This window comes from Perca fluviatilis, chromosome 20 (assembly GCF_010015445.1).
Source record: "Perca fluviatilis chromosome 20, GENO_Pfluv_1.0, whole genome shotgun sequence".
Taxonomy (NCBI): Eukaryota; Metazoa; Chordata; class Actinopteri; order Perciformes; family Percidae; genus Perca; species Perca fluviatilis.
Window position 1 is genome coordinate 14256435 of NC_053131.1, and position 288358 is coordinate 14544792.

The 288358-nt window shown below is 40.9% G+C and overlaps 11 protein-coding genes and 1 long non-coding RNA gene across 26 annotated transcripts in view; 7 read left to right on the forward strand and 5 right to left on the reverse strand.

Annotated features, from left to right (window-relative positions):
• The window catches only part of LOC120548813, a 16682-nt gene extending 10707 nt beyond the window's left edge, over nucleotides 1-5975 (reverse strand). Inside the window, exon 1 of the mRNA XM_039785302.1 lies at nucleotides 5739-5975. The gene's annotated coding sequence lies outside the window, so the exon portion shown is untranslated. The remainder of the gene's footprint in view (nucleotides 1-5738) is intronic.
• A 5935-nt stretch (nucleotides 5976-11910) lies between these two features.
• Nucleotides 11911-24947, reverse strand: LOC120548814. 2 transcript variants are annotated; one of them, XM_039785304.1, is made up of 6 exons: nucleotides 24848-24947; nucleotides 18948-19559; nucleotides 14299-14629; nucleotides 13987-14162; nucleotides 13642-13874; nucleotides 11911-13214 (listed from the first exon to the last, which is right to left on the reverse strand). In XM_039785304.1, the coding sequence occupies exons 1-5, from the start codon at nucleotides 24904-24906 to the stop codon at nucleotides 13649-13651; spliced, it is 1404 nt and encodes a 467-aa protein (XP_039641238.1). In that variant the 5' UTR covers nucleotides 24907-24947; the 3' UTR covers nucleotides 11911-13214; nucleotides 13642-13648. The 2 variants fall into 2 exon arrangements, with proteins under 2 accessions (XP_039641238.1, XP_039641237.1); XM_039785303.1 differs by having other exon boundaries at nucleotides 11911-13874.
• An 8516-nt stretch (nucleotides 24948-33463) lies between these two features.
• Nucleotides 33464-90441, forward strand: LOC120549741. The gene is made up of 3 exons (XR_005637423.1): nucleotides 33464-33813; nucleotides 88472-88623; nucleotides 89148-90441. It is a non-coding gene; the product is annotated as an uncharacterized LOC120549741 (long non-coding RNA).
• Nucleotides 90442-90551: 110 nt separating this feature from the next.
• Nucleotides 90552-107325, reverse strand: LOC120549740 (SLIT and NTRK-like protein 3). 2 transcript variants are annotated; one of them, XM_039786847.1, is made up of 7 exons: nucleotides 106753-107325; nucleotides 103604-103884; nucleotides 103144-103395; nucleotides 102779-102894; nucleotides 101588-102517; nucleotides 100097-100316; nucleotides 90552-93135 (listed from the first exon to the last, which is right to left on the reverse strand). In XM_039786847.1, exons 2-7 carry the CDS (start codon nucleotides 103817-103819, stop codon nucleotides 91987-91989), a joined length of 2883 nt encoding a protein of 960 aa, XP_039642781.1. In that variant the 5' UTR covers nucleotides 103820-103884; nucleotides 106753-107325; the 3' UTR covers nucleotides 90552-91986. The 2 variants fall into 2 exon arrangements, with proteins under 2 accessions (XP_039642781.1, XP_039642780.1); XM_039786846.1 differs by having other exon boundaries at nucleotides 106623-107325.
• A 5141-nt stretch (nucleotides 107326-112466) lies between these two features.
• LOC120549365 (nardilysin-like) lies at nucleotides 112467-134882 on the forward strand. Of its 3 annotated transcripts, none has more exons than XM_039786240.1 (32): nucleotides 112467-112574; nucleotides 113306-113546; nucleotides 114235-114484; nucleotides 115264-115345; nucleotides 116198-116351; nucleotides 116981-117054; nucleotides 117219-117314; nucleotides 117510-117632; nucleotides 120524-120581; nucleotides 121284-121357; nucleotides 121723-121792; nucleotides 122058-122135; nucleotides 123729-123849; nucleotides 124614-124672; nucleotides 125329-125383; nucleotides 125476-125580; nucleotides 126115-126238; nucleotides 126540-126626; nucleotides 127715-127834; nucleotides 127965-128016; nucleotides 128502-128652; nucleotides 129467-129594; nucleotides 129795-129957; nucleotides 130155-130186; nucleotides 130448-130586; nucleotides 130709-130756; nucleotides 130837-130889; nucleotides 131226-131309; nucleotides 131552-131642; nucleotides 132003-132119; nucleotides 133225-133314; nucleotides 133412-134882. In XM_039786240.1, the coding sequence occupies exons 2-32, from the start codon at nucleotides 113341-113343 to the stop codon at nucleotides 133637-133639; spliced, it is 3312 nt and encodes a 1103-aa protein (XP_039642174.1). In that variant the 5' UTR covers nucleotides 112467-112574; nucleotides 113306-113340; the 3' UTR covers nucleotides 133640-134882. The 3 variants fall into 3 exon arrangements, with proteins under 3 accessions (XP_039642174.1, XP_039642175.1, XP_039642173.1); XM_039786241.1 differs by having other exon boundaries at nucleotides 112521-112609; nucleotides 113304-113546; XM_039786239.1 differs by lacking the exon at nucleotides 112467-112574 and having other exon boundaries at nucleotides 112595-113546.
• Nucleotides 134883-140503: 5621 nt separating this feature from the next.
• LOC120548815 (protein FAM163A-like) lies at nucleotides 140504-152188 on the forward strand. 4 transcript variants are annotated; one of them, XM_039785306.1, is made up of 6 exons: nucleotides 140504-140933; nucleotides 141738-141790; nucleotides 149165-149268; nucleotides 149906-150064; nucleotides 150227-150341; nucleotides 151081-152188. In XM_039785306.1, the coding sequence occupies exons 5-6, from the start codon at nucleotides 150249-150251 to the stop codon at nucleotides 151456-151458; spliced, it is 471 nt and encodes a 156-aa protein (XP_039641240.1). In that variant the 5' UTR covers nucleotides 140504-140933; nucleotides 141738-141790; nucleotides 149165-149268; nucleotides 149906-150064; nucleotides 150227-150248; the 3' UTR covers nucleotides 151459-152188. The 4 variants fall into 4 exon arrangements, with proteins under 4 accessions (XP_039641240.1, XP_039641241.1, XP_039641239.1 ...); XM_039785307.1 differs by lacking the exon at nucleotides 149906-150064 and having other exon boundaries at nucleotides 141738-141797; XM_039785305.1 differs by lacking the exon at nucleotides 149906-150064.
• A 4620-nt stretch (nucleotides 152189-156808) lies between these two features.
• LOC120548713 (rab GTPase-activating protein 1-like) lies at nucleotides 156809-161279 on the forward strand. Its single transcript, XM_039785126.1, has 8 exons — nucleotides 156809-157614; nucleotides 158313-158390; nucleotides 158508-158618; nucleotides 159109-159213; nucleotides 159297-159380; nucleotides 159523-159594; nucleotides 159805-160071; nucleotides 160641-161279. Exons 1-8 carry the CDS (start codon nucleotides 157504-157506, stop codon nucleotides 160863-160865), a joined length of 1053 nt encoding a protein of 350 aa, XP_039641060.1. The 5' UTR covers nucleotides 156809-157503; the 3' UTR covers nucleotides 160866-161279.
• A 116-nt stretch (nucleotides 161280-161395) lies between these two features.
• ebi3 (Epstein-Barr virus induced 3) lies at nucleotides 161396-165712 on the forward strand. The gene is made up of 6 exons (XM_039785127.1): nucleotides 161396-161753; nucleotides 162264-162378; nucleotides 162502-162601; nucleotides 163568-163685; nucleotides 163831-163994; nucleotides 165181-165712. The coding sequence occupies exons 1-6, from the start codon at nucleotides 161651-161653 to the stop codon at nucleotides 165334-165336; spliced, it is 756 nt and encodes a 251-aa protein (XP_039641061.1). The 5' UTR covers nucleotides 161396-161650; the 3' UTR covers nucleotides 165337-165712.
• Nucleotides 165713-165747: 35 nt separating this feature from the next.
• Nucleotides 165748-170057, reverse strand: odf3l2a (outer dense fiber of sperm tails 3-like 2a). The gene is made up of 5 exons (XM_039785423.1): nucleotides 170009-170057; nucleotides 169469-169579; nucleotides 168750-168875; nucleotides 166592-166733; nucleotides 165748-166161 (listed from the first exon to the last, which is right to left on the reverse strand). The coding sequence occupies exons 1-5, from the start codon at nucleotides 170055-170057 to the stop codon at nucleotides 165816-165818; spliced, it is 774 nt and encodes a 257-aa protein (XP_039641357.1). The 3' UTR covers nucleotides 165748-165815.
• A 3306-nt stretch (nucleotides 170058-173363) lies between these two features.
• crlf1a (cytokine receptor-like factor 1a) lies at nucleotides 173364-190212 on the reverse strand. 4 transcript variants are annotated; one of them, XR_005637439.1, is made up of 10 exons: nucleotides 189746-190212; nucleotides 185333-185611; nucleotides 183898-184027; nucleotides 182952-183121; nucleotides 176592-176749; nucleotides 175373-175447; nucleotides 175179-175272; nucleotides 173928-174116; nucleotides 173710-173776; nucleotides 173364-173513 (listed from the first exon to the last, which is right to left on the reverse strand). XR_005637439.1 is itself a non-coding variant. In XM_039786976.1 (10 exons), exons 1-9 carry the CDS (start codon nucleotides 189816-189818, stop codon nucleotides 173753-173755), a joined length of 1188 nt encoding a protein of 395 aa, XP_039642910.1. In that variant the 5' UTR covers nucleotides 189819-190211; the 3' UTR covers nucleotides 173364-173513; nucleotides 173710-173752. The 4 variants fall into 4 exon arrangements, 3 of the variants coding, with proteins under 3 accessions (XP_039642910.1, XP_039642912.1, XP_039642909.1); XM_039786976.1 differs by having other exon boundaries at nucleotides 173932-174116; nucleotides 189746-190211; XM_039786978.1 differs by having other exon boundaries at nucleotides 173364-173776.
• An 11004-nt stretch (nucleotides 190213-201216) lies between these two features.
• keap1a (kelch-like ECH-associated protein 1a) lies at nucleotides 201217-223354 on the forward strand. Of its 3 annotated transcripts, none has more exons than XM_039786236.1 (12): nucleotides 201223-201638; nucleotides 209409-210277; nucleotides 210949-211148; nucleotides 211328-211484; nucleotides 215188-215280; nucleotides 215762-215908; nucleotides 216039-216145; nucleotides 216998-217127; nucleotides 217823-218019; nucleotides 220037-220242; nucleotides 220603-220779; nucleotides 222397-223354. In XM_039786236.1, exons 2-12 carry the CDS (start codon nucleotides 210065-210067, stop codon nucleotides 222573-222575), a joined length of 1806 nt encoding a protein of 601 aa, XP_039642170.1. In that variant the 5' UTR covers nucleotides 201223-201638; nucleotides 209409-210064; the 3' UTR covers nucleotides 222576-223354. The 3 variants fall into 3 exon arrangements, with proteins under 3 accessions (XP_039642172.1, XP_039642170.1, XP_039642171.1); XM_039786237.1 differs by lacking the exon at nucleotides 201223-201638 and adding an exon at nucleotides 204019-204190; XM_039786238.1 differs by lacking the exon at nucleotides 220603-220779 and having other exon boundaries at nucleotides 201217-201638.
• Nucleotides 223355-248250: 24896 nt separating this feature from the next.
• The window catches only part of zgc:110158 (uncharacterized protein LOC553590 homolog), a 43955-nt gene continuing 3847 nt past the window's right edge, over nucleotides 248251-288358 (forward strand). The window contains exons 1-12 of one of the 3 annotated variants that reach the window (XM_039786576.1): nucleotides 248251-248500; nucleotides 258147-258219; nucleotides 258881-258942; nucleotides 261527-261611; nucleotides 281898-281987; nucleotides 284298-284381; nucleotides 285635-285694; nucleotides 285812-285878; nucleotides 286797-286861; nucleotides 287032-287093; nucleotides 287282-287327; nucleotides 288333-288358. The exon at nucleotides 288333-288358 is cut by the window's right edge and continues 10 nt beyond it. In XM_039786576.1, the coding sequence (XP_039642510.1) occupies nucleotides 248445-248500; nucleotides 258147-258219; nucleotides 258881-258942; nucleotides 261527-261611; nucleotides 281898-281987; nucleotides 284298-284381; nucleotides 285635-285694; nucleotides 285812-285878; nucleotides 286797-286861; nucleotides 287032-287093; nucleotides 287282-287327; nucleotides 288333-288358 (776 nt within the window). In that variant the 5' untranslated portion in view covers nucleotides 248251-248444. The remainder of the gene's footprint in view (nucleotides 248501-258146; nucleotides 258220-258880; nucleotides 258943-261526; nucleotides 261612-281897; nucleotides 281988-284297; nucleotides 284382-285634; nucleotides 285695-285811; nucleotides 285879-286796; nucleotides 286862-287031; nucleotides 287094-287281; nucleotides 287328-288332) is intronic. The other 2 variants (XM_039786575.1, XM_039786577.1) reach the window with 2 other exon arrangements.

Sequence of the window (288358 nt, forward strand, 5' to 3'; positions counted from 1 at the left end):
GCTCTGATCTGTTCTCTCCCTCAAGCTTTTATCCTATCCTCACAAGGGGGGTGTCTTATTGTTTCTTACACACACACTAGTGATGCGCGGATCGTCTCATAACCCGCGGACCCCGCGGGTCGGGTTGGGGCGGGTAAATAAATTGTCACTTTATTTGCGGGGCGGGTTGGGGCGGGTCATTAAAAACAAAATAAAAAATGTCAGCCATGTGGACCGATGAGTTCAACAAACGATCATACACGGCGTTTACTGGTCACTTCATTAATGACGACTGGAAATTGGAGAGCCGTACGCACAGCTGAATTTGACTCTACTCTCAAAAAGACAGCGCACAACATCCACGAGCAAATTATTAATGAGCTGCATGACTTTGGTATTGAACCTGCCGGCATATCAAAAGTAATGTTTGTAAGTGACCAGGGAGCAAACATAAAAGCTGCCCTTCGCAGCTACAAGTGGGTGCCGTGCACAGTCCATGTCATTAATATCGTTTTCAAACACACATTTGATGTAAAAGAGCACACGCCAACATATATGCGCGACGTGAATGATGTCATTGCAAAGTGCAAAAGCCTTGTGACATACCTGAAAAAATCCGGGATTGTAGTAGGCTACAACTCCCACACACCGTGATACAAGAATGTGAAACCCGTTGGAACAGTAAAGTTGCGATGATGCAGTCAGTCAGTAAACAGTATCGTGAAATCCAACAGGCCTTGCAGGAGAAAGATCAGCTCCACAGAATGGATGGCATTCAGCTGGATGTGTTAAACACAGTTACTGAGTTTTTGCTGCCTTTTAAATCTGCGAGTGAAGAGTTGGAGGGTTATATGTATCCAACTATTCAGCTGGTCGTACTTTTTTTTTAAACTGAAGAAACACTGCGAGCCCCAGTACGGTGATCCGGAGTACATGGTTTATATTCGGGCACAGGCAACGCAGCTGCTAAACGAGAAAATGTCCATCAGCGTCAACCACAAGCTTGGAACGTTTCTTTGTCCCCGTTTTAAGTCCCTGAACATGTTTCAAGCGGAGGAGAGAAACGCTGTGTACGACCAGGCCAGAAGACTTGTCAGAGAATTTGACAGTGGTAAGTGAAGGTTAAATATTGTTATATTTAATTTTTTTGTTGACGAAGCTGAGCGAGTCAAAAGAAAAAGAGATGATTTTAGTGAGTGGGAGGATGAAAGTGAGGTTGCCGCCGAGAAAGACGAGGTTCAGCGCTACATTAAGGGACAGTTATTTTGGGACGGAGAGGAGATTCTAAAATTCTGGCAGTCCCAGTCAATCTCTTTTCCTGTGCTTTCCAAGCTGTCAAAACTGATACTCTGTATCCCTGCCACAAGCGCATCAAGCGAGCGCACATTCAGCTCTGCTGGCCGGGTGCTAGAGTCTAGGAGAAACAGATTAAATCCCGGTACAGTGGATGCCATTCTTTTTTTGCACAGCGAATGCAAAAACGCCAAATGAACATTCCCGTGTGTTAAAAAAAAAAAAAAAAAAGTTCATTGTTTATATGTAGCGTACTAGGTTGTAAACTGTTGGCCTATACAGATCGGATCGATTTTTTTTTTTTTTAGCCTATTAGATGATTATAAACGCTGCTTTAAATGTTTAAATTGTTTATCACATGACCTGATTTATGGTCTATTTATTTATATTCATAATCGTCTGTTGTTGTCAGTTAAAAGGGCGATGTTTTTTGCTGCTAGTTATTCTACAGTACTTACTTTAAAAAATAAGTGAAATTAAAAAATATTTTTGTAAGGGTTTTGGGTAAGCCAGTAGATGATAGTAACCACAAAACAACTGTGATTAGATTGTTTCATAAGAACACAACAGGAACGACAGCTTTTAACAATATCCTCAATGGGCCTCATTCACCGATATCTTCCTAAGTTTTCTTTTCTTAAGAAGGTTCCTAAGAAAAATCTACGCCGGATTCATGACGTGTTCTTAAACAGCAGAATTGTTCGCATCTGTGTTCTTAGGATTGATGAATCCCACGTCTTCGTAACTGAAAGCGCGTGCCAGTTGTTCCTAATTAGCATAAGAAAACGCCCCGCAAATTCCCATATAAGGACATGACACTTCCTGTGCACCTCCTGGGAGACAGGTTTTCGGATAGAGGAAGTACTGAATCTCAGTACTTAAATAAAAGTACAAATAACCAGAGACATATTTACTTTAGTAAAAGTAGAAGGTGTCCACTACCACAAACAAGGCCTGGCTTTTAAAAAAAAGTTCCTATCCTAACCAGCATAAAACGGAAATGTGTTGTTAGAATCGGAATGCGGTTGGTTTTATTCATGGATGTATTTAATTTTCTTTAACCATGCAAGTAAGCAAATAAAGTGTGTGAAGCAGCGCAAATGGGGAGATGTGAAGAGGTCCAGCCAAATAAATAAGATGAACGCGTCTTACGCAGCCTGGCAGAGGAGTAAAAAGACGCTGTGGAGAGAAATAGATATAGCAACTTTGATTTAAAAACGGGAATAATAAAAACAAACATTTTCATTTTCACTTTTACCGGGGGCTGTATTACTGAGGGTCAGCGGTTCTGCGCCCGGGCTCTGGAGCACCGGAGCCGGCTTGGATCAGCGGTGCCCCATATATACAGTATCTAAGGCAACCAAACTTCACTGGTGAGACAAACGTGTGACGGTCAGGAAGACGTTTTGGCAGGGGGGAAGCTGATCAGAAAATGTAACGGAACATTGTAGAAATGTAGTGGAATAGAAGGTATAGATAATTGCTGCAAAATGTAACAAAGTAAAAGTCAAAAGTAAGCTATGCACTATTGAGTCTACTTAAGTAAAGTACAGATACGTGAAAAATGTATTAAGTACAGTTAGGACGAATTTGTACTTTGTTACATTCTACCACTGCATTTTGGCCCTATAAATAGCGATCAATCACCAAATAACGCAAGATTTAATCAGTTTAATTGCTGATGTAAATTGCAGTGTTAGTTTTTTTTGCATACTATGATATTTTTTTCAACAAATGATCAGAAATACATTACAGTACAATACTATCATTGTAAACGACTGTAGAATTAAATAAAATGCAGTAAGCAATCATTTGGAGCAAATTGTCATCACTCAAATGTGCATAAGAGTGCTTTTCAGTGTTCGTAGATTTTGTTCTTAGCTAAGAACAAATCCAAGTTAAGAAAACATTAGTGAATGCCAGAATCTTCGTAAAAAGTTCGTAAGAAGGGTTTAAGAACACATTTCTTCGTAAGAACGGTTGGTGAATGAGGCCCAATGTCCTCAACTCTCCCAGATAATGTTAAGATCCTATCGGTTATCCTATCTGTTATGGCCTCTTTTGTGATAGATCATGTTTTGTCATTTTGGCATGGCAGACAGTCCTCATTATACAGATATTTTGCTGTAAGTCATGTAACATTGTCTGTGTGGGAAAATGAAAGGACTTCCGGAACCAGGGGCGCCCAGAATATGTCCTCCTACTTTGCAACTCTATAGTAGTCTCGCACTGCCAGACCTTCCTCCACAGCGCTGTGAAGGAGGGTCTGGCTAGTCCACACAGCAATCCTGAATGGGAGAGAAACATGCTCTGGTTTATTGGCATTTCTTTAAACCAATCTCAATCGTCATGGGCGGTGCTAAGCATAGAGCGTAGCCACGGTGCCTCTGCAAATTAGCCTCGGGAAGGAACTTGTTTTGGTGGAACGTGTACGTTTAAAAGTTGTTTTAGTCGTGCAACAGAAAACTCAGATTGGACAGATAGTCTAGCTAGCTATCTGGATTTACCCTGCACAGATCTGAGGAGCAGTTAACCATAGTCCTCATAAATCCACCGGAGTTTAGAATTACAACACAAAGAAAGCGTAAGGTAACGGAACATCCGAAAACAGATATCAGAAAAGAGTGACATCTGGCAGAATTTCCTGCAAAAAGAGAGCAATCCCAGAAGTGTAACATTGTGGATATAGACTTAATCTATTTTCATGTATCATATTATAGCTCTCTATATAACAGCCTTTTTTTCAACTGTAACTGTGCTGGTGTAACAGTGGTTTACTGTTAATGTGGTAATGTGATATTTTTTTGACAACCTTCCATATCTTTGACAATCAGAACAGCACAAGAACTTATCTTGTTCTGCACATGCTGTTACCCTTGACTGCTTTTCACCAGAGGTTTTACATTAATTTTTTCAAAGGTTAATGATTGCAAAATCAGCTTGATGAGGAAGTTCTCCTGCTCATGATGAAATTAACCCAGAGATCTGTAGCCAAAAGCAAACAGTAAAATCGGTTTCAAACAGAACTCTCTCTCTTCTCCTTATGGCCTTGACTATTTCTAGATGGAATCCAAATTATGTGACACACAGCAATAAAGGGCAAAATCACAATGCACACATCCGTTTGAGACAGAGCGTTAAACAAAAAACAACTTCCTGTAACACTGCCTCAACATTTACTACATGTACGTAAGTGTCCAAATGTTAGACAGTATGAATAAATATGTAAATCCTTTTCCCAACTACTTGTACACTGGCACACTGCTCCTTTGAAGAAAATACATTTTATCTTAACATTACAGCTGCAAAAGAGCTTTCTTTTCTTTTAAAAAAAAAAACGAGCTGCATGATAATAAACCACAAGTAACTGCCATGCAACCACTCCTTAGGGCGTATAAACCCTAAGCACACTGATTAATCTTTGACTGATTGATGAAAAATCAATGTGTGCTTGAGTATAAGAATACTCTTTATGTGCAGGGACAAAGCCTAGCTAACACAACGAGAACAAATGGGGGAGCTTCCCAAAGTAACTAATAATATTATAATATAAAAATATCTATACTTAGGCCATGTATGGAGATTAGAACAGCACATTATTGAAAATGAATTGTTGTGGTGTTCTGTCAGCATTAATGTAGACTGTGATAGCAGGCTTAGTAGTATTGCAATAATAGGGTACACCCATTTTAGAATGATACAAGTATAACAGTAGGCAGTGGTGGAAAGTAACAAAGTTCATTTTTACTCAAGTACAGTACTTAAATCGAATTTTGAATTACCATTGTATGCTACTTTATACTTCTACTCAACTGCATTTCAGAGAGAAGTACTGTACTCTACACTTCATTACATTTGCTAAGAGCTATAGTGAATAGTCACTTTTCAAATTATTTTTTACATACATATTTTACACACACAACACATGATCAGTCTATAAAATATGATCAATTGTTACAGATGAAGCCACCAAAGTATATGAAATAGTTACAATTAGCTCCACCTTAACCAACGACAACATTAAAATATCCCTTACACATTAACACATCAATAATAAAGATCCAATATGATGATACTCGTGTTCCTTTACCTAAATATACTAATGGAGTACATTTATACTGTGGTATTGCTTACTTTCAGTTAGGCTAAGTAGGCCTACTGTAAATATTTTAATAGCCGATCCTTCCACCAACTGACAGCAACCTACTGTAATCTGATACAGCGATCATTTCCCACAACAGATGCATTTGTAGGAAATTGCAAATGGCTAACAGCAAGTAACCAATGCTATTGGGCTATTAATAACAAAATAAACTTCCGCGTTGATAAAGACAAGAGGAAGATATTTCCAGTAAGAGCTACATGTACCCAGTAAAGAAATAACTCTTAAGTATTCGACTTATTAGCTAATTCGTATTAGTTTTAATGTTAATATGAAGACAAATACTACACATACAGTAACTCACTCAAAGTGTGGTCCTCCTGTTGTAGGACGGCTAGCGGCGGAAGACAGCCGGATAAGACCGGGGAAAGATGATGTTTGAGCCGGTGTTTCTTCAGTTGCTACTGCATGGTGCCACTTAACCCACCCGTCTCCTCTATCCGCAGCTCCCTGTTCTCGTTTCCCTCACGGTATCTCTGTTTTATCACGTCCGTCAATCTGGGCGTAACCAACTCCGTGAACACTTTCGCAGGGAAATATTTAACCGTTGAAGCGCACAGAAAGCGAAAACGAAAGTCTCTTATCTTTTTTTAGATGTAGAGCAGGGATCTTTAACAGGGGATCTGCGACCCCTAGGGGGTCCTCAGAGTCAATGCAGGTGGGGCCTCCATATAATTGTTAATTTTGGAACGTTTTTTTCTAAAAAGTCTTAACATGAATCCAACACATTATTAGCTAATATAAATCCCCACTGCTTACTGGCCTAGGTGGTCACTAAGGCCATTCACAGATACAGTTAATCCTAAGGATTCACTGTGCCACATGTATGTTTATCATTAAAACATGATTTATAAAACCATGCCAACAATTATTAGGCTATTTTAATAGCTTAGTATTCTATGCAAAAGAGGTATGCCGCACTACACGTTATTGTAGGCCCAGTTTATTATGCAACTTCATTTTATACAATATTTCTAGTAGGGGGTCCCTAATCCATCTCACTTTCAGTTGAGGGGTCCTTGGCTTAAAAAACGTTGAAGACCCCTGGTGTAGAGGATATTTCTTTAAACCTTAAAGATATTTTCTGTTACTATGATAATCCAGAAAATGACGCTCTTGAATCTTTGATTAATTGCATTATTCTATATGCCACAATTTATATATAAAAATATTTTATTTTTTTACCGTTTCTGACAAAACTTAATTCTTTACTCAAGTCACTCAGTTAATTTTTTTTCTTTTGGAAACTATAGAGCTTTCCTCTGACTGAATATTATTTTATTTGTGTATAATATATATTTCTGTTGTTTTATTTTCCTTTGTATTTTCAATTTATATTCATCATATATTTTTGTATAAAATATTTAGATTTACGTGTGCTAATGTTATTTACCTGAATCTTAGTATATTTCATTTTGTCAAAAAATAAAAATGGTTTAGAAAATATAAACACTTAAGATGCTGCTAGTGGAACACGCACACACACACGCACGCACACACGCACGCACTCACGCACAACATAGTCAAATGACCCTATTAATCAAGTACTAATAACACATGTCACACAAAGCAATGCTCTATTAAAGGTAGTATAAGCTCATTACAATGGGTCACATCCTGTAGGAATGATATGTAATACCATTACTTCACTTGAATCAGTTCAAATATACTTAGAGAGGTTTTCTTGTGCATTAGCTTTGAGTGCACAATAATAACTGGAGGCCACTCAAATAAGAATTTTAACATTTTGGTTAATCTCAGAATCAGTATCTGACTGTTCCTGGACTGGAATCATACATTTCTTTAGAAATCAGCATGTGTAGGACCTCCTCTCAAAACCAAGGGCTTAATTTCCACTCAAAATCCTATTTTTATTCCTCTCACTTTAACAGTTTCTATTTGATTTTATACACTAAAAGTTCCCTCAACTGTGTCTTCTTGTCCTCCAACTGCCCACATCCGGATGACAAACAATGAACCATGAATGTCTGTACAAAAATGTGATGCCAATCCATCTAGTTGATATCTTTCACAAAATAAAAAGTCAGGGGCCTACCAACTTCATTGGAATTCATGGCAGTAAAGTGCAGAACAACAAGAAACATTTTAGACTGTAAGTCCAACCACAGTCTGCATCACCCGCAAAACTCAATCCAAACAACACAACTCTTCACACATTATCACTTCTCAAAACAGGCTAAGTGCAGCCAAACACTTTGAACAATCCTCACCAACACAACACACATCATTACAATTTCAATAGTTTGATTGACTTCACACTAATCAATATTTTCTAGAAGATTCTAGAAGAATAGAAAAGAGTGATGTTTTTTATTAATATAACATACCAGTGTTTTTGGGAAACGAGAAGGAATGGAAATCAACAGTTTGCTTCAATAGATATATATTTTTATTTTGTCTGTAGTAATTTACGTAATTACTGGTAAAAAATGAAATTACAAACTAAAGGTACGTAATAGTAACAAAGAATCGTGGGACTAATCCTGCCTCTCTCCAGCATCAGGCCACATGTTTTCATCAACACATTGGATGTCCTGGCTTGCCATGCACCTGCATCATCTCTAAATACAAAGTAATGTGGTGTTTCCATTGCTTCCACCTCCATTACTTTCTGAAAAACAGTAAATGTGCAGTTTTACTGTAATAAAGGTAGTGTTTTTTATAGCTGTGTAATCTTACCTGGACATATTGGTATCGTTGCTCTTTTACCTGTTCACTGTTTCTCTCTAACAGTATAGTGTATAACTGATTCATTCTTATTTGGTGTTTCTTTATATATATATATATATATATATATATATATATATATATATATATATATATATATATATATATATATATTTATAAAGGATGTGTTCACTCAAGTCTAAAACAAAACACCTGCTTAGGCTTATAGTTGAAATTGCAATCAGCAGTGTTTGAAATACAGGCTGAAATCCATTGTGTTTTGAATGTGTGGTTAAGAGTTTTGACAGCAGTGTGTTAGCATTTGAACAAAGTGCTGTAAATCCACAGTGTTGTGCAGGTTGTGGTTAAAGTCATGGGATAAATGTGTAGAGTTCTGAAAACTGTGTTCAAGCAATGAAAAACTAGAGATTGGTCCATATGAACTGCTGCTGTGCAGACTGTAGTTAGAGTTTTTAAGCATTTAGCTCCAGTCGTCCCCACTGTTGTTTAGCAATCGGAAAAAAACTGTAAAGGTTGATAGTAGTAACCTATGACCTCCAACCAGAGTATTATTGCCTTATGCAGGTTACATGAAACACCAGTGTGTCCACATTTGAAGGAAAAAAACCTAACCACAAGAATGCAGAACTAAATCCCAATAAAGCTTAATGAATGTACCTGTACCTTTAAGTTTCTTTTCTTACTCTCACATACAGTAAACTTTTTAAGACCTAGAAAGGCGCCTACCAACTTCATTGGAATTCATGGCAATAAAGCAGAACAACATGTAACATTTTAGACTTAAAAAATGTCTTGAAATGGCATGTTACTGCTAAACAACGATTGTTACAATTGAAGCCACATGCAAACCTTTAACCACAGTCTGCACTACCAGCAGTCACCTGAACTACTCGTTCACATCACCCGCAAAACTCATTTCAAACAACACAACTCTTCACACACGTCTCCGAACAGACTCAGTGCACTATGAACAATCCTCATCTAGATAACACACACCGTCACTCAGAACACACTGAGAGTAAAAACATTAGCATCAAACACCAATACACAAATTACAAACTTTTCATCTTTACATGTCTTTACACATTTTCTAGAATATTCTAGAAGAATCTCACATACAGTAAGCTTTTAAGACTTAGAAATAAAAATGAATAGATCTTACAGTAAATAGTCACTAGTATAATACACACACTGTAGCCTAACGCAGATAAAGGTTCTATGGATATGGTACGGAAATTGAAAAAAAAAAAAAAAAAAAGCACAGAAAGACAGTAAAACTATGACATACTTCCATTGATGCATACGTTTACTAGTAACAGTCTTAAGTTTAATCCTTTAGGCTGTATACCAACACATACAGACCAATAAGTAACAGATCATTCCTTGTATTGTCTCACCACGGCTTGAAGACTTTATCCTAATAATTTAAGTGTTGGATCCTTGATTTTCTCATCTCTGTTGAGGCCCAGGGCTGATGCAGTGAATTGATCAGTTTGCTGAACCTCATCCCTGCTTGAGCTCAAGTTACTCAGCAATACGGTATCACACTGACCTTTGAGAAAATACTACCAGTTTTGCCCTCGGAGCAAAAATACAAAAGACTCCAACTCACTTGGCACCACCTTTAACACGTAAGATAACCTGGGGCGTTGTTGAAACAGAGATTATAGACGTGTTAGTGTTGAATGGCCTTTGATACAAAGTGTTGAAAGAAAAGTTCCTCGTTCAGTAACACACTGCTCATGACACTTACAAAGCTTTATGTTCATGATTTTACATATAGGCCGTTTGTTATGGTATGTGTATTATATGATCACTATTTCTTTTCAATGGGATTTCAAACATTCAAGCAATTTCTTTACAACTCAGCAAGCACAAAATAGACCCACTTTATGTTGATGGTGATGATTGTTAGTATTGGTAGTTGTAGTGATAGTAATAGGCATATTGTGATAATAGTTGTAAATAGGAGTAGTAAACATTACCCATCATTCTCTGTTGCTGCATTGTATTTGTTGTAATCTGATCATGCCAGATGGCACTTTGTCACAGCCATATTTGATCAACACAAAATAGGGCATCTCAGTGAATATGAGACATATTTTACCTTTGTCTTTATGGCATCTGTGAGCCTGTTGAAAGCACTTATTCACAAAAAACAGTAAAACAAATTCCAAATGGGTCAGTATAAAACAGAAAACAGGAGGGAAGCAAAATAAATGCAAAATAAAGTGAGATCATTAAAGGAGCAGTGTGTAGGATTTAGGGGGATCTATTGTTCACAATATTTTTTTATTTTTTACCTGAAAGTACGAATTGTTGTGTAATGAGCCCTTCATATATACATAAGAAGGGTCCTCCTCCACGGAGCCCGCCATATTTCTACAGTAGCCCAGAATGGACAAACCAAACACTGGCTCTCGACAGGCCTTTTACGGACGGGTGGATTTGGATTTAGAGATTTTTGTTTATTTCTTCAGACCATACTCGTTTTTTGGTGCTGTTGTTTTGGTATTTGTTAATATTCATAACAACAGACTCATTGTCCCGTTGTGTTTTATTTTTAGTTCAATTGGTAGTTTGTCTGTGTTACCCCTTTTGTTTTTAAATGGTCCCATTCATGCTCAGATTGTTAGGTCAGTTTAGTCTGTCCGGTTCATAATAATAATAATAATCAGGGGCGCTGCCAGAAATCTTGGGCCCCATGACAAAAAAATCAAACTGGGCCCCCTCTGAGCAGCTGTTGTCACCACATCTCTAGGACCTAACTGTCCCATCAAAAGCTTTACATAACTCTAATTAAAGGCTTGCAACTGTCTTGCTTCTTGTAGTTCAATACTAGTACTAGCACAATATTTACTGCTGGTGATTTGTACATGCATGGAAGTCTAGTATGCAGTTCACTATTTAATGCAAGATTAAAAGCAACCATAAAAATGTGCTGAAGGCCATCTTTTACAGTCTCAATGTATTTTTATTGTAACATTTGACAAAATGGAAAATTCTCCTAACAAAATCATTATTATTATTAATAATTATTATAATTATTAATGAAAGATAAAGAAAAGAAAAGAAAAACGAACAAACTTAAATATATATTAACTTTTCAATCAAAATAAATTAACATCATCCTCTCAAAACAATGAAAACAGCAGATTTGTTAACGGAATTTCCACACCAGGGTTATTATAGTGCTACAAAACAGATCAAGTGATCACTAAATCAAAAGGTTCTGAGGTTTGGAATATGGTCATAACAAACTAACAGTACCAGTGACATAAAATTAAAAGATATGAATAAGAACAAAGGACTCCTGGAAACCCAAACTTTTCTCTCAAATAACGGGCATGTCATTGAACACAATGTTGCTCACCTTCTTCACTGGGACAGGGAGGGTAACAGTTAGGGGGAGACTGGGGTGCTGCTGACTCATCTGTTTAAGTTAAGTCTGCTAAAAGGGGCAGGGACAATGATTTAATATGAATATCTCGCTAAACGTTTCCCTGTACTGATTAAATGGTGATTAAATGTAGGCTAACACTAGTCTGAAGCTAGCTAGCTTATTTCACTATGGACATTAAGCCAACAGGTTAATACCACTCACAGACTATAGGCTACCCTACGGAGCCCCCCTGGTCCCACAAGATAGTATCTCGTGGCCTCAAGATAGTATCTCGTGGCCTGAGGCCACGAGATACTATCTTGAGGCCACAGATAGTTATAATTAATATTTATTGACAAAGGGACCAGGGGCCGTACTACCCACCTTTCTTGGTGAAAAACTGGGTTGCAGTTTGACACCCTTTCCTTTGTCTTTCCTCTCTCTTTTTTCTCTCTTTTGAAAACCAGATTTTTATTTAATGTTACTTGACAACATTGTGGTCACTGTAGTTCTGGGGCATCTACTGACTGAAACTAAAAGCCGTCACTGAGTGCGCTAAGGCAGGACAAAACCATTTCATGCAGATACAGGGGGGTGGTCAGTCAATATGGATGTTTACTTTTTGGTCATTGGGGATATTTCATTTTTACTGCCAAAAACAAGTAAAAAGAAAGACATCATTCATTTTATTATTATATTTGAAATATATATACTGAATGATGATGGTTTAATAATTTTATATTAGTTTTTACCTATTTCTCGGAGAAACTTGCATCTTCAAAATAGGTAAATTTCTCTCTACGTAGTCATATTGGAATTTGATTTATTAAATGGCTTATTTTAACCAAGTCCATTTCAAGGTGCATATGAAATTAACAGCAAACCTAAACGTGAAAGTTTGACACGTGTAATTTTGTTACTATAAAAGGTTAAAACCTCCTTCTCCTCACTTACATATGTAATTCTGTATGTCTGATGCATGCACACTTGCATGCAAATCTGGTGTTTAAAATAAACCGTTTGAATATAGAAGCAGCAACCACAGGCCACAGATACAGTTGCATGCTGTCAAGTCACACAGTTTTTCATATGTTACAGCAGCAATGTTCAATTCTAACCTCACCAGCATTATAGGAATATAGTTGCAGTCTGTGCCTGAATTGGACAGTGCCAGCACCTTAATTCAGTAGTTGCATGACATGATCATGGCATTTATCTCATATATATTCCTATTTATATTGAGATTTAGGTAGTTTTATTGTCAATCAAGCATGTTAAAAACATGAAGGAACAAAATAATAAATATAATCTAAAACCTATAATACATAGAGCACAGTTAAAAACTGAGCATCAGTTAAAAGAATGCTGCATCAGAGGACAGACTTAAGTCTATGAGTTCATAAGCGTCACAGCCTCTGGGAAGAAGCTGCACCTTAGCCTTGTTGCAGCCTTCTGCCTGAGGGGGTGGGGGGTGAACAGTTCATGTGTCAAACACAGATCAGTTTCCATACCAGACAGGGATGGAGGATGTCATGGTAGCCACTACACACCAGTAAAAGGAGGTCAGGACAGCAGGTCTGAGGCTGGCCCGCTTCAGCCTCCTTAAAAAGTACAGGCCTTGGTGGGCCTTCTTTGAGATGCTAGCTGTGTTGGTTGCCCACATGAGTTAAAAAGAACCCTTCCCAGCACCTGCAAGCATTGATTACAAAAAACAGCCCAAACTCAGTTGGAGCATGCAGAGTCTCCTCACATGATGTTAGGGCTCAACGATTCGGGCAAAAATCTAATTGCAATTTTTCTGCCAGATTTCGATTTGTGATTGTTTTTCAGGTACATATTGCACCTTCTACGATCATGTTCTATAAAGTTAAAAAAAAGAAGAAAAGTCCACAGAAAATAGGACATTTTACATAAAAACATTATTCCAGCATTTATCTTATGACAAAACAGTAAATATAATAATGAAAAGAGGAATACAGAAATGTTGAATCAAAATAATTCACATTCGATTAATCGCAGTCTTCAAGGTTAGCTAATCCCATTCTTTGAAATCGCGATTTTGATTTGAAAACGATTAATCGTTCAGCCCTACATGACGTCATCATACGTTACCTACCAACCTCCTATTCCTGCCCCTGTGACCCCAGCAGCCCCGCCCTCCTCAGCACCGTGGTCACACTGGGGAGCAGTTTGTCTGTAAAGTCCCACAGTCGGGTATCCAGGTGGAGCTGCTCCGGTGGCCGTGGCATACTTATTGGCGAGTGAATGATCCGGCAGACATCTGGTGGGACCTTAAAATATTCCCCATACTTCATGAGCACTTCATGTATTGAGGTCTGCTGCACCATCCTGTGGCGTACATAAATATTAACACATGGTCAACCACACTTTAACTGAGAATGGCATGAATTCTGCTACTTATTATATTTAGACTTCACTAATGGGAGAGACGTCTGCCTACCTTGGCTGAACTATCAGCTTGTGGGGGTGGTATATGTTTCTGTTGGGTTCCTCCCTGTAGATGTGCTCCAGAATATCAAAACCTGGCACTCCTTTCCATTGATGCAGGAGACCCTTTTCATTTCCCCCAAAGGGTTTCTTGGGATATATATGGTTCTCAATGAGAAAAACCCCCGTCTGCAGAATGTGATGTTCGATGGGTGCAGCATGAAAGTTGGAAAGACAGCAGAATATAAATTAATCCTAAAATATGACACATACGTTTGAGTAAAATGTAATTTAATTCTTGAATGCACACCCAAAATACCCTTACATTTGGATGCTGCTGTTGGAGCATGTCCATGAGAGACATCAGGTTGTTGTGTTGGTATGGCATTATAATCTCATCGATGTCGTTCAACAGGACGTAGCGTGAGCGGTCCATGGATCTGTAAATGCACTCATTAAGCGTGGTCAGCTGGCCAAAGTAGTGCACGTCACCTCCGCTCTCTGAGAAGAGCCAGCCTCGAGATGGTTTCAGATGGTGGTCGATGGGCCAAGGAACCATCTCCACGAAGCCCTCCTGGCTGTAGCTCTGCAGCAGGCGGTCGAGGTCTGGGCCGCAGCTGGTGTTATAGATCACCACTCTGTCCACACCCAGCAACCTGGAGCAAGGTGACGCAAAAGGTTAAAATACATTCATTTAGCAGAGGCTCCTGTCCAATGGCGCTTACAATAAGTGCATTTGGAAGTGTATCCCTTTCAAACAAATAACTAAAAGCATGTTCAATGCCACAGTACAAGTCGTATGAGTACTTAGAGATGTTTTTTATTTACAAAATAAACCACACAAAAAGTGTTGTTGAGATGTTTGTGTCTGTTTTCACTCAAATTTCAGTCAAGTTTAATGGAATTCTGTCGTCTTCCACAGATGTATGCTTTGTCAAGCCCGAATTCAAGCACACATAAAACAAAAAGCAAGTATTTGTTGACACTGCACACTCTACCACCCCTCTATACACAGAAGGATGTTATGTCATTTTTATACTTGATGAGTGAAATATAACATGCTAATCAGTGGGCTGTAGATGTGATTTTAGGCGGATGTTACACTTGGACAGAGCCAGACTAGCTGTTTTCCTTTAACTTATCTTGAGCCTGTGTCAAAGAGGCATTGGTTCAGCTCTATGTCTATTTTTCAGGCTGGTTTTATTTTTATTGTGTCCACCCTCTGTATACTACATTTGCCTTGTAAAGTGCTGACCTGTGTATATCCAGGGTCTATGTATGTAAACTACAGCGCATAATAGTCAAAAATATTTTCTCTTCCTTTCCTTCTTCTACAACATGTCATTATAGTGCAAGCAGATGAATAGCAAATATTTACATGCACCATGGTGACACTGCCTGCCCTAATTTCCCTCCACACATACAGTATCTCACAACAATGAGTACACCCCTCACATTTGAGTAAATATTTAATTATTAAATTAATTATTTAATGGGACAACACTGAAGAAATTACACTTTGCTACAATGTAAAGTATTAAGTGTACAGCTTGTATAACAGTGTAAATGTGCTCTCCCCTCATAATAACTCAACACACATCCATTAGCATGGTTTTATGTCGGTTAGCCTAATAGCTGGTTTGATTTAGCCTGGATGCCAGCCGAACTTAGCCCCGCCCACAACATTCGAGGTTGGGAAGTTCAGTCTAGACTTGATCCGTTGAGGAGCAATTATGCTTCAACAAGATCTGTCGGACCAATCAAATTGTCGGACAGATGATCAACAGTAACAGAATCAACCACGTCACCAAAGAGCGCTTGGGTTGAATTTGTTTACAACAGGTGGCTGCCTTTTTTAATGGGACAACACTGAAGAACTTACACTTTGCTACAATGTAAAGTATTAAGTGTACAGCATGTATAACAGTGTAAATGTGCAGTCCCCTCAAAATAACTCAACACAGCAATTAATGTCTAAACTGCTGGCAACAAAAGTGAGTACACCTCTATGTTAAATTCCCATAGAGGCAGGCAGGTTTTTATTATTAAAGGCCAGTTATTTCATGGATCCAGGATACTATGCATCCTGATAAAGTTCCCTTGGCCTTTGGAATTAAAATAGCCCCACATCATCACATACCCTTCACCATACCTAGAGATTGGCATAGGGTACTTTCCATAAAATCATCTCTCAATGCAAATCAAACCTAGCCTGACGTGGTCATATACAGATTCTAGTCAGACTATGAGTCTGAAATCGCTCCATTGGGCTGTGATTATGGGGCGCGGTCCAACCATAGACAGTATATAAGAATGGACCAACAGATCCCATTGCTCTGGACGGAGACCAGTGAAGGATATTAGAAGCACTTTCCCGGTGAGCGCTGAGCGTTACTGCGCAGCCTCCAACTGAGAGAGACAACGTAAATGTGACGTGAGCAACCTGTCCGAAAGTTGTAAGTCTTCTGGTAGCTGTGCCAAGAGAAATCTCAATCAATCCCAATCTTGCAGAGACGGAGAATGTAGTTATATGTAAGGAGATAACATGTGCACAGGCTAATTATTGCTAACTAAAGTGATAGTTAACATTAGTAATTAAACTTAAACAACTAACGTAAGTCGAAACTGCCTGCGAGCTTCTCCTGTACTACGGTAATACGGTAATTCCTCTACTATGCGACAGTAAGTCGCTTGGTTATGACACAATCGTTAGCCTATTTTTACAAAAACGTCTGCTATGGAGCCATGACGTGAAATACAAGGTAATGGAGCCTTTTATACATTGTCGTGTTTCTTTAGAAATAAACAATGGACAAATAGAGTCTTTAAACGCTTCAGACGTAAAGTTATTCGCTATCAAAGTGACGTCAAAATGAATGGCAGTCAGTGGAATGCTAACAGGAGGTGATCGCTTTGTAGCATCAAAATGGTGCCATAGGAGTTTCGAGTTCTGAAGCGAAGCTTACCCTGTTATAGTTTTGGTGTTTTGTCTTATTTTGGTAGTCTGTTTTCTGAGTTGTATGTTGCTCGGTTTCCTGTTTTATTTTGAAGTCTCTGGTTTTCTGTTTTGTCTATTTTACTTCCTGTCTTGTGTTTTCCCGCCTTTTTTGATTGCTCTGCCCAGCCTAATGTGTTTCACCTGTTTCCCAGCCCTTGTGTCACCTGTCTTGTGTTATCTCATTACACTCTGTATTTAGTATTGGTGGTCCCCTTGTCCAGTGTCAGATCATTTTGTGTGTTACGCAACTGTGTTCAGTCCTGTCTTCTCGTCCGTGAGTTTTGGTCAGTAGTTTCTGTTTCTGGATTTCCTTTGTTTTTGTTATTCTGTTCTTTTGTTGCTTCCCTTTGGACTTTAGTTTTTGCCTGCTTCTTTTTACTCTTTTTGTTTGTATTGCCTGCTGGATTTTGTGGACTCCCTTTTGTTGTTTGGACTCCCTATTTTAAATAAATCCTCTACCGCTAACCTGCTGCCTGCCTACCTGCCTTGACTCTGCATTTTGGGTCCACCATTCCCTACTCCTCCCTGCTACACCGCAACATACCCCCTTGGTTCCAACCGAACCAGGAAAGAGAATGTCTCTGGTGATAATGAGATGCTTGCTACAGTTGCATTTCCAGAGATGAGTCAGCGAAAACACATTTTCTCTGATTCACGGCTTTGTTCTAACGCTGCTGGGCGCTCTCTCTCTTCAGTCTCTCTCTATCTCGCTCCAACATATAACGTTACCGTGCTTTCGGCGGTTGTTGTAGCTCCGCTCCGTCTAAAAACCATTTCGTAACACAGAAATAAAATGGATTAATGATCATTTTATTCATGTAGTTTATATCGGACTTTACCAGCTGACTTCTCTATTGGCCGTTGAAACAGGTGAAGCCTCTTACGTTCTAATGCTGCGTTCCATTTACCTCGGAAGCCGGAACTGGGAATGACGTCATACCAGAGTTGAATGCGTTCTATAAAAGAAAAGGCTTTTCATTGTTTTCATTAGCTCTAGCCCGGTTAGCTATTGTTAGCAACCAGTTGATAACCACGCATTACGTCGTTTTTTTTGTGCATGCAAACAGCGTAACTCATCCGCAGATAGAAATTGGACATGCCTGTGTGAACAACTGATTTAGTGACCCAAATAAGACCGAAGTGCTTATAACTTTATGTTACTGCAGCTTTCGCAACTGTTGATACAGGGGGCAGCCATGTTGGATTTTGAACTCTGGCTACTGCGAGGTTGTCCGAGTTCCGAGCTCGGAAATCCGAGGTCAGGGGTAAATAGAACGTGGCCTCTGCCACTTGAACCGCTGAGTCGCAGCCACACCATCAGCTAGTTTGAGACAGGCCGGTTGAGGATTTTAAAATTAATGCGCTGTCTATCTTCTATAACAGACGCGAGGTGGAATCTACACATCTCAATTCTCCAGCGGCAGCCACCTGTCGTAAACAAATTTAACCCAAGCACTCTTTGGTGACGTGGTTGATTCTGTTACTGTTGATCGTCTGTCCGACAATTTGATTTGTCCGAACAGATCTTGTTCGAGCATAATTGCTTCTCAACGGACCAAGTCCAGACCGAACTTCCCGACCTCGAATATTGTGGGCGGGGCTAAGTTCGGCTGGCATCCAGGCTGAATCAAACCAGCTATTAGGCTAACTGACATAAAACCATGCTAATGGATGTGTTGAGTTACTATGAGGGGACCGCATACAAGCTGTACACTTAATACTTTTACATTGTAGTAAAGTGTAATTTCTTCAGTGTTGTCCCATTAAAAGATATGAGATATTTACTAAAATGTGAGGGGTGTACTCACTTTTGTGAGATACTGTATATGCACTAATATAAATGATGTAGTAACAGAGACCCATGTATCATGTGATGCAATCCAGAGGTGCTGCAATAAATAGCAGTTATACAGTGTCAGAGAAAAGGTGATTGACCTCATTTCGGACATTGTGGTTTGTGGTGTTGCTGTGCTGACCTGTACATTTCCAGGGTCTGTGCAAACTGAAGTACGTTGTTGTAGTCTCCAAACAGGTTGGAGATGCAGACAGTGAAGTCAAACTGCAACTTTTTCTCCTCCTTCTCACTGGTCTTCTGGTTTCTAATAGGAAGCAAGGTCTGGTTAAATACCATCCCACTGTCTGGCTGAGTCAGGACACTGACATGTGTCGCCATGCAGTTTTCAGGAATCTGACACATGACATCTGTAGTGACAAAGGGAAAACCAAAGTTGTCTGAGTGCTGTAAAATTGTTGCTGGACTTGTTTTATTTGATAACTGGCCTGCGCAGCAGAAAAGACAGTAAAGGGGTTGGATGGAGTCTCTCTTAAATATGCCAATGATGCGTATATCCAAGCCTTTTTCTCTCTGGTCCATGTAGGCTGACACCAGAAAGTGCTTGGTATTGTTGAGGGGGGTGATGGTCTGCTCAGAGATCCGCAAGGGGCAAGTTTTCGGAGGCCCATGTGGCTGCGGGATGTCCCTGTACGTCCTGGGTGACCTCACAGTGTACCAGAGGATGAAGATGAGGGTAGAGAGAAGGAGGAATTTCCATTTCAATATTTTTGCCTTGTCCATCCGGATTCCCAACCTGAAGAAGAATAAGGAAACACAGTATACACATTTGAGAAATAAAGCAAACACGTTCTATCATTACTGCAATGACACCTCACGTCATGTCATTGCAGTATTGATAGTGTGTTTGCTTTGCACGTGACCAAAGTTTTATTTCTTATTTTATTTTAATTCTTCTGTGAAAGAATACAAGAATTAACAAAAGCCTTGTCATGTGCAAAATAGTCTTTATTAACGGTCCATTTTAAACAGTATGTGTGTGCATGGTATTCCCCAACACCTTTCTTCTTGATGCCAAAATAAATTTGGCGAAATGTTTCAAAATGACTGACACATGACACATCGGCATATTCATCTGGGACCTTTCCGTTGGAGAACTTTTGTGAAGGGGTGAAAATACTGGCTAGCTGATTGGATAAACCATCTGTCTATCACCACCTATGTTGGTGATAGACGGGCCAAATCAACCAATCAGATCAACGAAGCGTATGAAAATACAACCACAAGCCAGGCTACCCCTGCTGCTGCAGGCAAAGCATAGCTCGTTAGCTCAGCAAGCAAGCAACAGGTCGGTAAAGGATATTTGCCGTTTGTGTAACGAGAATTTACGAATAAAAGGCACCATTTCAGGTTCCCAGTCCATATTCCAAAAGAAGGATCCAAGAGAAAAAAGCATTAGCGAGCGGCTAACAGAATTAGGGAAAATACTGGTTAGCTGATTGGATAAACCATCTGTCGCTTCTCGTTGCGTCACACCTAAACCCGCCTCAAAACCAACGCTGATTAGTCGGTCGTTTGGCAAACGGCTCCAAATTTTCTCTATCTCAAGATGCCAGACTGATCTGCGAGTGGAAAACTGGAGCTGGCAAGATCAGGACGGTCTCACAAGGCTAGATGTTGTCAAACTTGTTTCAACATTCATTCATCAGGAACCTCAAACATTTGCAAACTGCAATGTAAAATACAGCTTCCAGTCAATAACGAAAACAATTATTGTGCAACTTCTTCTTACCTACATCTTGTACATTCACCTGTAAATAAAATCAATAAAACATGCCAGTAATCTCATTCAGTAATGCTTTAAACTAGTAATTTATAGATATTAACTGTAAAATGCTACACACACTGCAGAAATATTTTAACAAAACGTGTGTATGTGCTCTTGCAGAAGAGCTGTTAGTCATTGAAGTGGTTAAAATTAATCCAGGTGACCTCTGATTAGTTAATCTAAATCATAAAAATTGTTTAGGCATTTATGCCATAATGGATTGTTTGAAGGTTGTGAGAACAAAGGGGAAGTTGCACCACACACCCAACCTTGGCATGTGTGTGCGTGTGAAGATAACAGTTTTTGAGGATAGGATAAAAGCTTGAGGAAGAGAATGGAGGAGTGTTCATTTTTGGAGATCTTGGTGAACCAGTTCTGACTTTGTCTGTCGCTAGGGAAACTTAGACTCTGTTTGTGATCCCACAACTGTGTTGTAACTTTTATGCTGGACTTAATTGAACTCTTTGTCTCAGATTGATCCTTGTGTTTTGGGTAAACTTAAGTCCAATCAAAGAAAGCATGGGAATTAATAAGTATTAGAGTATTAGTACTTGAACAGAGTTCGAAAAAAGAGTGTGGTTCAAGTAGCCTTGACCCCCCTCACTTTATGCCCCTGGCTAGCCAACCGTGCAGGATACATACACACAACTTTACAGGTGTGTAGTTGAGATCAAAATGATGGCCGAATTTGAAGATGGCTGTGGTCCAAGCAATGGTGCCGCAAGTAGAGGGGTAGGAAGTAGGGAAGGGGGCTCCCTACTTTACACTCCTTGAGCAATTTAGCATTGTGGCTATTGTATTCCCATCGCAAGATAGTTTCTAGTTCTTATAATGCTTTTACTGTAGCTACTAGGACAAGTTGGGTCCATGTACTTGGCGGCCAACGGATTTTCGTTTTGAAAGGAAAAAAACAAAAACGGCCAGTTTCCCAATTACCATTAGTAAATAGGAAAACAAAAAACGGAAAACAACCCATTATTCGTTTTTTGTTTTGATATTAAAAAACGGAAAACGAAAAACTATCTCGTTATCCGATTTTCTTTGATGTGTTTGTAGATGGAACTCGGAAATTAAAATGTGTGTATAAATCTTATTCCTCATTCATTTTTTCGGTGACCCGAAGCGATCGTTAGGTAGTAAGCGGCTGCATACCCGGGAAATCATTTGGACATCAATGAGACCATGGACAGTTAGAATGATACGGGACGTAAAAAGTTTTTGGACGAATATGCTAGTTTTATATTAGAAAACCGAGTGGTCACAGGAGATTAGCTGACTGCTCTCATTCATCAAAAATGAGTCTACACAACAAGACAACCATCATAGTCTAATAATAATAATAATGAAGCGAAAACATTTTCAAACACTTCTATTTCCATTGCCATTGCTTTGGCAAAATATCTGTCAAACAAACTAAAATCGAAAACCATGATTTGGCTTTCCCTTATCAAATTGCAAAAGACTCCGATTTAATACAACAATATCTGTCAAACAAACAGGGCTATAATTAGTATAAATAAGATATAAAATCAATATAAATGTGATTTTTGGAGGTTAAAAAAGTAACTACCTAAGTCAGTAGGCCTACATTTTAAATGAGCTACTTTTACTAGTAATTTTACTTGTACTTGAGTAAACAACAAAGTAACAGTACTTTTACTTAAATAGAAAATGTTTTTACTCTTTTCACTTCTGCTGATTTATTTAAATCTAAAAATTGCATAGACCTAGCCCTGGTCTGCATATCGGCCTAGCTGTGTTCAGCTTTTTATTTACTTTAAGAGTAGCATTCATTTGTATGTTTAACAAAAGCGGTAAACGGCGATTGATTAAAAAAAAAAAAAAAAAAACTTGCCTCAGCAATACCTTCAGCGATTTCAACTTCAAGTTGGCCATCAGGACAGAAGTCCCTGACAAGTCCCTGCTGAGCACACCACCTCCGCACATTATTATTATTATTATTATTATTATTATTATTATTAGACTATGATGGTTGTCTTGTTGTGTAGACTCATTTTTGATGAAATAGAGCAGTCAGCGCTAATCTCCTGTGACCACTTCATAATAAAAGTCAACTTGTGTTTCGCCAGTGAAATGATTTTAATATTTGCATATTAAAAGCGATATGCAGACCAGGGCTAGGTCTATGCAATTTTTTAGATTTAAATAAATCAGCAGAAGTGAAAAGAGTAAAAAAATGTTCTACTTAAGTAAAAGTACTGTTACTTTGTTGTTTACTCAAGTACAAGTAAAATTACTAGTAAAAGTAGCTAATTTAAAATGTAGTTACTTAGTTACTTTTTAACCTCCAAAAATCACATTTATATTGATTTTATATTTATACTAATTATAGCCCTGTTTGTTTGACAGATATTGTTGTATTAAATCGGAGTCTTTTGCGATTTGATAAGGGAAAGCCAAATCATGGTTTCGATTTTAGTTTGTTTGACAGATATTTGCCAAAGCAATGGCGCAAAACAACGTTAGAGACCTTTTATGTGAAAATTTGAAAAAATGAAAATGTTTTCGCTTCATTATTATTATTATTAGACTATGATGGTTGTCTTGTTGTGTAGACTCATTTTTGATGAATGAGAGGGACAGGGAGACGTTGCACAGATGATAGCAAGTGAGATAGCGGAGAGAAGAGAGTATCTAAGGCGAATTGTTGCAGTCACTTCCATGTTAGGGAGACAGGGAATCCCCTTTCGTGGCAATAATGAAGTAACAGAAGAAGTGAGTGCAAAGATTTTGCAAAACGCAAGTTACAAATACCCTGGGGGCTAATCACCTCCTGTCTTTAAATCCTAGTGAGGTCTCTGCTCCGGACGTGTCGCACTGTGAATGCAACATTGAACATTTAGCATGTTTAATAATGCAAAAACCAGTCCTGCAGGATTATGACAGGAAAGGACTTTTCAGTAAAGCTATCAAAGCATGAGAGTTGGAGTTTATTCATCTTTGATGCTGACGGACTGGTTCAGCCTGCAGCAGCTGTTTCACTTCACTTTGTATTTCCTTGATCGATTTGATAAGGGAAAGCCAAATCATGGTTTCGATTTTAGTTTGTTTGACAGATATTTGCCAAAGCAATGGCAATGAAAATGAGAAATTTTGAAAATGTTTTCGCTTCATTATTATTATTATTATTAGACTATGATGGTTGTCTTGTTGTAGACTAATTTTTGATGAATGAGAGCAGTCAGCGCTAATCTCCTGTGACCACTTCATAATAAAAGTCAACTTGTGTTTCGCCCTGCTGAGCACACCACCTCCGCACACTCCTCTCAGAAAACCCCCGTATCGTTCCAAACTGTGAACCCAGCACAGCTGCTATATCACCACAAGACATCCCATTCTTTCGGTTTTCTAATATAAAACTAGCATATTCGTCTAAAAACATTTTTACGTCCGTATCATTCTAACTGTCCATGGTCTCATTGATGTCCAAATGATTTCCGGGTATGCAGCCGCTTACTACCTACGATCGCTTCCGGGTCACGAAAAAAATGAATGAGGAATAAGATTTATACACACATTTTAATTTCCGAGTTCCATCTACAAACACATCAAAGAAAATTGGATAACGAGATAGTTTTTCGTTTTCCGTTTTATAATATCAAAACAAAAAACGGATAATGGGTTGTTTTCCGTTTTTTGTTTTCCTATTTACTAATGGTAATTGGGAAACTGGCCGTTTTTCGTTTTTGTTTTTTTCCTTTCAAAACGAAAATCCGTTGGCCGCCAAGTACACGGACCAGTTTTGTTTTAAATGTGGGCAGATTCTGTCTCTGGCATTTTAACCTCCACTCAATTCCAACAAAAACAGAAAAGGTTATCTCAGAGATGGCCGTCAAACCATGCATGGGTCACGGTACATATGGTGGCCTACATATGGTGCTGCAGGTTGTTCCTTTTCTTATCCCTTCAAAAGTAACACTAGATGCCTCTGCCATGGTTAGATTAACTACTGGTTTTTTGTAACACAGTGTAACAGCATAAGGCTGCAATAAACTGATACATAGTCAAATGAAATATCTTACCACAGACAAGAGAATATTATAGTATATCAAAAATATATAAGCCACTGCTATTGTAGCGTTAGTGTGTAGCCTATTTTTGTTATGAAATAATTTGATCGTGGATAGAGGAAGCCAAGAAGAGAAAACGGGAGAGTAACAGAAAACTGGCTTTAGAAGTTAATTTCCCGTGCATTAAAACGGCGGTGGTCTAATCTATAAAATCGTATTACTTACTCAGGAGATGACAGGTATGCTATTCTCTTCCTGATAGAGCCACTGACTGAGGAAGACATCTCTCTCTCTCTCTCTCTCTCTCTCTCTCTCTCTCTCTCTCTCTCTCTCTCTTCTCTCTCTCTCTCTCTCTCTCTCTCTCTCTCTCTCTCTCTCTCTCTCTCTCTCTCTCTCTCTCTCTCTCTCTCTCTCTCTCTCTCTCTCTGTGTCTCTTTACAGGAGGGAAACACTATTGGATGGGGGAACAGACTTCGACACACCAATCCCAATTGCGGTTTTTGGCACGGGCGAAGCGACGGCATTTTTTCATGACACATGGGGGGGCACGAGGACTTAAAAAAAAATCCTCGAACCGGTTTTCTACTATTATCTATAATTTCACCGTGTGGGGAAATGGCAAATTGGCTCCCCTGCTTGCTGAGAAGCATGGGCAGTGCCAGGGAGGGGCTAGGGGGTGCTGTATCTACCCCTAGGATTGCCATAGCACCCCCAATAAATTGCTATGGTTGATTTATAAATAAATAAAAACTCCGCACCAAAATGATTTATTTTTATTGGCTGCCTGCACGTGCACTTTCCCTGGCCTCATGGCTGCAACTTGCGCTCTCTTCATCTACTCTATAACATCAAAAGGGGACACAAAAGGTTGTATTTTTTGTAATTATATTATTTTATACTATTATAGTATTTTACCCCAGACTGTGGTGTCCGCTGTGATGCCACCCCGTTGTCTCCCGACGGGGATGGGGGCTTTTATTTTGGAGACGAGGAGGACTTTCGGAACGTATTGGAAGTGGGTCGCAGGACGACTCAATCCCCATGAACAGTTTTTAATGTTCTATCAGACTAGAACTACTCGAGAGTCTGCTCTTAAGACTTTGCTCTAATATTCGGGACAATTAGGGCAGGATTCGGGACAGCTTGGATTTCGGGACTGTCCCGAATTTTTGTATGCTACTGCCTACAGTCAGTCGGGAAGAAGTAGGGCTACTAATTGCGCTATAAGCAAGAGTATAGCAATAATACAATAGCCTTCATTAATACTCCAGTAATAATCTTGAATTCAAAATTGTACTCAAGTATCAAAAGTCAAAGTATTGATATTGACAACTAATTTACATGGCACAAACGGGATCTTCAACAAATTATGGTTACGTTTTTTGAGTTTTTTTTTTAAAATTAGAAAAGTCCTAAAATTAATCCAACATATTACTTGCAAATATAAATGACCACTGATGATAGGCTTACTGGCCTATAGGTAAGGTTGTCACTATAAGGCCATCCACAGATAGTTTATTCCTAAGGATTCACAGTGCCACATATACAGTATGTTTAACATTAAAACATGATTTATAAAATCATTCCAACAACTATTTTAATAGCTTAGTGTTCTATGCTAAAAAGGTATGTGTAAAGGTTTTGGGCCACCCTACATGTTAGTGTAGGCCCAGTTTAATATGCAACATTGTATACTATATATGTAGTAGAGGGTCCCTGCTCCATCTCTCTTCCAGTTAAGGGGTCCTTGGCTTAAAAACGTTGAAGACCCCTGATTTAAAGCACTGGTTCTCAAACTTTGGTACAAAGCAGAGTGACTGGTTCAAAAACACTGCAATCATGGCTCCAAACAGGAACTATATTAGGAAAAGAAGTGCGGATGAAGAGGAAATCTGCTAGCAAGGTTGAACTAAATACAAGTGTGAGGTGTGAAAATCAGTAACAGCAGTATTGTTCATGTGGATGTGTGTAAAATGCGTGTAGGGTGTTGTAATGCAAAAAGGAACAACAGAAAAAATGAAACAGAAACAGGGCCTATGGTGTCTGCAGAGTAGTGAGAGCAAAGAAGGGCCGTAGTCCAGGAAGCTGGGCCGTTTACTTCCTGGGGAGCCCAGGTGCTCCAAATCAGGCTCCATCAGCAGATACCTTGAACACAGTTATACAGGGTTAGAACAAGTAGACATACAGCCAGCAGGGGCCATCGCAACTTTTATACGTATTCTCTGCAAAGTGGCTGTCAGATAAATGTAATAAGAACTATAAAGCAGCAAATAATGGTAATACTAAAGTACCTCAAAATTGTACTTATTCCCTTAAAAAACTTTACCATCAGGTCTACTGTACAAACATAGCAGATAAAGTTATCATGCACAGTGCAAACACTGCAGCATGTCATACACAGTAACCCCCTAAAGGTCAATAGAAGCTCATTTGAGTAGTACACTCCCTCTGTGTGTGTTGTGGTCCAAGCTTCTCTCTTCCTTGTTTTGATAGCCAGTCTGACCAGTTAGTTCTTATTTAAAGCTCATGTGGGCATCTTGCCACCATTGAGCAGAAACCCACTGAGTATTTAGTTACAGTGCATTATGTTCCAGTGCATTATTTCTAGTGCAACAACAATGATCAACATCATCTTTGGCCAGTTTGATTTGAGGAAGATAGTTTAGACAATTAAAAGGTCTGTTAATCCAGTAATAGATAGCCTATTTGTGAAAAATGGATTCTGCTTTAGAAATGTACCTGCCCAATACCATGCCAAAACCTCTTACCCCCAGGCCTAAAGTAGCTCCGATACTCAAGTTCTAATCCTTTCTTTGTGTTATTTAGGCTGTATAAAGATTTCAAGTTTATTGTTGCTGCTTGACCATGTGCCTCTTTCTTGCCATCTTGCCAAAAAACACATCAGGTGGCGTTAAAAGTTTTTTACATCTGCTTACAACACGTTTTCAAAACTGTCTCTCCCTTTTTGAAAACTCTCCACACAATTTTGAAAACTGCACACACAAAAAGCCTCATATCTCCTTCCAAATAAAACACTGCATTCAAAATGCCATAAACATATCTCAAAATGAAGCATTTGCATCAAATGGCAAACACTTGTTTTAATAATAGAACATTTTTGGATATACAATGTACACACTGTTGTTCTAATTCTAATGCTATTTTGTCTTTCATAGGCTTATATCTACATATTATCTACTTATATCTATATTTCTATCTTCTAGAGTGAAAGTCATCTGCTGAGAGGGGTTGAAAGGTACAGTGTAAACACCAATGCAAAGTTGAAACAGAAAATACAGTATTTATTTGGCAAAATGTTACTGTTGTAACAGAATAGAATAGAAGAGAACAGAATAGAATGTCATTTATTTTCATTATACACATGTACAACAAGATTAAAAGCAACTCCCTTTCCACTGTCAACTATGTAATAAAATAAGTAGTGCAAAAGAAGAAAAAAGGGTAAGGTGCACAGTTCTGAGACGCTATATACATATATAAAAAATATAAAGATAGATATGGTTTTATATACAGTGTGTGGTATACAGTGTGAAGTAATGATATTGCACAGTAATGAAATTGCACAGAATTATCAATATTATCAAAAGTATTAAATATTAATATTGCACAGTAGGTGGGTAGAAGAAAGTCCGGGGGTTGGGGGTAAGACTGTGAAGTCAGTGCATGTGTGAGTTCAAAGTGGTTATGGCTTTTGGAAAGAAACTGTTCTTGAATCTGTTAGTCCTTGTTCTGATGCACCTGTAGCGCCTCCCTGAGGGCAACCGGTCAAACAGATCAAAGCCAGGGTGGGAGCTGTCCTTGGTGATGTTTTCACCTCTGCTGGGGCAGCGGGAGCAGAGGTGTCAAAAGTATTCACATTCATTACCCAGGTAGAAGTATAAATACTAGGGTTTAAAAAGACTTCTGTAGAAGTTGAAGTATCAACTCAAGCTTTTTACTAAAGTAAAAGTGTAAAAGTACTGGTTTCAAAACTACTTAAAGTATGAAAGTAAAAGTAATGTAAGGGAAAGAAAATGCCATTAAGGACAAAAGCTTAGGCCGCGCCACAGGGGCCTATAGTGCACTACCCCACCTCCACAAAAAAAACATTTTTCTAAAAGCCATAATGACTATAATGTTAATGTCCAACCATTTCCAAAAATTCTTCCAGGTACGGAGGATGTAGAAGGGTTGGCTGGTCTTCTTGGCTGCCAACCTCCTCGCTGGTGCTTGATTGGGACATTTCGCTTGAGTTCTCTTGAGTCTCGGCCACAGACATCTTCGTACTAGGCTACATACGTCTGCTATTTGTGATTTGTGTCATGTGCAGGTGCGATGGATCGCGTACAAACCAGTAGGGTGTCAGAATGGTATATGTTTATACTTCTCATCCAACCACAATCAAATTCACTCTATCCAGATGGTGCGATTTATCAGGATAGGTTTTTGTTTGTGTGTGTGTTTTTTTTTAACAATGTCAAGCCAGAATGAAAACAAGCCAAACTGAAATAGGAGTAACGAGGCTATTTTTAAAATGTAAGGAGTAGAAAGTACAGATAATTGCGTGAAATTGTAAAGAGTAGAAGTAAAAAGTCTGTTGTAAAGATACCTAGCCTGACAAGCCAGACCCACATCAAGATGTTGGGTCTGGGAACTCACCATTGACGGAGCTCAATCCGAGGGGCGGGATGAACGGTTGATTTTCAAATTCCCTCTGCATGCAATAGGATAGCGCTACCTGTCTGATATTGTGCACCCTCACAGTGAGTGGGGTGGTGCAGGAGCGAGGTGGGGATGGAGGCGGAGGCAGGGCTGGGGCAGATGAGTGCTGCTGTTTTGATGTTTCAAAGCGAGCAAAGAAGCAATTTAGCTCCTCTGCCAGCGGCGCACTCAGGTCACCTGTTGTCACATCACAGCCTCTGTAGTTTGTGATGTCTTGTATGCCCTGCCACACCTCCCGTGTGTTGTTGCTGGACAGGTGGGACTCTAAGCTCCTATTATGGTCCGCCTTGGCTCTCTTAATTCCACTTTTCAGGTCGGCTCGAGCAGCCCTGCACAGAGCTTTGTCATCTGACCTGAAGGCAGCGTCGCGGGCTCTGAGGAGTGTGCGGACATGGCTGGTCATCCAGGATTTCTGGTTTGGGAAAACCTGAATGTTTTTGTCCACAGTCACATTTCCAATACAGAACTTGATGTAGTCCAGTACTGTTCCTGTAAAAGTTCCCAGCTGCTGGTGTTCAAATAAGTCTCAGTCTGTCTGGCTGAAGCAGTGCTGTAGTTTGGAGAGTGCATTTTCAGGCCAGGTTGTAACAGTCTTCATGGTGGCCCTGGCCCTGCATCTAATGGGGGGTGTAGGCTGGGTACAGCAGGAGAGAGAGATGGTCTGACTGGCTGAGGTGGGAGAGGGGTGTGGCTCTGTACACATGCTTAATGTTTGAGTAAACATGATCCAGAGTGTTCTCCCCTCTAGTAGGACACTTGACATGTTGGTAAAATTGTATGCACCAGGGATCTGGCATTGGAGAGATACAGGCTCGGTAGAGGTGGTTTATGAGGTTGTTTCGTTAGCCTTAGCATAACACTGGATCTATAGCCCTGTTTCTGCTTCCTCTACCTCCTCCTTCTCCGTCGCCTCCTGTACCCGACAACACACCATGGGGACCCGGGCGGTTTTGCTATTTCTTCTGGGATGTTATGCGTATGGTGAAAGGCACTCGAAATAGATATCTGGTGCTGGTCACCGATGTCCAAAAGATAGAGTAGCTGAGTATTTCAGCAATGCTGAAATAGTTATTAGATAGTTGCAGCATACCTTTCCTCATTTCTGAAGGTTTGAATTATGGATGCCACTGTAAAGCCACTCATGTTGGGCAGGACTCTCAGTCCAGCTTCTCTCATGGTCAACCTGGGGTTGATCAAATGATCAATAAGTGTGGCCCTCCTTCCTTCTCTTCTTTGCCCTCATCCTCTTCCTACTCCCCTTTTCCTCCACCGCCTCTTCTTCTTCCAACTCTTTCACTTTGAAGTTGTCCTTGTCCTCTGCCTCTCCCTCCTCCTCACCTTGCTCTATTGTTGGCATTTATTGTTCAAAACAGGTAATTTGACCTTTGACCTATTTATAGGCCTATACTAAAGCAGTGGTTGGTTAGTGATAAGTTAAGCAATTAGTGTTTGCACATGTGAGCATTTTGGTTGGTTGTGTTTTGGAAAAGGAAAGCAAGTCACTTCCTGTTAGATTGTTTGTGTCTTAAGTAGAGAATTGTGTGTAGTGTTTTGAAAAAAGTGTTTTATGCAATTGAAAAATGCAATTGAGTGAAAGGCTAAGAAAAAGCTTACGGTTTTGGAGATTTGGTGTGTAGTTTGGCTCTTTGAGTGAGAGGTTTCAAAAATCGTGTGACCTGTAAAGATTTTGTGTGTAAGCAGTTAGGGTAATGATGCACCTGGCTGCTCACCCAGGGGTGGAAGTAACACATTATATTTAGGGCCCGAGCGCCGACAGCGCTGAAGGCCCTATTGAAACTGAAGGAATTATTATTTTCCCGGCAAATTAATTGGCTTTTTGAGGGACTTAACATATTCAAAAACTCACAAAATTTGGCTGTCGGATCAAGTCCGGTGAAAATGTACGTATTTTAAGGGTTTCGGGAATAGGTGCACAAAAATGGCTCGCTAGCGCCCCCTAGAAAGTTAAGAAACTTTAGCCCCTGCAGTGAGTTTAACGTAGACTCACGAAACGTGGTACACATATGTAACATGTCAAGATGTACAAAAAACGTCATTAGAGCCATACCCTAAACCCAACAGGAAGTCAGCCATTTTGATTTCACTGTTAGAAATTTGTGCAATTTTGGCCATTTCCACATGTCGTACTTTAATGAACTCCTCCTAGAGATTTCATCCGATCAACTTCAAATTCGGTCTGTGCCATCTTAAGACGTTAAAGATGAAAAGTTGTTAAAAGAAAAACTTTTTGACATAGGGCGTGGCCGTTGCGGGGTGGCCATTTTGTGCGTTTCGCCGCCGAAACAGGAAGTGAGTGTAACTCAAGTGTACATTGTCCTTTTTAAGGATTCATAAGACTCCAACCCTGAGGACAAATAAAGGCCGATATTTACTTAAAATCATAGCGCCCCCTAGTGGCAACAGGAAGTAGGCCTAAAAGTCAAGGTGCTATACTTAAACGAACTCCTCCTAGAGATTTCATCCGATGGACTTCAAACTTGGTCTGTATCATCTCAACACCTTAAAGATGAAAAGTTATAAAAAGAAAAACTTTTCGTCAGACAGTGTGGGCGTGGCGGCCATTTTGAATGTTTAGCGATGAACAAAGAAGTTGTTGTAACTTGAGTGTACGTTGTCGTATCTGCCCGAAAGTTCTCACGATTGACAAGGGTCCAGGCCTGAGGCCAATATTGACTTTTGGTCATAGCGCCCCCCCGCTGGCAACAGGAAATGCGCCAATTTAACCACGCCCACTTACTCAGGACACGCCCCCTTTCATAACATTTCAACCGTTTAAGGTATACCCTTGTGTGAGGTATCATTGAACTCAGCAGATAGTTCCTTTTTTATTGGTGATGGTTTGAACCGCCCCCTATGTTTAAGCCATGCCCCCTTTCACAGCTCATGAAATGTATGACGTAGAGTCTTGTGTGAGGTATCGTTGAACTCGGCAGGGAGTTCCCTTTTCATTGGTGACGATTTGCGGTGTCTGAGTGCTGCACAAATGCACGGTCGCAAGGAGCGGAGTCTGCCGGTAACCCTGACGCGGGCGGAGGCGCAAGGGCCCGTCCATTGCTACTTGCAGCTTTAATTATTCTTGTTACTGTATTTTGTTTTTAACTTAATTAATTTACTTAAGTAGCCGACTTTTTATCACAACTACCGAACTTTGCTACATTTCAAGTCTCATCCGTTACAGAGTAAAAACAATTGTGGAAAAAGTCATGTCAAACTGGAACGAAAGAAATGTGATGAATCAGCAGCTGCAGCAGAGAAGAAGCTGTTGGTGGTGTGTCTGTGGCCGCAGAAGGAGACACTTCCATATGCACTCTCAGCTGACAGTGACACACAGAGATACATGCTGATTGTCAGGGAATGGATGGGAGGCGTGAACAGCGGTTGCACCCGAGCCGTGGCTAGCAGTTAGTGTGAACAGTACAAAAAATGCACAACAATGCAATACAATTAGCCTAGCCTAAAGATTACGTCCGTATACAAAAATATTCTACTTAAGTAAAAGTACTATTACTTTGCTGAACTTTTACTTAAGTACAAGTACAATTACCGGTATACAAATCTACTCAAGTAAAAGTAAAAAGTAGCTCATTTAAAATGTACCCAGAGTAAAAGTTACTTTGTTACTTTTTAACAGCGAGGGTAAATATACTTTTAAAAAAAATGTTTTTACTTATTTAATATGTAATTTATTCTTAAAGGCTACTTATTTGATTAAATCGCAGTCTTTTGCGATTTGATGAGGGCGCAAAACAACGAGACCTTTTTATTAACTTTTTTTACTCAGTTACGGTTTACAGATGTGATTTAAAATGTAGCAAAGTACAAAACTTCAAACAAAACATACTCAAGTAAAATTACAGATTTTTAAAAATTATTTTAAAAAGTACACACAAAAAACTACTCAATTACAGTAACGTGAGTAATTGTAATCCTTTACTTTCCACCTCTTGCTTATGCGTTATGGTTAGCATTATTTATAAACATATAATTTTTTTTTTTGCATCTACCTTAATTATTCACTCATGCACCACCCGGCCAGCACGCTAAGTGATCCAAATCAAACACACCTCCAATGCTGCGTGAACCAGGTGCATGCTGGGTCTGGCTAACATGCTAAAATGCTTATGGTGGATCCTTCTGCAGTAACTTCTGCTTCGCTGAGGAACTTTTACCTTCAGTGAGGTGTGTGAGGACTTTCTACTGTTTTTGACAATAATCCTTGATGTCACTGCAGAGCCTCATTCAGCTCAACGTTTTTGAAAACTTTAAAGCGCAGTGGGACAGAGAGGCTAGCTGGACAGCATAGCCTGTGGTGGAGTGGTTTTAGTGGGACAGAGAGGCTGAGTGGACTGGACATATTCCGCTTTGAAAATAAACGAGCAGAGAAGTTGAACCTAGAGCACATTGATGACTTTTCGGTGCACAAGACTCACAGAGTGACATTCAGACAGGTGAGTAGCCTACAACCTTCTTATATACTGTCTATGCCTACAACAACAACAACAACACGCTTTTCAACTCTTCAGATGAGAACGCCAATAACCACTGCGTTGCCTAGCAACAGTGTGTGCGCTCGCTACCTGGTGTAAACAATTTTTGCAGTCTCTTCTTTGCCGTAGTCTAATAGGTGTGTTTGTGGCTGCAGGGTCCGTGTAACGCTTATCAGTTCAATTTTCTAAGCACAAACGGACATTTGGAAAAACAGAAAAATGGGTTCATCCAATCAAATTAGATATTAATATCCAATTTTTTTTTTTTTTTTCGCCTTGACAAATAAAAAAATTGGATCTTTAACCTGTTTGTCCAATTTTCTGTTTTTATTCAGAGGATCAGAAATTTAGAAAATTAGAAAATTCATCAACATCCATTTATTTCCACTCAAAATAGTGGTGCAAATGATAAAGAGTACCACAAAACACACACGGGCTGGTGAATCTAAAAGAAAACAAATACAAATTAGAACTTCAGAAAAGTAGGCTATTCACACAAGTCCATCTTCAAGAAATAAGCATAAAATAAACAGTTAAAACACAGGCACGTGATTAAAGCACTAAAAGATCTCCTCTTACAGCTGCCGCCCCATGTGAAGGTTAGAGAGTGACTGAGAGGGAGTGCAGTCTTTAAAATGAGGGACCAGGTGAAATCAATCAGGTAATTAGCAAGAACCAATCAGTGATGAAGAATGGAGGGGAACGGAAGTGAGGTAGGTGACGGAAGTAACTGCCAAAATTGGGATCTTTATTACAAGCTTAAAATTTTTTTTTTGCACCCGCTGCGGTGTCATTTTTGTGCTGATTTTACATGCAAAAAATTATGTTATTATTGACATCTAGGCTATTTGTTTGCACTATTTCACCAGCTGATTTGGTGTCATATTCTTCTGTTATATTGATACTGATTATCTGTTATACACTCAGGTTGCTTTCAAACCTTTAGTTTGTTAGAGTTGCAACATTGTTGCATTTTTCATTTGGTTTGGTTAGCGTTCACTCTGCACTTTGTCAAGCGCAGCAAACATTGTAGGTGTCACGCGGTGGAAACGGTCGAGTGAAACTTGCAGTGCTTTCCTGGTTTCAGACATAATATGAGCGATGCCAAATGTATGGGTTTTCTGGTTTGGTTTAGTGTTTCTAATATTTGAGAAGAAGGCAAATAATATCATCAGATGACAAGACAGCGAGTGAAGGCAAGGGTGGGACCTGAGATAACACAGACGACGAGCCATGTATGTACATAATAGGTTATATTAGATTTTGAAAATTATCATCCATTAAGTCATATGTTTGTCAATTGTGTGCAAGGTTGAATTCATTTAAATAGCAGGCTAGTAAATGCACAGTTTGTTTAGTGCGCTTCCTTTATTTGGGTCGGATTGCGTTCTTACCTAAAGTGAACAGAACTATAGTGCACTTGTAAGTGAACCGAGACCCCAGTTTTCAAGCGGACCAGAGTTCAAAGAGCTTTCACACCACCCAAAGGAACTGGACTATCTGACTAAGCGCCCCAGGGTTTGGTTAAAACTGATCAAACTGCTCAGGTGGGAAAGCACCCTCCGATACCAGTTTTAGAGTGTATCATTGTGTGTGTGTCTGTCAGTCTGTCTGTGTCTCTCTCTCTCTCTCTCTCTCTGTCTGTCTGTCTGTCTCTCTCTCTCTCTCTCTCTCTCTCTCTCTCTCTCTCTCTCTCCTGGAGACACCTACTGAAACTAAGAAATAAGCAGCCGTGCAAGATGCAGTTATGCAACTTTAAAGGTGTAAACGTTTCGAGAATAGGTGTGTTCTGAGAACCAGCCTTGCCTTGAGATAGACTAAACTACATTTAGGTGAGCATCTTTGTTATGGCGCATTCAATATCTTTGCATAACCCAAACTTGACAGCTTGAGTGAGAGATATATGCCTCTTGGAGATTCACAGACCCTCAGATTCTCGATCTTCTCGATCGAGAGTTCATTGAACGCTACTGTGTAAATCAACAAAGTCTCCCGAACCTTCTTTATGTATCTGGACGTCAAGCTGCTCCTGAGTTTTTGTATAGGCTGCAAAGTGCCTTTAATAGAAATTGAATTTACTGTTGGTTTGGACATGAGGGGTCATGCTGCTGATGTTGTTCCACTAGTGTGTACTGTGTGTTGACATTTAATGCAATTTATTTTGTAGCCTAAAGATGTCCCCCCCCCCCCTTTCTTATGAATGGAACGCAGTAACATTTATTAAGAGTACATTTTAACTGACCTACTTTTTACTTTTATTTAAGTACATTTAACACCGATGCTTTTAGTTGAGTACAATATTCTTGTACTCTTTCCACCATTTGTAGACAATTGCTATTTTTTGTCGTTGAGGTTAATCAAGAGTGTGTCAAGACAACACTGTGTAGGATTTTACATACAAAATAAAATGATATATTATTAACACTTAATGCATGTACTGTAAGTAGCATTTTAATGTTGGCTGATGTGTAGCTATATTCAATACAGCTGATTACCATTCAGTAAAATGTAGCTACAATATATTTCTCTTAAATGCAGTGGAATAGAAGAATAAGTAGCAATAAATAAAAATACTCAAATGAAGTGCACTTTTTGTATTTGATTACATTTACCTAGTTAACTTCCACCACTGGTTATTAATTATAATAATAAATAATAAATATTAAATAAAATTGGTTAATCTTGCTCTCTGAAACCACTAAAACAACTGTGTGACATCAACAGCAAACACAAAAGGAAACATAGAAACGGTTTAAACACAGCTCATCATCACATGCAGTCATTTTGTTGAAAAGCAGACATTAGATGCTGCGTTCATGCCACCTCGGAATAACAGGCACCGCCCCCCTGGTTACGTTGTTTTTCCGACTGGCAGCGTTCACATGTTATATTGGCGTTTGGCATAACAACTTTTTGCATGACTGCCACCAACAGTTGGCCGTAGCCTAGAGCATCAGGTGTGTGAAAACATGGAGGCCACAATAACAAAAGATTCTCTGCTGTTTTGTTATGCGAGCATCCAAACAGCACATCGCCAGGTGTGTGTTTGTGTTATCTGCAGGACAACGAATGGGAAAAGACACGGATAATGTGTGTTTTTTTTATACATAGGCCTATTTATGAATAATTTTAAACATATTATGTCTGTGTATGTTTCTTGGCAGAGGCATTTGTCCACAATAAACAGTTTATTATCATTGAAATATGTTCAGTGAACCAAAGTCGCCTCCATCAAATGTCAGTTGTCGACAACGCATCACCAACTGGGGAACTCGGTTAGAAAAATCCAGCCCGAGATTCCCACCTCTGATTCCCACAGGAAGTTACGTGAATCGTGACGTTTTCACTCGGAAAAACGTTTTTCCGATGTCCATGAACGCACGGTAACACCCCAATAAGTACTGGTAGTTGTGTAATATTAGTTCATCATCAGTGGCAGTAAAAGTATTTTATTTTTTTTTTTTTTTTTAGGAGTAAATGTTGTTTTCCACCAGCAGATGTCACCAAAGAGCAAACATTAACCATGATTCCATGTTGCCGTGCCAGTCTGGCTCTGGCTGAGATGTGTTTGTTGTGTTCTCATCATGACAGATGGCACTTAAAGACAGCCATCTTTGATATAAAAGATAAAAAATATATACTAATCCATAAAAGCCAAGATCACATTGTTATATATATGCTACATAGTGTAATATACTGTAAACATATACATATAAACATATACAATGGGGAAACCAGGGAAGCCTTTCATAATTTCTGCAATTTCTGTTTTTAGTATGTGTCTAGTCACCTCCAAATTCCCATCTAGTTCAGAGCACACAGCAGACTTTCAATGGTGGCTTCATTATTTGCCCAGAGAGTAACTAATATTCCTATGCTGAAATACTAAGGTTTCTGCGTGTTAGCAACATGACATCATGACTTTGCATAAACATACACGCCACTTTCTTAAAGCTAAGTGGCGTGTTATCTGTATGCATTTTGAGCTATCCGCATGTATATCTATGCTGTATACAGCGGATGGCAGTCTGCAACGTCACAGCGTAAACCTACACAGTGGTAAAACCAGCATGCTAACATGCTCACAATGACAATCCTAACAAGCTGATGTTTAGCAGGTATTATGTTTCCAGGGAGATCTGCGACTCTACAAGCACCCTTTTAACTTTTTTGTGTTTGCGCTGTTTCACCAGCATCCATTTTCTGTTATACACTGAGGGCTAGATTTACTAACACTAGCGCAGTTTGCGCTGCGTCCATTTATGCGAGTTCGGTAATAGCGCACGCTATGCTTCCACAGTTTGCGTAGTATTTATCAACCCTGACACCCATCAGGCAATCAGCATCTTTCTCTGCCCACTAGACCGTAAATTGCGCTGTAGCAAAGCGGTACTGGTGCTATGATACGGATGAGTGCAGACAGCGATATTCCCACTGCTGATGCTATGACTGTTTGAAATGATCCTGATGCCAATATTTGTAATGTAGCGAGGAGTTTAACAACTGCTGGAATGGGATGTGAACGCTGAGTGGGAGATTCAATTTCATCTTTGATTTCTTCCAGTAACTCTAATATTGCATGTCTGCTTGATCTGTAACGCTAAATGATGTTGTGTTCACTGACAAAGTGAGATTCTTCTGTTAAAAATATTTTCAGCCTCGCCTATGTCTTCGTCTTGCTCAAATTGCTGTTGCCATTTCACCAGCGGCATAAAGGTCTACGAGGAAACTCGATTGCGGCTGGTTTAAAGAGGCGGAGAATTTCCCCCGCTGAATAGAGGCGCGCTCTTACTGACAGTCTTTGTAAATACCACGGAATATATAATTAGGTGCACTTTGCGCTTATCCTCCCACCTTTTTGGGTGGAACTCCCACTTTCCCCACGACCCTCCCACGAACGCATATTGAAATCGCAACTTGTCTCTTCTCGCTCATGTGGCAGACAATCTGCGATTTTACCCAAGTGCGCCCTGTTTGTAAATAGCCCGCATCGGTTACGTCCGTCTTTGCGACCAATTAGCGCCTGGAAACAGGCGCAAACGGCTTGATAAATCTAGCCCTGAGTTTCCAGTTTTGTGCAATGCAATCCAATTAAACAGCCCTACAATAAATAATTCCTTGTGATGTTCATATTGTTCAGTTTTGGTTTGGTTTAGTTTAACCTGCAGTTATGTGCTCTGTAGTATTTCTGGCAATTTTGGGGGGTATATATAATGACCTAAAAAGGAGTTCCCTTTCTAGAATCAGGATAATTGTGGTATTTTGGCTAAATACCTTTTTTAACTTGGCACAAAACCACATTAAAAGGGATGTAGTATTCTCCACACAGCTTTGCTTTGGGCTAAATGCTAGCATGAGCATACTAAAATTCTCACAACGGCAATGCTAAATTGCTGAGCTGGTATAGGCTGCTTCTCATGTCTCTTATTTTGTAGCTCCTCGGTCCTCGGCTGAACCGGAAGTTGTTCTGTCCCTCCTCGGTGAAGGCCGTCTCAAAGCTCTTATTTCTGCCCCGAGGAGCGAGCATCGAGGAGGGATCACAGAGGAGCTATAAGCGAGAAAACACGAGAGCAGCCTTCCTGGAAGCCGTGCAGCTGTGTACGAAATGTCAAGGCAATACATCTGCTAGCTGTTGAGATGTTACAGTCTGGGCCACAGTAGTGGACTTTAGACTTTTTCATGCCCTAAGTGCAAGATGCAACAACAACACAAGTTTTCTGAATGTATTCCCATTTTTTAATATACCTAAGCATGCTATCATTATTTATTTTACATAAACAGTATCTATAAACAAAGAACGAATGGGCTTTTTTAATGGTATTTCTAGAATCCCCATAGGAGCAGAAGCGGATCTCAGTAGCAAGCTCATTTCGCTGGTATCGTTACACTTCTAAACGATTCAGCACTTTTGGAAACGCAAAGCTAAACAGCTTCCACATGCAGGCCCCTGCTCATCCCCCAAACAAACCTCATACTGCAGATCTTCAAAAGCCTGGCTATAGCCTACAGAGACCACATAGTCTCCCATCCTGCCCGCTGTGGAAGTGCCTGACCCATATATGTAAATCAGAAAGTTGATTTTACGGTTGGGGTTGAATCGACAATCTAGATTCCAGTTCAAGAGCCATTTGATTTCTTTTAATGGGGGCTTCTAAACCTAGAACCAAAACTGATTCAAAAATGTGGTTGATTTTATGTAAACACTTTTAATTTAGGAGTAGGTGAAGTGAGGAGGAGGCAGTGGTGTAGTCTTCGTGATACGCAGGTATACACAGTATACTCACTAAGAAAGCTCCAGGATTTCAATATACACATATAAAAATGTGCAATGGCACTTAACAACATACTATCCATTATAATTTTGATATATTTTGAATTGTCATTTGTGTTTTTTTTTTTTCTTCGAATAGGCTGAATAAAGGTATTTTCACCGCTCAAAATTTCCCTGGGGGAGGACACCCAGACACCCCATTATGATATGCCGCCCCCCCCCCCCTCCAAAAAGGTCCATTCTGGCCCATACATATACAGTACAGTATACCCACTACAATACATTATACTACACCACTGGGAGGAGGGGAAGGGATTATTGAAGACATTTTTCTCTCATGCTGATCATTTTATTTTTTAGCTATTCAATCACACATCCTAGACTGCATTCCATTGTTTCTGTTATCTGATTTTCTCTTCTCATTGAACTTTTGTCTTCTTTCGCTGTGATCTGTATGCACATAATTGACAAAAGCAGAACAGAGAGAGCATAAATAATTTCACTAATGAGTGAGCCTGTGTCAGTCATTAACACTCAACCGCAGGCAAAATAACTGAGGAGAGGACGCAGAGCTGCCCAGCTTGTGCATTTCTTAACCCAGCACACATTCAGTTCAATTCCTAGAGACTCTGAGTAGAAATAAAGTTGTCTTTTAGTTGTCATATTCCATTTTGTTTGATTTCAATATCAAGTTAAACTGACTTCAAATCACCAGAGGAGCCTCAAGCAGAGGTGTCAGAAGTATTCACATTCATTACTCAAGTAGAAGTATAAATACTAGGGTTTAAAACGACTTCTGTAGAAGTTGAAGTATCAACTCAAGCTTTTTACTCAAGTAAAAGTACTGGTTTCAAAACTACTTAAGGTATAAAAGTAAAATTAATGTAAGGGGGAAAAAAAGCCATTAAGGAAAAAAGCTAAGGCAGCCCCACAGGGGCCTATAGTGCACTACCCCACCTCCACAAAAAACATGTTTCTAAAGGCCATAATGGTAAATCATACCTGCAAACTCAGAAGGGCTGAAAAAGGTGACACATCTCTTCTCTCTATTTTATTTATTTATTTATTTATATATATATATATATATATATATATTTATATATATATATATATATATATATATATATATATATATATATATATATATATATATATATATATATATATATATATATATATATATATATAAGGAGCACCTTGTTCAATTGTATTTGTCTGTTCTGTATGTTCAAAAATATAAAACAATAAAAAGTTGATCTAAATAAAAAAAAAAGGAGGTGACATTAAAGAACGACTTGTGTATTGCTAAGGCCATAGGATCAAAATTACATGATTTATTAAAAATGTAATAACAATAACTTATTTCAGGCAGCTACAGTCTGTTGTTACAATCCTCCCCAGTTAAATACAGACACACTTTTACACCGTTTAGCTGTCAGCATTTTAACTGTGTTTACTCCAGCTGCTAGCTGTAGGCTAATGTTTCCTGCTGTCGAGTGTAGTGTTAACTAGCATCCCGTGCAGCGATGTTTCAATTCCCTCAAACGTCAGAGAGAAGTGCAGGCATAATAAGTGGCACCTAATAAGGCACCGAAATCCGCGTTGCTATTCGGTCCGGAAGATAACGGTCGTTAAGGTACCGGTGCCGTATTATCACCGGGTCTGTGCAGGTGCGATGGATCGCGTACGAACCAATAGGGTGTCGGAATGGTATATGTTTATACTTCTCATCCATCCACAATCAAATTCACTCTATCATGATGCCGTGATTTATCTGGATAGGTTTTTTATTTTGTGTGTGTCTTTTTGAACGTTAACAAGCCGGTATGAAAACAAGCCGAACTGAAATAGGAGTAACGAGGCTATTTTTAAAATGTAAGGAGTAGAAAGTACAGATAATTGCCTGAAAATGTAAGGAGTAGAAGTAAAAGGTCTGCTGTAAAATAATTACTGATAATTACTAAAATTTCTACTTAAGTAAGGTAACGAAGTATTTGTACTTCGTTACTTGACACCTCTGGCCTCAAGGATTCACCAGGGCACCCACGCAGAAATGATTCATTAGGAGTTTAAAGGAACACAACAGCCTTTCACATGTCTTAAGTAGTGTCTCTGCATGTGGGTTGTATTTAAAGTAAATTGCAGTATAAAAGCAGATAATCTCCAGCCTTTTGTGGCAACTAAACATCACTTTGCCCTGTGCAAAAAAGTTGACCAATGTCTCCACCTGCTGTAAGAAATCAGTTTGGACAAAATGTAGCACATATAGAGTGATTCAAGATCTAAAATCATTATGAAAATCTGAATTTTTGCTAAACTTTCATCTGCCATTTTTACAGTTTTAACTCTTTCAGAAAAGCTTGTGAATCTGCACATTATACTACCTTCCATGGTTTTTCCACTTGGTGGCACTGAGGATGTTCATAGTAGTAGGTTAAAGTGCATTCTTTTTTAATGTACTTCTGTTAAGGTGAGATTTATCCAGCTATTTCGTGTCTTTAATGTATCCTGCCAAAAAAGAACAGAGAGAATGTGCAAATCCCCAATAATGTTTTTTTTAATGTATCACTGAATTCCTCCTCCCTACACAAACAAGACTTACTTAGGTCACACACACTGGTTCATTTTATTACAGGGATATTGAAAAACTATACATTAACAAAAAAGTTACACATTATTGCTTAAATATTTACTCTAGCGGCTGTTAATGGCTTCCATTTTGGCTGGTAATATAAAGCTCCACAGAAACAACAAAACAGAATCCTGGTCACAGACCATACATAGAGAGCTCAATCAGGAAATATGCCACAAGTGATTAAAGACATTGTCCTTGCCCTTGTCAATTATATTAATTTACAGGGATGCAGCCCTATAAATAGCAGCCAGTCGGAGATTATCCCAAGGGAGCCTTAGCCACACTGGTGGTGAGTGTGCTCGAGAGATGACACAAAATAGAACAAAACTGTTTTATTAATGCTTAATGGATCAGTTCTAAGCTATTTATAAGAACAACATTTAGGTTGCCAAGATGAAGGTGTGTGTGTGTGTGTGTGTGTGTGTGTGTGTGTGTGTGTGTGTGTGTGTGTGTGTGTGTGTGTGTGTGTGTGTGTGTGTGTGGTGTGTGTGTGTGTGTGTGTGGGGGGGGGGGGGGGGGGGGTTTTTTTTAATAAGGCCTCGAACCTGCAGTTATAACTGGTTACATATTTTGGTATCCCCTCAGAAGGTAAGAGGTCAAATGGCCATTTGAGTAGTCTCCTTCATGAACTCATGAGCTGAAAAGTCTTTTCAACCTGCCCCATAACAAACTTTATAGCATATGGAGCTATGTTAATCAAGTGCAATCCAAGAGCTCCCCATAGTAGCATGTCATGCAAAGTAACTGACCATTAAGGCAATTAGAAGGTCATTTAAGTTATCATAGTTCCTGTATGAATATTATAGGTTAAGTAATGGTTTTAATATACTCTTTTTATTTTTATTTTTTTATTTATTTATTTTTTTTGCAACTTGCTCTCTGCATGGAATCGCAACAACACTCAATGGAAACACACTAACAACCAGCATCTACTCACCGAATTTCCAGTCTTCAGCGTCTTTATTGCTCCTGGAGGCCAGGGTGGTATATCATAAAGGGACAGTTTCTCTCGCTAAGGGTGGTTGTAGTAGTCATAAAACAGAGTTGAAACACAACAAAGACTGTAGTCATACAGAGTTGGTTGTTCTGATGTTATTTGTTCTTTCTCCATTCTCCAGTTTTTTTATATATATAATAAAGAACTAAATAAGAAGTTGTATTATGTTTTTTTTTTTTCAAGTTTTATTTATCAAGTTTTTTGATAGATTGTATCACAATGACATAAAGAGGTGCATGTCTGAAAGGGGCGTATGCAGTCTGGCTGCATTTTACTGTATTTGTTGCAACAGATGGGACTTCAGTCTAGCCATTTTCAGTTGGACAAATTATAGTTAACCATTGGAGTTTTCTTGTAAAAAATAAATAAAAATAAACTTACGTTATGTTTACATTCAGTGTTTCTGACCAAAATGCTAATTGTACCCTTGACATCTAACAAAATGTGTTGAGTACATTTCCGTCCTCATTTGAAATGTCAGTTTGTTGAATATCTTAAATCGTGCAGGGTTTACATCATAGACAGTATATAATGGACCAATAGACCCCGTTGCTCTGGACGGAGACCAGTGAAGGCTATTAGAAGCACTTTTCCGGTGATGGCCAGCTTTACTGCGCAGCCTCCAACTGACAGAGACAGCGTAAATGTGACGTGAGCAACGTGTCTGAAAGTTGTAAGTGTTCTGGTAGCTGTGCCAAGAGAAATCTCAATCATTCCCAATCTTACAGAGACGGAGAGCGTAGGTATATGTAAGGAGATAACATAGGCACAGGCTAATTATTGCTAACTAACATGCTAGTTAACATTAGTAATTAAACCTAAACAGCTAACGTAAGTCCAAACTGCCTGCGAGCTTCTCCTGTACTATACGGTAATTCCTCTACTGTGCGACAGTAAGTCACTTGGTTATGACACAATCATTAGCCTATTTTTACAAAAGCGTCCGCTACGGAGCCATAACGTGAGATACAAGGTAATGGAGCTTTTTATACGTTGTTGTGTTTCTTTAGAACTAAACAATGGACAAATCGAGTCTTTTAACGCTTCGGATGTAACGTTATTCTCAGTCAAGTGACGTAAAAAAAAAATGGCGGTCAGCGGAATGCTAACAAGAGGTGATGGCCAGTTAGCAACAAAATGGCGCCATGATGGCTCGAGTTCTGAAGCGAAGCTTACCCCCTTGGTTTACATCCATGTTTGCTAGCTTGCGGTTCGCTTCTACACTGGCTTTGCGAGTGAATTGCAACACTTCTTTGTGCAACACCGCCACCACCTGTCAGTCAGCAGAACAGCATGTACTGTAACCTGAGGCAGGCCTGTTTATCGCATTGGATCTGCTGCTCTGTAATGTCTTCCTCCAGTCGAGACTCACTGTGTCGTGTTTGTATTGCAGAGTACACTGAACTTGACATTGATTCATGCTGACAAGCATATTTGGCACGATATCTTTAATGTATTTGTGACGTTGAAGGACAAAACTTCTCTCTCTCTAGTCATTCTAGTTCGTCAGATACCATCCATTGAATTTGTTTTTCTTCACACACCTCTACGCTCGCACACACAACACACACACACACACACACACACACACGCAGAGTTGTCCTGCTATCTTTATCACGGCTGAACACAAACACTTATTTACACTAAGTATCCCCCATATTTTCTACAATGTTCTCAAACCTTCTTTATGGAGGAATACCAACGTCTGATCATTGGTTTTCATGGGAGCGCTGCCTTCCGACCATCTTGGTGTTGTTTTGAGCTGTAGACCACGAAGACAGAGCTATGTGTGATGCAAAGGAGGCTTTAGAGAAGCTGCTTTGCATTTGATCGACCTCTTACTCTTTCATCAGCAGCGATGAGAACTTCTCCTCAGCCACGATTAGAGGGGCATGTAGAGAGATGTAAATTTAGACAAGATCATAGAGAAAGCTGCAAGGCTTAGCCAGCCAGAAGTTAGACCGATAAATCAGGTCAAACAGAACAGGGGACAGAAGCCGCAGGAAGCATGTGTGCAGAGTTTCAATTCAAAATAAAAGAACTACTCACTTGAAAGAAGTGGAACACACCCCTTATTAACCTTTATTTGCATATTCAGGGTGAGCTTCATGCACAATGTTTTGCAGTTGCATCCAGAAAACAGAAACGTATGAAAAGCAAAATCATCAAAATTGGCCAACAATGTTGCCTGATTACCTAGGTTCCTCACCTGTGTCCTGTGCTGATTTTCAAGATCAATCAATTTTGTAAGAGTTGCAAAAGTTATGAGACGAAACGTAATATGACTGATATGATATCCACAGATCTCACTATTACATTGGTAAAAAGTAGTTCCAGCAAAAACTGTAAGGTACTGATTATGGATTATCAATAAAAACTGGAAATACATGAACTTGTTGTTTTTTAAGGTAAATTATTATTATTTTATTATATATATATATATATATATATATATATATATTTTATAGATCTGTAAATTCCTGACAATTTCCGAGGAAGTTTCCTCGAAAGAATCATGCAATTTGGCAGTATTAATAGGCATAGAGACTGCATTCAGATGAATCATGGCCAACTTAACATGCAAAAATGTGAAGTTTGTCTACAGGCAATCTTACAAAAAGCTAATTTTCAATTGTTAAATATTTACTTGGGTTGAAACAGAGCACTTTTTTCAGGGAAATTCCTCCGGAAATGAACAACTGCTTATAAACCCAACACAAGTAACTACTGTAAACACAAATATCTGTCTCAGACCTGTCTTTATTTTCCCATAATTAGTACCAATGTGCATATTTCTTTCCAGAAAACTTTCAAGACATTATTAAGAAATTGTTAGGAAATAATGGACCTGTAAAATAAAGTACCATCATTTTCTTTTCTTTTTTTTATTGCTTTGAGCAGCACAAACAAAAATGGCATTTATCTCTCTTCTGTTTTAGCGAGGAGGCACCCGATTCAGAAGCAGATATCTCTGAATAAAACTCTCTGCATGGCTAGATCGAACAAGGGGCAGAGAGACTTGTGATTAAGGTTAACTGACCCTTTTAACTAAAGTGCCTTTAAACAAACAGATCTTCAGTTGCAGTGAGTATTGCTCGCAGCACCGTGATGGACAGCAGTTGGGATTTGCACAAGTTCAATTTAGTTGCGGTTATATTGCTGTTTTTACAAACATTCACACCTGGGAGTAGAACCCCTGCCTGCTACTGGTGACTGCTGAGCGGCTCCACTGGAGCATGTGTGTGCACACTGCCTTTCTCATTCATTTTTCCAGAGCACACTTTCCATGAGCCGACATGGGGAGCTGAATTACATTTTTCAGTCTCAAGTGTTTAACTTTAAGCTGCCATAGCACTGAAAATATTTCTGGAATTGGTGACGTTCTGAGCTAAGTCAAATCAAGATCACAATTTCCTTTTGGATGGATATAGAGATAAGATAAAGAGACTAGTACAATTCATATCTGGATCTTTAACACGTTCATGTGTGAGGTACAGTAAAGTGGTCGCCCACTTTCTCTGGGAAATTGACAGATTTGGGTTTCAACTCCAGAGCTTGTAGCAGGTAAAAAAAAAATCTGACTTTACAAAACAACAACGAAACAAACAGGATTATCTGCAGCCACAACTAATCCCGTTTTATTCCCGATACTTCTGTATGTGATCCGTGTGTGTATTATGTGTGCATTTACACATGTGAGCTTTTCTACATGTTGATGTGAATGCTGCTTGGGTGTGTTCATGCATCGTGTTGTGAGGTTTGAAGGCGTTGTGTTGATGGAGGGATTCAGCAGCTATCTTCTTTTTTTAGATTGAATAAATTATTGCGTTGGCAAACGTGTGTGTGTGTGTGTGTGTGTGTGTGTGTGTGTCACTCGGCACTGTAAATCAGCTCCCCAAGGTATCGCCACCTCTCAGCTCTCTTCACGTTGTGTAGCCTCATTTTTTAGCTGCCATGCACGGATGTTTGCATGTAAGTGAAGAGACACATCATAAGTGGGTGAGTGCATGCATGTTAGTACCACATGTAGGTGTACGCACACACCAGCAGCACACAGAAAGAGGAGAAAAAAGAACAGACGGTGAGTTGAATGTGTTTGATGAAGGAAATGTGTAAGTGAATGACTATATTGTTGCCTGTTATATTTGCTAATTGACTTAATGTTTCTGAGCCATTAGACTGTGTATTATTTCCATTGTCCATGGGGCAATTAGCTTATCAGGCAAAAGCAAACACTTAAAACACACACACACACACACACACACACACACACACACACACACACACACACACACACACACACACACACACACACACACACACACACACACACTCAGAGATACTTGACAGTTTGATCAATGGATGTCTTACTGACCATAATGACTTGGTAAGGCCCCCTTTCAATGCAGCACAGCTTGTGTCCGAATACAATAACCCTTTATCACAATCTCTCTCTCTCTCTCTCTCACACTCGCACACACACACACACACACACACACACACACACACACACACACACACACACACACACACACACACACACACACACACACACACACACACACAAATAAAAGGCACATCAATCATAATCATAGGCACCTTTTAAAGACAATGCCGCTGTGAAGAGAAGGGAAATGGCATATCCCTAATTACTGTCTCTCTGTTGTTGACGCCCAATTATCACATACAAACACACACATATGCTGTATAAGTGCATGCTCACACACATGCAGACACACACACAGTGGGACTAAGGGAAGATGATGAAGTCTCTTTAAAAAGAATGGGTCTCACAGACCCAGAAGAGCTCTTAGTGCCACAAATGTTTTTCTCTTTTTTTCTCTCACATCCACACATACAATCTTTTTTTTTTTTACACACACACACACACACACACACACACACACACACACACACACACACACACACACACACACACACACACACACACACACACACACACACACACACACAACTGAACAGATTCATGGTTTGCTCATGCTTCTCTCTTTCCCCTCTATGGGTAAGTGATCTATCGATCCGGTAGATCTCTCCGAGTAAACCCCCACTGAATTGGGAGAGCCAGCTGGCCCCGGAGACTGGAGCAGCTAGACCGTCTCCCATTGATTAAAATGAGTCATCAATGCAATTTAAGATTGCATTTATTTGTCTGTGTAGCGTGTCAGTGTTGGCAGTGCGTATGTGTTTAGTCCGAGTAGTTTGAGCTATACGTGTGAGGGCCAAATTTAAATAACCCACTGTTCTTGTAAGGAAATTTTGGCTTTGAAAACAAACATTTTAGGATTGGTTTGACATTTGGGAATATAAGCTTATTTGCTCTTTTTCCACAGAGTTAGATGATAAGATCAATACCACTCTGTCTGTGTTGGTTAAGTGTATATGTGTACATGACTTTGGCTTAGATGTTCCACTTTCTTCACCATCTAGTTGCTAACTTTGTCTATTTGTTGTTTTGTCCTGGGCAGGTAGTGCATAGTGCATATTGAGCTGAGCAGGCGGTTGGTGACAGTGGAATGCCAGCCCTGAGCAATATTGCCTCACAGGAAGAAGGTCCTGGTTTTGAACCCAACTTGGGACGTTTTGTGTGTAGTTTTGCATGTTCTCCTTATGAGTTTCCTCCAGATGCTCCGGGTGCTTCCTTCCACATCAAAAGACATGCATGTAAGCTATTACGAATATCAGTGCTACTGCTCTTGACCAAGGAAATGGTATTGATACTGGAGGTGGCCCTCAGACACAGTGCAGTGACTTTACACAGCTTCTACAGTAAATAGTTAAAATGGGTCAAATACAGATCAGAGCAGTTTAGGGGGATGGTTCAGGTTAGGAAAACAACATTTTTTACATTGCATTTTGGAGTTACTGCATGGTAAAAAAAGAAATATTTAAATCATAACCTAAATCCAGCAGACCCCTCCATGTCGTTTTGTTTACACAACATCAAGTAACAGTCAGTCAGTTTTTAATAGGATGGCAGAATCATCTGTTCCTGTTGGTTCATGTTCTAAAAGTGTGATTTTTCACTATGCAAGAGTGAATGGACAGAAAAACTTTTTTTTTATAACTTCCCAATCCAACACATCCTCATACCTAAACGACAGAATAGGTCGATTGTCAATGACTCCCAAAACAAGATATATGACCGTTTTATTTACTGCATGTGACCGTTTAACGTTGTGTCCGCTGTCGCTAACGTCGTAAAACAGAATTAGTTAAGTTTAGGCAACAAAAAAACTTAGGGTTAATAAAACACCAGCGATTGGCTTAAAATGAGTCACGTAAAACTACTTAAATGAGGACGTGGTGTCACTGCGTTATGTTTTCACACGGGGCACCAACCGCGGTCTCCTGAGTGAAAGTCCTGTATTTGTTTGACCCATTTCACTACTCCAACCTTCCTCCTCCTCACGCATAATTTGGCGCTATTGTACTTATACTACTTATTATACTATACTATTATACTTATACTAGTCGTTATGAGCTGCTTGCACAATGGACCTATACGGTTGTTTTCTGGGTGCGGATAGTCTGTCACATTCACACAACACACAGCCAAGAAGCTACATAACATCCTGTAGGATTAGGTTAAAGTTAAATTCAGGTTATGTTAGGGTAAGACATGAGACATTTAGGTTTAATGGTTTGGTAGGCCTCCAGCAAATGAGTGGTGAGTCAGTAGTGTCCTAGGTGTAGCAAAACCAACATACGTGTGAAAACGCTCATGCAGAGTGGATCTTTTTTCTTTGGCCTGTGGGGATTCTGGCTACAGTCGGCATCGATTTTCTGAGAGGAAGTCAGCAGCTGTAAGTGGAATGTTTCTATTGGATTTATTTAGCTTTCTTTTCCTTCTTACTTCACATCTCTTTGTTATTTTTCCTCATGTTTCTTCTCTCTTCCATTTAAAGCATCTTTCCCTTTTACCTTGTTGTCCTTGTCTCTCTTTCCCTCCCTCCCTTTTATCTGCTCACTCATTTTCTTTCTTTCTGTGTCTCATTTCCATTCTCTCTCTCTCTCTCTCTCTCTCTCTCTCTCTCTCTCTCTCTCTCTCTCTCTCTCTCTCTCTCTCTCTCTCTCTCTGCTTCCTGTGTCTTGTGTTTTGTCCTCTACAGTTGGTGCAAATAGACAAACAGGACAGTAAATTTGCATTGCATCACAGAGTTCGCCATCCCATACGGCACTGCAATTAGATACCGCTGAAACAGGGGCGACCTGTTCCCTCTCGCACAGACATTTCCTTCACCTCCCCTTCCTCGCTTCTTCACTCCCCTCTTCATCTCGAGAGCTGCCGTCGACCGGCTGCAGTGGGATCATTGAGAGTTCTATAGATCGCACAGGGAACATTGATTCCCTCCAATGCTACATTCTCTTCTTGCTTTCAACTACCGCTCCCCCCTCATATGTTTTTGTTTCTCTTTCTCTCTCTCGCTCTTTCTCTCTCTCTCTCTCTCTCTCTCCCCCGCCTGTCACTCTCGTTCTGTCTCCCTGCCTCTCGTTCCTTCTGCGATCACAAGTTGTAACACCTGTGATTCGCTGCATAGATAATTCAACCACCTACTGGTCTGGTAATCTGTCTGTGTATCTCTTTGTCTGTCTGTCTGTCTGTATCTCTCTGTGTATCTCTATGTCTGTCTGTCTGTATCTCTATGTCTGTCTGGCTGTCTGTATCTCTCTGTCTGGCTGTCTGTCTGTCTCTGTCTGTCTGTCTGTATCTCTCTGTCTGTCTGTCTGTGTATCTGTCGGTCTGTGTATCTGTCTGTCTTTGTATCTCTCTTTCTGTCTGTATCTCTCTGTTTGTCTGTGTATCTCTCTTTCTGTCTGTCTGTATCTCTCTGTCTGTGTATCTGTCTGTCTGTGTATCTCTCTTTTGGTCTGTCTGTCTGTCTGCTGTATCACACATCATTCTCTCCTATGGCCAAAAGAAGAGATGGATGGTGAAAACAGCCTCTGAGGCTGACAAAAGAAATGAAGATGGAGAAATGGAGAAAGAGGCAAAAGAGAAAGCAAAGGTGCAATTTCACTAATACTGAGTTGTACTCCCTTTTGCACATAACAGTTGTCTTTAGGATTTAAAATCCTCTTTAAATTGCCCCCTTACCTTATTTTCATCAGTTTGTCAAAATGTGAAATTGGTGAGGGATTGTTGCTTTTTCCTGGATTCATCTGGTTAATTTAAAGAGCATGGCGCCCCATTCAAGTAATAATCAAATCCCCATCCAGCTATTCATCTAGTCACGATAACCTTTTGGTCCACATAAATGTCAGTTTTTCTCCCTTTTTGCAATTAGAACAGCACAATAGTGATTTAAGCTCATGAAAGCCTTTTATATGTGTGGTTCTCAACACTCCGCAGCAGCAGCAGTTTGATTGGTATAAATAGAGAAACTGGGTAGGTTGCATGAGCAACAAGAGAGCTAAACTTACAGCAACATAAACTTGAAGACGTAAACAATATAAAGACTTTTCTCCTTGTTTCAATTTTGACTGCTCTCCACAGAATAAAGTACATAAACACTAGAGCAAGGACGCACCACAGATACAACAGGTTCTCACAGTTTACCACTTAAACATTTTAAGGGCCAGACTTATGAAAACTAAACATTTCAAAGAGAGAACACATATTTTTCAGCCCCTGACTTAAGATAAGAGAGCAGAATTAAAAAACAAAACTCTTCTGTCCTTTTCTAGCCAGAGCAGACAATTGTTTTCTTCGCTGTTGCAAAGCTGAGTTGTTTGCACATTGATCTGCCTTTCACAACTCTGCTTCTCTCCTGATATGGATTCCTTGGCTCGGCCTTGACTAGCTCGCTTACACTCAGTCACCTTGATCTGATGCAGACGCCGAGCCGCAAACATAAACAGCCGATCCTTAGCTCGTTTCTCCCTCTATCTGGCTTCTGAACGTTGCACTTGCTCATTGTTTCACCTTCAAGCAATTACGCCATTGAATTGTAAACACAGCCATCAATAGAGCTGTGTTAAATGAATGTCCACTTCAGTTACAGTATGTGATATAAAATGTCGTCATATATTTCTTATGTGAAAAGCCCAATTTTGGTGACTTACGCTGTAGGTTATATATACTGTATTTTTCTGTCTCTTTGGCTCATAAGACCTTCTCAGAAACCCACTGGATGATGTCAAAAATGCATTGTCACCCAGCCAAAAGTAAAATAGTTTTTCTAAGTCTGTGAAAAGTTGACACTGTGTAGATAAAGGGTTTTCACCCAGACCTGGACAGGGGCCCTAGAACATGTCAAGGATTATAGATATTGTGTCAGAGCTGCTGTTGAGTTGTTGTCACGGGGCCCGCAGTTTCGAGCCGGGTGCCTGCCTATAACAGTGCCAACATGTCTCTCATTTGTACATCCAGTCTGTATAATTTGGAGCCCACAAAGTGTTCAATATTAAATAAATAAATAAATCAGACATACATTTTTCAAACTTCTCCCGTTCCTATGAGATGTTATTTCATCATTTTTTATTTCGAGATGCCCTTCTTCAAAACTCTAACTACTGTAATGTAACTTTTCATGACCGTGGAGTTGTCACCAGTTTCATGAAGCCCACCCCTCTGAATGTTCAGCCAATCACAACGGCCCCAGCATCTCCTCGCTGACTCAGCAACTGCCAGCCAGAACTGTGCTGCCAGCTAACTAGCTCCTTTTGTTAGGGAGGGAAAGAAACACTGTCTTTTTACTCTTTTAAAAGAGTTTCTTGTATTTCTCTAACTGGCAATTTCCAATTAAGTCAATAGGTTTCCATTAAAGTCAATGTGTGTATTTTCCACTGAAACAAAATAAAACATCCAGTTAATTTTCAAAATAAAATACACCGTGCTCACGGCGGATCATATTTCCCTGCACTACACCTTGAAAACACAGAACAGAGTTGTTTCCCCTGAACTCCTCTGGATGGAAACAAACTGTTGTTGGTTTTGTGGTTCTATTCTACGTGAATTCGCAAGATCTCGTGGGTCCTCGTGACTTCAGCGGTCATTCATGGCCGCAGCTGTTCCGCAACAAATCCGGACCTGGTGGGTATTGACGGACGGCAGAGCACGGAGCCGTTCCGCAGTGGAGCCGGTCCACAAATGTTCCGCAACCGGTGGAAATTAGGTAGCTAGCTAGCTGCTGCTGCTGTGAACACTGGCTCTTCAGTTGGATGCTAAGTCACAACCCAGCCTAGCTACTTAGCCAGGTAGGCAGCATATGTAGCCTTGTTAAACCTGCAATAATGTTGTTTTTGGCCACTGGGGCAGTGGGGCAGTGGAAACAAGTTGTGAACATTGACAAATGATCACCTTTTCAATTGATTTTGCAATTCATTTGGAGTTGTTTTTCTGACCACCTGGTGAATGTAGTCCAACATGGGCTCTCTTTTAGCTCTGCTTTTGGTCTCTGCCAACTCCTGGGGAAAATAGCTGGCTCTTTAGCTGTTAAATGCTCCACTATGCTCACCAACTCGTCCTGTTTTCAGTTGTGGCCTAATGTGACTAACATGACATATGACTAACATGACTATGTGACTAACAACTAACAACAAATGGGTTGACTTTTAATAAATTCTCATATTTTTTTCTAAATATACTTGCTAATGTTTAAATACATAAATCCTTTTATGTTTTTTTTTAAATCATAATGTTTTACATTTTTATTTAAGGATCCCCTCCAGACATGTTTTAAGACAAATAAAAATACATTAGATAAACATTAGGCTACACAATACAAAAACATTACAATACCTAAAAAAATAAATAAAATAAAAAAATAATCAAAATTCCTCTTCTTGTCCCTCATTTAAAAAAAATAAAAAAATAACAATCTATAAAAATGTAAATATTTTTCAATTCAAAAGTTTAACTACCGGACAAAATATTTCTCACTATACATCACAGTTATCTAAGTTACATACTGGACCATGATGGCTAACAAATGAATTGTGATGTCACAAAATCCCACGCGTATGTGCACACTCTGCACATACTGTACATCATACTGCATGGTGAAGGCCAAACCTCTGAGTCAAGTAAGAAGCAAAACACATATTTGAGTGGACGGGGACTTAAATGTTAAACACTTAGGAGGAGTCCAATTGTAACAGCATTGCCAATTTGGTCACAAAGCCTTATCTTTCCTTGTATGCTTTGTAATTACTCTAATATGCTATAATTATATATATATATATAACTTTTTTTTTTACAGTAGAGGGTAACCCATTTTTAAAGGAGCCTGGCATGCCTAAAATATATCCCTGACTTCTTTGTCTTTTCATGACAGCAGTAGGCAAATTCCTTAGTGTATTAAAATAATCGTATTTCCTTTCAAGGTGTTGTTTATCTTTTGCTCCACGCTGTTACAAGTCATTCTTACTTATCTTAGCTTTGTAGTCCTACAGTCTGACCTGTTGCAGGAGCACCACCGCGGTCTAACCATCTGCTTCAACTTGAAACGAGCTGCAGCTGAAGGCGGGCTAGTTTTGCCCTTTTTCCATCTACAGTTGGAATAAAGAACAAAGTTTCTCTTTGAAATCGGTCAGAATTGTAACTCTCTCCGTCTTCACAGGGTATATGCTGACAAAGGTAATTTACAGAATTGAACAATGGCAATTAACAAAAGGCAGTAAGGAAGTGGAGCAGGCTGAGGAGGGGATCACACACACACACACACACACACACACACACACACACACACACACACACACACACACACACACACATACACACACACACACACACACACACACACACACACACACATATATCTTGATCCCGTTCCCTGTGTTTGTGCCTTTATTCTCTACTGCCACACACACAACCTAAAGAGCAGAGATTGCCTCATTCTATCATCATTGGCCTTATTTTGAGCGAAGTGTGTACGAGCATACACTGCAGAAAAGCCTAAGTCAGGAGGAGAGCAGCGTCTGGTTTCTATCAACAAAGCATTACATTACATTCAAAACCACCTCCTCTGTTTAGTGTTAATCTAATGGCCCATTACCCCACCTGTCATCATGAGAAAATATGGAGGGAAAAAATTCTACCTGACGCCCGTCTCCCACGCCTGAATGGGGATGAGCATCTTCCTGTCATTGATGTGCACGGGTGTTTGTATGTTTATGCATGCATATGTGGAGGAGTGTGCATGCATGTGTGTGTGTGTGCCTGTATTGGTGTGTTTCTGTTTGTGCGTACAGAAGGGGATTGTTGAGTCCCTGGCAAGCAGAACTATCTAAACAGTCTAAACAATGGCACTTTAAAAATCCCCCTAATACACACACACATACACACACAGGGAGACACACACGCTCCCTGTTTGTGATCTGGCATGTGATCTGTGAGAACAAACCCCAGAGTGGACACTGTGACAGGGGTGATAGCTCTTGTTTATCTGCTGCTAGAGCTGCATGTTTACCACAGTAACACGCAGGTGCGTGTGTGCGCGCGTGTGTGTGTACATCTGGATGCACGCACATGCCTTTTGTGGATTAACTTAAGGCTTTTGGTTGCCTAGGCAACCAGATAGAGAAACTTGTACCTACAGTAGAAGGAATCTACTTTCTCGTTGGCAACACCCAAAATAACCAAACCTGAGCAAACACCCACCTCCATGCAACACACACACACACACACACACACACACACACACACACACACACACACACACACACACACACACACACACACACACACACACACACACACACACACACACACACACACACACACTTACCACTGCTATGAAAACCAGGATTAACTTCATTGTGACCTTTGTTTTGATCATCTGTATAATGTGCGTGTTAGCATCCTCAGCGAGATCCAAAATAACCAAAGCTGTGCAAATACCACACACACACACACACACACACACACACACACACACACACACACACACACTACACAAATGTAAATAAAGACACCTTGGTTAAGTATGCAAAGTGTGAGTTATGTTTTCTTTCATGGACTTAAACGTCTGTGGTCGTGCACAGGAGCAAGTGTTTCCTATTTGTGCATATGAATCCTTGTGAGTGAGTTACAGTGTTTTCAGTGCCTTACACCCCCTGGTATGCTGCTTAGCTGCTTTGAGATCCATTAAAAAAACCAAAAAAACATCAACAAAATATGAAGGCTCATTTCTGCAGCCCTCCTTGCAATCTCCTCTCGCTCCGTCTGTCGCTTTGCCCCGCCACCTCTTGATCCCCCGACTTCCATCGTGAAAATAAATGCAATCCATTATCATTATAGACAAGAAGAGATACAAGGACAAAGAGAATGAAATGCCTCGCATCGCTTCTTTTGACACATTCATCACAGTTGTGATGAGCAGGATAGGCAGGCAGTGCGCCTCACTTCAGCGGCTGAAACAAGACCGGGTAAGACTTCGAGAACAGAGAGGCTTGAAGTGACTCCCACGCTAATGTTCTAATCTTATTCCCGGGCCTATATTTGGATCCCGCCCATGTAAATTTAGCTTCACGGATGCCTCGACACACCCAAGGCGCTCTGGTTTCTATCTCACATTTGAATAAGTCTGTTTTTCATGAGCAAATCTATTCCGCGATTACACAGCGAATAATTACCTACAGCTGAATATGGAGGATGAAATCATTATTCACCGTCAGATTATTAATCACTACTCCAGACCTGATCTGGCTCCTCAGCTGTGAAATTATAGTTCTACTTTAGCAAACAACAATAATGGACTGAACTGAGTTGAACAGGGTGAAAAAGATGGAGCAAAAAAGGGAGGGACTGAAAGAGAAGCTGAGACAAACTGAAGAGGGGAGGAGGAGGAGGAGGAGGCAGAGAGAAATACCAACCTGAGAGGAAGAGAAACTCAGGTGAAAAATGACACACAGAGTGAGATGAAGATAGAGAAAGAGGAAGAACACAGGGAAAATGAGTTTGCTGAGCAGTGTGCTGGAATCCAGAGTAATAATTACAGCACTAGGTCCTTCCATTGTGCGTCTTGGGAAGCCGAATCCAGCCACAGCCTATTTCAATTCATCTTTGTTGAAGCTATTGTCAGCATCCTGGTTGGCAGAAAGCAAAGGGAGAGAGACGGAGATGGGAAATGGGACAGAGGGAAGTGCTCAGGAAGAGGAGACAGAAAAGGACAGGAAGACATGATGCATCAAAGGATGAGAAAGGACCAGTGCTTCTTGTGGTTTCTTGCACAAATGACCGACCGCGTCTCACTGTTGCTAAGATATAATTGGACAATAAGTGCGTTTTCATCTACCCGTTAATCCGCATTTTTAATTTGCGCTGAAAAAGAACCTGAGTGGGAATGCCGGAAATTCGTATTGCAATATTGCAATTATGCAAGCACATAATGTAATCTGAAAACTGCTGCCCTGGTTAAAAAAAAACAATGCAACTGATCTCAGTCGGTATTCTGCCTATAATGGAGTGGAATGGAAATTTCTAAGTGACCCCAAACTTTTGACCAGTAGTGTATGTAACAGGCGAAATCTGGGAGAAAATATGTTCTCCGCGAAACATACTTGAGAATGCAGTTTAGTTGTACAGGAATGTAATTTTTAGGAGACAGGGTTGCCAATTAATAATTACATGAAACAAACTGCCACATCACATTTTCCACATCATTTGACTATTATTATAAATATATTATTATAAATATGCCATTTTGTTGTGCCCTCTTCTTCTGCAATTGTTTAATAGAACCTGACTGGAGAATTAACAGCTGTTTATCTCGATGAACCAACTCCTAATATTTGCATATTAGAACATGTTATGGAACACACATTAATTTGCATTTTCTACTGTAGATTTTCTGGTTGAAGACATTTTTTGAAGGATATCCCCTTGAGATGAACCATCTCCTTTTCAAGGGGGTTAAACTTTACGCTACGTTTGGATGGAAACCTAATTGCTAGTCAGGGCGGGAGTTAGCCAGCGGTCAGTTGGTGCATGGCAGTTTATGAGTCATTCATAAACTGCCATGTATGTATATGTTTATGTGAGTGTGGATGCTTCTTGTCTTCATGTTTATTTGGTCATGCATGTTTCTGCCCATGTGTATTATACATGTATCCATCTGCATATGTGTCCATGTGTTTGTTTGAATTGTTGTTGTTCTTGCTGAGAGACAAGCCTTTAATTCCGGGAGGCTTGCTGGGAGCTATGACGAGTGATGCGTCCCATAGCAATAATATTCAGGGGGTAGTATTTTACAACATCCCCTTTCTGTTGGTATTGAACCTCTTGGAACATTGCTCTGCTCATTTTCATACATATTGCCTCTTCTGTCTTCTTTGGATGCACCTCTACCAAGATCCATCACAGAAAGAAAGTGTTTTCTTTAAGACCTATCTTACCGTAGTCTGAAATGCCCCTTTTGAAGTGATTTTTCACAGCGGCAGAATGTTTTCAGTGCTTTTTTAAACACACACACCTCCAGAGGAACTCAGGAGCAGTCAACCTACAACACTGGCAGCCTTGGGAATCGGCTGTAACCACCAGCGTTCAAGCTTTTTTTTTTTCTTTTCTCTTCCCTGCACTCAATATAGATTGAGTGCAGGGAACAAACGCAGGAATAAAAACATGGCTCTTTGTTAGAAATTACCCTAAAGAATACAATGCTATAACTTGAGACTAAATGTCTGTTTTTTTAATATATATTATAGGTATGAATAACATTACTTCAATGTACAAGCAAATGAGTGGTGCTAATACCGTTAGTAGGACGTTCATGACCTCCTGTAGAAATGAATGTGCTAAAATGTGCAAATGGAAACAATTGGCCCCTACTCACACTAAAATAATTGCTGCCAGCGGAGCAAATTCTATTATCAGAATTAAAAGTCACACTTGAGACCTTTAACTAAAATAAATAAATAAATGTTAAGAGGATGGGGTTCTGGCGTTAACTAAAACATTACAGGTCACAAAGAGCTTTTCTAAATGGATGTGCAGCGTTTTGGAAAAAGCTCATCCTCCAAAAGCAAAAATGTCCCTTTAAAGCTCATACTGTAAAGATTAAGAGCTGAAAGGTTACCAACCCTATTTCTTAGTGTAATCCACTGTAAAGCTTCAAAGTTAGGCATTGTATAAGACACCATATAGGGGCACTTGTGTGAAGGATTATGAGGTGTCATCAGATAACAAACCCACACAATCCATGAGCTAAACCACAGGAGAAGACAACAACCCATGCGTAGACTCTCAACCCCTCGGGCCAAATCTGCAGCTGCAGATAACAACATTGCATCCGCAGTCTGCAGAGGGTAAGGGGGGGACTTTCCTTGTATGAATTTGACCACTGAAGGTGACCGTAGAGATAGAGAGAGATTTTTATCCTTGAATGCTCACTCCACTGTTAGTTGACATTCATCTGCTGGCACAGAGCCTGGCGCTTCAGTCGTTGGCGTGTGGAGTGGACATCACCAGCCTGACCTGTCATGACACTGCAATAATACTGTTTCAACGGGAAATAACATAAGGTGGGTGGAAGTCCTTGTCCAGCTAAACACCACTTTGCAGTCTGCTTGACACGTTGGCAGTTTCAAGTGCGTTTTATTTAGACGCAGCAGTTTGTGCGGTACAGCTGAAACGGAGGAAAAAGTATCACACCGTAGGGAGTGCACTAAAATTAGACTGAAACAAAAAGCAGAAAAGTAGGGACTTCTATAAGAAGTAGAGACATGAGGGAATGAACAACAACTATTTTGTTACTGGAAGTTAGTACACCACTTGTTATATCAATAAAAAAAGGTTGGCTGTTTAGGTCCTCTATTCATGGCATAAATAATACTGACAGTGCTGCTGTTGTCACAGTTTTGTCCACAAGGAATCTCTTTAACACATCTCTTTTTAAAACAGACAAAGTTAGTGACTATACAGAGTGGAGCTATAGCAGCTATAGAGCCATTTCAGTAACACAAATCTAGCAAAGCCATCTTGGACAAAATATTGTGCCCACCGTGATCACCGCTCTGTATCAAAGCAGGAAAGAAACCATTCAGTTTGAAAAATAAAAGTTACCTGGATGTACATTTCATTCTTCTTGAGTAGCTCGCTGTCACTTGAGTGAATAAAAGAATGTAAACACAATTAGTGTGTGTGATATAATTAACATAGGACAAGGCCTGATCTTGTACTATGCAATCAATGATAAATTAGTCTAGTGTGCCATCAAGTGTAAATCCAGTTTACATTTTTAAAGTAGCCTTTAAGAAAGTGCATAATTTAAGCTACATGACAGAGGTGGGCCGTCAAGGCCAGGAAGGCCTTCTCTGTTGGCCATGAGATTGTCAGAATCAGAAAATTATATTTTTATTATATATATATATAATTTCTAAAATAATGTCATATGTATTTTACAAAGTCCGTTCCCATGTGTCTGTTACCGTAATTTCTTTGCTACTTTCTCCCTCAGTTGTGCTGCTTCTTTTTAGTGCATCTCATAAATTAGAGCTTTTATCCAATCAAATTTTCCCCCTGTGCTGTCTCCGGGTGAAAAATCTACTCTGAGGCCTTCACAATTTTGAGTGAATCTCTCTGCTGTTCAAGCGATGTTGGGGGACGATGTTGTAGATTGTCCTATTCTTTAGCCAATCAAATTTCGAGTTCACCCTGTTGGCCGTATTCTTTGACACGCAGGAGCCTTCTAGCTAAGTATTCCCCAACCACTGGTCCGCAGACTGGTACCGGAAAAAAATAAATAACATTATTTCCGTTTAATTGATTATCAAAGTCTGAAAAAAAAATTATTTAGAAAAATGACTGGATTCTCTCCCGTCTCTCGCGCGTCTCTTCCTCTTGACACATGTCACGTGATATTTACCGCTCAATGAAGCCCACAAACTTGCTAAAAAATTTGTAAACAAACATCTTTGCAGAGCTTTTTTGCTCAGGGGAAAAGGAGGAGACAGAAGAGGAGCCTACAACTTCAAAGAAAAAGAAATTTAACAGACAATACCAGGAGTCCTACTTAAAATACAGATTTATCGCAACAGGTGATTCTCATGTGCCATACCCGCTCTGCATATGTGGTGGCAAATGAGGAATTGAAGCTTTCAAAACTAATTTGGCAAATGGAGACCAAGTACCCCGATTTTCTGCCGTGACAGCAATCCAAAAGAAATCATGGAATAAACTGGACTTAAAGGTCCCATGGCATGAAAATTTCACTTTATGAGGTTTTTTAACATTAATATGAGTTCCCCCAGCCTGTCTATGGTCCCCCAGTGGCTAGAAATGGTGATAGGTGTAAACCGAGCCCTGGGTATCCTGCTCTGCCTTTGAGAAAATGAAAGCTCAGATGAGCCGTTTTGGAATCTGCTTGTTATGAGGTCATAACAAGCAAGGTTACCTCCCCTTTCTCTTGCCCGCCCAGAGAATTTGGCCAACCCATGAGAGAGAGACATCATGGCTTTCAAACGAGAAAAGTGGCAGTTGGTCAAGGCCACACCCCCACCCTCCACCTTGCCACTCCCACTTTCCTCCTCAATATTTTCAGACACAGAAATGGCACATCCTAAGGAAAGCTCATTGTGGGACTGGCTCTAGTGGCTGTAGTTCTGCACCAAAGCTGAATTTCGGGAAAGAGACTTCAGATACAGTATTAGGGGACCACTAAGGTCTATATAAAAGCATCCAAAGAGCACCATGTCATGGGACCTTTAAGGAATGCACTTTGGTCGCGGTCCATGGCAAATTTTACAGAGGAAGCAAGTGAGGAAGTCAAATGTAATTTGAAGAATATCACATAACAATCGATACTGAGCAAATGCTGAATGTCTATGTATTTTTCATAAATGTGTTAGCCAGCATTAGCAAATCTCGCCCTTCTCACGCCTACCCTCATGTCAAAACGAAATGCTTTTGTCACGTCACTTCTGATGAACAATAAAGTTAGCGGGAGTGAGTAACACAAGATTCAAGATCTTTTTATATTTTAAATGATGTTTCATATTTTTATGGGGAGGCCAGGCTTCCTTTGGCCTCGTAGAGAAACCGCCACTGGTGTCACTGTCTCCCATTACCCCCAAATGGTACCGTTTGGTTGCACAGAAACAAGCGCAGGGCTCCCACTGATACATCGTTTCTTCATTCTTCAAATGATGAGCAGCTTTTGGTAAGTTTAATGGATTTTAATGCATTTTAATCAAATGATTTTACTAGTGGTTACTGCTTGCTTTAGAGTGTTGCTGCTGGTGTTAAGCCTGTTGATTCCTAATTGTGCTATTTGAGGTTTCTTTTGTGTTTGTTGTCGTATGAGTAAATGTGACTGGTCGTTGTGGGTTTGTTTTTGTTTCTTTGGTAATTACATTCATTTGGACTATATGTGATGCAGCACCCTGCCATACTGCGTAAAATGATGATGGCTTCAGTCACTGTATATTCATGTCTCTGCAATAGTGTTTGAAACTCTCTAGGTGTTGAGCCTTGTGTTAGATCACTTCATTCCACATGATAATGTCCTAGTGTCATGGTGAGGTTATTCAAAGGTGGTTTAATTGCTGTAGGATAGTACTGAAGGCCCAGGTGTAAAATACATGACCCGCCACTGCTACATGACATATCCATAACAGGGCCATTCGTATGTTGACATCAGAATAAAGTATTTGGGCAACCGTACATTACTCCTTAATGTGATTTTGAACATTTAATTACAAAACATTGAGCATTTATATGCTTCAGTAACAACCTCCACTCTTTTGGGAAGGCTTAAGACCATATTTTGGAATCTGGCTGCAGGGATTTGCTGCCATACAGGCATAAGAGCATCAGCGCTGGCTCGCGGTTGGCTTTCCAAATTATCCTAGAGGTGTTAGATGGGGTTGATGTCCGGGCTCTGTGCATGCCAGTCAAGTTCTTCCACACCAAACTGGGAAAATCTGTTTTTTTACTGACCTCTCTTTGTGCACTGGGAGCTGAACAGACTAAGGACATACAATTGCATCATTCACTTATACTGTAGCTTTAAAGCCAAAGACAAGACATAATTTTAGCTACATTACTTATATAACCAAAATCACACACAGGTCTCAGGTCTTTTGCTGTCAATACTATATTGATACAGTATATCTTCCAGCTCTCGTATGAAGAAAAAGAGGAAGAAGAATTACAAACTATGCAGCTGAGATAAAAATGGGACTTCTAAAAACATTTTACTCTCTGTTAGTTTTGACTCCTGACTCCCTGCTTCCCACGCTCTCCAAAATACATCTTCCTTCCAATCACATCACTTAAAATTGACATATGGACAAAAGTATATTTTTGGGAGCCTGAGACATTGAAAATAGTAGAGACCGGAAAGAAGAAGAAGCCTTGACAAATCGTGCTAGATGAAAACATTAAAACTATTTATAATCATAGGTTTGTAATTCTAACTAGTGCGAGTTAAGGCTGAAATAAAGGCAGAAATATAATTAATATATATATTAATTAAAAAGTGGGTATGCGCTATATGCGGTGCATAGGGGCGCCGCACCATTGGGGCGCCAAAGCGATGGTAATTTGGTGGTATTTCCTATGTAGCTGCTGTTGTGCGTTTCTAAATCATTTCTGCATTTCCTCAATGTTATATAACATTTTAGAGGACAAACAGGCTAGAGTAGGCGCTCTATCTCATAAGATTCCATCATAGAATGTTGACATAGAAGAGGGAGGGGGGTGCCGTGAGCGCTGAGCGAGCAGGTACGAGTAGTAAGTAAAAATAGAAAAGAAAGAGGGAAAAGGAGATGGCATGTCAAGGGATGCGACAGCAGTTAAATAAGTGGATGGTGAAAGGCAACAGGTAGGATTTAAAGTGTGACATCTGTGCTTGGAGGCTTGCAAATATTCAGGTTAACAGAGTTTATCTGTGTTTTTTGCCCCCAACGGTGCCTTCCAGGTGGTTGGGGACAAAAAACACCATTGAGCGTTAACAGACTAGCTAGCGTTCGCTAACACTGGGAATGTAGCAGCCAAATGGATGTTTACGGCTAGCTTAGAATATGCAAAACCGAGGTTGCTGAGCTGAAAACTGGAAAATATAAGGTAGCATGTACAATAAATGACAAGAATCTGGAAAACATAACTAATGCAATAACTCTGGTTTACCATGGAATCATGCATAGATTTTCTACGAAACTTGGAGGCTTGCAAATAATCATGTTAACAGACTGTTCTCAGATTAGCTAGTGTTTGCTAACACTAGCAGCTAAAGTGGGGTTTATGGCTAGCTTAATGCAAACCAATGTTGCTGATGGCTACATTTAGATTTTGGTTAAACCCTATGGTACCAATCCCATGCATGACATATCTCAATTTTATTAAGGTAAAATAACAACTGGTAAATATAAGGTAGCATGCACAATAAATCACAAGAAGCTGGAAAACATAACTTATGCAATAACTCTGGTTTACCATGGAATTATTAATAGATTTTGTTTTACCATTAACTGTTCATGTTAGCGGTGCTGTCAGACATACATACAGGCTATAGTTACATCTGTTGGGTGAACCTGTAATTACAGTTCACATCTCTCTCTCTCTTTGAAGGTCTGTGCTAAGTGGCTCTCCATGTTTGTACTTTTTAAAATCCAAAATGTGTATGTAATTTCAACAGCAGCACAACCTTACTGCATACTAGTTGTCTTATCTGATGCCATCACTAGGCTGATTTAAGAATTGAATTTAGGCTGCTTTATTTAACAGTGAGTTCATTTCATTCAGGTGTGAGGATGGTGGCTCAGGAAAGACAGAGGAAGGCAACAGGTAGGTCTAACATTAGGTGGAAGTGTAGAGAGAGCCACTTGATACCAACAGATTCATTTCTTAATATTATTAATATGGAAAAACTAATATAGAACATATATTACATAATGTTTGTTTGACAATATGTCTTAGTGGAGAAGAACACAGGCAAGGAGTGAATGAGACAGACAGGTCGGCGATTGCATCAAGTAGAGATGAGACCAGTGATGACATCAGGTAGGAGTTCTATTAGTTAGACCTCACATATATATATATATATATATTATTATATTAATATAATTATTTATAATTATGGTAGGCCTACAGTAGCTGATATACTTTAAAATATGATATACTTTGTTTTTGTTTTTGGGGGTGGGGAGCCAAAATTGTTGCTGCATACCTCTCTGACACTGGGTAGTTGCGCTTCTGGGTAGAGAGAGGATAACGTGCAGCAAAGTTCAGGAAATAGATTCAAACCCACAAAATTATAGGGGCACTACGTGTGCTCCTGTTGAGTCCTTTTGATCCACCAAATTGACCTTCCATCCATTTTAGACTACAGGGAGCTATTTGTAAGTTGGCAGCCATCGAGGTTGAAAAATGTCTTGCCGTTCTCCGACAATCAGCCCCGCAGAGCTCTGACCAGAAGCAGGGCAGCATGATGGGCTTGTCCGGCTGTGCTGCCGCCACCGGGCTGTCAGGCTGTTTGGTAATCAGTGAACTGTTGCAAACATTAGGATGCTTTGTCAACTGGCTTGTGAACACGGGGTATTAAGATGCTTTATAACACATGAGAAAAGGGATGGTGATGGCGCAGTGGATGTGACACATGCCTTTGGTGTGGGAGACCTGGGTTCGATTCCCACTGCGATACATCAACCAATGTGTCCCTGAGCAAGACACTTAACCCCTAGTTGCTCCAGAGGCGTGCAACCTCTGATATATATAGCAACTGTAAGTTGCTTTGGATAAAAGCGTCCGCTAAATGACATGTAATGTAAAAAAGCGCTGTCACTAATCCTGTGAAAGCAGGAAACACAATGACATCTGTCAGCAGAACACTAAAAGTACAGAATGAGATCCTAATTGTACTGAAAAGACAAATAAATAAGACATTTTCCCTACTACATTTCAGCATACTAAAAGAGAGACTTATTAGAACCTTCTTTTTAACTTCTGGTCCTTAATCTTGAGAAAAATTAACTGGAACATTTAAATAGCTTTCATGAACATGTCTGAAATGTAGTCTAAGGACCTGTAGTTGTGGACTGTGAAGCATGTAGAATTTTTTCAGCCCCTAGTAGTAATTTAAACAGGCAAAAATAAAATAAAAACCAATTAATCACCAACTGATTGGTTATAGAAAGGTTGTAAAAAAAACAGAGAATTGAAACAAAGTGTGAATCTTACCAAGCAGCCTAATTCTCCAGTCTCATTCCTTTTTATGTGTTGTCAAAACTGTGATTATATTTTTATTGTAAACCTGACAGCAAATTAAAATGATTTTATTCTCAAGCTGACAAAATGCTCCATTATGCTGTCTTTATGTTGACAAATTTGGTTGATGAGTGAATACTTAAAAAAAAAAGAAAAAAGAAAAAAAATATTTTACAATAGAAAAAAAAACAATTACTTTTGTGGTACGGAAAGTGAAATTGGAATGATGCATTCTTTACCAGCCTTTGACTTCTATTTTATTTTGTTACTCTCAGACATTCATACGTAGCTCTGAAAACGTCAAGCTCAATCTGTGTTTTGTCATGCGAAAGTCGGAGACCAGTTTTTTCCTAAGACAGGAGCATCATGTCTGGAAGAGAGGATATTAAAGATAGAAATGAATATCTATCCTCTAACCAGTCAGGCAAAGGAACAGAAATCTTTATCGACTGTACTAAAATGTGATATCTTCATGTTTTGTTACTTTAAGTTATCCAAAATGATCCCCATCATTAGTTTCAGGGGCTGCATATTCTCCATTTATTAGCTGCTTGCAGAGAAAGCAATTGGCTTAAAGTCAACTCTATTTCTAATGATGTCCACGTTACTTTGATAGAAAGGAAAACATGAATTTTAAACCGGCACGACAGGAGGCATCCTCAGCTATATATCCAGCAACATGACATGACATTTACATATTATAATGAAAAAGATACACACAGACAGAAACACTGGAGGACAGACATGTTTTGCTGCAGTGCAGAGCAAGACTCGAGGTAATTCAATGTGATGGGGGTCACGGACCAAAACCCACAACATCCCTACAGTATATAACATGATAAAAACAAGGAAAGATTTGACAGCCACGCAAGCAGCTCTGAGAGGCTGCACTTACCGCACGTGTCCACTGGAACGCGTCATTTCCACGCTTCCCATTCATTGTCTATGTAAGCAGCCGGGCAATGCATTCTGGTAGTGTCGTGGCAACTTCTGAGAAGCAGGACGTCGAGTTGCCTGCTCCTCATTTGCATAAAGTTGAGGTCCAGGCTACTTTATGCAAATCAGCGGCGTCCAGTAGAGTGCGGATCGGGCCGCATTTTTCTGTCCGAGCCCGGCCCGCGTCCGACAGAGCAGTAACCGAACCTGGCCCGAGCCCGACAGGCATTTAGATATTTATGTCCGAACCCGACCCGAGCCCGACAGAGTTAAAATCTCGTTTTTTTCTCATACTAATGACACATGTACGTTTGTGTGTGTGGAAAGCCTGCTTTTATTAAGCAACTGTAGGAAGGCATTCGGAAATGTCAACAGATGAGCGCATCAGCGCACACGGGCAACAAGCGCATGTTAACACAAGCGCGCACCTACATAATAAGCTGTTTTAAATTTTAAATGTTCAATGGCTTATCGCGCTGATGTGACCGAGCCCGACCCAAACCCGAACATCATTTCTAAATATCTGTCCGAACCCGGCTATCCATCCTCTAGCCTCCAGCTCTCCTCGCCACCTCTCCAAAACTCACAAAAATCTTTTAAACTGACCGTTGATCTAAAATGAAGACGGATCCAGCAATTATATAGCCTATTTCTCACATAAAATGCTTTCCGAATCACATTTTGGTGAAATTTTTTTCGTAAAGTAAGAGAAAGTTTCCAAACAGGCCGCCATGTTGGTTTGTTTTGAAATCGGTAGCAGACTGCCCACGAGTGAAGCATTTGTCCAATCAGGTGCAGCCATCACGGTTGTAGGAGGGTGCAGCCAGTTTTATATACAGTTTTGAAGAGAAATTGATAACTGCTAGTGGCACCACCACCAACTGTCCAATGCTGGGCTGCGGGGCGATCCCTGCTGCCAAAAAACGTCTATGTAGACCATAGACTGTAAATATGAATAATAATATTTACAGTCTATGATGTGGACACGTACCATTAGGCAGGTGCTTTGAGCTAAACACTAACATGCTGATGTTGAGCAGGTGTAATGTTTACTGTGTTCACTGTCTTAGTTTAGTGTATTAAATCAAAGTATTCTGACCTGATGGTGGGGCAAGGGGTAAAATCTGGGGCTCACCTGGGGACCATAAACATCTGTACAAAATGGTGATCATGGTTCATTGTGATCCATCCAATAGTTGTTGAGATATTTTAGTACAAATTGATGGACTGACTGACTGACAGAGCAACATTCCCATCCCTAGAGTCACCCCGCTAGCTTAGATAAAAACTTTACTCTGCGTGTTCCTATTGTGGAAAGTGCCTCCATTACATGCAACCCCAGTTTTACTAAATTAAAATTGAGTGCAGCTAACACAGTAAATCAATACGCTGCCTAAATGAAGAGGCTCGATACTACAAGCTGATACAATACATCCAGAACTGACTGAAAGTCACACAGTCGGTTTACTCGGCTCAGCAGAGGAAACTGACTGCTGATACTGGGAAGGTTTTGCAACATTTATTGTTCACTCCACATGAAGTCTCAGTATTTCTCAAGTGAATTATCAGCATGCTTAGGCCTCTCTCTGTTTGCCTAAATTGATCTAAAACATAAGCCTAAAGAGTGAATCACTTGTATGGTTAAAGTCATAAAGTCGACTAGTGATTAATTAGTCGATATCAGTTTATATCACAATATGGTAAATGTATTCACAAGCCACGCTAGCGGTGTGGCTCTGGCGATAGCAATGTCGGTTGGTCCACCAATTTGATCCACACGTAAATACCTTGTCTATCAGATGGATTACCATGAAATTGTGTACAGACATTCATGATCCCCAGAGGATGAACCTTACTAACTGTGGTGATTCTCTGACTTTGCCTCTCGCGCCACCATGAGGTTGAAATATGCAGTTTTGAGTGAAATGTCTCAAGAACTGGATGGATTGCCATGCAACTTGGTTTAGGCAGTCATGTTCCCCACTGAATGAATTGTAATAACCTTTCATCTGCCACTTTAATCAGGTCAAATTTTTAACATGTCAAATACCAAATATAGGCCAATTAGCGAATGTTAGCATTCTGACATGCTAAAACTGAGACTAAGCCTGACAGTACATGCTTGGTGTGACTCTGTCTTAACTATTACTGACAAAGAGACTTCCTGGATAAGTAAACGTTAAATGAAATGGAGTCCACAATGGAATACGTGCTTGATTTTCTTGTGTCATTCTTGACATTTTTGTTTATAATTTAATGTCCTCCTCAAAATGTCAACTAAACTTCCATAAAAACGTTTGTTCCACTATTAGGCATTGCATTAGATCAAAAGTCAATAACTTATTTTGTTTTTAATTACAGCTTGCTCAGAATTATTATTTGTAGAATGATAACTTGATGCCATCATATCATCACAATACAATAATAATCATTAAACATCAAGCGAAATGGCAGAATACAAATCATGAAAAACTGAAGAGCTATATGCTATATTTAGTGCTATTAATATTTGGGAATGTAAAAATTGCAAACAGTGTCAAATCTGCCCTCAGGCTCAGAAGAGAAAAATGATTTTAACGAAAATATGTCATTTACACAGTTTCCCTTTGCCTTGAGTTATCAGACTCATCGGAAACACAGTGGAGAATGCTCCCTGTCTAAAAATAAGTGGAGAGATATGTCTCTGTTATCTAGCCCCTGTTATCTTCTAGTAGGTGAAATCACTGCACAGCTTCGGGCTCCACTTTTAGCAGCCCTGAGCAAGTAGTAAAGCAACTACCAACTTCTCTTCACTGTTTTGCTCCAGCAACAGCCCACCAAGACGCCTCCTGGCACTCCAGCTGGCTGTGAGCTATTGTGCAGGAGTAATGGCGACAAGGTTTCTGACTCCCCGCGCGGCCACTGAGCCGTTTTAAATCATGGCCTGTGATACCGGAGAGGTATCAGGGAATATAGTAACAGATTGACGCTGAGGCAGGCAGACAGGGAGAGGCAGATGGACACACAGAAACACACACACACACACACACACACACACACACACACACACTGTACACATACACACACAGTGCTATGAGTGAAAGCGTGACTGTGACAGTTCAGCTGTGGGGTTATCGGTGGCCAACAGAGCATGCCTACACACACACACACACACACACACACACACACACACACACACACACACACACACACACACACACACACACACACACACACACACACACACTCCTGAGGGCTCCCTAGTCACTGTTATATACAGTCAGTCTGATGGGAGCAGACTTTGCCTTTTCCTTGCCTGCCATCGTCCCTCCTCAGCCTCTTTTATTCACTGTCTTGTACCTCTTTGCCCCCTCCTTTCTCCCCTCATATCCCACACATCCCACACATCTACGTCTTATCTCACACCTTCCACCCCCTTCACCTCCTCCTCCCCCTCTACCTCCTCTACCTCTCCTTCCCTCTCTGATCCATATTATCCTCTTAAGTAAAACATCCCAATCATTCTTCCCCCGTCACCGGCAACCACATTGCTGAGGTCACACAGACAGAATGACGAGCCCCGTGAGCGCATGCATGAACGTAGGTGCCCCCGTGGATTTTGGCGAGGCAAATATGGGTGTCATCATCTGAGAGATCATACCACATGAGCAGGAGTGTCTGTCTGGCTGCCTCTCTTAGATTTTTCTCTCACTCTCTCTCTGCAATAACAGTTTCACACTCGCTTCCCCTCTCCACTGGGAGACAAACATTAAAGAGCTTTCTCATAATGAGGGAAAACTACAGAGAAAAGACCTAAACTACACACACACACACACACACACACACACACACACACACACACACATATATACACACACACACACACATATGCATGCACACCCACATGCACGTAGAATCGTGTACACATGTCCCATAGTTACGTAAAGGTTACGTAAAAGGCATGAATATTAAAAGGAATGCAAGCGCTTGGCTGTCATTAAAAGTGTGTGTGTGTGTGTGTGTGTGTGTGTGTGTGTGTGTGTTGTACACGTGCGCATACAGTTATGTGTCTGACCATCATTAAAATACCTAATATTTTATGAAGCAGCTGGATGGAGGAGATCCTAGTGCTGTTAAATTAGAGCTGGTAAAGCAGGGGTGGGAAGTCCTGTGAGGATGTTAAGTTACAGACAAGCTCATTCTGAACCATCCTGCAGTCAGTGATGCACTTAAACTGCATATGCAATAGTTATAATAACTATACATTGTTTTTAGATGGCATTGAAATGCCATGAAGGCACGAGGACAAGATATATTTTTAATTATTTAACCCTTTATGTGGGGAAATGACTATGCCATCGGTTTGTCACTAGATTGTTTCTGTGTCATATTTGGCGATCACAGGCCCCATTTACACCTATATATCTTGGATACAATACTAGATACTTTATCTATTAATAAACATTTAGATTATCTCAGTTCTTCCCTAGCCTTGTGAGACCGTCCTGATCTCGCGAGCTCCAGTTTTCCACTCGCAGATTAGTCTGGCATCTTGAGATAGAGAAAATTTGGAGCCGTTCGCCAAACGACCGACCAATCAGTGTTGATTTTGAGGCGGGTTTAGGTGTGACGCAATGAGAAGCGTCTATCACCAACATAGGTGGTGATAGACAGATGGTTTATCCAATCAGCTAACCAGTATTTTCAGACAGCGGTAGCCCTAATTCTGTTAGCCGCTCGCTAATGCTTTTTTCTCTTGGATCCTTCTTTTGGAATATGGACCGGGAACCTGAAATGGTGCCTTTTATTCGTAAATTCTCGTTACACAAACGGCAAATATCCTTTACCGACATGTTGCTTGCTTGCTGAGTTAACAAGCTATGCTTAGCCTGCAGCAGCAGGGGTAGCCTGGCATGTGGTTGTATTTTCATACGCATCGTTGATCTGATTGGTTGATTTGGCCCATCTATCACCAACATAGGTGGTGATAGACAGATGGTTTATCCAATCAGCTAACCAGTATTTTCGCCCCTTCCCAAAAGTTCCCCAACGGTAAGTTCCCAGATGGATATGCCGAGCAAATGCGAAGCAATCCATCTGACGGAGTCAGGTTAGTTCTTCCCCGCATTGTGACTGGATCTTAATATGTAAATTACTTGGCCGGGCATGCACATCCTAATACCTAAACGACTCGCAATGATTTACAAAGACTACCAAAATAACCCATACGACCGTTCTATTTACTGCTGCACGGTGGCGGTTTAATCATGTGACCGTAATCATGTGACGGATCTATTTAATGTAAGAGGCGCAGTTTTAAACACTTAGGATCTAAGTAAAACTAATAAAATAAGAACGTAACGTGATGTCATTGCGTCACGGACTAAGGTCCGTAAAACTTGGTTAATTTCAAAAAGTGACAGTTGACTTTTGATTTCACACGGGACACAAAGCCTGGTCTCCTGAGTGAAAGTCCTGTTTTTGTTCGGCGCTCTTATACTTTGTCCCCTTCCGTTCTCGTCTCCTCTACACCCGTGAGAGGTTGTTTTCTGGGTGAGGAGGGGCTGTGTAGACAGGCGTCATTCATTTTGAAATTTTGCGAGTGGAGACTTAGCTTAAGCTGCTACTTGTAGCTTGTGATGTGCCCAGATGTGGGTTGATTTTCACTATGACACACTACAAGAGATTAAACAAGCAAATATCCCGTCTGGCGCTCATTTTTGTCCCAGATGACCCCTCGTCTGTCTTGTAAAATAAATTATTATTTATTATTATTATTTAGTTTATTAATTTTCATTTTACAATTTCTATATACTCTGTGTTCATTTTCTGTATGCTCTGTGTCTTTGTGTTGCTGCATACTGTAGCCTCCTTTAGTTGTCTCATTATTTAGTGCTTTCTCTGACAGGACAGCACATTCCTCCAGAGCACAAGTGACACCATATAGCCTATATGCATACGGCGGGAATATGTCATAGGATAAAGTGAAGGTCAGTTTATCTCCATAACGGTCTGATGTGTCCAATATCGGACCGATGTTGTGTACTCTGTGTTTGGCATGCCTGCTGCTGAGATATACCTACAATGTGCTGTGTAGCCAAATATTGCTCAAACCCTCCATGGAATCTTATTTTGAAATCTGGCGATGGATCCCAAAGTTTCGAAAGAAACCAAAGATGTCGGTCTGCAGTCTGGGGTAAAGTGTAAAACATCATTGACTAAATGAAGAAGCCAAAAAAAACAACTCTTGGATTTGAATATGTTGAAGAGTTGGAACAACCTACTACAGAATACGGTATGATATATGATATTGTGAGTGAAATAATATGATTTGAACAACATTGAAACTACAGAAGGAGAAAAAAAAACAAGGGGACAATGTTTAAGGGATAAAACATCCTCTTAGTAGGGAAGATTAAAAAAAATGTATGGTATGAATTCATGCTACACCATCGTAAAAAGTTTTTATAATGAGGTAAGATGAATAAAATGAAATAAAATTAAATGATATTCTCTAAATTTCCTTTATTTGGTTTCAAATTTGAATTTTAACCACACAATGTAATGAGGATGAGCCGAATGTAAGCTGCAAGCAACTCACGCCTTCAATAAAACATGAACTCCTAGTATTCTGAAAGGTATGATAACATAATATTTACAGTTATTACAATAGTGCTTGTTCTCTTTAGTAATGCAGAGTGCAGTCAAGGGATAGACTTCTCTTTGCCTTTTGGGAGCCACGCCGACTTGTAAGATATAATACAAACAGACACTTTGGCGGTAATACTGTATAAACAGACGCTTCTTTTCCCAGTAGATGTTCCCACAGCTCATAATGTTTCCTCTTACCAGACTCTCTAACTGCTGACGCTGACCGAGGGAATATATAAAAAAAACAGAGGGTTAATGAGGTCCAGGTGCCGCTCCTCATCTCTTTCCACCTCCCAGCCACAGCTCCAACCCGCCCCTGCCTGCTGCATCCACCTCGACGCCAACTAGCGTTCAAAATGCCCGGCGACACCTGAGAGCAGGGAGTGTGTGCAGCGAAACAAAAAAAACTGACAATATTTATCACCTGCCTCAAACAAAACTATAGCTGCTACAGAAGAAGTTAGTGTCACATTTTAAAGAAATGTGGCCTCTAAAATTACTGCATTTAGCCTTTGTCCTTTTTTTTATTATTATTATTTCAGTGCAGTCACAGTTTGGCAGGAGAGGATTTCATGCCGAAGACACAGCCACTCTAGTGTAGGGCTGCACGATATGAGGAAAATATCTAATTGTGACTATTTTGACTGATTTTGACAATATTGGAGGGAATCATTTTTGTATCATTACTCTTATTTTCATTGAAAAATATTTAAATTAAAATTACTATAGTGTAATTTTTGCGAGGAGCTGTACCAAAGAAAGATTTTTTTTTCTTACATCTGATGGATAGGATTTGTAGCCCGGGACGTCTCTGCAGCACCACCATACTTCATTTAGAAGGGTTTGACACATATTTTGTCTTAAACTAATAACTGTGGCCCCCTGCGATTTGGAAATTGCACTAGTCCATATTGCGATTTCGATAAGATTGCGATTTAATTGTGCAGCCCTACTCTGGTGGCTCGGTTAAGCTGTACTTTTGCATTAAATGCTAGCATTAGTTTACCGTGCCATAGATCGGTAGCCTTCCTGCTCTGCGGACCATGAATATCTTTACTATTTACATTTTTTATTCATCCAAAAGTTGTTAAGTAATCAGCATGGACCTAAGTGGTGGACAGATAATAAAAAATATAAGATCCATTTTTGGGGCATTTTACCCTTTAATAGACAGCTGTAGACAGGAAAGGGGGGAGAGAGGGGGAAGACATGCAGCAAATGGCCACAGGTCGGACTCGAACTCTGAGTCGCTGGGTCGAGGACTGAGCCTCTGCATATGGCACCCACATAGGCGCCCACATTGGGCACAGTGTATATTTTCACTTAACCCACCTGTTATCTTCAGGTCAAATTTGACCCATTTTCAAAAAGTTTCCATATCAGAAATTTGTGTTTCTTTCAACCAAAATTGTAAAAAAAGTAACATGCTCTTCACAAGTAAAATAAATGATCAGTTCACTACTTTCATTGAATTAGGGTATTTTGTTCAATTTTATAGCATTTGAAAAAGAAATTGATAAAAGAACGTTGAAAAAAGTGACAAAAATGTCAGAAAAAGCTTTAAAAAACGTGGCAACAAAACAAGAAAAATGTCACAAAAAATAGCGCAGAAAAATCAACAAAAAAGGTCGGGAAAAGCGACAAAAGTGTCGAAAAAAACGACCAAAACGTAGAAAAATTAAATAAAATTTTGACCCAGAATAACATCAAGGTGCATGGTCGACAGGAAGACAACACAAGTGTTAAATTGTCTAATTATTATACAACCCTCACCTTAGCATTGAAGTCTCATCTCCAGTTCGCCCAAACGAATCTTGTAAAAGCACTGCCTGAAGACACACTTTTTTGAAACCTGGTCCCAGGGTGAGAAAAATTTGAAAACGCCGCCCTTGCGTCTTCGTTTGGACGGCGAAACCGCATTCTTGCGTATCGATGATGTCATCGCCACACCCCTCGACCTCTAGCCTTCGACCTCTTATCCCGCGATGACGTCTCATAACAACAACAACAATGGTGGACTAAATGCTTGTGTAGTTTCTGGTTTCCTTGCACTAGCCATTTTTGTCGTCTTCTTCATGTGTTTGGTTTCTTCTTCTACTGTCTGTTTGTATACAGCGCGCAAGCTTTATGCGAATGCTCCGCCTCTTCTTCTCATTTTTTTGGTGAATTTCTGTAGCAGAAACAGCGCCACCTATAGGCCTGGAATATGAAGTAGCGTGTTGAGTCATTTACAAACGGATCTGTTTGGACGCAAATATTCTTGAAACTTTGCCAGGGAAGACGAGGGGAAAAAAAAGATAATTTTGGTACGTGTGGACGTGGTGGTAGTTAAAGAAAAAAGAAAAAAGAAATCATTTTATTGTGGAAATACTACATTTGGATTCCTGCTAATATCCAATCAGTTTCTTTACCTAAGGCTGTCCTCAAAACTTAATTTAAAATGGTTTCATAATGTTTTTAAAAGATATTCAGCCTTGGTGAAGGCAACAATTAGATGATTCTATAAAAAAAAACTTCAGATGATTCATAACTTCATAGTAGCCTAACTCATGATTCATTTTACTACAATGATAATTTAGTGTGTAATGTATGAGGTGGATATCTCAAGTTTGAATTCAATTACTTAAATATGTCGTACAAGACACGGACAGGAATAGCATAGCAAATACATTGCGTCTTTACTGCAAATTTGACTCGTTATTAAGAGTCTTTCAAAGAGAAAAGTTTATTTCTTTACAACTTTCTCCAACCGTGTAATGCGTCACTGTTTACGGCTGGGGGTCAAGGGTGTTTGACGTTGAATCATAACCCAGCAAGCTTTGTCGGCCTCAGAGCGGCTTCCGCTGGATTTCGTAGAAGTAATAACCTTTGGATTCAGGGACATCAAAGACTTAAGCAATACAGAAAAAAAAAAAAGTTGTGTTCAGAATGTGGAAAAAGAAAGACCTCTATGGGAAAAAAACACATTCAGGCAGTTTGGCGCTTTCAACAGTTAGGGCTAACTTAGCCTTGAGCTACATAACGGCTTTCTGTAATTTCAGACATGTTAGCCACTTGTTGACGTTGTTCAAATGTTGTAGCTTTGTCAGAAAGTGGTTTGTCACAACATCAGCTAACTCCTACTCGCACATTCTCTCGTCTGCTCTGTTTTCCCTGACACATACTATCTGATGTCATATCAGATCCATTTCAGAAACGTTGGCATTGAAACACTTGTGTAAAGAAGTTGTATTGCTACTGAAAAAAGTTCCACTGAAACATAAAACACAGGCATTAAAAGATATTGTATATTATTTTGATATTTTTTAGCATGCTGGTGTGTGCTCTGGTTGATTGGCATTTCTTTAAACCAATCACAATTGTCATGGGCGGTGCTAAGCACCGGAAAAAGCAGCGGTGCTGCGGCAAAATAGCCTCGGGAAGGAACTTGTTTTGGTGGAACATGTGTACGTTCAAAAGTTGTTTTAGTCGTGCAACAGAAAACTCAGATTGGACAGATAGTCTACCTAGCTGTCTGGATTTACCTTGCAGAGATCTGAGGAGCAGTTAACCATAGTCCTCCTAAATCCACCGGAGTTTAAAATGCCAACACAAAGAAAGCCCAAGGCAACGGATATCCAGCCCAAATGAGTAAAATCCAGCAGAATTTCCATCGGCAACGGAGCAATCTCAGAAGTGGAACGTCGTAGATATAGACTAACCCGCCGGTAAATCTCCGCTGGATGACTCGCAACTTTCCCTCTTTAGTGATTAGCTTAGCACAGCACCATTACAGCCATAAACAACACTGGCTTGGCTGCGTAATCCTCCCCACCTCCACCCTCTCGTCTCGTCTGGTTTCAAAAAACCAAGATGACCCTGAAAAGGAGTGGCATGGAGGAAAAGTCAGAAGATTGTCATCGAAAAAACACATCAGAATGCAAAAAACTCAAAATAATATAAAATAACTACAACTGTACAAGTGTTTCCTGTTTTAGTTCAAGTTTTGTTTTCACTGCCTATTTACACTCACCTAAAGGATTATTAGGAACACCCTACTAATACCGTGTTTGACCCCCTTTCACCTTCAGAACTGCCTTAATTCTTTGTGGCATTGATTCAACAAGGTGCTGGAAGCATTCTTTAGAAATGTTGGCCCATACTGATAGGATAGCATCCCACACACCATTACACCACCACCACCAGCCTGCACAGTGGTAACAAGCCATGACGGATCCATGTTCTCCTTCTGTTTATGCCAAATTCTGACTCTACCATCTGAATGTCTCAACAGAAATCGAGACTGATCAGACCAGGCAACATTTTTCTGTCCAATTTTGGTGAGCTCGTGCAAACTGTAGCCTCATCCTATTTTTAGTGGAGATGAGTGGTACCCGGTGGGGTCTTCTGCTGGTGCAGCCCATCCGCCTCAAGTGTGTGCGTATGGTTGCTTCACAAATGCTTTGCTGCATACCTCGGTTGTAATGAGTGGTCATTTGAGTCAAAGTTGATCTTCTATTAGCTTGAATCAGTTGGCCCATTCTCCTTTGACCTCTAGCATCAACAAGGTATTTTCGCCCACAGGACTGCCGCATACTGGATGTTTTTCATTTTTCAGACCATTCTTTGTAAACCATAGAAATGGTTGTGCGTGAAAATCCCAGTAACTACGCAGATTGTGAAATAATCAGACCAGCACGTCTGGCACCAACAACCATGCCATGCTCAAAGTTGCTTAGATCACCTTTCTTTCCCATTCTGACATTCAGTTTGCAGTTCAGGAGATTGTCTACACCAGGACCACACCACCCGCGGCGCTACCATTGGGCCCGGGTGGGTCTGGGCCCACCCATTTTAGGTCCGGGCCCGCCCATTTTGACCCAGCAGTTCATCCAATAAGCAGCCCGAGGAAAGCTTTGAGTGAAAGCTTCTCAGCCAATCAGCGGCTTCTACCCCACGTGTGGACTCTTAAGCCTGCCCACAGGCTGCATCTTCACCAGCAAGTGATCCAATGAAATGAATGACGTTTGCGCGCAAGCTTTTCAAGTAAGCTCAATGAGACAGACACAGACTGTAGCTATTAGCTAATATGAAACGCAAAGCAAAGCAACTTGTTTTCATTTAAATTCAGCAAGAAACGCTCCGAGGAGCAGGAAGAGGAAACTCCTGCCATTTTAAGTAACACGGTTACAAGTGACCATCCTGCTCGGCCGCCCTCTCCCCATCAAGTCCTCCCGTAGCCACCCCCGCACACCAGCAAGGCAAGTAGGCTAACATTAACGTTAGTGTCTGGCTGTCTATAGTGTTTTGGCTTATTTTAACTGGCCCATCCAGTTGCTGGAGGCCCACCTACAATCAAAATCCTGGCGCCGCTAGTGGACCAAATGCACTGAAGCAGCTGGGATTGGTTGATTAGATAATTGAATTAACAAGAAATTTAAGAGGTGTTCCTAATAATGCTTTAGGTGAGTGTATTTCTTTTCAATGCCAAAATGCACTGCCCCTGTTCTAGCTCCATGCTAGAGTCTTGCCAAAAACAGGGTACACTGTAAGAGGAAATTGTCACTGAAAGTGAAATGTCACATCATTCTTATCCCTATTCAGGGCTTCCAAAGTGCACATTGGCCGCACTTCTGTGCATTAGATATACAGACAGTGAAGAGAGAGAAATTTAATGCTAAGATGCTTTCTGGAAACGCAGCCAAGGACACTAAAGGAAACCAGAAGTTGCGCTGCTAAGTGGATTATCACGGTCAGATAAAGAAAATGAAAGTCCAGTCCGGTGCAGGTGGACAGGAGCTCGCCCTACAAAATCAAGTGTAAACAGGTGCTCTGTGTCCAATTCGGCTTTTTTTCTGATACACTGTTTGATCTTGAGTGAAAGAGAATGACTTCAAGTGCGTGCCTTTAATAGAGAGTGAGGCAGATGGAAGGATGGAGAAAGAGAGTGCACGGTTCAGTGTTTCCATGAGACCGGAATGAGAGATGGAGAAAGCGAGCTGGAAGGCAGTCAGGTGTAATGCAGCAATAATCGAGTGAAGAGAAATATAGGTTGAACGGGGGAAACTGGAAGATCTTGGAAGCAAGAGCAAAAGAAGCTCCTGAAAGTAGCAACTCTCACATGACAGCTGTGTGTGTATGCGTGTGTTGTTTTATAACCAGCCCATTATTTGAATAAATGAAGTCAAAGACTCGGCAGAGCTGTGAATGTGCGAATGCTGCATTTACATTGCAACATTTAAAAAGCCCTTCTGGGTTGGAATGAGTTGAACAGGGCAGCACATTGTGCTCTGCTGAGTCGGCTCAGCTGTGCTGTTTTTGGGTAGTTTGCTGCGTATTTATTAGATTCAACAATTGTGTTTGCAGCTGTCTAACCTCTTGTGAAGTCGCAGGGTAATCTTACTTATAATTGCAAATTCACTGTCATAAGAAGTTTTGTCGAGCTTGAAAAATGCTAAATAAAGACCTGTGCAGCATTTGGTTTAGATGTGGGTGGCTTAATATATTTTGAAATGATTTACCGCAGCATCTTCAAGTGCTGCAGTCAACATCGACAGTGCCCCGGTCTCCCATCGTCTCTCATCATTGTGGGAATGAGTGAAATTCATTTTGCCATCAACTGTCCACATGTGGCTGAAGTATACGAGAGCAGTTTCTATAGAGGCAGAAACAGTGGGGGAGAGGCAGAAGAAGAATGTCCTGTGGAGTGACTGAATGAAAGAGGAAAATAAAAATGAGGGCAAACACAGCAGACTCCAAAAAGAATTCTCAAACAGAGCTTTTACACCTTCCAAAAACACCTATGGTGTCAATCTAATTCCTCTTTTCTCATCAAAACACTGTAATCAAGTCTTATATCATTTTACGTATATAATTAAATTTTTAAGTGCTTGGTAGTGCGGAAATAAGTTGATTAAATAATTAGTTAATCAACAGAACATTCATAGCTAACAAATTTGACAATCAATTAATCATTTGTCATTTATTATGCAAAAAGGGGCCAAATGTTAGTTGGTTCCAGCCTCTCAGATGTGAGTATTTTCTTATTTTCTCTGTTACGTATGTGATCGAATGAAATATCTTTCGTTTGGAATCTGTTCTGTCATGTCAATAAACAAACCCGGGTGCTTTTTTAGTATTCAGGGTAGTAAGTGTCATTCAGACAACAAAACAAAAGTGTAATGTAAAGTACATGGTGGACAGATTTTTAACCGGGAGGAGAAGAAAAACAGGTGAGGCTCTTCAAATAGAGACGTCGAACAATTGTAATCAGTCAAGCCGGAAGTCAAGAAAAAAGCACAAAGAAGGCCAATGTGGTCAAAGGGTCACTGTCAACGTAACAGGAGAGACCGTTGAGGCTGCACACATTATTAGATAACAGATCTTTTTAGCCTCCAAAGAGGGGCATGACAGACAGGCCCACTGGACAAGATAATGACTCCATTAATTGAAGAATAATTAACAGATTAATCAGTATGGAACATTTAGTCAGAAAATAGTTTGTTGCAGCTCTACGCTTGATCATTAAAGAGAACATTCAATATCAAGATTTCAATATTCAGATTCAGGATCCAATCAAGTCATCAAATCGATCAATCACATAAAGTATCTGCAAGTGAATTGGCAGGAAAGCGTTGCCTGAGGAAGAAATCTGCCCAAGCAGCAGCAGCGCAGTGACAGCAGCAGTGGGTCTCGTAACACTCAGCTCATGAACTGCGAACACTTCCAGCCTCTGGGTTGTGTTTGCTATTGTGGCCCCCGATCCCATTGTCCCACCATTGTTAATGATAATGTCAGCGGTGACGGGTGTTGTGAGGTGTGTGTGTGTGTGTGTGTGTGTGTGTGCACTTTTACAGTATGCTTGCAGAGTGTAAAAGCCTTTGTGTACACTGTATTAGTGTGTATCAGAGCTGTGTGTGCGTGTGTGCGTGTGTGTGTGTGTGTGTGTGTGTGTGTTGTGTGTGTGTGTGTGACCAGAGGTGACCCAGTGGTGTCCCTGCTGGTCCAGAGCAGGGATAACACCCTCTGGAGGCGACGCTCATTAATCATCCCATTCAAACACCGAGAACGCAATCCTTCCTCCCATCCTCTCCTCCTCCTGCTCCTCCTTCCCTCTCCTCCTCTTCCTCCTCCGCTCCTCCGTACCAACGCTCCGTAATGGGGTCACTGCTCCCATTTAACAGAGACAGACCGAGGAGAGAGAAAGGAAAAGGGGAAGGGATGGAGGGATGAGGGGGACATAGTAAAAACAAAGTGAGATTAAATTAGAAGTAACGAAGGGGGAAGGATGGCGAGGGAGGCAGAAATAATAAAAAGAGGGGGAGGGAGATGGGGGAGATAGGAAGGAAATAATTACAGAGGGAGGTGTTTGAAAGTAGGAGCGATTAAGAGGAGAGTGAGGGGTAATAGAGTTACGGAGAATAAGTAAAGAGGGAGGAAGGGGGTTAAAAATAATGTGCTGAAAAACAGTAAAAGTCTTTCCCCTTGATTAATGTTGCGACAGAGAAAAGCATAACATTGTGTTCTTTAGAAATGTGGAGAAAAATCTTTGGAATATGCCGCTGTGGGGACCCAGCACTAATTATGTGACTTTGTGCGTGTGTGTGTGTGTGTGTGTGTGTGTAATTCATTCTTGTGCTGGAGGACAAGCATGTGTACATAACCAGCACACACAAAGATGCACAAAAGCTGGGACAGGCACATAGACACACACACACACACACACACACACACTCACTCACTCTCACACACACTCTCTAGCTAGCTAGCGAGCAATGCCAGGGGACCTCGGTAGAACTAGGTTCCTCCTCCTGCTGCATTATTCTCTTTGGAATGTTGTTTTTATTTCCTGGTTCGAAACTGTGGTGCATCGCCCCCGGTTATCTGGCAACACACACACACACACACACACACACACACACACACACACACACACACACACACACACACACACACACACACTGCAACGCTTCACTCATCCTTGTCCTAGAACCACTTTCGAGAGAACACCCTCTGACAGATGCCCCAAACAAAAAAGAAACTGGAGGCCAAAAAAAACACCCATCTAAGCCTGACAAAACGAAAAAAAAAAAAAAACGTAGTTTCTCTCCCTCACTGGGCGTCCCCTTAAAATAACAAGTTAATTTTGTTTCCTGGTGGGCTGTGAGATGTCGTCGTCCCTCTGCTGTTAAAGCAAAAAGTTAGACATTTTGGGAAATTTGCTTTCTGGCAGAGAGTTAGATGACAAGATTGATATCACTCTTAATACTTGTGCAGTAAATGTGAAGCTATAGCCAGAAGGCACTTAGCTTAGCTTAGCGCAAAGACTGGAAATTATGGCAATCAACTAGCACGGCTCTGTCCTACAGCTAAATAATGAACTTGTAATATTTTGGTTTGTTTCCCAAACCTCTCCTGGAGTTCCCCTTATCCTGCATGTTTTACATCTCTCCGTGCTCCAACACAGCCGAGTTCATAACAAGTTTATCATTTGAATCAGCTGTGTTGGATGCATGCGATACATCTAAAACATGCAGGACAAGCGGTACTCCAATAGAGGTTTGGAAAATCCAAAGGTTTTCACACTGAGGAATGCCTCCACAGGGGGGCGTGGTGCATAGGGAGAGATGTGGGACTAGAGGTGGAAATTTCTAATCGTGAACGTGAGGCAAAGACAGGTGCATGCTGGTATTCTAAGAACAACGGGAAGTTTTTGTAGTTTGGCTTGCATCACAGCTCATGGGGGCAATTAAGATACTTTAAACCCCTCCTTAGCACCTGATTGCTGCGATTTGTTTCAAAAGTAGAACCCACAACTCAGTAAAATCTGAACACAGACATGACACGCAGTTTTTCAGATTCAGTGTGACTTACACTTTCAGAGGATAGCTTTATCTCAGATGTGCGAATAAACATCCATAAACCCGCTTAAAGACAATAGAAAAATGTTTCTTATAACTCCAGAACTTGCCTGAGAGTCATCACACTTTGAAGTTTCTCTTCAGTATCAAAGTAACCCAGTGCTAGTTGTCTGTACATCCAATGGTAGATTGTAAACAATAACGGCTCACAGCTAATTCAGCATATTTTTAATGGTGCCAGTTTGCCAAAATGTGATCTTTAGAGATATTGGTGCAAAGCCAGGCTAGCTGTTTCCCCGTTTAAAGTCATTGTGCTAAGCTGAGCTAAGATCACCTTATATTTAATGAGTGGTATCAATCTTCTCATCTAACCCTCCACCAGAAAGCGAGTAAGCCAATTTCCCAAAATGTCGAACCATTCCTTCAAAGTGCTGCGGCCGAAGACAAGATCATGGCTGTTCCTTATAGTAGCAGTGATTTTACCCAACTCAGAGCGGAGAGGTCTGGGCATTTGGTGTCGACTCAGAAAGCTCTGTCTGCCAGAGACGAGGAAGCTAATTTATATAAGAATGGGATGGAGATTAAGACCTCTGAGGGTATTATGGATTTGGGGAATTAAGCATAATGGATTTCATGTAGGGCTTTCTTTTACGAGTCCCCAGTTGGAGAGAGGTATGCAGTCGTGAGAGCAGATCTGATTCATTCCACGGCTGAAAAACTGGCACGTGCACGTACAGTACAAACCGCTTCTCATTCAGTAAACACACACACATACACACACGCGCACGCACACACATGCACATCTTTTCTTATACCCACATTCATATAAACAGCAGCTCCCCGGGATGAGCCATGGCCCCTAAACCGTCTGAACTAAAATGCCTTTTGTCATTCCCAAGTGTATATTTATGAAGATTTTACACTTCTATTTCACACTGCTCTGGGTTTTTGAAACATGGATTGGTGGAAATCATCAAAATGACAAACATATAAAACACACAATATGCCAAAAGACTGCACAACGGTTTGTAATACTCACAGACAGGATTTTAAAACTCGGGAAAGTTGTCAGGGCCGTAACTATTTAATCTTTTGTCACGCTGATCACGAGGCTAACCGTAGATACTTTATGGCATTCGTGTGACAAAGTGAGCCAACAGGAATACAAATATAAATTAGAATACATTGGAATAAAATCAGGAAAGAATAGTTTCCTCTAGACAGATTTTGAAGACTGATCGTTAAAAGTGCAAGGGGTGAACATAAAGACACGAATACCTGCAGGCTACAATTTAATGCAATCCAGTGCACCAACATCCCAACCCATGGCTTCAAAACTTAACAGAAAATAATTAACTGCAGGTTTAGGTCAAGTAAGGGCATGAAATATAAATACTGCTATTAAACGTTAAATGTCACTATTAAATATTACTTCAAATTGTAATAAAGTTCCAATGTTACAGTGCGTACCATGCATACTGATGATTTTGTTTCGGTCTTGCTTCATCTCTCTCACACACACACACACACACACACACACACACACACACACACACACACACACACACACACACACACACACACACACACACACACTCATGCATGTACCAGCAAGCCTGAACTCCTCAACTCTCCACACACACACACACACACACACACACACACACACACACACACACACACACACTTCACTAGAGTAACATAGATATGCCTGTAACCTTATATTACAGGCATATCTACTTTCCCATTACATGAAGTCATTTGACCAGTTGTTAGTATAAACATATTGCTTGGTGCAGCTGTAAAGATTTTGTTTGTTAGTGTGATGGTTTGCTAACTAGTGTCTCTTGAGCGCTACTGAACATAACTCCAGTTGATATCAATATTTTCAGTCGATTCACTTGTTACTATATGATGATGGATAGGTTGACAAAACAGCAGCAGACGAGGCAATGTTTTTATTGCACCGAATGCACACCTGTGTCACAAGTCTACCCAACGTGTGTGTGTGTATGTGTGCGTGTGCGTGTGCGTGCGCGTGCGCGTGCGTGTGTAAGAAAGAGAGCGAGACAGTTATTAAAAATACTGACTCTGGGGCATCACAGTGGCTTGGATGTTGGTAGTAAACTGTTTGCATTGGGACCCTTGCTGCGTGATAGCCGCCTGTCTCTCTCCCAAGGCAAAATTCCCCCCAAAGAAACCTGGGAAAAAAATGGACTTTAGGGCTTAGGGCAAAAATTTTACATTATAAGCTTCCCAAGGTGTAAATTACTCCTCATTGCAGGGTTATACTGATGTTATTGTCTTCCTGCCATTCCTGTATAGTCTTGACAGATAAGTGCCATCAGGGTAGCACCTAAAAACCTAAGGTCTTTTGAGAACTGATGAGTAAATCAAAATGTGTGAACTTTGTGTTACGGCTGGGTGGATTTAGATGTTTGATTCCATCGCTCTGGTGATGAAAAAGTAAAAAGAGGTCCCAGAGTTCCCCTCTATGCACAGGGCCCATAAATCACTGTTACAGTACGCCCCTGCACCCAGACACATAAACACAATCGCACTGCCAGTTTCAGAGCGGCAGATATTCTGGGTTATCTCTGTGAACGGGTGCCCTCCCCTGGCTCCCACTCCAGTCGCCTTTCCGCGCCAGATAAACATGTTCCAAACACTGGTTCAACACATGGCGACGGGCAGAGATTAAAACCGACTTAAGTTTATCATAAAATGAAGTGCAAAGTCGACAGTTGTGTGGCCCACTGCCTCTCAATACTAAAACCACCAGCTGGGGTATTTAGGAGGTGATTGGAGCTGTGCTATAGCAGCCACCAGGCACTCCAGTGCTGAGGTAGGCTCTAATCCTCAGCTCCTGGCTCACTCCTGACAGGGGAGGAAACGGGAAACATGCCGAAACGCGGTGGGGAAACACATTCACAAATCAGAATGTATGGTACGATCAACACTCTTATAGTTGTTTCAGAGAGACACTGATCCTTGTAGTTTTTGTTGTAGCTCTCAATCCAGCGAATGATTCATATATAGTGAATATTTAAAAAGCGGAAAATTGGATAAAAAAAAAAAATCAATAATAGCAATATCCGAGTGAAAATCATATTTTGAAAATACATTTGTAGCAAAAATACATCCGTAGTTTAACCTTTCTCATTATTACTTTCTGGAATGCATGATCAGCAGGTCATCTATATTCCCCCTATTTTTTTTTTTTTATTGCAGCAGGAAACTTTTTGGGATGTGTGGGGACTTAAAATCAGAGTGAAAATCTTTTCAAATCAATCTACTTCATTCAGAAAGTATATTTCTGTGAAAAATCTGAAAAAACAATAACTCCCTGGTTCTTCCATCCTCTCATCCACATTCTCCTTATTCTGTTCCTGATCTTTCAAACACAAACCTAGATATAAAACCACGCACACACACACCCAGACACACATACTGCAGCACAACGCCTGTAAAGCTCATGTGATGCTTTCAACGTCAACCGGGCCCGGTCCCTGCCATCTTAGTGTCTCCACACCAGCTTACTGGAACTGCAGAATGACACAGTAACAGACACATATCAGCTTACTATAATAACACCTAGCCAACACGCCGAATAATCCGCCATTTTGCTTCACAACACTGTAAATAAGTATTGTCATGTTACACTGAGAGGCCCGGAAATCTTCCTCTTCTGACCGTAACTGTTTGGCAGACACGTAATTGAGCTCAGAGTCTTTACAGAGATCATGTGGGTGGCGTCGCGTGCCGGAGAGCAGACACAAAGCAAAGGTGGCCAGAAAATGTGTGGCTTCACAAAGGCAAACATAGTATCTGTGTCTGCTTTACACATATACTGTAGGTACTTTCTTCTTCTCTGTGTCTCACTACCTACTGTAACTCTCCTCTCGCACACATATTAACAAGTCCTCCAGCAGCCTTAAGCCTGGAAACACCCGCTCGCTGATCTTTCTCCCCTTCTTTTCATCTCCTCCCATCCTCCCTCAAATCTCCCTCTGTCCTTTTTAGTCCCTCTTTCCCTCCCTACCTTCTCATCATCCTCTCCCTTCCAGCATCCTCCTTACCCTCCCCTCTCCGTCTCGCTCTCTCTCACTCTCTCTCTCTCTCTCTATGTCTCTCGCTCTCTTTGTAGGTATTTCCCTTGCTGATGTTGTCCATTGAGAGCCAGTGATTGTCTGTGGGTGAGAGCAGAGGAGAAGAGTGGAGCCGATTACTGCAATGCAGAGCAACCAAATAACATCACGGCGCTGCAGCAGACGCAGATGTGTGTCTGCATGTGTGCTTGTATGTGCAGTTTGTGTACATATTCAAATGGACTTTGTTCACTTGTGCATCTGTATTTGTATGGAGAAAGTGTGTGCACAGTTTGCAGCACTGATACGTGTGTGTGTGTGTGTGTGTGTGTGTGTGTGTGTGTGAGATGACCAGCTCTACCACAACTATTTGTCATGCCCAAACACCAAAGCTTCTGCAGCTATGCACTATGACTTTTAAATAGATCTCTTTTCACTGACATCAAACTATGCCCAACTGTGCATTTTTAATACCCCACATGTTTATGCAGAGAAGAATATGGTTTCATGACTTCACACTCACACTCACACACGCACACACACGCTCACAAACATGCACACACAAGTTCACTCAGAAAGGATCCGCCTATCACAGCTTGGGTTAAATCTATTATGCGAAATGACAGTGTTTTAATCAGGCTAATTGTCCAGCTCCTTGCCATGTCTCTGCCATCTCTACTTAACCGATGTCACAGCCGCACTGTTTTTATTTTTTTCTTGTTTTTTTTTTTAAAGGAATAAATGACACAGCGGTGGAGGAAGAGCGAGAGGCAATCTAAGCCACAGAGGCCCACAGGCGTTTGAAGTCTAAAGACGCTTTCATCCTCGACTCTTGGAAATGAATGATTTTTTTTCACACAGTGACAGGACAGCTCTGACAGGACCCAAACACATGAACCATAGCAAAGCTGTCAGATAGTCAAACACACATACACATACACGGAACGAGTCCAGAACAGAAAGTGTTGCAGAAATCAGGCGTTCACGGGCAGAGGATGTGAGAATGAAGCGTTAAAAAGTGAGGAAAAGAGAGAGAATAGGACGGAGAGAATGATGCTATAATTAGTCGTTTGTTGCTTTAACTGGCATTTAGTTTTAACTGGGCTTCTTTGTCTGTAGACACAATGGGGCTGATGTGGCATGAGTGAACTACACAGTTTAGAGGATTAAGGCTGGACTGAGGCTGTGGTGCCGCACTCCCTCTCTCCGTCACGCACACACAAACAGACTCTCAACTAGCTCCGCAAACACCCTGCTTCACACACTTTCTTAAACACACACCTACAAAGAAAGGCACACCCTACACACACACACACACACACACACACACACACACACACACACACACACACGCACACATACACACCAACGCGCCCACAGGGGGATTATCTGTGCAACAGAGTTCTGAACACTGAGAGTGAGGAGGCGTCTGAAGAACTGCACTCATCACCGAAGGATGGAAAGAGCCCAGCAGAAAGAAACAAAAAAAACACACTCTCTTTCTCTCTCTCTCACACATACACACAGACACACTTCAGTGCGAGCTACCTGTGTGTTGAGCAGCATATAGAACAGCATATCTCTGTGTGTGTCCTGTGAGGCTTCGCTGAAAGCCAGAGCACAAAGAGAAAAAGAAAGGGAAGGGAAAGTAGAGGAGAGAGGAAAGAACAAAATGGAAAGGTGAGAAGGAGAAGAAAAAGGGAAGCAAAAAAAGAAGAGAGCAAATCAAACGGAGAGATGAAAGTAGAAGAAAGGAAGGAAGATGGAGAAAATCATTAAGAAAGAAACAGGGCTGGCAAAAGATTGAGCAATTCCCAACCTTGGCCCCGGGGCCACCAGCCTTAAATGGCCTTATTTCACAAATAAATTGTATTGATTTTATACCATTAATGTGGTAGATTTCACACTATTAACTTCTATTTCCATCCTTTAGTGTGTTAGGAACCCTGCAGGCTCAACTCTCATCTGATCTCTAACACGCTGCGTGGACAAGCTCACAGGCTTAGCATACCTCGAGCTGTTTCTTTCATGCACTATTAAAGCAATGGAGAAAGTGAGTGTGCATTTATGGGGTTCAGGTTGTGTGTGTGTGTGTGTGTGTGTGTGTGTGTGTGTGTGTCACACAGTAGCTGCCATTGCAAGGTTGTTACGTAGCACCCTTTATTGTATTTCGTGGGTCGGCGGTAAGAAGGCTGAACCAGATGCAGAATCATCCTATACATTAATATAACATGATCCTTTACAGGAGAGCTTCAACACGCAAAAACTAAGAATAAATATATTCACAACTGCCTCTACTATTGGTAGGAGATGAAAGCATAAAAAGGTACCTCCGTAAAAGATAATAATCGATAGTTGATAGAAGTGTCTGTCCCAAAAAATGCCGTCACGTCCTGTGTTTTTTTTTTTGTTCATTGTCTTTTTTTGCCAATCAATTTTCCTCTGAGAAATACTTAAAAATCAATACAATAACCTCTGTGCCTTTGTCCCATGAAAGAAAACGGGGAGCATAGGTCCTCGTGGCCTCATTAAGTCTGGCTGATTAAGAAATCCAAAATCCATCCATTGCCACAATGTCCTTCCATATGTCGGCCTTTCTTTGTTTTGTCTTGCATTAAAAAAAAAAATAATAATTTCTGTATCCTTTCATCCATAAAACCAGAATTGTTTCATCATTTCACACAGCAACCAACTATTCCTGGATATGTCCCTCATCTAGCCCTGTAAAAATTCAACTGGATAAGCAAATTAAGTCAACTGGATGAGATGAAAATGAACTGAACTGCATACAAAGACTCCAATATTGACTGGGTATATTATTATTTTTGGCTCATCCAGGGAATGCAATTATTCGGCGGCTTTGATTGGTTTCAGTCTCAGTCGTCCATCAGCGTCCCATCCGTTGGTAGTCAAACCTTTGTTTAGATAAATAGATCTGTATTCATAGAAAAATAAGCATTGACCACACTGCTGGCTGTTCATTGCTAAGGCACTTGGCTGTTTTCAGTCATTTCTCTCCCTCTCGCTTTGTCTCTGTCGTTTCTCCATCTTACACGTCCACCCAGTTTGCTCCACACCTTCTGGCTGTCACAGTTTATGACTCGGTGTTTGATGTTGCAAAGAGCCAGTGGTCTTTTGAGATTGATAATATAAACACTGACGCCCACCACCACCCCCACACTGTCTCCTGCTCATTGTGGCGCTGAGTAGAAAAACGGAGCCTCAGTGCTTTACGATTGTGAGGCGTAATAGAGGATAAAATTCTGTTGTAGCTGCAGCTGAAGTTTCGCCTCCAGGCAGAGATCTGGGATCAGCTAATCCTTGCCAAACACCAACCTATACGCCAGTTGTGGGGGAAAATACAAAAACTGACCTCAGCTCGTTATCCAGGAATAAACGTGTGTGTAGTGTAGTCCCGCTCCCCTACAGGCTCCTCTCAAAGCCACACCAGCCTCTGTACAGCAGTCATTGTTACTGGATGATTCAACACCGGAGAGGGAGATGATGAGGAGACAAGAGAAGAGGGGTAGCAGGAGGAGGAGGAGGAGGAGGAGGAGGAGGAAGGGGGGGAGTGTTAAAACTGGTAAGACCGGTCCAGCACCTCCATGTAGTCTGGTGTGGTCCTCAGTCTGGCTCTCTGCTCTCCCGCTCCCTGCTCACTCTGGCTGCCGTTACCACTGCCGGATGTGGAGCTGGCGGTGGTGACCACGAGCGTTTGGTCGGGTCTGGCGTCCTGTTTGGAGTCTTGGGGGTGAGGGTATCGGGGCGGCGGCCTCGCGTACCTGTCTGGCAGGTCTCTGAACTCGGGGGCAGGGAGTCTGAAGAGGCAGTCCACCAGTTCGACCTTAGGGGTGGGTCCCTGGCTGTCGATCACTGTGGGGCAGAGGATGCCGTTCCCGTGGAGGCCGGGGAGCGGCCCAATTGCTCCTGTGACGGAGTTGATGGGTGATGAGGACACTTCCAGAGTCCACTCCCTCTCCTTCTCTGCTGCAGAGCAGTATCCTGCCTCGCTCTCTTTGGAAGCTGCAAACGTCTGCTGCTGCTGCGGCTGCGGCGGCCGCTGTTTCACCGATGCATCCTGCTCCTCTTTGTAGATGGGGTTGCTACACATGTGTGGGGCGGAAGCGGGGTTGGGACCTTTCGACGCAGCCTCCGGGGGCAAGATCGTGTCGTAGACGTGGTTGTGTTCGGCCGGAGGCAGGGGCGGCGTCTCGGGGAGGCCGTGGTGATGGTGGTGGTGATGGTGGTGCGTCTGCTCGGTGAAGATTCCGCACTCCATCTGGATGCCCGCCAAGTCTACCTCTCCTTGGCGACGGAACGGCAGCTTGTCCCTCCTCCTCAGGGCGTAGGCGATTAGTGCCGCTGCCGCAAAGAATGCAGACACAAACAACACCAGCAGGCTGAGCACTAACACCGACAGAGGGATTGAATCCTTCCCCGGAGGGATCAGGGGGCCCAGCCCTGAGCTGGGGTAGCCAAGCGAAACGCCGCTGTCTACGGCTGTGGAGGTGGCTGTCTGCTGCTCGTGCTCCTGGTCCTCCTGGGGCTCCAGCTCAGGGCAGAGCAACTCCATGGAGAGGGAGCGGAGGTCTACTCCTTTGGTCTTTTCCGGGGAATGACAGACCACCTCTCCCACCACCACCACCGCGCTGAGCCCCTCCAGCCAACGCTTGAGTGGAGCTGCTTCACAGTTGCACTCCCAGGGGTTCTGCTGCAGGTCCACCTGGAGAAACACATAACACCACAGTGTTTTGTCATTGTGTAATAGTACACTAATTACTGGTGTGCCGTGCAATGCAAATTCATGAATCACTTTGTGGAATGTAAACAATAAAATGGATAATTCTGCTGACATCCTTGTGATATATATTCGTAGCTTCGTAACTGTCTCTTGTGTTGAAGAATAAGCCAGTAGCTGGCACTCTAATAAGATGACAACAAGAAAAATGATGTTTTCTCTGCTACCTCTGCCTTTCACCAGCTAGAATATATGGAAAATGAGTTTTTCCGCATTTGCATAATAGAATACAGCTCTCCACGATGGCCAGCGTTTTTAAATGATTTTTTGAAATATGCAGGTGATGCAGAGTACTGATTAATGTAAATAATGTCATTAAAGGGTCATCAACACTGAAGTGCTTACATTTCCTAAATGGCTGTGCACAGGCACGTAATACTCTCAACAGAGGAGAACAGCTGAGCAGTGACCAATTCAACTTGTACCGCCCACAAGTGCTCTCTTTACAACTTGTTCACACATGTACTGTACTACAGCAGGTTATAGGAATATTTCAGTTTACAATAAAGACCACTCAGAGATTACATAAGTGGTTATTGACAAAACTCACCGGCAGGTTTTGTGTGACGAGCATGTGAGAGTATCACAGCACTTTGTTTTTTGACAATAGACAGGATGTAATGCAACTCTCCCCTGTGCTATAATCCAATAGGTATGCTCGTAAAACCATTTTCTCACTGCCAGCTATTGATTGCGTGTCCTAAAAACAAACTCAAATATTCACTTTGCCACATTTTGAAAAGGGTAAAGCAGATTATGCACAATGGGAATCACTCACATTGCGTTGTATTGTCTGCAGAACTGATCTGTTCCATATCTTTAGCAATGACATTGGCAATGCAAGCTGATATTCTCTCTGTCAAACTTCCAAGCAGCTTGCACAAATGTTGTCATGCTAATTTGGTTAGGCCAACTCCCTGGCTTGCAGAAATAGATGGATGCCTTTTGAGATGATTCAGCATTGCTGTTGTGGGAGCCATGGTACGACTATACTTCCCCATGCCTCACACTGAACAACAGGATGCTCCTTCACTTTATTGGAGTTAGCCCACTGTGGGCTTTTGTGTGGCTTTGATAATGACATAATTGCGAATAGAGTGTAAGTGGAAAAAACACTCTGCCTCAGTTTTACCTCAGTTTAAACACTTCCACTATATTAAAGGTCCACTAGAAAGTGCAGTTTTCCGTGTTTCAGCATCATTGTGACACAGCTAGGTTGTAATTCAGCATGAATGCACATAAGAAAAACAAGGTGACATTTTAAATAAACACAGTATGACCAAAATGTCAGCTTGTTTATGCAGTTTTATAACTTTCATAACTACAATCCTCCATCTGGTTGAAATTCTTGAAGCATTTTATTTCAGGTAGCTGTTTGCTTTCACATAGATCCCAAGGGCTCTATCCCCTTCTCTTTTGCAAGCATCTGTCCAACATGTCCAACACCGTTTACAATTTATACGCCTGGTCACCTAGTGTGTGATTTGCTGTCAACTTGTCAATCAAAACTCTGTTTTGGAGGGAAATTAGACCCTTGGTTAGCCCGACAGCCGACAGGTGCTAGTGGAAGAGAAAATGCAAGTGCATGAAACCAATTTTTTATTTACTATACTTTTAGTAAATTCATTTCACCCACAAAGTCACAAACAGTATGATAATGAAATTGTATCATTATCATACCGTGTACTCAGTAAACACACTTAGCTGCCAGAGTTTTGTTTAAATTTTTCAGTTTTATGTGCAAAATTCACTGTTTTTATGTGTATAGTTAACATATTCACGAAGAAATTCATGAAAAACACAAAAAAACTCTTTAGTCAGAAAATATATTCAGCCTGACTTATTCATATCTATCTTCATATTCAATATCAATTTTGGGTGTTAACTGCCACACTTTAGCCGCAGAGGTCTACATTTTGCTCTTGTGGGGTTTTATCATTATGACGTAGATCAAAGATCAAGCAATAATTGTTCAAAATTTACTTGAGAGCATATAAAAAATCACATCAGGGGAGGAATTCAGGATGTTCTCAGTGAGCCGTGTCTTATAATTTATCACTTTGCCCAAACAGCGATATCCTGTCAGTCATCAGAATCGCTCCAGCTAGTTCAAAGAAATACAATCAATATACTGTAAGCAGGTTTTGGAAGTTCTGGTGCAGGAATTTTTGCTCTAGTTTCTGGCGACAGGCACCCTGAGCTTCAGCTTGCCAAGCCTTCTCCACACTGATGAGATGAATGTGTTTCATTGTCTTTTAAATAATACGCAGAGCGAAATTAAAAGAGTGCATTAGAAGAAGAACCTGCAGTATACACAAACATGTGTGTGTATACTGGAAACCCGTCTTCATGGCTACTAGTACAGTATATGTGAGATGTTATACATACAAAGCCAGAGAAATGTATCAAAGCAGTTCACTCATGGACACTGTAATGCCGTTAGATCAGTCAGTGATGTTGAGAGGTTTTTTTTTTTAAGTGTTGTAATTTTCTTTCATAGTGTACTCACGCTTTCTTTGCCTGCCTCGTCGACTGCTACCTCAGACAGTGATTTCCCATATTTCCCAGAGCGACTTCAACAACCCCTTGAGTAGGGGCATGAACTTGTTCTATCCAGCAGTTTGTGTTTCATTTTCGTGGAGAGAGAGCAGTAGTAATAGCAAAGAGCAAAGAGCAAGAGCTTCTGGTCCATTGAGGCTATTGTCAGTAGAGAAATTGGCATCTGCTTCTGTGTGATTGCAGAACATCAGTGCAACATGGTGAGTCTATAAAGAGGCCCTTGATCTTTTATTCTGAGGGAAAACAAACTAACTTTTAATGCTGCTGTATTAAATATCTGGATTTTCTGTGTTTGAGGTGTGCCAAAAAGTGCTATGGAAGTATGTAGACATGAAGTGAAGAGTATGTTTGCCCTGTTACCTGCAGAAAAATACAATAGCAAACGACAAAATGAGCCCAGGAATGTAGGTTTTTGTATTGTCTTTTTTTGTAATCCACACACAAAGGAAAGCGTTTTTAAAAATAATAATGTTTCACGACACATACATAGATACAGTATATATAGGGCTGACCTATAATCCAATATTATAGTTCATTACCTCGCCATATATAGAATAGAATACATATTTATTATCGCTGTTTTCAACAATGAAACACAGTTTAGCAGCTCTCAGTTGACAATGAAAAATAAACAAACAAACAAAATCTAAAATAGCAAAATTTAAATAGCAAAAATATAAAATCAAGATAAATAACACAGTGAAGTGACTTTATATACATATGGAGTTATTGCACCATATATGATATGTGACCGTATAATGATTATATTCTAATATTCTCAGTTTTATGGTTCACAATTAATTGATCAAAAGTGGATATGGTTACACTTTACTTTACTTTACATGACACTCACGAACGTGTCATAAACATTATAAACAAGTCATAAACGTTGATGACATAATGCTTCTTTCGTTCGTTTTTTGTCATGACAAGTTATGGTTATGGTTAGGGTTAGGGTTAGGGTTCATGTGTCATGACAGTGTCAGGTGTTCATGACAGTGTAATGTCACTCTTATGTAGATACCTTCAAGTAAAGTGTTACCGTGGATATTAATAATTAATTATTAAGAAAGTCCTGCCTTTCATCTTAGTGCAGTGAAACAATTTGTTGCACAGTAAAGTGGCTTTATTGGCATAGGATGTTCCATCCTGAAATAGAAAAATACATTGGTATGCTTGCCAGATGACTGGTCATATGCCACAACTGCTAAAAGCTTGGTATTTTCAGGGGCTTTTATTGAGCTAATGTACTGTATTTATGTCTAAAACACCTGTGTTTTTGCTGTGCTGTGCAGTTTCAAGTGAAATATTGGCTGATATTACAAAATATATTTATAACTTGTTTTCAGTGCATAAACATATCCACTGGTTTGTTTTGCATTTAGGAGGATGTAAACCAATCAACTGAAAATAATGGCCAGACTAAGAGAAGCAAAGAGTTTTACAGACAGGTAACCTTTTAATAGATTTACTACATATGATCTGGTAAGGAAATGTCTGATTATAATTAACTCTATAACCTGACTATCAGTGGAGTTTTAGACTCAAATCAACTATTAAGACCATGCTCTACCCAATATAATTTCCCTGTCCTAGCTAGTGGCTAGCTGCTAACCACTTTACCAAGATTGCTAACCCTAAATATTAGCTTCAACAGCAAAACTCCTCTGCTAGTCTGATAATAGAAAGTTGAATTGTAATATTCAGTAAGTAATAAGTATTAGAGGTGGAAATTATGAATCAGTTTTTCTAAGCGACCGCACTACTGTTGATAGTAAGTTCAGTTGTTTGCTGATCTGAAAAACTACAAAACTAGCCTATTCAAGCACTTTTAATAAGATTAATAGCTCAGCAGCCAACTATTTGCAACCAACATATAATGGTATTATTGTTTCTATAGATTTCACTGCCTTTTAATAGGATTTTAGGAAATAACCTACATAGCAACTCCACTGCTAAAAGCTAATGACTCGTCAGTGATAATTCAGTATAGTCAATTCAGTATACCGTAGCTCAAAGAATAGGGAGCAGTGCAGTGCCGGCATATAACCCCCATTTAACACTGCCATGTGTTGTTTTTACATTTAATATAAATGTGATATAATGCAAAGACATATTGTGTTACCTTTGGACAGAGTGGTTAGCTGTTTCCAGTCTTTATGTTACAGTAATAAGCTAACCGGCTGCTGGCTGCAGCCTCATATTTAACAGACAGATAGGAGCGTGGTATCAATCTTCTCATCTAACTCGACAAGAAAGCAAATAAGTGTTTATTTCCCAAAATGTCAAGCTGTTCCCCTTGAAGATTAATTTGCACAAGTATCAACACAGACTCAATTAAAACTGCTAATCCGGTGAATATTAGTTGGGCATTAAATGGTTTCCTGTCAAACCTGTCCCTGGAGAATACTGTGTTGTTTTCGTCAATCGTTCAGGAGTGTGCATTGTTTTTCTATCTGACATCACACAAGGTGAGATGTGGCTGTGGGCAAATTTCTTCAATGCAGCTGGCAATGATGAGAGTGAGCTGCTCTACTACACAATGTTCTTTGCATTGACTGAGAGAGACATATGTTTTCCTGTACTGTACATATTTCTGGCATAGTCTCAGATTCTGATTCACCTAACTTGATTTTACAATCTTCTTTTCACTGGTTGTCAAAGGGAAAACTCATTTGCTCTTGTGTTACTATTAATTCACTTGTTTAAAGAAAATCATAGATACCATGGCAATTACATTTTTCTCTGTAAGTCTTACTAATGTCTTTTTTAATAAGAGCGACGTCAGGGAGGTATTTAAAAAAAATATCAGTGCATGTAAGTGGGTGTAACGGTTTAATCCTGTTCTTGATGGTGACAATGACTCAAAGCTATACATGCTGCTGCTTTATGATTATCAAAATGGACTGTTTTTTTTGTTTGTTTTTTTACAGCAGCTGCGAGCTTCACCCTGCTTCCATCTGTGTTACCCTTTGATTTAACTGTGCAAACTCTGGCTCCAAAAACGCACGTCAGCGCCCAGAAATCCCGCTTCCCGAGCTTCAAACAGGCCAGCAGTAAGTCAACAGGTGATATCATTGTCACATTATTTTCTGCAGTCCATGGGCAGCGCTAATGTGGCTTTGTTGGAGTAATAACAACCCTGGTAAATGAATGAATTAAATTACCGTGCTACAGATTTTGAACACCACAATGGTGATACTGCTGGGCTTCATGAATATGGCACACAGTGTACTTCCATTTGGGGAATGCTTTAATGCTCCTGGACATTAGAAGTATATACCAGCACACATACATAATACACTTCCACATGGTTGCTCCAGCTCCATAAACCACCGTCGCCCTTCCCCTGAGCAAACATTTAGAAACAGTCTCTGAACTGCCAGCCTCACCCACACTACCTTTTTTTTACTGAGCAAAGTAAAACGTAAATTCACAATGACATTCAGGCTAATCCACACCCACTTCGACTCATTCTACTCTGGCTGTTTAAGAAAAGCCTGGTACACTAAATTTGCTGAAGTGAGAGTAGGCAGGATAAAAAATATGTAATACCTTGGGTTCGGTCCTTATCGGTGCATTGTGTACAGCAACCAGTCACATAATGCTGCAGTTGATTGTGTGAGGTAAGGTCTAACAAAACAGTGAATTTAACACATACTGTAGCATATACAGTCTATTTACAAAGGGGTGTGTTAATTACTGTACAAACCATGCTCAAAAACTTGAGGGGTTCAGCTTTCTCCAGTTTAGCTGCTGATTTATTAAGACCACTTATGCAAATCAAGTCAATTGCAATTTTCCAATTAGAATACCTGAGGCGCAACCATAGTCCCACGCGCCACAGCAGAGCTCTCAAAACAACAGACGATGCAGATGACGAAAAGAACTGCAGCTGTGCCAGAGGCCAGGACATCAGGGGCTGCCACAAGTTTTAGAAGCGGGTATGGCTCAATCAAAGATTTGAGCTTGTTTAGTTTAGTACATCAAGCTGTGATAATGTAATGTGTGTCTTGGCAATCTATTAGTTCTTTTAATATCATCGTCTGACATTTGAAATAAACATACTCTGTATAATTATGCACATTTTCGTTTAGTAAATCAACAGGGGTGATGGAATTCAATAATCTCCATTTTTCACCCTGCCACTATCACTCATCAAAATGCATGTTATTTGGCCTAAATCTGCTAAAAGCTTCGTGCCAGCTATCTGACTCATTTACAAACCAGCAGGTCAGCAGATCAGAACAATCTTTTCAAGCATCCACCTGCACAGAAACCCCCTCAATCATTCATTCAGTGAATACAGTCATAGGTTTGCACCAACCTGTACCAGTCCGGTAAGGTGCTCCAGCACGCCCTCCATCGGAAGCTGCAGAAGGTGGTTGTTTCGTAGATTGAGTCGAGCCAGATTAACTCCAGAAAAAACACCAAGAGGGAGGCTCCGCAGCAGGTTAGCGTTGAGGAACAACAGCTGGAGGGACGGCATGGAGTTGAAGGTCCCGGGATCTACCTCATGGATCTCGTTGTACTCAAAATAAAGATACCTAAAGAGAGGAGAGGACAGCTTTACAGTGTCTCTGTTAACATTACATATTCTTTGCCTTAGCTTTGTATAAATAAGTAGTTCTTGATTAGAGCACAGTATGAATTTTCACGTTTAAATTGATTTATTTTGAAGTAAAATTTCCGCTCCTGCACCCCAGCATGATAATAACATGAATGAATATTTTTAGTAAAGAAGTCATATCAGAAATATGATTTAATCTGCACTTTTTTACAGCTGATTAATTGGTCAGTGTCGAACGATATTGTGTAATTTTGCACTGATGATTTTTTACACTTGCCTTGGCATGCCCGATCATCATGTCAAATTTAAGAAAGTGAATTTTTAAGGTTTCTTTTCAATAATAGAAATCACTGTGAATTTAGGGGCGATTTAAGTGTGACTGGAGACTTTTCCTTGCATGCCAGTGATCCAATATACTTCCATTGCTGTAATAAGTAATAGATCTGGTTTCAATTACTTACTGCTCACTTGCCCTCGAGTCACTAACAAAGGCTAACGAGAGGTTAAGAGGAAGACTTTTTAAACGTCCATAGAGGATCTTTATCATTGATTAATAGTCAAATGAGTGGGTCTGTAGATTTTCTCAAACTTATTTTGAAATATAGCGACAGTAGAGCTGAAAGGCTAAACAACCCTCTGAATACAAGGTATTATGGCACAAACCTTCTCATTCTTCTAATAGCAGAGGACGAAAGTTGACCTGTTGTCTTAATCAAACACTACAAAGTGTAGCTCACTGAATTTAAATACAATGACTGACTGTAGATATTTGCTGTATACATTATTCGCAGAGGAATTATCTTTGTAAGCTGTAATCTGACAATGATACATATGCATCATTCTGACAACTCTTTTTATAATAGGCTTTTTTCCAAAAAAGAAAATTCCTGGCACCATTCAGACTGCCTTATTAACACCTCTGTATGTGAATACAAAAAAACCCATTCATTTTCACGCTGTCACTCATACCAGGCTCACACCTTAACTGAAGCATGCCATCCGGCAGCGTGACTAACAAATGACACTCCTGGAAGAGAATGGGCACCTTTTCATTTCAGTCAAATTCTGGCATAATGGTAATCAAAATGCTCTGCTATTTGCTATGCCAGTATTACAGTGAAATCAATTTCCACATACTTATAAACAAATGTCTAACTACTTAAGCTGACGTGGTTTCAGTTTAGGAAGTGCAGTGAAGGCAACGGGCTTAAAACGCTGCGATTGATCCAAAGAAACAAAAAATCCTACCGCAGGTTCTGCAGCCCCAAGAACATGTGGGGACTGAGCATTTCCAGGTTGTTCCCATTCAGGTAGAGGCTCCTCAGGCTTGTGAGGCTGGAGAAAGCCCCGTCCTGGAGGTACGAGATCCGGTTGTTCCCCAGGTGAAGCAGGTCAAGGCTGGAGAAATTCCAGAAGTCTGTGCGGTAGATCCTCTGGATTAAGTTTCCACTCAGGTACAGCTTGCGGCCATTGAGAGGCCGGGGTGTGAGCTGGGACACGTTGAGGAAGCCGTTCTCCTTGCAGTTGACGGTCAGGCCGAGGTCTATGATGTGCAGGTTGCAAGTGCAACCCAGGGGACAAATTATGGGGATGGGGGGTCGTGTTTGGTAGCCAGCCACGGGGGGATTCTGGTTGGGCATCAGACTGCGAGGTGTGGGGGATGTTCTGGACGGCCGAGGCCTTTTAGTCGGCCTTGGTTGCCTCTCCCTGTCTTTACGCTCCGCTGAGGAAGAGGACGACGAAGTGGAGGAGGGATGAGTGTTCTGGCGGGAGCCGTGAACCATGGAGGAGGGTTTAGTCGGCCTGACACGCCCAGGGTGGGAGTTGGGTTTAGAGTTTGGGGGCAAATGTTGGGGCTGTGATCCTGCTGATGGACCACCCCCCTCTGCTTGTAGCTCTTTGTCTGGGAGGTCAGCACACAGCTCTTTGCGTGGAATTTCCCTCAGGTCCTTGCCGTGAAGATGAAAGGGATATTCGCAGGTAACGTCCCCGACTACAGCCGTGTAGGGGATCTGACCCAGCCACTGCTGTAGCTGCACTGCCTCACAGCCACAGTTCCAGGGATTCTCCTCCAGCTGTAGCTCCATTAGGGAACGACCAACATACTCCAGGGTCCCAGCATATGCCAGGCTCTTCAGACGGTTTCCCCGCAGGTCCAGATGAGTCAGAGACACAGATCTAGAGCAGCAGGAGGAGGAGGGGGAAAGTTGAAAGGACAATGTAATAGCAAGTAAAAAAAAAAAGGTTTACACATTCCATTGCTGAGAAATATGCTTTTTATCTGATGATTAATCCATCTTTTATGATATGAAATAGTGTGCCACAGAAACATGAATTTGACATCAGTACAGACTGGCTAATTGTGTCTGACACTGATATTTCTGCAGATCCATCCAGACATAATTTATAAGCTTTGCAGTAAAATAATCAGAATCCAACCTGAACAGATGAGCGGGCAGGACAGGGATCAGGTTGTCGTTGAGGATGAGAACCCGGAGCTTGTAGAGAAACCTCAGAGCACCGCTGTCGATTCGTTTGATCACATTGTAGTCGGCCTGCAGGTAAAAAGACAAAATGTAATAACCATATAATTGCTGCAATTGGAGAAATAGAATGAAGGCAGCAGGAAAGCTGAGGCACTCTCCTTTTGAAAATGCACAGAGATCCTGAGAAGATTCTTTCACTGACTCCACCAACTAGCCATTGACTGTTTCAGTCACATCTATCTATTGTAATCTTGGGCAAATTTGTCAATACTCCTGTCAATCATGGCTACTCAACATGGATTATCTTCTGAAGCCTACCTGGAGGTATTCCAGAGCCTCTAAGCCAGCGAAGGTATCATTTCTGAAGACCTCCAGCTTGTTCTCGTGGAGGTACAGGCGTCTTAGTTTGGCCAACCCGTGGAAAGCTCCCACTTTGATGTCCTGGAGTGCATTGTTGCCAAGGTTTATCGACACTGCGTTGCCAAGGTGCTGAAACCCGTTGCTATAGAGACGCCTCAGAGAGTTCCTCTGGAGGTTGAGTTTGAAAGGGCGGACCCACGACTGTGACACCTGAATGATTAATTAGAGGTCTGATTAGTTATCCAATTAATTACATGAATTTAACAGTTAGAAACACCCGTAAGCCACATTAGAGAGCGGATATTAGACTTGGAGATCTGGTATGTTAATGAGATAAATGACAGCGCAATAAAGTGCAGTGCAGTGTAGTGCAGTGCAGTTCCATGTGCATGGCCAGATAACGGAACAGGGATGATACCTGGCTGACATTAGTGAAGCTCCGCCCATCGCAGTGCACGTGCAGCACGCCTTCTTTGACCTCGCACGTGCACGGCTCGAAGCACGGCTCGTCCACTTCCTCCTCAGAGTTGTCCACTAGAGGGGTGTGTGTGGAGGTGGGGGTAGGGGTGGGGGTGTGTGACGCCCTGGACAGACACACACACCCCAGGGCCACTGTCAGAGTGACCCACTGCATCCTCCTGCTTCTCCCTCTCAGCTCAGCAGCCTGGGGCTACAGCCCGGCATTGGCCCTTCACCGCACTGCACGGCACATAGAGTACACGCATACATTTACACGCACACATGCACACACACGCACATGCACACACACACACACACACACACACACACACACACACACACACACACACACACACACACACGATTAAAAGAGGGCAAACAGTTATGGAGGCAACAGCAAAAGTCAGTTCAGGATGAATCAGATTGATGATACATCACAAGCATACTAAAGCAGTCAAAAAATAAAAGTTAAATCACACAGACTGGAGCGCCATGGGGAAAGAATTATATTACATTGGAATAATGATGAATAGGCCAACTGGAGGCCATAGTAGGCCGTGATATGAGCAGAATCATGGTAAACATATGTAAGATACATTTAGCACAGGAAAACAAGGCTTTGGATTTGCAGGGTTCACAAAAGCAGGAAATATTGATTTAAAAACAACCTGCTGAACAGTCTCTCAGCTGCTACAACATTGCTTTTGAATTAAAAATTCAAACACTGACATTGAACATGCAAAACAAAGGCAAACATGTGGGCTAGTTCACCTGTGAATCACATTTTATCATTTTCAGAGTGGCTTTTTGGACAAGTAGGGGGGGAGAAAAAAGAGCTTGTGATGAATATATTCATCTGTGCTCTCAAATGCCCGGTGAAGCTGAAATGTCACCCATGTGTTGTTTTAATGTATGCAATATGAATATGGGCGAATGCAAATCAGATTCATAATGCTTCTGTCTAATGAACTGCTCCATTTAATAAGATGAATGGCAATCAGAGAACAGAAGAATGAGGACTGAGAAACCCCATATTATCAATCAGCAGAATATGTTAGGTTATCAACAGCCATCAAGTCCTGTCATAATCATTATTGTGGTAATGACAGTGGACTGAAAGCATCGCTGCAAATCCAAACTCTTCAAAATCTTCAAAAAGGGCTGATGAAGGCGGTGCGATGACGGACAGGAACACGAGCTGATGGTGATAGTGATGGTGGAGGTGATGATGATGCCACTGCTATAGCAACTGAAGAAGAACAGAGTTGCACTAGCCCTAGAAACAAAAACAAAAAACAGCTGAGATACAGTATGAGTGGGGATATTCCCTCTCAAGTCTTAATGAGATCTAAATTGGATAAAGCATCTCGATCTGTGCATACAGTGTTGAACACTGCCATGCGAAATGCAATAATGATCATCATGGTATGGTGGCTGTAATCATACAGCAATAATCTAGCATCAGCGAGTTAGACAAGGAGGCAGCAGTTAAAACATCACCGCCCGGGAGAGGAAGAGCAATCACAGAGGTGATTATGACGGGAAAAGATGAAGGGAGAGGTGGAAATGAGAAGAGTAGGGGGAGGAAAATGGGAAAAAGGTGAAGGAATGGAGTAAAGCAGAGACATACAGATAAAGGAGGAGTAATGGGCAGAGAATAGGTGCAAAGGAAGAGGAAACGGGTGAGGTGGGAGAGAGGAGTGGGATTGCATAAGCAGTAAGAAGTCAGTCAAGGCTGCCACTCAGGATGAGAGCTCACAGTGAAACAGCTGAAATCTGATATTGATTACATCAAAGTCCTCCTCTCGCCCTGCACACAATGTACGCCTGCTTCACAGAGAAACAGCGCTGGAGCCAAGTTACGTGTGTGTGTGTGTGTGTGTGTTGAAAACAATGTGAGAAAGGTCAAACCATACCCAAAAAAAAGTGTGCTTTCATGGCCTGCCAAGTACAGAAACAGGTAGCTATACACGTGTAGATGAATGTGTGCTTTCATAACAAACCAGTGTAATGCTGCAATACTTGTTGGATGATCCTACAACGAAAGCACAAGAAGTGAAAAAACACATATTCCCTTGCAAGATGAGGACAATCCACCCATTTGTGGTTTGGAGCATGTAGGCTTCACACAAGAAACACAGGACAATCTAGGCCAGCGTGCTCGATAGTGTTTGACAAATTAAAAGACAATACAGAATACAACCCATTCACAGTCCCAGTAGGTCTTTTTATTCGTCGAAGATTTTTTTTTTATTGCTGGGCCTGAAGCCCCCTTTATCGAGGAGATCAATACTGAGTCCAGATAGACCACTGGGATCCTGCTTTGGTGGATGGCCATCTCTACTTCATAAGAAGAAACACAGTCAACACTCAAGCCTCTTTCTTCAATCAGCCGAGTGGACTAGTCAGCAGTCGGCATAGCTCTGCATCATTATGGTAACAAAAAAGGGAAAGGACTTATCTGTTGAGTGGTGACAGCACAGCATAATTTAAAACTGTCTATCTATGTCTATCATGTCCATCTGAAAACAAACAGGCCTGACACAGGTGTGGCTTCCCTCTCTGTCTTTCTTGAGTCTCTCTGACTCTGAGTTATTTTTTTTCTCTTTCTCCTCTAGACCTGCACACTGACGCAAGCGAACCAGAGATGACGGTCACTGCTTATTCCTCACCATATTATTCATGTCACATAATTCCAGTGTCTACCTCTCTGTCCTCTCTGTCCGTCAGAATACATAGAGCCTCACCAAGCATCTGGCTTTTACATGGGCCCCTGCTCTCAGCACAGAGCTGCACTATCAGGCAAGCAGCAGCATCACAGATCAAATGTATGGGGCTATCAGCCTGGATAGCCCACAGCCCTCCAAGAAAATCAATTAGCCCCCAACATTACAGCACACAAATTGTAATAGTTACTAGAATTAAAGCATGACCAATTAAACAGCCTAGTCATTAACAGGACCTATTAAGACATTTACCAGGCTATGTATGAAAATCCTTGGCAGAGTAACGCAATCCAATTGCATTCCCCATTGTCTGTCTCTCCCCACCAGCCTCTCTGATCCACACAGCGACGCTTAGCAGAGCAGGGATGCGGGTAATACTCACTCAGTCCGCCGCCAAAGAATTAGGGAACGACCGAGAAAACACTTTAGAGGCTGACTGTCGACATGTCGTTCACATTCAGCCGCACTCTTCTCCCTCTCTCTCTCTCTCTTCTCTCCTGTAGCGGCTCAGGCGGATGGGGAGGGAGGGTGGCAGAGCAAGGGGGTGGGGGGGACGTGATAAGACTGCAATGAGGTGGAGGATAAAAACCGGGAGAGAGAGAGAGAGAGAAAAAGAGAAAAAAAAACGATTGGCTTTAGGATGCAGGTCCGCTTTTCCACTGTGCAGCCCGTGGGAGCTGCGGCACTGGTCCGCTGGACAGGCGTGCAATGCGCGGAGTTGTAGCCTGCGTAGTGATGGAGAATCCTCTCTTCATCTTAAACACAACTGGGTAATTCATAGAGGAGAAAGGGGGGGGACGGAGGTGCCGGAATTAATCATGCAATAAAGGCGGTGCGAAACTGCTAGTTTGTATAAGGTATGAAGCGCGCAGGGTGGGTTCCTCCTCACCAGAGGAGCCAGTTCAGTTCCTCATAATAAACAGATTACAGAGTCACAGACAATGGGCCCTATAAACTTTCTCCTCACGTTGCCCGCGTGTGCAGTCTGGTAAAAATACCCCGACTGTTCAGCTATACCGACAATAATTTATAATCTCATTAGTTTATTCATCTCTCCTCTTGCCCTTAAGCACCGACGGATTTCGTGAAACCTGTGTGTGTTACCATGGCGACTCGTGCCAGCTGGCTTCGTCGCGCACATACACACGCGCGCGCGCACGCCCTCAGCATCAGTCGGGAAAACTGTGGTGACTTTTATGAGGGCAACAGCGGAGATTACAGGGAGGCCCGGGCGTCTGCGCGCCCTACATCAAAACACCTGCCTGGCCAAATGGAGGCGGTGGGCGCAACAGATGCCGCGGAGATTGAGAGCAATGAAGCCCCCCCACCAACACTGAATTTAGCTTCCTACACCGGCTAACCACAGCCTGATAGGTGGCTGCTGCTCAATCAATACTGCCTCTAAGTGGCAGCTATAGGCCCTTTGTGAAGCCTGAGGACCCCAAGTGGACCAATGGCAGGGTCTCCATCAAGGACACCATGGTGCCACAGAGTTGAAAACAAGCATTCAAAAGCATTCAAATATCAGTCAGCTGGTTTCATGGCTATAGGAAAAGATTTAATAACAACATGTCTTCCACATTACTGAGCTGAAAGTTCAATTTTCAGTTCAATTTCACATTGATTTCAGCGTGCATTAAGGTGAATCACCCTGAAGGAACTGGATAGGTGCATCTCCGCCTCACACACACTCTCTCCTTCCTCTCTCTCTCTCCCCATACCTCTCCCTGCAGCAGTAGAGGGGAAAGCTCTCCCTGGAGATTCCTATCTGAAACAGTAACAGAGACGGTTCCAGTAATATCAGGAAGATGTAGATGATGGTTATAGATTTCGGGCCTCTCAGGTGCATTAGGCTGTATTACAGCTTCCCCACAAGGCTGCTTAATGCTCACTTGCAATGGAAACAAGCTGGAAGATGCCCGGGCATGTATGCACAGTCACAATACACACATGCATTTGTGGAGATTGCTTACAGACACTTGCACACATTTAAGTCCCTATTAACATGCATGGTTGCAGCTGATGTATATAAATAAGGTTTTTGTACTGAAATATTATTTCCAGCTCTGTGATTGGTGATGCCATATCTGTGGCAGGGGTAATATGATCCCAGACCTGAGGCTATATTGTCTACCTCAGAGTGTAACCACTCCCGTAACGGAGAATCTGGGAGAAAAAACACTCACTTTCCTCACCGTAGTGTTGTCGTTGAACCGTGGAGGCTCCCTAAATTAAGAAAACAAACAGAGAGGAACTGAGAGAAGATGGTTATCAGGCACCATCAGATACCTGTGTGTCTGTTCTCTAGGGGCAGGAGCCGCTCAGAGCACATAAAGCACTTTTTTGGAGCGTTGACGGCGCCTCCAAAGTAGGGGATCTATTTATACTGGCCTAGTGCTGCTGCGGAGCTGTCCAGTGCTGAAATGGATGGGGATTCATGCTGTTTCACTTCAGCCACTTCTCCTTTCTTCCTCCTCCGCTTTCTCCTTCTCCAAAGCCTTTTTCTTTCTCTCATCTGAATTATTTCTGACAGATCATACTTAAATTCCTTCTATTTCACTCCCCTTTCTTCCTTTCCCCCCTCCCTTCTCTCTCCCTCTCATCCCTCTTTACTTTCTTACTTTGATTCTCCTGTGGGCTCTTGTCAATTCAGACTGGTTTACACACCATTCTCACTTTGATTTCTTCCCTTTTGTTTTCCTCCCCCTGCTCACTCCTTCTTCTCTTCCACTGTGGGCATATTGCAGGAAGTGGTCATGCCATTTTTGCAGCTCTCTGCAATTATGCTTTTGTTTCCAAGACATCCATCAGGACCGACTTGCATGCACCATTGCACACACACTCAAGACTTGAGGACAAGCAGACACACTGACAAGCGTAAGAACGTGGTTTATTCCTCTACTCTGCCAATCCATGGGTCAGAAAATCTGCTTAAAGCTACACGTTGTTCACATACTGTTGCACTACCCCTTAACATGTGTTTTGGTTTCTTTGTGGCCCACACTGCCCCAGTCTATAGTTACTCAGTGGGATGAGGCAATCAGAGAGGCAGGCAAGGGCATCCTGCACTCTGTGGGAAAGAGTAGAAAGCAAGTGGAGGAGAGCCCGGAAGAGAGGGAGGGAAGGATGAGAAGAAAAAATAAGAGGCCAGTTGTGGGAGAGAGTGAAAGGAAGACAATGAGCAGTGGGAATTTGGGGGTTTGTGAGGGCTGGCTAAGATGTGTGGTGAAGGGAGAGGGGGAGAGGAAAGGGGAGAGAGGCCAACAGATAGAGGGGCTACATATGGGGGAGGAGAGGGGGATAGCCAGGAGTGCAGGTGGTTCTGTCATTAGCTCTAGATGAAAGCAGAGGGCAACTCTAGAGGACTCACCTCTGATTCACACAGTAGTACTGCAGGCAAGGACAAGCCTCTCGGGAGACATGAAACACACACACACACACACACACACACACACACACACACATACGAGCACACATACTAGAAACACAGTAGTGATTCACAGGATTACCCACAGGCTCATGAGCACACACATAAACACACACACTAGGCACCTAACACCCCCTCCCCATTTAGCATAACTACACACAAGATACACCGTGACTCACAAGAACATGCCGACTCCTACACACACATACAGAGAGCCATGTAACGCACTCACACACACATACACATGCACACACATTGTTGAACTAATTAATCAAATCTCCTGTTTTAATTAGTATTCAAATCAGTTGCTGTGGGAACCTTGCCCCCTTGGAATCTTAAGGTAAAGACTTGCTGCTGCGCCTCCTATGTCTCTCCAGGAAGCTGACAGAGGGGGACAAATTCATAATACCTACAATGATTCAGCTGGCTGCGTTCGACATTGCGTTTTGACAAAGACACATTTTTCTGGGGAGGCCCGAGGTGCCCAATCTGGACTTCCATTTGGGTTCCGTCATAGAGAGGGACACAAAAGTGGAAAAAATGTGGAATTGTGACGGCTCACATCCCAGCCACGCTAATGCAATGCACCTTACCATGAAAAGGCCATGTGTGTTGGCATTAAAGGGGAGGTTCAAAGTTTGCAGGGGCCTGTCCAATCGATCAGTAACACAGGCCTGCCATTCTGCTCTGAAAGTTTTCACATGGTGAGGCATGTAAAGGCACTTTCACACAGTTCTAATAGGCTGCTTATCTTTGCTATTACCGTAGCCTTGCAATTTCATCCAAGCAATGGCTCTGTACTTACACCAGGGCTGCTAAGGTACGCCTGGTGCAAGAACTTTCCTTTTGGAAACACCATTCATACGCTGCATCTCATGTTGCTTAAATTGCCTCCTCGAGTCCTCCACTTGCCTCCCTTCCTCGCGTCTGAGTCCCTCCCACTGAGGAGGAACGGGAGAGACGTGAGGAAGTCACGCGAGGAGAGAGGCAACGAGCAAGTGTGTTTTAGAGGGATGAGACGACCTTTCCTCTAAGTGTCACATGAATTTGTCAGCTGTATGGGTGGAGTTAGCAACTCCTTCAGCTGCACGGCTTCCAGGAAGGCTGCTCTCGTGTATCCTCGCCTATAGCTCCTCGATGATCCCTCCTCGATGCTCGCTCCTCGGGGCAGAAATAAGAGCTTTGAGACGGCCTTCACCGAGGAGGGACAGAACAACTTGCGGTTCAGCCGAGGACCGAGGAGTCGAGGAGCTATCAAATAAGGGCCAAGAGATGCAGCCAGTGTGTTCTCACAAGGGCTCCATAAGTGATCAATGGGTTATATTTGTGATTATCAGCTCAGTACTTTAATTTTATGTCTGAATGCTTTAGAGCAAGCCAGAGGAATGAATAAGCTAACATTTCTGTTAATTTTAATCAGACTGAGGAAAAATGTATATGACTAATAAAGTTCTATTTAAAGCAATGTGGAAGTTTTAGTGTTAACAGTGTTTCCTCTCACATGTTGATAGATCTACCATCAGCTTATGTTGAAAGATGAGGATGAGAAAGCTCAGACTGTAGTGGAAGCACGCTGCCTTCATCTGTCCTGAGTGTCTTATCATCGGCTCAGGTGAAGACTGGACTTGATGAATTAAAGGAGGAGAGGATGCCAAGTAAAGCCATTAGGATACAGGAACTCAGGCGTGTGCCTGGCTCGCCGGTTGTCATGGTTGCGGTGTTTATCACCTCTTTCTGCCGACAGAAGCCCAGGGGCAAATCAGATTGGCCTCAGACAGAGAGACACAGAGAGAGAGCAAGTTGGTGAGTGAGGGGGAGGACATATTGGCACAGTGGAGGGGTGAAATGCCAACATGCTGCAGAGGGGAGACTGAAGAAGAGCTTTGGACAAATGTCAATGTGGCTTATTCATGATAAGATTTTGTTTCACCATTTGAATGTGAGCATGTTTGAGGTACAGTAGCCTACTAAGAGATGGTCTAATTCAGCAAACCCTTACTATAAATTCTTCATTTTGTTTACTCACCCCAGGTTTATCCACTGTTTGCTCTGCTTTTACTCAATTGTTTTTTTTTACACCTACCTTATTTTGATGTCTCAGTGGACCACTTATACATAGCCTATATTAAGGACATTAATTAAATGGAAAGCCCTTGAAATCCTGTGGAAAAAAACCCTGATGGATAGCCCTTTAATAGGACCCTGGGAAACATCTAAATCTCAGACCATTTAAAAAATCAGGTGTTAAATGTGCCCAACATCCCTCGTGGCCTATGCCTGCCACCTAGCGGCACCTAAACCAATCATCCCTGCTTGGAGCCTTGTACAGGTGCATTAGGAGATGTGGGGGGTAGAACTTTCAGGGAGTACAGTGGCCGTCATGTGGCTAGCTGACAAGACGATTCACATCCAATTCACTTCTGACCGGCTGCCTTGGCTAAGGAGATGACAAAATGACATTTACAGGCTATGACAAATGATCGGTTAAACATTCTCAATCTAACAGTCATAATCATAAACAGATGGCTAACAGCTGCTGCTTCCATCCAGGTGGCTACTGTCACTGCCGCTGTCCCTTTTCCTGCAGCTATTACAAATTGTAACCACTGCACGGTGCGCACGTGTTAGCGCTCAAACCACGCCTCTTTGGTCTTAGAACCAACCAGAGGGCGGCATAGTGAAGCACCGAATCTTCTCAGCAAATCAGAGCGCTTCTTGTTGGAGGGACACTCGTATTCATGTATGCAGAGGCCCTTCTGCTGTCAACAGGGAGGAAGGTATGGATACAAATTGTTGTCGCACCGGCTACATTCTACGTGTTAAAGTTTCGGTTCGGCTTTTCCTTGAAACAAACTATAAGCTTTATAACCGTCAAAGCTTATTCTAAAGAATATTTGTAATTTGTTGAAATGAAGTTATTTGGTTAGCCTGTAGTAGGCTACAAATTTATGTTTATCTTTCTCTGTATGTAAAGGATAGGCAACTTCTTAATTGGCAGTTTTTATTGTGGTTGTTCGGTTGTCTGTGTTCAGTCTTGCTGTGTAGGCCTAGGCTATATGAAAGGTTGGTTAAGGTTGGGTTGGTCTGGCTGGCTCGTATTTTAGCTGACACCTAGCTGAATAGGGCGAAGCCACTAGACAGCCTGTGTGAATAGCTGTATTGTGTGTGTGTGTGTGTGTGTGTGTGTGTGTGTGTGTGTGTGTGTGTGTGTGTGTGTGTGTGTGTGTGTGTGTGTACGTGTACGTGTGTACGTGTACGTGTGTACGTGTGTACACGCGCAGTCAGTTCAGGTTCCAACCTATAGGCCTATTCCACAGAGCCGGGCATTTGTTAATGTGTGTTGTTTCGGTCCCATTGGTTTGTGAGCTTTCATTTTGCGATACTCAACCGTCAGGGAGGGTATTCATCATAGCTCTGTTCAGACTGACACGGTGTGTCGCCGTGCTGAGGAGTAAATTGCCGGTGACAGCGACCTGTCCTGTTGTTTATGGTCGCGCCTTGCTGTCAGCCCGCAGTGCCAAAGTCTCATCATCTCTGCCGAAGATGCCGCAGACAAACAAATCCAGAAACGCCCCAGCGTTTGACTCTTCAAGCTCGGTCCAAGGTGGAGGCTCAGCAGAAGGTGCAGACCCAGTGTCCCGGGAGGAGTGCCACGCTGCAGGGGACACAAGAGGAGGAGGAGAAGGAGGGGGGGACAATGTTGGAGACAGCGAGATCATCAAGTCCCCCAGTGACCCCAAACAGTACAGGTAAATTAAGTGAAATCCACATGACAGCTTTCATACTACATGTGGCCATTCTCCTGAGTATTTCAATAATGCATTGTACTGTGGCCCTGTTACATGACTTATCTCTTCTATTTTGTAATTTGTTCTCAGTCCCTGTTATTAATTAGATTTTGTGTGCAATGATGCACACAAAATGCCGCTTTTTTTACTATGTATTTATTATTTATTATGGTATATATTACCTCATAGATGTTTGGCACTGACAAGGACTGCACTTAATTTCGTTGTATCTGTTACAATGACAATACAGATATTCTATTCTACATGTGAGGATACTATTTTCTCGTATTCATAACTGTGAAATTGATGAGAAAATGACCCAGATCCACTAACCCAGATCCAAAAATGATATCGCGCCTCTCTTCCAGCTGGATCAGTACAGTATTATTGTAGTTTGATGGGATGATTTCATGCTATCAGCACACGCCAGTGCCTCAGGCCTCTGAGGGGCATACACAGCGAAATTTGCTGTGAAAAAGCATAAAAGAAGGTCTCAAAAGGGTATGAGATGCAGTCTGCAAAGAGACATTTGATCTTACAGCCTGTTCAAAATAGCTAAGAAAACAATGGATGATGTAAAATTAACTGAAACAGCACCTTTTCCTCAAAGCTCTCTGTGCTGTTTCACGTTTGACCTTACTCCCTCCAGATATATTGTGCTGGACAACGGGCTGCGAGCTCTGCTCATCTCAGACTACAGCGGTCCAGCAGCTTCCGAAGACGAGGACTCAGATGATGAAGATGAAGGCGAAGAGGAGGAGGAGGAAGAGGAGGACGATGATTCTGAAAATGAAATGGAGGACGAGTCCGAGGAGGAGGAAGATGATGACGATGAGATGGGCAGTGATGATGAAGATGATGACAAGGGGAAAAAGAAGAAAGGAAATGCAGAGAAACAGGTACCACTGCGAGAGTGATTTTTTTCTTTTTTTTTCTTTTCATATGTTACATGTCTAGGAGGACAAAAAGAAATCACTTCAACTCATTTTGAAACCAAATAAATTTGCGTTGAAATCATTGCCATCGCAAACTTTAAACTATGTACAGCACTATTGAATACTGTTAGCACACCTGTGCCTAAAGCTTCCATGCATACAGGGCTTGAGCTACTGTACTTAAAGAATACATTTTCTCATTGTCAACAAAGACCATGAAAAGAACAAAACAATTAATTTGTTAGTTTTTTCTCTAAATACTTTCTCAGCTCCCTGCCCTGTCTGCAGCCCTCAGCTCTATTCTCAATTGTCCCTACAGAAGACGTAAATCGTTCATCGTAATAGTTAAATTGTTGAATACAATAAGGTTAACAGTTCTCTAAAAATAATGGGCACTTTAGATTAGTTTTTTAATGAATGTATCTAAAAAGTTTTTGTATGGATTATTTTCAGCCGCAGATTTGGTGTGATAACTTACAGCAGCAGGACAGTGTATGTGGGAATGACTCAAAATAAACTACAGTCCCCCTGTTCATGGTTAAGAAGGAACATATCACCCAGTGCAATGGTTTGGTTCATCCATGTTCTTTTAATAGTTTTTAATCAAGGGTTATGGCACAAAACAGTAAGCTATATCAGGCTTTAGTATCACCAGATTTAAGTACAGTATATAGCCAGACTCAAAAGTGTGTGTGTGTGTGTGCGCGTGTGCGTGTGTGTGCGTGCGTGTGTGTGTGCGTCAGTCTGCAGCAGCACTGTGTGTTGGAGTGGGCAGCTTCAGCGACCCCAGTGACCTCCCCGGCCTCGCTCACTTTCTGGAACACAGTGAGTAATCGACCAGAGAGGGTCAAGTCATTTCTTGGAAAAGGAAACTCTCATCTTTGCTTGGTCAAGGGTTAACTCCCCCTTACATACAGTACTCTTACATTGTGTTCTAAAGAGTCCGACACCACGGGCCAGGTTGATGGCTTGGATCTTCCAAGACAACTTTTCCTCTATCAAGCACTTTTTGCTGTATCTTATTGGAGTTTCATAAAGGCCGAAAAAGTCTTAGAAAAAACCACAACAGCCAGGCAGAGTCAGATGTAAAAAGAGTTTAATGTGCTCAAATTTTTTTTGATTTGCCACAGTTTAAACACGGAGACTTACTAAAGAAATATGTGTGGGTGTGGGGAGGGAGGGGGGTACACTGTTTTCCTTAACCTGTTTTTGGCTACTTTTACTTTGTCCACCATACTCACCATCAAGCAACACCGAATGGTTAAGGAAATTGTTGCATTAAGTTTTTATTCTAGTCCAAAAAAGCAAGAGTTGCTCTTTCTTCTTGAAAGGCAACATATCTTCTGAATTGCATTCCAGTCTACTGATGCTACTGTCAGTGGAAAGATTTTCTCCTCTACCAATGTGATTGTTGAACAATGTTTATAATGGTCTGTTAGAAAAGCATTGTTCATTCATTTTGACTGTCATCAAAAACTCTATCCAGTGCTGTTGTGGCCTAGGCAGAAAAATACAATGCCACACAATCTGTTTGGCCAGCTTTCCACATGCGGTAAATAAAAACAACACAAATGCAAGGCAAATCACCAAGTAGCTGTGGTTGTGTTCTTTTTATTTTATTTTTTTTTCCTTTCTTTTTTGATTTACAACTCTTCTATTTTTTCATTGTGTGCCCAGTGGTGTTCATGGGCAGCGAGAAGTACCCCTCAGAAAATGGCTTTGATGCTTTCCTCAAGAAGCATGGCGGGAGCGACAACGCCTCCACCGACTGCGAGAGGACCATCTTCCAGTTTGACGTCCAGAGAAAAAGCTTCAAAGAGGCTCTTGACAGGTGAGGGAGGATCAGAGTTTTGTTTTTTTTTGTTTTGTTTTTTGGGAGAAATCTTAAGAAGTGGACTTCTTGAGAACCGTCCGATGATTCTCAGACAAACAGTTATAAGAAAAGGAGAAAGTAAACTTAAAAAAAACCACTTGAGACATGTTAAAACTGTTATTACATACCAACTAGAAGATGATAGCTCTTTTGAAGCTTTGTGGCAAGACTCTTCCTGATATTGTTGTACATGCAAAAAAAAACACAAACAACACAAACCCTAACCCTTTTCCATATCAGCTCTTTCACTCTTCAAGCTAAACGGGTATTAGCTTTGTCAGTTGGTTCAGTTAGCTACAGTATGCAACACTTACACCTGGCAGTTATGGGGTGTCAATAGACAAACATCTCGATGTAAGAATTAGTTTCAAACTTATGTCTCAGGATCTGATGAGTCACAGACTATGGTGTAACATGAACTAACAGAGTGGGACAAACATTACAGGCTCAATCAGCCGCCCGCCATCGTGCTGTTATCTGTGGTGCGTATCAGTCTGCATCCGATTGTCTCTGTCTGACCTTTGTTCTTTGTCTCTGGCCGGAATGTGGCCCCTGATTATAGCCTCTCTGTCCCGTCACCCTCTTAGGTGGGCTCAGTTTTTCATCTGCCCCCTGATGATCCGAGACGCCATTGATAGAGAGGTGGAGGCCGTTGACAGCGGTGAGTCTTGGTGCCTCTGCGCATTACTCCTCCTTGCTGAGAAGTTACATTTCAGCTGTCTTACTACTTACAGTATAACTTTTCATCCGCCGCATTGCTGAGTTCTCTTCACACAGCTCTTGTGCACACCATTAATCACCATCGTCTCTCCTTCTGTCTGTCAGAGTACCAGCTGGCTAAGCCGTCGGACTCCCACAGGAAGGAGATGCTATTTGGCAGTTTGGCCAAACCTGGACACCCTATGGGCAAGTTCTGCTGGGGTGAGTTGGTAAACACAACCGCTGGGACACATAATACACACAGGGCCTCCTTGGGGTATGTTCAGCAATAACAAACAGGAGTACTGAGACCGATGCCAAGTTTCCTTTCTTGCTGAATCCCTGCATTTGTAAACCATTTTTTGACAGTGTTTTTATAGTTCTGCTGAGTTGATTGCTTACTTATGACAACACCAGGGAATGCCGAGACGCTGAAGCACGAGCCAAAGAAGAAGAAGATCAATGTCTATAAGCGGCTGCGTGCCTTCTGGAAGAAACACTACTCTGCCCACTACATGACACTGGCTGTGCAGTCAAAAGGTTAGGAAAATCCATTCCTATTACTATACATCAAGAACGAGCCTTGTTAGTAGATTGACAGAAATGTAATTGTGAAAAATGAATTAATTGAAAAAGTACATCAATGGACAATTTAAACATCCATTAGTTGCAGCTCTAGTAAGATTTGATCTGTGTCCAGTCGACTGGTTAATCATTCCTGAAGCAACTCAAATTGCAATATTTCTCAAAACAAAGTCAGATCTAGAACATCTAACACGTGTTTTCAGGGTTTCACAGAAAATATCACACGGCTAATTAACTACTGCATGCAAGCAAAATAATGACTAGTGTTGACATTTGTGCTGAGAAAAATCATTCTCGTTAAACAGCTGAACTGTTTGGCTTCTGTATTCCTGTTGAATCGTCCAGTAATATTTAAAAACTGTCCTCACCTAGAAAACTACTGTGAAGTGTCATGGTGATTAGACTTGAAAAAAGTAACAGCATTTAACTACTAATAAGGAAATATTGAAACCTGATAAAGGTGAAATGTGTCTCCTAACATGAGATTTGAACTACTAAAGTTTTAAAGGAAACATCACTTTTAAAATGGCATTAATTAATTTAGGTTACCTTCGGGCAGTGCATCAGGCTGTAAACACACACACACACACACACACACACACACACACACACACACACACACACACACACACACACACACACATATATATATATATATATATATATATATATATATATATATATATATATATATATATATATATCTCTCTCTCTCTCTCTCTCTCTCTCTCTCTCTCTCTATCTCACTGTATAAAGTTAGCGATTCGCGACCCCCAGAAAAATGAGGTTGGTGTTCGCGGCCCCCTTAACCCCCCTCAACGAGAGAAAGAGAGCTGCAAACTGGTTTAATGACAGTTTAGTTTTAGCAGCTAGCACATACTGTAGACTAGGGCTGGGCAATATATCGATATAAGAGGCTAGATATCATCTTAAATTGTGGATATCGTAATATCCTGATATGACAAGTGTTGTCTTTTCCTGGTTTTAAAGGCTGCATTACAGTAGAGTGATGTCATTTTCTGAACACACCAGACTGTTCTAGCTGTTCTATTATTTGCCTTTACCCACTTAATTATTGTGTGCATTTTTTGTGAAAGCACCAATTGTCAACCCTACAATATTGCCACAATATTGACATTGAGGTATTTGGTCCAAAATATCGGGGTATTTGATTTTCTCCATATCATCCAGCTCTACTGTAGACGTTTTTCAATGTGCTCCAGGCTCTGTGGATTTTTGATGTTTGTGACTTTTTCTCTTCCCCCTGACCGCCTTTAGACTCCTTTCTGTATGAAATTATCTTGGTACCCCCTTGGGGGTCCTGACCCCCAGGTTGAGAACCACTGATTTAGACTACTATTGGATATGCACCATTTGTTGTTGTTGTTGTTGTTGTTGTTTTTTTTGTGTACACCTAATGAATGTACTGTAAGTCCAATACTTTGAACTTTATTTTGGTCTACACCAACAACTGAGGCAAATATCTGGCTCTTTAGCTGCTAAATGTTCCACTATATTCCCCAACTAGGCACTAACTTTGTCTGCCGTTTGGTGCTGGGCAGGTAGTGCACAGTGGGTTCATGAGAGCTTTTTCTCTGACGCAGCCACGGCTAGAAACGATCCTGAAAAGAACCGTGAGAGTGAACCAAAACCGTAAAGTTGCGGTCACTAGAAATAGTACTTATAGCAGCTTTTTGAGTTATTATTTTTAAGGTTTCAGTCCTGGTTGTTCCATCCCAATGATACAAGTATCTATTTCTGTAGGCAGACAAACTCCTTGAGCAGCTTCTGTGTCAGAAATGCTGAAGAAGAGCAACTTCTGTATCCATTTACAGCACAGCCCAAAAAACTGGGCTGAAAAGATTCATTGCGTCGCATTGTTTTATTAAAGAATAAAGCCAATAATTGGCCTTTTTCCATCATGCTGTGAGCATTCCATCACGATCTGATCTCATGCTGGTGCAGGGCGGGAGTGTTTTTCCTCAAGCGAAGAATGCTTGCACAGAGAGATGTTCAAAATGTGATGTAACATGAGACAGATTCTAACTATTTATACTGTAAATATCCATACCCCGACTTTAGAAGAGTGCTCAGTAAACAGGGAGGCTTTTATCAATGAGAAAAGCATGCATGTGTCTTTTTGAATCCCTTGTGTGTGCAATTTTAATCCCACACAGGATTAAAGGGATTCTGCCAATTACAGTGAAACTTCTATATAGAATTATCGAATATAAATATGTTGAATTACAAAATGTAATGCATTGAATGGTTATTGCAGAAAGAATGCGTAGTATCCAAAGTGTGTGTGTGTGTGTGTGTGTGTGTGTGTGTGTGTGTGTGTGTGTGTGTGTGTGTGTGTGTGTGTGTGTGTGTGTGTGTGTGTGTGTGTGTGTGTGTGTGTGTGTGTGTGTTTAATTTATAATAACTACATGTGTTTTGTGTGCAAAAATCTTAATTTGTAAAGTAACTAAAGTTGTCAGATTAATGTAGTGGAGTAAAAATTACAATATTTCTGTCTGCAATGTAGTAGGGTAGAAGTAGAAAGTGGAATGAAAAGAATAGACTCAAGGAAAGTACAAGTACATAATATTTTTACTTAAGTACAGTTCTTGAGTAAATGTACTTAGTTACATTCCACCACTGACCTTAAGTATACATGTGATTATAGCTGTAATATATAATAATAAAACAAATTAAACAAAAGCCTTTTTAGGATTGGGGCCTTTATGGCCAAAATGTAGTCAACACTCGTTGTATTGAATGCTCCCAAACCCAGAATTATGAGTTTTCAGCCAGAAGTATTGAAAGAAACTAATTTATCCTCCTTCACTCGGTCTGCCGTTTAGAGAAGCTGGACACTCTGGAGAAGTGGGTGAGAGAGATCTTCAGCAAGGTGCCTAACAAGTGAGTGTTGGAGAAGAGGCTCTCAGTCACTGTGATGAGGGCCTGGTGTGATATAGATTGAGTCTGAATATCCTTTGAGACTTTGCTCAAATGTAAATGTCAAGTCTTCCCCCGCTTCTTTCTCAACTCTTTTTTACCTTACATCACCTCAGCTTTTTTCATACACCTGAAAGGGATCATTTCTCCCTAAAGTCGCACTGAATAAGTGTTTTTCTTACAGATCTCCACTTCTGTTTGCTGCAACAGTTTTTTTTAGAGAATGGACCTGCATATTACTGTGATGTGAAACCGCATAACCTCCAGTTTTTAATGGTTTCATTTCAATTAAAGGATTGCATGCTCCTGTATGGGTTGATGAAATGTCTCTCATCTATGAGCTTATAAAGTATTCTCAAGCCTTTACTTCTTTTAAATAAACTAAATTAATATTTCATCATCATCATTTTTGGAGTTATGCCTGGCAGAAACAAGGTGCTACTTTTGTGACATGTAAGTGATAATTAAACATAGGTATTTTAAACGTCTTATCTCTTATTTAAAAAAAGTCAGTGCAATTACACTAGAACACATGTTTTCTCTATTGGTTTCTTAAAAAATATAAGAAATTATTGTAGTGATGTTTAGTGAGTGTTGTTTAATTGATGGTAAATGATACAGAATGATCACTCGTTGCTTCCCATAATGCTGTTTTTGTGTCTACAGTGCTCTGTCCAAACCCGATTTCTCTGACATGCTGGATCCCTTTGACACACCAGCCTTTAACAAGCTCTACAGAGGTACTCAATATCTAAATACTGATCACCTCTGGTGTACTCTGGTTCTGTAGAGCAGTAGTTCCCAACCTCTAAATAAATCTGAGGCTTCAGGAGATGGTTAAAAGGATAATAAAGCAGCACAAAATGTTTTACCTCTTCAGGCCTGTGAAAAGCTTTCAAATACAGCAATCGGAGTTGGAAAAAAAATTGTTTGGCTCACGTGAGGATATGCAAGCTAATGAAATGTTGTATGGTCTCATAGCAGCTTTGTTTTAATGGATCACGAGCCAAGAAGGTTGAGGAAATAAAAGTCAGCCTTAATAAGCAGATGTTGAGTTCTCTTCCTATCATAGAGTTTCTCTAATTGTGTGTCTGTGTGTTTGCAGTCGTCCCTGTTAGGAAAGTTCATGCTTTGAATATCACCTGGGCCCTCCCCCCTCAGGAGAAATACTACAGGTGAGCTACATACAGTATATATGCAGTACAGGGCACATCAATGCAGAATTAGACAACCAACAACAGACCGTGACCTGACTTGAATAAATTGCATCAAAAGTGTTTGTTTCTCTCTTTTTTTCCATGACCCTGTCTCCTTTCTCCAGAGTGGTGCTCATACATAGAATTAGACCAGCCCAAATATACCATGATTTGCCCTGATTGTAGAGGAATTGCATCAATGTTTTTTGTTTCTCCTTTTCATGTTCTTCCCTCCTCTTTTCAGAGTGAAGCCTCTCCACTACATTTCTTGGCTGATTGGCCATGAAGGCACAGGAAGCATTCTCTCAGTGCTTAGGAAGAAGTGAGTGTTATTGCCTCTGTGTGTTTTTCTTCCCTGATTCAAGGGCACTCCAAAATCCAATTAAAAGGTCTTCAATTTGCTGACTATACGTGAGCTTTTTTAAGCTCTGAGCGAGGCCTGAGTGTTCGAGCCCAATCTTAAAACCATGCACTTTACCAGCCCACTTGACAATGTGATTCATACGTTCTCCTCCCTGGATGTGGTTGTACAAGAGCTTTTCAGCCTCTTGTTGCTAAGTGGCAAAGTGATGTGACAAACCCTCTGTAGTCCCACAACACCAATAGCCCATCCAATAGTCCCTTTACCATCAGCACCACTTGGAGCGTTTTATAGAATATTCCTTTTTACTCTTTGTGCGGTGTTCAATTGTTGATAAATGACAACAGTGAAATGTGAGTGTACTCGGTCTCTATTCCCAGTCGAGCCAAACTGCTGAGGCAGTAGAGTGGTTGTTTTTATTAAGTTCAGACAATCATAACGTTGAGGACCGAGAGTGTGGTTTAAAATTGGGCCATTATTATCCCCTGCAGAGAAATTGGGGAATGATCTGTCTATATGTCCATCATCACACACGCTGTTTGGAACACTACTGATCAGATGCCTTGAAGTTTAAGGAACCATACCAGAGTTTTTGCAGGTTGTAGAATAAAAAGCTGCTACTCTTCACCACTGCAGGCCATTTAAAATACGGAACCATACACAATGTTTAATGTATTTTTCCCACCACTAGTTTGGGTTCATTTCAGTGCAGTATGACAAACTTCTGAGATATTAAACATGCTTGGTGTGATCCATCCCAGTCAAAATCATGTCTACTTGTTTGGTAATGCACTGCAGACTTTTCAAACCAACCTTTGCTGTTAAGTGGATCATCATACTAGAACATGTCTTCATGTAGATAAAAGCAGACATGATATGACAAATTACCCAGCTCTAAAAAAGTTTCAAAACTCTGCTAGTTGTTTTTCCTTTTTTTTAATTAACCAAAAGCTGCCGGGCAATTACGTAACAGAATGATAATGTTAAAAAAGCGTTAAATTGTCTGCAATGAAGTGACATATTTTCTACTTACTGCCCTGCACATATTTCAACACTTGCACGTGCATTTGCTTTCCAGCTTATGGCAGGGAGTGAATCTTTAGCAGCAGTCCTCTTTTAAAATCAGTGTTAAGTAGGGATAGAGCGATTATCGGCCCTGGCCGATTATTGGGCCGTTTTTTGGCTGTTTGCAGATTATCCGTATCAGCGTTTTTATTTGCTCGATAACCGATAACGTTAGTTAATTAAAGAGTGCGCTACTTTGGCTCTGCTACAGCTCTGTGTCTGACCCTCTGCTTCGGTTTCAGTCTGACTTAATGTCCCGCCCACAACACTGTCTGAATATCTGTGTATTATGTTGAAAGTTTCTAATTCATTAAATAATTGCTTGGAGTTTGTAACATTCCAAAATCTTAATTTTGACTTAAAGATTTTCATTTTCGCTCAAATATCTGTTATCGGTTTCATTAACTACTAATAATGGGTATCGGTATCGGCCTTGAAAAAACAGTATCTGTCGATACTTAGTGTTAATAAATTGTTGTGCGTCTGTAGGTGCTGGGCCCTGGCTTTGTTCGGAGGGAACAGTGAAACTGGTTTTGACCAAAACACCACCTACTCTATCTTCTCCATCTCCATCACTCTCACTGATGAAGGTTTCCACAAATTCTACGAGGTAAAGAAAATCTCACTCTTGTTCTCTTTATTATCCTTTCGTCCTCTGGATACATGGAAACACTGCGACGACTCAAACCTGAAAAGAGGAGGTCGGGCAAAAACAACTTGATAACTGCTGTATAAATGCTGCAACAGCCTTGAGGATGCTGTGTACTGGGATCAAGAGCTCTTCATCGCCCACTCTTCATTCAGAGAAGATGAACCCGGAGTCGTCTGGGTCAGAGTGTGCTAGTTTTCTGAATAATTTTTCTGAAGCACCTTAAAGGAGTAGTTTGGATTCTCTTTCTTTCTTCCTAATAGTCGGATTAGAAGATTGATACCACTCACGTGTCTTTACAATTACAGTTGTATTTAGTCTGTGACATGCACCCATTTCATCCATAACCATTATGAGATGCTTTTGTAACTGTATTCTCTCCTCAGACAAACAGATTATTGACTGTTGTTCAAAGTTAATAATTGGTACATTTACATTTTTTTTAATCTCCAAACAGGGAATAAAGGTGGAAAAAAAATTACTTTTTTATTTAGTATTCAAATGAAGACTAGCTTGTTCTAATGACTAATGTAATAATCATGTCAAAATTGGCAGCCTTGTTCTGCTTTTTCAAACTTAACAGCACGTTTCACTTAACCTCAGTCATCAATGGCAAAAAAGAGGAATTTTACCGTAATTGTACCAACAAAATGAACGTGGTGATGATTTGTTAAAGCTGAAGGACTTCTGACATCTAATTTCTGTGTGTCTGTGGTCTTTCACAGGTGACTCACCTGGTGTTCCAGTACCTGAAGATGCTGCAGACACTCGGACCACAGCAAAGGCACTGTGACTCACACACAAATTCTCACACATTCTCACACAGTCTCAGTCTCACACATTCTCACACCGTAAGTCTCACACAGTAAGTCTCACACATTCTCACACAGTAAGTCTCACACATTCTCACACAGTAAGTCTCACACAGTCTCACACATTCTCACACAGTAAGTCTCACACATTCTCACACAGTAAGTCTCACACAGTCTCACACATTCTCACACAGTAAGTCTCACACATTCTCACACAGTAAGTCTCACACAGTCTCACACATTCTCACACAGTCTCACACAGTCTCACACATTCTCACACAGTCTCACACATTCTCACACAGTAAGTCTCACACATTCTCACACAGTCTCAGTCTCACACATTCTCACACAGTCTCACAAAACAACACAACAGAGATGTACTTGTACAGAACAGAACTTTGATATCCTAGCTTGTTAGTACATTGTAGTGTAGTTAATATCGCATTATATCGGACAGGTTTATGTGCTGGGTGTGTTTGCTTGTTTGCTTGCTCATTTATACATTTATAGCTTTATTATTTTTGTTTTTGTTATGTTCCTCACTTAGTCTGTGTTAAGGAAGATTGATGTTGTGACGTGAGCTTCTCACTGGGATGCATAAAAGTAATATGTCTGTTCATGCATTCAGAATATATGAAGAGATTCAGAAGATTGAAGCCAACGAGTTTCACTATCAGGAGCAGGTAAGAATCCAAATATTCATATGCTGCTGTATTTGATGCGATGATGTGTTGTTGTTTTTTTGTACCAATGAGAATGATTTCCTCTTTGTCAGATTGACCCTATAGAGTACGCCGAGGACATTTGTGAAAACATGCAGCTGTTCCCTAAAGAAGACTTCCTGACAGGAGATCAGCTGATGTTTGAGTTTGACCCAGAAGTAAGTAGTTCAGTAGTTCGGGGAGGAAACCAGTTCAGGGTTTTATTCTAAAATCCTATATTTCCTTTGTGTAGATGAAGATGTTAATGAAGCAGGTCACTTAAACTTGGAAAAATATAGTGATTTTTATGTCTGTTATGTTAATGATTTTATAGCTAATACATTAATAGGCCAGAAATATGTAGTTGTTGGTGTTGTTTTCGTTTGGCGGGTATTATTTTGCATGATACGTTCGTCTAATTGTGGCTTTGCATATTTTTCTGTAATAACAGTATAATTCAGTGCTCTGCTTCATATTGTGATTGACAGCTAAATAGTTTTCACATAAACAAGTCATTTAAAACAAAGGGAAAAACCAACTTTCCTTTCTTTGCTGAAAAGTTGACGTGTGTGTGTGTGTGTGTGTGTGTGTGTGTGTGTGTGTGTGTGTGTGTGTGTGTGTGTGTGTGTGTGTGTGTGTGTGTGTGTGTGTGTGTGTGTGTGTGTGTCTGTGTCTGTGTCTGTGTCTGTGTCTGTGTGTCTGTGTCTGTGTAGGTGATCAATGGAGCTTTGTCCCTCCTCACCCCTGAGAAAGCCAACCTGATGCTGTTGTCACCTGAACATGAAGGCCAGTGTCCCCTCAGGGAGAAGTGGTTTGGCACACAATACAGCGTGGAGGGTGTGTTTCTGTGTTTGTTTCTGTAACAGCTCCCTCCCACAATGTAGGCATTCAGTGGATACATTGTCTTTTCCCCCTTGTGTGGTGATATTCAGGCTGATAAAATGCAGAAATGCCAGCATTTATCTCTGTCTTTTAGATGGTGAGCAATAGTGTTGGAACAGCATTTAAATATTTGTTTCTTTTACAAAAACAAATATTACATTTTAGTTGGAATAACCTCTTTAGATTACTCAATTCCAATGAATCTAAACTGCCAATGTCTTTCTTGTTTGCTAATAGATGTTTTCCCTTCACATAGACACCCAGCAGGAATGGATGGAGCGGTGGACAGGAAACCTGGAGCTCAACAGTGAGCTCACCCTTCCTGCTGAAAACAAGTTCATTGGTGGGTAATCTTTGTAAACCGATATCCGCATATGAATGCAGAATCTGTAAGAAACGGGACAGGATTTTGGTATCGGAAGCGTTCTTGTTTCCGTTTGTAGTCTGAGTGGTATTGACCAATCACGTTTGAGTGGGCTTTGGTTGCATGCAGGGAAACCGTCTGCGTCGAGAGCAAAAGAGGCGGAACGTATTGGCCGAAATGCAATCTCGGAACCCATTGGCTGTTGTCTGACAGTGATTTAGATTTGTATTGGCTTTTTTATTTATTCATCCGCATTCATGCCGATATATGTTTATAGAGACGTCGTCTCTCAACTCCAACTCCATTCTCGTGTCGAAGTTGTTAGTCTTGGCCCGGAGATCGGCTGCCCACACTGGATACTGGAAATCCCGAAATATTGACCTTTGCCCTCAGAGGCAAAATCGTCAGCAGACCGATAGCTGGTGGGTTCCGAGATTGAATAAACTTTGTGAACTACAGGCAATATGGTGGGTTGTTGTAGCCCAAAACAGCTGCAAGTATCTGGAAAATGGCCAATAAGATGATCATGAACAAGACTTTTGAAGACTTGTTCTTTCAGTTTGTACTTTTGCTCTCCATTCATCAATCCAACAAATGCAGTAATCACAGATATTGACCAAACTTGGAGGAACTTTGCATTTTGGTCAATGTATTCTGTCACTGTGACCTCGCTGGTCCTCCTGTAATTTAAGTCCCGTCCGGAGAAACACTTTGCATTTTAATGGTCAAGATTTTAATTTAAACAGGCACCTCTGGTCTAATTTTGACCAAACCTTTGAGGGATTATGCATTTTGGCATTGTGCTCTGTTTATACATTTTGGAAGGCCACAGCAACATATTGACAATTCTGATAAAATGTGGAGAAATAATACGTCTTAACTTATTGGCCCAAGGGTAACTGAATCATTTATTGGGGGGGACGGGGAATGGACATGTTTTACAGTTTTGACAATCGCTGTATGTTTATCTCAGACTGGACATATTGATTTGTTGAAACTCGCACATTATTTATGAGATTGCACCAAGGAGAATTATGATGTCTTATTGTTTATGTGCATTTGTTCAGCCACTGACTTCACCCTGAAGCCGTCTGACTGCCCAGACACAGAGTTTCCTGTCCGGATAGCCGAAAGCGACAGGGGCTGCCTGTGGTACAAGAAGGACAACAAATTCAAAATCCCTAAAGGTGAAATGTGTATGTGTGAGCGTGTGTGTGCCTGTACTGTGTGCCTCATTTAGCATGCAAGATGTTTCCACCAAGACTCTTTCCGTCATAAAAAGGTGTTGACACTCGTTTGTCCTTTTTCCTGCTGCAGCCTATATCAGATTCCACCTAATCTCTCCTGTAATCCAGCAATCTGCTAAGAAGTAAGTTCAGGCTCAAATATGGCCTCGTGAAAATAGTGTTTGGTTCGTTGCTGTCACACTAATTAACATCTCTTTTTTTCTGACATCCCCTGTTATCTCTCTCTCTCTCTCTCTCTCTCTCTCTCTCTCTCTCTCTGTGTGTCTGTGTTCCTACAATTACATTCCCTTGTCATTTTCATCACTTCAATCCTCCTTCCCTGCTTCTTTTTCTTCTATTATCCTTTCCCTTTCCTTCCTCCATCACTACTCCTCACTCTTTTGTTGCCTGTCTCGATTCTTTCCCTTCATCCCCCCTCTTTCCCCTGCATCTCATCCTTCTCACCTACTTTCCTCTACCTTTCCCTCCTGTGCTGTATTTTGTTTTCATCCTTTCTTGTCTTTTCACCCTTCTCCTTCCTCCTTATTCTCTCTCTCTCTCTCTCTCTCTCTCTCTCTCTCTCTCTCTCTCTCTCCCCATCTTTACCCCTGTCCTTCCTCCCGTCCAGTGTGGTCTTGTTTGACCTGCTGGTCAACATCCTATGCCACAACCTTGCCGAGCCGGCCTACGAGGCTGAGGTGGCCCAGCTGGAGTATAAACTGGTGGCCGGTGAACACGGCCTGGTCATAAAGGTTAAAGGATTCAACCACAAGCTGCCTGTGAGTCAATGCATCTGGAGAAAGCGCACACACAAACCGATATAGACACGATTACATGCATAAAACCCGGGAATAGTGTACGGCTCAGTTGTACATTATGCAATAAATATACTATTTCACAGTAGTACATATCTTTATTGTGCACTAGATAACTCCATATACTTTAAGATGAATCATTATTTTGTCAAATGCTCCATAGCCCATAGTAAATTGTAAATTGTTGGCTACATGTATATAACTTATTTTAGACTATAATGAATATTTGATACCACTTTCTAATAAAGCATTATTTACCTTTAGTCTGTAAGTGGTAAATTACATCTTTATCAATGGTAATGAATCATTAATTTAAGCTTTATAGGTCAGCGTAATAGACATAGACAATCATAATTTGCCCTTAATAAGAAAAGACAAGCATTTTGGGTGGAGGATACCCTGATATTTGTCACATCTTGCCACCAAATACTTGGTCTTATTATTGGCTTTATAGTGATCAATAAACCGTTAAAGAAATGGTTCCACATTTTTAGAAATACACTTATTGACTTTCTTGCTGAGAGTTATATTAGAAGATTGATACCACTCTCATTTCTGATCAATCTTCTCTTTTTAAATCTTGGCAAGAAAACAAATAAGTGTATTTCCAAAAATGTCGGACTATTCCTTTTAAAAAAATTATTTATACACAACTGCTGTTGCTACTTAATTTTTAAACCGCTTTTAAACACGGTCAGCATGCCCACACAGATGTGCTTGTGTTGTTTTCATCCATGTTAATCATAATCTTGGTCTTTCTGTACATATCTCTCTTCAGCTGCTGTTCCACCTGATCATTGACCACCTGGCTGATTTCTCTGCCTCCCCTGATGTCTTCAGCATGTTCGCAGAGCAGCTTAAGAAAACCTACTTCAACATCCTCATTAAACCTGAGAAACTCGGCAAGTGAGTTGTTTACTTTCTGTCTCCAGACATTTCCAGCTTACTTTTTGGTTTACCTTCAAGTCTATGATGCCTTCTAGTGGTGGAAATGTGTGACGGCCGTGAATGGAAAAACAACTCCTCTCTCTCTCTCTCTCTCTCTCTCTCTCTCTCTCTCTCTCTCTCTCTCTCTCTCTCTCTCTCTCTCTCTCTCTCTCTCTCAGGGATGTGCGTTTGCTGATCTTGGAGCACTCTCGCTGGTCCATGGTGGAGAAGTATCAGGCTCTGACAGCCGGTCTGACCAGCAATGAGCTGATGAACTTCAGCCGCAGTTTAAAGGCCGAGCTGTACGCAGAGGGACTGGTGCAAGGCAACTTCAACAGTGCTGTGAGTAGATGGCAGACAAGTACATTGATTAACAATAGAATTAGCTGATTAGCTAATGAATCAGGTAATGTTCATGCCTGCACTTACATCAATTGATTCTGAGTGTACTTGACATTTATCTCATGTTTTGCTGATTTCCTCTCCTCACTCTCTTATCTCTACCCGTTCATTATCCTTTTATTGTCTGTTCTCCACAGGAGTCAGAGCAGTTCCTGCAGTATGTCACAGAGTAAGTCAGCTATTACACTGAATGCACTCCCTAATGAGAACACCAATACTATACAATCAAATGGATTTGTTTTCCGCCATACACAGTAATTTGCATTCGCTCCACTTGTTCACTCCATGATTCCCCTTTCACCTTCTCTTCTCACTTGTGCTTTTTCCATTCTTCCATTTTTCTTTATTCCTCTTCTTCTCACCTCCTTACCTATGTTGTCCTCTCTGTCACCTTTCCTTCATCCTCCCTTCCTCCCGTTTTGTCTGGCAGAAAGTTGCAGTTTTCCAAGCTGCCAGCAGAGGTGCCGGTGATTTTCAGAGTGGTGGAGCTCCCTCTGAAGCACCACATCTGTAAGGTCAAATCACTCAATAAGGGAGACGCCAACTCTGAGGTCACCGTTTACTACCAGGTACAAGCACATCTGTGGTGTCAAATCGTTCATATCTTTCACATTTTGACTTAAACATATTCCAAGATAGCGCTGCTAATTTTATGCACTATTTTCTTTCTCTCTTTTTTTTTTTTATCTAGTCTGGCCTCAAGCTCTTGAGGGAACACACACTGATGGAACTGTTGGTGGTGCGTTTATTTCTTTTTTTGCCCATTCATTGTGTCATTCCTCCATGCTTGACTGATTTGTAGCTGTTGTTGTCTTTCAGATGCACATGGAGGAACCCTGCTTTGATTTCCTCCGGACCAAAGAGACTCTTGGGTGAGTGTAGTTGTGTTTTCAATTAAATGTTTGCTTTAAAAAAAAAAAAAAGAAAAGGAAATGTATGACTTTTAGGCAAAATAAAAAATTAATCAGTGTTTAAGCTTGTACTTTTACATTTATCTGCAGTTAAAATTTTCTCTTCTGTTAGTTACTACATTTAAATTTCCAATTTCCTGCTTTCCAGACTTATTATTATAGTGTGAAAAGTAGAGAAAGCCAAGACAAGTGGGACACGTAACGCACTTTCTCATCAAGTTATTTTGATCCGTCTCTGTTTATGTGCTTGTCAACATCTCTCATCCTAGCTGTGCTTTTTCATGTCCCCCTCTGCAGATACCATGTCTACCCCACCTGCAGAAACACCTCAGGCGTTCTGGGTTTCTCTGTCACCGTGGAAACACAAGCTACAAAGTTTAAGTTAGTCTGCAGCACAATCATAACCTTTTCATTCGCTCAAAAACGAGATACGATTTATCTTAACCGCTTTCCCCAAAACCAAGGTATAATTTATCTTACTGTTCACCCAAACCCAAGCTACAATTTATCTATTCGGCCCTGGAAAGAGAGAAGCGGGTGGAACTGATAAATGACTAAAGGAATCAAATACACCCTATAGCCTGAAATATATGTCTTACCTCTCATGACCTTTTTTCTCACAGTACCGAGCTGGTGGAGTTAAAGATTGAAGAGTTTTTGGCTTCATTTGGGGAGATGCTCAATTCACTGACTAAAGAGGCCTTTAATACTCAGGTCTGTGTGTGTATTACTTTGTGTATCTGTGAGTTTCCTGCATTGTTATACAGAAGCAGAAAAGTTACAGCAAACAAAACAAAAAGTTTTGCAAATGTCAACAGTTTCTTTTCAAGTTACTTTGGTGGATAACTAACAGATTTCCTAACCATGTAAGACCCAGCTGCACAGTCAGATCTGCTGTTGCACTTCAACTTTGTGTGTGTGTGTGTGTGTGTGTGTGTGTGTGTGTGTGTGTGTGTGTGTGTGTGTGTGTGTGTGTGGTGTGTGTGTGTGTGTGTGTGTGTTTTTGTGTGTGTGTGTGTGTGTGTGTGTGTGTGTGTGTGTGTGTGTGTGTGTGTGTGTGTGTGTGTTTTACAGGTGACTGCTTTAGTGAAGCTGAAGGAGTGTGAGGACACGCACCTCGGGGAGGAGGTGGATCGGAACTGGGCCGAGGTGCTTACTCAGCAGTTTGTATTTGACAGGCTCAACAGAGAGGTGAGGACAACACACACACATCTTCTGACAAATCAATTTAAATGCTTTTGGGGATCATGTATTAACTCTTAAATCATTTAATTACTTCCAATCCTAACCTTAATCTTTACCACTGACCCCTAACACATTTAAGTGAACACAAACTGCATTCTCTGGCAACTGAATCCATTAGTAGTTGGTCATATCTGCCTTGCTCTTTACAACTTGCCCCAACCTCTGTCATATCCTTTTGTACTCTGGTGTCTTTTACGCGCCTGGCGAGATGTCCCTCCCCATTCCGCTATGTCCGCCATCTGTTCTGTAAGGTCCCAGTTGCCACATTCTGGGCTTAGCGCTGTCCAGGATGGTTGTGATTGATTTAAAGAAATACTAACAAGCCAGGATGTTTTTTCCTCTATCCCAGAATAGATAAGCGGTGTAGCCAGACCACACTCCAGTGCTGACACAGCGCTGTGGAGAGAAGTTTGGCAATGCAAGACTATATCATATCAACGCACAAAACAAACCTGAATCACAGTTCCAAGTGCTGTAAAAATTGGTTGTACATACCACCTTCCTGACAACATTTTATGCCAAATTGTACTCCTAATATTGCCAGATTAAGTATGCTAACTCGCCATTAATTACATTTTTTCCACTAGGGGGCAAAAGAACGCATCCACAACATTAATACATTGTCATGTTTTCAATATTTACTGGCAATGTGGTAGTTAACAACTGCTAATTTACACACATGCAGTAGACACAAAGCGGTGTTGCCGTCCCACCTTATGAATATAAATCCAATATTTACTCTCCCTCTAACTGTGGTTTGTCTCCACCAACTCCAGAAATATCTGGCTCTTTATCTGCTAGGTGATCGATTTTCTCCACCAGCTAGAAATTGTCTCTCTACCATTTGCTGCTGCACAGTGGGTTTATCTGATTTTTTTTTTTTTTAGCTGAAAGCTGCTGCCTGCTGCTGCAAACTGGTTTGATAAAAGTAGTGGGATTGAACCATCCACTAAATGATCAATTAAACCAAACCAATCATCTAAAAGAACTGAAGGGCACATGTCAGTCAGCCCTCCCAGTATTCTTACCATCTGTGCTTTTGTGTGTTTAGATCGAGGCTCTGAAGCAGATGACCAGGGCTGAGCTGGTCTCCTGGTTCAAAGAACATCGAGGACCGAACAGCCGCAAACTCAGCGTGCATGTAAGCAGGCCCTTATGTTTGTACGAGTGCATGTTTGACAGAGAAAGAGAAGGGTTTTTTTTTTCTTCTTTTTTAAATGTATCCCTGTCTCTTAAAGGTGGTGGGATTTGGTCCTGAAGAGAATGATGAGGAGGAGGGTGGTGGTAAGAAACGAGAAGGAGAAGAGGGCAAAGCGGAGGATATAAGTGGCTCTACCTATGGCGAGGTGTCTAAGCTCACCTTCCTTTCTGCCTCACCCAAGATGGCGGGTGCCGTGGCCATAATGGACATCCCTGCTTTCACTGAAGGCCTGCCCCTCTTCCCTTACCACAAGATACTGGAATAAACTCAGACTGCGAGACTGACAGATGGCAGTGCTTTGCCTCTCACTGAGCCACGTTCAGGGACTCTGCCTCATTAGAGATGCAAGCACTTAATATGTGGAGGTGAAGGAAGGTTGAAACGCTTTGGCTCCTGTCTGGACCTGGATTCTGCCTTTTGGGCCCAGCTGTAGTTTTTACCATCACTGCATGCAAAGGCAAAAAGGCTGAAAGTGATGATAGAGTTCTTTTAACTAAGTGATAATCTATTCTGCTTTCTCATACTCAATTATTTTATATCCTTAGACATTGGGAATGTGGGAGCGCTCAATCTATTTCTCGATCCCACACTGACTGAAAATCTACTGAATCCAATTTTAATTTCTTTGCTTATCTGAGCTCTGCTGCTATTACAGCCCCAAACTAAGTTTAATACCATTTTAAAAAAACTGTGAAAACTGCAGAAATGCTGAGTCAATTGAACTCCAGATGTGTGTATTTGAGTGATTGTGTGCTGGATTTCAACCTCTGTGCACTACTCTTATTAGCTGACCTGGATCATGCCATGGTATGAGACTGCAAAGAGAATAAATCAATGATTGACGAGTGTGCTGACTACAGAAAACACACTTGAAATCTATTCAGGAGAAAAAGTACACTCAGACGTGTGAAATGTTGACCATTTTTGTTGGACCAGGTGGTAGAAATTTACACTATTTTGGCGTTTTGTACATTTATCTTCTCAAATGTTCTGCTCACAAGACACCTGCAATTTTCATACAAATACAATTCACATTAATCAACACAAAAACCACAGATGACGAGTCGATCTAGAACGGTGTGACAGACAGCAAGCCATGCAGCAAGCACATCATTCTAAAGTCCGAAGTGTTTGGGTGATGGTGACTCAGTATGGCGTCGGCTGTTTAATTTACACAGGTTTAATCTACCTGTAAATCTTACACTACTCACATACTCTTGACCTTCTTATCCCTGAGGAAAAGGTTGTTGCAAGCGATATTGTTGGGCTGGTGACACTGCTCTGTTGAATGTAATTAAAAACTAATCCGGAGCCCAGCACAGCAGAGCGTGTTAACACAATTGACTAAAATACCCACAGGGAGCCTCATACTGTAACAAAGTCTTCACATCACATATAATGATAACTGTGCTACCTGTACGACGGGTAGAAACCATTCATGTATTAGGCCTGTACAAATGTCCTCACAAGTTTGTGCACAGTGGGATTAAATCATGGATGTATTTTAAGAATTAGGATTAATTGAGGAAAAAAGAGGGCAACATTTTAATCACACTTGGTTAAAATATTGTCAGCAGCGTCAATATTTCCTCTAAACCTGCAACATTTTTTTTTAAATTTTTTTGGTGGGGGGCTTCTAGCCTGACCTGACTGTAGGGAATTAGCTTAGGTTAGTAATGCACAGTAAAGTAAATAAAGAGAACTTGACTTTTAATGTGCTATTCGGCATTAAACAATACAAAATTAAGAGAAACATTTAAGGGAGCCTAGCTAAAAAGAAGTAAAAATCTACCTGTGGGATAGATGGTGTTTCTCCTTAATGATACAATGTGGAATTCACTTGACAAGTTCTGGGTATATGGTAGCAACTGTAGTACTGTACAGTCCCACAGAGCTGTCTTGGTGATGACAAACCGATTTAATGAGCTTTCAGTTTATGTGATGTGAGCTCTGCCTTCCTGGTCGATCAGCTGCCTTAATCTCCACTGTGTAGAATAGTTGATAGTAAGGATAGGACTCTCGGCCTATAGTACACCGAACCATGATTCGGTAAAGATGCTGCAGCTTTGATAGACAAAATGGATTCTGCGAATATGAAGGAATAAAGACCCATTTTAGCTTTAGGGAAAGCTTCAGTCCTCCTTGCAGTGCCTGTACGCTGATAGGTGTGTAATATGATCCTAAAAACATCCTTAAGGAGGAAAGGTTCTTGCTGTTCTGCTGCTGAAGAAGTTGTTGTCCCACTCTGCTCTCCAGGATTTACCATAAAGGTTCAGTGATGTTTCAATCTGGTGAGCTCAGAGGCCATAGAAGGCACTCAGCGGTTTTGGTTATGAAGTATTTTTGAAGACCATTTGGCCTTTTGAAAGTGTTGTGACTATTAGACACTTTTAAACCTGCCACTACTTGGCACTCACTTCTTCAATTTAGTTACTTCAGAGTTCAAGCCTTTTTATGGGATGTATCCTTCTTCTGGGCAGGTGCTGCTTGTAAGAAAGGGTTTATTGAGAAATAAATCAGCTTGTTTTTAGACTAGTATAACAAGATTTACTGTAGCTATATTCTCTTTGTCGCTGTACCTCCCTGGATTGCAGCAGACAATTTTGCCTGTCGCTGGCGATAAAATATTTCATAGTTCAAAGTAGCTTGCAGTGAGACATTTTGACCACCTTCTCTTTTCAAAAATACTTCACATCCAGCTTTTTAGTAAATGGGTTTCCTTTAAAAAAAACTGGAGCCACGAATAATGTACTATTTTCATATTACATTTTATTGCAATTTCTGCGTTTACAAAGTAACAAGTTGGCCATGCTAGCGGCTCTGTGAGGCTGTACTCAGGTACTGCAGTGATGTAAACAAAAGAATCCAGTCAGTATGCTAACATGCTCACAATCACAATAATAACATGCTGACGTTTACTATTAGTAGCTGGTCTTATAACTACTAAATAGTTGCTCATTAGTTTGGCAAGTATTTGGTCAAAAACGTCAAAGTAAAAGCATCGGACAAATTGAAATTTTAAACTGATGACGGACAAAAAGTTAGGGGATAACTGAGCCATTTCACTTAAAGCACACACCTCAACTTATTGTGCCTTTTAGAGGAAGTCAGGGGATCGTCAACGTCCGTAGGATTCATCATCTTGGGATCATGAATATCTGTACAAAATTCAATGGCAATCCATCCAATACTTGATGAGATATTTCAGTCTGCATGATCAAAACATCCCTTCATCTCCGTATATTATATGAAATGAGAATAAAAGTTTAAAAAAAGAATCCCCCCCCCCCACACCACCACCACCACCACCACCATAAAAACTAGTAAAAACAATGCACTGTTAAAAGAAAGCACAGACAGCTAATCCATACATCCCCTGCTGTTATCTGTGCTTTTGAGGAAAATGAGAATTTGCCTCCCCATGTTGTCTGCCTGTGTAACCGAGAGCAGCTGTGTCTCAGCACTTCTTTGGATCAGGAAGTCCTAATTCAGCCTTTGGAGTATGTAACTGTGTCACAAGTAGTATTGCCAGTAAATGAACTCAGCCTGTGCTGTCAACACTAACTGGTGGTTCTGCTAAGAAAGGCTTTGTGACTTTGTCCCAGAGAGTTGTGCTTATGCTGTGTTCTACTGTCAGAAGCCATTCTTTCTCATTCGCTCTCTGTCTCCACCTCTTAGACTGAGTACATACGCAAAGAGAAAGTGTATCACGAATGCATGCAGACATGCTTGCCCATGAATCAGAGAAGATTAGATTTGTTTGGCTCACACACACCACACACAAGCTCTCAACTTCACCCTGTGTAAACTTTCCACTGCTACTCTGTGTCATTCCTGTTGTCATTCTGATTTCATCTGAGGAACCCTGCCAAGGCAATAATTAACTCAAGGGGTGTGTGTGTGTGTGTGTGTGTGTGTGTGTGTGTGTGTGTGTGTGTGTGTGTGTGTGTGTGTGTGTGTGTGTGTGTGTGTGTGTGTGTGTGTGTGTGTGTGTGTGTGTGTGTGTGTGTGTGTGTGTGTGTGTAAAAATTGTAAAAGAGAGGAGCTGGCCAGGTTTACCCGGTTTGTTTGTGTGCTTTCTGTGTGTGCATATGTGCCGTGTATAACGTTATGCTGGTTTTAAATTAACCAGTGCAGTGGGGTGTATCATCTAAGCCGCTGTAATGTGTCGACTCCTTTATTCAATTTGAGCAGTAATCTTAGAACTCCCCACTGGCCTGTCATCATCAGCCCCCCCCCCCGCTACAACGCTAGCTTAACTTAGCCAGAGACACACAGAGGCACAGAATTGCTAAACAGATGAACCATTTCCTTTCTTTTTTTCTGGCTCAAGATTATACTTAAACAAATGCAGCCAGGCTAAATCTCCTCATTATATGGGTATTATTGTCAAGATGGATCTTGTTTGCAGGAGCAGTTTGAGATGGTTGGCTCCAGCTGCTTTAGGGAATTAGAAAGAGGAAGGTTTATAAAGATAATCCTTTAGTTCCATGTGTCTGAGGTCAAGAGATGATGGCCCTCGTGTTTGCCCTTTTTTCATAGTGGTCTTCAGCACCATGGACAGCTGCTTTCACTCACTCGTGTCGTTTTTTGTGTTACTAAAGCCTTTCCCAATGTTCTGTTCCTAAACCCAACCTTTTTTTTTTTTTTTTTTTTAATACAGACGCCACGTGTATGTTTACATCCACTGTATACAGCGTAGACATACACGTGGAAAGCTCAAAATGCATACAGATAACACGCCATTTGGCTTTAGAAAAGTGGCATGTATGTTTACGCAAAGTCATGATTCCATGTTGACCTTTGAGACTTTAGTGTCAAGACCTATCACCTAAATCAATCGATTTTCTTCATAGTACCGCTTTCTCCCATAAAAGTTATCAAAAAATTTAACTAATTGCTTAAAGTGCCCATATTATGAAAAAAACACTTTTTCTGGTATTTGGGGTGTTCTTTTGTGTCTCTGGTGCTTCCACACACATACAAACTTTGAATAAAATCCATCCATGCTGTTTTGAGTGAGATACGGTTTCTGAATGTGTCCTGCCTTCAGTCTCCTGGTGAGCTGTTCAAAATCGACTCGGACTGTGACGTCACAATCCGAAATGAGCTGACTAACCGCAACCGTTAGCTCATAGCATTAGCATGCTAACGCTAATGCTAACACTAGCATGGTACCTCGTTCTCAATAGCAAAGCACTGCTACAACACACACAAGTTCACCATAATCTACAAAAGAACTACTTACATGTGCTCCCTCATTTAGAAGTCTCCCAGCTAATCCTGCCTTGTAACTGACTGAAGTCTTTTACTTCTATGGAGCTAGCTAGCTGACATGATCTACATCTGAGCAACTGAGCATGTGCAGTGCAATCAAAGATAGTACAGAAGAAGAAAAGAGGTCTCACTCTGTAGCTAAAACAGAGACCAGGTGAAAAGAGGATCTGCAGCAGTGAGAGAGAGCTGTGCAGTACAACAAAAATATGGTGTTTTTTGAAAATTAAACCATGTAAACCTATTCTGGTACAACCTTAAAATACAATTATGAACCTGAAAATGAGTATAATATGGGCGCTTTAATAAATTATTAATAACTAATTTACTTATGCTTTATATATCCGTTATCCACCTTTTAAAGGAACACGCCCACTTATTGGGACTTTAGCTTATTCACCGTATCCCCCAGAGCTAGATAAGTCCATTCTCTGCTCCTCACCACGGGGCTTCTCAAGTGCTGCGAGCAGATCACTCCACCCAAGTAGCAGAAGTAGCACTGCTTCGCCTTCTGAGAATATAGTTCCCAGTATGCTTGCAGCAGGGTATGTATGGACTATGTATCTAACTCTGGGGGATACAGTGAATAAGACAAAGTCCCAATACGTCGGTGAAATACATTTTTTGGTTGCCAGGTGTCCGTCATTAATAAACCATTAATACATGCTCATAAGTTTCTTGCTTTCTAAGCATAAATAGCTATATAAAAATAATAAATGGGTCATAACTTTTATCAGCAAAAGTCATCTATGGTTTTAAAGATTAAAAAAGTCATTGATTGGCTTTTACATTAATTAAATGTAGCATTGGAACAGTCTTCCTGATTAGTGTGGCCAAAAGAAGTAAAAAGACGAGAGAGATTGCAAGAGAGATTTTGCAAAGGTTTCTTTAAAACGTGGTTGAAAATGGTTCTATAATGCATCAGCAAACAATGTATTAACCATTAATAAAGCTATACATTAACTTATAAACCATTATAAAGGGTATTATATATTAATGCTTCTACTTAAGTAGGCTGTATATGTGCATTTCTCCTCAAGGTTAAACGTAACTAAGTACACCTTGTTACTGCAGCAGTTTTGTGTAGCCTATGCCACTTGGCGTATTTTGTGGTCAGTAACTAGACCCCCAACCGCTCCAGTAAAGCTGCTCAGTGGCCAGCAGGTCAGAGCGTGGCTGGTTGTACTGGGCAGCTTCAGGTGTAAAGAATCTGTAGAAGTGTATGAGTGAGAGGAGGGCATTCCTGCAAAATAGCGCCTGGTTCTCATAGCTCTATCTTTGCTTTGCGTTTTTCATAAGCCGAACTTAATTAACTTAACTTTAATTACTATGTAATATCACATACACATTGGGGTTTCTTATCTAAAATTAACTTCTTTGAAAAAAGCACGTTTTACTTTTCCTGAGTTTTTAAAGTAGCCTCTGTTCCCCACTACTACCTTTACTTGAGAATAGTTTTTTTTTCCTTTACCGAGGAGGTATTTTTTTTTTTTGTCAAGATATCTCAAAAACGCATGAAATTATTTGCATGGAATTTGGAGGGCGGCTTGTGAGATTTGGCACAATTCTTTCAGCCTTATGAAACTTGCTGACACATGTGCCTTGTTGCAAGTTACACGTAAGGATCGCAGACATGTTTTACTTGGTAGAGAGATCAAGGCTTTGGATGTACATTTGGAAATTGACATCCAACAAAGGCAGCATGAACCTCCACCAGTGACTGTGCGCTATTCCACCAGCTTTACGCTTTCATCTCAGGATGGTGACGACCCCCTGTCCACACCACCAGCCCCCTCTCCCATGCTCCTGGTAAAGTGATATCACGCGGTGTAAAGCTGACACTGTTGCACCCACCGCTGCTCTTCCCCGCCCCACCGGGACCGGCGGCAGCGGGTGCCAAACCGCCCCCAGGGAGCCGCGCCGAGGACGCAGCCATGCCCAGCGATGACACTCAGCGGCCGGACTGCCGCCTCGTCTCATCCCTCTCCGGTGCTGCACAGAGAACGAGGATGCCATGAGATTTCCCACAGGCCCTCACTGCATGGCACCTGGCTGTAAGTGAACCGGTGGGAAGGAGGGGATAACTGACGGCAGATAATGACGTGATGGTTCCGGTTGTAGAACGAGCGCAAGGGGGCTCCGAGCGTCTTTATTGACCGGTACCGGAGAGGATATCACCGGACTTATTGTGTGTGGAACCGTTTACGATACTGGACAGACCGCACTTGTAAAAAAAAAGAAACGGTCTGTCAAACAGGTTGCTGAGATTTCCTTCAATCTGAAAGGTAAGGCTTTACAATCATCCGCGCGCCACTTAACGGCTCTGCGTATCAATTTATCCGCGTAATGAGGTAGAAATTAGTCTTATCGGTGATGTAACAACTGATAAATTGACCTCTAGTCGCCTTTTCAGTTAAAACAGTAGCCTAGCTATGTTTATGTCAGTAAAGTATTTATTCACGTCGTTATCTTGCTAAGAGGTCACACTGTTTAACATTACTTACAATGATGTGTATGCTGAAGTAGGCTATAGTAACATAATCTGGACAGGTGAGTAAATCGGTTTAAAGTGCATTTATCTACCATCTTTTTTCTGTTTATGACAACCCAATACACAGTAGGCTGTTTGCATGATACTAAAAGAGAAACAGAAAGATAAGGTATCATATGCAACATTCATTTCTAGTTTTCTGGGCATTAATGACCATAAAATATTTACTTTATCCTGCACGGTTATGGCCACTTTAATACAGATTTGATGAAACATGATATATATTTTCTTTGTTATATTTATTACATGCTACAACATACATGTATCTAACTACAATATGTAATAACCTATGAGCACTGACTGAAAGTGAATGTGAGACTGAGGCAGTGGATAAATGCAGCAGTGTTAAATGATATGAGAGAGATTTAATGAATGAATTTATTACGTGAATGAAGACCGAGCCATCCGACCCCCGGTGAAACAAACAAAAAGGCTCAGTTACTAACTGCAGTGCTGACCATATCACTGCTGGGGCCCGAGGCGTCTCTTGGCGTCACTTATAACTGATGTCACATCTATTTTATTTTTGCTTTCCCAGGGGGCTTTGCAGTACAGTCGAGGATGCTATCCCCCAGATGGTGACTTCTACAGGTAAGGGGTGTGTTTGCTTATTCGCATTATCTCTCTATATACACACGCTGTTTGCCAGACAGGTTGTTTGTGTGGTGTCTCTGATCTGTGCTCTGCACCTCAGGGATCTTGATCTGGGCCAACTGTGTAGCTGAAAGTGTTCACTTGTGTTTCAGCTCTTCATATCTTCAACTGGAATCTCTACAGCTCTTTTAGATTGCAGTGGTTTCTCTCTTTTGGCTTTATCTGCACTGAATTTAACCCTCCACAAATCCAGTTTCTAATGTTTTCGACCATAAATGATCCAAAATAAAGCAGCCACACACCAAAAACACAAACGGAGACCAGAGTGAGTATGTGCGTTGTCAGTCATATGGAGAGAAAAAAACAACAGATGACTGAATTCCGTTTAGACAATTTGAAAAATGAAATAATCCACTTTACCTCCACCCTTTTTATTTCTCCCACTCCTTGCTGTCTTTGTTCCCTCCTGCTCTAGCAGTGGGTGTCTCTGTCCTAGATGTGGATGTGTTCCTCTCCTCACACGCTGAGATGAGTGCTTTCAGAGGCAGACGAGGCAGAAAAGTCCTGATTTTACTACCTGGCTAAATTGCCCTGTGATGGAAAAATATTGTTAAAGGAATGATAGTTGAATAATTAAAGCCCCAGGGCTTTAAAATTGCAGGGACTCGCTGTGATTTCCAGCACAAAGTTAGAGGCCACCTCAACGAAATATTCATATCATTATTTAAGAATGGATATGTCAAGGAACCGCTCAGGTACTGCCACCCTCTCGCTCCATCTCGCTCTCCCTCACTCTGTGTAGGCTCTCTATTTCCCATCTGTAAACTCATCTCCCAGCTTCTGTTTCTTCCCTTTGAAATGAATTAAAACGCATCCACATAATGACTCTCTGTCTCTAGCCAATATCTTCTAGGAGCTTAAAATGAGTTTCAGTTTTCAAAATGACTTTTTAAATACCTATAATATACTGCCGCTCTCACACTGTTATTTATTTTCTATTTATCTGCAATGACAGGATAATGAGACTTAAAAAAATGTATTGATTATGGCGCTAAGCCAGAGTGATTTCCAGGAGATGTTCTAAAGGATGTATAAAATAAAATAGAATGTAATGGGAATAAAAACGGGCTGCAAGGATTACTTGTTTAACTGATTGACAGAAAATGAATCGATTCATTGTCTTTATTAATCAAATATGCCAAACATTTGTTGGTTCCAGGTTCTCGAAATATGAGGATTTGTTAATCTTCTTTGTTTTATATCGTTGTTAATGGTTTGTTCATGACAAACTGTTGGTTGGACAAAACAAAACATTTAAGACAGAACTTTGGGCTCGGCTAACTCCTGATGGGCATTTTTTTTTTGGCATGAGGAGACAGTTAGCTTAAAATGTCGGATTATTTGTTTTTCCGGGCTTAGTGAGCCACTTCCTGCAGTCTCCGCTGATTGCTAATGCTGCGTTCCAGGCAACCCGTAACCCGTGTTTTCACAACCTTCTACCCGTGAAAGTGCCCTGGAACAGCAGTCAAACCGTAACTTACTACTCGTGAACTCGTACCAGATCATTGTACTCCCAGTTACAGTTTTAGATGTCACACTCACATAAACAACAATGGCGACCCCTGTTGATGCTGTACAGACGCCGGTGATTAATGGTGAGAAATAGAAATAAATAGATGTAAATAGGCAACGTAAAGTAATTCCGCACATTGTAATCAAAACACTACACATGCGATTGTGTACTACTACAGGTTATCTTTATTAAATGAAGCCCAAAATGTGTCGCCGACTAGAAATCGCTAGTATCAGCTAGTGCTAGCTAACGTCAACGTTAGGTAGCCGCTAGCTAGAAGGGTTTGTCGTGACTTTGCCTGGAACCCTACCAAGTCACGAGTCGACTACCTCAGAGTGACGACAAGACTCCAGGACAGTAGTCGGCAACCTTTTTAATATGAAGTGCCATGTTAATCAGCGTTCCGTATCAGCATTAAGCCTGCCATCATTTACAAGCCCGCTCAGGCAGTGTAATTTTTTTTCCGTTTGCGTCGCATTCTGTAAAGAAGGCAACGAGTACAAGCCAATCAGAGGTAGAGAAGGGCGGGTCTGCGCAGAATGTGGATGGGGAAAACATCAATCAAACTACCGTAAAAAATAACAGGCTGTGCTCCAGCCAATGGCTGTGAAAGAGGTCATTTGGCATGCAAATCAGACACTTATTACACAGTGTGCCATTGGTTAGGCTACCCTAAGGTTGCTGACCCCTGCTCCAGGAAGTCAGTGCTCCTGGCTAAGAAATAGTTCATAACCTAACCCCACATGAAACCACAATGTGTCCTTTTTACTTTTCTCTTCGCATTTTGTACGGATCAAAAGAATGATATATAACGTCTGAATTAGTGAGCTTTAGAGGTGCAGTAAGTGGTGATTTACTGTTGGACAGAGCCAGGCTAGCTCTTTCCCCTTGCTTCCAGTCTTTATGCTAAGCTAAGCTAACCAAGTGCTGGCTCCAGCTTTATATTGAACAGATAGATGTAAGAGGGATAGCAATCTTCTCATCAAACTCGCAAGAAGAAAGCAAATAAGCATTTCCCAGAAATGGCGAACTATTCCTTTAACTTGTAGATAAAGTTTTTTTTGTAATTACATTTTCCTTTCAAAGCTTCTCTATTTTTCCTGATTCACTCAGGCATCACATGGGAGAAAAAAGCTCTTAATTTCAAAACACGAAATCATCACCACATCATCCCACGTGAATCTTCAGAGGGAAGCTTTTTTCCTCTCCAACTTTCGATTAGGGATATGTTCGGTGATGGATGAGTGTGTGCTGAATGTGAGTGTGTGTGTGTGTGTGTGTGTGTGTGTATGAGCTGGTTGTTCACCCACGCACGTGTTTCTGTGCGTTTTGCATATTAGCTGACTGCTAGGATCGTTTCATTTCCCACAGAGAAAACAAATTAAAATATGACACCTCTCTCAGCTGCCTCTCATCTCCTGCTTTTCACTGTCGAGAGACGACAGAACTGCTAAGTATAGTTCTGCAAGTGGAGTGTGAAACCTCTCCACCTCTCTCAACATCAATTCCAGCATTATGAAGGTCGAAACTAGATGATGATTTGGTAGCTTGAACAAAGGTATAATCATCCCCAATCAACTGATTCTGAGCATGTTCTGTGTATGAAAGAGAGATTGGAAGGGCTAGAAAAAAGCACTCTTCTTTATCTGTATGGTATGTTTGGGTGACATAGTTAGAATCAAAATCACAATATTAATATGAATATTTTCTATTCGTGATCAAAAAATCACAAGAAGCTGTCTCAAATGAATGTTCCGTGCAATGAACTGTGTCTCAATGCTGTTATCACACGTGAAACAAAGCCTTCAGTCACTCTTTTGGTTAAATCAGTTGCGAAGCAGCAGGAGCCACTGGTTTTAGAAGTCCTTTTTTTTTTTTTTAGCACTTTGCAATATATTCTCATTTCAAAGTTTTTTTTTCTCCCCAATTCTACCCTTAATGTTCCTCAAGATGGATACACAAGAGTCTCCTCCATAATACTGCAGGTTTATGTTATGGCCACGGATTTTAATAATTTCCAAGAAGACCAATTTCGTCTGTCAGTTTGGAATGGCAAATAGCTCTAAATACTATGATTAAGGGCCGCAACTATTGATTTATTCAGACACATTCAGATTGCTTCTTCTAAACAGTACAAACCTTTAAGGTATTCAATTTACAACTATCATTCACGACAAAGAACAGCATCAAAGACTCACATTTGAGAAGCTGGAACCAGAGAATATTCAGCATTTCGAACAAAAACACAATGATTAAAATAAAACGATTTATTTTCCAATGAATTTTCTGTTGATGAATCGATTAATTGACTAATAATTTCAGCTCTACTGTGATACCCATTAGCTTCAGCTAGCATTGCTATGGAAAAGACTGATGACATCTCATGTGCATATATTCCCTGGACGTGCTCCAACTGCAGTTCACCTAACACTGGCAGGACTTTTACTTCTGGAACAGTGGATACCAGCTAACCACCCACTGAGCCTCTCTCTCTCTCTCTCTCTCTCTCTCTCTCTCTCTCTCTCTCTCTCTCTCTCTCACTCACTCACTCACTCACACACACACACACACACACACACACACACACACACACACACACACACACACACACAGACATATATATATACACACACAGACATATATATATATATATACACACACACACACACTGAGCATTACTTTTGTGCTTCAGTAAAAATCCCTGCAAATCTCAGGGATACACATTTCCTTTAGCCTTTCTCTTGTACAGTGAAGAACTGGATCCTTTACTGTCACTAAAGCTCATTTGACAGACGCACACTGTCTAACCAGAGTCTACTGTTCACCTGGGAGTCGTACTGTACACACAAATCAGATGCCTGTTGGCTCCTCTGAGACTTGTCTCATCCTCCTTCATCCCTGTCACTTTTTCAATTCAGCAACTGACAGGGATTTATGGCAGATCATCTAACTCCTTTCAGGCCACAGGGTTGTTTTGTGATCTAAGGGGTTGTGTTAATGTGGGTTTGCTCGGATTTGTGTTTGCATGCGTTTCCCAGTTGAATCTGACAGCTGTGAACCCTCTGAGAGTCGTATATGAGCTGCGCTGGTTAAGATACTCTGACACTGTTAGAGTTGAGTCTCCCAACCTCTGTCACTTGGCGTCATTGTCTCTCCAGTCTGTTGGAAACTCTCCAATCTGAGGCTTTACCTCAACGCTCCCTTTCTAGCATAATTTGGTTGCATGTTAGTCAAAATCACTTATTTTTTGTCCTAGAAAGATTCCTTTGCTTTGTCCGTGTTGAAATACATCATTGTTTCTGCATAAATGTGCTGTACTAGCGTCAGCAGTCTCGTCATGCCATGAAAAGCCAAGGCAATTGAAAGAATAGACCAGGAGGCGAATTATGTACAGGGGGGGGGGGGGAAAGAGCAGGATATGGCTAAAAGAGTGACTAAAAGATTAGGAGAGTAAAGGAGAGATGAGATGCAAAAGGAGGACTGAAGAGACATAAGGTAGTGAGCAAGAGGGGAGGGATAGAGAGATGGAGAAATGGGGAGCAAGAGAGACTTCGCTTTTAACGACATTATCGTGGCCCGTGGTGTATATAATTTAGTATGATGACGCAATGGAAGATACTGCACAGAGTGAGCTGTCTGGGAGCGAGGATCATATGCTCATTTCTACACACACACACGCATACATACGTGCACACACACGCATGCATGCACACACACACACACATGTATACACATACACACACACACACACACATTACCCTCTGTGATTGTGTTATATTTGTCAGAGATTCATGTGCGTTCAGTGTTAAATGTTAAGATTTATGATCCTATCTAATTACAATTTTAAGGGGCACACCCCACTAACCTTGCATTTTCAGACAGCTGAAAAGCAAAAGCGGCACACAGAGAAGAAACCTCTGGCTGGATTTGACTTTAATCAACGTTGGGAACATGTGGCTCCACAGTCAGGCAGCAGACCAAACCACTCAAGTCTTAAACTAGCATTTGTTTGAACCTTCTGGCTGACATTTTCCAGTTACGTCAATACAGCAAGTGCCAGAATGTTTAAACGATTTGATTAGGCAATAAGTCTAAAATTCACTGCAAATTACAGCCTTGGGAGCCTCATGGCTTTTAGAAAATTACATTGATACACCACTAATGAGAAAGAAGCTCCTCGTTTTTTTTAATCAATTTAATTGGGATAATTAAATGTTGTTCTTCCGTTGAGAAATATGTGGATGTTTTAATTAATCAACTTGAACAGTAGATAAACAAAGTCGTCTGGTGTCGTAATTACTATAATGGCGGTTCTTAAAATGAACAATTCTGCCTGAACTCAACCATATAAATTGGTCTAAATGAATGTCAAACATGCATTTTATATACTGATATAAAAAGTAATCCTTTTTTAGTGCATTCATACTTGGATTGTGTGTTTATTTGTCTAATCTGAATGCCAGTAAAAACAAATCAAGGCATTCATACATATATTCAGTCACACAGCTGATTTATTGCTTTCTGTCAGATAGACCTGTTTATAAGGTCTATTTGAGGCCAGACTTGCTTACTTTGCTATTTGCTGTGTGCAGTGGAGATAATTATATGTGCTGTCTCTTGATTTCTTTTCATTCACACAATTCCGGCTCCTGTGTGACTCTGCCAATCAGAGCTATTTGTTTAGTAACAACCTGCAATGCAGAGCAAACGCTGAAAGAATTTTGAAATCCCAACACTTTGCTGTAATTGGGCGTGTGTTCTTGTGCATGCATCTATATCTTTTCTTGACTTTGAGTATCTAACCTATGTCAGATATATTATGTCTCTTATGTTCTTACTAGTTCTCATCAAAGCATTAAGTTGCATGTATGTTTTGAGTGTTGTAGTAAATACATCTTTGCTGTGTTGTTGTATTGCTATATATCAGTATTTAAATTAAGGAGATTGCATGCAATCAGTAATCAGTCATAGTCGACCACTACTGACAGGAGATGCACATATGAATCAGATTTAGTATGCTGAAACAGTGCTGCACATGTGCATAAAACGTACTGGCCATATGGCAAGTGTGCATAGGTGCTGCTGCATTCAGCATGCTAATCCATCTAGTGTCTGTTTGCCATCCAAAGTAGTCTGTTGGAATTCATCCACACTTTGCAATTGTTGCTTTTAAGATTTTTGTCTAACTATGTATAATTGATGTCTATATTCATGGATCTTATTGCGAGCCCAGATTCCATGCATTATGAAACAGTGGATGAGATAGATACTCTAGTGCTGAAACAACTAGTTAATTAATCTGACATGTGTGATAATAAGTTAAAGGCAGGGTTGAAGAGCTAGGAAGATTTGAAAGTAGCATCTCCTTGGGGCTCCGTCTAACCCCTCCCCCCTACTCTAGGCGCTTTTTCAGAGCACGTAAATTATTTATTGCTTTCGGGGATTAAAGACAATTTCAAACAATATATATTAAAAAGTGTATATTGGAAATAGTTACCAACCCTGCCTTTAATAGGCTAATTCCAGCTTCTTCAATGTGAGGATTGTGCTTTGCTCCATCTCATATCATTGTAAATTGAATACTTCTGAGTTTTTGGTCCGTTGCTCAAACTACATAAGCAGTTTGAAATACATCACTTATCCGGTAACTTGTAACAGTATCCAGTCTTTTTTTTTTTTCGGATGTTATAGGTTAAACAATTAGCTTTTTTTATACGACGAAATAAAAAGAAAAGCAAGACCGAACAAAATAAAATACAGTATCTGTATTTGACAGAAGCCTCTTTCTCTTAACGCAGGAGTTCCAGTGAGAGGAGGTTTTGAGAGTAACACTCCATAGGCCGGTCATGGTTTCCTACCTTCACACACTCCTTCATCTCTGCATCTCTCGCTGTCTTCTAATGTAAGTGTCCATCTCTTCTATTCAAGCTCAGATGTTACTGCTTTGTCAGTAGGTAAAATTACTTTTCCACTTAGCTAATAACAACGGAAAACAACATATTGTTAGCCACAGGAGGGTGACAAACGGTTCAGTATTTTAGGAAATGTACCCGGTTGTTGATCAGCAGCAATGCCGATTAACAGCCCATTTAAACAGTTGGGTATAAATGATACATGAAAAGTAATGAGCTTTAGAGGTGTTGGTAGACATATTTTTGAACTAGGCTGGCTGTTTCCCCATACTTTTCGTCTTTCTGCAAAGCTATGCCTATTGCCTCTTGACTCAAGCTCTGTAATTATGCTGCATTCATTCTTCTTTGAGAAATTTTTGAGCAATGTGTATAACAGCTCTGTCTGCCATTTAACATCTTGGGATAACATGGTCAATGTTATCCCGCAGGTTTTTCTATGTCCATTATCCATTAATAAATCATATCTTATTATCCTACCATCATAAAAACACCATATTAGAGATGAGTGGTGTGGACTTTTACAGACTTGAAGAATCTGTGTCAACGAGTACTGAAGCTGTTCTGTATGTTCATGGTGTTTTTTTGTTTTTTTTCTCCTTTCATTTATCGTCCATCTGTATCTGTGAGGCCTGAAACTTCCCCAGCTGTCTGATAACAGCTGCATGATAACCAACTACTTACAACATGTTTCATCAGTTACATCGGTTACATCATGGTGTCACATGAATATACTAATTCAGCCTACATTGGTTATCTTTGCAGGCATTATAGAAACCTTTGTTGGACGTAAGTATGCTGAATATGTTGCAGTTAGTTTTAGTTTAATCTCGACCGGCACTAGCGGAATCCAGTCTAATAAGCTCATTCACGTTCTTCTTTTTCTTCTTCTCTGTCTTTAAACTTCCATCTCTTTCTCTTGCTTTCATCTCCTTCTGTCTCCCTCTGAAGGGTTTGATGGAGAGCTGGTCGAATGTCAGCAGGAACTATTGTTATATCCGGAGGAATTCTCGCCGGAGTGATACTGCTGTGCATTGTAGCAGTGCTCTGTTACTGTAGACTCCAGGTATCACTGTGTCACTGTGTGTGCATGAATGGGAATATGCTTCAATCATTTGAAAGAAAATGGGGGGTGGGGGGAACATTTTCAATATAAAGTTTTATCTAGATCTAGTCGTTCTCAACCTGGGGGAAATCATTTCTGGAGGTCGCCAGATGGTTGGGGAGAAAAAAATTAAATAACAATATTCTAGACTGGGGAATGGTTTTTACATTACTGTGTGAGTTTGATACACATTTCACGTGTTGTATTCAGAGCTTCATTTGTGTAAATCAGGAGGTCCTGGAACACAGAAAGGGGTCTGAAGGTGGGTCAGGGGGAGAGAAAAAGTCACAAACGCATTATTAATACAGAGCCTGGAACACATTGGACAAGGCTGGGTGCTAGCTGCTAAAACTAAAACTAAACTGTCATTAAAGCAAAGCATTGTTTGTTTACGTGTATTAATCAGATTGAGAAAAATCACTCAAAATCAGCAGTGGGAGTTGTATAGAAACAGCTGTTTACACCGGTTTGCAGCTCTCGTTGTCAAGGGGGAGGGTTGGGGGTCGCGAACACACACCTCATTATTCTTGGGGGGGGGGGGGTCGTGACTCACAAAGGTTCAGAACAATTGATCTAAATGACCTATAAAAGAAAATTGAGCTCAGCGATATGTGAATGTCCTGAGAAATTTGTTGTAGTCTGGAAGCAGAGTTGGAATTCCTGGCACAACTTCACCTACTTCCTTGTTTACCCTCTGCAGTATTACTGCTGTAAGAAGAATGATTCTGAGGTGGACATGGGCTCCGTTGTGGGAGAGGACCCTCTCTCTCACTTTCCCTGCAATGCCTGCAACGCCCTCGCCATGGACGGTGCAGCTATCACCCCCGTCTCTCTGGATCAGCTGGACACGGGTTGTCACCACAACCGCTGCCCCACCTGTTCACCATACTCCCTCCGCTCTGGACTCACAGATGACATGCGCAACGGAGGGGCGCGGCTGGGCTTCCACACCTACTACGAGAACCCGTCTGTCTCTCTCCCACTGTCTGCCCACCCGCAGGGCTCCTCCCCTCTAAGTTACTGCAGTCACACGGACATGTTTCCTCCCCCACCACGCCCCTACAGCACCCAGGTCTGAACTCTGCTGCACCATAAAGACACACAGTCACACATATAGAAAACCATTCAGACATACTAACACACACCTGACAACTAACACATGCCCTGTTGTTTGGGACTACATTCAGGTGATGGATTTCGATACTGCACAATTACACACATGCCCACATTACTGTACAAGCTCACTTCTGCCACACATTCCAGACTCATTCATCATGAGGGTGACCCATAAACTGAGCCCACTGACAGAGCCTCTGTGTGGCCAACACGTCCTGGGACCAAACCATGGAGGGCTCCAGGCAGCAGCATAAACCAGTGTTAGATCTGCAGGGAAGTGGTAAATATTATAACTCTAGTATAACCTCATTTTGTTTAACATGAGGCCAGGTCACATGCATGAAATGTGACTAAAATTTAGGTGTGAACGCACCTCGATTGATGCATCATTCAAGCCACTTTTGCAGGTTGTCAGGTACACGTGACCATGCATGTAATATAGTGTGAACACAAAAGGGTCCCCAGGCACACTGAAAGACAGTCAATTTTGTTGTGTAAGTACAAGGGATGCAAATTTTAAGCAATTCCAATAAGACACATTAATGACTTATGATTATCCATGAACCATTAAAATCTTATGAAATGCACATTGCATCTTTTCCCCCCAAAAAGCTACATTTAAAGAGCCAATGTGCACTTTTTTTGCACCATATGGGTGGAGCCATGAATTAAATAAATAACTTCCTAAATAATTTCCTCTGATTTTTTTCTGGATGTGACTATGTAATTGTGTACTAATCACAGGAAACATAGTCATTTCATTGAATGAAAGACCAGGCCAGGTAATAATTAATTGACTATTCATTTATTATTGGCAACTTTATTTTCCATACGCAGTATGTTGAATTGTATGTTGCCTGTTTACATTTTTTGCATGTTCAACTGATCTGCTAAAAAAAAAGCTCTAGGTTATGCTAGTAAGTAATTAGAGTAAATGAATTGGTGTAAAAAGTTTGATTAAATACAGTCACTGTTTTGCCTAATATTAGCACCAAATTACATGGATCTTTAAGAAAATGCAAAGATCCATGTAATCCATATAATGTATTAGGAAATTATTATTATGGACCCTTATTGATCCTGCTCCAAATGCTGTTATTCACTAATGACACTACCAAAATTATAAAGTCACAGAACCTCAATTAGATTAGTTGTTGTAGTAACAGTGTGTAGGATTTAGTGGCATCTAGTGGTGAGGTTGCAGATTGCAACCAACTGAATATCCCTCACCCCTCACCCAGTGGCAAAATTACGAATCCCACTATGGGCACGCCAAGACCCGCCCTACGAAGCAGCTCGATTGGTTGGGGTTAGGCATTTGACCTTGAGTTGTTAAGGTTAGGGTCAGGGGATAGGACCTGTACGTGTAAGCATGGACGCCTGGCCAATAGTAGTGTGTGAATGCTATTGAAGGGTAGGTCTTGGCGTAGGCATAGTGAGGAAAAAAAATATCGCCACCCAGTGCTTAATTTGTAAAGTGGGAGGTCCCGGAGCGCAGAGTGGGGGTGGATCCGGCAACTCAAAACGGGGGTTGGAGGTAACGGAACAAAAAACAAACAAAAGAAGATCACACTGCCTGCGTAGCTTCTCTGACTAAAAAAGCCTAAACAACGCTGTGTGTACATCAGGGCAATGTTTATTGTAATTTCAGAACATGCACTGCAACGTCTCCACATTCTCGATCGGCGGAAACGTTTTTTGCTTGTTTGGGATCCGACTGGCCTGCGTATTTAAAAAAGTTAAGCAAACTTTGTTGTCTTTTTGACATTTTCCCCCTGAGTGAAACGAGGCTAACAGCAATCTCAACCAGCACAAGCGCATGTGTCACTTGAAGTGCCTCACCCCCTCTCCGTCCCTCTCCCCCCTCTTTCTCCTCAAAACGCATCGAAAATGCATACACAAGATTTTTGTGGAACTTCAATGGGGAATAAAGACTAACAAGACAGATAACAACATTGAACACTACACAAACAGTAATTTATTTTTTTCCATTTAGGTTGATTCTAAATGAATCCTTTTTTCATAGTGACACAGGAGGTGCCGTATCCATTAAAAAAGGTTCAGGATCCATCGTCGGAGGTGCCGGAACATTTTCCGGCGTGTTCCGGCTCAAATTAAGACCTGCCCTCACCCCTCCATTTCCAAGCGAGTAGTAGAATATCGACGGTGGCCTTCAGGTAATGTAAACCTAGAAAGGCCCTCAGTGTTTGGTTTGTCCGTTCTGGGCTACTGTAGAAACATGATGGTGAAACATGGCGGGTTCCGTGGAAGAGGACCCGCTCTCTACAGTATGTAGATATGAAAGGATCATTGTAACGAAAACACAATGATTATTTATTCAAGGTAATTATACTCTCATAAAAAAACATAATTACAAATATTATATTCCATTTCTGCCAATAGATCTCCCTAAATCCTGCACACTGGTCCTTTAAAAACAAAGTTCAGCCCATTCTCTGTCAAAAGGCCGAAGCCTACAAATATCTATCAAGTAAAAACATAGAATAGTCTACCCTGTTCTCCTGACCACAAACTGACATTTCAATCATTGATTGATTATTGACAAACTTCCCCTTACACTGATGGATAATTTGTCTTTGTAAAACACCTTAGATAAAAAACAATTAAGTCCATAGCCATGGTGGCTTAGTTGGAATAGCCACGGAAATCCTCTTCTCTGCCTGCATGGCCGGGGACATATTTGTTTTTTTGTTTAGCTCCAGTCATAGTTTTAAAGTGCTCATATTATGCTTTTTGGATTTTCCCTGTCCTTTATTGTGTTATATATCTTTTTGTGCACATTATATGCAAGTTTAAAAAGTGAAAAAGCCCAAAGTTACTTACTATCTCCAACAGAAAACACTGTTCACAAACTGCTCCAAACAGCTCTATTGTAGTCCAGCCTTTACTTCAGAGACGAACGTGCATCACTTTATAACACGTTATAATGCTCCCCTAGCTGCTAGCATGGCACGCCCTCATACTCTGCTTCTGATTGGCTGGTTGTCCTTACCTAGGTACTGCACATGCGCAACTCCCAACAAAGATGGAACAGAAGTGAGATGCCTCACTCTGTAGCTAAAACAGAGAGCTCAACACACAGGGTGAAAAGAGAAGCTGCAGCAATGTATAGTACAACAAATATATGGTGTTTTTTGAAAATTAAACAATGTAAACCTATTCTGATATAACCTCTAAATACAATTATGAACCTGAAAATGAGCATAATATGAGCACTTTAAAATAAATGAGAGCTGGGAGGTGGTGTGGAGAAATATTGTGATGTAAGGTGTTCGCTGCAGTGTGTTGTAACATAGTCTTTCCAGTCTGACTATATGTGGTTACATGATCTCGGAGTCTGAGTCTGAAAAGGACCACCTCCTTGTCATGCCGTTTTGCACTTCAGTTTCTGGTTTCTGTTATTCTCTCCTGCATTGTTCCCCCTCTCTCCCTGTGCTGGTGTTAAATGAAAAAGGGTCAATGCTAGCCTGAGAAACCCCCTCCCCCCAGCCCCACCCCCCAGCTTACTATACATGAGGGCTAACCGTTTTTCTAGTAGGTGTTGTTGTTTGCCATCTACAGAAACTCCTAATGGAGCTTAAGTGTTTTTCTCCAGAGGAAAATAACATGAAGAGTGAAAGAGAAGCTACAAGTTTTAAGTGTTTCAGTGCATCTTGCAATTAATTGAAGGAGTCTGGTTTTAGTCTGCAAGAAACAAAAGTATGCTAGAAAAGTATGAATTTAGTTTGCTTGTGTTTTCACTTCTGGTCAATTGTAATGAAACTAGACCATGGAGGTTGATTCTGCAGTGTCTTCCATATAAGTCGATGTATTTAACTTTTTCATGTATGGATGAAAAGAAAGAATGCTCAGATTTTAGAGGTGTTGTAGGCAGAAAGGAGACCCTAGGATCATGTACCATACTTGAAGTTGATCTTGAAGCTTAAGTTGTGTATCTTTTAAGCCATTATATCTGCTATACAGTACAGTAACAAGATGCAGTGCTATTCCACAGTATATGCCTGAATCTATATATTTTTAAGGAGTGTTGTAGTTATTGTGTGGGATGTCAGGGTTTAAGCGTGTTTTGGTGAGTTTGTACCAAATGTGAGTTTTTCATACTCTTCAGTTATTCTTCCGTCTTGATTTTTCTCTGTATTTCTGCCAGTTATAATATAGCAGAGGAAAACAACGAGAAGAGAATGGAAATGTACATTTGGAACAGAAAATTCATTTTAAAATTGTCCTTAAATCTAGCTAAAATAAAATAAAGTAAAATATACAGTCATATTTAGCATAACAGATTTAATATTAATTAAAAGACATAGTATATATGTATTTTCTCACACCACATTGTTTCCACTGAGCTTTATTGTCACATCTCCTAACTTTCCTCAACTCACTAATAATATACGTAAAATTAATTTTTTTTTGTCCATTTAGACGTCCACTCAGCATTGGTGTTCACTGCCACATAGCCAATATACTCACTCAACAAATGTGGTCCCCATAGTTTGGTGAAAGGAGGTTAGTTTTTGTGATGACCAGTTTGTTGCACCACAAAGAGCACCATTGTGGTATCAGAAGTGAACTGTTCTTTTTAGGTTCCTTTTTTTTTCTGACTGTTGAAAATTGTATTTTTCAGATTTTTCTGTATGAAGCTAGAATAAGTTTTGGTATACCCTGATACAGTGCGAAAATCCACCACGTTTCACAAAATGTTCCTTTTTTTGAGGTGAAATAAATGTTTATATCTGCCTGGACTTTTTTTTTTTGTTCTGTCACAGTGACTCAGACCGTAGATGCACAGGATGTTGAAATCACAGTTTCAGGTTTGGGAAATAAAAAGCGGAAGGGACACAAAAAAAAAAATAATTAAAAGACAGAAGTGAAAAATAGCTACATGTTGAAGCTCAAAGAAGGGAAAATGAAACTGATCTGTCATCAGGGAAATTAAGATAAAAAATTAAGGGAGAATTGAAGAGAAACTGCACCGGAGATTAGGAAGCAAGATTGAGAATAAAAGGGGGGGAGGGGTCAGTTACGGGCGGTGGTTCTGAATCCTCTTGTTATTCTGCATTCATGCTTCCATCACTTTACCTGCTGGACCTGTTTGCTCTCCTGTCAGGTTGCTCAGCCCATAATAATAACAGGCCGTCGGCTTGTGTCACGCCAACACCCTGGGGTGAAATATCACAAATACCACACCATTTACTCCGTCCTGAGACATCAGCAGTGGCATTTAGCTGGCAGTCTGGCAGCTTTACACAGCATCTGTGACAACTTGAGTGTGAACAACAGGAATAGAGTAAAAATGGATTTTAATTAAAGTGTATGACAAAAAAGGTAATGTGAGAGCTCATTGTCACCAAATAAATCAGAATCATGCAGGTGACGTGATTTATTTGAGAGGTGGGCATCAGGTGTTGTTTATGTGTGTGAGAGAGAGAAGACAGGTGAGCACTGTTAGTGGGTGTGTCTAAGGCTGTTCTTTTACACACGCAAACACACACACACACACACTCTCAGGTCTTATATAAACCCTGCTGAACCTGTTACTGCACATAACCTGTAACACGCACTCCTTCACCTGACACTGTGTAATTGACTCTGGCGGCTGCATATTAGTTGTTAGTGTGTTAAAGTGTAGCTATACTTTACCTGTGGGAGTATCTCTCTCTCCGTTATTCACCTTTGGACCGAAAAAGTTTATTTGTGTCGGGACGACTTGGACTTTATCCTGATTATTTCCTGTTCATGCTCGTACGCTGGATTGACTTCTCTCCTGCATAATTTCAAGGAAAAACAAGACTGCTTCATCTTTTTGAACTACTTTACATCTCCGATTCATTCAGGAGATACTATCATTCCGACCTGACAAAGTCAAAACGCTCCTGGTGGATTTTGTCGATTTTCTCTAAACTGGAATTGGAAGCATTACCTACAAAGTTTGTATTTGTTTGCGTGAGTGTTAACAGCTCCAGGGGCGGCTGCATATTAGGGCAAGATGATGGAGGATGTGTCCATGATGATGGCATATGATGCCCATGTTATGGACCAGATGAGCGAAGAGGAGATCCTGGCCTGTCTGGTGGAAGAAATAGGACCTACATTTACAGTAAGACTCACTTTTAGATCACCATGACTAATATCAACAGCTGAACCACAATGATAGACTAACCATTAATAAAACCACATGGCTCTAGTAATACTGTAGTAACGTTACTGTTTTCTAAAATTCAGTCGTGGATTTGCTTGAATGCACTAAACATTACTAATTTTGTCTTTTACATTAATGCAATCCACGTACAAACTTGCAGATACAAAGCTTTTTTTTGCATGTTAACTTATAAAGTATCGCTAAAGTCACTATGAGAGTTAAACTGATCCAAAAAAATAAATAAAATGCTACTTTAGTGTCCTCTGTGTATAATTCTTCCTACAGATACAATTCAGACCACACACTGTAACACAAAACACATTCCTCTGCATGACAGATATGTGATTCCAGATAGAAGGAAATTAATTCTGATCCTTTTAGATATTTGAGATATGGGAATTGTCAATTCAGGCTTCAAATAAGTCCTCCCCTTCACTATTATTCCTTTATGTTTCCTAAATGATTTGTTAAATGATCCCCCATGTGCTCAGCTCTGTCTTATCTACTTATCCCTATCTTGATCTCTTTTCGGGGGCCTGTTCTTGATTTGTTGCGCTCATAAAGCATCCGGCCCCAGATCTGTTTGGAGGAGATTGCTTTCTTCAAGTCAAAGATGACATTACTGTATGACATGATCCTTGACTCTCTTCCCCCAGGTCCCAACAAACAAATCTGAACTGAGGGAAAGCCGGCTTCAAATAATGGATGAAGAAGAGTCTTTGAACAAATACCTGGTTAGAAATCGTTCACCTTTTTCCAGAAACAGATACATTTAAGTCACTCTACTGATCAGCAAGTATGTCTCTGAACCTTTAACTTGATCCCTGATAGATATGTCTGTGTTTTGGCAGAATGAGAACCGTCGGCTGCAGCAGGCCAGCCTCCGTCTGGAGCAGGAGAACGACAGCCTTGCCCACAGACTGATCACCAGCAAGGTGGCCCTGAGGAACACTCTGGACAAGGTACGGTTATCTACTGACCTTCAGAAAAGGGGTAAAAGGGTTTATTTCAAAAATGAATAATAACCTCCCAAAGGTTATCACTTAGCCTCTTGGGACACAGCTAAACTATAACCTTAATAAAACCTTTATTAGCATTAGAGTAGCAACTCAGTCTGCAGTTGTACATGAGCTCAAAATGTCAACTAGTCTCCAATAAACAGGCCAGCTGTACTATGCATGCTGTCATTTTATCTAAACAAATGTAAACCATACACTATGATTTATGTTGAAATGGATCGACAAAACCCTGAAATATTCTGGTGTAAAGATGATCAAATGGTGGAGTGGTTGTTTCATTTTCATGTGTTTAAGTTTCCTAACTTTGTCACAAAGGCCTGGAGAAAAAAAGGCAAGATGGACTAAAACCAATTCACTATGTATTCATATTATACAATGATATTAATTTCAACTGAGAGTATTTGCTGCTGACCAGAATAATGTGCGTTTGCAGGTGGAGGACAGAGTGGACGAACTCACCAAAGACCTTTTTCAGACCAGACATCGACTGCAGGCTACAGAAGAGGAGAAGAGAGGGAAAGAGGAGGAAGCTGCAGTGGTACGATTCTTTGCCTCACGGTCATTATAGTTTGGATGTAATGGTTGACATGGTTGAGTAAAGAATTTCTTCTCTTCTTACAGTCGAAGGAAGTGTTTCGGAGAGAGCTGGAGAAGGCCGAGCAGGAAGTCAGAAGATCGTCGGGTATCATTGTGGACTACAAACAGGTAGAGAGGATGATGATGATGACGATGATGAATGATTGGAGACTGTTTGGAATTAGGAAATACTGTCTACTACATTAGAGGATCTATTAATAAAGAATGCCGTGTGCTGCCTAATGATGTTGATGCTCTTTCTTCTGGTCAGGTCTGCTCTCAGCTGACAAACCGTCTGGAGAGGCAGCAGGCCGCCCACAGAGAAGAGTTAGAGTCACTCAAGGTGAGAATAGCTCTTATCTTGTGGGGCTCTATTGTCATCCTGCCTACTTATCTTTATCTCTCTTTAAATCGTTTTTCCAACCCTTTCTAAACATCTGCTTTACTTTCTCATTTGGGTTAATTTTACAGCAGATGTCAGTGGTTTTTCAAAGCTGGATGTCATATTTTCTCTTCACAATCTACCTATTATTCTCATTCTCCACCTTTGCAGAGTGCAGTGAAGGCTTGCTCACGCTGTCGACACGTCGTAGAATCAGATGAACCATCCGCCACGGCTGAGAAATCTCCAACAGCCGCAGAGATAGAAGGCCACGGGGAGGGCGAACCAGGCTGGGAAGAGGACAACAAAGGTCAAAAAAAGGCAGAGCAGAAGAGAGACAACCAGGAGAAGGCGTCCCTCAAGGACCAGATCAGGGAGCTGGAACAGGAGTTGGCCAAGACCAAACTCCAGATGGTGGAGGCCAAGTGCAAGATCCAGGTCAGAGCAGACCATCAAACCATCACACAGCACATTTGATTATACAAAAACTAATTTTGTCAATATAAGCATGCAACATCCAGGTCACATCATGCGTCATCCCTATAATATGTACAAGAATGTAAATGAAACTTCAAACGCATACACAGAGAACAAAATGTTTGTATTTTCTGGGAATATATTCATTGCCTAACCTCTAAACAAAAAACCTAATTTTAAAAATACTGTCATTAGCATTGTTGTCAGAAAAGATAGTATTTCAACTGAGCATGTTTCCTTAATATCTGATGACGCATTGGGGGCATTTTTGGATTTATTACAGTAAATATATTACATATTGGACGTTTAATACTGTTAGTATTAATACTATTATTTTTCTTTTAAGGAATTCATTTTTGTTAAACTTTTTTTTTAAATCAATACAATATTACAAGGATTTTTTTTTATAAAAATACAAGAACATAAACAGTATTTTTGCACAGATAACATATTGAAAGTAACTTGTGACAAAGTAAAGTTCACATCTTCCTGCTGCATTTCTCACATACGCCTGTTTCATCCTTGTACAGGAGCTGCAGCACCAGAAGGGAATCCTGGCCAACGATCTCCAGAAAGCAAAGAACAGCTGGATCAGCAAGGCCTTCACCTCCCTGCGGACCTCCAGCGGAGAGGGACTTCACAGTATTAGCATACCCAGAGATGGATCTCCCACAGTGGGCTGGAACCTCCACAGCGGCTCCCTCTCTGGATGGAGCGCAAAGAAGCTGTTGCGGCCTATCGGAGACAATCGATAAAATGTCTGATAGCTCGGACTGTGACTGGGCAGATCACTTAAAAGTGTACACATCGGAAGGATCAGACCTCAGAGTATTAATTGACAATGTTATTATGTAGTCAATACTGTAGCTGCTATTTCTTGTTTGGGGCACTAGAGGACAGTCTAGAGTGCAAAACGATCAGAGGAGAGTACCTGAGAGCCTACAGGTACTCTCTTTTCTGTTCACCACTTTCCAACTAGTGTATCCTCTGATAAGGCTATTTTTATATGTGTAAACCAAATCCATGCGTCATGTGAGTGTTTTCTATTATATATTATTATACTATACTCTTTGTACTTGTGCTGTACATCTTGTGTCATTGTTGGTAGTGCATCTTGTGTCATTGTTGGTAAACAATTTGAATACAATAGTAAAGCAAGTATGAGACAAGTTTTTGTGTATGACATAAGGAAACCTGACTCATCAATAGAAACAAAGCGGGGTTTTTCTAAAAATACACCACATTTGCTGTTCCTCTTTCATTTTGACGATGGCGGCTTTTAAAGTGCTGAACAGCTGCTGCTCAAACGCACAGACAAGAGTCAGCAACAGGCTGTAACACAGACCGTTATCTCTGAACTTTGGTGTGCAGAATGGAGTAGACCAAAACAGAAAGAAACCGAGCAAAAAACAAAGAAGCAGTAGACACCAACAGAAAGTTGTATCTTTTTATCTTGCACAAGTGAGGGTTCACTACAGTATTTACAAAGCTATTTAGACAAACTAAACTCAGGTAATAATTTCTCCTGCCTGAAGTGCTGATGGCTGCGATAGCTGGCAGTGTGTGGGTCACTGCGACTCTCTTCATGTTTGTTCTTGGAGGCCAAGCATTGGACCTGCTGAGAGTGAACGCAACATCAAGGAGTAAGTACCAATCTGAGTGAAAATATGCAATCATGCTGTTGTTTTTAAAGTGCCCATATTATGAAAAAATCACTTATCCTGGGATTTGGGGTGTTATTTTGTGTCTCTGGTGCTTCCACATGCATATAAACTTTGGAAAAAAAACAAACATCCATGCGGTTTTGAGTGAGATACGAGTTTCTGAATGTGTCCTGCCTTCAGTCTCCGGGTGAGCTGCTCAAAATCTGCACGGCTTTCTACGTCACTAGCCGAAACGAGGGGCCTAGGGGGCTAACCATTAGCATGCTAGCTCGTTTTCAATGGCAAAACACTGCTACAACACACACAAATTTTTATGTTGTTATAGATATTTAAACTTATATTTAATTGATTTTACCGTTAAAGTGACAAACAATGATATGAAATTAAAACACAACCTTAACATAGAAGCAAACGCATCATTTTTAAAAATATTGTATGCTCTGCTCATGTTGCACACGATATCTGACTAAGTGTAATTTCTTCCCTCAGATCCTCCCTCCACTCCCACAGTGCATTGCTGGTGTGCGAGCTACCCAAACTTGACTGTTTGCTCCTGGCCTGAACCCTCTCTATCCCCATCAACACACTACGTTGCCACTTACAGGTAAATCTGACAAAGAAAACAGCTGTCCTCCTCCTGTGCTGACCCAAACCGCTGACACCTTTTAGCAAAACAGACTCCAGTTGTCAAGGAGTTCATTTATCTGTGTGTTAATGTGTTTATCAGTGAGAGACACAGACAGAAGGTCACCCAGCAGTGCCATCTCATCCAACCCGGCTCTTCATCCTCTGATCTGATTTCAGCATCGTCACCGTCATCTGAACGGGTACCAGCCTGATTTATCTTTGCAGCAGATAGACTGTATCTTTAGCGGAAGAGTATGGAGGACGGAAGCTGCCAAAATGAAAAAAAAACAACAAATAAATGATTCGATAAATAAATGAATATGCTATTAAATGTACCAAAACTAATATTACAAATACATTAATTAATAAAATAAAACATTTAAAAATTACTTAAAATGATATACAAAATAATTAAATACATTTAATAAATACAATCAATACAAATAAATTAATTAATTAATTAATGGAAAGGAAAAATAAATCTGAAAATAAATAAATAGGCGCATTAATACAAAGGTAAATAATTCAAGAAGCAAATTAAAAGAGAAATATCAATTTATGTCACATTTCATCAATTAATTAATTCCTACATTTATTTGTTGTATTGTTTTCGGTACAGTTAATGGCTTATTCATCTATTTATCGAGTCAGTTATGTTTTTGATTTTGGCATCTTCCGTCCCATATTAGAGTGGGATTTCAGCCTAAATGAAACCAAGCACACATCAGTGAGTATAGTGAAGGTTATGATATTGTTCGTTTTGTTATAATTCCCCCGTGGGTTATTAATAAAAGTACCTCTTCAAAAGATGTTACTGGAATGTTGTTTCAGACACTCTAACTCCATTTCCATACTGGTCACAGTGTATTGAGTTTTGGAAAAACCCTTTTCATGTTTCTTGCTATACAGTAGCTGTAACAGAAACCATTTTCAAGTATGTCTTGTGAGTCTGAGGTGAAAAGTATATCAGTAAGATGAACGAACTTAACAGTGGTGTGCTTGGTTGCTAGCAATTATGCATTTATTTTGGTGGGAATTCTCCTCAGCACCCATCCTCTTTAGCTAAGATCTACATTTAAATCTATCTAAATCTATATTTCATTGTATCTTTTAAATAATATATATTAGCTAGCATCCCATATAATACAGCATCTCTTTTTCTTTAGCTCTGGCACTGCCACCTGCCCAACCTGAAGCTTCTCACTAGTTACATCATCAATGTCACAGCAGTTTCTTCTGGTGGAAGCAGCTCCCATCTATCAAGTTTCATGTTGGAGGATATAGGTGAAAATTGAAATTATAAATAGCACAATCTAAAAGAGAATAGAGAAAGTGTGCATAGTGTGATTGATAGTAGTATGTTGTGAATATTGTGAAGACATTTTTGTTTTTATTTAAAATCCCTGTCTTTGTCTCCTTCTCTCTGAAGTGAAACCAGATCCTCCCATAAATGTCCGGGTTTCCCCTAATGGTATCAGAAACTTGTTGGTAGAATGGTCTCCTCCCCCTAGTTGGGCTAACCTGGACATCTTCCCCCTAAAATACCAGATACTGTACCAGTGCAAAAGCAGGGGCACCCCAAAGTCTTTCAATGTAAGAATTACCTTCATCATCAGCCGTAACAACAGCAATGTGTTTTAAAAACTCTACATTATTACACATACACAGATATCACATGAGGAAGTTCAAAATTACCTAAACTTTAGAAAGTCCCTTCATCAAGGGAAATCCTTCTTATTTCAACTAAGCTAAAATGTATTGTTTTTTTTTTTGTATTTCTTTTTTTTAATCATCCAATGGTCTTTGTAAAAAAAAAAAGAAAGATTTTTTTATTTTTAACAGTTACTTTAAAGGTCCAGTGTATAACGTGTTTAGTTGTTCATTATCAAAATCTGTGTTGCCCGTTCACAAACTTTTTCATGAATATTTTTACCACCACCATCAATTCCAAGTATTCCTTTTGGCTTGAAATTTTACATTTGCATTCGCGTGAACTGGGGTAAACGCTCCATATTCATGCGCCATCTTGAAATACATTAGCCGGTAAGGGACATACAGGACATATTGCTCTGCCTTTCGCATTTTCGCTGTCACATGGGTATCATAGCTTCCCAGCCCTGGGAAGTTTGAAGAAGGAAACATGGAGGACCACACGAATTCAAAATCCAAATGTCAGGAACAGGAGTCTTCTTCTTCGCCCAGAAAAAGGATATTAAAAAGAGCAAGAGACCGGCTTTTTGAAGCGTGAAGGCTACTGTAGGTGTAATATGTACTTTGAACTGTGTGGCACGAGATTTCCTGAGCTGATTGCGATATATGATCTCAACATTAGATGGGAGAAATTCCTACACATTGGACCTTTAAAATGACAAATGTTGATTGGAAGGAACACAGTTTTTCTCCTCATTTTAATGATACACTATGCTCCAGTGTTAAAGGATTAGTTTAGACAGACATTTTTGGAAATACACTACAAATGAAATACACACAAATACATTTTTGTGTTAATTAGTGAGCTTCAGATTTTTTTTAATCTTTAAACAGAGCCAGGCTACATGTTTTCCCCTGTTTCCAGTCTTTGTGCTAGGCTAAGCTAGCCCACTCTCCAAGCTGTAGCATCATATTGAAACGACAGAGTGGTATCAATATTTCATTAAAAAAAAGTGAATAACTGCATTTCTCAAAATTTCAAACCATTCCTTTAACCAATGTGTTAAAATAGAGTCTTTGTGTTATTGAAATCAATATGGATGATTAAAAAAAATGTTCTCTACTCCAGCTGGGTCCGTATGAGAAGACCAAAGTTGAACTGAAGGGGCTGACCCAAGGAGGGAGCTACGTGTTCCAGGTGTGTGCTAAGGAGCTGCTAGGTCTGGGCAAGTGCAGCGACTGGAGCTCACCTGTACAGATCACCATACCAAGAACAAAATCATAAAGACTCCCCCTCACTTCCTGTTTTATTTAACCCTCTAATTTCAAGATAGCTTTAAGTTAAACTGAAAAACTGCTGATAGGTGGCATCGTTTAACTGCACAAGCAATGCAAGCAACAGTTATTGATATTTTGTTTTATTTATGAAGGAATAAATGGATAGTATCTGTACAGTGTACAATCAGCATTTCCATTGAAAGTAGTATTATATATTATTATTTGTAATGCTGTTGGTTTGTGTTGGTTGAGTGGGGTGTCTTTGGAGTAGCTGATAATATAGAAACCATACTGTAAAACATTGTGATTAAGTGTCAAGTGTCTGATTTATTATTATAATTATCAACAGTTTATGACCCCCCCTTTGACCTCTCTAAAGACACAATTTACCATGTTTGTATGTTGTACTATTCATTGTGTGGCAGCTCCACATTTGTGTGAAAATTTGAATAAAAAAAAGTCATTTATATTGAATCTGCAGACCTGTCAGTCAACGACATTCACCACGAGTGGGGTGACAAACTCTGAGTGTCTGACACCCAGAGTGAAGGCCGGTGGTTTGGGGAGATGCACATGAAACTTCTCCGGGCTGTACGTGCCAGGGCCGGGGATAGCAGAGGAATAACTAGGCCTCTTAGTCCGTCTCTGCATGGAGAAGGAGGGCTGGCGTTGGTGGTAAATGTCCGGGTTGGTGGTGTCGTATTTTGCTGGTCCAGGGCTCATGGAGAGGTCATTGGAGGGAGCTCCGATCTTCCTCCGGGCTGAGAAGCTGTAGCGGGCACTGGAGGGTTTATTGGGAACCTGGCAGCCCAGCAGATTAGGAAGACTGTAGCTAGAGGAAAAAAAAACACATGTATTAAAGCTGAGCCTCAGAGACTTTTAATTTCGGCAGCAGCATCTCTGACTTAAATGATAAGGCTGGCAATATTCTGTTTCTCAATACCTTCCAAAAGCCCTAGCTAAACTCATTCATTCCTACTTATCTTTAAAAACAACAAATATCACAAATACTTTCATTATTAAAGTGCTAAATGTTATCCTAAAAAAGAAAAGCTAGGCACTGTTAGCAGATGTTGCTCAAAAAGGAGTTAATAGGGCATTTGTTGGAAACTAATACACAAATACGAGCGTGGTTTACAAGGACAATTATATGTGGTATTGACTCGAAATAAACTACAGTACCCATGCATGTTCGTCCTAATGAGGGAACATGTCATCTCGTAGAGCTCTATCTTTTAATGTCTCTGTCCTGCTGTCTTCACCTGTTGGGTGCTGGTACAGCATCCACAGAGCGGTATCTGGTGCGAGAGCCCATGGTGTAGGATGGTGGTCTGTGGTGACCATTGAGAGGGGGAGCCTTCTCTGGGCTGTAGGCCCCGGGCCCTGGAGTCTGGAACAGCACGTCTATGCACATTAATAGAAATTGGTTTGGAAAGTTTTCTTTTCTTTGTCTATATTATCTTTATTATTATTTATATGATGCGTTGCTAGCGGGAAAGGCTATTTCAGAGCCTAGCTTAAAAATGGGCACCCTTTCATCAAAGTTTCTGCTGTAGGGTTTGTGTAACATAGCAATTTCTACTTATGTGTTTTTAAAAGACCTCTTCAGACAACATTAAGTATTAATTCAGTTATGAATTCAACCTGCACATTGCTCTTTAAAGAAAAGACATCTCTGCATGTGTGAACAAGTGTGTCGGAAGGAAGCACAACTTGAAAGTATTCTCTAATCCTCTTCTAATCTTTTGATATATATATATATATATATATATATATATATATATATATATACATACATACAGTACAGGCCAAAAGTTTGGACACACCTCATTCAATGTGTTTCCTTTATTTTCATGACTATTTACATTGTAGATTCTAACTGAAGGCATCAAAACTATGAATGAACACATATGGAATTATGTACTTAACAAAAAAGTGTGAAATAACTGAAAACATGCTTTGCACACTCTTGGCATTCTCTTGATGAGCTTCAAGAGGTAGTCACCTGAAATGGTTTTCCAACAGTCTTGAAAGAGTTCCCAGAGATGCTTACTTAGCACTTGTTGGCCCTTTTGCCTTCACTCTGCGGTCCAGCTCACCCCAAACCATCTCGATTGAGTTCAGGTCCGGTGACTGTGGAGGCCAGGTCATCTGGCGCAGCACTCCATCACTCTCCTTCTTGGTCAAATAGCCCTTACACAGCCTGGAGGTGTGTTTGGGGTCATTGTCCTGTTGGAAAAATAAATGATGGTCCAAATAAACGCAAACCGGATGGGATGGCATGTCGCTGTAGGATGCTGTGGTAGCCATGCTGGTTCAGTATGCCTTCAATTTTGAATAAATCCCCAACAGTGTCACCAGCAAAGCACCCCCACACCATCACACCTCCTCCTCCATGCTTCACGGTGGGAACCAGGCATGTAGAATCCATCCGTACACCTTTTCTTCATCACAAAGACATGGTGGTTGGAACCAAAGATCTCAAATTTGGACTCATCAGACCAAAGCACAGATTTCCACTGGTCTAATGTCCATTCCTTGTGTTTCTTGGCTTGTTGCCTCTCCTTAGCAGTGGTTTCCTAGCAGCTATTTGACCATGAAGGCCTGATTCACGCAGTCTCCTCTTAACAGTTGTTCTAGAGATGTGTCTGCTGCTAGAACTCTGTGTGGCATTCATCTGGTCTCTAATCTGAGCTGCTGTTAACTTGCGATTTCTGAGGCTGGTGACTCGGATGAACTTATCCTCAGCAGCAGAGGTGACTCTTGGTCTTCCTTTCCTGGGACGGTCCTCATGCGAGCCAGTTTCGTTGTAGCGCTTGATGGTTTTTGCGACTGCACTTGGGGACACATTTAAAGTTTTCGCAATTTTCCGGACTGACTCACCTTCATTTGTTAAAGTAATGATGACCACTCGTTTCTCTTTACTTAGCTGATTGGTTCTTGCCATAATATGAATTCTAACAGTTGTCCAATAGGGCTGTCGGCTGTGTATTAACCTGACTTCTGCACAACACAACTGATGGTCCCAACCCCATTAATAAGGGAAAGAAATCCACTAATTAACCCTGACAAAGCACACCTGTGAAGTCAAAACCATTTCAGGTGACTACCTCATGAAGCTCATTGAGAGAACTCCACGGGTTTGCAGAGTTATCAAAAAAAGCAAAGGGTGGCTACTTTGAGGAATCTAAAATATAAGACATGTTTTCAGTTGTTTCACACTTTTTTGTTAAGTACATAATTCCATATGTGTTCATTCATAGTTTTGATGCCTTCAGTGAGAATCTACAATGTAAATAGTCATTGGCCTGTACTGTATATATGTATATATATATATATATATATATATATATATATGCCGATAAAGGTAGAGTAGACTGAAACAGCGTAAATAATGTGCAGGGGTTTTGTTTTTATCACCTTTGTCATTCCCTGTGCGCCTTCCTCTGCCCAAAATGGAGTATGAGGGGGTTTCCATCCGGCCAAACCGGGTGACTTTGGCGTCAACGTGGTACCTTGGTCCTGGGCTGGAGTCCACAGAGACCACTACGGAAAACAGGATGCACATAAGATCATCCGAAGACACCTTAAGACCTCATAAAATTAAGTAAATCAATTTCTGCATTAAAAGACAGAGACATTGAGAATCCATGTGAGTAAAAACAGGGGCACTGTAGACCAATATATCAGAAAAACGTGTGTGACAGATACACACACACGTTGTAGGGACATTGAAATTAATCATTGCATCGTGATGCGGACCTGGACGATTCTGCATCGATGCAGTGACAGACCATAATCGATTATAGCCTGGATGTTACTTGTTGATTTTCCGCTTGCTGCTTTTTTTGTTTCTACCTTTTGTCTATTGTCTGCTGTGTTCAAACTACGCTACAGTCAGGAAGTGTCTTTTTTTAAGCGCAAATACAATGAAGAAGGGAGTTCATATATGTCTGACTGCTTGAATTTGTTGATGAAAACCATTTGTAGCAATAATAACATTGAGGAAGTGACGCATTGTGATGCATCGTGATATCGAATCGATTGGAATCGTTGACAGGGTAACCGTAATCGAATTGAATCGTGAGACCAGTGACAATTCACACCCCTATTGGACACATTAATACATAGCAACTCACTTGCAGTGCTCATGCGGCTGTGAAAGGAGTATGCAGGGCTGTTGGACTTGGTGAAGTCATGGTTGATGTATCCAACTGTAGGGGGCAGAGCGTAGCGTCCAGGGCCCGGGCCTGACGACGGGAGAGTAAGAGGAGGACAGAGATGAAAATGATGCAACACATTCAACTCCGTGCAGCATAATGGCACACCCACTGCTCTTTGGCTCAGGCTGTATTGTCTCTGATGATTTCCATATGGAGCTCTTTCTCTTATTTTCTATGGTTATACATTTTAACATTCTTCCTATGCATGTTTGGCAGTGGATTCTAAACAAAGTAGACACCTCAAACAAGTATGGAGCAATGGCTGTATAATGCTGTGAGAGATTTCTTTTGCAAAAAACATCTTAGCTATAATAAAGTCCATGTGGATACACACACACACACACACACACACACACACACACACACACACACACACACACACACACACACACACACACACACACACACACACACACACACACACACACACACAGGCCATAGTCTTCTTAAACTGACCTCTTTCTCTAGCAGAGATTATCGGCCGTTTCTTCGCCGCCTCCTGCATACTCTGCCGGCGTCTTTCTTCCTTCTTCTTCTTTGTCCCCTTCTCTTCCTCTTTGGGTCCTCTGTCACCTGAGACACATCCTTTTTGTGTGTGACTCTCTCCAGGTGATGCGTGGTCACCTGGGCTGAATTATCCATGATGTGAGGTGAAAGAAACCCTATCTTGACCGAGGCCCTGGTTACGCCCCAACCTCCTCTCCACCTCTTTTTCCCCAAGGTCGCCTTAGGACAAAAGGTTTTTACCACCAGGGCCAAACGTTGACTCTCTCAAGGCTAAAAAGAGGAGAAACAGTGATTGTCTAAGACACATCTTTCAAAGTAAAGAACATATAAATTCAGAGTTAAGGTGCTTTATTTAGTCTTAAAGCACTGCAACAATAACATGTCAGCAACACGTAATGTAATTAATTTGTCATCCTATTCCGAGGCATTAGGTTACTTAAACTGACCCTCAATGTGTGTGGTGAATCCTCTCAACTGCACTATGTATGCTGTAACTAATAGCATCTCAGTGCACATGCTATTAAAGTTGAAAGGGCCTTCACTGATCTTCTGTTGCAGGTGGATATTTGACAAGCTCAACATTGCTGTAATGAAAACCATGGACCGGTGAGTATTAAGGTCTGGGCAGCATTTTGTTACTCAGTAAATATATTTTAGATCAGTTATGATTCATTGCCTGCCAACTGGTAAATTTAGTAAGGTGATGTAACAGCATGCCAAATGACTTCTTCCAGGAAGGAATATAAACAGAAAACACAGTTTTAAATATTGAAAAATCTCCAGGGATGTTTGTGCCTTTTCTCTTTTATTGGCTGGTAAATCAGTCACAGTTTAAAGCCAAAATGTATCTGCGCTCAATAGTGGGAAGGAACTACTGTAAGTACTGCCATTAAGTACAATTTCCAGGCACTTCATGTACTTGCACTTCTAATCCACTACATTCAGTGGTGTCACTCAAGACACATATGGAGAGACACATTCTACTGCCAAGTGAGAACACACGTACTTAGAGCTGTCCACTTGTGATTGGATCACTCAGGACGGATGTTAAAACCAGACAAAAGCCTCAAAGAGAGATTTAATCAGATGTTTTAATTTAAACAATTGTTCTAATCATATAAGGGACTGTACAAAAATTACTGGGGTGGGGATACGGGGTGAATTTTATATTTAATTCTATAAAAAAGCAAGATCCTCTCCGCCATTGCCCCCTATTTTCTTTGAACCCTCCCTTTTTCTTCTATAAGATAAATGTTTAAAGAACTTCTCTTTAATCCATGAAAAGCTTCATGCATGTCCTTAACAGAATAAAAAAAATACTCACATATTCAAGCTACAAAACCTTAATTTCTGGGATTTTGGGGATCTAAAAATGGATTTGCAACCACAAAAGAAAAAAGGTTGAGGAATCATCATCATATTCCATAGTAGGCTACTTTGACTGCTATCAAAGCGCCCATGCAGGCAGCATCTGAAAAGTGTCAACTGTGTCAGAAAAAAGCCCTGAGGAGAATTAACTTTTGGCAAATACAGAGATGTTTGCTTTCCAGCGTGAGAAACTTAGGTAGACATCTGCCCTCTTGCTCTCCCATTCCACTAATTATATCCCTGTACAGAGAGGTAACTAAGGACTTAAAAGCAGAGCCATGACCAAGTTAAACCCCACACTGGTTAAATATTAAGCACCAGTGACTCTGAGTAGCCACAGGCTCAGTAATAAGACTCCGCTGTGTCACCAGCAGGAGAGGAAACACAACCACTGTCTTAGGTTTCCCTGATAAACACTGAGACAAAGCATGGTTGTTGTGGGACTGGGTTGGAGATGCAGCCTGCATTCATTAGTGGAGGTATTTGTGAAAGATGTCAGTTTTTTATGGCCCTCTCCAAAGTTTTCATTCCTGCTTGCCTGTTGTTCCTGTAGTTAGCAGGAAAGCAATCACAGAGGTGAATGAAGATTGTGGGGAAGTTGGTTATGCACCAAGGAAGAACTAATTAGATTTAGAAAAGCAGATAGCTCCACCAAGTGGTCAGCATTTATACATCTGTGCTCCTAAATGCTAAATTATGAACACCCATTTCTACCACTGAGAAAGAATCTTTTTTTTTTTTGTTGCCACTGGAAGAAATTTCAATAACAAACTCTTTTCCATTTTTCTGTAGTTGCTAAAGTATTGTAAGCGTAGCCATGATTCTTAAACACGTTTGGTAACAGTAACCACATTTAGCATGTGCAGGATGAGTGCAATTTGATCAAAATGTTATTAATCTGACTTTTCTCACTTGAAATGTTGCACAATATATCCTTAAGCTGGGGTTTGGAATTTAAGATAAGTAAGTCAGGATTGATTGAAGACTACAAGCTGAAACGCATTGGTATCACAATGATGTTTTTCTTTACTTACTTTGACCTATTCTAGAGAATTGAACATGTTTTCCTATCAGTATGTGCACTTTGAAGCAGATCTGGATCCAGCCGCAGCTTGGAAACTTCTAAGCATTTTGGAATATTAAACCACAAATTCAAAAGTCCCTGGGACTTGAGACGTTGACCGTGAGAAACAGCATCCATGGATGTAGAATCTCATATTAACTAGATAAAGAGTTAATAAAACACAGGGAAGGCAAAAATTGCATTCCATCTTTTCTTCTTTGAGGAGCAGCTGATAGTATCTCTCAAAGTCACGCAATTCATTGCATGCATGATGCTTACTTTGGTGGCAATATGATAAGGAAACCTAATTCTGTATTCATATTATGACATGTGTTATTTTTGTCCACAAAAATCACTTATTGGAAATATTTCAGTTCAGACAATCTGACCGAAATCCCTGCAGCAGGAAATGTGTCGACATACTCTACAGAGCAGTGGGAACATATGGATATTAAAGCTATCCATAACAGGGGGCGCAGAGGTGTGTTTATCATTGTGTCTGTATTACTGTGCACACAATTCATTCCCAAACCCTGTGTTTCTGACAACATTTTTATAGAACAGCATTAGAGATTGATAACAACTTCAGTCATTGATAGTTCTTTACTAACTAAACATAACTTAAGACATAAAACATAACTTTATACAGTTTTAAATATGCTGGTACAATTCAGTACAAAAATAAAGGCAGTGAAACGTCTCCATACACAAACACCATCAGTCACATACTGTCGCTCAGAAACACATGGATGCTGGGTGAACCAGTTTGGCACTTATATAACAAAGCATGACTTAGAAATACTGAATGACAATTTGTTGCTTTTTCTTTTTACATCAGGACGACATTGTGAAGCTTTAAGTTTGAATGCAAACTTCTTTACTGATGCCCGAGTCGTTCATGCTACAACGTCCTTTGAGAAAGCAGAGTAGTCCACGTGGTCTCTTGCTATGACTCCAGGATGTCCGTGGAAAGTCCACCTTTATCAGTTGCAACTTTTCAGATGAAAAAAGTGCTCATGCCGGCTGGAAAAGATGCAATAAAGAAGAAAATCCCACAGTTTCTTGTTAGATGTCCTCTCATGGCCACAGCTGGTATTCGCACAAAATGTCCGGAGCACAATGTCTTATAATTCCCATATACGAACACAATGTCTCTTTCTCTCTCACACACACAAACACACACACACACACACACATAGACAAAAACACACACACTCACGTTCTTTTCTTGACTTGTTTTTTGCTTGTAAACGCAGCGTGTGCTAGGATTTATCCCCTTGGAGAACCTAAATTAGAAGACAAAATCTGTTAGCTTTTATAAAAGAAAACTTACTTTGAGTGTGTATCCGTCTGTGCAGCACGTGTCTGCATGTCTGCATGCGTGTCTGTGATCAGATTTGAATACAACTGTGTGTCCCCTGCATTAGTGATGCTTACCTACCTGGTTGCGAGTTTTGTGGGATTTCTGCATCAGCACTCTCCACTGGTCGTATAGCTTCATGGACATGCTGCTGCAGCCGTAGGCGTGTTTCCGCACCCACCCGAAGAACTGCTTCAGCTCCCTGCGCAGGGTGGAGTTGGAGTCCCCGCTAGACTTTGAGTCACAGGAGCCTGACATCAAGCGCTCTGCATCAAGGGAAGAAAAGGAAGGGAAGAAGGGAAGAAAGGAAAAATGAGACGGGATTTAGACTGGCTTTGGCATTCTGTAATGGAACCTCTAACAGAGCAGCAGTGGTGGTATTTCGGTCAGTTATTGCAGGGTTACAAGTATTTAGTTACCTCCCACCACTCCAGAGCAGAATTATAGGAAAGGTAAAAAAGACAGATAGGAGCAGTATTAAAGGGAAGAAAGCCAAGAACAAGAAGTGAGATATCACTCAAGATGTGTAGTGTACTGCCTGTGTGTGCCAATGTAACACACACTAAGAGCCATGAGTTCAGGCAATGAATGCACACAGTAACTGAGAGTACCTATCTTTCAATCTGGTAATTTTGCCAAAATTCATGGGGAGTTCTGAAAAGCCCTTAAAGAAAGATTTAAGTTTTTAACAACCCATGTTTAGTTTTCATAGTCATGGCCATTCTTCCTATCAGTTATGATTACATGTTACTCAGCAATTTCATTATTAAATCTGTGGAGGCAACAACAGCGGCTACCTTCTTACAGCGTTATAGCATCCAGTGGGAAAAACAGCATGAGTTAAATTGTATTGAGTGTTCCTTTATTTATCTTTTGATCATTTCTTTGAAAAGGCCTTTGTGTTGCAACTAAAACGTTACATAATCAAAGTCTGGTTTGGCTTCGTAACATCTGGTTTGGAACTAATGTGATTTGGTTTAGCTATGATTTTTTATTTGATATGATATGATATGATTTGATTTGACCGATGCATCTGTCATAAATAAAACTGCCAATACAATACAAAACTGAGATTGAGTGTAAAACAGCACCATCGTCTTCTTCTATGAGGCTGCCAGTTTCCAGTAGTGGGAGAGAGCTGTTGGACATGCGGTGCACAGTGATATAAAGTAAATTTTAATGGCACAAATTGCCTCAAAAAATGGGCCAAAAGTCTCTCAAAAACAGATCAAGAGCAATCCTGTGATTGTGTGTGTGTGTGTGTGTATGTGTGTGTGTGTGTGTGTGTGTGTGTGTGTGTGTGTGTGTGTGTTTGAGCGTGTGCTCACCACTGTGGGGTGTGGATGCAGCAGTTGGATGGCTCCACTCGCTCCAGATCCCAGCTTTGCGAGAGCCGTAGATACCCACAGGGTTACAGCGAACCTGGAGAAGATACAACATTATGAACATGGACCAAATCTGAAGTACACGAACATACACTCCAACACATGTACACACACGCACACACACACCCAGACCGTACCTGGACGAAATACACTGTTCCAGGCCTCAGTCCAGCCAATCTACAAGATGTCTGATTCCCAACGTCATCCATCACCTATATGAAAAAAAAGACCCAAACACAGAAGAGTTGGAGGTCTGACCGCAGTATTAAATACCAATGTGCATAAACTAAAACACAGGGCAGAGATGCCATGTAGAAAACACAACCACAAACCATGTACAGACCTAAGCATGCATGCACACCACATTGTTTAGTGACTCCTGATCAGCATGTTTATGAAAATGTTTTAATGTAATTGTGCCTGCTGGGTAAAAATCTGCTCTCTGTTATGTATTACAGAGCTGGATATGCTGAGAAACACACACAGGAGCCACCACAGGTCCTCAACATATACAGTACAAGATATAGCAAAAATAATGACATGAACATAGATAAAGTAGAGCGAAAGAAACGTCTACATACTGCAGTTATTAATCTTATCTAATAGTCCCCACTTTCTCTCTGGCATTCAGTCTGTAAACACTTGCTAAGAACGACTACAACAGAAAGCAGAACATGGAAATTACAGGCATCAGAGGGCTAATGATGTGACGCTGGGAAGCCAAATCGGCAGACGTTACCGCTGAGCGTCTTTACAGCCATATTGAAGGCATTAACAGCTGAGATGTATCCCTCCATTCCTTAGCATGACCTCATGATTAGGGCCGGTTCAGAGGGAAAACTGTGTTTTGTTTTCACCACCAAACCCTTAAAGCCACTTGGATTTAAATCTCCTCTCTCCTCCTTCGAACTGGTCTCATCCCTCTGCCGCGTCTCTCCACACCCCTTCTTTTCTTTTTCCACTTTGCGAGCAAAGACTTGCTTATATTACATCGGTGTAATTCCCCCTTAATTACTGGAGAATCTTCCCTCGTATCCGGAGGACTCATAGGAATCCTGGGAAGCACCATCTGCACGGCTGAAGGTTTTACACCGTATTTTTAATTCATTAAAAGTTTGAACGGAGGTATACACAGTGGCTCTGGCCTGTGTTTTTCTCCTGATCAAAACCTGCCTTCTAGATTTATGGCTGATGAAAGTTTCTGAACTGTTAACCCATCTGGCAGAGGAGGCCTCAATCAGACTAGATTAGGGGTGATTACAGCACTGGGATGAGAAACAGCTGGGAGAGATATTGTGTGTAAGAGACAAAGAGAACAGATTTATGTCTTTATAACTGTGTGTCCTTGTCCTATACCTTCCAGTCTTGGCTGTCCTCCAGTCTGTAGCGGATCTGGTATTTGGCCTGAAACAGGAAGTCTTTGAGAGCGGGCGGGGCCTCCCAGCGAACACTCAGCTGGTCCTCTAACTGCCCAACACGACTGACAGTCACACCTGATGGAGGGTCCGTGGTCACTGGAAGAAGAGGAGATGGAGGAGGTTATTAAGTAAGAAGATCTCATCAAGAGCTGAAAGGATTAAAAATCAATCAATCAATCAATCAATCAACTTTACCAGTTTTCTTAGTCTTCTATGATAGAAAACGTAATATCTTTGGGTTTTTGACTGTTGGTCTGACAAAACAAACTGGGGCTCTAGGAAAATGTGCGGGGTATTTTATTTTTTTTATATTTTCAACCAAATTGTATAATATAATATTTATAATAAAATTTCAGACCAAAGGTTAAATCAATTGAGACATACAGAGTGTCACTTCCTGTTGCTATCTTTGTATTCCTTTTAAGGAATACATTGAAACCTTGTGAAACCGTTAACAATCTACTTCATTCCAAAATGGCATATTTTTGCATGCAGAAAGGAAAGAGTGCTCTTTAAAGAAGTATAACTTGCTTTTTGGCCACTTGAGGGCAGCAGAACAAGTTGAAAACACAGAGAAACAATATCATTCATCAGCAGTCGTGTCTCTGGCCACCAGTGTTGTAGTCAAAACTACCTAAACCGAGACCGAGTCATCACCAAGACCAGACTGTATCGAGACCGAGACAAGACCAAGACTTTGAGGGGTTGAGACCGAGACCAGACCAGTGCCAGACAGCCAGAGCTTCCTCTCCTGTCTCCTGCATTCACTTTCTTGGTTGGTTTTCTCGCATGTTAAGGGGTCGGGGAGAGGGGGCTAACAGTAACAAATTTTAAATTAGAAATGAGTCAAGTTATTGGTTGCATTTGAAGCAGGAGGTCGTTTGTGTACAGATTTTCAATAGAGATTTTTCACTAAAACAGCTGCCCGCTGCTGTTAATTTAGTTGATGAGAGCAGTGAGAGTGGACCAAAACAGTTAAGTTGTTGGCTGAAAAAAAGGACAAATGAGCTGAAAAACGAAGACAATGAGCTGAACAACGCTAACGCTCGGTATAGAGCTGAGAGGAACTGTTGAGTTGGGTTGTAATTCTCTGTTGTTTCGTCAATCGACTCCGTTCACATTACATTTAGTCATTTGATCCATGGTAAATACAGAAATATTGATAAGAGCAGCTTAAAGGATTTAAGAAATGTCTTTAAAAAAGAGTGTGTATATGTGTTTATTTTTTAGAAACACTGTGACTATAACGTCATGATCAGTGCAAAATCTCATATGAACAAACAATGATTTCATGAGAGGCGCAAAAACTGGGATACTTTTTAATTGATTACATCCATTAACAAGTATATTTCTATCCTAACAACTTAATGATTAACTTCTGGTGGACAGATGGCCCAGATTACAATTTTTAGCCAAAAAAACATAGCTTAGGGGCTTCTTTCTACATTTTTGGGTTATGTTTGCAGGGTCACGAAATCCACTCAATTCTAATTTAAAGCAGTAGGAGTGATGTCTTTATATGTAACAGCTCATTGAAGGATTGTTCAGCGTTGGCGGAGGTTTGTGGTCTCCGAGTGCCTTATAGTTTCTGAAGAGTTGACTTGTGTGAGCTGGAAGAGACTTTTTCATCTGACAACGATTATCTTCTCGACAAACAAACATGTGCTGTCAGACCATTATTTTAACTTTCCTCACGTTTTGTTTTGGGCTTTTGAGATCGTTGTAATATCAACTCTTGTTCCTTTTCATAATGTCATCCCTTACCAATAAACAAACAAGATGAACCCAGGGGAAAGAAGAAGATGGGAAAGATTCAGTGGAGGCGAAAAAGTGGGAGTTGACACGAGAGTATCAGAGGATTTGTTTCCCCAGTGTTCGAAGAAACCGGAGACTCTCTGAACTAAAATGTGTAACTTCAGACGTGTCATTTTGTACTCATGGGTGATTTAAAAAGTGTAAACCCAATGGTGGTACACACAATCATCCATCTTAGAAAAAAATATATTCTTAACATAGAAGCAGAGAGTTAAACTAAAGTTTTAAAGCTTTGGTAAGACATCTTAGTTCAGTGTATGCCCAAATCGATGACGTACCAACACGGTCTCGCGGCAGTTCGTGAAAAGGTCACATTATTTTTAATCTATTGATTCGTGTACACGGACACGTTTGTGTCTTTTTTTTTGGGAAGCATCTATACGGAGGTTGGGAAGAAGAACGGGGAAAGGACACTCACACACGGGAGACATCCGCGGTCTCTGGGGGACGCACAACAACGGGAGGGTTGTGTTAATAAAACAACAACGGGGAAATGAAACGCCACACGCGGGCCACGATCCGCAGTCTCTGGGGTGAAAGTCCTGTGCTGTTTGACCCATCCACCAACCCAACCAACCTCCCTGCGCGGATTATCGGCCACTTTTGATCACAAAAGATGCTTCCCATTGAAATACATTAGTTTAAATAACGTGCTGACCACCACAAAAATACCGACATAAACGTGTCCGTGAACACAAATCAATAGATTAAATAACATGACTATTTCACGAACTGCCGTGAGACTGGGTTGCATGTACAGGATGAAACAGAGTGAAGCTTAACCACAATTGATTTAAATAATGGATGCACGTGAATGTACTTTTCTTAGAGATTAACAATGTTAATACAGGGCTGAATATGTTTTTATATTAATTAAATTAATAATTTCCACTCTTCAGAATTTGTGTCCCTCCTACTTTTCACTTTAGTTTGATTTACTCGCTAACATCTCTTTAAACTGTCTTTTTTGTTTCTTTCTACAGCCCGACCCTCTGATTGGTGGATGTTTGGACAAAGCCTAAGAGCAGGACTGCCGGCAAAACTCAGGTTTGAAAAATGAAAACCTTTTTTTCCCACGTAAAAAAGAAATCACTGAATTAGCTGTGTTCAGAGTTGAGACAGTAAATGACGGTGCTCGTTGTAATAAAAATCTAATATACATTATTTCACATAAAGTATGAGATCCCATAGCATACATAGCATTTCTAATCTTTCTATTTGACTACCATTAAAATGGAAAGACTGATAGCAGGTTTCATAATAATGTTTTGTTTGCTCGATTGATGTAAATATGAATGGCATTTGGATATTTCTTTTGAGATGACAAAATATTCGGTAACACTTTACTTTACGTTTGTGTGACATGACACTGTCATGAATACATGACACTCACATGACATTGTAATGACAGTCATGACACATGAACCCTAACCCTAACCATAACCATAACCATAACCATAACGTGTCATGACAAAACCGAATGACACTTACTAAAAAAGAGTTATGTCATAAACGTTTATGACTTGTTTATAATGTTTTATGACACGTTCATGACAGTGTCATGTCACTCTTATGTAGAAAACTTAAAGTAAAGTGTAACCAAATATTCCATACTGCTTTCTTGTTTTTTTAAGAACAATTCAGTTATCCCAAGAAAATCCACGATATCTGAAGATAACAACATATTTAACTTATTTGTCCACGGATAAGAGGAAATGCGTTGTTCCTATACGTTATGTGCATTTGGCAATAGAGGTCAATGGGACAAGGCAAATTACAGATGAATCACTGTTAGCATATGCTGTGTCATCCCTCAGCATATCCTCATCTTAGAGTCAGACACCGATACAAGTTGCCTCTAGTCTCTGAGTTCAGAGGGCATCCCGTGACTTAGGAATGCAGAGAAAACTGTAGGTGTTTCTGCCTCGCCTTCATAACTGATTGGACATGACCGTAGATGTGACTCACTGCAGCTCCACGCAGGTGTGGTTGCTGTGTTTTATGACTTACTACTGTTGTGGAAACTGCTTGCATGAAAAGAATGGCCAGGGAAACCTGAGCGAAACAACCCCCCCCCCCCCCCACACACACACACACACACACACAAGTCCAGAAACCGCCTACACTCTGCCTCTCTCTGTTTCTATACTGTTACCAGGCCCTGCCCTGCCCTCGGGGTGTGTAAACAGGTGTGCGTGCGTGCATACATTAGGGAACGGAAAAGGGATTACAATTTGATGGACGCTTGTTTCCTCACCGGTGATGTGTTCACCTCTGAAACTCTATACGGTTTTCCTCTCGGTACGTTTTCCCCGACACCGTTAGGAGCGTGTTGAACCAGGTGAAGACCTTCGAGCTAATCAGGTTGTATTATTTCAGGTCCAAGTCTTAAAGTTTCAAAGCCCAAACTCCTCAGGCCTCGGGGGTCTGCAGCCGGCTCGGAGACGGGATTAGGTTTGAGGATCAGTCTGGAACATTCCAACACTACATAAAAGAGGGTTAACAAGTGTTTTTTGTGCGTGTTTCTGTATGTGTGTCCAGTGAGCATGAGTAAAGAGAAAATGAGCTCATCAAAAAAGAGGGTGTTTCCATCACACACCTACGCCTGTCCAGGTGTGTGTGTGTGTGTGTGTGTGTGTGTGTGTGTGTGTGTGTGTGTGTGTGTGTGTGTGTGTTTTGGGGATAATGAGAGAAGATAAGAATTTTCATCTTATGGTCCATTTGCTTAAACTGCACTAAGCTACCCAACGGACCACATACCAAAGCTGTAAAAGGGAATACCACTCAGTTCCTATCAGTGTAAAGCTGGATGAGTATTTGTGAACAACTTTCTCCAAAAGCCAGAAAGCCACAGAACTCAAGCCAATGCCCTGTCTGAAATAAAAAAAGATGGATTTATAAATTGATACTCAACATTTCAAAGGCGCCAATTGGAGGCTAAAGCGTAAGTTATTAATTGTTCCCAACCTGTCGGCCACAAGAGAAATCTGAGGGTTCATGATATGATAAATAGGGAATGAACCACGTAACTTATAGTTGTCCACCTTATTAAGTAGTATTAAGGTTATTAAATCATTTTATTCTACGCATCCTTGGACCACTCTCAGTTACAACTGAGAAGGGTCTGGTTTCAACAAGGCTAGGAAGCTTTGGGATCCCTACTAGAAATAACTAAAAGAAAGCTCTATAGGTGTTGCTGTGCAGACTTGAAGTCACATACCAGCCAAGAAAATGTCTGGCACATAACCCCCTGTACAACCACAAATTATTGTTACTACACCAAAATGAGTCGAGTAATTAAACAAGCAAGATACAACGTGTTGATTAATAAGCTTTAGAGGTGCTGTAAGGTATATTTTATATTATTTTTGTCTAGATCTTTACCTCTGCTTACAGTCTCAACGCTAAGCTAAGCTAATCTAATCGCCCTCCTACCCTATATCCTAGCTAATGCTATTTTGACACACAGGCGGTCCGGTGAAGACGCGAGTCCTTCCATTCATTTTCAATGAGGGTAGTGCAGTTGCCTGCAGCGAAAAGTTAAGACGGATTTAACTTTTGGAGAAACGCAATCTGACTTTACCCTGCAATGGCCAATCATGTAGGCCGATCAGACTTGTCAGTCCGTTTTGAGGCGTGTGTCAGAGTCCCGTACAGGAAACAGTAAACCTCACTGCCTCTATCGCTTTCAGGAGAACGTGTTTTTTAAAAACTATGAGGGTAAAAAAGACAACACAACCATTTAACTTCCCAGGCGGCGATTCGCCGGATCGCTTGATCTGGTCTGAATGTACCCTAACACAGAAACATGGCAGAAGTATCAATCCTCTCATCTAACTCTGGCAAAAATATGAACTATTCCTTTAAATCAACTAATACTACGATGAGCAAAACAGTCCTTCAACTGAGTTTAAAGAGTCAAGTTGAGTTAACATGATCATTTAAGCTGGCTACTGCAGACTTATTTTTTTTCTTAAAGATTATTTTTTGGGCATTTTAGGCCTTTAATTAGACAGGACAGCTGAAGATAGGAAAGGGCAGAGAGACGGGGTATGACAAGCAGCAAAGGGCCGCAGGTCAGAATCGCCCCCAAGACAGACTTTTAAATCAGTGTTTCAATCACTGTAAGTTTTTCTTTCAACTGTGAAATCACCTCAGTTATTTGCTGATATTCATGTTTGCTTCGTATTTCCTTTTCCTGTCCAGATTTTGTTTACTTTTATTACTTTTATTATATTACCACTATGAGGGCGGGGAGAGGGGAAAATCACAACTGAACTGCTAACAAGTTGTACACATGTGTAACCTGTGATGAGGGGTCGCAGGTAGAAATAGCTTTGTCTTTTTTTTTTAAACATCACAAGCCTAAAAGCCTGGTATCCACTCTCCTTTATTATAGCCTGAGGACTCATTGACACTGGGATCTAAGCTCTAAAACACAGTTAAAGAAAGAGGGTCAAAGGTCACGTTATCTCACACTGACCCACGTCTAGGATGTCAAGGGTGATGACATCGGAGGTAGCCCGGCCCAGCTGGTTGGAGGCCTCCACCCAGATCTCATAGGGCGTGAAGAGGTGCAGGTCCCGAGTGATGCTGCAGGAGTAAGGCTGCGTATGAGTGTAGTCCTCACACTCCTTCTCCTTACCATACCACCTGGGAGGAAAACAGAACAAAACTCAAAATAACTCTAGACTGCTTCAATATCCATTACTAATGCATTTGATGTAGAATGTATTGCATGAGATAATAGAACAGTTCAGAGTTTATCTGTCACAAGTGGTTTTATTAAGTCCTTATTTACTATAACATAACTTCAGAAAGAGTTATGCAGTTGCCCCGCCTGCGGGCACTGCATGTCACGTAATTTCCCTTTTGGTGCTTTTAAATAGTTGATTTAACTTTTAAAAAATGTGAATAGAGCTTACAACTCATCTGAAACTCATTTTCATTCCCAGATGAAAACCTGTTTTCCTAATTCTCATGATATTTCTTTTACAGGCGAAGGGCGTATTTTTCTCAAAATAAGTTCTGCCAAAGAGATATGGTATTTTGTCCTGTTTCCAGCTCCACTTTAGCTTGTTTCTGTGCTTTTTGAAGCATTTTTGCATTCTAAAACATCTTCTGAAATATAATTTGGACTGGGAACATTTGCAATAGGCTCACCAAGTTGGATGTTTAACCCTTTTGAACTCAACACTGGTTTTGCATGGTTCTCACCCCCTTCATTTACAGCCATATAGCGTAATCACTTACTAGAAAGAGCATGTTGTCCTATTTAAGGCGGGTATGAGTGTATGATGTCTGTGTGCTCTGATTTGATTGAGTTATGACTCTGAGAAGAAGGGGCGTATGTTTTTGGCATCAATGGCGTTCAAAAAGTTAATCTTTAATTTCGAGAAGATAGTAAAACAGTGTGTGTTTTTATATACCTGAGTTTGTATTTGAGGATGTACTGTGTGCTAATGTTTGTCTCTCCTTTTCCTCCTGGAACCCAGCTGCAAGTCAGGTCTTTGGTGTTCCTGGACCAGCAGGTCAGATTGACCGGCTTCTCTGGAGGCACTGAGACAAAAAGAGGGACAAATGGAAAGATGGGGAGAAAGGGGGAAGAAAATAGAGTGAGAGATATGGGTGAAGACAAAGGAGAGTAGAGCAGAGAGCAAATGGAGATGTAGGGTCATTGAGGGTACAAAGTTACTTCCAGCCATTACTCCAGCCCCATCCTCCTGAGTGTAATTGACTCACTAGTGATGTTCTCTAGAAATTGGTGTTTTTTTTCTTAACTGGTGTGTGTGTGCGTGTGTGTGTGTGTGCGTGTGTGTGTGTGTGTGTGTGCTTGCGTGCGTGCGTTTGTGTGAGATGTTGTCAGACTCGGGATCTCTGCCAACATTCCTCGTCTCTCAGAACACAGGGTGCTCAACACCAGTGTCGCACAGAGATTAGGATCCCAACTGCATCTCATTGTGTGTGTGTGTGTGTGCGTGCGTGTGTGTGTGTCGGTGTGTCGGTGTGTCGTGTGTGTGCACGCGCGCACTTGTTGCTTCATGAATACATTTGTGTCATTTTTCATCTCATCACCTTTCATAGTCTTAGAAATGCCATGTACTTTTCTGTGTATGGGAACTGCAAGGAAATGAGTGTGTGTTGTATGTGTGCTCATGTACTTCTATCTTTGAGAGCACCATTTTTAGAGTGAGGGTACTCCTTACTTCTTCAAAGGACTGTTTGAGAGTTAAAGGATGTGTCCAGTTTATTACAACTTGCACAGCTTCAGCCATTGATAATAACTTAACTCTCAGCAAGAAAGTGAATAAGCAATAAAATACGGTTGTTTTAGGTTATTAACGTAACAGGAACCACATTAACAAGATCACACAATAAAGTTCACTGTAAAAAAAAATTAAAATAAAACATTTAGGGGCTAGGTAATGCATTATGTAAATGCTGGTCCACATACGTATAGAAATACAAACATGTGTCTGTGTAAAATGGCCTATGTCCTGTGAGTGATTGTGCGAGTAATGGACCACACAGGTGGTCAAAGCGTCACACAGTGACACACTCATGAAGGCCTCTCACTGGCCTGAAGGCAGGAAACTTAACATGAAATATAGCCACAGAGACACTAAAAATCTGCCCACTACTTCCTTCTACATTCCCATTTCCTTTTCATTCCTCTCACTCCTTTTCTACCCTTTATTTACCCCTTTTCCTTAACATTACAGTGAAGCAGAGACATTGCACACTTCGGGAGAAATGTTGGCCAAATGAGTATACTAATAAAATGAAAAAATAAAAAACTATGGAACTCTACATAAATAAAACCAAGCTGAAAAATCATATAACCACTAACACACTTCAACTTACTCCCAACGTAGAGGCAGGAGCCAGCCAAGATGTGTCCCTTGTGGTTGTGACAGACCAGGTTGTCGCCGGACGTCTGTCTGGAGGCGTTGAGTCCGGCCAGCGTCACGCTGAGGTTGGTCGGGCTCAACACTCTGTACAGGGAGCTGGGCAGCTGTTGACCGTTGAGCGTCCAAAACAGAGAGCTGGCGTGGACGCCGAGGTCGGGGTGGACCCAGCAGCTGGCGGTCAGGGTGGACCCCATGCGAAGGACGGGGTCCTGGGGGTAGACCACTGCTACATCTGGAAGAGGGCAGGAAGAGATGGATGGTTAGAGGAAGACCGTTGATGAGCACTCCAGTCATTTTACACGTAAAGGTCATTTTACACGTAAAGGTCAGTTTACTCGTCTCTTCTACGCAGCATGTGGAAGCAGCTGTGTGTTGTCTTCTATGGTTCTGGGTGGACCTTTCTAAAGTCTAATCATAACCCTGAGGATGTCATAGTGATGTCATTAGGGTTGAAACTTTAATAGTCGACAGAAAGCCTGCCTTACAAACTGGGGGTGAGGTATTTGAAGGATGCAGGAGTTTACACTGCAAACATATAGAGGGTCTAACAAAATATGATGTACATTGCATTGCATTGTGGGATATGTTGGATCCAGTGTTTTTGGAGCTTGCCCCTACTAAAGGATATATCTCGGCCTCTGCTGCTTTGAGTTTGATCATTCTTTTTTATGTATTCCTTCAACTTTATGGACGTGAATTACTGGAGTATGCCTTTCAGAGACTATAGACTTTGGAAAAGCCAACCTGAGGAGGGCGGATTAGCTGTCAGTTAGCATCCCAATTATTGCATTAATGAGCTAAAATATGTTGTTGGAATGTCTAATTCGGAAGACAAACAATGACAGCTAAGTGAACATGGATGTCATGAAAAGGATAATATGAATTTAGTGGTTTGTTGTGTTACAGTGAAGATGACCGGCGCCTGACTTTGAAATCACAGATGGTGCGTGGAACACAAAATGGTCCCTGCTTGATGATACTTTGACAAAACTATGGAAAGAAATAAAGGTGAAGAAATATTCACTGTGATGCATTACCTATTTGAAGCAAGTGTTATGTTTCAGTAGGTTGATTTTCACACTGTACTACAGTAAAATGTGTTTAAAATGGAAAATACATATAAAAAAGTAAGACCTGCCTGAGAAAATGGTTGTCAACAATGTAAAGCAAGCACTATTTTGGAATATATCTGTATGCGGAAACATTATTTATTTTTAAACACAAGCTGTTTAAAGGAAGTTTTCAGTGTGTTACTTTTGTAATTTAGTTTTGACTGTTTTAATAGATTGATAATTACCTCTGCCAATGAGGTTATGTTTTTGGTTCAGTTTGTTGGATTGTTTGTTTGTCAGCAGGATTACAGAAAACCTACCGGCCCGATTTTCATGAAACTTGGTGGAAGGGTGTAGCACGGGCCAAGTACAAACCCATTAAATTAGGTAGCGGATCTGAATCATGAGGCGCATACATGGATTATTTATATCACTTTTATTAACATTAGCACTCTCTGGGTGCCCTTCTTTTCTGCTGTTTTTCACCAGCTCTTGCCTGAGTTTGTTTCGCTCACTTGGCTTACAGTACTTGGGTACTGCTGTTTGCTTATTGTCTGTGGTGTTGGATTTTTAATCGTGTAAAACAGTTGGTAAACTATATAGGAAAGTTGCTACATAAATATTATTGCTGCTGCTTTTTTATCATTTGTTATCATATTTTACAGCTGAATGTTAAAATACAAATAAAGTGGTAAACTGCAAAGAACATACAGTTAGAGACACTCTTTAACACTCTATAGTACTGAGAGATATTATTTATATATTGCTTAATAATATTTGTGATTTATTTTATGATGTAATTTGTTCTCAGGTCTCTCTTGTAACAGCAGCACACAAGAGAAGACAATATATTAGTTTATTTCTTCAGAATGGAGGATTTAAAAAAATGTGTTGCCCACCTAAGTAGACAGGACTATGAAAACAATGTTTTCTATGCAGAAATGACTGAGCAGTGAGTGAGTGAGAGTGTCAACACTTTGTTCAGACCATTACAAATCTGCGCCCAGGGGCCACATCTATTCAGCTGCCAGCCTTCTTACGCTGACAGACATTGTGTGGTCCTTTATGGAGGTCCCGCCTTTGAAGAAGTTAATTCAACTGTAACTCCACACCAATATTAATATCACAAAGCCAACTCAAGCTTTTATGCAAACACATGATCAGAGGGGTGGTTGTCTTTGTCACTGGATACAGCGGATGTAAAGGGGGCCGTGATTAGCCAACAATATGCTGATCCAGCTGAATAACAATCAGTGTTTATGTATTCCAGGCATTGAGGAAGGGACATTGCCCCGGAGCGTGGTGTGAAGCCCCTTTACAGCCCTTTCTTCACAGTTCAAACACTACAACGATAGACACAATTACTACAGTTTACAGTATTGTCTCTGCTTGACACACTCAATGGAAGAATTGGCTTGTAAGATAGTATTTGTTTGGAGAGGCTGAGGGTGCTTGAAGCACAGCTCTGATCAGAGCAATGGGATGAGTTTAACCCTATGATTGCGGCGGTCGGACATAGGCGTGGAGGCCTTCAATGACATTTATGGCCGATATTAAGTCTTTAGTGGACTGAAAACACTTTCCTTTATGCTGTCAGTCTTCAAAGGGACACGACATCCTCTCCTCTTTCTAAAGAACTGTTTACTCTCCACTCATCCATGCAACACTTCAAAGAAGGCCTTTACTTTCCTCTGTCTGCTGTACAATAGACGTACATGTGGAACATTTTGAGGGGCCAGTGTAGACGAGCCAAGTGGAAGAAGTCACGAAACATTTATTGACAATGAGCCGTGTAACACCATCTGAAAAGAGACGGAGAAGACAGCAGCGGATGTTTTTTGTGTTTTTTGTTTTTTTTACACAGCTTGCATTTTAGGTATTTAACTGATGCTCATATCTGGAGAGAGTATCTTGTGAAATCAACTTAGGCCAAATGCAGGCAGGAGAAATGGGACATGTAGGATATAAGAAGTTCAATTCAGGTTAAAAAGCTGAGGGGGATTTAGTGTGTTTCAGAGTCAAATATTTGGTATTAAATAATCATATCCAACATAAATACTTCTGTATATGCTAACAAGACATATAAACTTAAACTTTATGGGATTATGAGCTGTATTAAAAACTAATTATATGTTAGTAAGAAAATTCCACATTTTAACTGTTTTATTTCAGTGGCATCTGTAAACCACATCACACTGAGTGAAATTGACGCACCCTCCATTATTATAGTGAATAAAACAGTAATGACCAATTAGGCCCTATAATAAACAGCAGGGCAGTTTATGATCAGGGCCCATTGTCTTCTATAAGCCTCTGGAACTTTACTTTCTTTTATTAGCGCCTTTCAAACTGGATGAATAACAGGAGATCGTCCCTGAGGAATCGCTCTTTGCCAGTGAGCTCACCATAAAAACTAATCCAGCCACTTAACAGAGGAAGCGGACGTAACTTTGATTTATTTACGTTACTGTGCATTAAGCTGCCGGTTAACATTCTCCAAAACCCGAGCAAATGATGTCACTGTTTTGTTGCGGTCCGTAAAGCCCCCATGCTCTCCATGTGTTAAACGAATTATGGCTTGAATTGTTGAAGTGCAGCCTCCTGGGAGATGAGTTCTCAATGCAGGGGTACAACCGATATACTTCAGCAGGAGCAGATCAATACGGTGGCAGGTGGACAGAGTGGCATTTGTCTTTTTTAATGTATCACCAGAGTGGATCCAAGCAAGTGAGCCCCTAATATGAAGAAGCTATTGAGTTATTTTTGCATTGGCAATATGTTTTAAATACAGTATTACCCATAAGATCACTGTGGATCTAATGTGATCATATATGGGATATTGTATCCTCCTATGGAAACCCTACACATATGGTAGCTAGTGGAGTTAAAGTGACCTTTTACGGGCTTTATCCTTAATATCACTATAATATTCCTATTGCCTAATGTAATTAGGAGGGCTTGCAGTTTTTTTTTTTTTGCAATGTTTACACTGACTTATATCCTTTTAAAATAGTAATTATATACCATATGATATCACTATATTGTAGTGTTTGCATTGACTAACACCCTTCTAAAATATTATATTTGTGTTGTACTATTGTGCAAATCCATTTTTGCATCTGTTTTGTCTTTAAAATCATGCTTACCAGAGCAGGACAATGTCACACAGAGGTGTTTACAGTAATATCGTTGGGTGACACATGGATTAAACTGTCTTTGTGGACCAAAAAGTGCAGCCTGTACCCAAACCAAAACCCTTCCCCAGCAAGACCGTGACTTTGCGCATCGATGGACATCTGTGTGCAACAACTTACGTGTGGACAAGGACAGCACGCCGGGAGTGTGCAGCATGAGGAACATCACGCAGATATCCAAGACGACTTTCATTTTCCCCCAGTTGGTTTTATCTCTGTCTTGATTCCTCGTCCTCGTGTTGTTGTGATGTCGCCTTTTCTCTCTCGATCCTGGATAGAAATTACGCACAGTGTGTAGAGAGCAAAAACAGCACGGGTTCAAAAAGCTGAAAGCTCCGAATTTTATTAACAAGAAAACTCTCAGGAGTGAAGGAGCGCACTAGAGAAAGTGTGACCCGTTGGGAAAAGTCACCCTCTGAGAAGCCATAAGCCAACACGTCCTCATTAACGGCTAAAGGAGTGAGTATACCGCGTCCTGTGTGCAGTCTTTTCCCTTCTTAATGCTTCCTGCAGCTGAATCATACACAAGTTCATACTTTTTAAGCCCCTCCTCTCTCTCTTCCCACACAGTCGCCAGTCATTTTCCCCCTCTTTCCGTCCTTTCCCTGCTCTTTTTTTTTCAACCTCTCCCTCTTCAGTGATGGGTAGGAGAGTCAGAGCCATTCACTTTCACTGAATCACTCTGTCCCTGTTACTTTCCATGCCTCAGGTCTCTGCTTCACAGGTTTCACCATAGGAGGCTGTTGAGTCACTGAGAGTTACAGGAAAGAAAATTCCTCCTTTTTTCTTCTTCTTTTTGTTTTATAAATATCTTTGTCCTTGTAGAGTGTGACACAAAAGCCTCTTTGTACCCACTTGAATTATGTTTTCTCTTTCAATGGTCAGTTTTGACTCAGACATGAAATTCTTATGATGTGTTGAATAACATGGGAAATTGTAGGCTACTGTTATACAGTTACGATTTCTCTATGTACAATAATTATGTGTTGGATCGAAATAATCTGGCCCTCTGTTGGCGCTACATGTCACGTTTCTCCTCAGTTACCTGTGAGGATGGAAATATCTTTTTTAAACAAATGAAATAATCAACAAGTGCCTTCTAATATCTTTTTACAAATCACCAAGGTTTAAGTGGGAGTCAATTCATAGTAAGATGTTTAAAAAAAGACAATGTGATGTTTCAAAGATGAAATAACACATTCCTTCTCTTCTCACAAATTAAAAGGTGAATGCATGGGTAATTTATATGCATTCTTGCTCTATTTAATACACTCTGGAGCTTTGCAGCTACAGCCTTACTTGGTCTGGAATGACCAGTAGGTCATGGTGGCTAATGTTTTCTAATGTTTGTTCTGTACAGCTGTTTTGCGACCCAAGGTTCTTAGTTATTTTAATTCCCCTGAACTATTTTAAGCAACTAGAAGGCTCCCTCTGACCAGGGACTTTTTGGGGGGTAAAAAATGTCCTTAGAAATAAATGTAGACCCTGAGTTCCTCAGAAGGTTTCTAGTTCCAGGGGAAAGTCCCTTGGTCCAACCTTGTGCTGCTAATTACGCCACTTTTTAGCGTTATCTTGTAATTGTGACTTTAACTATGTCTAACCAGACTTCAGATAAACGTCTACATTCATATGTTGAACAAAGCTGTTCTGGACTATCCTATGTAGGACTAATTTTCCATAAATTCTGGGTAAATTAAGACTTTTTTCAAACTAAAAAACATGGTTAACCGAGCAACTGCTTCGAGCTGCTCATCTCCTAGTCCAGCAGAAAATGTTTGCCTTCTGGAAGAATATAACAGCTACAAGGACATTTCCTCACTGCTGTGTATTTCCAACAGGTTACTGCCCTCTCTAAAACCTCTTTCCTTTCTTCTTACTCACAAAGCACAAATTATGAGACATGTTTTCCTCTTTTTTTGTCTTTTGGTGCCACCGGTCCGCAGGAGTCAATGACTGTTAACATGGAAACATGGATCTTAGTTCAGCCTGGGGGTCGGTTGGCCAACTTTGGTAAGTCTGTCTTTATTTTTGTGAAATTAACTTGCGTTAGACTACTCTGAAAGCAAAATGAAGACTGGCCCTATCACTACAGATCACTCTAAAACTTCTTTGTCAAACCGACATTTGGACACATAGCCCCACTGTTCAACAAAAAGTTGAAATTGGCTTTAGAGAAAGTTAGCGCCTTTACTATAATATTTCCCATCAAACATGACCCGGTGGTTTATTGTAAGGGGGTGTATTTTCAGGAATTTTGCTTTCTTTGCCTGGTTGCCTTAACGTAAACATTTGTGTCAGAATTGCGGTGCTATTGTAGAGAAAATGGCACTATTGCTAAATAGACACTGACTAAGCATGAGTCAAAACATAAGAACCCCCAAACACCCACAAACGGACTCACTTGCTGTTGATTTATTTCATATTTATTTAACATGACCTTTCAATCTAGATGACCTTCATCAAATATGTAAACAAGAATCCCAACAGTCCCATTTATACACAAAGATGCTGGAGAGATTACCCAACCGGAGAACCACAAAGTCAGATCAATAGGCCATTTTCACAGTAGACGTTTTGACTTGTCATAGCAGGAAAAGCACTGGTGTTACTAATAACATTAATGAGGACTCCGTTCTATTCTAGTGGCCCAGTAAGCCATGACAGTGGGACAGTGAGAGCCAGCATGCACAACCAGGACACTGGATCCGAAGCAACTAAATGGAACACTGCCATTATTACTTTTATTATTTATACAAGTCAAAATGTCTTCCATGCAAAAAGAGCTATTGGAGGATGAAACATATTGAGGAAACTTGCAAATATTTCACCAGGTAGTTTGGACAAAAAGGCATCTTTTCCTTTAATCATCTATAAATCATCGCACTTCCAAAAGTTTTGAAAGCGAAAAGTGCTATCCGGATAAATTCAATTGGGAAAAACCTTCCATGTTTTAAGCCTCAAGATTGATTGCGGAGTGATATGATTACATGTGAAACAACCACGTTTTCCTCCGAAATATAAAAAAATCTGATAATCTGTCAGCCAATCAGCATTGAGCATCTAGTAAATCTTAAGAAGACGAAGGCAGCTCTTTTTAAAACGAGGAGTTGCCCTCGGGCGTCAGCTGAGTGGAAGCCAGTCAGCATCTCAGTGGGAGTGCTCTGATGCAGGAAGTCTGTCACTATAGCATCTTTAACAGATTCTGGAGACAAGCGAAGAGCAGGGAGACAAAGCAGGAAGAGGAAATACAATCGCATCAGGTCACATTGGGATTGAGAAATCCACATTTGGGCCAAAGACTGTGTCTGGAGAACAGAAACTCTCTTCATGTCCATCACCTAAATGGGCACTGTGACTAATATTTGACTAATGGTGGCCCAAGACATATACAGATTAGTCCCGGTTGTCCTCCTCCTGGTTGGACTAGCGGTGAGTCAGCAGGAGTCCAGGCAGAGCGTGAGCCTAACAGCCATGATGACCTTTGGGTCCCCAGCCTACAATGTCCCCCTATTCTCCTCACTCAGAGGGGACTCTTGTTCAAGGGGCCGTTCCCGCTCGTGCCCTACAGTTACTGTCCAGGAAATATGAAAAGAATTTTGTGACACTGTTGCGGCTGTTGTGTCACTTTCCGGTCGTCTGGTATTCACAATGTCGTAGTTAGAATAGTTGAGTCATGACGGACAGCCGCCACTGTCTTCGCCCTGTCTGTGAAAATGTTGTGTCACTGTTTCAGCTTGTGTGTTTTATGCTGCTATTGTCCTCCATTTTTATGCGCGCACACACACACACATACACACACAGTGCCATTTAAATACCACATCTTCCAACCAGACAGTCCTTAATCCAAAACACCACAGACAGAGAGCAGAAGACAGCGTGTTGAGAGGTGTTGAGAGGCAGTGAAACACAATGAAGATGATGACAAAGGGTGAGAAGGGGAAAGTCAGAAAGATCAAGAGAGCCGTTACAACGATGCTGAAGTTAGATGAGGAAGCCTGCTCTGTAATAATGCCAGTCATGTGAGGACAATAGGCTTTATATCTCTTGCTGGAACCACAACATGAGAGCACAGGCTCGGTGTAAACCAATGGCACATGTTCGACAGGATGGAGAGCTGATGAGGATCCATCTTTAATGTAGCTCTTTGCCATGCTAGCAGCGCTGCTCCATGGTGGGCAATGTCATTCACTCAGTCGATCCACCGCCTTGGTCCACCCTGAAATTTCTCAATAACTATCAGATGGATCATCCTTTAAATTCTGAACAGACATTCATGGTTCCCAGGTTATAATTGCTAATGTCTTTGGTGATCATAGGGCTTTTTCCTTGAGCACCACCATGAGGTTCATGGCTTTAAGTGAAATGTCTCAACAACTGCTCGGTGGATTGCTATGACATTTTGTTCACACATTCATGTTCCCCGTAGGATGAATTGTAATTATTTTGGTGACCCCTTCACTTTTCATGAAGTTGCACCATCAGGTCAAAATTTTCAATTTGTCCAATATTGTTGGTAAATGACCAAATACCTCTCATCAACTGTGCTTTACGTTTAGTGCTTTTTTTATAAAATGTTAGCATGTTACACGCTAAACTAAGACGAACTTTGTAAACATTGCAGCCAAACAGCTGCTATCATGGCTGTAAATGTGCTACAACATAAATCTAAATGTAGGAAGCATCAATCTGATCCAGTGTGCCAACCACGCTTGAACCATTTTATGCAAGATCATGTCACTTTTTTAATAGCCATGTAGAAACTATACTTTGAATGAAAATGAAAAGTCGTATTCAGAAAAGTAGGGATTGCTAAAGTCTTATTAATTTGACTCCACATTTAAAGAAGGTGCTCTTAAAATATAAAAATTCACACACACAAAATTAAGAAGCACTCACCCTTACAGACTTCTCCTAGACAACTACAATGTTTTAAGAGGTTTTCCTTCACTTGAATACTATTTTAAATTACTATAATGATGAATTTGTTTCCTGTAATGCATGCCGTTCTTCGTCTTCTAATGTCTATCTGTAGAATAATTAGAATTGAAACGAAAGGTCTCATAAACATAAGAAATACATCTTATCGTCATATTTGGAGCCTATATAGTTTTGAGGAATTTTTGGATTTTCTGCATATTTCCTCTGCTAAACAAGATCTAAAAGAGAAAAGGAAAATACAGCGAAAAATTCAAAACAAAAACCCCTTGACAATGTTGTTCCTGACAGTCAGTTCCTATGTTAATTTACCTTAATAATCATATGGAGTTTTAAAGAGTTATGTTACCCATATCACACATGTCAATAATGTCATTTGTGAAGCATGAACACACATACAGTACAACTGAGTATCCCAATAGTCTCCTTAAGGTCTTGATTGAATTGTTGAATTTCTGCTAACAAAGGCTGGAAAGCTCTAAACAGCAAACCGGAGAATAATCAGAGGGATGGATGCAGACGAGACTAGAAAGAAAATACAGTGAGTAGACAGACAGAGACGGGAAAGAAAAGTTCGAGATTGGGTTAGAGACAACAGGAGAGCCAGAAGCCACTGAGACGGAGATATTTGGAGAGAGAGAGTGGGGGCAGAAGGAGGGGGATACAGAGAGAGAGAGTTAGAGAAAGAGAGAGAGAGAGAGAGAGAGAGAGAGAGAGAGAGAGTAATCAAGGAGAATCAGGACGTTTCCTCTGTAATACCCACAGGCCTCGACTGAGCCCCAGCTCCACAATCCTCCCTGATTGGAGGGAAGGGTTTGTTTGAAGAGGAGGTCAAGACCATCAGTACCTTGTTAAGGAAAAGTTATGTCCAGAGGAATGAAGAAGGCTGACTCCTTCCTGAGGAATTCATAAGGGGATAGTGTGTGTGTGTGTGTGTGTGTGTGTGTGTGTGTGTGTGTGTGTGTGTGTGTGTGTGTGTGTGTGTGTGTGTGTGTGTGTGTGTGTGTGTGTGTGTGTGTGTGTGTGTGTGTGTGTGTTCTTGTTTAACTACATTCGTGGGGTCCAAAAACTGGGAATACAGTATACTTTTGGGGTCCGGACAGCTTTGTGGGGCCAAAATGCTGGACCACACAACTTTAAAGGGCTGTTTGAGGGTTAAGACTTGGTTTTAGGATTAGGGTTAGAATTAGGTTATGGTTATGGTTAGGGTGAGGGTAAGGGTTAAGGTTAGGCATTTAGTTGTGATGGTTAAGGTTAGGGTAAGGGGCTAGGGAATGCATTATGTCAATGACGGGTCCCCACAAAGATAGTGAGACGCACTTGTGTGTGTGTGCGTGTGTGTGCGTGTGTGTGTGTGAGGAAGAAAGAGAGAAAGCACCCAATGTTTGAGAAAGACAATGTTTGTGTGTGTGTGTGTGTGTGTGTGTGTGTGTGTGTGTGTGTGTGTGTGTGTGTGTGTGTGTGTGTGTGTGTGTGTGTGTGTGTGTGTGTGTGTGTGTGTGTGTGTGCTGATATAGTCACTAAAAAGGAGCGGCGGAGAAGAGGAGGAGGAATCATATTGTGATTTAAGGAGGACCCCGTCAACCCCCTCCTCACATAGTTTCTAAAGCCAGGATAGCAGCACTGGCATTCGCTGCAATAATGCATGACAGATGTACATCAACCATGCTCTCTCTCTCTATCTCTGTGTCTGTCTGTCTCCGTCTCTCCCTCTCTCTCTCTCTCTCGCTCTCTCTCTCTCTCTTTCCCTTTCTGCCTCCTCCCATCTGGACCCAATGTGTTGTTGGTGATGGGCATCAAGACATAAACCACTATAAAACTGCGAAAGAGAGGATTACGGTCTCCTCTGAGGAATCCTCCCGTTCTGGTGGTTGAATAGTGACCCTACAGGCAGTGAATGTTTATTAGAGTTAGCATGGTGTTGTTGTGGACTCCAGCACTGTTTTCATCTTTTTTTTACTTACTGTGGATCACGATCGTTTACAGGCATTGCCACCTGTACCGTATTTGACAGAGGCATAAACATTTACATTAGATTGCTGCAAAACGTAGAAAATTAATGGAACTTTATTTAGTTTTCACATATTTTCGTGGATAATCGTTTCTCTGTATCTTGTCATATTGTAACATTTTAAATGATCTATTTAGCCATATTTCTTTTGTACTTAGATTTCCCTTTCCCGAACAGAACCTCTCTTTCTTTGTGCAAATGTTTAAAAAAACATTTAATGTAAAAAAGGCCTCAGCCTATAAATTATGTATATTACTCAAAGTAAGTAAGTTTTTGTAAAATCAGCCTGTATGCACTAGTGTCAAAACCTTTTAAAGGATACTCAGTCTTAATGATGAATGATTCAATTAGTTAAAATATATTATGCATCCTCCTGTTCCTATGGTTGAGTTATATTAACGGAATTATTTAAGTCCAAGATGCTATATTTCATTTTTGCATAATTTAAAAGGAAGTCTTTTGCATTCTTGGCTAGAATTTGAAATCTATTTCTTTATGTCTGAGCAGTGCTTGTCTTCTTGTCTGTTCCTGGTAAAAATGTCAAGTCTCAAGTCCAAGCTGAGACATCTCCTTTCAGACACCCCACAAGACATTATACAACTATTTTCACCGGCTGTGTTGTACTCGGAGTACCCCTTTAACTACAGCTTCTTCTTTTTTCACATTTACGTGTGTTTCTGTGTTCGAACAGCAGAGGGCGGCACAGTCACAGTGCATGATGTCAGCTTTACTCCCCTCTCATTATCACAGTAACACAAAGGTCCATAAAACCCTGCGGTTCTTCCACCAAACACAACCAGCCTTGAATGAAACCGAGCAGCATTTTCACATCTTTCCCTTACTAATTTAAAAAGTGTGTTCCTAAAGAAACTAGGGCTTTGTGTTGGAGTTAGACGAGCATGAGTTGTTTTATGTGGTGAAGTAAAATCTGACGCCAAGAACCACCTATGGTTTTCTCTCATTACTACTCTTGTGCTGTGTGAAGAGAGAAATAAGGGAATGAAGAAGTGAAGCAGAGCTTTGGTTGGAGCTGAGGAAAGGGGAAAGCAGCGGAGGTGGATGTAAGGAGAGAGGAGGGATCACTCTGACAGAACAGAAATGTGGCCTGCATTGTGCTGTGTCACCGTGCTGTTGTACTTTGTTTTATTACTTCCTTGTAGCAGTAAATGGACTTGAGCAGAATGCCTAGTGCATGAGGCACACACACACACACACACACACACACACACACACAGGTGCTCATCTTGAAAAAAGAAAAAGAAAATCTAGCTGAATTAAAGCATTTCATTACATCTTTTAAAACCATATCAAAGTAAAAGTCATCACTTTTAATTAAAGCATTGCTGCTTTTAAAACCAAGCTACTCAATTCTTCACTGTAGAAGCTTTTAGTCACAAAGATGTTTCTCTGTGTTTTGAGTGATAAACGTTTGTACATGTAACCAAGTGCATTTACTCAAGTACTGATTAAGTATTTGCACTTTCTGTTTCCATTGTGTGCCATAGAATCATTCATCACTGCATTTATTATCATTATTTCCATTTCATGCCACTTTATACTTGTTCTCCAGTACAGTTCAGAGAGAAAATATGTACTTTTTACTCCAGTATGAATAAAGATTTTACAGACAAAACATATAATCAGTTCATCGAAGATGACGCATTGTTAATGATTAAACTACCTAACCGTATAGAACATTTGTATGAGAGAATACAACAATAAACTAGTACAGTACAAACTTAACCCCTGAAAATTATTTCTCTGTAACATCAAATATTCCTGATTAAATAAACAGCAGTCAAAACGACGTTCAATGAAAACATCTTTAATCGGGACTGGGTCGGTGTGGTTTCATCTAGTTTAAGCAAACAGTAACAATAGCACAGAAAATACATAAACATTTACAGTATGGGCACACACCTGTACATGTATTTACCACACCTTTAACTGCATGTTCTGTATAATAATGAATCTTCAGATGTGAATGTCCTTCCATGATTGCCAACAAAAGCATCTCCCTATGTAAATAAGTGGTGTCTATTGTCCATAATTTAAGACATTCATATGTTTATTGCGCCAGGAATAAGCTGAGGTTTGTCTTAGTTGAACAAGTATTTGCAGATACGATAACTTATAGAAAAAGAGATTAAACAAATGCCTTAGACATCTGACCCCAAAAAATAAAAGATAAAAAAGTAAAAATGACAGTGAAATAGCAGCTTTATTCATGGTTTTACACTAATCATCCTCTCCAGTATGACTACCAACATCTTTAACAGCATCATGGATTTGCTGTTGTGGTTTTTTATGAGTAACAGAAACAATCTGCAGACATTAAACTATGCAGACGATTTTCAGTGCGTTTGTTTTTATGTTCTTGGTTAGTGGGTGTGGTGTGTTATGTGTGGATAATTATGTTGCCTTAAAAAAATACAGTATAAACTTTCTTAATGTCAGCTTAGTTGACACCTTTGAAAAAAACAGGTAATCTGCTGTGCAAAAATCACACCCATCTGTACTGAAACTACCAGAGGGCTGATGACGAATGCTATAATTACAGGATGTGCAGATGAGAATTTGAAAAAAGTTTGAAAGCAATCATGTCCTGAAATAATTCAGCCCACTATATAGTATGTCAGGAAGATATTCACAAAAGAACAGTATTTCTGGCACTACAAAATAAAAGTTAATTGAAGGATAAAGTGAAGTTTCCACCTGACATGCAAACTAGATAAAGACTCTTATCATCTGCGCAATTTAATATTCATCATTAGAACTTGTTAAAATCACTTTATGTGTCTGTGGTTATGATGTGCACATATAATTAACTTGTATTCCTGCTGAACAAGTCTACATGAGTTCTGAAGAAGTGGGGAAAGCTTGTGATTGTTGTTTCATGAGGTATTGTGGAGGAGGACCAGTTGATTGGTTGCTGTTGTAAGTCATTCATTCCCAGGATGTACAGAGCCGGAGCTGTGTTTGTTAAGTTCAGCATTTTCAGTGTGGCCATCTGCCAAGGGTGTGACTTGTCAGCTCTCCTGTTGTTTGAGATGTCCATGGACAGGATATCAAGGTATATCTGAGTTCTGGTTGTGTACTATGTGGTCAGGATGAGCACTTACATGTCTGAGATTGTGGTCCCAAACTGAAAAAAAAGATAGGTGAGGGGGGACAGGGTAGTCACTCCAAGTGGAGGAGTTTATGTATTTTAGGGACAACAAATCATACAGCGAGCACAATGGATATAAGCCCTTAAGCTTTTTTTTTGTTCAGAATAATCTTTTGAAATTCATGGTTTTCGTAAGGGCGTTCTGTCCGTATGTTGACTCTCAGGCTGTCAAACAAGCTCCTTCGCTTAATAAAACAAGTCAACAGTTAGGGGATTATGGATTTAGATTTTGCTGTAGACCATGAACAATTTATCTTCACGTCAATGTCCCGTGAAAACTTTGTATCTTCAAAACACAAATGTTTCATGCGCTAGTTTACTCTGTTTTCAACTGTGTGGCACTTTTTTCAGATAAAAAAAACTTTTTTTATTTATTTATTTATTTATCTTAAGGAGCAGGATCATTTTCCCGACCCTTAAAGGGACACAAGGCAAACACAGAATGTACTTTGACGCCCAAGTTTTAAGCCAACGTGAACAGCAGGTACAAGCAGCCAACTGCATGACTAAGCAAACTCAACCCAAGACCAGAAAAACAAAGTAAGAGGACCTTGAGTAAATAATTACTTTTTTTTTAATTACTAGTTTTTGAGAGATGCCTCTGGGAGGTGGTTTTGCCATCTAGTCTGCCCCCCTGGTCCACTACCTTTGGGGGTCTAATTTGTTTTGTCTTATCTTGTGTTTATGGTCTTTATGTTTGAAAGCTTAATACAATAATAAAAGAGCAAATAGCCTACTTCTTGTTGTGCCACTCTAAAAATTGGCACTGAAAAGTAGGCTAATTCAACTGTGACTATATTATACTCAATATTGTTGCTTGTTGTTTAAGTTTCCTACATGGGATATAGTTTAAGCAGTTGATAAAGTTCCTGTTACATAAATCCCTAAATTGTATTATAGGATTTACTATTTGTTGTATTGAGATATCACCATCAGCCAAGAGATGATTCATCAGGGCAGAAATGAAATGGGCAGACCCAGAGAGTTTTATTTTTTTTCATGAATCATCATTCAAATGAACTGGTGTGGATTTCCTGTGTGTGTGTGTGTGTGTGTGTTCTCGTTTAACTACATTCGTGGGGTCCAAAAACCGGGAATACAGTATACTTGTGGGGTCCAGACAGCTTTGTGGGGCCAAAATGCTGGACACCACAACATTAAATGGCAGTTTGAGGGTTAAGACTTGGTTTTAGGATTAGGGTTAGAATTAGGTTATGGTTAGGGTGAGGGTAAGGGTTAAGGTTAGGCATTTAGTTGTGATGGTTAAGGTTAGGATAAGGGGCTAGGGAATGCATTATGTCAATGACGGGTCCCCACAAAGATAGTGAGACGCACTGTGTGTGTGTGTGTGTGTGTGTGTGTGTGTGTGTGTGTGTGTGTGTGTGTGTGTGTGTGTGTGTGTGTGTGTGTGTGTGTGTGTGTGTGTGTGTGTGAGAGATCCTGCTGTATGTTTCAGCACTGTAACTGTTACATAATAATTCTTGCATTTCTGGCCAAGATTCAGTTTCCGTTTGAGGAATGCTACCCCTGACTTGTTGCCATGTAGATCTCTGTAACTTCTGCCCGACCGGTCGCAGTGTAGCCTACTCCAGATTTGCAAAGTCACGTTGATGCATATACATTCCTCCACCGCAGCCCTTTGGAAGTGTGCCTGCGGCCGCGACGCAGAGCAGCAGCAGCAGCAGCAGCAGCAGCGACACTCACAGCTCCGCTCGTTTAGCCTTTTAATGTGAAGTGTGACAGATCTGCTGCTTTCCTGACGGGACGGAAAGCTTCAGCCAACGACCGGGGAAGACCTCCTGCGGTCGGACAAGTCGTGCGGGAACTCCCCGAAGTGATTTCTGTGTTGTTCTCATGTGATATGGCGTTTAACGGCTGCCATTGACGTGTTGCTTTAGGTGAGTAGCCTACATCTGCGTTAAAATCAAAGTTAACGGGTGGACGCGCCCTTTTTAAAAAGTAATTTGAACGTTGTTGTTGTCGCGCGCACGCGTCTGTGTGTGTGTGTGTGTGTGTATATGTGTGTGTGTGAGTGACATTTGTTGTGTTTATGCTACTCCTAACTTCTTACCACGGTCGCATTAACAGCAAAGATATCCGGTAGTTTATACTGTCAATTGTTGTCGACCTTTCAGTTTGTTTCCTCAGTAGTGCGCAGACTCGTAAAGGGGAATTGAAACTTCAGCTCATTGTGTTTAGTTCATGGTCTGTCATTCATGTAGAGTCAAATAAACATCCTCGTGAAAAACCAACGCTTTAAAGAGCTGAAACAACTAGTCAAATCACTAGTCCCTTATATCATTGCAAATTACGTTTTGGGCTTTTTTAATATTGGAAACAAAAGGAGCAACTTTTGCTTTGGGAAACTGCAAAATGAAAAGCAAATAATCAATTAGGCTAACTAGGCCTATTTCAATAATCAAATAATTGTTTCAGCTCTAGATACAATACAGATACTCCCTGCTGAAAAATATAATTTATCATCAAGGAAGAGGAAACAATTATACTTTACAAAGAAACTGGAGCTAAAACAATTAGTTTATTAATCAGTCAGTCAGTTTTAGGTTTTACAGTCTTTTTTTTTTTAAAGAAAAAAGACAGAAATTGACTGGTTCTTGCTTCTTCAATAATAATAATAATAATAATAATAATAATAATAATAATAATAATAATAACAAACCTCATGAGTTTTAGATTGTTGGTCTGACCAAACAACCTTAGTGTTGTAAGTATGTCAACTTGGGTTATCGGAATTGTTTTTAGATTATATAGCTAGACCAAACAATTCATTGATTAATCAAAACGATAAGTGGCAGATGAATTAATGAAAATAATCATGAATACAAAACACAATGCAATAAGAACATTAGAAAAAAACAACGTGTTGCAATGCATGTGTCAATACATACACATATCTGGTCAGCTTGTTCTCAAATGTTTGTGTACTCACACGTTTTCACGTTTCAGATAAGGAAGGAATTTTGTTTGTTTAGTGACTGTATATTTAGTGTTTCTGATATGGTGAGTTTGTGGTCAGGAGGCAGCATTGGGCATTTTTAATTCTTCGATTTCAAGTTGTAATTTTAGGTTACAATGTTTAGAGTGCAGCACTTGGGTGAAGTTTCTGACCATCAGATGTTTTCAGAGGAGGCTTTTTAACTCTTTAGGCCTATATTATTTAATATTCCTAAAATACGAAATACAAAAAAAACCACTTCTGTCATCAGAAAGCTTTGACCCCAGTCAGCTGTTAGGGCAGCTGAAAGATGACAAGGCAGAAGAGCTTGTGTCGCTGCACCCTACGACGTTGCAAAAGACGTGTGGTCATTACAACTCAACATTTTGTCAAAGGTTAAGCAGGAGTGTCTTCACTCCTTATACAAAGTCCTGTATGTGATATGTTCAGGTCAAAGCTGACTACACAGGCTACCGTGTTCCCAAACAGCTGGTATCTTCGGTCTACCATCTGCCAACAGAAACAGTCTGTAAATGGTTAACTCTCCCTCCCGCTGCCGCTCTTGTTTCTCTTATAAATTATGCGCTAAGCCAGGCCTGTGATTTATGAAAAACAAACAGTCATGATGCCAAAATCAATGAGTCACAATGATTTTCTTCTGTAATTCAGTTTTTCTGTTATTTTAAGTATCTCAAAAGCTGAATCGTATCAGATGCTTTTTTTGTTATTATTATTATTATTATTATTATTATTATTATTACTATTATTAATGACGCCCTATTAGTCTGCATGGTCTTACTCGTCTCACTTCTAAACAGCCATTTGAAAAATAAATTGGACAAAACCAAACAGTCCCACCACCTGCGGTGCCAACAGTCAGGACCTTGGTCAAACAAGCGTTGATAGCTGAAATCAATAAACTGGTCAGAACTTGTGTCACAGTGTTCTCACAGTGTTCCTGCAGGCTTGAGTAATGATTTATATAGTAGCCAAGCTCTGCACACTGTGTTTACACAGTCATTCACTGTTAACCCCCTTAAAGCCTGATCAGAAGAGTAGGACAGGCCGATATATCCAAGCACAATGGCCCTTTATGGAAAACTGAGCTCTACAGTAGTAATGACACTCGCTGCCTTTCTCTCCTTTCCTCCCTCCCTTTTAAGATCTTCCTTCAGTTAAATCTAAGTTCATTTCACTCCTGCCCTCTCCCACTTTGTTTCTCCTCTCCCTTGCTCACTGTACATGTTGTCCTCATAATCTCTCTCCCTCTGCATCACTCTCCCGCTCTTTTCGTCTCACACTTTTGGTCATATGACCAGCAAACAGGCAGACTGACTGTAGAACAAGAGGTGACGGAACAGATTTGATTGTGCAACTCTGCAAAGCTGCACTCCCTCAGGCCAAACCAGCAATAACGTTCTTGTGTTCTGTTCAGTAAAACATCTGATAGTACGGAAAAGAAAACAATGGTTATAAATTTAACACCAAACTGCTGTAAGTATAACTGTTTCTTTCTCAAAGGGTCCAAGTATAGCTTTGTCTCTAGTAGGATCAGGGTTTGTCTCTCTACTGCTGGAAAAGGGTCTGCTATTATTGATTTGAATGCACTGCTAACAGGCTGCGTAGCAGAAGTCTTTTCTTGTTCTCCAACTCAGGAGCTGATTTGTTCTGCCTCGAGCCGTAGCAGCGAGTGACACTCTGGAATGCAGATATGTAATGTTTGCTGGACAAGCTCTGGGTTGGCTGTGTTGTGCAAAGAGACAAGTTAAATGTGTTTAAACATCCTATATTTCCAGGACTTTTGTAGGTCAAGCATTGCAAATGTTAATTCAAAAATAGGTGTAAGAGAATTGAGGCTCTTTGTTAATCATGAACACTCTAATCAGGAACCTGCAACAAAAAAACATACTGTGTTTTTTCATTTACAAATGATGCTAGCAACTGCATGCTTTTAACGTACGATATTGTGTCTGACCACATTTTTAGATGCCTTTCGATCATGTGAGGCATAGCGCACAGCGTGCCATTTTCTTTCAATAGTAGAGTAGGTATTGATTTGTGGCTAAATGACATTGCATTACAGAATTGCCAAAGATACACAATGTTTGTGTAATGTCTCTATTACAGAGCACTGACAAGTACACTTGTGAACATGCTGTCACATTTGTTATAACCAATTCAGGCATCTTTATCAATAGTGTTTATCTCATGTGTTTCTGTTAAAGGAATAGTTCAGCATTTTGGGTAAAAATATGTCTTTGCTTTCTTGCTGAGAGTTAGGTGAGAAGATCGATAACACTATCATATCTGTCCATTAAATATGAAGCTACATCATGGGGATGGTTAGCTTAGCTTAGCATAAAGACTGAAATCAGGGGCTCGATGGTGTTTTAAGCCCCCAACGCCTCCTTCCAGGCAGCGCTGCAACCGTCGACTTCAAGGCACCTAACCCTAACCCTAACCATAACCATTGCCTAATCCTAGTGCCGAGGCGTTGGGGGCTTAAAACACAGATAAACAAATCGGGGGGGAAACGGCTATCCTAGTCTTAGCTGCCCCTAGCCAGTGTGGAACCTCTGCAATCTACGGTTACCCACAACACCATTCTCTGCATAGATTCAAAGAGACATTTTATGTGTAGCTTCAGAATACCAAAATTCCAGCTGCAGTTATTTCGCCCTGCTTCTAGTCTTTATGCTAAGCTAAGATAACCTTTCCTGACTGTGACTTTAATGTACACACATGAGAGTGGTGTTAATCTTCCATCTAACTCTCAGCAAGAAAGTGAATGAGCATGTTTCCCAAATTGTCTTAAAAAAACAAAGGTCAGCTGATGTAGTGATAACAATTTTTTTGTTTCAATCCTAAAATCTATTCATACCGATCTCTAAAATCCAGTATCAGTCATTAGCTCTGGTAATTAGTTGACACTTGCCTATGTGCTAACTGCTGAGTGTGTTCCACTTGCACTTAGTAATTTTTTAATTGACAAGAATCCAGTGAGACTCTTAATTTGTGCTTTGTTAGAGACAAGTGCACCATTTAAACCCACACAGTAATTACATAATGTCTTCTACAGATACCTGAGTGGAATGACAAAAGATCTTTCAATGACACTGTCAAAAACTCAACTCAGATACACCTGTTTTTTCTTTTTTTTCTCTTTCACATTTTCTACTTTTAGGTAGCCTGACAATCCAGACCCACATCAAGATGTTGGGTCTGGGAACTCACCATTTGCAGGGCTCAATCTGAGGGGCGGGATAAACGGTTGTCTTTCAAATTCCCTCTGCACGCAATAGGATAGCGCTACAACCAACCAGAGCAACGCTAGTAGACTAAAGACTACTTTTGCCGTATCCGGTCGGCAAAACTCCGAACACATCTTCCTTTTTTAAGAATGACTTCAGTGCCGTTCTTTGTTCTTTTATCAAAGAAAAGCTTAACTCCAAGTCTTCCAGAGTCACGGCCAAAGCCGATTCGAAAGATCACAGTTCGCCAGCAGCAGCAGCCATCTTCTTTGTTTTCAAGTAGCAAGGAATTCTTTTTTTTTTTTTTTTTATTGCAATGCTAAGAACATATAAAAACAATGCCAGGGGTAAATACAATTGAAAGCACAGTTACAGGTTATAAAGACAGGAGAATATCAAACAAATGACCTAGTGAGACAGTTTTAAGGGCTTTAGAGTTGCTGGATGTACTGAGAGTGTCCAGGTAAGATTTGAGTTCCTTACAAAAAATAAAAAAGTAGGACTTAGTATCCTGAAATTTACATTTGTGTAAAAAAAAACGTTGCTAGAAAAATAAATAGGTTTATCAAAAAATATTGGTCCTTTAAGTCTTTATCAAAGTTGTGCTGACCAAATAAGACATCTTTGTATAACAAAGAAAATCTCTGTGATGAGAATGAGCGTACAAAGATACAGAAATCCTTCCAGAACAGACTTGTATATGTGCATTCCCAGAAGAGATGAGAGATAGATTCTTCCTCAGCACCACAAAAAGAACATAAAGTGTCAATATCAGGAAACATCTTTTTTAAATGAAGCTTCACCGTATTAAAAAAGATGAAGTAATTTGTAAGACACATCCTTGACGTTATTGGTTATTAAATATTTAGAAGACAAAGACCACACTTTCTTCCATGGAATATTAGTAGCAAGGAATTCAGGCGGAACCGACTCGCAACTCTGCCGTCATTATGTTAAGCCCGCCCACCGACTCTATACACAATGTAATTGGCCTGACTAGAGTTTGGCTTTTCCAGCTCACAAGTCACCGGAGCTAGCTGCAAATTACATTTGCTGCAGCTAGGATGCGTCTAGATTTCTAGGCTAACTTTTAGGATTATCAACAATGAACGTAGAAATACGCCAGAGGCAGATCATTGTTATTTTTGTGTTCTTTTCTTGACACTTACTAAGTTGAGATAGACGGTCAAACAGGATCCTGTCAGCACGGAGATGACACAGCATGTTCTGACATAGGGGAGTGGTTTTGTTTCTTTACTTCAGAAAATAAGTAGGAACAGTAGGAAGTCTGTGTGATTCAGGGAAACAGTGGAGCGGTTGGTCAGCGACAGCTTCTGGTGTCTGGTAGGATTCTTTCATACTTTGTGTTGCTTTAAATAGCGTGAATGTGTGTTCTGGATATGGTTATCAGCCGGCTGCTGTCTGCAGAGTCTCAGTCACTCCTCTGTGACTCACACACTCTGACTGTGACTATTAACAGTCTTCTGTTTGGCATAGCTCTTTGAAGAAGTGAGGAGGGAAAAGAGAGTTTGAACTGGTCCTGGTCAGAGGTGTCAAGTAACGAAGTACAAATACTTTGTTACCTTACTTAAGTAGAAATTTTGGGTATCTATACTTTACTGGAGTAATTATTTTACAGCAGACTTTTTACTTCTACTCCTTACATTTTAAAAATAGCCTCGTTACTCCTATTTCACTTCGGCTTGTTTTCATTCCGGCTTGTCATCATTCAAAAAAAAACACAAAAACCTATCCAGATAAATTACACCATCCGGATAGAGTGAATTTGATTGTGGTTGGATAAAGTGGTATAAACACATACCATTCCAACACCCTATTGGTTTGTACGTGATCCATTGCACCTGCACATGACACAAATCACGTCATACTCCAGCAAGGAAATAGCAGACGTATGTAGACTAGTACGAAGATGTCCGTGGCAGAGACTCAAGAGAACTTGAGCGAAATGTCCCAACCAAGCACCAGCGAGGAGGTTGGTAGCCAAGAAGACCAGCCAACCCTTCTACATCCTCCGTACCTGGAATTTCTTTTTCGAAATAGTTGGATGATAAAACAATTCCTTTCAAATGCGCTGCAAGCTCTGCGCACCCAAGTACCACAAGCTAATTACAATACTTACAGGCAACTAGTCATCATATCTTCCACTCCATGAAACATGTTTATACTCAGTAGTACACATATATGGTTCTTTAATGTATTTACATTGTACTAAAATGCGTTCATTTTCAATGGGCATAAATGCGGCTGAAACGGGTGCATCCCACATTTTTCAACATTAACATTTTAATATAACATTATAGTCATTATGGCCTTTAGAAAAAAATTGTTTTTGTGGAGGTGGGGTAGTGCACTATAGGCCCCTGTGGCGCGGCCTAAGCTTTTGTCCTTAATGGCATTACTTTTACTTTTATACTTCAAGTAGTTTTGAAACCAGTACTTTTACACTTTTACTTGAGTAAAAAGCTTGAGTTGATACTTCAACTTCTACAGAAGTCTTTTTAAACCCTAGTATCTATACTTCTACTTGAGTAATGAATGTGAATACTTTTGACACCTCTGGTCCTGGTCCAAATTATCAATTGAATGTTTAAAGGTCTGAACCAGCTGTTTGAGGTCCTGTGATCTAAAGCTGTAAATACTGATTTCTTTATTATCAATGAATCTGCAGACTGCAGGTTTTCTTGACTAAGCAATTTACCCGTTTGGTCTTTAGATGAATGAAAATTGGCCATCACATTGTCCTAGAGCAAAAGGTGACGTCATAAAATGTCTTGGTTTGTCCGACTAATGATTCCAAACCCCCAAATTATTCAAAAAGGAGGAAATTCTCACATTTGAGAGCCTTGCTTAAAGATGACTTAAATGGTTATTCGGTTATCAAAATAGTTGAGATTTTCTTACAATTGATTGACTAATTGTGGCAGCTCTACTGTGATCATGTATTGATAAAGCGTTTCTGGTTTATCAGAATAAATGCTATAAAGATGCTCTGTCAAATGAGCATGTTTAAAATGCCATTCAATATTGTAAATTGTCCGAATTTATCCGCAGAGGTAGCTTTTTGGAGTTCAGTCTATAGGGACAGACTTCCTAAATCGTATCTTTAGAAATGACTTAACATGAAAATGGCAGGGCATTCATTCCAGATTGCCCATTAACAGATTGTATATGAGGTTGTAATGGGGTTTCCCCATTAAACCAAACTAAAAACACAGAGACAATTTCTTTGGGGGAAGCTGTGGCATGAAGCACTTCAATGGCATATGTCTTGTCTGTTAACGTTGCAAGGAAGTGAAACCCTGAATTTGTGACTCTCACACACCCACACATTCATACACGAGGGAAAAAACTCATACACATGAGATTTTGATTCCATTAGCTTCTTTTTAAACCACTAAAAGTCTTAACTTAAGCTGTTTTTTTGTGTGTGTTTTTTGCAGGATAAGCATCACACGGCATTATAAAGAAATCCCTGCCAGGATATACATCCAATTGCCAACCACTTCCCCTTTTTTTTCTGTGGAACATTAAATTGCGGAGGACTTTGTGAAATGTCAGAGTGGATCACTTTCAAAACTCTGAAACCTGTCAAATCCGGACCAACAGCGATTTAATGATCATGGTTTGACTAGTACTTTGTCTGATCCTGATTCAAAGGCTGTCAGTCATGTTGGAGCTTGGATCTGTGGACGAGGGAGTGTTATGTGGTTCACCATCAGTCTGCAAGTTTGTTTACCCGCCATATTTGTGCAGAGAAACATATGAGCTGAACGTGTTTTATGTGGCAACTGGCTTTATCACTGGACTGCTTGCACTGCCTGCTGGCTGTGGCCGGGATCACCATTGGATAGTACCATTACGCTGTTCACATTCCTAATTTCTTGGGAAATGTCTACTTACTGAATAGACTTGTGTGTTCGAATTTGAGGCAAAATGGAGGAACTGAGGGCATCTGCTCACCGGACCCTTTGCAAAGTCCAAATCTATTTCCTCTGTTGAAAGTCTGACCCCAATGGGATAAGAACAAAAAACTCTGAACTGTGTAAGACTGAACAGGTAGTTACTCAAAGAAAATCTGGACTACCTCTCTCCCAGAATGAATTGCCCTTCAAGGAAGAAACGTCCCACGCGAGACTCTGATTTCTCGGCTATCGCGGTTCCCTCGATGCATGGGTCCGGCTATCTCGACTACTCGGTCGAGACTCACGCTTCCAAATCCCTGGAGGTTATGGAGGAATTCAGACGGCAGGAGATGTTGTGTGACTTGGTGCTACATGTCACATACAAGGAAAGGACAGTGGACTTCAAGGTAAGACACCCTCTAAATTAGAGCCAGACCGATATATCAGCGGGCCGATATTATCGGCCGATATTAGGCATTTTCCAAACTATTGGTATCGGCATTTATAATGGCTGATAAATGAATATTTAAAAAATAAAATAAAAACGGACGAAACACCCTTCAACCATGTTATGAGTGTTGGCGTTGCATGGTTGGTTTGTCCACCATAGGGCACCCTGCAACGTCTCTGTTGGCAACAGTTATTGTTATTGTGTTTTTGTTCAAAGGACTTTAAGTTTCATATATTAAGTTTGTATTTTTATACATTTTATTTATCAGAACTTTAATATATTTTGATGTTCCTCTGTGAAAATAAAACAAACAAGTTTATTTGTAAACTGCATTATCATATTATTTTAGTGAGGACTCATAAATAACTACAAATAACTAATGTTAGGGAAATCTGTTTATGTTTTTTACACGTTTCTGGAATTTTTTTTTATATATATATATCGGTCGATATATCGGATTTTTAAATCACCAAATATTTGTATCAATTTCGGCCTTAAAAATCCTATATCGGTTGGGCTCTACTCAAAATGAAATGCAGTATGTGCCATTTTGTGGGATGTTTGTCCACATTTTTAAAACTGAGCGCAGTGTTTCTGTATAACCAAATGCATGTTTGTTTTATTCAGGTGCACAAGGTGGTGCTGGCCTCCTGTAGCCCCTACTTCAGAGCCATGTTCACCAGCAGTTTCAAAGAGTGCCGCGCCTCGGAGGTCACCCTGCGCGATGTCTGCCCCCAGGTGGTGGGAAGACTTATTGACTTTGCCTACACTTCCCACATCACAGTGGGAGAGAAGTGTGTGTTGCACGTTCTCATGGCTGCTATGAGGTACACAGACAGTATTTAAACAGCAACACACAGCCTTATTCATTCTTACACTCTTTTTTTTTACGTTTTTAGGATTTACCAATTAAATGCATCAAAATCACATTCGAATAATACTTTAAGGTGGAGAATATACAAGATTTAATTCAGTTTTTCCTCCTTTTTCTGTTCTCCTCTACAAGGTATCAGATGGAGGACGTGGCCAAGGCATGCTGCGATTTCCTCACTAAGCACCTGGAGCCTGCTAATGTCATCGGCATCGCCCGCTTCGCCGAGGAGATCGGCTGCACAGAGCTGCACCAGCGCAGTCGAGAGTATGTCAATACACACTTCAGTGAGGTGAGGTGCAAGCACAGGAAACGCAGACAGAAGTTATCCTTTTGAAATATAGTCAAGTCGGGTTTTTATAGAAGCTTATTTTAATGTCATATGTGCTTTACTTATGTTAAGCCAACATGTGCCATGCAGTATTTTTTTTGGAGCGAAACTGAGGTGCTTTTCATTGAGGAACATGCAACCTCTAACACACTCCTGCCATGTTCTCACATGGGAAAAAGAAGGAAACCGCTGAAAATGTTGAAGTGCTGTTCACCAAAATCAGTGACCCCGTACCGTGCAGGAAGACTCATGTACACTACATCGCCCTGAGAGAGCTCCAGAACTACTGCGTTGGAAACATGCTCAGCGTCCTCCCAGTGATTCCAGGCATTATTTAGAAGCACTCTTTGGTTGTTCTTGTACAACGCTGCACCCATGGCGCTGTCTTTCCAACTATCCATAGCATTAAACCTGAAGAAGTAGACGCCGCTGATGGGGGCTGTAAAGAAACCTGCATTGTGGTGCAAAGAAACAGACACGGAGCTTAGTTATAATTTGCCAGCTGTCATAGTCTCATAGTAATCAGATTAATCTCTTTTTCTCTTTTCTCTCCTTCATGCCTGATACCCCATTCAAACCCAGGGCTCAACCGGGGTTATACCCAGGTCGATTGTGTGTTTTAATGGGTTAACCCTCGTCGATTGACTCGGCTTCGCGACCCAGGTTGCGGGGTGGGTTAAATCAGGTCAGGAGAAGGGTCAATTTCAATGTTTCAATTAACTGCCTGGGCGGGGCGAATTATGTGATTGGTCGGAAATGAGAGCGGGGCAGTCATCACAGGTCACCTCACAATTTGAAAAAACAACAACATAGATTTTGTCTCACTGTGCTTATGCTGGGTTTTCACAGGCAGCTTCAACAACAGCAGAGCAATTCAATTAATTCCCTATGGAGAACAGTCCACTGACAGTGTGCCCGGACGTCTGCCCATCCCAACATTTGCAGAGCGGTAGTGGAGTGTTGCATAACTGCCTGTAAAAACCCAGCGTTAGAATGTAAATGTATGAAAATAAGTTTAAATTGCTCAGCACCGCCCCTCTCACTCCCCTCTCTCGCTCGAGACACAGGTCTCTAGCCTGCAGTTCAGTGCGGCTGCTGGGTAGCGCAAATCTCTTCCCTTTTTCATCAAGCTGACAGCAAAGCCCAACTTTAATGATATCAAACAAAGAGAAATGTTCTCCCCTCGTCTTAAAATGGTCAGACATCGATACTAGAGCAGCCTACTTCCTTGTCCTGTTGCTGCAATGAAATGCAGAAGAGGAAAAATCAGTCTGCACAAAATCATCTGCTAAGTGTTAAAATGGTTATTTATATGTGTATGTAGAACGTACTTACTGTGAAACAAACAATAGGGGTGTGCAGAAAAATCGATTCACATTCGTATCGCGATTCAAGCTCTACCGATTCAAAATTGATTCATAGAATTCCAAAAATCAATTCATATTTTTTTTTTTTTTTATTAAATTGTATGTCTACTGCAATCACATGGGAAAAGTAACTACATTTACATACTGTGAATTATTTTTTTAATCGAGAATCATTTTTTATATCGAAAATCAATTTAGAATTGAATCTTGAGCCTAAAAATTTATATTGAATCGAATCGTGACATTTTCTGAATCATGCACCCCTAACAAACGATAAGCTTTATTTCTCTCTCTACTGTACAATGACGAATTTAAGTAGCTACAAAACATTAGCTCTTGTGGTATGCAGCTGGACTGGAGTTTGGGATGTTCACTGAATATGATGTGTAAAGCCCCGCCCATTTCTAGCAAATAAGGTAATTGTGCATTATGCATTGCTCCCTGTTTGTGACCCAGGAGATCTCTGAATTGTCATGACCAGGGATATACCCATGTTGACTGGGTTGGTTTGAATTTCCAAAAGGAGGGTTGAACCCTGAACAGATAACCAGGGCCCAACCCTGGCCATTGGTGGGAAAGAGGTAATAGAGAAATAACATTGCAATAAATAATACACATTCTAACAAAGGCATACCTGTGTGGGGGTTGTAAGCATTGCCGATGTTCGTGATGATTTTTGGGTAGATAATTGTAGTTTCAACCCTGAAGGGTCCCACCTCTTCAGTCAAAGCCACAGAGAAGGCCACTTTGGATCCATCTGTGAAAATAGGGCATGAAAAGTACATGTGCTTTGTTTATCATTTGTTCGAGCTGGCTCACACCAGGTGATAGTTTTAGATTGTTTGGTCAGGAGAAGGAGAATCGACTGCAACTTTATGACCCCGAAATAATAAAATGTTCAACCATTCAAGTTAAAAATGACCTAACGACCCATTTTTCCTCCAAAAGATCGGTGATCATTTTTGTCATTGTGTAATTTCATATTATATTTACCAAGCTTTTTTTCCATCTTCTCTGCCTGCTCTTTGTAGTGAAGTAACTCCGTCTTAGTCACATCCAGCTCTGCTCTAAGTTCCTTCACTGTGTTCTCCTGAGCTTGCACATTGCTTTCGCTTGCTGCCAGTCTGTTCTCCATCAACCTCAGCTCCTCCACCGAGGCTCTCAGTGCTCCCAGTTCAGCACTGATGTCAGACTGTGAGGCCCTCTCTGCCTGAACCAAAGCCCGTGACAGGCATAGGGTCAGCAGCAAAGCTGTAGCACTTTTCATCCTGTCATCCAGATGTTGATTGACTTTACTTAGACTGCAGATAGCAGGCAGTAAATCACCAAAGAAGCTACAGAACACTTACAGTTTAAATGCCTTTTTTTATGCAAAGCTAATTAGACATCGCCTTAGCATCAGCACATCCCATTGGTGCTTTATATCTTGCTGTGCTTATGATAACTGTGGGAACAGTACAGCTACAGTCAACAATAGTTACCTGAACCAAGGTCAGGTAATTTGGCACCTTCATTGCGAAACAGCACCAGTACTTTATGCCTACTTTTTGCCAGTACATTGCCAATGTTGTCTCTTAGCTATCTTTCTGTCTCTTTTTTTGAAATGACGGGAACTACCCTGTAAGCATGTGAATGCTCCCTCTGTGTCTGTGTATCTTATCTATAGTTCCTGGCTTTAACACTTACCTAGCAGCTCACATTTATTAAATTAAATCAAGGGTCTTCAACCTTTTTTAAGCCAAGGTCCCCTTAACTGAAAGTGAGATGGAGCAGGGACCCCCTACTACAAATATTGTCTAAAAGGAAATTGCATATTAAACTGGGCCTACAATAACGTGTAGGGTGGCCCAAAGCCTCTATACATACCTCTTTTTTTGGCATAGAATACCGCCTGTAAGGACTATTACAGTAAAATAGCCTAATAACTGTTGGCATTATTTTATAAATCATGTTTTAATTATGCATGATGATACATGTGGCACAGTGAATCATTAGTACTAACTGTATCTGTGGATGACTATCTTAGTGACTACCTTACCTATAGGCCAGTAAGCAGTGGGGGGGGGGGGGTTAAGATGTTTTTACATTTTCAAAAAAACTGTCAAAAATGAACAATTATATGGAGGCCCCCCTGCATTGACTCTGAGGACCCCCTAGGGGTCCCGGACCTCCTGTTGAAGATCCCTGCACTAAATAATACTCCTCTATAAGAAAACAAAATTTGAAAAAAAAGCACTAAAATGTGCATATTGAATAGTCAGACGCCTTTTATCTGACCATCCTTCTCCCTGTCTTAGGTGACTAAAGAAGAGGAGTTCTTCAGCCTCTCGCACTGCCAGCTGCTGGAGCTCATCAGTCAGGACAGTCTCAAGGTGCTCTGTGAGTCTGAGGTGTGTGGCATTAAAATAACTAATAAAATAATTGATTGACAGGCATGGAAGGAACATATTGTAATCGTGGTAACTTTTTGAAAACCCTGTTTAGAACTCGTATCTCGTGTTTGTTCTTGTTTTGTTTTTTTTGCAATTGGTTGTTGAATTGCATTAGTAAATTGATTTGGGTCAAAGTACAAAAATAGTACTGTTATTGTAAGATGTTTTTGTTTATTATTATTGTGCATGCCTGTTGGAAAAACCAACCTGAAGTTTTACTACAGACACAGAAAAGGTAGAAGTAAACATACAGTAATTGACAAAAGTCAAGATTCTTGTTTTTTTTTTTTTATGTGTATTATTTTCACACAACAGTCAGCTCATGCTAAAAAGGCTAGACATAGCACAAATCCCATTAATTAATGCTCTGACAAAAGTCTATCTAGATGTACATAACAAACCCCATATTAACATCAACGTCTAAATAAATTCATTTCAGGTGTATAAAGCTTGCACAGACTGGGTCCGCTGGGATATGGAGGGTAGAGCCCCATACCTGCATGCCCTCCTGAATGCTGTTCATATCTACGCCCTGCCTCCTAAGTTCCTAAAGAACCAGCTCCAGTCCTGCCCCATCCTCAGCAAGGTAAACTACTGCCTTGCTTTATGTTTTCTTCTTATGGAAATGAACGCATAGATGAGAAAGACATGTCTGTTTTCCAATAGTTACCTTTGCCTTACTTCATTTAATTGTCCACACTTTCTTTTAACTCCAGGCCAATTCCTGTAAGGACTTCCTGTCTAAAATCTTCCAGGATATGACTTTAAGGAAGCTGGCTCCTGCACCTAACCGTGGAACTCAACTCATCTATGTGGCCGGCGGGTACTTATCTCATGTACTGTAGTTCTCTCAACAGCAAGAATTTGTTCTGCAATGCATTACCAGTTGTGAACTTATTTCAAGACACTGTGGGACATAATGAAACATTTCGGGACATATTCCTCTTATATTGATCATCAGAAACTGCACTTGTGCTAGTGACTTCAATGCTCACATACTTTCTGTAAATGAGTGAGCTGTGTTCACGGCATACATGTCCACATAAAAGCACCTCATGGAGGCAGAACGTGTCTCAGTCTGCCACCCAGAGGCTGTTAGAGGTCACATCCACTCTCTTCTTCACAGAGAGCCCTGCTTTCTGGGTTCAGGTATGCACCCTCCTCTTTTGTAAGCCCTTTATTTATAGTGGCATACTGCATGTTGACCTATTTTCCTCTATCATAAAGCAGGTGGGTTAGCAAACTTCAAACTACCATTAGGATTTTTTCCTCCAATTTATACACTTCTTTCAGTGCAATCCTTTGACTAGCAAACATTTGGATTGTGCTGCTTAAGCTATTTTGAGTTTCTAGATTGTAATTATGTTATTCAGTTTTTCTTTTAGGTTTTTGGGGGGGTAATTTGTTATATGGCTGGTATAAAAGCACAGACACAAACAGGGTGTGCAATTTGTTTTTGATTGGCATAGGGAAAGAGTACTTACTTTTCACATGACCCAAATTGCACCACTATATTTCCAACCCCACCAAGCATGCATACATGTATTAGCAAATTAAGCCATTGGCGTTTTCTTGTGGGTCTTTCTGTACTGTTTACTTGTATGTACTTCAAAGAATCCATCTAAAATCAAGAGAACATTTAGAGTAAACTTAACATTTCCTTGTCTCTTTTCAGATACCGGCAGCATTCCCTGGCCTCCATGGAGGCTTATGATCCCAGGAGGAATGTGTGGCTAAAGCTGGCTGACATGGGCTCTGCATGCAGTGGTCTGGGGGCCTGTGCGCTGTTTGGATTGCTCTACACTGTAAGTTGCACCAGTTGTGTCATACCACCAATGAAATGTAATTATAAACAGATCACAGAGAGTTTGAAATTCTAAATTACACTCAAAGACATATTTTATGATACAATATGATATAAGAGAGATCATATTGTATCATAGTAAAGACTAAATTCAAAACACTGGTTTAGTTTTTTTGCCACTGTGCACTTTGAACATGTAATACTGTAATTATTTTTATTTTTACTTTCCTTTTTCTTGCTCTTCTTCTTCTTCCACCCGTCAGTCCTAAAGGGATTAGTGTTTGTTTTGACAAGTTTAAAGCTTTAGTGCGTAAAGTTTTGATATTAATGAACGTCCGTTACATTCAAGCCATTGCCAAATTAGTTGCTACAAAGCTAATTAAGACTATCAGCTCCACACAACTCTCTCCATATTTCTCAGTCTGGCTATGTTCAGAAGATTTTGTCGTCCGGCGACTTTCCCGCGCAGAAACTCAAGTGAAGATAATTACCTCTTCTGAAGAGTCCATCATGTTTTTTTTTAATCCTCTGTGTCCTCCTTGGCTACTAGCAAGGGGTGGGGGTAGTGCGCAATCACGGAATGCTTGTATCATGTGGCTGCTCCGACAGTGTTGTTGTCATTACTTAGAATTCCTCATGGGGGGCGACTGAAACTACGCACTATAGCTTTAACAGATCAACATAATCTCTGTTCAGGTTGGAGGCAGGAACTTGTCGCTTCAAAACAACACAGAGTCCAGCGCCCTCTGCTGCTACAACCCGATGACCAACCAGTGGAGCCAGCGAGCCTCTCTCAACATCCCCAGGAACAGGGTCGGGGTGGGCGTGGTGGACGGCTGCATCTATGCTGTCGGAGGCTCCCAGGGCTCCACGCATCACAACACGGTGGAGAGGTGAGACGTGTGTGGGGATTTATTTATACAACTAGGCCCTCGAGAAGTAATTTTATTTTAATGACATCTTATTTACTAGAATGGATGTAATGAGCCTGAATTTCCTCCCCTTATGCACACATCCTAGATGAAGTGCATTTACCTCAATCTAAGTATGGATAATGGCATGAGAGAGGAAATGAATAGCTGCCATTCAACCTAAAGAGCAGTCAAGAAGTTTGCAGGTATTCCTCCTAGCCTAATTAGACAACAACACGGGCTCTTTTAAAACATGTTGAGACACACGTCTCAGGAATGTCGATCTGGCCAGGAATGCTTTACATCTTTGTTGCCGCCGCCGCCGAGCAGGGAGGAGTTTCAATGCTGTTATAAATCAGTTTCAATCAATTGAGAACAAAACTCAAGAAAAGCCAAATGATGATGATCCTTTTGAAACTATTAGCTTTTCTGACGTGTTTCAAACAAAACCTCAATCCCTTTTTATATTGTATTGTATAGATTTCTAAAAGATGCTGGCCACAGGAGAATTAAGAACTCATCAGACGCCACTTGGATGTCTTTTCATGTGAAGAAGCTGTTAAATATAATAAAAGCTGATTAAACTGAATTGAAATGAAAATTCAATGTGAACGCATCAAAGGAGATTAGAGCATTTATAGTAACAATGGTTGGCAACAAAAGGCTCTGCTCTCGAGGATGCCTCCCAAATGAATCCAAGCAACATGTAAGAGATTCAACAGGGAGCCATACCAACTTGTTCAAGTGTGCTAAATTGACATGATGTATTGTTATTTATCATTGGAATTTGCCTTGCTGCATGTAGTAATTTCAGGGTTTAGAGCACAGGGTCAGTGTCAGCACATTGACTTAAGAAGTGACTTGCATTTAGTGCTTTTCAAGGGCACTTGGCCAATGTTTGAAGGCAGGTGATGATGTAATATCAGCCACCCTCCTATCAGCACTTTCCAGCTGAAATGCACCCAGTGCCGAGAACTGATTCAATCATTAACCAGTGAGCATGCAGTCCAACCGGCCTCATCATGATTCATGTCTTTGTTGTTGTTATACCTCGCATTATTTGCATTCACGTTTCCAGGATTAAAGTAATGGTTTGAACAAGATTACAGGAACAGTTTGGGAGACACCCTTATTTGCTTTCTTGCCAAGAGTTAGATAAGAGGATTAATATAACTATATCTGTATCCTATATCTGTATGTTTTTTAAAAAAAAAAAAATTTTTTTTCAAAACCAAAAAAAACAGCTAGCTTGGCTCTGTCCAAATGTAACAAGAATGCACCTGCCAGCACTTTGTATTTTGTTTATTTAATCTGCGTTAAAAAAAAACTTGAAAACACTTTGTGGTTTCACAGCGGGTAAGTCACTGCATCCTGCCAAGAAATGCTCTGGCACATAACCCCCCATAAAACCAGAACTTATTATTTTTTTACATTTTAGTTTTTGTAGGGATTAAATAAACAACATACATGCATTATATGCTGGTAGGCAGATTTCTTTTTACCTTTTGTACAGAGCAAAGCTAGCTGTTTCCCTCTACCTCCAGTGATTCTTTATGCTTAGCTAACCGTCTCCTGACTGTATTGTATAACCGACAGATATGAGTGTGCTATTGTGACCTTTAAACCCCTTTTTTCCCATAACACCATGGACATGAAAACGTGACAGGTATTTAGAGACATCTGTTGGACTACAGAATCATGTGGACCTTCTTGTCTCTGTGTGCTCTCAGTGGTGTTACAACCTCTTTAGCTTCAAATAAAGCTTGTCAATAGTTACCAAACATGGTTGCCAGTTTAACCTAATCCACTTAAAGTTGACTGGCTCGTGTAGATTGGGAAGGTTGCTTCACACAGCCACTGAGCTCTCAGTCATTCAAAGTTTTGCAGCACTAATACACTTATTTAATTATTTTAATTGACTAATGTGTAACAATTAGGATTTGTCAACAGATTATCACACTGACTGCATGCACTGCACAACTGCTGTTTGGTGTTGCAGGTGGGATCCAGAATCTAATCGCTGGTCCTTAGTTTGCCCGATGTCGGTGGCTCGTCTGGGTGCTGGAGTGGCGGCGTGTGGGGGGGCTCTGTATGTTGTCGGGGGATATGATGGGCAGAACCGCTGGAACACTGCTGAGAAATACCAGTCTGACACCAACACCTGGCACCAGCTGGCACCCATGAGCACTATACGCAGTGGACTGGGTGAGTGTGTGTGTGTGTGTGTGTGTGTGTGTGTGTGTGTGTGTGTGTGTGTGTGTGTGTGGGCATGTGTGCGTGTGTGTGTGCGCGCACTCCTGTCTTAATGAGAGCCAATCTGATTAAACTAATGAGATACTATGTATTGATTATAGAGCTTTAGATGTGCTGGTAGGCAGATTATGTCACCTTCAGACAGAGCAAGGCTAGCTGTTCCACCCCCTACCTCCAGTCTTTATGCTAAGCTAACATCTCCCGATTGTACCTGTCAATCTTCTCATCTAACTCTCAGGAAGAAGGCAAATAAGAAATGTTGCCTAAATGTCGAACTACTCCTTTAAGTTCCCTCTCTGTCTGTCTGTGCAGGATTGGTGTGTGTGAACTCTCACCTGTACGCAATAGGGGGGTATGATGGACGGAGCCAGCTGTGTTCTGTGGAGCGTTACAATATAGCCAGGAACCAATGGGAGCCCAGGGCCTCCATGCAGTACTGCCGCAGTGCACACGGAGTCACAGTCCACCAGGGACGCATCTTTGTCCTCGGTCAGTTACATCACTAATCGAAATTTAACATGAGTTAAAGTGCTCATATTATGCTTTTTGGCTTTTCCCCTTTCCTTGATTGTGCTATATATCTTTTTGTGCACATTATAGGTTTACAAAGTGAAAAAGCCCAAACTCCACCCCAAAGGCACTTACCATCTCCAACAGAAAACACTGTTCACAAACTGCTCTGAACAGCTCTATTGTAGTCCAGCCTTTACTTCCGTGACGAACATGTCACTTTGTAACACACGTTCTAATGCTCGCCTAGCTGCTAGCTTGGCACTCCCTCATACTCTGCTACTGACTAGCTAGCAGGACTTACTGCGCATGTACGACTCCCAACAAAGATGGTACAGAAGTGCGATGCCTCACTCTGTAGCTAAAACAGAGAGCTCAACCCACAGGGTGAAAAGAGGAGCTGCAGCAATGTGCAGTACAACAAATATATGGTGTTTTCTGATAATTAAAAAAATGAAAATGAAAGAAAATTAGCATAATATGAGCACTTTAAATTAAAAAGAGGGAGTGGGTTTGCACACCGCATGTATTGCAGAGCTAGAGGTGCTCACAACTGTAAGACAATGAAAAAAAAAAGGGTGGTAGTGATTGCACACTAACAAAAATATATGATCAATGATCTTTTATTAACACTAATAGGGTCAATGTGTTTCACTTCATTGGGCTCATCACGTGCTGATTTTTTTCAATGTATTTTTTAGTATATTTATATATATTTTTTAAATTATTTTTCAGATTTGTTTTCTTTTTCCTTTTTTATCAGATTTTTCTTTATTTATGTAATTTAATTGTATCATATTTCTTCATTTATTTAACTATTTTATCTGTGTTTCCTATTTATTACTCGTGTGTGTCGCTCCCGGGTATTTTAGTAGGCCGTTTTTGACTAAGCTTGTATTGATTAGTATTGATTGCCTGAAGTTCGGCCTGTTTTATGTGCCATCCCTAATTAGTGCATGTTTCATGTCTTTAAGCTCATTGTACCTTCTCATTGAGTGTGCAGTCACTACCACAAACACTTTAATTCTTATGAGTTAAAAGAAGATTATTTGGTAATCAGTCTCTACTAGATAAACCTTTAACATCTCTGGTATATGTTTTGAGTCTTGCAGTTCTGATGCTGGTGAGCCCAAGAAGAAATGTCCTTTTATACGAAATGTATGCATGTAGAAGCACTAATAATACACACTTGTTAAGTAATTAGATAATTCCCGTTAATTTGTAGACAGTTAGGTCAGCAGGCTCAATGTGGCTTAATGTCTCAGTGTTGTTTAATTAAATAGAGTCAAGCATGGTTCAAATGTTAAGACTAAACAGATCAGCAGCAGGTAAAAGAAATGTCGATTGGGAAGAAATAACAAACCGCATTAAAATCAATTGAAAATCGAAAAATGAAAACTTGCCTTTATAAAAATCATGCACTAAATTCATCAATTGAAAAATAAATAGCTTAACGACAGACTTAACTGAACAGTTCCCTAATTGGTTTATTAATGGCTGTGTGTGTGTGTGTGTGTGTGTGTCTGTGTGTCTGTGTGTCTGTGTGTCTGTGTGTCTGTGTGTCTGTGTGTGTGTGTGTGTCTGTGTTCCATCCAGGAGGCTTCAACCAGCTCGGCTTCCTGTCCAATGTAGAGTGTTACTGTCCAGAGAGAAATGAATGGATGTGCATCACCGACATGCCCGTTGGACGCAGCGGCATGGGCGTCGCTGTTACCATGGAGCCCTGTCCCGGCAGCCTGCCAGAACAAGAGGAGGATGAGGATGGAGCCACATGAGGATGAGGACCAGATCTGTTGAAGTCTCTCTCAAGTGTTGCATACGGATCTAAGTGGTGCTGCTTTTCAAGACAGGGTTAAGTGCATTCAATAAAAAAACATTCCAATAAGAATACTCTTCATACATCCCTGCTCTCATGGATCCATTTGTATTGCCCTATGCAGTACTGCAGGAATAGTTTGTATGGAAACGTTGAAGAAGAAGATGGATATTTCTACATCTACTAGGTGGACTAGTGATACAGAAAAAGAAGTAGCATGACAGTGAGGTCACAACGAACAAGGTGACAGCTTTAATCACTGTCGGTTCGATCCCTGGCTCCTCCTGTCCGCATGCCGAAGTGCAAGACGCTGAATGTCAAGTTGTTCTTGTTGGTCAGGCCAGCGCCTTGCATTGGCAGCTCCGCCACCATCGGTGTATGAATGTGTGTGTGTGAATGGGTGAATGAGAAGCAAATTGTAAAGCGCTTTGTCCAGTAAGGTAGAAAGGTGCTATATGAATGCTTTCCATTCACCATTTTACCATTAACGGATGTAAGTAATTTCAAATGATGGTACTATTTAATTAAGTAGTGTTATTCCTCAGATGACTTTAATCTTTTAGTGTTATATTGTATTTGTAAATCTATAAAGTGAAGTTATAATTTCTAATTCCTCACTCTGTGTTCTATCTCTACCTCTGTGTGTGTGTGTGTGCGCGCACGCGCGTGCCTGCGCACGTTCACTGTCTTTTGTTTTGTGTTCCTGAAAATAAAGCAATTCAGATGTGTATTTCTGCACCATATGTTCATCATTGTAATCTACATTTTCTCATATGCACTGATGTTAGTGAAGACAAATGGGTTTTTACTGACCTCTTGTGATCTCAATTATTAGGAAGCATCTACACAAGTGTGTGTAGCCCCAATATGTAACAGCATATGCACTACCACTAGATGGTGGGATGAGTCCAAAAACAGCTGCACACTGCAACATAAAAATTTTGTTTTCTGTTTTGCCATGTGAAAGCGCCCTAAAAGAACTCCCATCTTAAAAATAACAAAGCAACAGAATAAGGGCCATAAATCTATTCACATCTTGACAATAACGCATTATTATTATTATTATTAGTACTGAAATTTGAACACCGAGCAGTGATGTCCTGTTTGGATAAAGAATACTTGTCCATGTTTTATGGCTCAGAGAGAATATTTAGAGCTTCACAGAAACCTTTATTCCAGTAGACCATGAAGAAAGACAGAGGGTACGGGAGTCACTACAGTGTTAGTCATCAACCAGACGTCACTTGTGTGTGTTTACTTATCTTTTTCTGAACTGCTGCTCTGTATCTCCTCCATGTCTCACCTGCAATTATCCCAGCAGCCCACCAAAACATGGCAATTCTGGACAGAGCAATTATTCAAATACATGTTTGTTTTTACAGATTACTGACAGAGAAGAGTGAAGGAGAAGGGGGAAAAAAAAAATCTTCATGTACGTTTTATTGCTTTACTGGAACAATAGATAGGCAGGTGTTTGTGGTCATGTTTGTCTCCATTTGAATGCATCTCCGATTTCAAACGCGTGGACATACAGTGCATTGTGAGCATCCATTATTGACAGAGCAACCTGTTGGGCGACGAGCAGAGATGAAGCAGTGGCAGAGGAGGAAGCAGCAGCAGCAGGGCTCTGGTTGTGTGTTCGGGGCCCCGAAGAGTGAGAGCGGAGACAGACGAGGGAGTAGAGGGCTCTTACTCACTACTTAAAGCCCTACACAAGAGCAAGTGACTCACATGGCGAACGCATGACGCAGGCATCTCACACACATGCACACATGGATACACAAATCCGTCCGTACACAAACACATTTAGTTCTCTATCTGTGACACACGCATATGTGTGTGTGTGTGTGTGTGTGTGTGTGTGTGTGTGTGTGTGTGTGTGTGTGTGTGTGTGTGTGTGTGTGTGTGTGTGTGTGTGTGTGTGTGTGTGTGTGTGTGTGTGCAAAACAAAGCTGCCTGTCTCTTATTCACAAGCTGTGGAAACAGATTTGCCTCAATGCTTTCTTTGTCTCGTGAGGGGAGAGGAATACAGAAAGAGATGAAGCACTGTACAGCAGGGAGGTTTGCCATCCGCAGAGAATCAGCGGAGGAAAATGAGTACACGTACAGATGTAGCTGTTGTACGAGTCCATCTTTTGCATGCTCGCTGCACTAATGCTGAGCAGTTGCACAACCCCAAGAGGAACTGTTGGGAAAAAAAAGAATCCTTCTCTCGTAGAGCAGAAGAGATGCAGGGACTGCGAAAGGCTGATGCCAATCTAAAAGAACTGTAGTAACTATTTTGGCCTAATCCCTCATGTTTATTACTATGTGAACAAAGTCCTTACTTTGGTGCATAGTACGCCAGCTGATTGACAGATACAAAATGTGGGGAGACCTGAAAGTGCTTTATGAGCTCAGCCTCTTCTTGCATACTTTATTTCTTGGATGCCATATTCAAATATATGAACACAGGAAGTGATAGAATCAAATAGATCTGATCATCAATCATTGCATAACGCATCATGCTGAAATGTGCGTGTGGAGATTAAAAAGTCTATAGGAGCTTAGAAATACTAGTGACGTACAGTATGTTGTCACGCAGCGATGTCCGGACGTTTTTAAGTCTTCTCAGGGTGAAGGAAGCCTGAAGGGGCCGAAGCAGCCCGAGTGTTACAATAAGGCTTATCCTGTTAGATATAGCTTATTCTGCCTTATTTAGATCTGCACGGTGGCAGGAGGTAGAGTCAAGCCTCTATAAGATCTGAAGAGATGTGTGTGTGTGTGTGTGTGTGTGTGTGTGTGTGTGTGTGTGTGTGTGTGTGTGTGTGTGTGTGTGTGTGTGTGTGTGTGTACCTATAGCTGGGTTTGTGTAGGTGTGACCTTGGGAAGTGATGACCTCATCAACATCCCTGGCTGCAAAGCTAATCTGTTACATTCTGAAGGATGCTCCTACGATGGAGCCACCCATGAAGGTGACATTGGCGAGTGGGGCTGGTGGCGTGGAAACCCAGCCCTCGACGACGAGGCACGCGCAAACACATTCAAATGAGGATGCATGTGAGTACTGTACATGCATGCAAATACTGTACCCGTATTAGTCGTCTGACACAAAGATTCATGCACAGTGTCATGATGAAGCACTGCACATGACACTTTATGTAAAACCCCTTTTTGGTTTCCATCAGCTGATCACCAGGATGCCAGCAACAGGTGTTGCAGCATGATGGTGGTGAAAAGGTCAGATTGCTTTCTCTAATCTGACCCTAAATAATGCCGGATTTCTGCTCTGTAGCCAACACATAAAACACATTTTCTACCTTTATTTTTCCAGGAAATATTGGACTTAACTTTTTCATTCATATACAGTTGTTTTACTCATAGATGCTGCACAGCAGCCAGCAGGTAAGGGTTATAGGCCTTACTCAAGAGTTTTTCCACCCTCAGATCTGTTGCTGCCCGTGATTAACTGTGAGCTACCAGTGGATCTGATTAGTGAAGAGCAACAGAAGTGACCAGTGAGCAAAATGAGTGGGAAGCTGAGCACATGTGCACATGTGCTCAGCCCATGTCACGTTACATGAGTTTTAGAAGCAGTTGTGCACACAGGACAGTTATGTGACATTGGATGAGTTTAGACTATTGATCCGGATTTATTCAATTATCTGTTTTGTTCTATATGTTTACTTTGCTAAATGAAAAAAAGAATGAAGTTGAATTTGAATATGGGACCTTTATGGCGAATGCACGCACACAGGTATACGTGCACGCGCTTACGCACTTTACACGCGCGGAACTGCTGAAGGCTCACTACTCTGATCTTGAGCATCACATTATGAGTCGCTTCTGCCTGATGAAGGTTGAAGTATCATCTGCCTTCATAACATCTACATTCTGCAAGAGCTAAAACAGTACATGGAGTCGACAAATAACAAACCCTGACAAATAAATGATTCATAATTATGGATCATTTAAAATGGCATACGTCGGGGATATTTGAGGACAGCACAAACGCAGAAACTAGTTATAAAAATGTATTTTGATGTGTTTATTTGGCCATTTACAATGTATCTGTGGCACTCTATAGTGAGTTCAGAGTGACCTTATACTTTTAAAGATTAGCATCGTTGTGAAATCCCTACATCATCCCTAAAGAGACATATTTTGTCTGAGATCTTTGCATTGTGTTTCGTAGAGTATTACTATAATTATATGCAGAGACTGCTGTTGTTTTGCGTTAGTGATCGGAGCCTGCCTGTTGTGAGCATGTAGTGCGGCCGACTGGTCTGTGTGTTCACTTCAACTGTGTTTCTCTCAGACTCGGAGGAAAGCATGAGTCGACAGTTTCAAGCTCCCCTCTCGCTGAATTGATTCTACTATGGGTCCTCCAGAAACACGGCGCTGAAACACGGGTGAGCTGAACTTTTAACTATTTCTTAAGTGTACCCTTTTTGACACTTTAATCAAAACACGTTCAAAGAATGTGAGTGTAAAATGTTGGGATACAATTTGCGATGCCGCTAAAACGTACCCATTTGCTGGTAACACCTACTTTACCGGAAATGCACGTTTCTAGCGCCCCTCTGTACCCAAAGATGGTATATTCCACAATTTATTCCAGGGAAAGACTGACAGTTTTTTGGGTCATGAAGCAGCTGTTCAAGTCAGTGGTTCGCCCTCCCTCCGCAAGAATAAGGAATTAGTACATTTCAAATTAGATAACGACAAACGTTGGTGCAAGAAGAGAAAAAAAGTATGACATTGTGTCCGTGGCACAAAATAAAGCATTTAAACATGACCAAAAAATATTTTCTAATGCTAAACAAAAACCTTAAATGATCACAGTTCATTTTCAACACATTAATATGAAGAATGTTATGTGTGTTGTTTATATATTTTTGCAGTTGTGTTAGTGCAGCGGAGTGAACAAGTAGAACAAATTCCTTTTAAAATTCTTGTTATATTATAGATTGAGAGCTTAGATCACCCTCACACACGCACGCGCACACATACATACACATACTGTACACATACACACATACACACACTGTAGCAGACCTACGTAGAAAGTGGAGTTGAACAATGGTGGAATTACAGTTGACCCCTCTTTAATAAATCCAGTCAACGTTAGGTTGTGCCTCGGCAGTCCATCAGCCTCCTATATAGGTTTAAATTAGAGTTTTCATTCTGCATCTGTGATAAAGCAAGACAATTCAAAGATCTGACCGAACTTGGCCACTCAACCTGGTTGTTGTAAATTTCATGATCAATTTACATATCAGACCACCTTTTACATTTGTGCATAGATTAATGTAAACGCATGTGTACATTTGTGCGTTCACCTTAATACTGCAGTGTGTTTAAGAGGAGTGACCGAATTTGTGCATAGTGCTTCATGCGTGTACTCCTGATTGTTTTTGTGCATGTGTGTGCGCATGCAACGTGGGTCAAGCCCCTTGGAAACAGCAGCAGAGGTCCTCTGCTTTTAAGTGGATTAAAACTCCAGCACAATCCCCAGGGCCAGCAGGCATTGGACAGACTGGGTGTAGTTTAGATGAGGATTTAAGACTGATTATCTCTCATGCTGCCTTTGTTTTTGCTGCTACTGTTGTGTATATGGGTAATACTGTACACTGTATGGACATTTCTGTCCTGTACATATTAGCACTTAGACAGGTATTAGTAGTCTGCGAATGAGTGCGGTTGTAGTTTTACCATCTGTGTTGAATCTTTTGCTTAGTATCAGCCTAGCTCCACTTTGAACATCAGATTTTACCAACTTTGTCGTGCTGCCGCAGTGGAAATATTCCTCAGCTCTGAATGTATACCTGCAGAGTGTTTATGTTTAGTCTGCTGTCATGCAGCCTGTCTTATCTACGCTATAATATGTGAGCTCCTGTTATGGTTTCCCCAAACCCTAGCGTGTTACTCCCATACTTCTTGCAATGTGTCAGCACCAATTAACCAGGTCAGTATTTCTGTGCTCCAGTTGTTGCAACTCTGACTCTGACACTGATTCCACTTCTGATTTTGAAGTCTCATTTTACAAAAGTCTTTTGGTGCCTAACTGTATATGAGCCAGTGTGCTTCTGTCTTTAACTGCCTAATGTCTTGTATAAATCAAAAGGTTTTACTCATTCATTTTCTGATTTAAAGCCAAGAGATCAGAGCTCATTATTTAATATCTTAAATATATGGGTTAGCCTACCATAATGAGGATTAAGGGCCACTTTTCCAAAATGTAATGCTGTATATCTCACATTTAATGTTTGTGTTGAGCAATATCTTGTTGTGAATTCAGCGGTTGTTTTTCTTTTTGTGACCCTACATGATCTTCATAACCTCTATAATCTTCTTAGGATTTATGAGGCTTGGAACCAATGAAACAAATTAAATTAAACTTTTTTTTCCTTCCACACATGTCGGGACAGAGGGATAGCTGTTGTTATATTAAGTGAGCATCACTAGGTTTTCAAAGGTAATGACAATAACAGTATATAAGAGAAGTCACATACTCTATAGACTTAATGCTTTGGGTGTGGATCTGGCTTCTAACAACACATTATCTGCTCTGTCTCTCACCCTCCCTCCTTGTTACTGCCCACTGTATACAATCCAATGAAGCAGATATGCTATGAAATTAATGTTTAAGGAAGTAATGACAGTCAAACAGCGGTGCTCCCAGCCAACAAGATACTGTATGTATTTGGCATACAGAAGGTGTTGTCTCTATACTTTGTTTTCCACTGAATTTTGTTTTAGACACTAATGCATTTGTTGCATTTGTTTCTTTCTAGCATAAAAAACCCCAGTCTGCAACTATAGTGAATTAGTTTGACCATACTCTATGTTTTAATTTGGTTCAAATATCGTTGTGCAAATTACAAAATAAATATATATTCTATATTTGTTGCTAAATGCTAGTTTGCACAGATGTGTGTCTCTCGATAAGGGAAATTCAAAGACTCAGGGCCCATTCAGACAAAAATAAGCAATCCGGCCATTTGCCGCAGAGTTGTGCGGTGGTGTGGGAGTGTCATTAAACGGCCCATTGGTGTGACGTCCTGTTGTCTTCTTTAACCCCCCCAAAATGTAACACAAGCATAGACTGTATATTAATGGACAACGTATCCGGTTCGGCAAAGTGCTGCAAATGCAGAAGTGCCTTAAACCTGCATTCTATCAGAATTCCAGCAGGGGGCGACACGTGCAGTTGCAAAAGGAGGTCGGTTTCTGTAGAAGTCTATGAGAAAGTGACCCACTTACCACTTGATTTATTACCTCAGTAAACACTTTCACAATGAGTTTATGGTCTCAATCGCTAGATTGAAGTCTTCTGCAATACAGAATGAGGTTAATTTTTTCGTTGATTTTAAAGGTCCCATGGCATGAAAATGTCACTTTATGAAGTTTTTTAACATTAATATGAGTTCGCCCAGCCTGTCTATGGTCCCCCAGTGGCTAGAAATGGCGATAGGTGTAAACCGAGCCCTGGGTATCCTGCTCTGCCTTTGAGAAAATGAAAGCTCAGATGGGCCGATCTGGAATCTTCTCCTTATGAGCTCATAAGGAGCAAGGCTACCTCCCCCTTCTCTGCTTTGCCCCCCCAGAGAATTTGGCCCACCCATGAGAGAGAGACATCATGGCTTTCAAATGAGAAAAGTGGCAGTTGGTCAAGGCCACACCCCCACCCTCCACCTTGCACCCCTCTCTCCTCCTCAATAGCTAAAGACACAGAAATGGCACATCCTAAGGAAAGCTCAGTGTAGGACTGGCTCTAGTGGCTGTAATTCTGCACCAAGGCTGAATTTCAGGAAATAGACTTCAGATACAGGATTAGGGGACCACTGAGGCCTATATAAAAGCATCCAAAGAGCACCATGTCATGGGACCTTTAAAATCGGCGATAAAGCAAGGGGTGTTTTAGGGCGCGGCTATAATGTGATTGCCAGTGAAAGTGTGTAACGTAACGTACAGTGTAAGGGCTCCTCCCTCACTCCTCCCTCTCGTCTAAAATCGTCACATCCGCAACCAGGATGGCTGCACCCGTAACGGCAAACTCGGCGACTCACAGCAGATCTCCACAAACCAATGGGTGACATCACACACGCTCTGTCCATTAATACACAGTCTATGAACACAAGCAGTCTTTATATTTCACAACTACTGTGTTCCCCCGGATCGTTTTATAGATCTCGACATTTCCGACCGCACATGAAGGCAGCTTCATTTCACGGAGGAAGAGAGAAAGAAAAGAGACGAGCGAGACGGATTGACTGTGCTTTGTTGTTTGGAACAAACATTCAGCTGTCACACAAACTCCTGGACGGTTCAGTGCGTGTGTCTCGTGTTTTAAAACTTTCTTGTGGCAGCGATAGAGGCAGTGATGTTTCCTGTTTCCTGTACGGGACTCTAACACCGCCTCAAAAAACACTGACGAGTCTGATCGACGGTTGATTGGCCACCGCAGCGTGACGTCGGTTTGCCTTTCTACAAAAGTTGAGTCGGTCTAAATTTTTCGTCGAAGGCCCGCTGTGTTTTTAAGCGTGTCCCCCCTGCGGCAAACCCCACCGCAGCCTAAGCGCACTACCCCAATTGAAAATGAATGGAAAGACCTGCATGCGTTTTTGCTGCACCGTCTGACGGCAGATGCAGGCTGCGTGAATGCCGACGTCAGGCACTGCCAAGTGGCAACAGCCGGAGCCATTGGGAGCCGCTTACTTTAGAACCTTTGGGCGATGTCATGGAGACTGTGTCCATATTTGATACAGTCTATGGGAGGAACGTGTACACTGTAATAAATTTCATGTTAGTTTAACTTGGAAATGCAAGTTCCCTTGCTGCCTTGAAAATCGAAGTTCACTCAACTTGAAGACTGCCTTTGTTTCAACTTAGAAATTAAAGTTAATGAGGTTGATGTAACTACAGTGTTCTAGGTTTGTTAAAGTTGTTCTTTTAGTTGATTTAACTTTGTATCACTTGGTTTAACTTCATACTTTAAGTTCAAACAAATAATTTATTTTCTTTAATAATGCAAGAAACCTTCCTTGCCTAGTATAACAGACATACCTTTCTTCTTTATTTCAACTCACACTTTCAAGTTAAAACAACATAACCACATTTATAGCAGAGATACTGTGGGTGGGGCCACCCCAGGGCCCGTGCAATAGCGGCCTTTCTGCTGATCTTGTGTCACTTGACATAAAATGGCCACTAGTGAAGTGACACGCCGCAGATTAATGGCTGAAGAAATCCTATTACTGCTCAATGTCTAACACTGTAATACTCCACCTCTTCTTACCAAACGTAACAGTCACTTAACTCATGGTTACAAATGTAAACCAGCACAACAATGACAATTACCAGGCAACAAAACACTACATTCTAAACACACGTTTAATAAACGTAATTCATAAAGTTACATTTGTATTTCGAACAAACTGCAAACTTTTCAGCAAATTTTAACAAAACTCTATTTACCGCCTTGCATCATGGGAATTGGCCAGCCAATGAACCAGTTGCAGTCCTGACTGCCATTGGTTGATAACTTAACTTACATACCTAAGTTAAATCAGCACATACATTTTTTTAAATAGTCAACCCAACGAATAAATGCAAGTTTAACTTTCAAAAACTCATAAAGTTGAGTTCAAAATCGACAACTTGTATAAGCTTGTTCAGTTAAAATTAAGAAATAAGTGGAAATAACTAAATGGGTCTGTAATATTTTACAGTGTACTGTCAAAATAAAACATAGATGTGGGATGTGTGTTTGCATGAAGATTTTGCCAGTTAGCTTGACTAGCTGCTGCCAACTTGTACAGAAAAAGCACCTTAAGCATCAATTGCGACAAATGTTGGATAAGTTTAGTCAGGTTTTGGATACGCTTTATTGTTCTCTTCAGATTGGGATAAAAAGTAAGATGTTTTCCAGTTGTTGTTGACCGTAGTGTAGCGTAGAATTAGAATCGTTGCACAATGCAGCTTATGTACAAAATACAATTATAATTGCAGCAATCCATAAAGCCATTTCCCCCACACTTACAATCTGATAAAGCATCACTTTATATCCACAGCAGTTGTTACATTGTGACACCCCCAAAGAAGCTGATTGGACAGACCCTAAACCTGACCCTCACCCCAAATATGATGATTCATTTCTCTTTCAGCTATTGTCACACCTCAACCATTCAAGTGCAATCAACGCCATTTACTTGTTGGACCCGTATTATTTCTCTGGTTGGATAAAAAAACAAATTACAGTTGTTATATTGTAACCTAAAGAACATGTTCCAACAATGTTGTTCATTTATCTGAGGTAGTTGGTGGCAACATTGTCTCAAACATGACTGCTGCTACATTCAGTCACTTTATCTGCTAGTCTATGTCTGACCACAGAATTGAGCAAATAGAAATTCTCTCCATTGTTATTTCTGTGCCCACTTGTTGACTTTTTTGTAGTCCTTTGTGAATGATTTATTCCATTGTTCTAGATTTGTCCATCTTCTTCCACATTTTGTCTTGGCACATCAAGCTTGTCTTTGCAAACTTTTCAGCCTTTTCAAGAATTATGTTGCCAGTAAAGCATCGGCCTCCTCAGACGATCATTTTGACCAAACTCTTCTTCTTGCTCACGACACATCTGGTTTCTTAGGACACTTGTGGTTGCCTAGGAATGATGTTGGGTTTTACATGGTGATGACATCACCCTACCCCCGAACATCAGGGCTGCCACGGCTCTAGAAAAGCAGGTTTAAGTGGCCGGAACAGTTTCAATTTAAATGTCTGACTGCGAATCAGTTTTCTGCGATGAAAATGTAAAAATTTTTGTTCAGAAACCAGTTCCAACGCCGGTCCCTTGTCGGTGGAAAAGCCTCAGGGGTGAAATGGGATCAGGCCCCACAGAACCCAACTGTGTGTGTGTGTGTGTGTGTGTGTGTGTGTGTGTGTGTGTGTGTGTGTGTGTGTGTGTGTGTGTGTGTGTGTGTGTGTGTGTGTGTGTGTTTGCGTGTGTGTGTGTGTGTGTGAGTGTGTGTGTGGTAGATGCATGTATACTTGCATGTACATGTGTGCATGTCTGCATGAGAGTGTGTATGTCGGTGATGAAAGTGCATCTGCAGTGCGTGTGCAGTGTGTGTGTGTGTGTGTGTGTGTGTGTGTGTGTGTGTGTGTGTGTGTGTGTGTGTGTGTGTCTACTCCCGCCAGCCTCTAATGGGGATCATGTGTGGAGTCAGCACCGCAGACACACAAAACATGCTAACCCCCACCCCCATGCACGGTCTGCATTAACACACATTTGCACGCACGTACGCATCACACACACTGCACACAACACACACACACACACACACACACACACACACACACACACACACACACACTGCACACGCACTTTCATCTACACCCACACACATCCATGCACACAGACATGCACACAAATACACACAGAGTTTTTTTTTTTTTTTTTTTTTTTTTTTTTTTTTTTTTTTTTTTTTTTTTTTTTTTTTTTTGTTTTTTTTTTTTTTTGCCTCTGGGTGGGGGGGTTTTGTTTTTTTTGTGTTTTTTTTTTTTTTTTTTTTTTTTTTTTTTTTTTTTTTTTTTTTTTGTGTTTGTGTTGGTGGGTGGGGTGGGTTTTTGGGTTTTGGGGGGGGGTGGGGGGGGGGGGGGGGGGGGGGGGGGGGGGGGGGGGGGGGGGAAGGAGGGGGAGGGGGGGGGGGGGGGGAGGGGGTTGGGGGGGGGGGTGTGTTTTTTTTTTTTTTTTTTTTTTTTTTTTTTTTTTTTTTTTTTTTTTTTTTTTTTTTTTTTTTTTTTTTTTTTTTTTTTTTTTTTTTTTTTTTTTTTTTTTTTTTTTTTTTTTTTTTTTTTTTTTTTTTTTTTTTTTTTTTTTTTTTTTTTTTTTTTTTTTTTTTTTTTTTTTTTTTTTTTTTTTTTTTTTTTTGGTTTTGAACAATCCGGAAAGAGAAGGAAAGGAAGGAAAGCGAAGAGAATGGAAGGAAATGGAAAGAGAATGGAGAGAAAGAGAGAAAGAAGTTGAGGGGCCCTGCACAGGGGGGAGAGGAGGCCCTGTAGTTTTAGCCGAGGGGCGAGACAGTCAACAACACATGTATCCAAACGTTCAGACAAACCTCTTCATCCAGGACAATAGGAGAGAGCTACAGCAGTGAAGCTCACAAACCTGCTCTGCATGTTTGTAACTGCCACAGCTTTATCCTTTTGTTGTTTGTTGTTGTTCATTTCTGATGTTGAATGAATGTGTTGCGTGTTGACCCCTGGAAGAATCAGTGATGCCCTTGTGATACCTGATGGGGATCTAAATCAGGGGTTTGTTCAATGCACACTTTCTGAAGACAGAAAACGATAGTGGTCCAGATCAAATCAATGTTCAAAACAATGTAGAAAGACACAAGAACAATCTCTAAGTATTGATCAAGCAAGGTACGAACATTGAACTGCAAACACAGCATTATTAATCCAAAAGTCTCGAACACTTTTTTAATTATCTCTACATCATCAGTTTGGTGAGCTCCCTAATAATCTAGTTACCTGTATGTTACCATTTATAGTTTAGCCTTAGATTTGAGTTCATTGATTTAAAAAGATTACTGCACTAATTTAGCATTGTATTTCTATTGTCAGTCTTACAATGGACAGTTTTTTTTTTTAAATGATTAAAATCAATCTCGCAGAACCAGAGATATCTTCTTTTTTATGCCATGCATTGTTCTTCCTTGTCAAAACCTACATTGCCTAAATTACCCACAATGCAACTCCACTGACAGTTCAGTCTGGTAAGTTCACTTCTTTCTAACTCCCCACCATCAGAATCTTTTCATTTTCAGACTTGTAGTCTCCATCCCCAACCGACACTGCCTCAAGTGACATCAGTTGAGGCAATTTATCAGATTTCTTTTTTCACATACGCAGTAGTACTGGTGGAGTCTCTCTAAGCTTTACATTTAGCAGCACTAATCTGTTTTTGTCCACAATAAGCTGATCTTCGCATACATTTTACATAACGGCCTTGTAAAGCTGAAACAGTTGCCTATCTACACATCTAGCAGACATGGAGCTAAATTATTAGCATGTAGCATCAGAATGTAGCATTCATTTAGAGTAGTGTTCCTGTCCACCGGACTAATGTAAGCCCAAAATTCAATCTCATTTTAGCTCTGCTTTGGTCTCCACCAACTCTTGAGGAAAATATCTGGCTTTTTAGTGGCTACATCTTCCATTATGTTCACCTGCTATTCGCTGACTTTGTCTGCAGTTTGCTACTGGGCAGGTAGCATAGGCCATCAGAACATTTTAGCAGAATGTTTTTGCTGAAAACAGCTGCCTGCTGCTGCTGTAAAAAAAACACTGATGCCGTGAGCATGAACCAAAACTGTAAAAACAAAACAACGAGGTAAAAAACGCTTCATCTAGCTAAGGGGAACTGCAGTGTCAGGTGATAAGAAACATTGAAACTTGATAAAATATTTAAGTTCGTTCACTTTCAGATTCTGGTTCCATTTTTGAAAATTTATTAGGTGTGGTGTGTGTTCTCAAATCCAATCAAGGACGCATTTTGAATTACAACTCTGATTCGTTTCTTCTCATAGCAACAGCAGCTGAGGCTCATGGGTATTGTAGTGTTTATAGCTATAATAAACATGACTTCTTCGAACTGATGGCCATAACATAAACCTACTGTCAAGTCTTTCGAACATGGAGGATGTCATGTTGCAGATGGAAACGTTGCAGTGAGGAAAAATTCTTCCATAGCCATAAGCACTTCCTAATTTTTTGATTAGTTTGAATAGATATTCTTAAGTTATGACAACACAAGGCATTCACAAAATAGCAACAAACCCATCAACACACTTTTACAGTAGCAGTTAATACTAAGAGCTGGACTGTGAACAGCAACATGGCCATGGTCACTTGAGAACACACCGTTCTCCGTCTCAGAAGGTGACAGAAAAACAGCATCTGAAATTACTCTACTAGTTGAAAGAAAATAACATCTGTAGACTGTCTGCGCAGCCAATTATACCACCGCACAGTCATGTTTGTGTCTCTGATAAAAAAAAAAAGAAAAAAAAAAAGGTCTTGTAACTGTTCAAACGTTTCCAAAAGGACATGCAATCTGGATCCAATTTGACATCCAAGTCAACATATGTTTCTGTCGCAAGCTTTCAGGTCAAATGTAAATAAAAACTGTGAGCACTTTATGCTGTGAATTCTTTACACAAAAGTTTTTATATGTGTTAAGAGAAAACACTAGCTTTGTTTTCAACCAAATTTTCATCTACAGTATAGAAATAAGCTACATTTAAAAGAATATAAAAAATCCTCATGTCAACACTGTTACTGTTAGAAATTCCAGTCCTTTGTTGGCATAAAGTAGCTAAACATGATCTGATTACGATAAACACTTTATTTTGGCATCTAAACATTCCAGTCCTTTCACTTTTCGTTTTGGTTGTTTCAGTTGGACACTGACACATTTTTTCATTCGGACAGCTATCGAGCAGAGATTGTATTGAAATCTGAACGGTTGAAGTGAATAGGGGAGAGCCCACAGGAAACAACAGAATCAGGAAAATAAAAGGCACAAACAACAGAGACTATACATGTCAAAAGCAGTTTTTCCAATTGAACTTTATAGCTTTTCATTCAGCGCAGCAGGGTACGTAAGGTGTATGTTAACAACTTAACTCCCCATTTATGAGGTACAGGCACAAGATCAAGATTACATTATTCCTGGTGGTGTCAGCACACCGTCACTGCAGTTGGTGATATGAGGACATTATTATGTCCCAATATCAGAAGCCAATCGTTCTTACATTTCGATCGAACGAGGTACAACATTTTATTTTTTAGTGAGCTTACGAGATGCAGGTAGGCAAGCCAGGATAGCTGTGTCCCCCTGCTTCCTCTCTTTATGTTAAGCTAGGCTAATTGCCTGCAGGCTCTAGTTCCATACTTAACACACAGACATGAGAAGGGTAACAATCTTTCAATCTTCTCTTCTAACACTCTTCAAGAAATGCTGAATTACTCCTTTAATTCCAGAGGAAGTAAACATAAACAGAGGTAAATGGCCTTGGTTTTCCAAACTCAGATGAGTTTATAAAAAAAAAAACCTGAACAAGGTGTAGGTCATGAACTCACATATTAATATGTCAAATGCTTACTGTGTGTGTGTGTGTGTGTGTGTGTGTGTGTGTGTGTGTGTGTGTGTGTGTGTGTGTGTGTGTGTGTGTGTGTGTGTGTGTGTGTGTGTGTGTGTGTGTGTGTTTGTGTGTGTGTGTTTATATGTGTCAGTCCCTAAAGGCATGTCGCTGTCAACCCTGGGAACTTGTGTTTCTGACTGTAAGTCCACAGTCCTGCCCTGTCAGAAATAGGCCGTGTTAGGTTAGAAAATGTTTCATAAGCTCAGACTGACCTCTTTCCTCTCTGCTTCTCCCTCTCTGCCCCCCCCCCCCCTTTCTCTTGGTGTCGCTGTCTCTCTCTCACTTAAACATTAAAACAGTCGATACACAAATAGTATACTTTTACCTGAAAAGTCTACTTTTCATACTGTTTTCTCTATGCTGCGCCATATCCCAAGTTCTTCCACAACTCCCTCTTTCTTCATGTTTAATCTCTCAGAAAAGTCTCCGTTCTCATTAATATTTCCTGCATTCTGCTTTCTGATAGCTTTGTGTTCCAAGACTAATATCCTCCCTGCTAAACTGACTGAGGGAGGTGACTGAAATACTTGAACGTATATGACACCACCGTGTGTATTTGTAAAAAATGAATGTGCACGTCATGTGCAGGTGTGTGCACAAAAGTGTGTGAGTCTCTGTCCATGCGTGCAGTTGCCGGTCTGCATGTGCTTGCGCGTGTGTGAGCATGTAATTGCATGCATGTGTCTCTGTGTTTGTCTCCGTCTACCATTTGACTGCCATCTGATTCTGTGGCACGTACCGCAGGTCTACGAAACAGCAGATCGACAGACAGGAGGGAGAAAAAAAAGGAACAGGAAGGGTGAAGAAGTAAAGAGAACAAGTGAGGTGGTGGAGGAGGAAGAGGAGGAGGAGGAAGAGGGAGCAGGGGGGAGTGATGAGGATAGAGAGCAGAGGAAGAAAGACAGGCAGAGAGAGAGAGACGGTGAGCATGAGAGAGTTAGACAAATAGAGATACAGAAAGAGAGAGACAGGCTAGGAGAAGGGAGGGGGGCATCAGCATACAGAGGCAGTCTGTGGTCTTCCAAGCAGCAGCAGCAGCAGCAGTAAAAATAGGGGAGAAGAAAAACAACGATGGCTTGAAAGATTAAATTCCTGTTGGAATAGGAAGTGCAGAGAGAGGGAAGGGCAGAGACTGGGGGAGGCAATGGGAGCACTGGGTGCTGCCTGGGTAAAGGTGCTGGGTTTAGTACTTATTGTTTAAAGGGAAAGTCCATACTAAAATGCTCAGACACCGTCAAGAAGAACAATTGGTGATGATGGACAGTAGCACAGTAGTGGACCTTGGAAACAGAAAGAAAAATACTTAAAGGGTCAGTTCACCCAAATTCTAAAAAAAGAACAACATGTTTCTCTCTATATTTGGATGACTCTAGCTATGAGTCATCCAAAACAACCAATAGGTAGCTTCTGTCAGTGATCAATGTTTTGCACCAATATTCAAGACGTCCATTGTACAAGTTGCAGAAATATTTTTAGCAGAACATAATTACATTTCTAGTAAGGGGCACACCTTGACTGGAAAAACTTGCTTTGTTTCTCTCATTTTAAGACTACTGCTCTCTTCACATTGTACTGAATTTGGCAAGTTCCGGCATATTATCCACATTTAGCAAGTTCAACCAACGAGAGATTTTTTTTTCTTAAATCTTTAGAATAATTGTAGAGGCCTGAAAAGAGTTACATAGCGACCTCTAGCTCACCCAGTAAGAGCGCCCCATGTTGGCTGTCCTGCAGCGGCGCGGGGTTTGAATCCAACCTGCTGCCCTTTGCTGCGCGTCATCCCCCATCTCTCTTCCCTTTATGTCTATCCACTTTGAAAATAAAGGGAAAGCCCCAAAAAAACGTGTACTTTGACATTACACACTAACATGGAGGGGGCGGGGTTTATGCAATCGAGAATTTTTGGCTTCACTTTTGGGAAGTTGTCATGTCGTCCATCTTTATATACAGTATATATTTTTTTCTCATCTGAGGGTCAAAGGACAGAGGGTGCTGTATGCTGTGCAGATTGTAAAACCCTTTGAGGCAAATTTGTGATTTGTGATGTGGGGCTATATAAATATAGCCTCGTTAGACCGTCCTGATCTCACGAGCTCCAGTTTTCCACTCGCAGATCAGTCTGGCATCTTGAGATAGAGAAAATTTTGAGCCGTTCGCCAAACGACCGACCAATCAGCGTTGGCTTTGAGGCGAGTTTAGGTGGTGATAGACAGATGGTTTATCCAATCAGCTAACCAGTATTTTCAGCCAGCGGTAGCCCTAATTCTGTTAGCTGCTCGCTAATGCTTTTTTCTCTTGGATCCTTCTTTTGGAATATGGACCGGGAACGTGAAAGGGTGCCTTTTATTCGTAAATTCTCGTTACACAAACGGCAAATATCCTTTACCGACACCTATGGTTGTATTTTCATACGCTTCGTTGATCTGATTGGTTGATTTGGCCCGTCTATCACCAACATAGGTGGTGATAGACAGATGGTTTATCCAATCAGCTAACCAGTATTTTCGCCCCTTCCCAAAAGTTCTCTAACCGAAAGTTCCCAGATGGATATGCCGAGCAAATGCGAAGCAATCCATCTGGTGGAGTCAGGTTAATATAAATAAAACTTGTTTGTTAAAAATATGTTTTCTCATGCTTCCTATTCTGTCAATCTTCACACAAGCCCTCAGCATTATCTTGTGACCACATTTTGACCTCCAGGTTGGGAAACTCTGAAATACCCTATCTATTGACATGTCATCCAAAAATAACACACTAGTAACAAAAAACTGTCAAAAGTTTCTGGGTGGATTTCAAACGTGCCTCACTACATGGAGAATATTCATTTTAATTGACTTTGAGCTGGTCAGATAATGATTCCCCCAAACGTCCACACTGTTCTTACATCTTCTCATTTTCCGTAACAATGATTTGGAATTTTGATTTACATTGATATGACACAAAGAAAATCTTTATTCCATACTTTAATTTATTACCCCCTAACTCACCAGGAGAAAGACTTTTTTTTTTTTTTTTACAAAAGAATACAGATGGGAGAAGGAAGGAAGTGATTGCTAAGTGCTGGAACAGGTCCCACATCTCTCTAGAAGCCAATGAGCTCTGATAGAGAAATTCCAACAAACTGACTGATTGGCGCTGCAAAAGATGCCATTCAATTAGAGATGAACATGTGAATGGAATGCTTCTGAGAGGGATCTGGAGTGATGAAAAATACAGGTTTGGCAGGATTGAGCTCAAACCTGTTTGGGGATTGCTCATGTGTGCCTTTGTGTAAACGTGTGTATATGTGTGTGTGTGTGTGTGTGTGTGTGTGTGTGTGTGTGTGTGTGTGTGTGTGTGTGTGTGTGTGTGTGTGTGTGTGTGTGTGTGTGTGTGCGTGTGTGTGTGCGTGTGTGTGTGTGTGTGTGTGTGCACTCTCCCTGATAGGATAGGGGCTTCGTTAGGGTAATTACAGCTTTGCTATGTAAATAAGCCTGTCATAGAGGAGAGAGACACACCCACCTCTTTTTCAGACCCAATTAACCTAACTCCCCTGGAATTTACATACCTAACAATCTACAGCACACACACACACACACACACACACACACACACACACACACACACACACACACACTATTGCATGCACACTTGTATACACTTTATTAAAGTGCAAATATGCTTTTCCATGCCACAAACTTTCTCTTTCTAAACACCAGGCAGCGCAGTGTGGATGTGTGTGAAACTTGAGTCCTTTTGTGCGTATTCAATCCAGGTTGAGATGGTAGATACAGATAGCCAGGTGATATCTGAATGCATAAGGCATCACCCCGGGCTAACTGGCTGCTGGAGCTGTGGTGAGCAGCATCTATCATCTGAGGCCGCTGATGAATGTCTGTCCTGAGTGGCTCTGTGGCATAGTGAGGGGAAATGAGTCATGGTGGAAGGAGAAGGGAGGAGGAGTAGGGGGGAAGATGAAGGAGAGGGGCGCAAGGGAGAGGATAAAGTAAAGAGGTAGAGGATGAGAGAGAAAAGAGTGGGAGAGAGGCTGAGAGAACATGAATTAAGAATATTCAATAAGACTGTGTAAGAATGGAAGGATGGAGATCCATTTGGAAGAAAAGTAGAGGAAAAGTGAAGGTGCAGAAGGAGAGGAGGAGAAAGGTGAGAAGTCGGGAGAAGAAGAAGAAGAAGAAGAAGAAGAAGAAGAAGAAGAAGAAAGAACAGAGGGAGGAGTGTGAGGGTGGAGAAGCATGAATATAATCAGGAGACAAGAAGGAGAACGAAAATGGAAGAAGAAGAAGAAGAAGAAGAAGAAAGAACAGAGGGAGGAGTGTGAGGATGGAGAAGCATGAATATAATCAGGAGACAAGAAGAAGGAGAACGAAAATGGAAGAAGAAGTGAAAAGGGGGAGGAGAAAGAGAGAAAGAGACAGAGATGAAGGATGTGGGTGCATGGGGAAGAACAGAGGGAGATAGTGGCGAGAAGGCAGGAAAGTGGGTCAGAGGAGAGGACGACGATGTGGAAGAGAAGGAAGAAGAGAGTGATGAGGCGAGATGGAGAGAGCGATACCAGAGGCAGACGCAAGAGAAGGGTCATAATGAAAGTTTGGAGGGCAGCATTGCCAGGTTGCCGAAAACCAAATAATAAACCAAATAGGTCTCCAGAGTTTGCAAAGAATATGAATCTGAAAGGTTTGCTCCATGGTTAAGGACACACTATTTGTGTAGGCAAATTGGTTGCAGGTATAGAATTGTATTATAAACCATAGCTAAGAAAACAGCTTGACACCTAAACCACATGGAAGTTGTTGAGGTTGTGAGTATCTCAGCAGAAATGTGATTGCATTATTTAGGGCAGATCCAGGCTCAGTTAATATAACTTTAATACATTATTGACAGAGTGCAATGTACATAGAATAATCAGGTTGCTTCTAAATCAGTTTCATGCAATTTCACTATTATGGGGGAAAAAACTGAAACTATAACCAGGTTTTCATAATGCAAATTTTAACCAAATTTCCAGACAATTGGCAAAAGAAAATGCAAACGAATGTGTGTTTATATATTAGGAATTGGTTTATTGAGATCAACATCTTGTGTCTCTTCAGTTGGGTGCCATTAAACCATTGCAGAGCAAGAGGGCACGAGATTATGTTATTGAAAGAGCGACAAACCTCAAATGGTGGAAAACATGATGGATATATGGCATTTATGTTTGTTTTAATGTAGGCCTATTCATTTCATTCAGGTGTTTTCATGCGCAAATTGAAGATACGAATAAAAACAGGCAGATTGGTTCGCCTGGGATGGTGATCTTACCAGGTTCGATCCCTGGTCTGGGCGGGTCCTTTCTGTGTGGATTTTGCATGTTCTCCCTTGGTTCGTGTGCAAAACATGTATGTTAGGACCAACTCCAGTCTTTTAGGGTTAGGGTAGACGTTCCACTTCCAGGATTACTCCGTTGCTGCCGGAAATTCTGCCAGATGTCCCTCTTTTCAGCCGGATGTCCGTTACATTCCGCTTCATTTGTGTTGGAATTTTAAACTCTGGTTGATTTATGAGGACTATGGTTAACTGCTGCTCACATCTCTGCAGGGTAAATCCAGACAGCTAGCTAGACTATCTGTCCAATCTGAGTTTTCTGTTGGACGACTGAAACAACTTTTGAACGTACACCTTTCACCAAAACAAGTTCCTTCCCGAGGCTATTTTGCAGCGGCACCAATGCTCTATCCGGCGCTTAGCGCCGTCCTTGACGATTGTGATTGGTTTAAAGTAATGCCGATAAACCAGAGAACGTTTTTCTCCCATCCCGGAATGCTGTGTGGACTAGCCAGACCCTCCTCCGCAGCACTGTGGAGGACGGGCTGGCAAAGTGAGACTAGGGTTATAGCCGGGACACACTTAGCCGATTATCGGCCGTTGGACAGTCTGGCGAGGTCAGTGACGCGAATCTGTTCGGTGTGTCCCGTGCCGTCGTCCGTCTGGGGGGCTGTTGGCGTTCATTTTGGCCGACCTGACATGTTCAGTCGCCGGCAGGGCAGTCGGGACTCACCCGGAAATGGGGAGCGGAATGAGGTGACTATCTCTCAAAATCTGACGAAAATCTTTTAAACTGATCTTTTTTGAGCTGAAATTAAGACAGATTCAGCAACTGCACGGCCTATTTCTCGCTTAAAATGTTCTCAGAAACATGTTTCAGTGAACTATTTTAGTACAATATGAGATCGTATTCTGAACGGCCGCCATGACAGTCTGGCTTTGAATTTCCGGAGAAAACAAACCCATGTGACGCGTTCGTCCAATCAGCTGCCGGTTTTATTTCCTGGGCAACAATACAGATTAGCGCCGCCGCTGTTATAGAGATGTATTACGGCTCGTCTGCTTTTTGTTTGTTCTGTGGCCTTTAGGTACCAACACGGGAGACTGATCATTTCGACTGAAGCACTCAATGTTAAGCCGGTTGTAGTTATAGCTCTTAAGTGAGGAATACGTAATTTGACCCTTTGGGTAACTACGACCGCGGCCAAACATCCCCTCCCCAGAAGCTTTTTTCCTGGGTTGAATATTGGGAGAGTTAAGTTTATGTGGCGTTATCAGCTGAATAGCTTACGTAGGTGCTAATGGACCGACGTTTGTATTCGTAAATAACCCCACGTCTAAAATGATACCAAACTTCTTCACTAGTACAAATAGGTTATTACTTACAAAACGATGGATTGGAAGGTTTGTAGGTACACCAGAAGTTTATGAACACTTGCCTGCTCTCTTCTGCTAGCTGCTGCTGCTGCTGCTGCTACCTGCTAGTTAGACAGCGCTTAGGGCCCCTTACAAATTACTACACCGAAAAGAGATACAACAAAAATATTTATTAATTAAATGATTAAATAAGGTAATGTCTCCAAACTTACCTCAATTATTACTTGTCTCCTGCTAGTTATACTACAGCACTTACTTAAAAAAAAAAAGTTAAATTAAAAAATATTTTTGTTGCATCTCTTTTTGGTGTAATTTGTAGACGGCCCTAAGCACTCGTCTTACAGCAGCAACAACAACAGCAGAGAGCAGAAGCCAACAGGCAAGTGTTATTTACATAAACTTCTGTTGTACTTACAAACTTTCCAATCCATCGTTTTATGAGTGCATAACCTATTTGTACTACTTTAGACGTTTGGTATCATTTTGGGCATTATTAGTGGGGTCATTTACGAGATACAAACTTGGGTCCATTAGCCCCTGCACTAAGCTATTCAGCTGATAACGCTACTCTACGCTAACTCTCCCAATGTTCGACCCAGATGAAAAAAGCTTCTGGGGGGGTTTGGCTTGAGGTCAAGGTGCAAAGGACCCTAGGGTGAAATTACTCCAAACCATCACTTTAAGGGTTAGGGTTACCCTAAAGCTGCTTACACATATAGCCGATGGCCGACCGTTGACAGAAAAGCCAGTCGAAATGATCAGTCTCCCCGTGTTGGTCCAAAAAGTGCTACAGAACACACCAAAAAGATGAGATGAGACGAGACGTAACTCCGAACCATCACTTTAAAGACTGGAGTTGGTTTCCGTGCTGCTCCCTGCTCCTCTGTAGGCCTATAGCATGGGTTAAATGCAGATGATGAATTTCATTTCTCTGTGAATGACAATAAAGGCACATTTAACATTGTACAATTTTTTTGAATTATCTATCGTAGCTACATAGTACAAAAGGTTAAGTTATCGTACAAATACAGTAATTACGTACAACTGCCAATAACACTGTTAGAAGGTGGTGTGCTTAGACATGCCAGACCCACATCAAGATGCGTCTTGCGTCTAGATTTCTAGGCTAGATGAAGGTAGGATGGAAACATGGATGGACAGGAATGAAGCACAATACAAAATACTAACAACCTTATCTACTCATCTGCATTTTATAAAACAGAGAGAAGGAGAAAGTACACAGTGATGCTGCTTGTGTTTATTCTGTGCAAAGGAGGAAGAGCAGTGTTCCCGGGATCATTGGGTTCTTGGATCAATACTGGTGCTATGATGAGACAGTGATGATGAGACAGTGATAGAGTTTGTGGTCTAGAGCTTAAAAGATACCTACACCTTTCACTTTCTTCCATTCTCCTTCTCTCTGGGAGTACGTACACTACTCTGTTCACACTATGCTGACATTTTTACACCCAAAAATGTAACTTGCTTATCTCCAGAGTGTATTCATCTGAAAATGCCAGCATCATATTTTAGAGTGGACAGGGGAAACAGAACTTTTGGGAAATGATGGCATAAGCCTACTCTAACCCTCTAGCCCTCTCTGGGATCACTCATTTTGGATGTACATATTTTCTCAGACGACTTTGCCATCATTAAATTGTCATTTGATCAACAGCCAGAGGCACAAAATTCACTATTCACCTGGTTAACAGGTGGATTTTATTAGCTGCAATCAATTACTATTGTATGCTCATTCAGTTTTCTAAAAAAAAAAAAGTTTTATTCGGACAAAAAAGAGGAAATTTAACAATTTACATTTATTGTTTTGGGATTTCAGTGGGGATTGGAGGTCATTACGAAAACATTAATTATGAAAATGCTGGTGTGGACGCGTGTTGTTTTCGCATGTAAAGAGCAGTCTAAATGTAGCCGGTTTAGTGTGGACGTATAGTTCAAACACAAATATTAAAAGATTAAAAAGCATTGCACAGCCTTACCAGTCATTACTGATTATCTGTGTGTGCATAAGCATGTAATTCCACATGCAATAGCTATGACTGGAACAAAGAAAATGGCGGAAGGAAGAGAACATTTTAAGGCATTTTTTTTTGTGTCTTGCTTTGCATTTCTGTGAGATTAAGAGTTTAAGTACAATTCAATGTTATGAACATATACAGTATCACTTGTAAAACAACATTAGTCTAACTATTTTGTGTCTTTCAGTACATATTTGTTGCTATACATTATTATTTCACCAAGGTACATTCTTGCAATTTACTCTATTATTCCTCTGTTCTTTTATATCGTATTGGCTCATCATGTTTGTATTCTAATGTTAAAAAAAAACAAGTCCTACCACACACATTCAGAAATGTATTTCTCTCTCTCGCTCTCTCTCTCTCTCTCTCTCTCTCTCTCACACACACACACACACACACACACACACACACACACACACACACACACACACACACACACACACACAAATACATGCGCTTGTCTCCACACATACACACACCAGCGTGCGCACAAACACACATGCACACAGACAGTCAGCTGTGCCCTTCCCACAGCTATAGCACGAAAACAGAACACACTGCCTGTCCCTGCCTTACACACATATACACACACATGTGCACACACAAACTCTGCAACTGCCCTCTACACACTCTTAAAGGGACAGGACACAGACTTATACATCACTACCAAGAGCCAACCGCATACCTGAACACTAAAATAACATTTACAATAGCTGTAGCATATATTATAATGGTCTTGATTAGCAAGAACCTACAATGTGATTGTATAAAAATGTAAGAGTTTACTACAAGAAACGTTTAACTAATAGCAACAATTTGTGTATGATGATTTCTAAGTGTTACATATTGTATGCCATCAGTTTACAGTTTAATTTAAATGAGTATACTGATGTACTTCATTTTGAGAGTGACTTACACATGACCATAAAGATACTGTAATGTAACTGACCAACAATCTGAATGAAATGTTTACATTTAAATTAGGTAAATGGTAGGACCTTAAAATTGATAAAATGAATGCTGCTCTAAATCTGCTTTTCGGTAAAGATGGAAAATTTTGGAGCCACAAAGGAAACTATGAAAACTGGATGTGGCAGCCTTAACAGAAGTTCCAAATGTTTACAAGTCAATAAGGATGAAAAATATAGACAAACATAGAGGTATTTTTGTATTGCATTAAAAAAATGGTTTCCTATTTGCAGTAATATAATCAGGTAACTTGATAACCTCAGTCAGTGCTGTGCATGATCTGTAGGAGGGTCAGGGGTGAAAGAGGCACCTTTAATGTGTGTTGAGTAGGGGAAATGTTCAAATATGTCCTGAGGTCCTACTGTTGGACAGGTACTTGGGTTGAACACAGGGGCACTTCAGGGGGAATTTAGGCCAACCCAGGTGGGCATTTGGGCCAATCAAGTGCCCTTCTGGTGTGACATTAGGACAAATCATGGTACATACATATCATGGTTAAATAAAAGTTTCAAAATAGTAATAGCAATTAGTATTAGCATTTTGGTATTGCACATGAACACAATGCAATGTAAGGCCTGAACTTAAAGGCCTTCAGAAGAGACCTTGAACTTGAGCGAAGTCGACAAAAACTGAGACACTGTGGCTTTAAGAAGCCCCCACCCTCTCACAACAGGGGGGGCGTGAGCTGAATCCAGGAACAGCGATTGAAAAAAAAAAAAGCTCCACCAGTGGACTGTTTCAAGTTACCCCCGGCTGAAACCCTGCCTGATTTGTGGGCAATGTTGGGGATGTAGAAAAAAAGGAAACCGGAGCAAAGAGAGCGCAAGGGAGAGATAGGGAGACAACACTAACTGGGTAGCTATGGAGATAGTAGGTTTTCCTGGTAGCTTTCTTTGACAGGTGTCGAGTGGGATAAAATAAAGTATCAGAACATCCTCCAAGATGTACGGCAAGGGTAAAGGAGCTGTGGTCCCCTCCGATAGCCAAGCAAGAGAAAAGTAAGTAAATTATTGCACTGTCACAACAGAGATCCAGCCAAGAAGAGTGTGCTAGGTAGCTAAACTTGCTAACAGATGTGAGGCAGCTCAGTCACTTCAGCAGCAGCACGCATGTTCAGCAAGCTCTTTTTTAAATTTAACATACAAGCTACAAAAGTGATGCTGTGATATTTTGTTCGTTGTGTTTTCCACTTTTTGTGTCGTGGTGCCTCTTGCATCTTCCAACTACACAGGCATGGCTGCTAAGTTAGCCCAAGCAGCTAGCCACACTGCCAGTTTCACTCGTGTCTTTCTTGTTTCTTTCAAATTCAAAACAAAGACTGGCTGTTTCAGCGACCAAAGTTGCACCACTTCTACAAGGAGGGAGTGTTGCTGCACATGTTTCCAGTAATAATGCACAATGTGCACTCGGGGCTGAATTGCCTATGAGGAACACTGATGGGGATCCCACTTTAGTACCATCTATTCCCTCGCCTCAGTGTGAGGAACAATGCATTTGGAGTGACGCTGTGCATTGTAGCTAGCTGGCTTTTGTGTCGCCCCGCGGAAGCAGCAGGTAAAAATAGAATACAGCTGTTTGGGGCTTTGTCACAAAATAGCACAGGAACGTGTACTAGAATTGTTCCAAAATTATACTCTTGTCTCCGAACGCTGGCTACATTGTATCCATGTGTGTGTGTGTGCGCTCAGCGGAGACCCGCCGCTACGATCTCCGAGCAAGGAGAGCTGCGCCTCATAACTTTTGTGGCCCGTACAGATTTCCTTCAGTCACCCCGAGTTGTGCGAATGAGTGCTGGAGATAAACTGCTTGTGATTTGCCGCCACCGCCTGCTGTAGGAGACCCAAACACAGGCGTTTCAGTGGCTGTTTTGTCAGGAAGCTTAGGTGGCGTTAGCTTGGGGAGCTGTAGCCCTCCAATCCCTTTGTCTGAACGCCACCGTCTCGATGTCTGTTGTTCGCTCAGGAGATGCATACCTCACGTTTACCCCACAACTAAACAATCTGCAGGGCCTTCAAAATACTCTGGAATATGAATTCAACACACTCCTATGCATCTATTCTGAAATAGAAGCCAGTATCTGCAGGGAACTTTCTTTGCTTAATAGTCACCGCTAACAAAGCCAACTAAGACCTGTACATGCTTTCATTAAACTTTGTTAGATGCAATTGTTTCAGAGCCATGTGCTGTGTTAATGGGCAATGGTAGTTCATATTACAATACAGCTGAATAACCTAGAGGTATATAAGTGGTAGGAGCCCACGGGTGAATGCTTATGGCTTTATTCCTCACAGCGGATGGGTTGAACACTATAAATGCTCACTCTGACTGGCTGGACCAGTCAGCAGATAAGGGAACTCGAGTGGGACAGAGTTGTCAGACTCTTGTATGTTTGGGTGAATACTGTATATGCCAGCAGGCATCCCATTACCCTTTTTAAACTCACAACTTCTTTTGCTGTGTTGTGAACCCAAATTCTTTATTCTTTCTTCTTATGCATCGCTCTTCTAATGTCTTTCTTCATCTGCCTCCCAACTCTCACTTCCCATCTTTTGCTGCTCCTCAAAGTCCTCATCCCTCGCTTCAGCGTTGAATTATTGAGACAGACTGAAGCAGCTGCTCTCAGCTTTGCGTCAGAGTTGAGAGAGACAGGAGAGAAGGAAAGAGACAGAAGAGAGGGAGATATGGTGGGCAGACTCATCCATGTTTAAAGAGGGGGTTTTGTCGTGAGCCTCAGGCAGGATGTCAGGTGTGCCGATGGTGTACATCAGGGAGTTTTCTCACTTTATGGGAGTAAGCGTATGCTGGCACTAATGTCCCATCTCAGAATGTAAGTGGGAATGGCGGGGAGGGAGGTCAGGAGGTCACCTCGCGTAGTGTGATGGAAGAAAATCTAGTTTCAGCTTGAGAGAGGATGGGGAAAGTCAGCCAGTAGAGTGTGATTTCAGCAATATGGTGTAAAATGTTGGTGTCACCAGGTCATATAACCTTAAAAACTAGGGTGTAAGGGTTGCTGGAGCTACCATTCAGATTTTTTTTTACCTTGCCTTATGAATATAATTTCACATTCTGGCTGTCAAAAACAACCACTGCTTTTCTTCTATTTTCCTCTCCATCCTGATTTGACTGTTCCTCTGATCCCTGTACCACCTATTGTTTCTTCTTCTATACAAATGGGTCATGCCCCCTCTTATATTCCAGTCAAAACTATTTTTTCTCCTCTGCCTTCACTCCACTATCCTACAGCTGCTCCCTCTTTTTACACCCCCCCTCCTCCTCAAACTTCTCTTCCTTTTCTATGAGCTAGCTTCTGAGCTTTAATAATGCAGTAGGCCAGGTGCACGCACACGCAGCCCCTTTTGCAACCCACACAAAAACACACATACACACACCACACATAAAAATTTCATTGAAGGCCTCTTGGGGGGGGGGGGGCGTCCTACAGTGTGATCCTCGTATCCCCAGACATAAGACCAAGTCCTTAGCTATTTTCTTCTCGTCAAACTCTTTTAGAAAGCTGCACATGTGTTAAGCAAGCCTGTTAACCTGCAGTGAACAGGGAGATGCAAACAGTATCAATATTTGAAGCACATGCTGTGTCTTAACACATCCTGTGAGCTTTTGCCAGGCATTTCAAAACTGTCAAAATCAGTATAGATGCAGGGGATCTACATGTTAAAGTGTGATCAGTAGACCGCAAAGTGCATAGTTAAAATATTTGTGTGTGTGGCTCAATACTAGACTGACTTGCAAGTGGCAGTGCCTTACACTCTACACCAGCGGTCACAAAGAGCTTTGTGACCTACAAATTGCTAGGAGCCTCAGAAAGTGGTCAGATTCCCCTGGCTAAAGTGGTGGTTTATGTGTGTTTAGCCTCATAAGAGCATCGGCCATTTGTACAACAACCAATCTGTCCCACTGTCTGTGTTGAATAAGTAAGTTGGTGCAGCCAGGATATTGTTGCATTTAGATATTTGTGCAGTATTGTAGATGCAATACGTTAAATATTATTAACCAATTCCGGGAAGTTTAGAATTCAAGGCCGCTTTTGCTTTGTTTGTTTGTTCATCTGGATGTCTGCCTGCTCATGTATGTTTTCTTATCTTGGTGACAATCTGCAGGAGGGGAAGCTCAGCCATTTATTACCTTCCGTGCAGGATGGCCTGCTGTACACACACAGACACGCATGCCGTGCCCATTGAAACTACTATCACTTCATACAGGAGGGGTCACTAAACGCATGTTCAACTTGCAGCTGACGCGTTCATAGTATAACACGTCACACTTTAATATGTGGTCAGCATCATTTGGTGAGACTCATGTCTGCGACTGTGGTCCCACGCGTGTTTCAAATAAACTATAGAATTACAAAGTATTGAATTACATAAGTGCAAGGCAGAGTTTCAGTTTCTGTTCTCTCTGGCTGCTCTGTCTCTCTTGCACTCTAACTTTTTCTCTCATATATATATATATATATATATATATATATATATATATATATATATATATATATATATATATATATATATATATATATATATATATATATATATATATATATAAATATAATGGGGGGTGGTGTATATAATATATATATTTTCTTCAACAAGTGGTGGTATCACTTAAATGATATTCAAATGTCAATTACTTTAAAAGGAAATTCCTATGCTATCCATAATGTAAAGCCGTTTTAACAAAAAAAAAAGGGGTTGTCCATCCTATGCTCAGTAGGGTTGGGTATCGTTTTGGGGGTTTTCCGATACCAGTGCTAAAACGATACTTTTAAAACGGTGCTGGTGCCTGAACCGAAGATCACCAAATTACAGTCTGTGACATTAAAGAATGGCTTGTTTATTGCTAAGGCCATGTGGTAAAAATGTAATGATTTATTAAAAATGTAATAACAATATCTTATAACAATAACTTACTTCACCAGTAAATTGCTGTTTAAAATGACAAAAACAACCAGTAAATGGGTATTTTCCAATATCTTTGAAAGCACCACGAGGCTTACTAGTTTCAAGAAAACACACCGTTGTGTTGTTTTTTTCGACAACGGCAGCTGCACACTGTTAAGTCCCGCTGTTGGAATCCTCTACAGTGAAATACAGTCACACTTTACACCATTTAGCTGTCAGCACTTTAACCGTGTTTAAGCCAGTTACTAGCTAACGGTAGGCTAACGTTACCTGCCAAGTGTAGTGTTAACGAGCGTCCCGTGCAGCGATGCTTCTGTTGCCTCTAACGTCCATTTCGGAGCATCAGAGAGAAGCACGGGCATTTAAGTGGCACCGAAAATGAGGCACCGAAATCCGCGTTGCTATTCAGTCCAGTAGATACAGGTCGTTTTGGCACCGGTGCCGTATTAGCACCGGGTTTAAGTACCCAACCCTAATGCTCAGCCTAGGTCCCGAGGACCCATTCAACCACTGAGTCAGTTAAGTCAGAAAAGGGGTTTATTGTATATGGACTAGGGCTGGGCGATATGGAGAAAATCAAATATCACGATATTTTTTACGAAATACCTCTATCGATACCGCAACGATATTGTAGTGTTGACTATTGGTGCTTTCACAAAATATTTACACAATGAGATTTGTGATAAATAATCATCAGTAATGTTGATATTATGACTAAATGGGTAAAGGGAAATAATAGAACAGTTACAACAGTCTGGTAAGTTCAGAAAATGACATCACTTTACTGTAATGCAGCCTTTAAAACCCATCTGTGCCATATCACGATATCCAAAATCTAAGATGATATCTAGTCTCATATCACAATATCGATATAATATCAATATATTGCCCAGCTCTAATATGGACTGCTGACGAGCCCTCATAATGACTAGCAGTATGTGGTCCAGGCATGGCTGTTTCAGTGCCCATGTTATATAGACAAGGTTGGTGAGAAAGTAGGGCTTCTCGATTATGGTTAAAAAAAAATCTAATCACGATTATTCTGGTCAATATTGAAATCACGATAATTTAACACGATTACTCGTTGACTTCTGGAAAGATGTTGCAATTATTGAACTTAAAAAAACAGTGGAAAAAGTTAAATAAATTAACAGTAAAAAAACCTGTGAAATTTGCCTTAATATTTTTCCTATTTAAACTTATTTTTTTCAGTCACAACACAAGAGAAAATAAGAGTTTACTTGCAAAACGTAATGAGCTAAATAATTGTTTTTCTCGATTATTCTGTTTTTGTGATCTTTGGGAGCCGAAATCATAATCACGATTTACATTGCGATTAATTGCACAGCCCTATGAGAAAGTAGAGGTAGGCTGATGTAAACACTTCCATCTATAGTTTTGTCTGAATTATTAGCATTGTCCTACTTTTTTATCATACCAAATGCCATTTATTGTGTGTGCTAATTAGTATGTGGAGTGCAGATTGCTTTGACATCCAAGCAGAACTCATCATGTGTCATGCTTGAATAATAACTTTGTTGCTTTCGGATTTAGATCTTTTGCCATGTTTAAGAAAACGCATTTAATTATACAGTTCTTAAGAAGCAAGCATTTAAATCTGCCAGCTGCCACCCCTCCTCCTGTGATGACGTTTAGAAAATGTTGCATTGTGAAGGGCAAGGTGTGATCATTGGCGACCATTGGCTCCGTACTAAAGTTATTATATATTTGCCTATTCATATCTTTAAGGGATTACATATTTTGCATACTAACAATGCATGTTTTAAACATTTGCATACCATAGTAAGAACTGGTCGGGCACGGATTGTATCTCCATTATAACACACTACAGCAATTGTTGCCATTTCTTTTCCTCCAATGCTCCCATGTGCTCACCTCATCTGTAGCTTGATTCGAGGCATTTAGCAAAAATAATAACTAAATGAGTTAATTCTCGCCTTTACCCGTACACAAAAATGTGCAGGGCTTTACTATCCCCCATGTGGGCATTTACTTTGTTTATGGTTATTTTCATAGGGACACACTTAAGTGTAGACTATTAACTAAATAGACTAATGCCAATGCCATATATTATAGCATTTATAGCCTAAGATCATTTGGAACACTTGTTCCTAAATGGATATTCATAAAAAAAACATAAGCAATAACCGTGCGTGTGTGATCATAAAAAACATAAAACAATAAATAGAAAATACAAACTATAATAGAAGAACCATAAAAGTAGAGAAAATCCTCCAGGAAAGACATCTGATCGATCATGCCTAGTTATTCTTCAGGGACTTTAAAATTATCCAAATTGTGATAGTGATTATTTTCATCATCAGTTAATCTGCCAATTATTTCTTCTGTTTTAATCCTTTGGTCAATAAAACATCAGAAAACCGGTGACATCATTGAATGTCTTGCAACAGTCCAAACCCCAAACTATTCAGTTTGGTATATTGTAAGACCAAGAAAAATTCTCACACTTGTGATCCTGGAGTCGTCATTTGTTTTGGCATATTTTCTTGAAACATTGAGTGCTTAATCGGTTACCAAAGTAGTTGACTGATTAATCGACCAATCCAGTTTGATTTCTGTGGTGTCACAAGTTCCTCATATTCACTCCAAAGCGGTCTGTTCAAAGGAGGCTTTTAGGAAAGATGGTTTCACCTTTTATAGTGCGTTCAATTTGTCGGAAACGTTGGAAACACGCTCCCTGAACTCGGATTTCCGAGTTGGGAAGTCGGGACAACCTCCTAGTACCTCGAGCTCAAAATCCAACATGGCTGCCCCGTGCATCAGCAGCAGTGAAAGCTGTTGTAACATACAGTTATTAGCACTTCTATCTAATTTGTGTCTCACAAATGGCGCTTACCCATTGCTAGTACCAGCTCTGCTTGGCTCGACTCGACTTGGCTCAGCCGCAGTGCCCCCGTCCTCCTTTTTCCATTGCAGATTTAGTACCGCCTCATGCGTGGGGCGAGCGTGGCTGGTCGTCATAGCGCCACCGCAGGAAACTGCCGTGACTTAACGCGACACACGCACACATCGAAGGTGTGTTGTTTTAGATTCTCGGCTTGTGGCTGTTGCCACAGCCAGATGACAAACTTTGTTTCAAAAGAAGCTGGAGGCAGCAAAAAAAACCCACCGCTGGTTAAACTATTTAAAAATGGCGGTTTGGTTCAGGACACCCCCGTCTGTCGCTAGCGATGATGACGCAGTGATTGGTAACGATTTTCTCCGACCAGTCAGTAGTCTGCAGGTTCACGTCACCTTTTGGTGTCGCTTCAGCTCGCTTCAAACCTCGACAGATGTGATACTAAAAGTACCTCCGCTAGTACCAGGTACTGTTTTTCCTAATGGAAAAACCAAGGCCAGTCGAGCAGGTACCATGTAATGGATAAACGCTATGAATCAGTCGTACACACAGTCCTGATCAACATCTATCTGTGGACTTGTTAAGCTGTTTGTATGCACAACAAAACAGCGTAATGCATTGTTATCAACTGGTATTGCTAACGGTGGCTAACCTGGCTAAAGCTACCCCACAATTAAAAATCAGACTTGAAAATGGAACGCATTTAACTCGGGTGTGACGTCATTCCCAGCTCCGAAGTAAATGGAACGCACTATTATCAGCACTATTATCACTGAGTATCATAGGAGATGGTGATGCAGAAATGTATAGATAAATTATGCTGTGGCAAATTCAGTACAGTTATTAAAACGTACCCTATGTATTGTCTTTAGAACACTGTGATAACCGTGATACCTATCAGCTTCCTATCCCAAACTTTTCTTGTCCAACTACATATCATGTTACGAGGCTTAATGGCACTAAATGTGCTGAAATAAACATAATCTTCATCACACCATTTCACAACAAAAGCAAATGGGCTGTGAGTGGTTAAAAACGAACTGCACAACAGCCGTATTATCTCAAAACCATGTTTCATTGATCAGTTCATTGACTAATGATGGGGACTATGACATTGAGCTACTGTCCTTCTTATTAGGACCTTATTGGCCTGTCAGAGGACTGTCTGCTCTGGCCACACAGGACACTGTCATATCCACGCTGCTGGTCGATTGATGGTCCATTAACAGCCTATTAAACACGACTAAGTGAAGGCATTAGGAGTACAATGTTGGGCCAATGGGGTTTCCCACTCCACAGCACGGTTCTGGTGTCTGTTAATAGACCCTGTTGGATTGCTGTTGTCAAGTGTGGCTGGTTATAATAATGATTACTAAAAATTCCAGGCAACAGCTTTTAAAATATAGTTGGAATTAGTGGGAATGCTTGTCGTGTGCAGCTATTCTTTCAGTATTTAGTGTTTTCATTCAGATCATAATATTTTTCGTACAGGTCAGCAGTTTTTTTTTTTTTTTCAGCTTCTGCTGTGATTTGACGACTGGATGCTTAGGGTTGGTAAGATTAGTGGCAGAACTATACAGGCCACTGTAAGTGCTGCTGAGAAGATGTGGCCCTGTTTTCAATTGCAAGACGTTTTCCAGCAACCAAGGAACATTTTGGGGAGGTACTCTAGAAATTCACCTGTATTTCAACCACAGGAACCTAGAGACATTTTTAGTTATGGGGTCGTGGTTTCTACCCTCCCAAAAGTCCCTGCTCCTAAAGCAGTACTTTATGGCCGACCAGCAACTATCAAAGTGAAGGCAACAGTACTTAAGGTTGCTGACTGGTCAAACATAAGCCTCGAGGCAGCAACGACTTGTGTACGGCATTAATTTATACTGCAAGCAAACACCGGATGTTGCTAGTGTTAATATTAGGATTCGGGATGGGAAGCTCTTAATGTCATTGATGTTTAAATTACAGTTATGCAGCCAACATATCTATATATTCATCATATTCTTTATTCAGGACACACACAAAAAATGGTCCATAGCACAATACAAAACATGGCAAAAAACCGACAAATACAAGATAAAACACATACAATAAGAAATGACTACAACAGTCAGCGTTCCACAATGCACAAAAAGAGTGTTCAGATATTAGCATATAGCCTAAAACGCCAATGGTTCCACAATCTCGAAGTGAACCTAACTGCACTCAATGCAGGGTTCACTAGCATATTGAGCAACAAACGAGATAAAAGAAGTCAACAAGCAAGAAAAACAAAATGTAACCTTTCCCTTTTATCTGCTAATTGTTAGGATAGGTTATGTGCTTAACCAGAAAAAGCACTCACTCATCCTGCCTACTGGAGACGAGCATCTTGACTTGTCACTCCTGCCACCTCTGCATGTCTCTTTTCCAGCATCCATTCAAACATCATTGTCACACAACAGTAAATTTACAAGAACAGCGTGACTCTGTGTTATTTCAAGCAAAAACCACAAAGCCACTTTTTTTTCCTTTTTTTTTTTTTTAATCCAAAGTTGTTCTGTTAATATCTAGTCTTTGTTTTTTTTCAGATGTGGTGCACAAAAGATGCAAACACAAAAAACTGAAATAACGTTTAGTCCCCGGAATAGTTCTCGACTATTAGCTCAAGGGGCTTAGAGTTTATGGGACAGTTTGGTTGAAATTTGGTTTTGTTGTTCTGCTTTTGGTTGTGAACGAAGTGGGCCGCCCGAATAAATCAAGTCTTAGTTGCAAAATAGGCAAGTTAGGAAGGAAGAGTCTGAGGCTGTCTTGCAAATAAAGGAGGCTGAATTTGGTCACTAACATTTTTTTTTTTCCTTTGCATTTCAGGTTAGCATTATATGTGTACGAATACCTGCTACATGTGGGAGCACAGAAGTCCGCACAGACCTTCCTGTCTGAGGTAAGATGACATCCATGACCGTAACTAGTTTATTCCTTTTTGTGAAAATTGCTTATCTAGAGCTAGCGAGATGAGATAAAGAATTGATGAAAAATCTCCAGCCAGGAAATCAAACGCATGTCACATGGGCCTTGATGACTAATGAATGTGAAGAAACAGCTTTCCTCATTATTCAAACTGTACATACTATAACCCAGCCATAGTGGACTTGTGTTGTCAGTGCAAACATGATTACAGAGCATGAGGTGTATCAATTTTTCAAAAGGAAATCCTATAAAGTTACACCAGATCATGCTCCCTGTCATGGATAATCTTAGTGTAAGAACAACTGTCTGTGGACATTGTAGACATATGTAGGCATTGTAGTGTTTGTATACATTTCTTCCCAACAGCCCTTTTGGGTGTAGACAGGCTAGCGGTGAATGGGTATACGTCTTCCCTGGTCCCAAAACATATTTCACATGTAAAAAAGGAACAGAGATGTAACGGAAGGAAGAGAGTCGAGAAGACGGAGATCGACGGAGCCAGAAAGATGCCCGTGTTCACGTCCGAGGCCATTGACAGTTTGAGACTAACTGATTATATGTTCTTAACCCCTGGACCTGCAGACATAATCCTCCTCTCTAGTGGCCGCAAGTGACTCTTCTCTCCTCTCCTCTAGATTCGATGGGAGAAGAATATTACATTAGGGGAGCCTCCCGGATTCCTCCATTCGTGGTGGTGGTAAGTGTCGATTACAGTTTTTTTTTTTTTTTTTTTCTTCCTTGTTTGATTTGATACAGTTAGCCTTTCCATGTTATTTGCTTGAGCTTGTAAACCGTTTTCACAGTACATGTCCTAAGCTGCCCCACACATACGCACTCATTGATATTTAGGTTTGGGAACCAAAACTCAAATTAGACAAATCAATAATAAGTGTTTCTTCTGTGCAATAAGCATGTGACCTGTTTTCACTCCGCCACTCAAAGATTCGGAGAAGAATCGTTAATAACCGGAATCGATAAGCAGAATCAAAATCCTTCAAATCCAATCAAAGATTCCCAACCCTGTTGATGGGGCTCTGCTTTCCATCCCGACCCTACATAATTCATTACTGTCATACGCACAAACCGTAGCTTAATTTGAGCTTCCACGGTCTGAAGGGTCATGGAAGAGCCATAATTACATTTTGAATATATTAAACTTTTTATATAAACATACAGATATTATGTTACTTGATTTAATTGATGGTACTTGTCCCCAGTCATGATTTTAAAAATGACTTCCATAGGTGGGAGGTCTAGCAGAGTCTCAGCCTTGGGGTTGACCAGAATCATCGAGGGCGTGACCCCCTCCCTCCCCGTCTTCTCCCCTCTCCTCCAGTTCTCTGTCCTTCACCCCCCCGTTCCTTAAACAATAGATCCAGATGGTTGGGAATGGACCCTCCCCTCCCCCTATTCACCCCATCGTCACCCTTTGTGTGCCCCCCAACCTCCCACTTTTCTCCTTTGTTCATGTGGGAGAGGGATTCTTAGCAGATTAACCCTTTGCATTCCATCTTCCTTTGTGTCATCTCCCCCCTCCTGTCATTTCTGCCCCTGGCTCAGATTTGACCCCTAGGGCTCATCTTGAGCACCGATCGACAGTTTCACTTGTTTTTGGACGGAGCTGTCACCCATGGTTCACAGTCACTCAGTTTACAAGGAATCCGGATGAGGAAGTGAATTGCACCACACGTTTACAGGCAATACAATATATGTTTATTTTTGTGTAAAACCCACGTTTAGATGCAGCAGTCTTTTCACTTGCTCCTTCCTCAGGAAGATTAAAGCACCGCTACAAAAACGGTGCCACTGGATTCACAATAGATTCACTATGTTGCTGAAGGACACTGTACTGCTATTAGAACTGTACATATTCCAAAGGAACAAATATTTAAGAACCTATGGATTTAGAATTACAGACTTGTAAATATATTCTTAAATGGTCTTTAAAAAGTTCAGTATCTAGTGTAACTTTTCACCTCAGGCGGTGGCTCTGCTGAGTCAGAAGAATGAACGGCAAGCTTATAGAGCACCATCAGCAATATGAGACCAAGGACATGTTTTAATAAAAAGAAAACGAAGGAACAGAATAATAATTTTGAAAGCATACAAGTCTGGATAAATCCATAGAATAGCTTTGTTTTCTTGTTCAATAAAGGACTTCAATCTAGGTGTAGGTTATTTCTTTACAAATTATAATAAAATAAGTATAAAGTATAAAATGATGTCTTTTATCTGTGGGCAAACCATTCTCCTCCTTTTCGTCCTATCTCCTTGTTTAGGCTTGTAGTGAAAAAAGGAGATCATTTTTTCGACTGGTTTCGAAGGATTAAGTCCAGTAGCCTCTAAGCATTTCTCCCTGTTGATGTGTCCTTGAGCAACACACTGACATCCTTATCATCTCTAGCTCAACCCATGCACTCTGTCTTCTTGTGGAAGGAGGAAGTTCCAGGATACAACATTTTTTTTTAGATAAAAATATTCCATAAATTCCTCTTTATATGCTCAAACAACTTTCACTGGAGCTCAAGAGGAGTACTGTAGTAAGCCTCCCAAATATGAAATATGAAGTGCAGAGGTGTATGAAAAAAAAGAATCCAGGGTGTGGGATTCAACATGTCTGTGTGCATCGCAGATTGTCAGGACATGTGAAGTGGCTGCCTGATTAGTCCTTTCGTTAGCCATGCTGCTGTTTCACTCTGTTTATAGCACTTCTACTAAATCAATGTGCAAAGACTGATTCAATTAAGGCCTCTTAGACAGGTAGCACACAAGCGGTTAGCGTTGTTAGGTGCGTGCGTTTGTTATTTTCCACTTACAGTGTTCGAATAAACTGAAACAAAAGCTGTTATGAAAACAGTTTATGTATATGTGTCTGCTCACAATGAGGCCATATACATGTCGCTGCTGGTAAAAGAGGGTATTTTAGGGATTGAGTTTATCTGTAATTTTATCCTTAGTGTGTGTGTGTGTGTGTGTGTGTGTGTGTGTGTGTGTGTGTGTGTGTGTGTGTGTGTGTGTGTGTGTGTGTGTGTGTGTGTGTGTGTGTGTGTGTGTGTGTGTGTGTGTGTGTGTGTGTGTGTGTATTTTTGAGTGAGTGAGAGGTTGATTGAGGGGGCAACACTGGCATCATGTCCCTCTTATGCTCAAGTGTTTAAGAGGCAGTTTAAGAGCGCTAGGGAGATAGTGAGAGTGTGTGAATGGGTTATGAATAGCCGTTACACATCTGCTTGTATTGCTCTGTATGGTAACCTTTGACTCTCTCCCCCTCCTTCTCATTTCAGTGTATTCTGGGATTTGTATTGTGCGGCTCCAGACCGGAGGGAGACCTGCGAGCACTCCAGTGAGGCAAAGGCCTTCCATGACTATGTAAGTGAAAAACGTCTCTGCAGCCACCTTTTTATTGTCTTCTCACAGAAAAACACTCACTCGCTGTGGAATTTGTTCTCTTTTATATGTCTGCTTGAGACACACATGCAAACACTGTATATGTTTCTATAGCGACATCAAGTGTGTAAGTGGCACCTACAACAGCAGGTAGAGGATAGTGTGCACCTTAGGAAATTTGGACAGGAGATATAATCATTAGCTGTCCCGGAGATGTCTCTCTAACGACTAAGAAATACTAAGGGCTGCAACTGATGATTGTTTGTCTTTTCGATTATTATTTTTTGTCTCTAAATTGTAAGTAAGAAGTGAAAAATGCCAGTCACAGTTTTCTAATACTGTATTCACACCGTTGCGTAAATTTTTTGTGTTACATCAAGTTACACATGCAAGTTTGATCGCTCGAGAAATATTTGAACTCACGTGGATAAGAGAATGAAGAAAATGTTGCGTGTTTGCGTTGTTTACCTGAAGGTAAAGAATTGAAAACAGTAATTCCTTCTTATTTAGAAACTGAAACAGGAATATTTCGTGTGTTTTTATTTTATTTTTTTTTAAAACATAAATGAACATGTTTAGATGTCCGTTACATTTCAGCCCCTGTCAAATAAGTTCACACAATGCTGATTAAGCCTACCACTGCCAGGGGAAGCTCACTGTACTTCTCAGTAGATGGGAGTTGTGTGACAACATTCCCGTGCTGGCACACCAGAAGAGTTGCGTTTTACATCAACCAGCCTGAGCTGAAGGGGGAAGAAAGGGGGGAGACATATCTGAATGTACAAAGTACAAAAAAGCTAAAGTTAAAGGTGCAATATGTAATATTGCATGTAATACTGGCAGCTAGTGGTTAAAATGGTTACTGCACTACCAATTCAAAATACTGGAGAGTCGTTTCTCCCGCCCCCTCCTACCCAGACTCGAAGTTCACGGGGGTTGCCAGGCTGAGACCGCAGAATTCACAACAATGTTGCTAGACACTTTTCTCACATAGCCAGACATTACTCAACAGCACAGCAGAGTAGCTAACGTTAGATGCTAGTCTCACATAGCCAGACATTACTCCACAGCACAGCAGAGTAGCTAACGTTAGATGCTAGTCTCACATAGCCAGACATTACTCCACAGCACAGCAGAGTAGCTAACGTTAGATGCTAGTCTCACATAGCCAGACATTACTCCACAGCACAGCAGAGTAGCTAACGTTAGATGCTAGTCTCACATAGCCAGACATTACTCCACAGCACAGCAGAGTAGCTAACGTTAGATGCTGGCTATATTGACAGTCATAAAAGCCCGTGCTCACGCGGAGCTCTGTAACCAACTGACAGACACACTTTTTCGGCTTAAAATTACAATATGAACCGCTAAAACCCAACAACCTCACCGTCCTTTCCACACGCCAGTCAGGCACACTTCCTCGGCTTAGAATTACAATACGAAACGCTAAAAATACCACTACCTTGCCGACGGAACACACTTCATTGGCTTAGAATTACGGCAACAATCGCTAAACACACCGCAAACTCACAGTCCTCTCTTCCCGATTTACAGCCCCCCTCTCGTGGCTTAAAATAACTCACCGTTGTCGGCTCCAGCCGCTGAACTACATGTTGTAAACAGCCATGGGCTGCTTGCCTGGTCCTCCCGGTAACGTTAGCAGTTAACAGGGTTAGCATGGCGGCGTTAGCCAGGACCAGTCGGGATCACTTTACTGGCTGTGTCTCAATTGATTTTGCGAGTAACCAACTCGGGTACTCTAGCTATATAATTCAATGTGAGTACACAAATGTTGAAATGACATAAAATGCCCGTCCCTAGTGGCTGTGATAAATTAGCCTGAAGCTAATGCTTACCTGTTCAGGAGGAAATAAGCCAATTCTGCATCCTTTTGGGATCTAAGCTGTCTCCATCTTTCAAATAAATCTCCAATATTTACCAGGGGGTTGTTACGTCTCTGGTCACGCAACTGTTAGAAACATGCTGTTTTCTTTTTTTTAGGTCAGGTAGAATCTATCTCCGTTGATCCTGTTCGTTTGTGTGCTGCTTTCATGGCTGTACTACCGTTACAGCTGTAGCGCGCTGGGTTTACGTTTTTACAGGTATATCTGGCAACCCGGCCTGGCTGTCAAACTGGGCCGTTGATAACAACACACAGATCAAAACATAAACATAAATTCCGTCACGGAATGTAAATTTCAAAAAGAAAAAATACTGACATTAGCATTGTTGTCAGAAAAGATAGTATTTCAGTTTAACATGTTTCCTTAATATCTGATGAGGCATTGGTGTCATTTTTGGATTTATTACAGTACAAATATTACATATTGGACCTTTTAAAACGTATAACCACTGTAAGCTTTCACGATATTTATTTAACTTTTCATTTATTTTTCCTTTTTTTTTTTTTTATTACAACCTTTAGTCCCCCTGGCATGTTTATAATTCTAGATGCAAGTTGTAAGGTGTTGTAAACTTGTATAATTGTCTCAATAAAGTTGGCAAAAAAAAAAATAGGGAGAGACCATAGCGACGGAGAACCAGCTACGAGTATGGCGGAAAATCCTAAGAAGAGTAAGAAAAGCTACTGCAGTGGATGCTCCGGATAAAAAAAGAACCTCGAAGTTCGGATGAAGGAGGAAAAAAAAGAGAAAGTAATCGACTGCGTAAATACTGAGAAATCACCTGCAGGCATGCGTCATCAGCACGCATCGACAGCGTTTGTGTAATTACTCTCACTGCTAGAGGGGGGGAGACAAAAGTTCGCACTCCAGCTTTAAAAAATAACTTTGACGATTAATCGACGAAATGTTTCAGTTACAGCAGGGAGATGTGTTGCATCAAACCAGGCGCTCCTTGTTTCACAAGTCGCATCAATAAATGACAAGACAGTTACAAATCGAACAGTGAGCGAAATGGAAGTAAAGTGAAAGTAAAAACGTTGGCGGATCGGCAAAAACAAAGGACATCATGAGTCTGAATTAAGGAATAGGAAATAAAATGTAAATAAAACCCGGCTGATGGATTTCTTGTGTTGTACTATCAAATCACATTCTGTTGTGTGGAAGTTCTGGTGATTAAGAGATGATGAGGACATCGAAAAGGACATATTGTAGCTCCTTAGCATGCTTTTCTTTTCTCTTGTTGCACTGAACCGTATCACCACAACTTTATCCAACCTCCTGAAACGTTATCACAAAGTACAATATGATGAAGCTATCAAGCCCACATAAGCCTCTGTAAGGAGAGACTTCTACAGTTAATCATCATACCTGACAAGCTCTTATAGATGCAAGGGGATTAGAAATGGTTATTAAATGGGAGGAGCCACTGGGGGTTTTCTCCACTCTGTATTCCCTTTTTTGAATAGTTCTTTTATTGGTGTCTTTCATGTCAATTTACTGAGAATCACAAGACTCTCCTGGATGACGTAACAATCAATTAGGTTTTATATTTTGTATATACACTCACCTAAAGGATTAATAGCAACACCTGTTCAATTTCTCGTTAATGCAATTATCTAATCGACCAATCCCATGGCAGCTGCTTCAATGCATTTAGGGGTGTGGTCCTGGTCTAGACAATCTCCTGAACTCCAAACTGAATGTCAGAATGGGAAAGAAAGGTGATCTAAGCAACTTTGAGCATGGCATGGTTGTTGGCATGGGCTGGTCTGAGTATTTCACAATCTGCTCAGTTACTGGGATTTCCACGAAAATTACTTGCTGATGGAAAATGGGCCGACTGATTCAAGCTGATAGATCAACTTTGACTCAAATGACCACTCGTTACAACCGAGGTACGCAGCAAAGCATTTGTGAAGCAACAACACGCACAACCTTGAGGCGGATGGGCTACGCCAGCATCTCCACTAAAAATAGGAAAATGAGGCTGCAATTTGCACAAGTTCACCTAAATTGGACAGTTGAAGACTGGAAAAATGTTGCCTGGTCTGATGAGTCTCGGTTTCTGTTGAGACATTCAGATGGTAGAGTCAGAATTTGGCGTAAACCGAATGAGAACATGGATCCGTCATGCCTTGTTACCATTGGGCAGGCTGGTGGTGGTGGTGGTGTAATGGTGTGGGGGATGCAGAACTGCCTTAATTCTTTGTGTCATTGATTCAACAAGGTGCTGGAAGCATTCTTTAGAAATGTTGGCCCATACTGATAGGATAGGGTCAAACACAGTGTTAGTATGGTGTTCCTAATAATCCTTTAGGTGAGTGTATATACACAATACCCATGATCCTTGGCCCCCGCAAATTCAATAACTCTTTGGCATTCCAGTTGGGAACAGAAAGTGGCACCATATTTGCTGAATTTGTCCAGGAAGACCCCGTATCTAAAAGTAAACCAATTTAAGCTGCAGATTGTGTTTTCAGTTTTCTCAACAGCATAATATTTAGCTTCCACCTGTGGTAAGGGGCTCACGTAACAGAGTTGGATGTTTCTTACCAAAATGTCATAGTAGAAATAGTCACCTTATATACCTTAATAGTTACCTACTCTCTTTTATGTACACAGGCTTGTACCTTTCGATTTATTATCAAAGAACCAGATATTTCTAAGCTTCGGAAGCGCTCTATTCAAAATTGTATGGAAAGGCAATGAATGGGACTCTTACTTCCAGAACAAGGGGTGCCCAAAAATTGCACCCACCACTTTTGTATCTACATAGTTTCTCTAGGAATCTTGAGAGAAAAATCATAAACTCAATTCCTGGACCCAGTGTCTAAGGACTGAGGGTGTTGTGTGCTGTACAGACTGCAAAGCGAAGAGACTAGAGGTGATTCAGTCACACCAAAAACAAAGGCCAAGTTTGCAGCAACAATGCTGTCCTTAGGAAGAAATTGGCCCTTTTGGGGCTAGAAACGACCCTGCTAGCTGGTGTGCCTAAAAGTTGGAAGAGCTGCCACAGGGAGATGCGCAGCATGTTGCCAAGGAATAAATGCGATGGAGAGATCTCTTTGCAGCCTTACGTCCCACAGGGGATGAAGAGGAGTAGCTAAGTAAGTAACGTTAAGTGGTAACGTCAGTGACATGTTTGAGCTGTTTTGCCTCGTACAAATGTAATGCCATCGTCAGCCCGCTCACTGTAAATGCAGACGTTGGCTTCTGATTTGTTAGCGGTTATATGTAACGTCACCATTAACATTGAACAGGCTAATGTTAGTTAAGGGATAACATTAACAAGCTTAACAACAGTGTTAAAGCTATAGTGCGTAGTTTCTTTCGCCCCCATGACGAATTCTAGGTAATGACAACAAAACTGTCTGCGCATCCACATGATACAAGCCTTCAGTGATCGTGCAACCCCCTCCACGCAGTTGCTAGTAGCCAAGGATGACACGGTGGATTAAAAAAAACATGATGGACTCTTGAGAAGAGGTATTTATCTTCACTCTAGTTTCTGCGTGCGAAAATCGCCGGACGAAACTAGTTTCTAAACAGAGATACTGAGAAATACAGAGAGAGTTGTGTGGAGCTGATAGTCTTAATTAGCTAGCTTTGTATCAACTCATTTGGCAAGGGCTTGAATGTAACGGACGTTAACACTCGGTGTAGCGGAGCCTTTAAGACTAATTAACAGTGACGTTTTAAAGCGCGGTTAAAGGTGAAATCTGTGTGTGTGTGTGTGTGTGTGTGTGTGTGTGTGTGTGTGTGTGTGTGTGTGTGTGTGTGTGTGTGTGTGTGTGTGTGTGTGTGTGTGTGTGTGTGTGTGAACTGTAACTGTATCCACTTGTGTGTAAATGTCATGTGTCGTGATTGACACAGTGCGTCTGTCTACAGCCTGTCCTCTCTGGTCAAGACAGTGTGGCATTGTGTGTGTGTGCTGTATAGTGTGGAGAGATAATGGAATAGAGTTCTAATCCGGTAATCCCAGCACTGGGCTGAGGCTAAGCCAGGGATTTATGTGTGTGTGCGCGTTTGGGTGGGTGGGTGTGTATTTTTGGACGGGGGGGCGTCTTTGGCAACCAGCCCATAGATGGGAGGGTGGAGGGGCTCACACGCCCAGTGCCAGTTAAGTGTGTGTGTGTGTGTAAGGGTGTGTGTGTGTGTGTGTGTGTGTAAGGGTGTGCTACATGGTTGCTTGCTGTCTGCTCCTAACAGTGATAAAGCGAAGGAGACGGGACCGGTTTAATTTTGGCTCCAGCCCCCTGAGGCTAGTCTCTGAGCACAGGTCCTTTCTACTGGTTTCAAAAGAATGAGCCAGTTAGAGCCATCGGAAGAAAAAATATATATTTCGCCTTACCTCAAAAGAGTTTGTCTTTTTGAGAATTTCTAGATTGCAAGCCAGCATTTAAGAGGTATTATCACAGTTCTCTCTGCTGGGTGCAAAGGTTTATGGTTACAGTCGAGGCTACTTTTCCCACAAGTCCTGACACTGGTTATAAAAGTAATGCAGGGTCTGTTGGACTGTTATCTAATAGTGACTTGGTAGCATGTTTACGGCGAGTGCGGGGTTTATGATTGCTTATAAGTATCTAGTTGCTTTAAGCATCTGCTTCACCAAAGAGATATACAGGGTTTAGCATTTGAAAAGCAGATAGAGGCAGGTTTTCCTTCATATAGAGATTTTAATTGATATTTATACAGGCTTTTAGTTGAGGCTTAAATAGCTTAACAAAATCTTAAATACAGAATATAGAAGTTTTTTTTCTGACAATTTCTTTGTTATATATATGTATTAGAGATGCACTGATAGACCGGCCGGTGACCGTAATTGGCCGGTTTTCACGTGCTCGGCCATGACCGGCAGGTGGGTCTGACATATGCCGATTTCATGCCGGTCAATGCTTCAATTAACTGACAACATAAGTTATGCGAGTTACAGTTCTCAAGCACGCACATGCAACATCAGTCTTTTTTTTTTCCCCCCCCCCTTTCTCTCAACTTTTCCGGCCAGTGTCGCGTGACCTTCGCGAAGTGGTTAAGCGCCGCTCCTATTCTCGCATTCGCACATGTAGTGAACCTCGTGAATTAACCTGCAACATGTCAGCTGTTTGGAAATTCTTCAGCGTGTGCAGAAGATAACAAGTTTGCAATATGCAACACATGCAAGGCAAAAGTAGGGCGTGGAGGGACGACACCAAAACCCAAAATTATGTATGTATGTATGTATGTACATGCATACATATGAACTTGAAGTGAAGTTGGAAACTAAGGAAAACAAAAGATCTGGCATATTTATTGTTTTTTTTTTTCACTTTCACAAACCACTATAATTGAGACCAAGAGGTCTTTTGTTTGTTGTGTTACGAAGCTTGCATGTCTTCTGGTTAGCTACATTATTTTTAACTGGCATGCATGTTTTCTGCTGCATTAATGGAGAATAATACAACTTGTGTTTCATTATTCAAACATTATGTCGTACATTGATTAGTTTGCTGGATTGATTAGTACTGTTAACCGTCAAGATAAACAGCTGATGGCGCTAACTAAAAGAGCAACAGCAGGGCTCCAGACTTTTTGCCTTGGTTGCACTGGTGCGCCTAACTTTTTTTATTTAGGTGCACCAGCACAAAATTTAGGTGCACCCAAATTTTTCCTCGCGTTGCCGTTAACGCTGACAAAGTGGGCTAAATGTTCAGTTTTAAGTCAATGGTCAGCTTTCCTATCAAAATAAAGGCTGAAATCTTAAAAAAAAAGACAGAAAGACATAGGGAGACAGAGGGAGAGAGGGAGTGTGATGGACTGAAGTGTATGCTACTCACAGAGTGACGGCTGACTCATTATGAGTGGGTCCAGCACGGGTCGAATGCGCTTTGGCGGGTCAGCGGCGTTACACACGTCTTGTGTAGGCTTTGAAATGTCTGTATCATCACTGCGCTGCATTTTTATGAACTATGATATTCTGGCCATGGGTCACATCTCTCGCCCAGGTCCAGCAGCTCCGTCTTACACGCTATTACTCAACGAACTGAAGTTAGTTGCATCTAATAACTTCTAATGTGTTTTTCGCCATGGCGGCCGCAATAACAGCGTTACCAGCGGAAACTCTGGTACCAATACAGGTTTCCCTCTCATACTTAACAATATACAGCTGTGTTAATAATTAAAACTGTAGACAAATGTCAGCAGTTTGGACTGGCGGCGCCGTGTCTCTCCATGTTGCAGGGGAGCCATGTGTGAGTGAATGGGGGCGAGGCTGCGCGGAGGAGAGATCCAAACGCAGGCACGGCTTTACAGAAGGAATGGGTCATGTAACGCAACATTAAACCATATCCATAGAAACGACATCTCTTCGTTTGTGGAGAAGCAGCGGATGTGAGGACGTTAGGTGCACCAGTGCGACCTAGGAAAAATCTTAGTCACACCCTTATACATTTTGGTCGCGCTCTATAGCCCTCAACAGTCAAAACTCAAACCAATTAAAAAGAATGTTGAAAAATGTATGTATTTATGTATCCTTCATGTATGTCATGATTTACAGTATATGCTATGTCTGTTTCCATTGTCTCCATTTCCATCTCCGCCAAGTGCAAAAACCTTTTTTGCAATATTTTGACTTTTGAGGGGTCATAGATATGCATCGCATCGCTATATAGAGTCACAAGATACAGGTGTGTATGCAGTATTAAATCAGCACTGTTAACCTTCAGTTATGTTGTTGATACTCATTACTGATTCATCGCAGTCTTCCTCTCTTTTTTTATTTGCACTAGGGCTGCATCATTATGGCCAAAATGATAATCACGATTATTTTGATCAATATTGAGATCACGATTAATTATCACGATTATTTGTTGATTTAACCAAAACAAATTTTATTGTCACATAGGCTAATTATAACTGCTTTTACATCCATATTGTGCTACATTCCTGTTAATACATCCATACTGTGCTACATTCCTCCTTTATTGAAGGATACTGTGAATGAGTATGCCATTTCAGCTGTTGTGCGACCGCTTTCCACACATGCATGTTTGCCGTAAGATATCTACCTGACGAAATAGCATCGCGGATTTCATTGGCTCATTACACTGCTACTTACATGTCGCGCTCTGATGCTCCGAAACCCACGTTAGAGTCAACATAAACATCGCTGCATGTCACGCTAGTAAACACTAATAACACGTTACACAGCAGGTAGCGTTAGCCTACCGTTAGCTACCATAAACACTAATAACACGTTACACAGCAGGTAACGTTAGACTACTGTTAGCCACAGTAGTAACTGGATTAAACACAGCTAAAATGCTGACAGCTAAACGGTGTAGTGTGACTGTATTTCCAACAACGGGACGTCAAACAGTCTGCTGCTAAAGCTATTAGCTAACAGACACAAACTAGCACTATGGTCATTGCTGTTGTCTGAAAAACAAAACATACAAGACATAATGTTGCGTTTACTGGTAAACTGGTAAACATTGTGACCGGCTTATGATGACCGACTGCTACCTGTTGTGGAATTTTCCTCCCGTTACTCTGTCCTCTGTGACTGTCTACATCTAGAAACTAAGCTGCGCGGTGCAGGCAGGGAACGGCTCTGATTGGCTCACAGAGGCACGTGATCAGACAGTGGTTTATGGAGCGCTAGAGTGGCCTTGCAAAAACTTTGATAAGGAGCGTTCTATGACTTATTTTAAATGTCGCTCAATCACGCAAATTTGATCGTGGGAATCCAAAATCGTGATCGTGATTAAAATTTGATTAATTGTGCAGCCCTAATTTGCACTGTTGCTTTTCTTCTTTTATCTTTACACATTTGCCCATGTTTGTCACTTCTCTCACACTCCTTTCTCATACCTCTTTCCCACCAATGGCCAGGGTTGGGCTCTGGTTATCTGATCAGGGTTCAACCCTCCTTTTGGAAATTCAAACCAAGCCAGTCAACATGGGTATATCCCTGGTCATGACAATGCGGAGATCTCCTGGGTCACAACCACGGAGCAATGCATAACAATTACCTTAAGTGCTAGAAATGGGCGGGGCTTTGCACGTCCTAGTCAGTGAACAGCTAACATCTCATACTGCTGTCCATCTGTATACCAGCAGAATTAATGCTATGTAGCTTTTGAATTGGACATTGTACAGAGAGAAATAAAGCTTATTTTTTGTTTGTTTCGCTGTTATTACATTCTAAAGCACAAATAAATAACCATCAAACACTTATCAGATGATTTTGTGCAGATGATTTCTCCTCTGCATATTTATTGCAGCAGCTGGACAAGGAAGTAGGCTACTCTAGTATCTAGATTTGTGACTTTTTTAAGAAGAGACGAGAACATTTCTCTTTGTTTGATTTCATTAAAAGTAAAGTTGGGCTTTGCTGTTGGCTTCACGACTCATTTAAAAAAAGACATAAACAGATTCATTATATTCCTATTGTTACATTCTAACACTGGGTTTTTACAGGCAGTTTTGCCTGTAAAAACTGCTATCGCCACTCTTCTTCTAACTCTTCTTTCTCTCATTTGCAATTTATGCAACTCCAGCCTGTTCACATCATGTTCCCCCACATCTGCATCTTTCCTCCCTCCCCCTCTTTCCCCACCTTTTTCCTCCAACCCTCTTTACTATATCTCTTACTCTCTCTTTCGCTCAACACACCAGTCCACCCCCTCTCATCTCAGTCGCCTTATCGCTCACTCCCTCTCTCCTTCTTTTTTCTATCTCTTCGCTGACCGCCCTCCTCCCTCCCTCCCTCCCTCCCTCCCTCCCTCCTTCACCACCACCACTACTACCTCTGTTCCCGAGAGAAGATTGATAGGCTAATCTAGCTGTTTACCCACAATGCCTAGTTTTGCCTAGGAGGAGAGGGAAGTGTAGACAACATGAAGACAAGAGACTGTTATGGTTTTTGAAAATGGAGTGAGTGGGCAAATGTCAAAACGACAAGAGAGAGAGAGAGAGGGTGGGGAGGTGGAGGATAGGCCTAGTTTTCTTTTATTTTAAAACTATTGTCGTAAAATAATAATTCTTACATTTATTCAAACTTCACATGACAATGCAATATGTTAATTGTTGTTTATTTATTTTTTATCTTATCTGCTTTTCTAAATCTTTCCAAATACAAACCGTAGTACAAGGCACTGGAAACATCATTTTTTTGCGTACAGTTCCCAGCTGTCTGTTATGCTGCAGATTTGGTTTACCCACCAGTCAGCTTTTTTAAATGTATCCTCAAAAATCCATTAAAACCAGCCCACATATTATCCAGCATTTTAAACAACCTGTGATGTGTTTTCCCTAACATTACTTTAGGGCCGAAATGATATTGCTATTCATTGCAGTTGAATTAAAAAAAAAAAAAATTGTTTTCCCTAAAGATAGTTGCTTCTACTTTAACCTCGGTTTCGCCTCTCTCTGCCACCAGCAGAATCTGTAATGGAAAAAGTGAAAAGAGTTCCATTAGACTTAATAATTAGCTGTGTGATAAAGTTTGGAAACACTGCATTACACATGCTGCACAGCCTGATGTGTGGCACGTGTGAAGGCAGCTGTTTGTGTATTTTTGTTATTTTAAATATTTTTGGGGGGAACAGTGTGAGCCTTAGCCTAGAAATCTAGACGTACCCTAGCGGCAGCAAATGTAATTTGCAGCCAGGGTGGAAGACTTGGAGTTAAGCTTTTCTTAAAAAAGGAAGATGTGTTCAGAATTTTGCTGACCCGATACGGCAAAAGTTTAATCTATCAACTAGCTCTGCTACCTTCTTTGTTGCTCTGCCTGGTTGTAGCGCTATCCTATTGCGTGCAGAGGGAATTTGAAAGACAACGTTTATGTTCGGATTGAGCCCTGTCAATGGTGAGTTCCCAGACCCAACAATGTGGGTCTGGCTTGTCAGGCTATGTGAGCCTGGGAGGTAATGTGACACTGCAGTGGAAAGGCAACACTACTCTTTAAAAACCACGCTGATACAAACCATTGGATGATACTGACAGATATTAGTCTATTTTTGTGAATCTTGATTTTGTTACTTGACATAAACAACATAGTAACTTAAAAACACTTGAATTGTTATTGAACAATTGCTATTGCTGCTGAATGATGGCAGAGAAGTTAAATGCATTTGGCTCAATGTGTGACTATCAGGGCTAACATTCAGTGGACAGGAGAAATTGTGTACATGGTTCTATTCTTTCACTAAAAACCTGCAGTGGTAGTTTTAAAGTATGCTCTCTTATTTGGCACTCACACTTCCAGTTAGGGGTAGTGGAGCACCAGTGCAGATTTCTTTTGGCCACTTCACCTCCACACTAGGTAATTTAGACAGAAACGGAGGTGGATTGGACAGTGCGATGGTTTAGGGTCCTGATGGGATTAAAGCAACACCAAAGCACGTTTCCTCTTCAGTCCCCCTACAGGTTGGAAGTGGAATTGTCCATTACAGCTGGCATTCGAACTACAGATCCGCTACCCGATCTGGCAAACTTGCATTGTGCAGTTATTCAATTCAATTAAATTTTATTTATAGTATCAAATCATAACAAGAGTTATCTCGAGACACTTTACAGATAGAGTAGGTCTAGACCACACTCTATAATTTACAAAGCCCCAACAATTCTAATAATTCCCCCAAGAGCAAGCAGTGCGACAGTGGCAACAGTTATAGCTGCTAGAGGGCCGCAAAGTGAATGCAGAAGTGCCACTCACCCTGTTAAGAGTTGATGAACCACTGAAACGATTTTGGAAACATTATTTTAAGGTACAAAAGAATCTTTGGTGTTGCTTTAAGTGATAGTCTCCATCACCTGATGATGCTGTCCAGGCAGCTGGCCTTGAAGTGCAAGTTTCATATGCATACAAATGGACTACCATTTTGTTTTATGAATGTGTTTATTAGAAGAAATGTATTATCAGCATATTGGCCCAAGTGTTGAAAATCTGTTATTGTAAGTTTAGTTGAAGCTATATTCTGGTTTGACAGTTCTCACTCTCCATATTCTTGTCTTTCGCCCTCTCTGCCTTCTCTCTGGAGTGTTGGCTAAGTGGATATTGGGTCTGCAGCATGTATTAGTGCTGTCATCCGACGTGTGTGTGTCTGTGTGTGTGTGTCTGTGTGTGTGTGTCTGTGTGTCTGTGTGTGTGTGTGTGTGTGGTTGTGGTTGTCAGACGTGACGGTGAGAGTAGCAGCCGTATCCTGTTGCGCCAGAGCAAAACGCACTGTTTTGACTGGGCTGATAAATAAGCTACATCACCACAGTCAGCAATTTTTCCTCTCGTCTCCACACTCTCACTTCTTCACCTCCCCCTCCTCCCTCTTTCATTCCCTCTCTCTGTGCGCTAAGGACAGCAGGTCAAGGAGACAGTGATGAGGTACATATCAGTGTGAACCAGAATGTAGATTAGTACCCTCTCCAGGCACACACACACACACACACACACACACACACACACACACACACACACACACACACACACACACACACACACACACACAGATACATTCGCTGTCTCTTCCTACCTCTACCCTCTTTCCATCCAGTGTTTATGTCTCTGTCTTTATCCCTGTGAAAGGTATCAGGCGGAGGTCAATAATGTGTTGAGCACTATTGATCTGTCCGGTAGGTCCTATGGGTCTAAGAGAGGGAGAGGGAAATGGAGAGGGAGGGATCAATGCTATTCTGTATAGCCATCTACATACTGTACCAGCCAATCAGATCATTAGTCTTTTGTTCCCTGATAGATTGTTCATCAACATTGTGGGTTTGTACCAAGGAGGAAAAGCAAACACAACATGGTGTCCTCGCAGGGAGCCACAACTGTGGATTAACACGTCCACAGTTAAAAATATTTTGCCACAAACACACCAACGTGGCGCCGCAGGGAGGTGGATGAAGTTCATTACACGGTACTTTGGGTTGTCCCAATTGAAGCTGAGTGAATGTGTACAGTATTTGTTTCTCAATTACTGGTTTGGTTATAAAATGTCACAAGTTCCCAGTCCAAGGTGACATCGTCAGGTGACTCTTGTTATGTCCGACCAACAGTCCCAAACCCAAAGATATTCCATTTTACTAGCACTAAGTTGGTGTAGCTTTTCTTAATTTAAAGGTCCCATGGCATGGAAATTTCACTTTATGAGGTTTTTTAACATTAATGTGAGTTCCCCCAGCCTGCCTATGGTCCCCCATTGGCTAGAAATGGTGATGGGTGTAAACCGAGCCCTGGGTATCCTGCTCTGCCTTTGAGAACATGAAATCTCAGATGGGCCGATCTGGAATCTGGAATCTTGCTCCTTATGAGGTCTATATAAAAGCATCCAAAGAGCACCATGTCATGGGACCTTTTAATGAGCAAGTCTGTAGATACTTAAATATTTTTAAATATACTAACAATGTTATATTACGCAGTAAATAAATAAATTAAAAGTGCTAAAGTTAGCAGTTCTCTATCCAACGATGAGCTGTAGTTCAGGTCTGTAGTCCAGATATTGTATTATTGATAGCCAGGTAACCTAAAAACGTACCTAATATTATTTTTGTGCAGCAGTCGCTCCGGGATGCTTTGACACCGTGTTTGTACAGCACAGCAGCGGAAGGCCATTAAAATATAGTTTACAGTTTTAACAGTGTAAATATTCCTAGACATTTGAGAATATGTCCCATGGGTTTTTGTTGAACTTTCCGCCAGCTTCAATGAAAGAAACGTATTCTTCTCCTTCCTGCTGCATGTCAGGCATTAAAGCCCTTTCAAGTTGCGCTGCCACCCGGCGCTTCCTCAGCACATTCCTTAACATTTACAGACTCCTCTCCATACATTCCGCCTGAAAATGAATAATTCACCTCAACTACAAAAATCTATGTTCATTATATCAACTAATTAGTGCAGCACTGATGTTGGCTGTGGATTGTCTTCTTGAACTTGTTTCTTGAAGAAGTTTCTTGCATGAAGAGACTCTCTACCTGTATGCTGTGCCTGCATTAGAAGTCATTGTTTACCTGCACCAATGTGAATAAGACAAATTCCGGTTGATTTATTTTCTCAGTGAATCAAGTTATTCTGATTCAAGGAGGCAGTCTTGTCACAAGGTTTTCCGGCAGTCTGCCACTTTGGATTGTCGAGTTGAAATTGAAAGGTAGATATAGACAGTACTGTGGGTGCCACCACAAAAGCTAAAAAAACACTGTTGGATCTTTTTTTTGTATTTCCTCAGGCCAGTTGGTTTTTAATAAAGACAGACTGCATACTAAATCTACCTCTGCTGGTGGCAACTACGCTTTCTGAGGTCTTTCAGTTTGCTTTCAATCTGCAAATTGGGGAATGCACAAGCAGATAGTCGTTCGTTAATAGTCTACAAAAACAATGTGACCACGTGATTGATTGTGAACAGAACTCTCTACTTGTAACATTTTTTTCTTTCTTTTCTCCTATCTTTTTTTTTTTACTCACTATCGCCTCCATCTCACTCTTGTGCTTTCTCTCTCTCCCTCTCTCTCCCCCCTGCATCTTCGTATTCGTATTTTCTCTCTCTCTCTCTCTCTCTCTCTCTCTCTCTCTCTCTCTCTCTCTCTCTCTCTTCTTTTGCGCTCCTCGAGCGGTGGATGCCAGGGGGACAGAGTGCAGATAGGACCTGTCTCCATAGCAACAGCTTCTGCAAGCTGCTGACACCCTACTAGGGGGGCTGAGAGGAGGAGAGGTTGTGATGGGGAGGAATGGTACAAGGGTTGAGGCACAGGAAAGGTGTGTGTCTTGTTGTGCGCCAGTGCTGGGAAAATAAGTGATGGGGGTCACAGAGAGGAGAAAAGATGGAAAGAAAAGTGTGCAGAAGAAGAGATGAGAGGGAGGGTGGAGGAGGAGCGAAAGAGGCAGCCGACCCGGCTTCTTCCCCAGGGACTCAGTGGCCTGCTCATGTTCACTAGTAGAATTAGCATAAAGATGGGGGGAGGTGTGTGTGTGTGTGTGTGTGTGTGTGTGTGTGTGTGTGTGTGTGTGTGTGTGTGTGTGTGTGTGTGTGTGTGTGTGTGTGTGTGTGTTAATTTTGTTATGTGTGTTGATTTCAGTCAGGAGAAGAAGGGCAGTGAGTGTATTTGTGTACATGCATGTAATTGGTAATATGCATTTTTGTTCAAGCATACAGTGTATGCCACATAAATGTAGTGTGTTCGTTAGGTGTGCGCACTGGTGGAACTGTGTGTGTTTTTGTGAGAGCAACTCCCTCCCCTGGGTCTTAAACCCCCTCCCTGTTCTGGTCCTGTAGCCTGTGGTTGTCCCCTGTCTGCCTCTCTGTACTGAAGCGCTGCACTTTATGAGCCTGTAATGCAACTCTTTATGTGTCCCTGTGTGTCTGTGTGTTTGCGCGTTCATGTGCTTGCGTGCATTTGTGTTTGTTCCGGCGTGCTTATGTAAGCACTCTGAACACGCATCTCCATCTATGTGTGTTGACAAGAATACAGTTATATCATATTTAACTCCCAGGCTGAATCATTCACCCCTTTTCCTCTATCCTAGATTTTAGTTTTCCATATTGTTTGGCTGATATGAAGGAGATTGAAAACCGTAATATTGTTGTTAGATGTGGTAACATGATTGGTAATATTTGCTCTCATCAGGTTTAAGTGTAGTTTTTTGCTTTTTAACACATTTTGCTCTCCAGACAGATGTCCTGATGAAGTTTTTTTTGGCCCTGATCCTGATACAAGTCTTTACAGAGTCTAATACGATACTTTTTATTAACGTAAATGTTTTTTAAATATGTATCCGACACATTGAAATAAAAGCAAGAGCCTTCCAAATTCCACCCACCTTATTTTTGACAAGCTAAATCCAAACGCTGGTTAAAGCCCTGATTAAAAAATTATAAAGGTAATCATCTTAAATTGTTGCTGCAAGTCTAGCTAGAAGAATGTGACTCTTGATTTTGATCACTTAGACGGAAAAAGGTAGGATTTGTGGAAATTTCAGAAAAACCTAGAGATTGGCATGGTTTTATTTCAGTTAGCCTAAAAGCTGGTTTGATTTGCATTGAGAGATGATTTTATGGAAAGTACCCCATGCCAATCTCTAGGTATGGTGAACGGTATGTGATGATGTGGGGCTATTTTAATTCCAAAGGCCAAGGGAACTTTATAAGGATGCGTAGTATCCTGGATCCATGAAATAACCGACCTTTAAAAATAAAAATCTGCCTGCCTCTATGGGAATTCAACATAGGGGTGTACTTACTTATGCCCCTGTATTTTAAGGAAGAACATTCATTTATTTACGATACATTATTCATTCACAAAGAAAATTGGTGTCCTTTTTAAAGATTGGATTATTCCTATTTTTTTTAATTAAGGCATTAAGATCAATTTCCAAAAGATGATTTTTTTTTTTTTCTCTTTTTAGTCAACTTTAGCATGGGTGTCCTAATCTTTTCACATTACTGTATATAGGGGGCTCCTGTTTGGAGCGCATGTTTCTTTTCTTCACTTCTGCTTAGCTATAACTGAAAACATTTTCTAAGTAAATAAATCAAAATGACTATATTATGACTTAAAACTATACATCTGACAGGTTTAAAAAAGATTCAACTTTGAATTCATAATACACAATAGAGTTATTAGATCATGCAGATTCTGAAATTAAGGAGAATTAGATGCTGTTTGAAGTAGGGATGTCCTGAGCCGATCTTAAGGATCGTAGGCATTGTATCGGGCTTTTATAATATAATCGGTATCGGCTAAAATAAAGTTCCAAAAGATGATTTATTTATTTATTTTTTATTCCTCTTTTTAGTCAACTTTAGCATGAGTGTCCTAATTTTTTCACGACTGTAGTTGAGAAACACTACAAACTCAACTTATTTGCTGATGACTTGTTACTATATTTTTAAGTAGTGTAAATCCTTTGATCATATGCAACATTTAAACAATGATAATTTTAGATATAAGTATATAGATTAAATGTGTTCAAATGTAATCATACCAGAAAAAAACATGCATAGTCTCTTTTATTGACAGATGCAATTACTTTTAACTAGGTTATTATAGTTTTTAATTTTTCCTTAGTTTTTATTTTTACTTCGTTTTGACTTTTTGTTTTCAAATTCAGTTTAGTTTTAATTAGTTTTTAAAGTGGGTTTGCTAGTTTGTTAAGTTTCTATTTTTTGAAAATGCTTAGTTTAGTTTTTATTAGTTTTAGTGTTCGTTTTAGTCTTTTTTGTAATATGGGTTATTTGTTAGGGGCAAGATTCAAAAAGGTCAAAAAGTATTGTGTGATAATAACTCAACAAAACCATCATAACATTTTTGAAATATTTAGGCTATTCACGATGTATTCAACAATGACGCCCATAAGTTACATAAAATGTACATATGATGAGCACAAATATGTAAACAGTCTACACAAGACGCCGCAGTAAGTGGAAATGTATAAGTGACGTGTGCCAGGAAAAAACTTAAATAGCCAATGGACTAAAGAAGACATACATGAACAGGTGTTTTGAACTTTGGTTTGAGTAAAGCGGCGAACTTTTTGAAGTCAGTCGACTCTCACAGTTGTCTAGACATCCCAGTATCAACACACATAGTAACCCACGCTTCCTCCCTCTTGTGGTTTTCCTGCGTATTTACTAACCAGCAGCTATCGGGTCACCGGTAAAAGCACGCCTGTACTGTTCTCTGTCTTGCGGTTGTCTCTGTCATGCTGCCTGGCCCTGTACCACGTTCTCCTTTACCTTGTTAAGGTTAGCCTCCTTGTTCGCGCTTCTCAAATGTACTTTCAAATTTGTGGGATTTTTCCCTTTAATAAATTGTACACATATTTTACCACCTTCCACTGAAAAGCACTTGTTTTTATCTGACACAGTCATAATCAAATAGGAATCAGCCGCTTTCTTCTGACATTTGGTACCAACAAGATGCCAGGCGAGGGGCATGGACTATGTTGTGTTCAATTTGACATGGAATGTTGGAATTTCTGGGTTCCCAGTCAAACTATATAGGTCTACGGCATAGACTGTATAAAACAGGTCTATGGCCGGAAATGTCAACTCTGAAAGATATAACGTTATTTACTCTATGAAAGACATTGACAAAGACGAAAACTAAGGACATTTACTCGATAATTTTATTTTAGTTAGTTTTGCAAACAGACATTACAGTTTTAGTTGGTTATCGTTTTTTGTAATGCCTAGTTTTATTTTTATTTCAGTTAACGACAGTGTTTTTTCCCACCTAGTTTTCGTTATTTTGTTCGTTTTCGTTAACGATTGTAACATTATTACTTACATATTACATTATTACATTTATTGTTGATAAGTAATATACAAAATACCTTGACAACATACCTTAAAAAATATACATTATAAGCTCACAAAAGCAGTAGAAATTAATGTTTGTATGTTGAAACTAAGCTCAGATATATAAATAAAAGAATTTTGAATTACTTCAAAGTGAAACTGACCTAAATAAAATGACCCATAATTACCCTGACGGTAAAAAAATGGACCATTAGTAAACATTTGTTTGATATAATATAGAAATTGTGTGTGTGAAATGAGACACAAAGATAACGCTGTAGTGGTTTTTTAAAAACGTCCTTTTTGTAATACAATACAACACCACCTACAGCCTCAAATGACATTTGTCCGTTTTGTTTGCATTGGATGCACTCGGCTGTACCTTTTTTATAAACTGGCAAAACCAGTTAATGTTTCCACGGTGCATGCCAAGGTGTCACTGTTACATTAATTTGCATACAACAAAACGTTATATAAGTTATGTGGAAACGTGACATCTGAGAGGTTCTACTTCTGCTCGTTGTTAAATAACCAAATAATCAAACAGATTGTAAAACTGTTTTTTTATATGAGATGGATCATAATAAATACTACGTATAATCATACGAATTATTGCATACCTTGTGGATGAATAGGTTTTGACTTCAAGCAACAGCTCATGTTGGTCAGTAATACAATACCCCTCAATACACAGTAGTGTGTATGATGGCATAGATCTCTTTACATCTATGTGTCACTGAAACTTTATGAATGTTGGTGAGATTTCTCCTCGAAACGCTGGTCTTCACTTCTACCCTAGATCACAGAAAGAGATGAGCTTCTCTTCTCCTCTCTACCGCAGAGATGAGGGAACAGTTTAAAGGTTTCAATAGAAGACACTTTTCTGAATTAACCATTAAACTTAAGATAAGAGGGGGGGGGGGGGTTGTTCTGATTGCAGGTGCAGACACTGCCCCCTTTAGTAATTTGGTGGCCAATGCATCGTGTACATAAATGTTACTGTACAGCAGTTGGAGACACACACACACACACACACACACACACACACACACTTAACACAAAACACCACATTTAATCAGCGAGTTTGTGTGTTTCAGAGCGCAGCGGCAGCGCCCAGCCCCGTGATGGGCAACATGCCCCCGAACGACGCCATGCCAGGTGGTCCCATGCCCCCAGGCTTCTTCCAGGTATGACTTACCCTCTCTGTCACTGTCCTGTTTACTCCTCAATCACCTCCAATACCACACATCTCTGTCGCTCTACCATTTATCCACCTGACTCTCCAGAAACAAATAGTGTAAAGTTAAGGCAGTATTTGCATATTCTTTGAATTCCATCTCCAGCACTATGAGTTGGAATATTGTATATCAAAGTACAGTAGATTTCTTTAATTCATTCGTGTTTTAAAAAAAGTTTTTTAAGAGTAATCTTTTTTTCATCTTGTCCTGTAAAGACCGCATTTCAGACTTATTACATTATCTATTTACCTTTTTTAAAAATACCCAAAAATTTCAAAACCTACAGTTTAGCTGGAAAAAATTCAAGATCAGCTAGTTTGATACATGGTCTTCAAGTTTACTTTTTTTTTCTTTTCTTTTTTTTTTACATTTAGTCAGACATCTTTATCACAAAGTGTTTATTTTCAGAGTTGGATCATCTCAAGTATCAATATTGGCCTAAAAAATCCAGTATCAGGCGGGGTCTAGTAATTAAGTCCTCGACACTGAAATCAATATTCGAGTTTGATCAGATGACACCACGATTCCAACTCTCAATTCCCACATTTTTCGAAACATTGTTTATTCCACTCAATATTTACACCCACCAGAGTCTCTGATGCTCACGCCGTTCATTCGTCTGTGGCTCGCTCTCGCTGGGCTGATGTTTGACCGATTTGTGATTCAACCATCCTGTATTCATCCACTCTCCACTCCTTCCATCTCCTTCTCTTGTCTCTGACCTGTCTCACCTCTTTGAAGGGAAAGGTTTTAGTGTGGGAGATGGCTGTCTGAATAGAATGAGACACACACCCATACATATAGACTAATGCATACAGGCCTACGTGCACACATTTACAAACAAACACACACACATCCTCCGTGAGGTAGCGGTGTGATGGACAGCACTGGCATTTGGCAGGAGGCACAATAAGGTGGTGGAGAAAAAGAAAAAGCGAGTGACACGATGGAGAGAGGGAAGGATAGAGGGAGATGAAGAAGGGTGAGGGAGAGAAGAAGAGAGGGAAATGTGAAAGATCAGTGCCACCAGGATTGTAGCCCAGTGTTTGTTTCTGTGGCTACCTACCACTCCATTGTTTGCTTGCTGAGAGCAAGGCAATGTGCTGAGAGGATGGTGGTGCTGGTGAGGGGGGATTAGTGAGAGTACGACTGTGAATAAGCAAGTGAAGGGTGGGGGGAAGAGGGTGAGGAGAGACGCATGGAAGTGCTATTTATAGTGTGTGTGTGTCCTTATTGTAACGGAAAGCTTTGGTTGTTTGCTGCAAATATGGTTCATGCTCATAGTTGGGGCAGGGTATCATTTTCGATACTTCTGTTACAAAACCAAGTTACAGACCTAAACAATACCTTTTTTGTTTCGATACTCTGAGAAATTTCATTTAACAAAGGGGCTGCATGCTCAAATGTAAAAGCAGCTGTACAGGAAGTTGTTCGGAGTAAAATCAAAAAAAGAAGTCTAAAAGTGTCTATAACAATTGTTTAAATTAAATTGTTCTTCAAATGTTCCGATCAAAAGTTAAACAAATAAAATAAAAAAATAAAAAGCAATGAAGAGATGAAGGCACTGACCGTGATAAGAGCGGAAATAAGACTGTTGCATAATGAGTTATTTATTAGGGGTCGTTAACCCCCTTGTCTTTGGGTGAAAAGTCTGCAATATCACAGCAGTGTGTCAAAGAAGCTCGGGGGTTGCTTTTGTCGATCCATTGTCTTCCTGAAGCAGGCTCACAACAAGTAGCAACAAAAACATCTTTAACTTGTTTTTGTCAGTATCATCTTTGTGGTTTGAAGTTGCCACTAGTGGCTGTTCTGCTGCTTCCTGTCCTGTTGCGGTGAGCCTTTGGCAACACTGCCCCCATGTGGTTGAGAGGAAAACTGCATGTAGTCCTCTGACCTGAGGGCCCCAAGAATCCTCTCTTTCATCGTAGCCCCACATGTTGAAGCAATTCAGTGAAACAATTATGCTTGATGCCGATTTTCTGTTCGCTTGTTTGGACTGAAAGGCAAATTTAAAACTGTTCTCTTGTTGGGGTTTTGACTTTTAATTCTGTGTTTTTTGTTAAGGAGTACATTATCTAGCTGAGAGCTTTATCCATCTTGTTGCTCCTCTTCTTTCTCCTCAACCTGAAGACTCCTCGCTGAATCCCCCCCCCCCTCTCGTCTTTCTTTCTTTCTTATGATTTTGATCGGGTAATTCCTCCAGGTGTAAAGCCCACTTTTGGGCCCTCCCCTATCTGATATCGCTCTTCTTTCTTAAAGGGACCACCCGGCTCTCAGCAGTCCCCCCACGCACAGCCCCCCCCACACAACCCCAGCAACCCCATGATGGGACCCCATGGCCAGGTAAGACGCAAACTCTTTCTCTCAAACACCCCTCTCTCTTTCATTCCCTCTAAACCCCCCACCCCCCCACCCCTCCTCGCCCACACACAAGCTCTTTTTCTTTCCATTCACTACTCGCACAATTTCTTCTTCCTCTCCTAACCTCGAGCCCCGTTAGTTTTAGTTTTGTTCTGGCTAACTCCTCGTAGATATCGGCCCCTCCGGTCCCCCTCAGCTCCTTTTTTAATGAAAGCCAAGCATCCAAAGGCACCAGGGCCTGATCCTCTCTGAGGCCCAAAACCGGCTGTCCCTGTGTGGGATGAATAATTCACTCCTTGCCCCACCCCCGGAGCAGCTTGTGGGGGGTTGCACACTTATCTGCTCTTCCACTCTTAACACACATGCACAAACGCACACAGCGTACTCCCCTCCGGTCTGCTTACTTGTTCTTGCACATGAATAAAACAGGGGACAGGCACTATGGAAGCGTCACATAAACACATGGGTACACATTGGTACCCCCACTTTCCACACATATAGAGAGAGTTTTTAGTTACTCGATCTTCCAACTAGAAAAGAGCGTATTCAAAATATTCAGCCGTAATAAACTTTCATTCTCAGTCAGCGTGGATTTCAACACTTGTCCAGAACAGTAGCTACCGATGCCACTGTGAAGGTAACGCTAGCCTTTGCCCATTAACTGCGGCAGCCCGGCTCTTCATTCTTGTGGTTTCTGGTTTCCTTCTTGTGTGCGAGAGTGTGGACATGCTTCCTCTAAGGCTTTTGGACGGTGTTGTTGGCCTGAGGTGTCTCTTAACTATACCGGCAGACCACAGGCCGAATCATCTTACACCACAGTGAGAGCAGGCAGGCTGTGCAGGGAGCTGTGTGAGCGCTGTCTTTGGACGGACACACACACACACACACACACACACACACACACACACACACACACAACCACACACAAACACACACACACAAACACCTGCACACACACAAAGCCATGCTTCGAGTGTGTGTATAAGCAGGCATTGTTAAAAATCCTAAAACACTGACTCGCTTATGTTTCTAGGCGGATGTGTTGATGATCGTTCAGTGTCATCCTCCATTCTCCAACCACACTGTGTCCATCTGTGGGTCCTCAGTGCTACGCCTGTTTGAGTGCTGTTGGATTTATCAATAATGAAAATGTTTTCTCTGTGTCCCTCTTTTCCCGACTTTACCCACCCTCAACCCCCCTTTTTCCTCCCTCTTTTCTCCATTTCTCACCGCAGCCCTTCATGTCGCCACGGTATCCAGGTGGACCGCGTCCCGCACTCCGAATGCCAAATCAGGTAGTTTTTTTTTTTAGTAATTTTGTAGTAATTTCTTTTTCTTTTTTAATATCTCTGTTGCCAATGTGAATGTAAGTCAGTATTTTAGTTCAGTTTCCATGTCTGGTCTTTCCTCAGCCTCCGGGGGGAATCCCTGGATCTCAGCCTCTCCTGCCAAACAGTTTGGACCCGACAAGACCGCAAGGTAAGGATGGGAACGTTCTCCTAGTCGAAATTCTGAGAAGGGGTTCCATATTATGAAATGTGTTCATTTTGTATAGTAGATGTGGCCTATGATAGATTATGACTCTACTATGGCTGTAATTTATGATTATTTTTACTATTGATTAATCCGGAGTAATTCTGAAACTACACAATTACTCTTTTATTCCATAAGATGTCATAAAATAACAGGTAACAGCAGGTCTTGAAAAGCATTCATTCCAGTTTCCTTCAAAACAGACAGTACTGACAATAATTTGATTATAAATATTAATGCACTTGGCAAATCATTCTAGGCCTCATTCCTACTGGTTTTTAAAATGTACATGTATATATTTTTCATACTTTAGGTGATTTGTAACTGACTGTGAAACGGCTTAAAGTCTTAGATTTAACTTGGTCAACCCTGTAGAAACCCTTAATAGGGGTAAAGTGTCAACAATTTAGTTTTTTAAACCCAAGGATTCAGTTTGTAATAATAAAAGATAAAGAAAAGCTGAAAATCCTCATACTGTACAAATATTTGGCATTTTTGTTTGACACATTATATAAACGAATAATCACATTATTAAAATGTTTGATTTAATTTATGACAGTTGATACCAGCCAACACATTTTATATTATGTTTTCAGATTTTTGTAGAAATTCATTGTTGCCCGTGTGTGGATTGAGTACTTGTGGGTGTGTCTGGCTCAGTGAGGGGTCCGTGGTGATTTTAGCTGCAGATTACAGTTTCAGGGGCCAGCAGGTTACAACTAATGGGATTAGGATGGAGACATTGTCTGTGGCACGTCTTCATTCCTGATTTTAAGAGACGAGCCATATGTGGATTTACACCAGCGCTAGTGGGTTATGTGATGATGTGCGTCAGTGTGTGACTCTGTGGGTGTGTTCTTGCAGGACATCCTAACATGGGTGGACCTATGAGAATGAACCCTCCTCGAGGAATGGCCATGGGCCCACAGGTATGATGACACACACACACACACACACACACACACACACACACACACACACACACACACACACACACACACACACACACACACACAAGAAAAATAGGAATATTGTTGGGAATCAATAATGACTTCTTGTTGAATGTTCTAACAATGTTTATTCATGATTTGTCTTACAGAATTATGGAGGTATGAGGCCTCCTCCCAACTCCATGGGCGGTCCCATGCCAGGAATGAACATGTAAGTTAAAACCTCTCATTGAGCTAGTAAAATGATGACTCTTTGTCTCAGTGCAGGTTAATAAAAGGTCTTCTACAAGTTATTTATGTTGCCTTTTCTCTTCACACCATTTTTCATCTTTTCCCTGTTTGTCTCTCTCTCTCTCTTCCCTTTATTCTTCTCTTCCTTCTTTGATTGTTTTGCCTCAGGGGTCCCGGAGGAAGAGGGCCTTGGCCAGGACCTAATGCCAACTCTGTGAGTCAGAAAGCCTTGACCTTTACACATGCCAACATAAAGGTGTTGGGCAAAGAAAGAGGAAATAGCTTTCAGTGCCCTGCAATCAAAAATACAAACGTTACCCTTATGACTTTCACCTATGGTTCAGCAGCGAGTTGATTTTGCTCTGTAAAGCGTGATTTATACTTCGGCGTTAAATCTACGCCGTGGCTACGTACGTAGGTACGTGGAGACACAGACCCTACGCCGTAGCCTGACGAGCACCTCTCGAAAAATGTAACTACACGTCGCAGTGACGCACGTTGCTCGGCTGTGGCTTGGTAGCGTTGCATTTCCCCCCCGACTCATTTCCTGGTCCTGCTTCTCCATGAACAACATGAAATCAAGGAGAGGGTTAACTTTTCCTGCTAAAGATTTCCCACCGTGGTCAGAAAGCACAGAGGAGACACTTTGTTTCTCTCACCATGACTCTAGAGCCGGTACTCTCTCCGAAGCTAATCGCCGTCACTCCATCACTCGCTCTACCACCCACCCCACACACACACACACACACACACACACACGCCGGCCCTGCTAAGAGAGACACCAGCGCACAAGTATAAACTTCAGGCCACTTACGTAGGCTACGGCGAAAGCTCTGTGTGGAGCCTCCGCAGAACCAAAAATCACGCTTCATTTGTTGTGTTGTTACACAAATATCAAGATGAGTGTCCATCAGTCAGTTTAATCGAAGGATACTTGTAACCCCTGTTCCTCTTTTCCTAGGCAGTTTCCCTGGAGGACATTTAAAGGGATAGTTATGTGGCAACCGTACAAACTGTGGCCTCTAAAACCTGCTATAGAGTTGAAACATGTCCTTGCTGCAGTCTGAACATTTATAGGCTTCACAAAAATAACGTGTAATGCAGGTCTGTTGTATTAGATTGTAAAGTGTTTCTCTTACTTTGTCCACCCTGTATAGATTCACATTCGGTATCGTCTGACCCTCAGATCTGATTATCTGTTTCCTCTCTCCCCCTGCAGATAGCCTACTCCTCCTCATCTCCAGG

Bases quoted from the DNA above. Each gene is read 5' to 3' on its own strand.
- crlf1a (XM_039786976.1), bottom strand. From the start codon at position 189,818: ATGAAAGTCGTCTTGGATATCTGCGTGATGTTCCTCATGCTGCACACT. The intron at 184,028-185,332 runs GTAAGTTGAAGT...TTTTTGTCTCAG, and splicing joins CTCCTGCCTCTACGTTGGGA to TGCCTCCAGAGAAGCCGGTC. The intron at 175,448-176,591 runs GTATAGGACAAG...TTTTTCATATAG, and splicing joins AGGACAGCCAAGACTGGAAG to GTGATGGATGACGTTGGGAA.
- keap1a (XM_039786236.1), top strand. From the start codon at position 210,065: ATGAATTGCCCTTCAAGGAAGAAACGTCCCACGCGAGACTCTGATTTC. The intron at 211,149-211,327 runs GTACACAGACAG...CTCCTCTACAAG, and splicing joins GTTCTCATGGCTGCTATGAG to GTATCAGATGGAGGACGTGG. The intron at 215,909-216,038 runs GTAAACTACTGC...TTTTAACTCCAG, and splicing joins CCTGCCCCATCCTCAGCAAG to GCCAATTCCTGTAAGGACTT.
- ebi3 (XM_039785127.1), top strand. From the start codon at position 161,651: ATGGCTGCGATAGCTGGCAGTGTGTGGGTCACTGCGACTCTCTTCATG. The intron at 162,379-162,501 runs GTAAATCTGACA...TGTGTTTATCAG, and splicing joins CACTACGTTGCCACTTACAG to TGAGAGACACAGACAGAAGG. The intron at 163,995-165,180 runs GTAAGAATTACC...TCTCTACTCCAG, and splicing joins GCACCCCAAAGTCTTTCAAT to CTGGGTCCGTATGAGAAGAC.
- LOC120548713 (XM_039785126.1), top strand. From the start codon at position 157,504: ATGATGGAGGATGTGTCCATGATGATGGCATATGATGCCCATGTTATG. The intron at 158,391-158,507 runs GTTAGAAATCGT...GTGTTTTGGCAG, and splicing joins AGTCTTTGAACAAATACCTG to AATGAGAACCGTCGGCTGCA. The intron at 159,214-159,296 runs GTACGATTCTTT...CTCTTCTTACAG, and splicing joins AAGAGGAGGAAGCTGCAGTG to TCGAAGGAAGTGTTTCGGAG.
- LOC120549740 (XM_039786847.1), bottom strand. From the start codon at position 103,819: ATGCAGTGGGTCACTCTGACAGTGGCCCTGGGGTGTGTGTGTCTGTCC. The intron at 103,396-103,603 runs GTATCATCCCTG...TTAATCATTCAG, and splicing joins GCTTCACTAATGTCAGCCAG to GTGTCACAGTCGTGGGTCCG. The intron at 102,518-102,778 runs GTTGGATTCTGA...CTGCTGCTCTAG, and splicing joins CTGCCCGCTCATCTGTTCAG to ATCTGTGTCTCTGACTCATC.
- LOC120549365 (XM_039786239.1), top strand. From the start codon at position 113,131: ATGTGTGTTGTTTCGGTCCCATTGGTTTGTGAGCTTTCATTTTGCGAT. The intron at 122,136-123,728 runs GTGAGTGTTATT...GTGCGTCTGTAG, and splicing joins CTCTCAGTGCTTAGGAAGAA to GTGCTGGGCCCTGGCTTTGT. The intron at 130,757-130,836 runs GTGCGTTTATTT...GTTGTCTTTCAG, and splicing joins CACTGATGGAACTGTTGGTG to ATGCACATGGAGGAACCCTG.
- LOC120548814 (XM_039785304.1), bottom strand. From the start codon at position 24,906: ATGTCTTCCTCAGTCAGTGGCTCTATCAGGAAGAGAATAGCATACCTG. The intron at 19,560-24,847 runs GTAAGTAATACG...ATTCTTCTTCAG, and splicing joins GCATACCTGTCATCTCCTGA to GTTGGGAATCCGGATGGACA. The intron at 14,630-18,947 runs GTCAGCACAGCA...ACCTTGCTCCAG, and splicing joins CAGACCCTGGAAATGTACAG to GTTGCTGGGTGTGGACAGAG.
- LOC120548815 (XM_039785307.1), top strand. From the start codon at position 150,249: ATGTCAGCAGGAACTATTGTTATATCCGGAGGAATTCTCGCCGGAGTG. The intron at 150,342-151,080 runs GTATCACTGTGT...TACCCTCTGCAG, and splicing joins TCTGTTACTGTAGACTCCAG to TATTACTGCTGTAAGAAGAA.
- odf3l2a (XM_039785423.1), bottom strand. From the start codon at position 170,057: ATGCAGGAGGCGGCGAAGAAACGGCCGATAATCTCTGCTAGAGAAAGA. The intron at 168,876-169,468 runs GTGAGTTGCTAT...TGTTTTCCGTAG, and splicing joins CAGCCGCATGAGCACTGCAA to TGGTCTCTGTGGACTCCAGC. The intron at 166,734-168,749 runs GTGATAAAAACA...TAATGTGCATAG, and splicing joins GCGCACAGGGAATGACAAAG to ACGTGCTGTTCCAGACTCCA.